At 40.6% G+C, this 279,806-nt stretch overlaps 5 protein-coding genes across 7 annotated transcripts; 4 read left to right on the top strand and 1 right to left on the bottom strand.

The window, feature by feature from the left end:
- Positions 1–48,242: 48,242 nt before the first annotated feature.
- On the top strand, positions 48,243–55,261 carry LOC311503677 (uncharacterized protein). Of its 3 annotated transcripts, none has more exons than XM_084566544.1 (9): positions 48,243–48,532; positions 48,752–48,859; positions 49,528–50,286; positions 50,634–50,744; positions 50,923–51,033; positions 53,033–53,143; positions 53,437–53,547; positions 54,061–54,168; positions 54,283–55,261. In XM_084566544.1, exons 3-9 carry the CDS (start codon positions 50,155–50,157, stop codon positions 54,424–54,426), a joined length of 828 nt encoding a protein of 275 aa, XP_084422670.1. In that variant the 5' UTR covers positions 48,243–48,532; positions 48,752–48,859; positions 49,528–50,154; the 3' UTR covers positions 54,427–55,261. The 3 variants fall into 3 exon arrangements, with proteins under 3 accessions (XP_084422670.1, XP_084422669.1, XP_084422668.1); XM_084566543.1 differs by having other exon boundaries at positions 48,243–48,859; positions 49,528–49,638; positions 49,721–50,286; XM_084566542.1 differs by having other exon boundaries at positions 48,243–48,859.
- Positions 55,262–55,534: 273 nt separating this feature from the next.
- Positions 55,535–59,517, top strand: LOC311503679 (uncharacterized protein). Its single transcript, XM_084566546.1, has 8 exons — positions 55,535–55,758; positions 56,885–56,995; positions 57,080–57,190; positions 57,307–57,417; positions 58,168–58,278; positions 58,380–58,487; positions 59,053–59,163; positions 59,357–59,517. The coding sequence occupies exons 1-8, from the start codon at positions 55,747–55,749 to the stop codon at positions 59,471–59,473; spliced, it is 792 nt and encodes a 263-aa protein (XP_084422672.1). The 5' UTR covers positions 55,535–55,746; the 3' UTR covers positions 59,474–59,517.
- Positions 59,518–60,547: 1,030 nt separating this feature from the next.
- LOC311503121 (uncharacterized protein) lies at positions 60,548–86,411 on the top strand. The gene is made up of 34 exons (XM_084565655.1): positions 60,548–60,771; positions 60,933–61,043; positions 61,120–61,230; positions 61,405–61,512; positions 62,294–62,404; positions 63,653–63,763; positions 63,886–63,996; positions 64,280–64,390; positions 64,567–64,674; positions 64,831–64,941; positions 65,400–65,507; positions 65,846–65,956; positions 67,370–67,480; positions 69,356–69,517; positions 69,815–70,030; positions 70,580–70,684; positions 72,260–72,373; positions 75,474–75,578; positions 75,921–76,025; positions 76,114–76,221; positions 76,577–76,687; positions 77,243–77,359; positions 77,445–77,555; positions 77,945–78,049; positions 78,130–78,234; positions 78,347–78,451; positions 80,215–80,307; positions 80,421–80,513; positions 80,666–80,770; positions 81,381–81,558; positions 82,063–82,155; positions 82,343–82,549; positions 82,778–82,974; positions 84,032–86,411. Exons 3-34 carry the CDS (start codon positions 61,210–61,212, stop codon positions 84,206–84,208), a joined length of 3,834 nt encoding a protein of 1,277 aa, XP_084421781.1. The 5' UTR covers positions 60,548–60,771; positions 60,933–61,043; positions 61,120–61,209; the 3' UTR covers positions 84,209–86,411.
- Positions 86,412–87,170: 759 nt separating this feature from the next.
- Positions 87,171–94,556, top strand: ssr1 (signal sequence receptor, alpha). The gene is made up of 9 exons (XM_084566276.1): positions 87,171–87,396; positions 89,301–89,434; positions 89,782–89,878; positions 89,963–90,066; positions 90,147–90,305; positions 90,487–90,563; positions 90,668–90,746; positions 91,062–91,155; positions 92,959–94,556. The coding sequence occupies exons 1-9, from the start codon at positions 87,327–87,329 to the stop codon at positions 93,024–93,026; spliced, it is 882 nt and encodes a 293-aa protein (XP_084422402.1). The 5' UTR covers positions 87,171–87,326; the 3' UTR covers positions 93,027–94,556.
- Positions 94,557–105,311: 10,755 nt separating this feature from the next.
- On the bottom strand, positions 105,312–263,210 carry LOC311503439 (sodium channel protein type 3 subunit alpha-like; the record flags this gene model as incomplete). The annotated part of the gene is made up of 31 exons (XM_084566154.1): positions 105,312–106,836; positions 109,933–110,203; positions 111,342–111,442; positions 113,194–113,335; positions 113,531–113,584; positions 119,522–119,797; positions 121,876–121,998; positions 126,020–126,193; positions 126,682–126,836; positions 140,774–140,897; positions 162,686–162,891; positions 164,162–164,282; positions 164,370–164,510; positions 176,058–176,252; positions 176,340–176,501; positions 177,556–177,729; positions 188,910–189,148; positions 192,677–192,797; positions 197,428–197,553; positions 199,152–199,409; positions 199,492–199,674; positions 199,889–200,086; positions 202,347–202,488; positions 232,430–232,493; positions 242,338–242,580; positions 243,784–243,875; positions 253,341–253,469; positions 254,687–254,767; positions 262,174–262,337; positions 262,778–262,921; positions 263,088–263,210. The coding sequence occupies 31 exons, from the start codon at positions 263,208–263,210 to the stop codon at positions 105,530–105,532; spliced, it is 6,033 nt and encodes a 2,010-aa protein (XP_084422280.1). The 3' UTR covers positions 105,312–105,529.
- Between the last annotated feature and the right edge of the window lie 16,596 nt (positions 263,211–279,806).

Here is a 279,806-nt window from a genome sequence, read left to right as displayed (position 1 = left end):
TTGTAAAAAACAAAAAAAAAAACACAGTGCAGTATGTCTCCTTCTGTCCTGTTAAACCTGACAGAAGTTATAATAGGACTAAAAGCAGTGTGAGAGGCGGTGATTTAGAGATGAGGCTGGCAAAGAAACAAAGGAGGATGTGGAGAAAAGTGTGAAAGCGAGTGTGAGGGTGAGAGAAATGAAGAAATACTTTTTTTTTCCATCCAAGGAGTTTCCTGCTGTCCCTCAAATCCCATTTAGTTAGACATCTGGCAAAGCTAGGTGGCACTTTATACCCTGAGATCAAGAGTCAGTAACACAGGAATATTAGACTTACACTGTTTCATTTTCAGGGAAAACGTCTTCAGGTTCTTAACTTAATGTATCATAACTCCAGAGACCTTAGATGTGTGTGGTGGTCTTTACCCGCTTTTAACCATCTGATTTTAAACACAAAGAGCAAGATGAGATTAGGTGAGATGAGATGAGATGAGATGACATAACATAACATAACATAACATAAGATCAGATCAGACCAGACCAGACCAGACTTGTGATCCCCAAGGCAAAGTGTAGGAGTTAAAGCTGCAGGACAAGACAGTGCCAAAATACAAGTTTGATTAAAAATAAATAAGACAATAAAAGACCCCAATATAACAGAATATATTGAATGTACAAAAATATTTAAAGTCACTGTACTACACTTAAAGTTCATTTTAAAAACTGATGTAGAAGTGGTGGATACTGTACATGATGGACATCATAAATACCATGATTACTGCCAACTCCAATAGGATAAAAAACAAATATTATTGCATAGAATGATATAATAAATTAGTATATTTCCTGAGACATATGCAGAGGATGTATATGATCATTTAGTTGTGGAGGAAACTCAGCAGCAGTGCTGATATAGGCTGATGTGAAAGAGCCTGACTGGTGAAGCGCTGGTCATTCCTCACTACAGGCTCAAGTCAAAAGGAAATTGTGGATTTGAGGTTGTAGCTCCTAAACTTTGGACTGAAGATCTGCAGGCTTATTTAAAAAGCAGCTAAATTTGTTTAGAGTTGATTTATTTTTTCTTTCCTCATGTTTGTTTTTCTGATTGTCTGTTTATTGTCTGTCTCACTTGCCTTTTCGTCTTTTACTGTGAATCCCATTTTGCAAACAGTCTCTCTTTATTTTAGAAGCCTCTCAAAAGTTGACATAATATTGATAATTAGTGACTTATCAGAGTTATCGGAGTTAAAAATGTAAAGTACAGGCTTGAGAGAAACTTTAACTTAAAGTTAGTATGCTTCTTGACCGATTAATAATAATTGCACCTCCCCATTTCAGTGAAGCCTTCTCATCAGGACATGATGCTCTTTTATTGTGACTAAGGCTACGTCCACACGTACCAAAACGATCTTTTCCCCCCTCTGTTTTCCCTGGCATCGTTTCAAGAATATCTGCGTACACGGATCCGTTTCAACACGACTGAAAACGCTACTTCATATTCCAGGCCTATAGGTGGCGCTGTTTCAGTTTCAGAAATTCACCAAAAACGGAGAGGAAGAGGCGGAGCACGCGCATAAAGCTTGAGTGCTGTTTACAAATCGGCTTTAGAAGAAACCAAACTCAAGGAGAAATGATATTTTGCCCTGGTAACCATAATAGGCTCAATATCTTCTCCAGCAGGAACACGAGCATGTAGTCCGCCATTGTTGTTGATGTTGTTATGAGACGTCTCGTGGGATATAAGAGGTGGAAGGCTGCTCGAGGGGTGTGGCGATGACATCATCGAAACCCACCTATGCGTTTTTCCCCGTCCACACGAAAACGCAAGAGCTGCGTTTGCGAATTTTTCCACCCTGGGACCAGATTTCAGAAAAGTGCGTTTTAGGGCAATGCGTTTACAGGATTCGTGTGGACGATCGGCCAAAACGATGCAAAACATCTGCGTTTAGACCAAAAAGTGTCTCCGTGTGGACGGGCCCTAAGTAGAGGATTAATACAGAAGTCATACAACCATGTTAACATATCAAACATATAATTTAGTCACTTTCTAAGGATTTGAATAATCCTGGTGCAGGATAGATGGAGAATGTTCTCAAGTGGAAATTGAATGAGACCTTTCATCAAATTTCATCTGGCCTTTAACAGTATACTTTTAGTTCATGAACTTTTCTTTCTCCAAATGGTGAAACTGCTGAGTTATTAAACAGTTCAAAGTAGATCAACAATTCATGTTAGTGCTATTCCTCAAACTACATCTGGGGCCTCATGTATGAAGGTTGCGTACAAAAACGTTCCGTACATACTCGCTCACGGAAAAGTTCAGATGTATCAAGAGTGAAAAGTCCGGGAACTTGTACGTGCCTACGCCAACGCCATGGCTGGCGTACGCTGGCTTCTACAGATATTGATCATTTGGTGACACTTAGAGGTGATGCCGGGAAACTGTCATAAATGTGAAAACTATTAGTCCGACCGATCGGGACTGTGCCGGTCGACCCTGAGCAGAGCCATGCCAGCCGTGTGGGACGGAATTATCCGCATGTCAGTCAGGTATATCAGATTCCCATACAATGCATCTGAACAGGTCAACATTAAAGCACAATTTGCGGCGAGAACCGGTTTTCTGAATGCAATCGGAGCTATCGACTTCACAAACATTTATATATAAGCGCTATCACATGATGAATTTGTAAATGTCAACAGGAAACATTTTCATTCGATCAATATACAGATCATATGTGATGCGCAAATGCAATTAACCAACATTGTGGCGCATGGAGGACAGCGTGCCAAAGAGGACATTTTTGCACATCTCCACTCCAGTGAGTAGTGTCTCCAATTCGCTCGGATACACCCTGGACAGGTTGCCAGGGCTAACACAGAGAGACAGAAAACCCTTCACACTCACATGCACACCTACGGCTAATTTAGAGTCACCAATTAACCTAATGAGCATGTCTTTGGATGGTGGGAAGAAGCCGGAGTACCCAGAGAGAACCCACGCAGAACATGCAAACTCCTTCTGCCCATGGATTCGAACCCGGAACCTTCTTGCTGTGAGGCACCAGTGCTAAGCACCACGACACTGTGCCACAGGCAGAAGAGGGTGTGGAACAGATTCAGCGTAGGTAGAGGTGACTGGGATCCTAGAGCAGAGGGAAATACAAGACCCTTTTCTGGCATTCTGATTGGTCTGCTGCCCAGCGGCCAGAAAGATCCTACCCTCTGTCAATTCCCGAACAGTCAATTCCCGCGTATGGTTCACTCCCATAGAAAAACATTGAAAACCTGCAGACTAAAGAAAATAAGCATCAATACTCATAATTGTGATTCTTTAAAAATGTGAAAACATGGTGAAAAGACTAGTAATTTGTCCATTGTTTTCCAACATTAGGGCGGTTTCTAATGCCTAGCAACAGCAACAGAACAAGTCTTCACTTGACAGAGGCTCAAGCTCTCTGGTTGGTGGTGAGCAGACCAATCAGAAGGCCAGCAAAGTGTCAGTTAGTTGAATAGCAGGCAGCAAGAGAAGTAACTTGAACAAACTTTCTTGGAACTGACTGCAGCGTTTCTGAAGAATGACCTGCAGAGCTTGTGTTCACCGCAGGAGATGATTGGTAGATGAGCATCAGCTGTGAAGGTAGGCCACACCCAAATGGAACAAACAGGAGCAGAACAAGAAACAGTAGGGAGGGGAACAGAGGAGCATGGGGACAAGGACTATGACACTATGTCTTGTTACATGGCCAACATTGAGATGAGAATTACTCTGAAAGCATGCATGTTTTGCAGAAATGTCTAAACAGATCTAAATAGACTCATCAAATCCAAAACTGATGTGTGTCTCTACAGAACTGGCACAAAGGATGTTTCCACTGTGAAGTTTGCAAGATGACCCTGAACATGAAGAACTACAAAGGCTACGACAAGAAACCCTACTGCAACGCGTGAGTCCTGACTTTCTTGAAGTGTTACTATTTTACATTTAAGAACTTTCTGTGTAAACAACATCCACAGGCTGTAGCTGCTGTGTTATTATCTGCATCCGTGCCCAGCCTGCTCATATCTCTGTGGCGACCCTTTAAGGTTTTTATAGCAGCGGTGGTTTTGGTGTTTGGTTGGTTTCAGTGATTTTGGCTGCGTGCCCAACCCTGCTTCAATTCCCACTGCTGGTTCTGCTGCACTTCACTGTTAGCATGCTCTGCTTCTTATTATCTGTACAGCTTGATGCTGCCATTTAGTGACTGTGGACAATATTTAGGTTGCTTGGTTAGAACCATCATAGGGTCTAAGAAGATTAAAAACCAAAAGAGGCCAAGATGCTTGGATGATATAAGTAAATTACACTTATGATGAAAATCTAGGGGTTCCTACAGGGAGCTTTGACCTTTGAACGTGTCACATTTTCTTCTGAGAGGAGCTGTTGTGCTTGTAGTAACCTGCTCTAGAAGAGAACTGCTTTTATTTCAACTGCTGAAAGAAAAACACTAACTATTTCCAACCACCTAAATACACATCTGTTTAATGCAGCAGAAAGTTCAAATTTTTAAGGGGGGGACTGAATAACTTATTTGTTATTTCTTGGAGTTTTATCACAATATAAAATCTTTTGAGAATGCAGCAGTGAAGAGAACAAAAACACACTTTGTCCACATCCTGTTAGACAAACCAGCATTAACCTATAAGCTCTACGAACAAACACACACCCACAGACGCACACACATGCACACACACGCACACACACACACAAATATACTGATTCAAACACAAACTCACAACAGCGGACTTAATGGTAGAGGGTATGAAGCGACCTTTGACCTGTGGGGTTAAAAAGGTGTTTTCTCTCAGCTTGTGGCACACACCGTCTTTGTTTCCTCTCCGGCGTCATATGCAGCTGGTGCAGTATTCACTAGTGTTCACTCAAATTCTGAAGGCTATATAATAGTCGAGAACTCATACTCACAGTCATCGGTGTTGTCAATATGAATTCACAAATAAAATAACGAAGGTTCATACTTGTATCAGGTCTGCTACATACTATAATATATATATTATGTACTATCTACTATTTACTATATTCATGGACTATATTCCACTTTATGAAGACAATCTTAATCTGTGAATGGCTCAGGTTTGCTGCTTTTGATTCTTTTGACAAATGCAAGGATTTATGTTGAAATTTACAGTTAAAACAACTTTAAACATTACTGTATATGATTTATATACAGACATCCACCTATCATCAGCCAACATTATGACCACTGACAGGAGAAGTAAATAACGTTGACCATCTTGTGACAATACCATGTTCTGCTGGGACCATTGGGGCTCATAATATTGTTGGTTAATTTAGGTCATCTCTCCCTATACTTCCACACTCAGGAGCTAATGGCCTCAGTGTCTTTCTTCTCCACACTATGTCAGAGTGTGTTTGTCCTCTGATGAATGTCACAGCAGATGAGTAAGAACCTACAGTAATGTACACTCAAAAAAGTGAACTCTGTGAGTTGTTGAATTAAATAAATTATCCTATTTTACATTTAATTAACATTTATGTGTTTGGTTTTAAAACCAAGTCCACTTTAATAAGTGTAACTTAAAATGAAAACTTGTCAAAGCAAAAGAAGCCAGCTAAGTAAATTCAACATAACACTGTTGAGTGAATTGCACAATCATACCGAGAATGTTCTAGATGGGTTTCTGAGCATGCTCAGAAGCTGATTCCACAAACTCCACTGTTGCTGTGTGAAAACTGACGGGTGGATGTGTTCGGTCAAGAGCCTGATTTCATCAAATTGGCATCTATCTCTGTCTAAGTATATTTTTTGATGTTGGAACATTGGTGAATGGTTAGAGAGAGGTATTGCCTGTGCTACTACTTGTCTTGCGAAAATCTAGCATATATGAACACATGTTAGCTCACGCTAGCTGTTTGTTTGTTTTGTTTGTGTCTGCGATGGACTGGCGACCAGTCTAGGGTGTACCCCCGCCTCTCGCCCGATGACAGCTGGGATAGGCTCCAGCAGACCCCCGCGACCCTTAACAGGACTTAGCGGGTACAGAAGAAGAAGAATGAATGTTTTGTTTGTTAATAAATAATATTTTTCACAGAACTAAGGTGTTGTAATTTGAATTTACTTAACTACATTGTGTGGAAATTGTTGACATAACTAGGTTTAGTAAGTCCAACATTAATTACCAACTTGATAATAAAGAAAACTATGTAAGTACTGATTATTCAAGTCCGTTAAGTTGGAACTACAAGGAGTTATTCAGTTAGTGTTACTCAGTGCAGCTCAGTTACATTTACATTAGTGAGTTAGGTCAGTGTAATGAATGCTTGTTAAGTTAGCTGAACACTGCCTGATCAATTAAGGCTTGACCAAATAATATTGAAATTACTTAATACAGTCTTGTTGGTTTCACATAAGTTTACTATTTACTCTGTAATAGTAGTATTAAATTAGTTTGAACACAACACAGTTATGTGGAAATTGTTGACATAACTATATTAAGTAACTTGAACAATTTTTTTTTGAGTGTATTCCACTTAACAGGACAACTATAAAGACTATGATGACAGTTTGTCTGATTTGAGGTTTGATGTTGGCTTTTCTGTTTTGTCCAAAGTCAGAGTTCAAAATAGTATATTTATTGGAACAAACTCATGAGCATGATATGCAGGAATGATGAGATGGTAATCTCAAATAAATCCAATCACTTTGGGCATTGATCAATTAAAAACAAAGAGGATGATCTAGTTTTAATTTCATAAACATTAAAAGTTGCATTAAGTACATTTAAATAATTAGGCTAAGTACTATTAAGGTTTCCTGTCATGGACATTTGATAATTGTATCATTTACATGGTGAAAATCAAATAACCAGTGTTCCAACAAAGTTCTGGATAGGAAAAAATCTGAAAAATCAAACTGTTGTGAAAAACTGAAGTCAGATTACTTTCACTTCCTCAGTTTTTGATGTACGGCTCGTCAGTTTTCAGAATCACTGTAATTGGTTCCTTCCAGTGCTGCTTGATCGCTCTTATCTCAGTCTGTATCCAGGGTTAGTGTGTCTGGGTTGTTTACTGTGCAGAGGACAGCTGCAGACTTCCTGCAGGGATTTCTTACTCAGTGAAAGTTTTGCCTTTGTACCTCGGTGTTACATGTAGCACTCAGTGTTCGAACTGGCGTCCTGTAATTAAAGAGTGTCTGCAAGGCTCCGTCTCCCTCTGGGGTTTTCTGTGACGCTGGTTGTTTTTGGTGTTGTATATAGCTGGTGAGAAGGCCTGGTGGCTCTGTTTTTCTTGGCTGTTTGTGTCATGTAATGGACCTGTATCCTCTGTTGAGCTGCAGTAGACTCAATAATGACAACAGCTTCTTTTCCAGATGATTCTTATAAACCAACAGATCCACAATCTGCACTTCATAACCATATTGTAATCCTTTCAAAATGATGGAAATGGACTAATCAGAAAGTTCTTTTTAATTTATCAGAACTACTTGACACCTTCCACTGAAAAGAGTCCGAAGAGGTATTCTGGCCTAGTAGGTCAAAGTCGGTATTGAATCCTGTCAGTTTCTCCAGCCTCTATCTAACCTGTCAGTTTGTGTGTGTTTTACAAAACAATATAAGCTTAAATCGAATAAAATACTGTAATGTTAAGTACAAGTACATGTTAAGTAGGGTTGCAAAATTCCGGGAATTTTCAAAGTTGGAAACTTTCCATGGGAATGAACGGGAATATATGGGAATTAACGGGAATATATGGGAATAAACAGGAATAAATAAGAAATTTACAAAATTGAAGGTTGGCCCTTAACAGGGAACTTAAATATAGTTGGGGGGAATATATTGTAGCATAGTCTTGGCTAAAACAACCGGATTTAATGCAAGTACACTCCTCAATCACATGCACACAGCACACTGCTTACTGCAGGGCTATTGAGGCCACGCCCCCTACATGAAGCCTGGAGGCTACACTTTTGAGCTCAAAGCACAAGACTATTGAAGCCACACATTTGAGCCCACGGACTATATAAAGTCAAGTAAGTTTTGATAATATCATGGGGTAAATATATTTGATCTATAACTTTATTAATGTTTAACTTGCAAATATTAAATAAAAATGTATTAATACAGTAGCTAACTATCTGGTAAGTTAGGTGCTAAATGAAAGCTATTTTTGAAATGTCATGTTTTTGTATTATTTTGCATGGATGTCTGCTTATGACAAAAAATATTTACATTTATGTTTGGATATGATATAGTTTGTTTAAATTACCCCCAATTTCCAGTTAATTCCCATAAATTCCCAATAATTCCCATAATTCCCATGGAAAGTTTCTAATTTGGAATATTTCCAAAATTCCCCAGTTTAACTTCCCATGGAAAGTTTCTGGAAATTTACCGGAAATTTACCGGAAATTGTCCACCCCTTTGCAACCCTAATGTTAAGTAAGTAAGTACAGTTTTGAGGTACTTGTAGTTTTCCTGAGTGCTCCTGTTTTTTGTTTTTTTTGCTCCTACTTAAGTTCACACTCGGAAAGAGAATATAAGAGACCATAAATGTTATTGAGATTCAGACATGTGTAATGATAGGGGGAAAAAAATAAATAAATAAAACATCGAAGATGTGACGTTGGTGATACAAAGCTGAACTAATCTCAACTTTGACGACCAATGGCAGTGACTGATGCAGGTGATTGACATATAAAGTACATTTACATTTACATTTACATATGACTCAAACATAGAGTTCCCCAAACGTTTAACTGAAGGAAACACTGTCCATCATTTTGGTTTCTACCACCAAATTCACCATGCTGATAGCGGGCATGGAGCACTGAGTGAACCCAGATGGAGAAGAGCTATCCCAGAAACCAGGGAGGAGGTGAGGCATTCAGAGAGAGCTCACAGTAGAGTTGATATTCCTTCGCTGAGGTGGAACTGATCAGAATGACATCTTTTGGTTTTCTGTGGTAGACCTAGAACACGCTAAAGAGATTAAAGTACACTATATATCTTATCTAGCTGAGAAAAGCCTTGAGATCACTCTGAAGGAGCTAGAAATAGTTGCAGATGAGAGGGATACCTGGACAGCCTCTACTCCATGCAGTAACATAGAACATGGCAGCCTTCAGTTAAGATTGGAGGATGTTTTAAAAGTCTTTCTTAATTACACTTCGGCTTATAGACTTAATGACTGCCAAAATTTACTTCTGTTTTAGCCAGAGATTTTAATGAACATGGTCTTGTGCTTTTTTATAATCCTATCTGCAGCTGAAAAAGAGAGGCAGACAAAAAGGAGGAGGGGGATTACAGAAGCACATGAGAGGCGACACACTAACACACTCTAACACACAAGGCTCTCTGACTTCATTAAAGGTCTGATACACCTAGAAAGAGAGTTTTTAAACGCTAAGTATGGTAAGACATGATGGCATCCTCATGCTGTCACCTCTCATTTTCAGGGTTCACTGTTCAATGCAAAGACTTGTGCATACAAAGAATCACTTACATATAGAAATACATGGATTCCTGCAGCAGGTCATGGATGTCTTAATCTCCAGTGTATGACTGCCCTCTGTGAACCCGGATGATGTATGACCTGTTTATATTAACATGGCCCTTCTGCACCAAACCTTCCATAACAAATCTTTACCTTTTACAGTCGTGCCAGTCAATTATATATGAAATTTTTTCCGATATCAACTTTCAGTCTTTGCAACAAGTCAAACATTCTCTGATTTCACTTTCTCAAGTGTAAGGCTGTGCCATTTTAGTGTAGAAAATAATCAGCAGATAATTGAATTCCCACTTGTTTCATGGCCAGTGAAATGCAAACTAGCAGTACACACCTGATGATGTAGCAGACGATGTTTGTGGTTTAAAATAAAGAAACAAAGCAGCAAAGATGTAGCATGGTGCCGAACAGAAATAATCTGGACTGCATCAGTAGCACGCGTCTTCCTTTGTCGGATAATTCAGTTTAATTAAGTCATTTTTATGCAAATTAGTATTAATCAAAGCTGGTTATGTAACACTGCACACCAGCTGCTCACATGAACATGAAGACACATGCGAGTGATCTCTAAAAGAGGTCTAAAAGAGCTTAGTCATTTTGTCCTGTGCTCGCCATCAGTGTGTAGACTGATATGTGTTGACATGATTTCACATATTGCGTTCAATGTTTAATAGTCTTTTATCAGCTCAGACGCTTGCGTTAAAAGCTGTGCGGTTATGTAACACTGCTGCCCACATAACCCAGATTACTCCAGTCATATTGTGTGCTCCTCAGTAGCAACGCTAGAGCAGCAACACTAAATACTGTTCATGTATCTCCCTCTCTCTATTGCTTCACTGGGGCAGCAGGAATATCAACTCTACTGTGAGGTCTCTTTGGATGATATCATTTACATTTAAAGCATCTTTGACTGACTGCACAAAGAAGGTGGAGAAATCAATCATAGAAGGAAACACTCTGTAAAGATCTATTTTTAAAAAAACAAAAATAGTTTTGCGATGTTTCTCTGGTTCCTTCTGTTCCGAATTAGTCCAGCTGTGATAAATGCGAGTTGAACTGAAATTTCAAAAGTAAAAAAAAAAAAGTAAGAACTGATTTCTTTGCTTAAAGCTCAAAAATAAACCAGAAATAATAAGCAAAGAAGTCAGCTATGTCTAACAATGTTTACGCCACGACACTTTTTGACAGCTACAGTTACTTTCCAGATTATATTTTTTAAATAAAACATGAGATGTGACTGTATTGAGATGAGACTGGGACAATTCATGAGGTACCAGGCACCCATTATCCTTCCAGATTTTTCTCTTCTGCGGGTTTTGGACTTTTTTTGGTGAATTGATCTCCAGAGCTGCACAGGAGCAGCAAAACTCACTGAATGACATGCACATGGAAGTACACTGCCTCGCCACCAAAAAAAAAAGGTCACACACTAATATTTTGTTGGACCGCCTTTAGCTTTGATTACAACACGCATTCACTGTGGCATTTTCCAGCACATCCCAAAGATTCTCAATGAGGTTAAGGTCTGGACTCTGTGGTGGCCAAACCATGTGTGAAAATGATGTCTCATGCTCCCTGAACCACTCTTTCACAATTTGAGCCCCATGAATCCTGGCATTGTCATCTTGGAATATGCCCGTGCCACCAGAGAAGAAAAAGTCCATTGATGGAATAAATTGTTTTCACCAAAAGTTTAAGTGATGGCCAATCAGGATTTTTTGCCAACCATTTTTCTTCCTCAAAGACGATGGTTCGCCACCATCCTTCCAGTTTTTAATAATGCGTTGGACAGTTCTTAACCCAGTTTCAGTAGTTTCTCCAATCTCCTTAGATGTTTTCTCTGCTTGATGCATGCCAATGATTTGACCCTTCTCAAACAGACTAACATCTTTTCCACGACCACAGGATGTGTCTTTAGACATGGTTGTTTAAGAAATGAGAAGCTACTCATTGCATCAGTTGGGGTTAAATAACTTGTTGCCAGCTGAAAGATAATCACCCATGCAGTAATTATCCAATAGGAGGTTCTATTTGCTTAGTTAAATCCAGGTGGTGACTTTTTTTTTGGCCAGGCAGTGTATTATCAGAGTAGATTTGGAGAAATATGGCGGGTAACTTCCTGTCTAATTTTTACGTCACAAATAACAGACATGGCCGATCTGCATGGGATACCGCTGCATTTAGTACACATTACTAGAAGACACCTATGACACCAGGTAATAGTAGTTTCTGTGGCTGGATTATTATCCAAATGTAGCACAAATCTAACCAAACTTTGAGAAAGAAGAAGAACATGCAAAATAAATTTTCATTAGCCTACCATTAGAAGTTGGTTCATTGATATAAACAGCCAATGGAGCTGATTTTCTAGTCTAGGGACACTAAAATATTTATAATATTTCTGAGATTATGTGTAAATTAAATAGACAATAGAAAATAGACAATGGTAACATGACCCTGAACAGAGGAGTTACTGCTGCAACACAAACAAATGGCTCTGAGCAGGAAAAAAAACTGAGCAACTGAGTGGAGAGAGCAGACGATGAAAATAAATCTGACTGTGCAAAAAATAAGATGGTGAGTGCTGCACGCTGAGAGATGAAGCTGCTGAAAAATCTTAACGAAGGGAAACTTATGTAACCTCCTGCCTAATCTTTCATGGTTGGTGCCTGCCGAAAGGGGACGAGACTGGAATCGGGAACACGTGTAGGAAGGAGAAGCAGTTAGCGAGACAAAAGCCGAGCTAACAGTTATTAAAAAATAAACGAAGTGAAGGATTCAGGAAGAAGTGAGCGACTGGATGGACAGAAATAAAGAGGAAGAGAGGACGGAGGGATGAGAAATGGCTCTATTGAAGGCCAGCTGGGAGCGTCACGCATGAATGAGTGAACAGAAAGACAGGACAGTGAAGAGGGATGAGTGGAGACAGTGTCATGGTGTTAGAAGTACTGTGTCTAGAAACAGTCCTGCAGTGAGATGGTTCTCTGTATTCTCTGTTGTGGTTGTTGTCTTTTCATCAAAAGCTTTGTCATGTTAGGCAGAGAGAGAAGACGTGTGGGAAAGACTCTCAGGGGTCTTGGTTACACTCCTCATTTCCCTTTCTTCTCTGCTCTGTGTTTTCATTTGCTTTGTTCACATCTAGCCCAGTTTTCCTCTGGTTTTCGCATTCCCCTTTTCCATGTCTTCCTTTCTCCTTCTATTTTCCCTCCTTTTCCGTTGCCTTTGCTCCTCATGTATTTGTCCTCTCCTCTCAGTATGATAAAGATAAAGTGTTAAGTCCACCAAGGACACCACAGTCTCTTGTCCCCCGGAAGATATAAAACATCACAGTTTGCTGAGTGCGACTCTCCATGAACCAGAGACAGAGTTCCCGTCCACTCAGCAACATCCCCTGAGGTTGTCTGACTGCAGTAATTGCAGAGATGGGGATTTAGTCTCTGAAACGTGGAGACAGTCCTGCGACTACACAGCTGATCAGGTTGTGACATGAGGTGAAATTAAGTGAAGTAGTAGTACCCCAGATCTAGTTTACTTTCTGTACTTTTAAGAAGTTTTCCTCGTGATTTTTCCTCAAGTGATCTAAAATCTTCTTTTTTTTTTCATGTCTTTTTCTTTATCTCCTCTTTGAGACACTGTTAAAGTCTAATCTCAGCTGTATATCAGCCCGGCAGCCTGCTATTAAATCCTCTGTGTGATAATATCTCTTACTTAAATTAGCACAGCCTGAATTAACTCCCCTCATTTGTCACAGCCTTTTATCAGCCCTGCTACCAACAGAAAGGCAGGAGAAGTGGATGTAAGCGTTAAATGCTGGCAACGAAGGTGAAGTAATTAAACACGAGAACTTCAGCCCTTAAAGTCTGTCCTACTCAAAGCAGCTTTCAAGGCTTTTTACAAAACACAACATTCTGTTTTCATTTTGGTGCTGTAAGAGTCACACTATGGAATATAAGTAATTCAATATTTTATGTTTATTTTCCAGTTATTGAGTAATGTAAAAAAGCAATATTAAAAAACAATATTACACAATATGTACACTGACCAGGCATAACATTAAAACCACTGACAGGAGTAGTAAATAACACTGACCATCCTGTGACAATGTTACTTAGACATGTAGCACTAACATGTAACGTTCTTGTCATTTGTGTCAAAAAGTACTCTAGTGGCTTTTTTGAGAGTGGATGGAACACCACATACAGGACTTTGAGGAACATGGAAAATTGTAAAGAATATTTTTGTTTAATTGATTTAATTATTCATTCATTCATTCATCTTCTGTAACCGCTTATTCCTGTTAAGGGTTGTGGGGTCTGCTGGAGCCTATCCCAGCTGTCACTGGGCGAGTGGCGGGGTACACCCTGGACAGGTCGCCAGTCTATCACAGGGTTAACACAGAGAGACAGACAACCATTCACACTTACACTCACACGTAAGGCCAATTTAGAATCACCAGTGAACCTAATGAGCATGTCTTTGGATGGTGGGAGGAAGCCGGAGTACCTGGAGAGAACCCACGCAGACACAGGGAGAACATGCCCATGGATTCGACCCCGGGTGATTTAATTATGGTTTCTTAATAAATTAAAAACAGCAGCAGGAACTCTCAGTCTTCATGTACTGATGTTTTTTTCTTCAGACAGACACAGTCATGAGGTGTAGTACGTATCGAGTAAGACTAATGTCCAGGTGAATCACTTCAGCTCTGGCAGAGAAGAGTCTTGAACAAGGGCGGACTGACAATCTGTGCGTTCTGGAAAAGTCCAGAACGGCCGTCCAACCGATGGCCGACGGCACAAAAAAAAGTCTAATAAAGCGGTATTAACAGCCGACAGCAGAGGGCGCTAATATGATCAATTATACGCTACGTGTAAAAAAAAAAAAAAAAACTAAGGAAGAAGAGTAGGCCTACATCATTAGATGTGACAATGGCTAGTAGAAAACGTAAGGAGAAAGGTGGATGGGAAAAATTCAAAGAAAAGAGGGCCAAGTCTCTCGAAACTGATGCAGCAGTGCAATTGCCAGCAGCAGCAGTAATGTTGTAGTCCTTGACGACCAAAGCAGCACTGCATCACTTAGGTCTACAATATATCTAATCCCCATGTTCAGATACAGCAAGTAGCCTACTTTATCTCTGAAAGTGTTGTCGGTACTGTTCTCTGTACTGTTTTATAATTACAAGTTTGTGTAATTTTGGGTTTCATTATTTGTATTTCATTTTCAATGCAGATGTAATGGCATTGTACATTTTTAGTTTTTATTTGAAGGCTGAGGCTTCATTAATAAACACAATCCCAATTATCATCCTTGTTTTTGAGATGTTACTTGCTGTGAATACCTTGTCTGATAGGCTACAGTATTGTAGCATAGTATCAGGACATCCTGGCTATTGGCTGTCACGTATGGCTGGGGCGAATGGCCGAATGATGGGCCTATTTGGGAAAAAAGTCCAGGGCTGTTTTTTAGCCCCAGTCCGTCCCTGGTCTTGAACCTTCATACAGCAGGACGCAGACAAAACCCAATGTTTTGAAATGATGATGAAGGTGGTTTTGATTGATCCTGCTGCACCGATGTGGCTGACAAAACACACACAGTCTGCATTAGTCCATGCCTCGGGGTGTATGGATGCAGCAGTGGGTCTAATGTCAAACTAGGCCACTGGCTGGATTTGCAGCAGTGGTCAGTTTGTTCTTCAACTCCTCATTCTGACTGGGAACCGTCTAATTTGGGCACTCTTCTGTGTGAATTGAAAGTCGGTTTTCTCCAATCTCACTTCATACTGAATATGTTTGGACTTCAGACTGTTGGTTGGGAAAAACAAGACGCCTATGTATAAAGATGCCTGAGACTGGGGTTAATTCCATGGAATAGTTTTATTAACTTTATTGACATGCCATGAAATACAATAGCACACCAACAACTCCAACCAATACCAATCAACCAATCAAGATTCAAAGATTTTTTTATTGTCAAATTGTTTGTGGTCTCCCACCATAAGAGAAATGGATCTAAAATAAACAGGAAGTGTCTATTCACAGGGGACAACACCTAATGAAACATTCAATATCAACCTAACACTATGTAAAACAACAGCCATTTATTTCCATAAATACTGTGTCAATAGTATAAACAATCGAATTAAACACATAAATCAATACTAATCCTAGTTTATTCCCCCGGACCAATTTACTTAATAAAACATGAATCAATATATGTGTGCAAATATTCATTTCCATTGCCATACTGTGTCAACCTTGTACTCATGAAGTAATGAAACCCCTGGTCTCCATTACAGAGACAGTCACAGGTTGACTGATGAGGACAGTAATTATTAGTTGGAGCCGTTAACAAAACAAATGGTCTCTCAACCTCTTCAGATGCTTGTTGACATGTTGTGCTGTTAAACTGCCAAGATAATTCACAATGACATCTCTACATATTTCTTTTAGCTCTAGAATAGAAACCAATTCTGTACAACACATGTTTTGTCGTGACAGTAATATAATGTACAGTAGATGCAGGTTGCTGCCTGTATTTTATGTTTTTCTGTCATGCTCCAGACCTGTCAGTCAGCAGTGTTTATAGGAGCCAAATCCATCTTGGTCCCACACTGGGATTTTCATCAACACCTAAGCAGGAAGATGGACAGCAGCCAGACTGACTAGCAAGCACACACCCAGACACTGACTCACGTTCAGCTAACGTCCCTCCTCTTCATCTGTCTCACCGCCAGTCATCCACCAAAAGAGCATCCATGTTGTAACCTGGCTTCTGCACATATTTGCATAGTCCTCCAACCAATCAGAGCCATTTAGTTGATAACAAATTCAACCCCACTGATCTCAGATGATGTGCGTGACTACATCACTGTTACCCCCCTTGCCCATCACAACATAAAGCCATGCCCAAATGATTTGATTGGCTGGAGCATAATCCATTCCCAATGGACCAACTCTAGACCAACTTTCCAAATATTTTGTGGTCAAGAATTTGGGCTTCTTTTCAGGCTATCCATGTTGCTGAGTAAGAAGCGAAACTTCAATTCAATTCAATAAAATTTTATTTATATTGCATCAGTAACAATACAAATTGCCTCAAGATGCTTTACAACATCCGGTCTGAAACCAGGCCTGAAACCTCCACAGCAAGACTGAAGGCGACGATGGCAAGGAAAACTCCCTTTTAACAGGACATATGGAGGGACCCGTCTGCCTAAGGCCAGCCGGGTGGAGACAGAAAAGTGAGCAGAGAACAGCAGTAAGACAACTTTGGCATTTCTTGTCAGTGAGACACCAAGCTGACAGGCAGCGTATATTGCGCTACGTTTTGCTCTTTCAGCTTCCTCCTGCTATGAAGAGTTATTTCCTCTTAAGTGCGCAACGTGTATCAGCTGGTGGTCAGCTGTAGTTTTTTTTTTTTTTTTTTTTTACAACTTTATTTATAATTTTCAACAAAACTTTGACATAAGTTCAGCATTTCTTACAAAAGTTGTGAACCCCACCCCCATCCAGGTGGCATCCCCACAAAGAAGAAAACAAGTATACACAATACAAAAAAACAGACAAAAAAAGAAAAGAAAAGAAAAAAAAACTCAAACCAATCTGTGTCGATCATTATAGCACCAACATCTGGACCTCTGGCACATGAGAGAAGTAAAAAAAAAATAAATCCCAACAGTCAGAATACGGGCATTGAGGAGACTAGGGACGGCAGTCAGAGAAAAGAGCGAGAAAATAAATTACCAACAAATAAAAAACAATGAGTCAGGCAAAAGGCAGACTCTTGATATGAGTTATGAACTGTGACCAGGTTCTGTCATATTTACCCTCCAAGCCGTGCACTGTATACCTAATTTTTTCCAGAGCTAATCCCAACATCACCTCTCTAATCCAATGGACATAGGAAGGAGGGTTCTTCGCCTTCCAGTTCAGCAGTATCAGACGGCGGGCATGCAACGAGGCAAAGGCTATTGCATTTTTATGGAGATGGGAGAGCTTTAGCTCATCGCGAGCTACACCGAAGATATCAAATCAGGTGTGGTTTTTATGGTGCGTTTAAATGTAACATTTTAGTCCAGACCCAGGGAATTGTGAGGTGATGTCACAGTCAGCCTCTATTGCTGGTAGTTCTTTGATGTCGGTTTGGTGTGTCTGTTGTTGACTCTCACTTGCTGTCTAGAAATTGCTTCCATCGTGAGCTGGAGAACGGAGGCTGTGTATACTGTATGTTAAAAATGGCTGGATTAAAAGCAATGGACACGCTACCAGTGGGCACCTTAAATCTGTGGTGACCTTTTAGCTCATCAACCACTATTATAAAAAGAAGACTGTAAATGGTGACTGTACCAGTGAAACTCTAAATTTCCATTTAGCATGTATTACTATTCTTGGTCTCCTTCCTGTTTAGTTGGTGGAAGTGGAAAACCAACTCCAGGACAGCAAGCTGAAAAGATAGATTTTTTTTTACAACCAGAATTACTGATTGCAAAGCTGCAGGGATCTCACATGTGCCCAGATATTCATCATATTGTGTGTTGACTCCTTATTTCCATGAATGTTTGCACTAGAGGTAAAAGATACAGAGCTTAGTTAAGCTCTGTATGTGTGAGCCATAGACGCAAAACAGACAGAAAATACAGTAGGTTGAAACAAACCAGATGTATCCTTTCATTATATATGCTTCATTTATTTAAGTGAGCACTGCAGTCCATTAAATGTTGTTGTTTCAGAGGACTATCAATAATGTATTTCATAGCTGAGCCAAGATAACATGAATCTTCAGGAGTTTGAGTAGGAAAAATGAAGTGGATACATTACAGTATTTGCTTCCTTTCTGAACGGCAGGGGATAATTACCAAGCTCAGTCAAGTTTTTAATTTTAGTTGCTTAACAGAGTGTAATTAGAATAAAAATTAATAATAATAAAAATTAGAAATCAAGTTTCTTCCTGGTAGGAAAGTTTGCACCATCCTACAGCCAAACTGGAACTTTACTGCAACAGAATGACTCCTCTGTTGTTTAAAGTTAAGGTGATATAAGATATACACATGCAACAAATAAACCCTCAGTCTTTGTGTTAAAAAGTCTGGATCTGTAGCTTTTCTTAGGACTTTACACACTCACTTTGTCTGAATGCTCAGTTAGATTTGTGTGCGTCACTGCTGCTGGGAGCAAGGAGACTGTTGTCGTTTGGCAAATGCCACCACAACGTGTTAGACAATGGTAAATCTAAATCTGTATCCACAACACACCCACTGTCCTGCATCGCACACATACACACACACTGGTGTATTGTAAATCTGGTGTCTTAACTGAGAGCCAACAGAAAGGCAGGATGTGAGGGTATTATTGGAAACGTGTGTGTGTGTTCCTGCTCTTCTGGTGGAGGTTTTATTTAGCCCATGTTGTCGATGAGGGAGCTATGAAACACCTCAGTATTTGTTAAGTAGTGTGTGTAATTTGTTATTCTTGTGTGTTTTTGGTGTGTTTCTATGTGTGTGAGACAGAGAACCTGAAATGTTACATAAACTCATTCTGCATTTCCACCTCTTTTCACATCTTGATGACATTACAACATCACTGAGCTCTTTGCAGTGGAAACCTTTAGCTTAGCTTTTAACTTCCGCTCCGTAATCATCGTAACTTTGCTGCTAACACACAAAGTTGCAGTTAACACACCTTTTAATACAAATCCATGTAGCGAGTAAATGAATGACATTTAATTATTTTACTGACAAGTCTCAGATCTTAAATTGAGATGTTGTGGGCCGAGCTATCCCCAAATCCACCCCATCTGAGAAAAAAATCAGTGGAAAAATCTTGTCCTGCACTGCTTTTGCCTTCTGCTTTGTTTTTCCTCCCTACAAAAAAGTTTGACATAACAGTAGCGACATGTCATTCATGAACAAGCTGGCTCTAACTGACGATTCTTTGTAACAAACGAGAAGAGCCAAATCCCGTTGGGGAGAGCCGAATCTTCAGCCACTCCTGAGAATCCATGCAAGCAGGGTGAAACTTCATGTTGATGAGCAGACCATGTGGTCAATCACACGTGAGAACAGACTAGGATCATACCATTATGTGAAAGAAGGAAGGGGAGCAGATGCTCCAAAGACAGCGAGTGTAGTAATACAGGTCAGGTATGAGATTTAAATGCAAGAGCGTCAGGGAAAAAGTGATGAAATAAGCAAAAACTAGACATCCGAGCTTAGGCATCTGGTGTTTCTGAATGGCAACCTGCACTAAAGGGTCATAATGTTAATGTGCATTACTGCTACCTACTGGACTGGAGAATGGATCAATAGGTTTTCAGCAATCTGTTGCGCCACAGTCTCTGTTTTGTTTTTATTCACTTCGCTGGTAGATTATGTGAGGTAATGCACTTAATACTCCTATGATCTGACACAATAATCTAAGTAATACCCTGCAGTATGTGTACGTTTGTCATGATAGAGGAGGATAATACGATTCCCTTGATTTCAAAACTCCTGCAGTCGGAACCCAACTTCAGTCATCTCATCTCAGCTGAGACTGTAAGCCTGTCAGTGCTTTCATGTCAGAATGTGGTCTCTGCCTGACATCTTGCCTAGTATGATTGTGCATTCATATTCATGTAACCAATTCTCTCATCTGAAGTGTTATCTCTGTTATTCTGCATCAAACAGTGCTAATTATCAACTTTTGTTTCTTTATTAATTTGTCCTCAATTGTGGCCGTAAGACTTCAGTTTTTAATCCACATGTATTTCTGTGACTGTTGAGGAGTCTTGTATGCGTTCTTTTACAGAAAGCCTTCATTGCAAACAGGGGGTATTAAGTTTGAGTACAGTGGGCATCTACCAGGCAGAGAGCCGCTAACGTGATAGTCTGTCCAGTTGCATTATGGGAAGCGTGCAATCCAGACATTTGGAAGTTTTTAAAAACAATATGATTGTCTTTCAACTTTATGCAGGTGAATAGTGTATTTTTAATGGTTTATGCCGCTTCAAGTTTTCACCCAATGTGAGATTTATCCATTAGTAAATCAGATTCTGTACTTTTTTTTGGACCATTAGAAACCCAAATGATTTGAAGAACAAAGTTCCCTCGGCCGTTTGTCTCCTGCAGGCGTCTGGATGTCAGCTGGCTGTTAAGGACTGCACACAAACTGAGTTTTTAGTCCCGCACTGCTTGTCCAGCCAGAACGGTTACCTTGGCTTGCTCTGTGTGTGTGTGTGTGGTGTGTGTGAAATATCCCACAGAGCTGGTCTTTGTCTCAAAGGAATTGAGTTGCACCAAATGAACAAAGCATATATGGTTGCCAGTAGCAACGGGAGCAGGTGAAGTGAAACTTAAGGCCAAAATTACCTTGTGTGTGTGTAAGACTAAAACTAAGAGTAGCAGAAGTAAAACAAGACAGAGGACATTACGCTGTTGTTTTAATCTCCAAATATTTTAGAAAGCCTGAATTTGACAATGTGGCATAGAGGCATAGTTATATAGTCATGACAGGAGAAAAAAATATTTGACGATTAGTGGCCAAGTACCAAGCTGAACTAATCTCAACACTGAGCTGATGACCATTGGGAGTGCAGCTGATTAACATGTGACACAAACAGAAAGCATTTATCTCAAGGAAACTCCGTCCACAACTTTGGTTCCTACGACCAAACCCAACATGCTGATAGAGGACCCGTGTATTGACTGTGTTCTGCTTGTTTCACTGAGAAACATTTGAGGTGGGAAATATAGAAGAGGCAACATGTGAAATGTCCAATGTTTACAGAAAACAAATGACAACACCGGAAAAACAGAAACTACTGTGTACACAGAGATACTGTAAAATATTGCTCTAAATGCAATTTTAGGATGTGACACAAAAAATCATATTATGCAAGATGTGGGTTTCCTATCGTAGGCTCGTCATGGTTTTAGATGTACACACTGACCATGAGACAGTCTGATGAAATGACGGTTTATGATCTCCTACTAATCATCAGTTAAAAGTCACAGCCATTTACAGACCACATCGGACTGTAACCCATGATTGTTTTCATAATTCATAATTGTGTTTAATGCAGAGAATCATCTTCAACAACAATGCAGTGATGCTGTTTGTATGATTGTTTTTTACAAGTGAATAATTATCATCACTTCCACATGCAGATTCCTTTTAGACTTAAGAACAAATAGAGTTATTCACAAGATGTGTTAGTTGTCCTTTATTAACGTAGATATAAAATACTTTAGATTGTTATATAGCTTTTCAGGGTAAAGCTTCATGGATACATTTTTATTTATTTATGCATTTATTGCAAAACAAAAACACTGTAAATGCAAAACTGACACTTTTTCAATCTGTGTATCAATCATAGACTGTATATGAAGACTTCCTTCACCCTCCACTTCCTTGCATTGACCAAACTGGCATTATTTTACCAGGGATACGGTGGCACCATCTCATGAGTTTGGAGCCAGGGTCTGCCCAGTGCGGTCTGAGAGTGGGGCCACGTGGAGCTACATTATCAGTGACCCGCCCACACTTCCCCCAGACACACTCGCATTTTCATTAATCTAAAATGAAGCCAGAAATCAGAAAAACTGACACTTGATTATGCATTGGCATTATATCAACTACCTAAAATGACAGAAATCATTGGAAGAGAATTTATGTGTATTTTGGTGTTTTAGTGTGGCCCAAGTCCCGTCCTTTAACATGGAGGGGGTGGAGCTTATGACCTATACTGCAGCCAGACACCAGTGGGAGCTTTACTTGCTTTGGCTTCATTTTTGAGGAGCTGTTCCGTCATCCATCTTCTAAAAGTCTATGGTATTATTGTAGCTACCAGAACTTCACCAACTTCTCTCTAAATGTGTCTGCCTGCTGTTTAGTGCTAGGCTGGTTGTGTATGGTGGGATTATCAGAACTAAATCTAAACATACCACGTCCAAGTCATAGTTTGTGCCAGATTCCCTGAAACTAAGATATTTGTATTATGGACAAAAATGTTTTGAGCGGTCTCACAGGGGTCTGGCATTTAATTTCTGTGAAGTTTCTCAGTCATCCTGGTCATAATATATCTACATCAAAACTGAAACAAAGGCAGCTGGACCTTTTGAGTTTTCTGGAAGATTCTTCACTACTCTGGCTTCTTAAGTTCTGACTTTTAACCTTTGGTGACCAAATTTGAATGGGTTCCTTCTTAAGATGAAGTAAATTTTTGCCCTAAATTTGAAGAAATCCTGTAGAGGTGTTCCTGGTTGACAGACAACCCAAAGACAAAATGCTTTCGGTCACAGCTGTTGTTGGTGTTGAAGCATAAAAAACAGCTGAGATTGTGATAATTTCCTCTGGGGTTGGATAAGGGATAAGGGATAGGGGAAATATTATAATCCTTTATAGGTGACCTGGAGTTTACATGCATCTCACAGCCTCGCTGCGCTAAAATTATTCTCTTTAAATTTAAAACTGAACAGCAGTGGGTATTTTGAAGAGTGATAAGATGAGTTTGTATCATCAACTACTTTACCTTTTGCTATGATCATCTTCATTATCACTGAACATACACGCTTATGATCATGTTAATGCAGAAACAGGGCCCCTCTCTATTCATACTACATAAGAGAGGGATACAGAGTGTGTGGGAGAGCAGAGAGAGAGAAAATGAGAGTGGGTTGAAGAATGAGTTGAAGTGGGAGGCAGAGAGGACTGAAGGACAGTTGGATGCAGTGGTCAAACTGTGATACTGAATATGCTGCTGGCAGTGATGATTCACATGCTCAGTTACTGCGGCTCTGTGAAGCAGCCAGCTCAGATAGAGTGGACGCTGTCTCTCTCTGGGGTTTTCAAGAGACCTGCTCTCAGATCACTGCAGATCACTAAAGTAGACTTTGTTGTCTTATGTTTTAGTCTTTATAAATTGCAATTCCTCCTAAACTGCTTCTCTTCTTCTTCTTTTTCTTTTCTTTTGTCATCAGTGCGCCGTTCAGTCGGAAGACTCGTATTGAGTTTTGATTTTGGACACTTGGTTCAACAACAAAAACAAAACAAAAACAAAAAACTAAATAGAAAAATCAAAGATGGCAAAGATGTGGTGTTCAGCATTGGCAGTGTTTCCATCTGAAACATGTTGTTATGACTTTTGGAAATTTCTTTAAAGATCTTGAAATGAGTCACATTAGTCTAGCAACCTTTGTATCTGTAATTCACTTCTGTCTTGCATATCCTTTTTCAGGCGGGAGTTTCTGTTTTGTCCACCCACAGTATGTCATAGTTTCAAAAGTAGCTCTACAAGTCAACTGTTAAAGTGAGAGTTCCAGTTTCTTTTACAGCACTCCATCCAGCATATTCAGGTTTGAAGCCTTTGTCCCAGTTTCTCAAATATGCAAACGCTTAAAGACCCGAAGCATTAATGGGGTACAGTGCTTAAATCTATTTAATGTTTTATAAAAAATAAATAGGGGTCTAATTGATTTCACGGTGGCTTGGTTCAGTATGTGCCAATGCTGCAAAACAAGGAGTACTTGGGGCAAGGAAGTCTCAAAGCAACATGGAGTCATCTTCCAGATAGTGAAGCTGCATAATCGAAGAGGAGCAAAAGTCACAGCAACTGAATGAACAACCTTCAGGGACAAATCTGATGAGCTGAGGAATTGCTTTATAAACCAGACTGTTGTAGATGGTGTTTGATGTGAAGTGCTATATACTGTATTACACAAGGAGGTGGTAAGTGTTTAGAGGGTAGTTTGGACTGAACTCCTAAACTCTTACTGGTCCTTCTTTCACATACTCTTCTTTGGTCAAACACTTGAAATAATTAAATCGCTCTTAAAGGTCATTGGAGGTGGTGTGTAGGAGTGTTTCCTTCTTCCATCTCCAGTCCTCGCCATCTCACTTCCATTGTTCTTCATGCTGTGTTCCTGCTTACTAATTGTGTTCTTAGATTCAAGAGAAATGTACATACACCCTTAGGGCATTACCAAGAGACCAAAAGGTCAAGTGAGATAACAAGAGTAATGGCAGGGGGCCTCTTCTCAATTTTAAGTTCAATAGGTCATTGTTTCTAATAATGTCATTAACTCAGGTTAATCTCAGGATGGGAAGGGTTCTGACCTTTAGCAGCCTTTAAGGCTGAACATATATTTAAAAAAATGAATTATTGCAGACTTATGAATGGTCCCAAGGGGCGACCACTCCTCTCAAAGTGAGATTTTAGTTTTAGACTTTAGAAGAATTACCTATTTTTGTCTTTCTTTCTTCTTGTATTTGTCTTTTTTCATTAGGTAAGGCATACAGGTTGAGGTATAGCTTCCAAGTGGTCAGAAATTAACTTATGCACCTCAGTTCCTCCTACATATCTGTAATTGACGACACATCTGTCAGCAAGACAGATTAGAAGCATTTGTAAGATGATTAGGCGTGAATGGAGCTGAGGCCATACATACAAGGACATACAGCAACCTTTGAGGACACGGAAGAGTTTTAGCATTGTGATCTTTCTCCTTTGCCTTCCTTATTCTCTCTTATAGTAGTAAGAGTAGTTTCGATATGTAACTCTGCTCTCTTTCTTTTCAGACATTACCCCAAGACGTCGTTCACCATTGTGGCCGACACACCAGAGAACCTGAGACTAAAACAGCAGAGCGAGCTACAGAGCCAGGTGAACACACCATCATCTGTCCATCCCCGCCTCTCTCAGATGATTCCATGTTGTATTTGTCTTGCTCTCATCTGTCAGCTTGGTTTTTTCCTGAATCATCCTCAGCGGGTTTCCACTGCTGTTCATATTTAAACTTGGACGTATCACTAATTATCCTAAATCTCCACTCAGTGTTCTGCTCCATTGAAGATGTAAAAAATACTAGTATCCATGGTTTGCTACTGAGACCCTGCAGATCACACTATTTACCCTGATCCTTCTTGACCGTCAAACAATGAATTAGGACACCACAAGTTTTATCTTGATTCAGATACATATTGTTGTCCACATGTTGTTGAAAGGATATTTTGACAGATATATTTGTCTGCATTCAGTGTTTATTTAAATTAGCTTTCTCGCTCACATTTCCATCCTTGTGGCAATACATGGAGATGAAAACAAATGCTCAGGTGCATCAGTAGACGCTGCTTGAACAGTTCTGCCTCCTGAAGCAGAGATGAGTCACTGTGCTGATCTACTGACACACAGACTGATGGAAAGGACGTGAGGGAATGAACCAGCTACACTTCTGTGCCATATGTCCTCATCCTGTGTCTGTGTGTGTGTCTCTGTGTGTGTGTGTGTAAAATGTCAGCCCAGCAGACTGCAGCACAAAAGGACAGATGTCCACTCAGCAGTCTGCAGAAGGGGATGTGTGTTTATGAGCTGCTCTGGACCAATAAAGAGCCATCTATTGTCATTTACAGAGCAGACATTTACACATTTCTATTTATTTATTCTGTCCCTGTCTCTCTCTGCTGCTTATTCTCCATCAAATGTCTTAATTTCTTTTATATAATCACTCTTTTTTTGCCAGTTTGAGTCATGATTCTGTAAAATCATTACTGCATTTTTACAAACAGGCAAACAGATTTTCCTTCCCAATGTTTCCCTAAATCTCGATTGTGTCCTGCATTCTGCATTAAATCATATTCATATCGGCGTTATCTTTCAAAATTTAGTACCGTTATTCTCTACTGTAAAACAACATCACAAACAACTTCACAAACAACAAGTGTGAATATATATTTATTTACGGAAGTGACAACTATGAATAAATGAGGTACTGATAGGATATATGCATATATGTGTGTAATAAAATAGAATGGATATGATGAGACCTGAAAAAACAAATTACGAGTGGTTGCAGAGCGATGGTGAGAGATGGAGATGTATTATGGCTTAACGGGAGTGGATTTGCTATGGTAACTAATCTGATCAAACGTCAATAAAAATTATTAATGAGAAGTTTCTAAGTATTGACACCAACTCTTGATCTTAAGTGGGTAACAACAGGAGAAAGGATTGAGCCTACTTTCTCGTAGAGTTTTCTCAGCAGAGGACAGCTACGACGAAGGGTCGCCGTCTCTGGTGTGACGAGGTGGTGACGAAACGGCACAGCTGGTGCAGGTCCCACTGAGACTGGTAGAGAGGTACTTGTTGCATGGTCTGCAACTCCAACACCCAGCTTCGCTTGAGCACGTTGTAGGAGTACAGCCGAAGGCAGTAGATTGCAACTTTGCTATGTCTTTGTAGGTGACCAGATTGTCTGGGACAGCGTCGTTGCTATGGCGACAGCTGTTTGATTTCTTGATCCGTGGAAGAGAGATTGGGTCTTGCTCTGAAGTCCCCCAACTGACTACACTGGCTAACTTATAAATGAGGTTGGCTTTCTTAATTGGTACTTTGGTGCGCAGAATAGAAAAAGTCATTCATTCATCTTCTGTACCCGCTTATTCCTGTCAAGGGTCGCGGGGGTCTGCTGGAGCCTATCCCAGCTGTTTACTACAAAATTGTGCATTGTAAATAAAAAGGTCTGACAAGAAACAAATGGTGCTTGGAAACTGCTGCAGACAAATATCCAAGTTGTTTATTAAAAGACAAAGTTACAAAGTATAAAAATGCAAATATATGCATAGAAAAACAAAACTAAAGACTAAAGAGGAAAGAAAGTTAAAAGAAAGTTGAAGTGAAAAGTAAGTAAAAAAGTGAGAAGACGAGCGTGTCCCTCTGGTTTTATCTGTTAATTATTCAGGGTGTGTTTTGGATCAGGTTTCCAAATTCTTCGCAAAGAAAGAGAAGGGAACGCCTATAGTTCTTTGTCTAAAGATATCTGTTACCTGATCTTCTTAACCTACTTTATATTAACTAATTTAATCATTCCACCATCGTTCACCATAGTTCGTTCGCAATGTTTTTGCCTATGCAGCAACATTTGATATTACAACATTACAAGATGACATATCTGAATGACAAAATCAAAATAACTTAGAAGCATCAGTAAATTAATAACATCAGGTACTTCCTTATAGGAGATATTTTGCTAATAAAGAAAAGGTTTTGGTTTCAATGATAACAATTTCAATAGTTATAGCTACTATTAACATAAGAACATACATAAGGCTCAACACACTTTAATTTTAACAATGGTTTAAAAGAGAGAAAAATGTTTTTAAGGATAGCCACTTGAAGGCACTGTTGATCCATCTTTACTGTGGCAAATTAATTAAATTTGGGCTAGCTTTATCGTACAAAAATCGTCTCATTGTGATCCTATGCACTTCCTGAAAAACAATATATGACTTACCAGGTTATTACAAATTCAATATAGTATCAAGCTTTGGCTTATACAGAGGAGAACATATCGTCACACTGTTAAAATAATCGCCTAAGTCATTTTTTTTTATAATTGTTTTTTTTTTTTTGCTGAAATCATCTCCTCATGACGCCGGCCACCTATGGTAAAATCGCCAACATCCTCAGTTGATCAGTTTGATCGTCACCCTGTTAACAATTATTTTAACAGGGTGACGATATTAGAATTTTGCTCTGGGAGGTGAGGCATTTATGAACCTTATCTGGCTTTCCTCTCCTGGTCACTCTGGGAGAGGGGGAGAAAGAAAGTGTCTGGCATGTTTGCATGTGTGTATCTCTGAAAAGGAAGAATTAATGAAACACAGATTTAAAACATTATGGAATATAACATTGCGGTTTCTAGATTCTGTCCATATGAAGCAGGAGAGATAACTCCTCTCATCTGTCCTTTTTTTAGTTCCTGCGATCGTGTTGATGTTCTTTTAGTTCAAGACTAATTAGATCAGAAAAAGAGAGTCGGAAATTCCAGAGACTTGTAAATCTGCATCCTTTTGACTCAGTCAAGGTTCAGAGTCCAGAGAGGCCCTTTGCAAGTGTATGTTCAGCATCAGAGACTGGCACCTTTACTGCTAAGGTGTAAAGATTGGCCTGAATTGAAGGGTTCTTCCACAGGGCAGCCTCTTAAATGTACTTTCCAGAGAGGGGGAGAGATAGAGAGGACAGCAGGGGCCCCTACAGCTGTATGGTGTTTTCAGTCTTTACACAACTTTCAGATTCTGTCACTTTTAACTGAGATCAACACTATTAATGTCTGAAAGCCCTGTATTCTAGCATCGGCCATCACTTTGGATTTTACATTTTATTCTTAGTCTTGCATGCTCCGTTCATCTTGTTGGTTGCCTCTTCCTTCCTTCACCAGGTTAACTTTTTAAACTCAAGTGTCGGTGTGTATGCAGCCTCAGCTACTTTCCTCTGTATGTGTGTAGTTTAGCTCATTCACATGTCATATGAGCTCAGTAGGGAGCCTCGGACTGACAAATGTGGATTTAATCTGCTTCATATTGAATAGGGGAACAATCGGTGTGAGGTAATACTAGAAGGCACAAAAGTGTATGAGTCATATTTCTGCAGTTTACAGCATTATAAAAGTCTGTTCTGATGGCTAATGGCCTGTTACAGATGACTGATGGATACAAGCACGATGACATTACATCTAAATGAGCTGCAGTGTTTCCTTTGAAGGTCAATGTGAAGTGCAGGCAAGACCTGAGTAAGAAATGGCCGTCTGTCGCTCATTTATTGTGGTCGTCTGTGGCCTGTAAATTGGCCACCCTGCTTGCTGGTTGGCAGTGAAGTGATTTGGAGATTTTGTCTCTGATCAGGATCATCATTCAGGCTTGCATCAGAGGAGCTGAATCTGATATGACTAATTAAATAATTGTTATTAAACAAAATAACCCAAATTATCTTTCATTTCCCACAACTTTGTCTCAATGGACAAAAATGCTTCCTGAAGTAAAAGAGAGGAAAATTAAGTTATTCTGTCAGTACTCACGAAGTGCCCCCACCCGAGGTACAGTGAACTCAGTGAAAACACTTGGAGCCCGAAATAACCTTTGGGGATCTTTAGATTTTATATCTCTGTGGAACATTGTGAGCAGTGAAAAAGGCAGTCATCAAATTCTAAAGTCAGGAAGAAAGGTATTTTTCTTCTTCCTTTATGCCACTGTTTAAAGTGTCTCTGAAGCAACTATGGTATATTTAAAGTTCTTTTCACACTGTGTGAAGTTGATTGTAACTGTGGTCTACCTCAGTGCTGTAATTATAGCTACTGTGTGGGCACATTCAAAGGTAAAATCCACCTTCAGATATCATTATACATCATCAGTGTTCGGTCAATTTCATGATAACTGAATTTTCCAATTAGTAGTTCATGACCCACGTTAAGAATGCCCCCTCTAATCTAATTTTGTGTCGTAGCTGCAATGAATTCTGGTCTGTCTTCTCCTCCTGATGCTGCAGGAGCCAATCTGGTTGCATTCATAGTCATACACTGTATATAAATGATAGACCAACTCATTCTGCAGAGTGGGAATGAAGCTCAGGCATGGCGGAAGACTCGGCCTTTCTCAGATAATCCAGTGGGAATGTGGTTTGAGCACTGGTGGGACTTGGGGTGGGCAGAGTAACGTCTAGCTGTTAAACACGCCCACCCAACTCACCAATATCAGCTAGCTAAGGGTACCAAGTTAGGTTAAGCGCTAATCTCTGTTGCTAACAGCCAACTAACGCAGCACAGCACTGCTTCTCTCCTGTTTGGCAGGTGGCAAGTAGAAGTGGGCTGATCTGCGTATGTCCTAATATTAAAAACATGCTCTTTATCAAAAACATACTTTTTGGGGATTGAATTAAAAAATTGGTCCAATTGTACGGTTACAAATCTCTGCAAAAACGTTGCCAAAAACTAAATTAGGTCCACTAAATTTATTTGATTAAACGTCATGTTAGAATTTACAGTGTGTTGCAGGTGGTCATAACCAACTAAAACATGTTTCAGTGTTTCTGTATCGAAGGTCAAGCTTTTCCCCAGAGCCACCATTTTGTTGTTACGGTAGACTGAATGATGCCTGGTAGTCACTCAAACTATTACAGATTTTTCTGGCTGATAGAGGATTTTGAGGGAGTAATTTTCCTTTAAATATCAAGTATTTCTTTCACTCTCACTCTTCTGCAGGTGAAGTATAAGAAGGACTTCGAAGAGAGTAAAGGTCGAGGGTTCAGCATCGTGTCCGACACGCCTGAGATGCAAAGACTCAGACGGACTCAGGAGCAGATCAGCAATGTATGTACACACACACACACAAACAGGTATACACCCTGTTCCATGTGAAGTATGCAAGTGAACTGTATGTGTGAGGGTGCACTTTGGTCAGTGAACGCACAAATGCGCTCACACACACGCACGCACACACAAAATATCTCCATCACCAAGCCCTCCAGGTGTTGACGACGTCAGCTGTTTGAAGAGAAGCTTCTCCTACAACCATTAATGTAAGTGACAAAGAGTTTTTATTTATGGGATTGGTTATGTTATTCATTCATTCATTTTCTGTAACCGCTTGTCCTCTGAAGGGTCGCAGGGAGGCTGGAGCCTATCCCAACTGTCATCGGGCAAGAGGCTGGATTCGAACCCAGAACCTTCTTGCTGTGAGGCATCAGTGTTAACCACCATGCCATTCATGCATACATTTATTTTAGAAAGGTGCCAAGAAAAGAGGCTATTCTAGCAACATGGAGCATGAAATCTACTGTAAAGGTGGAACACAGCTTTCAAGCAGGTCAGTATTTGTTGGAGCCGATCCACTCAGAGCTTAGATAAAGATGAGCCAGAATTAAATGATTAAGTTGGAACTAATCCAAGACAAGGTAGATATAAATAAAATCAGCGTGGATTTATATCTTTATAAGTCATTAAATCTTCCTTCATCTTTCAAACTCTGTGTTTGTAGTTAGTGTAGTGTAGTTTTGCCATTTAAAGTTGCCTAAACTATCAGTGCTGTTGCTATGGTTACCGGCAGTGTAATGTACTCTTAGCCGTGACTTGTAAAGGAAGCAGGACTATATTTGATATAACTTATCAATAACTAATGATGGTAATGAATGACCCACATAATCTGTGGTTTTTGTGTGTCTGTGGAGTGTATGTATGTATCCAGTTGTTCTACCCATGTGTCTGGATGACCCAGTGACCTCGGTACATGATGCCAAGGTAGTGTCCCCCTTTTATTTCTCCAACATTGTTTAACACTTGTTAATGGTTTTCTTTTGTACTTTGTGCTTTTAGTAACATGTAAAAATATCAACCCTGTCTAAAAAGAAACTATAAACAAATATAAGAATGGAACTTAATTCAAATTTCCAATGACTTGAGATACAGATTGGTGACTAGAACCTTGATTAAATGACTCGGTTTCCTTCACCACAGACTTGACGCTTTGCAAGTCCACAAACTCCCAAAAACCTCCTCATGTCAGCTCCAGTGCAGCTCAATGTTATAAACTGCTGATGGAAGATGGAAGTTACCCCTCCTTCCCACACCAAATATGATCATCAGTGACTCCTATTATTCTTCAGTTTTCCTTCCTGCCCGTCTATCTCCTCCTCTCCTCCTTGTCTCCCCTCTGTTTACCTGACCGAGTGATCGCATTATTCCGCTGTGTTAATACGCCACAAATTCTCTCTCCTTATTTGCTCTGCTTTAATTAAAACACACACACCGCCTCTCTCAAATGTAGTGACATTCAGCAGCCCACACGTTTTTATTTTATTACTCAGCTCTTTTCAAGGGGGACCTGGTGCTGAAAGAAAGGGGGAGCCAGAAGCTGGAGGAAGAGGACCGTAGTGGGAGTAGGATGTGAGGGAGGATAAAGAGGACTGAGAGAGAGAATAGTTGAAGGGAGTTCTAATGTGAGCCGACCATGTTGTTGTTCTGTTGCACAGACAAGCAGTTCTGTACCTGTTGGTTTTTAACTCTCTGTCTTTGCAGACTGTCTTCCTGTGTCTGTTATTTGTTATTGAACTGGTCTTGGTCGGTCCTCTTTGCTTTGCTGTGGGAATCAAAATAAGTGCTAATGGTTGTTGTTCTGGTGCAGGAGCACAACAACACAAAGCAGGAATGTTTTCAGCTATGTCTTGATTCATAGAATGTCTGATATTTCAAACCTTACACAGGTTTGAATTTCTCCATAAAGCTTCCCGTGCTTAATATATTTTGTTGCTCATTGTGACATGTATGGAAGCCGTAACATGGTCAGTACCACGTGGTTGTGCCAAATAAACAAAAGCAATATAACAAAAGAAGATTTGACTAAAAAACATCTCCATGTTTAAAGCATCAAACAAAAGGCCTAACTGCTGGTCTTCAAAAGAAAGTGTAATCAAAAATATATAGGTGGCAAAAACATAACAAAACATTATATATGTTTGCAGGGTATCCCAATCTCACCTATAGTTCCCAGGTTCCAACACATCTGAGAGCAGAGAGCATAAAGTTTGACAAAAATAGTGTTATTGGATGAAAATGCCTTTCTACAATAATCCAAATTCATTTCATCTGCAAACATTTTCGTTGGCTCTGCGGTTAAGCTTCAGTTCTGATACTTTTCCTGTCCCATTTGAAACAGGAATAACTGTAGTCACTGAGTAGTTCTTAGCCTGGTCCTGACATCTGAGTGGTTCAGGACATGAAAATTGGATACTAGATACAAAGATGGCACCCCCTTACTTGAATGAAAATTTTTCAGACTGAATGATTCAGTGCAAGAAGCTATTTCAAAGCTATTTCAAGCTATTTCCAAGAGTGTCTTTTGTAATTGTGATTTATAATAGGTCAGTTTTATTTTCACAGTCCTAATAGTTTCTGTACTCCAAACAGAATATTTAATGGATGCATCTGTAGTGGAGCACCATATTATCGTAAACATCTAAAGTGTGAGTAGATTTTTGAAGTCCAAAAGCCCCAAGTGAACTGCATATTTCTGCTGTGGCTGGCAGTAAAGATGGTTCACACCAGGACGAGATCACAGGGATTTCTCCCAGGAAAAGCTTTGTGTTTCAGAATTCATTAACAAGATCTGAGCAGCAAGAGAACAAGAGAGTTCCTGGTCAGTGAGCTTTCTTTTTCTTTTTTTTATCACCTATAAAACTGTGTATTCCACTTTAGCTTCAAAAGGAGGCAGATTTTTACCAAAGCAGTTATTCCCCTGAGTGTCTGTGATTCTGGGTGAGACGGTGATGACTGCAGGCATGAGGTGCTATGATCTGCATTAATCAGCCTTGGTTTCTGAAATGTTCATCTTATTGCGGGAAGAAAGTGTAAAATCTCTGATGGACATTAGAGTTGTGGTTTTGCGTGCAAATCAGCCATGTCTTCACTATGTAAAGTTGAAAATTACACAGCAAATGATCTACAATATTTCTCCAAACACGGAGGTGATGATGCGAAGTGTAGTAGTGTAATGTAGCAGAGTGGAGGCAGAAAGTAGCAGAGCTTTGACTTCATGACTGGTGATGTCAGTGCAAATGCACCACGCACAACACTGATGTAGGGGGTGATTTCTAAATCATGTGACATCCCCAAATTAAACCAATCCTGTGCAAATAGTATGTCCTGCATGATATCCTCCCTCCCTAATGTTTTAATGGTCAAAACTGATGTATAGTGTTCATTTTGGAGGTCAGTGTATTTTTGGGCCGTTAAGGATGATACTTTTTTGATAGCTTTTGCTGCCTGAATTCTGCTGAAAAGACCAGTTTCCCAAAATACCCAGCATTAAGCTTTCGGTTGGATGTTGGAGTCCAGTTAATTACACGTTTTCAGTTTTTTAATGTCATATCAGTATTTGTCTGTACAGTATTTATTTGTGGTCTGTATGCTATATTATGCAGAAGATTCAGAGTTACTGGTGATAATATAATTCTTTGTTGTTGTGTTGTGTTGTGTTGTGTTGTTAGCAGCAGATGGTCACTTGGCTCGGACACAGTCAGATCTGCTCTGGTCGGTCTTTATCGCGTCGACGTCCTGTTTACCTCCATGGCCATCTGACACTCTGATCCCCCTGCCAGACTACCTGCTGCCTTTCAGACTCATATTGGTCTGTTTTGGAATAGTCAAATGAAAGGATTAATTATAGAGAGAAAATAAAAAAAAAAATGTGTCCTTTCTTTTTCATTTTTCCTCTAAATTCCCCTTTTCTCTTACATTGTTTGATTGTCTATTTTTAATGTTTTCAGCATAAAAGAAGAGACCAATATTGATTCATTCATTAAAACATCTACATTTTGGGGTGTGAGCTAATACGTTGATCCATCTCGACACTGATGATTCCACTGTGGAACACTAAAAACAGAAATATCAATGTTCTTTAAGATGTAAGATGCAAGATTTTAAGTGTGTCAGACATTCTGAGACTTAACTAGTACTGATTTGAAAACCACTCAAACCAGTTCAAGTTGTGTTTGGCCTGGCAGCTTGTTACATCACTGTGTAATTTGACAATGTGAACAGGATGTCATAGTTTTTCAGCTTGTCTCAAAGCACCACTGTCACAATGACATGACATTACGTCCACCTGAATACACAAGCATGCAGGCTAAATGTATACACACCACTCCTCTGACCTCTTTTATTCTGGGAAACTGAATCTCATGCTTTTAATCTTGACCACAAACTGACAAAATAATGATAGTCATAGAGAACATCATTATCTGAAGCTTGTTCTTAATGTTTGTTCATAGTGCATGATTTCAAGGTCAACATCTGCTACAAACAGTCCTCATCTCACCAGATGAATACTAAACATTCAGAGGGTCATCTGGAAACTTAAAAGCACACGTCAAACAGAAAACTGAAACTAAAAACTGAAAAAAAAAAAAACTGGACAAAAACACTGATTCTAGAATCCCTCTAATAATCATAATAAAAACACATCAGAACAGATTGATCAATCAGATTGACAGGGGTGGTGTAAACTGTTGATAATCTGGTCACCTAATAACCATGTGAACTCTGCTGGTTTCTCTCTGGTTGGAATGAATCCATTCTTTCTGAGTATGTTTGCTCCCCATGGGGTAAACGTCAGGTAAGGAATTTCCAGGAAGAACAGAAACATGGAGGTAGCAAAACAACCAATTGTTAAAACAAGTGTTTGAAAAGATGAACCAAGCTGGAATCCATGTGGACAGCAATGTTGGAGACACCTTGGTCATTTTCTACTAAATCTTTTCACGGTTGGAGATAAAGATAGACAGAAAGGAGCACCACTTTGTCAGAGGTTCTACAGTGATTGATGTTTTGATGCAAACATATATCTAATGAGATTATTTGATTTAGTCTTCATGGAAACAGTGGCATTTATCCCATATCCTGGATTTTGGAGATGAGAGTCTTGCAGTGTTGCTGTATAGTATCAGTTGGGGAGGGTCAGTGTCAGTGGATATTTTGTGGCAGAAAAGTTAAGAACGTGTTACATAGTTTGTAACCAAATCAGGTTTGTGTGTGTGTTAATGATAAATTCCTTTCAGTGTACGACACTCAAAGCTCACCTTCATCCCCTCAGCCTGCACACACACTTCAACAAACACACACACACAGCAGTGACACATGCATACAGTATGTTCCTTATCTTTGCTTCAGCCTCCCCAACACACACACACGCACACACAACCACCCACCCACACACACATACACATATTTTTGTATGGCTATCTTTGTGAGAACATTTGTAGACATAATGCTTTACTCTGATCCTAACCATACCTTTACCCTAAAACCAACTCAAACAGCCTTTTAAGGACTGGCCAAAATGTCCTGACTTTGCACTAATATCCTTACTACAATGGATATTGTAAACTCAAAACTCAAACTAGTCCTCAGAAAGATAGCTGTACAAGAAGGTACACACAAACAGTACCCAAAACTGGCACTGTGATTGAGATGAAGGGCATGGTGGTGATAAGGTCTTGAGTGGAGGGCTAAATGTGGAACCTAAAAGTGATAAAATACCCTCAACCCTCACAGTAGACAGTCAAAGACTAGACGAGGCAGTTCGTCCGCCAGCAGGTTTATACTGTCAGTTAGAGGTCAATCAAGAGGCTCGAAGGTTGACAAAAACCCATCCAGAAGCAGAAAGGGAGACACAGAAGACTCCTTGAAAAACCTAAAGTGTGGGAAAACTACTCGAGAGAAGACAAAAAGAAGCTACAATATTCTAAAGCAGTGAGACAAACAGCAGGCCGAAGCCAAAATTAAAACCAAGACATGGAGATACAACGACAGACTGAAGGTGAGTGTTAAATTCACTCACTCAGACTTAAATCAATCCAGAGGCTGCAGGATTTGGTGGTGACGACTGATAGGTGGCCTCACCTTTTTTAATTTCCCTGCCTCTTTTTTTTATTGTTCTTTTTCTTATAAAAATTAAGGTTATGAATAAAATGGACATAAACATAAATTGTCTCTTACCTCAGAGTTGACCAACATGGAGGAGGAGGAGGAGGTGGATGGAGAGACTGAGAAAGTTGTGACAGCGGAGGCAGAGAAAGAAGAGAATTTTCAGGAGACGGTGACATCAATGACGACTGTTTACATGGCACCAGTGAGGCATTTTGTAGAGGAGGAGGAGGTTGAATGTAAGGACATAATGGAGGACGAGGAAGAGGAGAGAAAGGAGAAGGAAGAAGTTGATGCAGAGACGGAGGGAGGGGATGAAGAGGATGATAAGAATGATGAGAAGTCTGAAGCAAAAAGGTTGTTGGGAGCTTGGGAATCTGAGGTAAGAAGTTTGAAATATGATTTTCCTGCAACTTTAAAGTTGATAAATATTCAGCCAAAATAATCAGATTGGAGATCCAAGCATTGAACTCAATTAGCAGGTTCACAGGCCTGTTGATCCTAATGAAACTAGTTTGATATCTATGCCACTGAAACATTAGTCCACTTAAAACGAATACCATCTGATCTATTCAGCTGGTCATCTTTACTTGAAGCGAATCTGTTTCTTTAAAGCCATAGAAGGATCATAGGCTCTCAAAAAGAGACCAATTTATTGGGTTATTCTTTCTACTGCGTTTAACAGTTTCCCCGTTGAATTCATTAATACACCCAGTTCCCAAACTGAATCCTGCTAAATGCCTCTGAGAATTTGGGGATGTTTGAAGTCTGCTGAGAGGCAGATTTGGTTGCTCCACAGAGAAACCCCCTTCTCAGCTCTGACTGTGCGTCTTTCTCTTGACCTTGGCGTGGGCCATCGCCTGGCACCACAGGTTTTTATAAGGGCTTAGAGAGGATTAGTGAAACTACAAATGAAAATGTGCCATTTTTGGCCTTTGATAGTGGGGTTTTTAGGTCTGGACCTGGCGTGTTAACAGAGGCGAATCAGGGAAGTTTCTCCCGTTTCACTCAGGTTTTTCTTTCTCACTATTGTTAACTCGTCTTTTAGTTTCCATTATTAGACTTAGAAACTTAGACTTAGAATAGAAAGATTTATGTTTAGTATCCAGGTTTGTTTGAGATCTTCCAGGAAGCACTGGACCATCATCTTTACATTGAATAAATGATTTAATGAAAACATTTAGAATAGCATCTCTAATGATGCTTCTATCCTCCTCCTGTCTGGATAATGACGGTACTCTGCTCTGATGCCTATTCTCATGTATTCCTGCGTGTTTTCAGGCCTCCTCAGATGTGAAGCCTCCACTGCCAGACCCAGCATTTAACAGGAGATGCAGCTTGCTTGCCAGTGACGTGAGTTAATTCAGTATCAGTTTGTTAAATATTAACATAGCTTTGCTCATGATGCACAGCCTTGCTAGCAGCTCCATGGCGCTGTAGTAGGTTTATGAACACACCGATGATGCTAGCATGCAGGGATAATGTTGTCATCTTTTCCATCTTAGTGTGTTGCCCTGCATGTTTGCATTTCATGCCAGCTGAGGCTGATGGGAATGACATTTGATGTGAAGTAACCTGAGGAAGGGATCACCAAAAGTTTATCCAGAGTAGAAGCACAATTCTTTGGCAATCCATCCAATTTTCTTTCAGACATTTAACTGTATCAGTCTGTGAATGTCACTAGAGCAAAGGAGGATCATCGTCTGTACCTATACGGACCAACAAGCTTTCAAGTCCAGAGCATTTTCCACAGCCCTGATGCTGCTCCCAAAGGTTCCTCAAAACATCGAAAGGCAAACTCTTCATACAGCATTTCCAAACCAAGCTCCAAACCCATGACTCTGGTTTTACTGTTCCAATTTCTAATGAATAGAGGCATCTTCAATCACAAACTTCATCTGATGTGAACTGAACGCAGCGTTGCCATTGGAAACACCCCCCAATGAGGAATGTGTACTCAAAAAAAAACAGCTTTTTTACTTCTGCGACAGCCTTTTAGAGCTAATATCTCTCGGCATAATGCTGAATGAGGGTGAACATTGTTGTAGGGTGTTGGCGGGTGATGTATTGATTCCCTGGTGTGAGTCAAACCTGGCAGCTTCACTGTTCGCAACAGCAGAATGAGTCATCAGCTACACTGAAAGCAAGTCAACCCACTTTCCGCTTATTCTCCAGCTGCTGCTGAAAACTTACCTTCAAACGTCATTTTACTGTGACACATGCAGGAAGAGGATTCTGTACATCACTTTCAGAAGTTTAACACACAATTAATTTGTCAGTTACCTACTGCAGAATCTTCATCCTCAACATTTCTGGTCAATTAACAGACTTTTGACCAGAAATGATCTTGCTGTTACCATGGCGACGTTAACCTCATATGCTCATGACAGCCTGAATGGACGTTAGCACATAGGGGAAAAATGACAGTACAGTAAACACTCTTGTGAAACTTCTCTGTTTATTTTTGTCGACACTGAACTTGGATTCACTTGCTGCTTAAAAGCCAATGAACCAGTATTTAGTATAATATAAGCATATATAAGCACTGCTTTTATTTCTTCACTATTTTAATATTTTTGCCTACACCGGGTTCATCTCACAGATTGGATACGACAGCTTGTCATCTGTGGATCGATTCCATTTCTCTCCCGGGTCTCTGCAGAAAATCTGCCGTTGCTGTTTGACCAAACATCCAGTCAGACTCAGCCAAACGTGTTTAAGATAAAGTCTGTCAGCGTTGTGGTGCTTTATTTTTCTTCATGGAAATATATGTCAAATAGTTGTAGGTGGCTTCACAAGCAAGTCGCAGGGATACACAGCATGCACTCACTCACTGAATTCTATTCCATTCCATAAAAGGTGATTAACAACAACTCTAACAAGCAGAAGCTTCACAAAGGAAGATCCTGAAACAACACCGTGACACAAATTGTAGATTTGAGTGTTTTTCGTGGTCAATTTTTTCATCTTTCACATTATGTAATCATCAGGATGAGCCAGTTGTAGGTGAGGTGAGAGAAGGTGCATGCACTGGAAGGAATATAAACCAATCAGCCACAACATTAAAACATTAAAACCACCTGCCTGATATTGCATAGGCCTCTCTTGTGCCCTTAAAACATTTTTAGCTCATATTGGAGTGGAAATAGGCCTTCTGAGGTTTCTGGCACCAGGTCGCTGGTAGTGGCAGTCTTTAGGTCCAAGGGGTTAAAGGGAGGAGTCTCTTTGGGTTATTTTTCATGTTTATTGAGCTGTTCCTGAGCAGCTTTGTGATGAACATCATTTGCCTTCAGGGACTATTGTTGTTATGGGGTTGGGATGTTAGTTCAGCCACAACAATTAGGTGGATGGTACTTGACAAAGTACATTCTTGTGAAAACCAGGACCAAAGGTTTACATCACTTCACTTATCAGTTGCTTTATTCGTACACTGGCAAACTCCCTCAGAACTCATGTTATGTTCCTGTACAAAACGTTTGTGAGGAAGTTTAATGTATTTTCCCTTCAAATATTGGAGGATATTATCGTTGTTTATCGCCCAGTCAGTATTAGTGTATATGTGAGCTGATAGGTAATATAAAACAACAGACAGTATTGAAAGTTACCGTAAATTCCGGACTATAAGCCGCTACTTTTGTCACTTGCTTTGGACCCTGCGGCTTATACAACTACGGATGGATTTTTACAGCTAACGGTCACCAGGGGCGCACTATCATGTCATAGACGATGACACAAGGATTAAGAACTGACTTTTCTGGTATAGTAGGCTGGTTATTTTGATACAGTAAACGGCCGTGTTACTGCACCTTTACTGCTGTGTTGGCTGTTTTCTTAAAAGATGCTGGTTATTTTGTTGAGCAGCCGGGTTACTGCACTTTTGCTGCCGTGTTACAGGCAAGCACTTTTACGAACAAATTAAATTTAGCCATTTAACGTTATTGCCTCGTCAAGCGTTGTAAGCTTTGTTTTTTGTTAAACTGCACTACTACGGTACTATGACTGCAGGAAGTGCGCTAGGAGCGCACCGTTGTATTATTTGTGCACTGCACGAATGCTGTTTGTAATGTCAAAGATGTGAAAGTTTGATCGATTGATTTTTTGTTTGATTGATGGAAAGATTTATGTTTGTCAGATGTAAATAAATGGGACGCGTTTCTAAACAGTCATTTCTGTCCCGACAATCCCCTCCGTGGTAGAAGAAACTCTTACGGTAATTAAACATTAAAACACCAGCGGTTTATAGTCGGGTGCGGCTTATAGTCGGGTGCGGCTTATATATGGCACAATCTGTAGTTTCCCCAAAATTTAGCTGGTGCGGCTTATATTCAGGTGCGCCTTATAGTCCGGAAAATACGGTATAGACAAAATAATAATGGTAATAATGTAATCTTAATTATTAGACTATACATTTAGATTGGACAAATCTGGAGAAAAACAAATTATGTTTGGCCTGACTGGGGGATCTCAGTCAGACACTAAAGGAGCCAATCAGGAGAAAGTTACATTGTGTGTTATGTGTAAATTGATATCATATATTTATTGCTCAACTAAAACAAGGTGTAATAGATGTGCTTATGGAACTGAAGTGCAGCAGAAGTTCAGCTTGCTTGCAATAACACGCACACACACACATGCACACACTTATGTCTCTGCAGATCAAGTACAAGGAGGACTTTGAGAAGATGAAGGGTCAGAGCATGTTTGTTCCAGGAGCCGAGCTCATCCACTCCAAGAACATCAGTGCTGTGATCTCTGAGGTCTGAAAAACATCTACATGCTTCTGACACTCACATCATATAGTAACCTGAATGTCTGTTTGAGGAAGGCACCCAAAATCTAAAATATGTTGACACATTGAGTCTCTCTCTCTCTCTCTCTCTCTCTCTCTCTCTCTCTCTCATCAATCTGTCAGTCTGATAATTTGGCTGAACTGTGTAACTCTTCCAGTCAAAGTACAAGGAGGAGGGGAAGAAGGAGGCGTCGCTGTCTCTGTACTCCATCCTGCCTCAGACTCCTGAGACACAACGAGCCAGAGAGGCTTCAGAGCTGCAGAGTGAGGTAGTTAACGGGTGTACCTGTGCTGTACAGACAGTGTGGAGGGTAGACCATGCAGTCAGGCCAGCAGCACACTGTTTTTTAATGCATTATCACAGAAAACATGGTTAAACTGTGAATATGAGATCCAGGTGGTTAAATGTTTTGTTTAGTAAGTAGTGGGGTTCATAAAGCAGCTGTGACAGAGTCCTGTATGTTTGTTTTTCCAGATTAAATACAAAGGAAATGTGAAGACGGAGATTTCCTCCTCACTTTATTCTCTGCTGCCAGAAACCACAGAGACCCAGTTTGTCAAAGAGCTGACAGAGATCCTGAGCGAGGTCAGACTGGACTGGACTGGACTGGATGGATGGATGGATGGATGGATGGATGGATGGAAAGAAAGAAGGAAAGAAAGAAAGAACACGGAAAGAATGGATGGGGGGGGGGGGTTCTTCCATGCTGAAAGGATGAATAAATGAGTAGATTGACAGATAGATGAATTATAGTGATGGATGTCTGAATAAATGGACAGATTCATGGGAGGAATGGACTGATTGATGAATGATTGGTGACATGATGGATGGATGACGGTCTGGTAAATGAAAGAAGACAGTCATTCCTCCATCACCCACATAGCCATACTGTATCCACTGTATCCATCCATGAATGTGGGCTATCTGGTGAGATGAGAGATTGAGTCACCGAGTAGATGGATGGATGAATGGGTTAGGATTAGAAGGGGTTCTTATCATGATTCATGATATCATGAAAAATATTTGCACATTGTAAAACAAATGAAGTTGGGATATTTGAACCATTAAAATTCGTTTTTATTCGTTCTTCTGGTATGGGATGGTGTCAGTTACCAGTTAACCCCAGTTAAAATGTTTTATTTTTTTCTTAAATGTCCTAAGCATTTAAGTGCAGTAAAACTGTCTCTACTCCTCAGAACAAGTACAAAGAGGAAGGAAAGAAGGAGATGAGCAACAGTTTGTATTCCCAGCTTCCTGAAACCATCGAGATGCAGCTGGCCAAGACCGTCCATGAGTTTCAGAGCGAGGTACTCTTAAGATGATGTTCATTCTTTGTTGTGCAGCCGCTGGGTTACAACATATTTCCTCAGTTAACTCCAGTCTGAGCATCAGTGCAGAGTTCATTTTAATAAAGTTTGATTAAACTGCAAACGACACCGCTGGCTAACAGATAACAGATGTCAGGTTGTCATTACTTGTGTTCTTGTTGCAGAAAAAATACAAAGAAGACGGGAAGAGAAAGGCCTCAATTTCCCTCTACTCCCAACTTCCAGATGTTCCAGAAATACAGCACGCTCTGGAGGTGTCACAGCTGCAGAGTCAGGTACAGTATACACATGCAGCAAAAAGAGCACATGTACACTGAAGGAGATTTTTCTCCCTGTAATGACTTCCTTATGTCAACTGAAGTGATTCCCCCAAAGGACGAGTGCATCTTGTTCTCCCAGTTGTTCTGAAGCTCCTTGAAGTCACCTCCTCATAACTCATAATTCAAAGCAAAATTACAGAGCGTGTTTCTTCATGTGGACACGCGGGTAGTTACTTAGTAACAAAATGGGATTTTCTTTCCAGAGCAAAGCTTAGTTTTAAAAAAGGCGTGTTTCAGCGACTTTCCTTTCTATGTTTCGCTATTGGCCACACAACTTATTAACTAATTTCGCTGCAGAACTCTCACATTGTTCCTTGTACACCTGGTTGGCTTGTGGACTTCTATAGATTATAACACCTTATAAATACAAGTACCTTGAACAGAAATGCCTAAAGAGCGTTAGGCATCACTGCCACAACTCACATAACAGGTCTGCATTCAATAAGGTTAAAGAGATGTCTTGTTCTATGCTGCACCTTCTAGTGGCGGATCAGCTCCACTTGACTGTTTCAAGTTATCGTCCTTAGAATTCACTGGAAATTTTCCTCAGTGATTTGATAGCAAGGTCTGAGACATACTTTGGTTTTTATTTCTTATACATTGTTTTTCTGTTCTCGCTAATCTAATTGATGATTTCTTGGTCAAATAAAGGTTAAACTTACAAAAGCAAGGCATCAAGACAACTTGCGTAGCCTCACCGTGACTGCTGAAGCCTAAAACTAGCACCAGCTGAGTTTGTCTCATTACAGTTCAGAGGTTATTTCTTCATATTACATTACACTGACCTACACTATATCTAAGATAAGATAAGAGATAAGAGATTTTATTTGTCACATGCAGAGTTATATATAGTACAATGCACAGTGAAATGTGTACCTACAGCCAGTAGTAAAAAAGTACTACAGTGAAACAGTAATATATGCATAGATACTGTATGTACTTTATTGGATAGATTAAAAAACTGACCAATATTAACATTTATGAAGCCAGTATTCTAAATCTAGTATCTTAAATACTACATAAACAAATAAAATTCACAAACAAACAGAAAATCTGGACTGTACTAACCAGCAGATCATCAGCTCTTTTGGCATGGTGCTTGTTAACAGGTCACGGTTCCATCCTGTATCTGAGATCTGTATCTCTCTGCCATTCTCTCTGTCCCAGGTGAATTACCGTCCTAAGATGCACGTCAAAGGAGCTCCATCCTCTCTGTATTCTCAGCTCCCAGACACAACAGAGATCCAGTTTGCCAGAGAGATGACTGAGATGCAGAGTGAGGTACGACGCAAACTTAAAACACACTGTGTGCAAAGAGACTGAAGTCTCCATCGCCACCGGTAAAGGTCATTCCGTCCTATTTCCGAGGGGTTTAAGTCAGTGACAGTAAAATACTGTGCAGAGCCCAGAGTTATGTCATCTGATTGTGTTGCAGAACAAACTGAATTGATTGTTAACTGCTCAGGGACGTTCTTTTTCAGTAGAGTCTCCTCCTGCACATCCATTTCTAGCTCCCAGTTTTTCCAGCTTCCTAAACTATATGAATTACTATAAGTTACAATAGAATTTATCTGAAAATGACAGATGTGCTGTTTGAATCTGTGCTAGTTTATTTGTACTCCTAATATTCATGTGAACAGACTTCAACATTGAAATTCCAGTTGCATTATCCACTCAAGAGTATAACAACAGTACATACAATGAATGTGCAACACTGTAAATCAACGCATGAGTCCAGGAGACTGAAAATTAAATTGTGCACAAAAGTGATTCTGAACAGCAAGATCCTGTTTGTGATGGCTGACCTTTTTTCAAGCTTGACGCGTGTAGACAGACTGACAGATGTCAACACACTGCTGACAGATCGTTCTGCACTCTCCTCCCACAGAGTAAGTACAAGGAGAGCGGCAGAAGGAGCCTTTCCCAGAGTTTCTACTCTCAGCTCCCAGAAACCGCTGAGACTCAGTTTGCTAAAACTGTTGCTGAGCTGCAGAGCGAGGTGAGACGATCCTTCAGCAATAAATGCTGCTCCAGGCAACTAAGAGGCATTTGTCTTTCCACGTAAAGATCTTAAAGTCTGTGCTGTACTGTCCTTTAAAACCCTACTTTGAACAACATTGAAATGCATCCTTGTTTTCAGATGCGCTACAAAGACGTGGGTAAGAAAGGCATGAGCTCGAGCTTGTACTCTCTCCTCCCAGAAACGTTAGAGACAGCTCATGCCAAGGAAGTATCAGAACTCCTCAGTGAGGTACAGTAAATAATAATCCAGCTAAATGACCTGATAGTAGTTCAGTCTCAGAGACAGATTATAAGGAGGATTTATTTATTTATTTATTTTGTATTGCAGGTAAAGTATAAAGAGGACGGTAAAAAGGAGATGAGCATCAACCTGTACTCTCTGCTGCCCGAGACAATCGACACCCAGCACGCTAAAGAGGTGTCCGGATTGCTGAGTGAGGTATATCTTTTATTTATTTTGCTAAACTGGATTATTTATTTGTTATTGAATCAGTACTGAATCATTTAAATCAGCTCTGCCATAACCCTGTTTTCAGTTTACAGATTTGAGTTGAATTGAATTGAATTTCCCGTTGCTCTCGTGTGCTGCAGGTGAAGTATAAAGAAGGTCTGAAGCAGAAGATTCAGAGCAGTTTGTACCATCAGCTGCCGGAGACCACAGAGACACAGCTGGCTAAACAGCTGTCTGAGCTGCAGAGTGAGGTACAGCACCACATTTTCTCTTGTTTACTCTTGAAACCTCTACTCCACCCTGCCTAAAACCAATATGTCTGGCTTTAGGCAGTCAAACAGAAATTATTTAGGAATGGGACATTATTTGGGTGTCCTGTAGAGAAGAAAGATCAATGCGGCATTCTGGATAAGTTTAGCTTGTTAAGTTTGAAGATTGTGCTGACATTTTAAAGCTTTTACAGTTAAATGTTGAATATGAAATGGGAAATGTCCGAGAAAAGAGGCATTTTGCTTTCATCATCAGCAAAATGTAGTCTTTCTTAAATGCCTCAGTTGAAGAGGCTTATTCTAAATATACTACTGGATTGCACTGAGCATGAGTAACAGTGTCTTCTTCAGTGCTGTGCTCAGTCATCAGTTGGAGCCAATTTAACTCTCTGAAGTGTTTCTTCTCACTCTCACAAAGCTCTCATGAAAAATCCTCCCCAGTAAAGCTGTGTTTCTAAAGGCAGAGGCAGACAGATGGAGTGTGGCAGCCACGTTTTCTATTAACTGTACTGCACGGGAATTAAACTAATTCTGATTTTTCTGTGTTTTTAATGAAAGGACACACTCAGTATAACACATGGACATAATTCATTGTCACACATCTGCACTGCCACACATTAAATAAACACACAAATCATTTTTTTAATTTAATTTATTGTCGATTCAACTCATTAACTCAGAGGTCACTGATTTTCCTTTGAGTGACTCTGTTCATAATCAAGTACAGCACTGCACCATAGATATGTACAAAGTTTTCAAAATATTAATCAAACCTTAGTGATGCAAGGCCATGGAGTTAAGTAATATTCATGAAAGGATGAGAGGTTTGTGTTCTATGATATCTGCAGGCAAAATATAAAGAAGCTGGGAAGAAAGAGGTCAATACCTGCCTGTACTCTCTGCTGCCTGAAACTCTGGAGACCCAGCATGCTAAAGAGACCACAGAGCTGCTCAGTGAGGTGAGTGTCTCCGTACTGTGAACATATAGGGTTAGTCGAGCTTAGAAATGGATGAAAATGTCATGTCTTCCTCTGTGTGAATGTCATCAGATCAGGTACAAGGAGAGCGGGAAGAAGGAGATGTCCAGCTCCCTCTACTCCACTTTACCCGACACTTCCGAAACCAGCTTCGCCAGAGAGATGACGGACATGTTCAGTGAGGTACCAACACTACAGTATATAAAAACGTTTATGGACAGCATTTCTTCAGTCTGATCAATCACTGTGATGAGAGATTCCAACTGAACTGTTTCTGTGAACGTTAAATTAAATGATCAGATCAGATATATGTGTATACATGCCCCAAAACATCAATCATTCCAGGACTATAACTGGTTGTTTTGCTACCTCCATGTTACTCTCCCTCCTGGAAACTCCTTACCTGATGTTTACCCCACGTGGAGCAAACATTATCAGAAAGAATGGATTTATTCCAACCAGAGAGAAACCAGCAGTTAGTAAAGGTTTACACCAGCCCTCTACGTCTAAATCATCAGTCTGATCTGACTGAGGTGGTTACATGAGGCTGTTATTCTGATTATTAGTGAAATATTAGTGTGAATCCAGCATGTGGTGACATCCAATGGCTTGCAAAAACAGATGTGGTGTGCAAGCATGACGGGAATTCACTTGGCATGAGATGAAACCTAAAATGAGATCAGATCAGATGAGCCAATTCAGAGAAAAGAACGTAATTTTTTTTTTGTTTTCACAGAGAAAGAAAGACTACAGATACAAACTGGAAACAAGAACAACGACTAAAATGTCGCATCAGTTTCATTAAGCAACAAAACCTTTAGAGTTATTGTGAAACACTGACAAATAGGCAACTTATGTAATGAATGTTTTAATGCAGTCTCAACAATTACCAGCAGAATCAGTGCTCGCTCTTACCCCTGAATAACATCTCTCCAAAAGCTGATTCACGCTCACTGTTTGCCTAATGTTGGCTGTGCTCATAAAAATGTTTGCCTGTATATCATTTTTAGGGAGGGATATAGAAAGAAGAGAAGCAGCGATAAACAACAGGAACAAATCAGAAAATCTGACATTTACAGTGAAGGCACCGAATATGATGACACATCAGAACTGGTCAAAAATGTATTTTTCTCTGATAGATGTAATGAGTTAGAGCTATGCAGAGAGCTGTCGTTTTATCAGCTCATCGTTTCTGATCCTCCTGTCAAGAATTGGTCATCACAGGTGTGATCATCTCCAGAAAATGATCAAAGAGGTTATCTGCGTTTCAGCTTTTCATTTGCATTTTTAACACTGCTGCACATACAGTCCGCCCTAATGAGGCTTGGCTCGTTGTTGGTATTGATCTGTGTTCATCCAAGACACGGCTAATAAATGGAAAAGCCACAGCATTAGCATTGCATTTAATAGAAAAAAAATCAGATGGTTAAATTTGCATCAAAAGTCCTCCATATCTACTACATCTACTACATCGTGTCACACAGCTGAAGTGGTCAGAGATGTAATGGTACATGTTTTTGCTTTTCTGTCTTTTAACAGAGTAAATACAGAGAGAACGGGATGAAGCGTCTCTCTCAGAGTATCTACAGTCAGCTGCCAGATACCGCTGAGATGCAGTTTGCTAAAAATGTCGCTGAGCTGCAGAGCGAGGTGAGGAATCAGCGTCTTTTGCGGAACAAGGGTGTTCATTTGATTTTTGTGTCCTGCTGATGTAGAAATTAGTACTGAAACTGAACTTCTGCTCAAATGACGTAACAATTCACATAAGTCATCATTTAATAGCATCAATTTTTGTCATGGATGATTTATCTCTGACTTCTTGTAGTATAATTTTATGGAATTATTATAATTTCATGGGAATAATATCAGATGAAGTACAAGAAGGGGAAGAAAGAAGCGTCCAGCTCTCTGTACTCCACTCTGCCTGAGACTCTGGACACACTGCACGCAAAACAGGCTTCTGAACTACAGAGTGAGGTAAAACGCTTTTGTGAGGCACCTGTTATACACGCCATGCATCACAGTAAATAGGAAAACTGACAAACAGCAGTAAAACACAATAAAAGCGGAAAGTCCGTTAAGAAAAAAATAAAGAAATGGCATAGCTGTTTATGAGAGGGCTGGCCCAAAGTTTTGCCCCATAATTAAGACTTGGTTTTAAGTATAGGCAGTAGTAGTCCTGTGGAGAGGAGTATGCAGAAAGAAATACGAGGTGAAAGACTATTTGAAATGTCATAACTATGAGTGTGAGTTGTGACCAATTAAAGGGAAAAGGGAGGCGTGGTAAAAATGGTAAAATAAGTGAAAGTGTTCCCTTTTGCTTGTTTTTGGTAAAGTTTATGGAATAGTTAAATAAGTAGTTTAAGTTTTTTGAGTCTTTATTTCTGATTATTCTTATCTTGGACAAATACAAATGTAATTTAAAAGTCCAATATGCTCAAATTTGCTTTGCCTGTAAAATTAGAGCTCTTGTAATTCAGCAGCACCAGCAACTCTAATTTGAATTTGTCCCTAGTTTAACATGTCATTTATTCATTCTGTACTGTAGTGATCTGTAAAGCTGTGTGTCCTCTGTGTAGCTATGAAAAGTTAGAGCAAGCTGTTTTTATAGCTGGATAATTGTCTGTGCTCATGTTTGTGTCAAGCTCAAGTACAAGGCCTCCCTGAAGAAAGGTCTTTCCTCCAGTCTGTTCCACCAGCTACCAGAAACCATAGAGACAGCCCACGCCAAAGAAGTCTCTGAGCTGCTCAGTGAGGTAAAAGGAAGGAGAACGTTAGAGAAATGAATGCAGAGCACGTGCAGACGCTTCAAATCATATCCAACGACTCTGTTTTCAGGTGAGGTATAAAGAGGATGGGAAGAAGGAGATGAACATCAACCTTTACTCCTTGATGCCTGAGACGATCGACACCCAGCACGCTAAAGAAGTGTCAAACCTGCAGAGTGAGGTATTCAACCAAGCTGCTTCTTTATAAGTTGATTCTAGTTCCATCCGTCTTTGCTGGAAGTGAAATGTTAGCAGGAAAGATGGAAAAGAGTAGCAAGATTTTTTGCAGAGTTCACTACATTAGAACAGTTACAGAAGTAGAAGGCTGGTGGAAGATTCGTTCTTGTAAAAGATTCACTATTGACCTTGATTCCAAATTTAACTGGACATACAAATTCTCATGACAATCATGGCAATTTAAATTTTCACTAGATCCGTTGGGGTTTATCTTCTCTTAATCAAACAATGTGACTCACCCCAAACCAACATCTATCCTGTCTTGTGATGCTCCCTCATCTCCGGCAGGTGAAGTATAAAGAAGGTCTGAAGCAGAGGATTCAGAGCAGTTTGTACCATCAGCTGCCAGAGACCACAGAGACACAGCTGGCTAAACAGCTGTCTGAGCTGCAGAGTGAGGTACAGTACTGTACAGTAACCGTAAAGAGTTATTTATTTTATTTATTATTACACAGGGTTCCTGTTCAACATCTGGTTTTGCTGTCTTATTTACGATATCAAACTCATCCATACACTGCAAACTTTTATTAAGCTGGGTGCCTTTCCCAGAGGGTGAAAAACAACATAAGCAGCTTAAAATGCTGTTGTCTGTGTTCAGCCTTAATGTAATGTCTGCATCTCTTAAATGTTTCTGTCACAACTACTCAACTTATAGTCTGCTAGAAAGGTCCATGCAACTACTGTACTATGTGTGTTACACAAACCTACACTCATGCAAGTAGGGCTATGTTCATTTGAAATTGCAGACCAAGTACAAGGAGGCCGGTAGAAAAGAATCAAATACCTGCCTGTACTCTATCCTGCCTCACACTATGGACACGCAGCACGCTAAAGAAGCTGCAGAGCTACTGAGTGAGGTAATGTGGCGTTGACTTGTAATATTAATTGTGAAAAGTCTCTGAGTGTCTGAGGGTAATTTATGTCTGATTATGAATAATGATTTAAAACCTGAATAAAAACAATAGCTTTTCAAATTGGTAATTTCATTGTCAGATGAATGTAAATATTTTATAATAATGTCCTTCTAAATCTCAGATCAAGTACAAAGAAAGCGGGAAGAAAGAGATGTCCAGCTCCCTCTACTCCACTTTACCCAACACTTCAGAGACCAGCTTTGCCAGAGAGATGACGGACACGCTGAGCGAGGTAAACAGAATCCATCCGTCAGGTGGAAACCTTTGCAAACTTTCACTGAATCATCTGCTAGACCTCCTAAATGTTGTGACAGTGACATTTGCCAATGTCCTCACGGTTAAACAGTTGTTAGAACTGTTTTGAGAACATTGTGATTTCAGTAATAAATCTCACCAGACAAAAGACTGTTATCTTTTAGTTGTCTGCAGTCCAGGTCATGGATTAAAACAAAGCTAAAACAGTTAAGTTTTTTCATTCATTCATTCATTCAACTTCTGTAACCGCTTGTTCCTGTGGGGTCTGCTGGAGCCTATCCCAGCTGTCATCGGGCGAGAGGTGGGGTACACCCTGGACAGGTCTCCAGTCTATCGCAGGGCTAACACAGAGACACAGACAACCATTCACACTCACACTCACACCTATGGCAATTCAGAATCTCCAATGAACCTAACAAGCATGTCTTTGGATGGTGGGAGGAAGCCGGAGTACCCTGAGAGAACCCACGCAGACACAGGGAGAACATGCAAACTCCACACAGAAAGGCCCAGTCGGCCCATGGATTTGAACCTGGGACCTTCTCGCTGTGAGGCATCAGTGCTAACCACCACAGTTACGTTTTTGCATCATTGATATACACCAGTAAATTGCAAATCGTTTTAATGAACTTTCAAGCAAACTGTCAGGAAATTATAAAGACAAGATTGCACCCATAAGATGAATCGTTCCCAGTAACACAGCACCTGCTCTTTGTCTTCTTTTGGGCTGTGGAAAGCCTGTCGCTCCGGGTGACACAATATTTTAACTAAATCCCACATACACCATTTGGCTGCAATGTGGATTAATTTGCCACAGTAAATAGCCCCTAACAGCACCACTGTTTTTGCCCGTTTGCTAACACACAAGCATGATAAAAATCAATGCATATTGAAAGGTAACAGTTCATTCAGCATGACACATCAGTACTGTTGCTATGACTACTCGTTGCTCAATCTGCCCTGTGCACCGATTTAGACTGTATTGAGTTTTTCACATGTATTTAGTGACTCCTGTGTCGGATCCCTTTTAGATAGATATGCAACCCATTTTTTATTTTTTTCAAATAAACACATAAAAACATTATTTTGTTATCCTACAACTACAAAGCTTCTGGTTACATGCTCGCCTCATAGATAGATAGATAGATAGATAGATAGATAGATAGATAGATATAGAAGCTTTATTAATCCCAAACTGGGAAATCTCATTGTTGCAGCAGCAATGTACAGGCACTTGAAATCAATAATAAAAAAAAAAATTGAGAACTAAAAACAAAAATCTATACACAATATTTACAAGACTCTTAAGATAAGTGAATATTAAAATAAGTGAATATTAAAAATTAAATTGCAATGGAGAGGCAGAAAAAGAATGGAGAGCCGGTTAGCACTGATGCCTCACAGCAAGAACATCCAGGGTTCGAATCCATGGGCCGACTGGACCTTTCTGTGTGGAGTTTGCATGTTCTCCCTGTGTCTGCGTGGGTTCTCTCCAGATACTCTGGCTTCCTCCCACTGTCCAAAGACAGGTGTGCATGTGAGTGTGAATGGTTGTTTCTCTCTGTGTTAGCCCTGCGATAGACTGGCGACCTATCCAGGGTGTACTCGCCCGATGACAGCTGGGATTACAGAAGATGAATGAATGAATGAATAAATTGCAATGAAATGTAATGAATTTACAACCAATAACCAAACAACGATGTGTTAACCTTCAATGCTCATCAGAACCCAGATCAGCATCACAGGATCATAGGAATATCACAGAGGAATCATTAATCATATCTAATCTATCGCCAGGAAAGCTGGGAAGCCATATTTCAGTTCTTTTTAGGCCACAGGTAAAGCAGACTTTCTTGGGCTCCCTGTGCACTCAAAGAGCTTTGGTTCACGTTCAGGATATTTTCTGTTGCACAGCTTCTACGTCACTCTGTGAGATGTTTTAAGATGTTTTTAAAACACGTGTCGATCTCTTCCAGAACAAGTACAAGGAGGATGGAAAGCGAAACCTCTCTCAGAGTTTTTACTCTCAGCTACCAGAAACCGCTGAGACTCGCTTTGCTAAAAATGTGTCGGAGCTGCAGAGCGAGGTGAGAGAAAGATTGTTTCATGATTTGTGGACCACAGCATGTTTCTGCCTACAGATTTGTTGCAACATTTTAGCACCATGTAGTTAGAGCCAGAAACACGTACAATGGATTCAGAGTTAGAAATAATTCAGTAAAATATTTGTAAAACAATAGGATGCAAAGTCGATACAATACTTAAATGTACTGTCTTGGTAATTCAAGTTTCACAGCTATGCAGACGACTCTGCACTGAATGTGTGAAACAAGTAAGTTAAAACATGGTCACGTTCATGGTGTTATGGTTTTTTTTTCAGATGAAGTACAAGGAAGCAGGAAAGAAGGGAGTGGCTAGTTCTCTCTACTCGACTCTACCTGAGACTCTGGACACTCAGCACGCTAAAGAGGCTTCGCAGCTGCAGAGTCAGGTAACTGTATATGCTCACAAAGCAAACAAGCTAGACACTGAAAAGATGTGACCCTCAGCTTAAACTATTTGGGGGAGGCCATCAGTCTTCAGAGCTAATCAGAGGCTTGCCGTGACCAAAGATTAACCAAACAAGGCATCCATGAATGTAGTTCTTATTGCACTGACTGCTTAGGGATGACAGAGAATGTCAATGAATGTAATGAGCTCAAATTAAAAGGTCAAACACTCAGACTGTAATTTATGTTGTTTTAGTTTACACACTGCAGAACACTAATCTAAATAAAATCATACTTAAATGGAACATGAGGTTGACACAAGCATGGACCTGAGCTCAGAGGGAACAATGTTCACAAAAAGCACCTTTCCAAACCTAACATGGTGTATTCTTTTTCTTTTATCTCCTTCTTTCTTACCCCTGATCTCATGGTGTTCAGACTGTCATTCAGTGCATCTTTAAAGCAATCTGATTAAAACGTGTTTGTTCAATGTGCTTTAACCATGTCTGCTGCAGCTAAAGTACAAGCAGGGCTTGAAGAAAGACGCCTCTAGTCTTTACCACCTAATGCCAGAGACCAATGACACCCAGTTTGTCAGACAGCAGATGGAGATGCTCAGTGAGGTACGACTGCTCGACCACTTCAAACATACAGTATATCTGTGTCTGCCTGAGCACTTTGAGGCTTTGTGTCACGACACGAACCATCCACCAATTATTGTTTTCAATCCTCTCTAGGTCAAATACAAAGAAGACGGCAAGAAAGAAATGAGCGTCAACCTGTACTCTCTGCTCCCTGACACCCTCGACACCCAACATGCTAAAGAGCTGACCGAGATGCAGAGTGAGGTGGGCGGACTGAATAATCAACGCACAGAATGACCTGCAACCTTAGAACTAATCTCAATGATTCTGTTCACCGAGGTATAATAAAATACAAGATAGCGGAAAAACATAGAGGTTCGATGGAAATAAAATTGCTTTCACAACATGCTTTTTGTGTCATCTTCCCACTTTTCTCTCTTAAGAGATGCGGTCAGACCTAGTATAGCCTTCATTCTGGCATATAAAACAGTGGCACTTTAATAGCCGCTATTTATTTCCAGTGTGTTTATTGTTTTGTGAATAAATCTTATTTTTTTTCTGGTGTCTGTGGTTGGCGTAGGAGGAACTTCAGCTCACAAGCTCAGTATTCTTTAAGTCAGTGCAGTCTTGGTTGTGGTTTGTCCTGTTTAGTATCCTAACAGCGATCACCTCAGGGCTGACTTAGAAGAAGGACCTCTGAGAACTAAGCTCTGATCTAAGTGCCCGTTGTGACTTTCAGGCTAAATACAAAGAAGCCAGTAAGAAGCAGGCATCAACGTCTCTGTACCACCGGCTGCCTGAAACCCTGGAGACACAGCACGCTAAAGAGGCATCACAGCTACTGAGTGAGGTATACATAAACTAAACTCACTGACCTTTATTCCTGTAAAAACCTTTGTTGATTTCCACCTGATTTGAAATTCCTCTGTTTAATGCTTAATAACAGAACCATGATTAATGGCCTAAATTGAAGACACCTTTAACATAAAATCCTACTCTTACTTATCCACAAGTTTACTTACTGGTTGTAAGCATGGTGCACACGCTTCTAATGAGAACTAAAAGGCTGGTTGGAAGATGTTTTAGTAGTCATGAAGCAACAGTGGTAATTCAAAACTCCTACTTTCCCATATTTCATTCATTCATTCATTCATCTTCTGTAACCGCTTTTTCCTGTTAAGGGTCGCGGGGTCTGTTGGAGCCTATACTTTTCCATGTTTGCACCTTTGATGATTGATGATCTTTTTCAGGGCTCCATTTGCATGATATAAATCTCACTAAAGATACTGCAAACCACATACCAGGCAAGAGCTGCAGACAGAGAGTAAACACACGAAGAAGAAAAAAAAAACTACATAAGCCTAAATTTCCATATTCTTTTTTCTTGTGTGAAGTTGCTGTGTATAACTTGGTAAATGAATAAACTGCTTTAGAAGTTTGCGGTTGATGAACTAAAATATTACAAACCTGCAGCTTGTTCCCCTTTTTGAAAATCAATATTTTGTCTCCTCTGTGTAGGTCCTGTATAAAGATGCAGTGAAGAAGGAGTTGTCTTGTCCGGTTTACCACCAGCTCCCCAACACTCTAGAGACCCAGTTCGCTCGGGAGATCGCCGACATGCAGAGCCAAGTAAGAGACCTTGAAGCCATTATTTAAGAGCAAACATGGACTCACATTACAGCAGCATGAGCATTAAGGATATCCTAACACAACTGAACTAACTGCAGTGTTAAAAGAGCAATAATAGTCTTCAGATTACAAGTATATGTTTTGCTCTTTAAAAACTACCGCATTCTCACAGGTGATTTGAACTCATCTCATTGAGTCTAACTGGATACATCAATGCAACTAGAAGAGGCTGTCATACATGAAGTTTGCTACTAAGTTTGTCACAGTGTAACCTAACAAGTACCATTAATGTGTTTCTTTTTATCATACAGTGATGTTCATGTATTGTGGATGCTGCCTTATCCAGTGATATCAGAGTATATAATTAGGAATTAAGAAAGGGATAAGATAAATCTATTGCCAAGCTGCTAGCGTGGCTAAAAAACTAAACTCTCAAAGCTTTCAGTCACACATTAATTCAGTTCAGTTCAGCTGTTAATAGTGGCACACAGTTGTATGAGTAGTAATAGAAAAGTAATTAGAGGGCAGGAGCTCAGTGCCAGAGAAAAAAAATTAGAGGATAGGAGCTTAACCCTGACCTTAAAAGTAGAGAGGGTGTCTGCCTCCCAAACCCAAACTGGGAACTGGTTTCACAGGAGAGGTGCCTGATAGCAGAAGTCTGAGCTGTTAGGATTTTGCTAAAAAAACAACAACACCTGAATCATTGTTAGACTTCCAGCACCGAAATATCAACAGTATCCACAAGAATCCTCTCAGCTGCCATGTTTGTGTGTGATCTGAATGGATATCTGTGATGTCATGTTTCATTCTTCAGCTGGTAGGATGTGGATGTCTGCAGGATGTCAGTTGAAAAAAGTCTTTGCGACTCTGGATGCTATGGATTGCTGTTGCGATGCACCAGGGAACAAATGAATGAATGAATCTATTATAAATGAATGTCTTTTCACATATTTTCTGAGTACAGTTGTTTCTTTGGAGGTCTCACTTCTTTGGACAAGTCGCAGAGAGGAATGCTCATTACTGCACTCTCCCCCTGTGGTGCATTTGTCACACTTAGGCATGAACTTCAGCTTCAGTCACAAATTTCTTTTGTAGGGGAGATAACAGTATTTGTCACTGGTTATAGAACAAGTACAAAGAAGAGGGGATGAAGAGCCTGTCTCAGAGTTTCTACTCTCAGCTACCAGAAACAGCAGAGACTCAGTTTGCTAAAACTGTGTCTGAGCTACAGAGCGAGGTGAGATGAGAGTGTGCTGCAGGTTTAGATATCTGAAAACTCAAACCAATACAAAGATGTAAACATTTCTTTACTTAATTTCAGACCAAGTATAAGAAGTCAGGGAAGAAGGAGGCCGGCAGCTGTTTGTACTCTGTGATGCCAGAAACTCTGGAAACTCAACATGCCAAGCAGGCCTCACAAATCCAGAGCCAGGTACTCGGCGCGGACACACCAACACCATAACTACGTGCTACAATCAGTTCACATATTACAAAATCTGGACACATGGCCGGCAGACAAACACTCCTCCTGCTCTGTCGTCTCTGCAGGTGAAGTACAAAGAGGACTTGCAGAAGGAGCTGTCGTCCAGTTTGTTCTCCAACCTTCCTCAAACCCTGCAGACCGAGCTGGCTAAGGAAGTGACGGAGCTTCAGAGTCAGGTGACGAACTCTTTCCTCCAGCAGCCGTGCAGCAATGATACATGCCAAGTTTGATGAGAACGGGATGAATGGGGAGTTGATTTTGCTTTGAGGTGCAATTTTTTCAAAATGGCAGGCGGAAATGGGCGTGGCCTAGTCCATTAGAACCATTTTTATCACAGGTCACCTTTCCTTTTTCCCTTCATTGTAATACTGGACACAGTTAAATTTAAATCCAGTCCGTTTTTAACCTTGATTTGAATCAAAGATTATGCAGACTGAATTGCTGCAGGAGCTCTGAAAGTATTTTAGTATTTTAATTAGATTTTAGATAGAGAAGTTAGATTTTACTTTATGTTCCTTTAAACAGAGATGGCCACTGATAACAACTGGGAATTTCTTAATAACTCCAATAACAGAGTAGTATGTAGATATTTTTAGCTTTGATGGTTATTTTTCTAAGTGGTGACCTTTGAGGTTGTTTGTGAGACCATGCCGTTGTTCGTTCTGTGCTGGTCAGACTATCACAGGCTCCACACAAAGACCACCACATTTCCCATATCTGAGCAGGAGGAGGCCGTTCCAAAAATAAGATGTTACTCAGGCGACAGGGAAGTCTGCAGGCTCTCTGTCCGTCACCAGAGGCTGCATCCAAGAATACTTCAATAATGAGCCCAGACTTTTTGTTTGCATCCCTTTTCCTTTAAAATCTACTTTATGTTCAGTCTTAATGCACATCATCTGTTATAATCAGTTTGTTTTGTGATGCAGGTGAAATACAAGGAGGGCTGTAAAAAGGAAGTGTCTTCCTCCCTCTACCATCTCCTGCCTGAGACGGCAGAGATGCATTTTGCCAAGCAGATGTCAGAAATCCAGAGCGAGGTGCAGCTCTTTTCTCTGATCCCATCCTGAAATAAATTTTATTATTTTCAGTTTAATACCTATGTTTACAATGTGTTTGTTTGTTTTTTCTCTTACTCAAGGCCAAGTATAAGAAGGACAAAGAGGATCTGCCCCACACGTTGTACTCTCTGCTGCCTGAAACTCTGGAGACTCAGTTTGTTAAAGAGATGGCTGAGACGCACAGTGAGGTGGGAACTCTAAGCATGGTCTTAACGTCTCGCTTTGTCAATCATTTTCTATCGTAATGATTGGAAGCTTCAAAATATTTAGCTTATGCTTATATTTAGTTAAAATAAAAGTAGGTGATTAGAAAATGCAAAGCTCATAAACCATTTCAAACATTTTTTGTCTTATTTTATTTATATTTGAAGATGTTTTAGAGAAGAAAATATCCCGATTAAGCAATTTGGAGTCCCTGCTGCATCATAACCTGTACCCAACTGCACCACTGACTTCTAATAACTGTATTTACAGAAAATCCAATTGATGAGACTAATAAGCAAAGGTCTTTTTCACCTATTTAGCTCTTTAATGTATCCCACATTACTGTCCATGTGGGGTCAAACAGGGCATGCAGCTGGAATCTGATTGGTTGACAACTATCAATAGGTTACAGAGCTGATAGCACTGCTCAGTGGAGGCAGACGTTAGTGAGCTTCAAGTCATAAGAATGTGAGGAGCAGCTTTAGGAAGACAGGTTTACTTCAAAGAGCAGTGCGACGGTTCATTTGAACTAAAGTGTGTGTGTGACAGGTGAAGTACAAGCAGGCGGTGAAGCAGCAGATAGCAACATCTCTTTACTCCAAACTGCCTGAAACTCTGGAGACCAAACATGCCAAAGAAGTGACTGAACTGCAGAGTGATGTGAGTACCTCCGTCTCTCTCTCCCTTTCTCTGTTGCACCTTCTCTACATTTATCTTGTTATTTCTCTTTCAGTTCAGTCAAGAAAACTAAACTAAACAACTCTTTATATGTGACACCAGCTCTAAGGAGGAAACCTGCAAGTATAATTTTAATGGTTTCATCCCCTTTGATTCTTGTCATTGTTGCTAATAGAAAAAGTACACAGATGAAGGGAAGAAGGAGCTGGCGTCGTCTTTGTATTCTCAGCTCCCAGAAACTGCAGAGACACAGTTTGCCCGGGAGATGAGTGAAATCCAGAGCGAGGTATAGTCAAAACGAGACAAACTTTTCACAGTGATTCCAATATCTTATCTTTGACCTTGTTAATCTGTCATTTAGAAGTTTAGTTTGTTCTGTTTGCAGACAACATGAACATCAAATGTAAAATACAGACTTTCAAGTTGGCTTATTGCGTCATGGATATGTAGTTTGTGTCAAGCATAGTGAATGTTAACATGGCAGTTTCTTTTTGAAAGCAGCATCCAAAGCTAATTAATATTGCTGTGAATGTTGACCTATAATCTAATGCGGTGCACAATGAGCTAACTGCTGCCTGAGGGTATGCTCATTAACTCAACACATTTAACAAGAGGGGTTTTATTAGGGGTCCATGCAACGATGTTGCAGGATCCCTATTGTTTTTCTTCCGATTTTTGTTCTTCTTCCTAAATGTTCTGCATAGCTAAAAGTGTCTGACCAGGACAAACTGCAAGGGCGAAGTTGCTAACTTGGTAGAAGTCCTAGCATTTCACTTTGCCAAGGTGTTAATACACATGCCTACAGCTAGGTGGAGCTATAATAAGTCAATTTGCATTTAGGCTCGTATCTCGAGAACTGTGTGCCCTAGAAACAAAATTCTCCGCAGACACTTTGCTTCTTTCAGGCCGTGTCCGACCCGCTTATGCCTCTGCATCCTGCTCGGGGACGACTTTGCCACGTCATGGACCCCTTTATGATCGCTTGCGATCAACTTGTTGTTCTTAATCTTTTGTGTACAGTTTGATCCCAGCACTGAAAACAAGGAAGGATTCTGATTCTGCTTCCAGTCATCCTCACTTTTTCTCTGGCTACAGAACATTAGGGAAGACATGGACATACTGCAGCCAAACAGTTAGGTTTGATCAAACGTGTCCTCTTTGTCTTTTCGCATCTAGAACAAGTACAAGGAAAGTGGGAAGAAGAGCCAGACTGTCAGTGCTTACTCTCAGCTCCAACAAACCAGTGAAATCCAGTTTGCCAAAGCTGTATCTGAAATACAAAGTGAGGTACGGTCGAGTGTAACTGCAAAACTGACACATGCTGAACCTGATTCCTTGTAAACAGGAGTATGTCTGTGTTCTGTTGTAATGTGGTCTTTAATCTTATCTGATTTGGAAAAAACAATCCAATATCATCTGAGTTAAATTAGACTTTTTACCTGGAGTCAGAGATTTTACGATGTTCCTCTTATTGTCTAGGCCAAATATAAAGAAGCAGGGAAAAAGGAAGCGTCCACTTGTCTGTACTCAAAGCTGCCAGAGACTCTGGATACTCTGCACGCTAAAGAGGCATCACAGCTGCAGAGTCAGGTGTGTAAAGCATGTTGTATTAAGGTCCAGGCATGCAAACTTATCTTTAAAGAGAGACAGCAACAAATACTAAATGTCTTATTTGTTATTATCTGTGTTAAAGAATGTGTAGTGGAATCTGAAGGTGAACAAACAAGATCAGTTTTGCTGTCTCTTTGAAGGTCAAGTATAAGCAGGACTGCCAGAAGGAGGTGAGCGGCGCTCTGTATCACCAGCTACCTGCTACCACAGAGACACAGCTGGCAAAAGAGCTGAGAGACCTCTGCAGTGAGGTGACACAAACACAGACACGTATTCACTGTGTTACCAGTGAGATCAGTTTGGTGACTTCCGTGTTCTGTTTCTTAGGTGAAGTACAAAGAAGAGGGTAAGAAAGAGATCAGCAAGAACTTGTACTCGCTCCTCCCGGAGACGGCAGAGACACAGTTCGCCAAGCAGATGTCAGAGATACAGAGTGAGGTGAGGGCCCTGAATGCCTCATGCAGGTGGTCACCAGGTTTCATCAGAACTGAATCTTTGTGTTTTTTGTTTGTTTTTTCATTTGCAGTTTGCAGCATGGATTAGTGCATTTACAATTTAGCCCAGATGTTCTGATATATTCTTGTGTGTGTTTGTGTGTGTGTGTGTTTTAAGGCGAACTACAGGAAGGACAAAGAGGATCTGCCCAACACATTGTACTCGCTGCTTCCTGAAACTCTGGAGACTCGGTTTGTTAAAGAGATGGCTGAGACGCACAGTGAGGTGGGAAACTCACTTTTATTGATCATTGTTGAGACAAAAAAGCAGCTCTTTATTATAAAAATAATATAATATATATAATAAAAAAGATCAAAATAGGCACTGACCAGAATTACAAGTATTCCCTCTGTGCCATAGTGCTCCACTGTAATAAAATATAAATAAAATAAATGCTGAAAATGGTTCACAAATAATGCATTATTTGTATTTCTGCGGTGCATTTTTCATTTTTCTCTTTAACATTTGTGGTTTTAGGAAACAAAGCCCATGTTGTGGAATTATTGAAAGACAAATGAAAATATTATTGTGCCCCAGGGAATGTCTCTATGTCAATGCAATGTCCAAAATTAGGCATGTGTGGCCTCTGTCAGGCTCTCTGGCCTGTTAACACGATCCAGATAAACTGGCTGCTGTTGTCTATTCTGGTCTTGTTATCAGAAACACCTCTCTGCCTCGTTTTGTCCCTCACACTGAGCTGCAACAGTAGTTTTTATTCTCATTCTAACAGCTTCGCTCTGGTGTCTCTTCACCTCGTGGACCTGGGTTTCACTTAATATGTGGAATTTGCTGCTTGAAGACAAAATAGTATACCCTATTAGTGTTAGTTGTTTAGTTTGTTTCAAAACAAGTGGTCCTAAAAGCTTTTCCTGACAAATAACCTTGAATAAAAGCTGCCATGTTGGCCTTGACAGTAATGAACAGACTTGTTGTCTTCCATAATGTGGTGTTTGTTTTGAACAACATAAATAAGTGTGACTCTGAAAGAAACTGTTTTTCCCTGCAGGTCAAGTACAAGGAAGCAGGAAAGAAAGAGGCCATCAGCTCTCTGTATCACCAGCTGCCTGAGACTCTAGAGACGCAGCGTGTTAAAGAGGTTACAGAGCTGCAGAGCGAGGTACACACATCTATTATTCACACTTACTTAGCTTCAATAATATTTTAATATTTAAGCATCAACACATTGACCAGGGATTTCATCCTGCCATTGGGGGTTTAATCTTTAGTTTTATTTAGGATAGGTTTGAGCACATCGGAATGTTCTCAGTTTCCTCTCCAGCAGTAAAAATGAGCAGTTGTTTTTAAGCACACATTAAAATATTGTTTTCACAATCACTCTCAGATTTGGGTAATGAAACTAACCTCTTCTTTTGCCTGCACTCGACACACTCACCATGTTGCTTTTGCAGGTAGACAGGCTCACACTGAGCTCAACGTTACTCCAAGTTATAAATGAATAATAATTTGTACTTCAAAGACACTCAGCTAAATGATATCTGCTATTTGTAACAAGAATTTGCCTTGATTATCTCATTGAGGAACAGAAGTGTTTAATAAAACTGGGCTATTCTCCACTGACTGATACGGCCGTTTGAAGTTTAGACCACTGTGTTTTTGTTCAGTTATTGTTAGGACTTTAGCAGAGCTAGTGGTAATGCATAATAATAATAATAATAATAATAATATACGAACAGGTTGCATTTTATTATAATGAATTAACTTAATTTAAGTGCTCTGTTGGATTTCTGGAGAACAAAGTTTGGCAACAATAATATACAGTTAACATGACAGCACATTGTTCTGTACATCTGACTTCAAAACAGAACCATTTTGTTATCACTGAAGGTACAATGGCTATTTCTTGGTTCGATTTAGTTATCAGCTGCCTTTGACATTATATCTTTTTCAAATTGGGCAAAATCAAAAAGCCAAATTAAAGGACCATTGTGTGGGATTTGCTATCTAGTGATAAGGTTGTAGATCGCAACAAACGGAACACCCTCCCCTAGATTTTATTAATCATTATTGATTTGCACTGCTCCTTCCTCCATCTGTTCCTAATTGTTAAGATGAGGGGTTAAAACACTTGAATAAAGATAATGCTGTGTTTAAAGGTGTAAACATTAGAAAATTTAGAACATAAGTTCCCAACAATGTTTTATTCTGTTTGATTTGTATATCCCATGTTTGAGAATCAGTAAGAAAAAGTTATATCTGTCAATGTGAGAGTATAATTTGTTTGTGGTTAGAGATTACTAATTCAGTATAATTTGATTGGTAGAAATGTAGTCAGAGGAAAGTAATCAAAGCTCTGGTATAACACATTCTCGGCTGGTTTTGATACTCTTACTACCTTTTCCTTCAGAACAAGTACAAGCAAAGCGGGAAGAAGTCAATGACATCCAGTTTGTACGCTCACCTGCCTCAGACGGCTGAGACGCAGATCGCTGCCAAGATGTCCGACCTGCAAAGCGAGGTGAACACATACAGATGCATGTGAGGATTTTATTAGCTGGTTCTCAGTCTGGTTTCATCCTGATGAAGTTTAATGTTGTCTGTCACCGTGTCTTCAGTCTCCTCTGCATCTTTTCTGTGCAGACTAAATACAAGAAGGACGGAATCAAGAGCCTCTCTCAGAGTTTGTACTCTCAGCTGCCAGAGACGGCAGAGACTCAGTTAGCTAAAACTGTGTCAGAGCTGCAGAGTGAGGTGAGTAGAATGGTAGCCTCTTCATTTTGTTAATTTTTCCATGTTGACAATACTAGATTCAAGATTTTTTATTGTCAGTTACTTAATGCAGCTGGTGCATGGAGCCCACACAACTTCACAGAAGCAAAAAAAATACAATAAATAACTGAATAGAAATATGTGACTAAGAACTTAAATGAAGTACAATTTCATAAGATTTTTCAATATTAGTTTTTAGATTTGTGATAAGAGTTCTAAAATGATGTCAGTGAGACTACAGAACATTTGTCACTGATTTCTTCAGGCCAAGTACAAGGAAGCGAGCAAGAAGGAAGCAAACAGCTGTCTATACCATCAGCTGCCTGAAACTCTAGAGACTCAACATGCAAAAGAGGCTACTGAGCTCCAAAGCCAGGTACAGAAACACACAAATATATTTACACATGCCCAAGACTTTCAAAAAGTATGTATTGTCATTATGAGTCAAGTTTTTGACAGGATGTTCCCTGAGAAAATTTGGATTCACAAACTTAACTTGCGGTCATGTGAGTAGATGAATCACTTTATTGTGAGTATCTCTGTGTTCTCCAGGTGAAGTACAAGGAAGGCAAGAAGGATCTGAGCTCCAACCTGTACTCTCTGCTGCCTGAGACAGAGGAGATGAAGTTTGCTAAAGCCGTCATGGAGCTGCAGAGTGAAGTGAGCTGACATCCAGAAGCTTGCTTAGTTTCATATGGAAATGGATAAGAAATAAATATCAATCTATTAAAGTTTTTAAAATGGATTAAAAAAATGTTTTTTTTGGATTACATTTGTACCTTAACATAATAGTGTACTTGCGTTTGTGTGTTCCAGAGTAAATATAAACTGAAAGGCAAACAGGAGATCAGCACCAGTGTTTTCCACCAAATGCCAGAGACAAAAGAGATGGAGCTTGTTAAACAGATCTCAGAACTTCAGAGTGAGGTGAGATGCGGACTTACAGAGGTTTGGCACCCTGTGGTTCTGATGCTGCAACACATTTTGCCTCAAAAACGCGTGGTGTAACAGTTAGTGCCCACCTATAGAGTCCAAAATGAGCCCAGACTCAAGGGCCACTACAACAATAAGTGTTTTAAGTTGTGGTGAGCTTCTGCAGCTGAAGAGTGGTGTCTTTTCAGGTCTTTCCACCCATATTTTTTATCCACAGCACCTCAGTGGTGGCTAGGGCAATCAAGCCTATGCAGCTCCAAAGACAACTAGAGCAGGTGGACGTAGCACATTCTCATAGTGAATCTGACCCTCTATGTTCTTGACCACTATGTTCTCTATGTCATTCTTTTCATTCACATGGAGAAATAGACTGCTACTTTCTGTCTCAGATGATTTGTCAGGAAAACATACAGTATATGTACCTTTGAATGTAGATTTTTTTTCTCTTCTAGTACAAGTACAGGAAGGACAAAGAGGATCTGCCCAACTCTTTGTACTCTCTGCTGCCTGAAACTCTGGAGACCCAGTTTGTTAAAGAGATGGCTGAGACACACAGCGAGGTGGGAACTGTGTGTGTGAATATTTTAGAGCGTAATTTGATATGTTTTTTTTTTTTTAAATATTACCAATTAATAATTTATCAAGAGACCCAGCCCTCGTAACTATGTAAAGATACAAAACATTTACGGTGTACACCGTTAGTCATGTGCACATAAAATTAAATACATCTCAATCACAATTTTGTCCGATTTTATACCTATATACATTTTTTAATCAAAAAGGTTTATCTCCAATCAACAAAACCTGTCTTTATAACCCTGCCTATAGAACATGTGTTTTATTCAAAGGAAAACTTGCTCATGTAAACCATTTCTATGTTTTTGTTTTCTGTTGTCAGAGTAAATATAAGCAGGCTGGTAAGAAGGAGCTGGTTAACTGCCTGTATTCTCTCCTACCTGAGACCAAAGACACTCAGCATGCCAAGGAGCAAACTCAGCTGCACAGTGAGGTTTGTTTTAACCTTCAATCACTGTCTGTAAAGACTGTCTGCATCTACCATCTGCACTGATCATGAAACATTGACTGTTTGGTTTGGTGGAAGGTTGGACTGACTTTGAAGCTCAGTGTGGTCTCTGGCCGCCTCCATCTTGGCAGTAGCTGACTCCACCTCCGTCCTGGCTAATTCAGAAATGGTCAAAGAGGTGGAGCGTGAGTAAAGCTGAGGCTAAAGACAGCTTGCAACCTATACCAATACAGTATTCATGATAGTTGTTATGAATGGAGAAATTAGCTCTAGAGACTAAAACCTTAGATCTCCATGTTAAAATGTCTGACTTTGCACCAAAACATGTTTATTTATGCTGCAAAGTCATACATTTTAACATGGAGATCTAAGGGTACTGGGCATAGACTGTAAATAAAGATGGACGGCAGAACAGTTCCTCAAAAGTGAAGCTGAAGCAAGTAGAGCTCCCCCTGGGGGCTGGCTGCAGTATAAGTCATAAGCTCCACCTCCTCCATGTTTGTGGATGGGACTTGGACAAACTAAAACACTAAAATATACGGCAAATTGTCTTTTTCAGGGATAGTTTCTCTCATTTTAAGTAGTTAATATTATGCTGATGCATGTTAAAGTGTCAGTTTTTCCCATAGGTTTTGTTTTAGTTAGTTATTTGACACTATAGAAACAGGACCTCATGATGACCACCAGTTGCCATGCCAACCGCTCCGTAAAGCAGTCCTGTAGGACCGTGAGAGTAGGAAAAAATAAATAAATAAAGCAGTACAGTGTAATCTAACATTTCTTTGTAAATGGCAGAGGTAGAGCAGAGCGCAGTATTGATTAAATGAAAACCGCATGTGTCCACTCTCGGTATAGTGTGCAGACTCTTGCAAACTATCTTGCAAACTTGCAATATAATGCCAGTTTGGTCAATGCAAGGAAGTGGGTATGCATTGTCCATTTTTATATGCAGTCTACGGTAATGGGTCATTGTTGGAGCCTCTTGTGGACATTAAAGGATTTGCAGTTTTTATAGCCCCAATGGTTTCTGCTTCAGTGGAACAGAAATTACAATCTCAAAGATTATAAATACAAGGGTAGTAAATGTCCAGTGCTTTTTACATGAAAAAAACAAGACTGCAAATTTACATTTTTTGACTGACTTAAAAACATGCACAATCAACCAGCTATGAATTCAGATTTCTTCTTGTGGAACAGTGGGTTCAGATTTGTTTTAGGCTTTCTGTAGTACTCTTTAGTAGTTTTGTGTTCAGATATAGAAATCATCAGAGGTCTTTTTGTTTGGTCACTGAACACCAAACCACAGAGACATTTCTGCAGTTTCTGAAGGATTTTATGTTCTAAAAAGTCAGGAAGTGATAAGTGCCTGTAATATTGTGGCTTTGTTTTGTGCTACAGAAAGCATACAGGGAAGAGGGGAAGAAAGAAGCTGGCTGCAGTCTGTATGCTCAGATGCCCCAAACCATTGAGACTGTCTTCGCTAAGGAGCTGACCAAGACGCAGAGCGATGTGAGTCTGATATGACCTTCTCACCTCCAAATGTATGAAAAGGAATTAATATTTCTGATTAACAGAAACAAATAGAATGAAAAACACAAACTGTGGCTGCCTTTTGTATATATTTGGGTATTTCCTTGTATCAAAGTGGTAAAAAGTGAGCGCTTTCAGACAAACGTCACATAGGTTGAATAATAATCTGTCTTAAAAAAGAGGAGAGCTCAGGGTTCAGCAGGTGAGGAGTGAAGATGCTTTAGATTTCTAATTAAAGAGCAGATGGGAGCTGCTTAAACAGCAACCCCCCTCGATGCTCTCAGTTTAACACACACACACCCTGAGAGTGTGCTGTGTTCGGGTGCGCTGGTATCACTTTGTCTGCAGAAGCGTGAACAGAGAGAGCAGCTGTGTTGTGCTCTATAGCCTAAGGACACAGACACTGACCTACCGCCTGCAGCACACACACAGTCAAGACAAACATCAGCAGCATGTTGAAGCTCATAAACTGGGACAGACGGACATCTTTCACAGGATCACTGCTGAAAACTGACACCTGACAAGGAAGCGCACACGATGCAGCCCTGTACAGCACAAGCTTCATAATGCTGGTGCTTTAGGTCAGGTCACTTTGTGTAAGGCAAGTTTGTCTCAAAAATGAAATAAGCCAAATGAAATCATTTTTATTATTATTAATTTATTTGGATTTAAATGAAATCTGATCTGGTGGATTCTGTGGTTTAGTTTTATCCACCGTGACCGTTTTTTTTTATATTATATTTCATATTTCATATTATATATATATACTTCATATATTTCATATTTCCCTTTTCTCCTTTATGGGTCACAGATGAGGACAATAGTTTGGTGTCAGTTCGGCCAGAGGGCAGAAAATCAAAGCTCCCAGTGAAGTGGGGCACAGACCCGATGCTTTTCTGGTTTCACGTGTGTTGACCGAGCAATGTAACACTAAGTGGAGCGTATAACGTAGACTACCTAAACAACAGGAGGTCAAGTCAACCCTGTCTGCAAAACCCTGAAAGAACTGAGTGCCGAGACACACCAGGAACAAAATCATGTCATATCTGTTAAATAGGACTTTAGAATCAAAGACAATGCAATTTGAAACTCAATACTGTAGACACTAACAGTGTGACATGTGCCTGCTTAGTTTACTATTGGTATTATTATTATTATTGTGTATACTATTATTCATTCATTCATCTTCTGTAACCGCTTGTACTCTGGAGGGTTGCGGAGGTGCTGGAGTCTATCCCAGCTGTGATTGGGCGAGAGGCAGAGTACACCCTGGACAGGTCGCCACTCTATCCCAGGGCTATATACTATTATGTTATTTATAATCAAGAAAAAAAAAAATACTGACAATAATTTGTATGGAGCCCACGTGGTGACCTCTCGCTTATGTTTAAATGCAGTGACAGTTTGAATATGAAATAAACGATTTTATAAAGAAAGAAAACAAACACTATCCTTCACATTACCAATCAGCTGGTACATGATTGAAGTGAAAGCCAAACGCAGATTGCTTCAGGCTTCTTCTTCAAGCCTGCTGACGCCACTCAGTTTAATGTTCATTTCTGTGTCGTGCTGTGAATTCCTCATTTTCACGGCGGGAAGCTGCTTGGTTTATTTTTAGGGAATTGAATGAGTGTGTGTTCAGTCGTCATTCAGCACCAGGCTGAATTAGTCACCAGATATTTTCTCCCTCCAACTTCATTACATAACTTCATTACATCTTTATGCCACTGCGTTGAACACGGCCATGGCATCATGTTCTTCTCATTCTTGAAGAAATTTCCTCAGATTTGTCACAAATGTTTTTGGCTTTAACGCAACAAATCATACTCTTCATTTGTGTGCGTCTCGGTGTAGAAGTTCTATAAGGAGAAGTTTAATAGGGAGAAGGGGAAGTCTGACTACATCACCATGAAGACTCTGCCCGAGGTGGAGCACGCGATGGAGGTCACCAAGAACCAGAGCGATGTAAGTATATATACACCGCTCACTGCTCAGTGTAATATAACAACACAGCAAGCTGGTGTGTAAAACTATATGCACATGAGTATTTACATTTATTTGTTTTTCACATTACTATATTTACATTGATCAGCCACAACATTAAAACCACTGACGGAGAAGTAAATGACATTGATCATCTTGTGACAATTCAATGTTCTGCTGGGAAACTTTTGGACCTGGCATTCATGTGGCTGTTACTCAGACATGTAGCACCCACCTAGACCAGACCAGGCACCCCCACCACAGGACACCCTCAGAAGGCCCATGTCCATTCTCTGATGAGTCAGAACATACAGGAAACAGAAACATTAGACCTCCAATCAAACATTGCCTCCGATCATTTTAACATTGGTATTGGCCAATGTGAGATACGATCATGTGTCAGTCAGTCTGGCTTTTCATCATAATTGCCTCCACTCTTCTCAGGTCAGCTACAGAAAAGGCAAAGAAGAGCTTCATCACTACAACACAGCTTCTGACAGACCTGACATCGTCAACGCCACCAATGCTGCTAAACTGGCCAGCGACGTGAGTCTGTGTGTGAACATGTAACCATCCAGCAGTCTCTGAGTGAAAGTGCTGATTAATATTAGAAAATGTTCTGCTGTTAACACTGAACCGTCACAACAAAAGAGAGTTCTGCAAGGTTCGCGTTCACTGCAGCTATTGAAGTGTTCAGACTGCAGGGTTTAGGTGATGTTAGTGAATGCATTATGTCTATCTCAAAGATAGAAGCACTAACGTGTGAAATATCTGACAAGCGAACGACTGTACACTCTATGCAGTGTGTGTATATGTATGAATTGTGTGTGTGTTTTTAATTATTCGTGAGTGTGTGTCCTGAGATGTTCACTGAAGCTCTTCAAACATGAACACTCAGCAGGACAAACCAGAACAAAAATAGAATAAATGTCCATAAATCTGCATTGACGTCATATTGAAAAAGTCTCAGTTTTCTTCCATGCAAACGAGACGTTCTAACAGCTAATTCAGCTGCTTTAACAGACTCCGATTTCACACCCTAACTCTGACCAGGCAGGATATTTATGTGTATGTATCTGCGTTTGTCATGCACAGGTGGCCTATAGGAGTAATGCTAAGCAGCCTGTTTACAGCGACAGCTCCCTGCTGGACAGAACTGATATCCAACACGCCAAAGATGTATCAAAACTTGCAAGCCAGGTAACACACATACAGCTTACACAGTATGCAGTGGACAAATGATCACTCACCATTAAATTCAGTTTTATTTATATATCAGAATCAGAATCAAAAGGGAAGCAAAAACCAAGGCACACGCAATCTGGGGATTCAGGTGGGAATAAACAGGACAACATGTAGGTAACTCAATAGACAACTTGAACAGGGGAAAGACAGGGCTATAAATACAGGAGAGCTGGTGGGACAATAAGAAGCAGGTGGACCAAGAGGGGAGTATCAAAGAGACAAGAAACTAGGCAACACAGGTGAAAGCAGTAACAATGGAGGCAAAAAGACAAAGACAGAAAGTAAAAGCAACAGACAAAGGGTGAGTGAATTTCAAAATAAAAGTGGAAACACAAGGAAAACAAAAGTGAGAGAACACAGTGACCAGGACCTTTTCAAAATAAAAGAGGAAAACACGCTAAAAATAATGCATGAGAAGTGATAACTACAGATATTGTGACAAAGATACTTTAACCAGAACCAGAGTAACCAGAGCCTGAAGAAACCCATGGCTGCACTAACGTGACTGTGGTAAGAGAAGAACTCCTTTTTAACAGGAAGAAACCTTGTGCTGAACCCAGCTCATATCAGGGGACCAGCTGATTGAGGCCAGGCAGGAGAGAGAAACAAACAGAAGAGGAAGACTGGGCCGAAGAGAAAGGGTGGGAGGAGAGCAGCAGAAGCAAATTGATGATGTGGATCTAGGCAAAGCATCCTGTACATATAGCTTCTAAACAATATACTGTGATGCATGGGAGAGTAGTAGTGGACAGAGTTGATGGACAAGCAGTTAATCAGAAAATTCAGTGTGGAATGCTTATGAGGGTACAGTGTAAAGACACTAAGGAGCACGGCTGGGTTTAAAAATCAGTTTTTCAATTCAAATCAATCTTCATTTGATCTGATATCGGATCATAAAAATCCTGGGATCGATATCTAGCAAGACTGGTTTCACACAACAAGTCTCAAGAGACTAGTTTTGCAAGACCTTGCACCAAGAGCAGTCCATGTGTGAGGGAGATCCATAGGATGACAGGAAAGAGGTAGAGCCAGGGAGAAGGTACCTCCTCCTACTCCCCCATTTTCATGATGGCAGAAAAAGGAGGAGAACGATATTCCTCCGTACTTCCTGACACCACAATAACTTACCGAAATCCAACTACATTGATTACGCTGCCACACTATGACAAATCTGCAGCAGCCAAGGAGTCTCAATAAGCACTCCTAGAACCACATCAACACCACTACAACGCGCCATACCTCAGCGGCCAAAGACTGAGCAACTCTTAACTAGTTTAAATTTTTTTAAAAAAGGAAAGTTTGAACCCTTAACTTAATAAGAGAGACAGTGTCTACCTCCAGGAGCGGAGCCTGGTAGCTGAAGGCTCCACCTCCTATTCTGCTTCAGGAACTCTAGGAGCCACATGTAAGGCTGCACACTGAGAGCAAAACAAAGCCTTTCAGGAAGATGTACTGTACTATAGGTCAGTCTCTGTCGATATTATATCAGCTGAGATGCGATTTGTTGGTGTTTCTGACTCTCTCCTACAGGTGAAGTATAAGGAGAGCTTCGACAGACTTTTAAAAGGCCAGAGACCTTGTTATAACCCTCTGGACTGTGTCTCCTTCAAACACACTCAAGTGGCTGCTGCTCTGGCCAGTCAGGTGAGCGAATCATGTTGTCACCTCGTCACTCAGTTTTAGGTCTAGGCAGTGACAGGATTTCATTTGATTCTTGGTTGGATTCGAGAACATTCTAGAGCACAAATTGAAATAAGAGAAGGCACAAGATCAGATTGTATCACTTCACAAACAGCCGCAAGTAGTAAGTTTGCTAAAAGTGCTTTCCGCCTTGAAATCTTTACAAAATAAAACAAACAGCATTCCGTACAAGGCGACGTGACATACAGGAAATAGAAACATTAGACCTCCAATCAAACATCGCCTCCGATCATTTTAACATTGGTATCGACCAATGTGAGTTCCAATCCGATCATGTGTCAGTCAGTCCAGTGTAGGTCTATTGATAGCTGAATATCACAAAAAACAATAACGAACTTAAATGTCTTTATAAATAGCTCTGTGGTGTATTGCTCAACTTGAAACTATACACCTATCAGCCATAACACTAAAACCAGTGACACGAGAAATGAATAACATTGACCATCTTGTGATAATTCTTGTTCTGCTGCGAAACGTTTGGACCTGGAATTCATTGGTGTGGATGTTACTTAGACATGTACCACCCCCCCACTCCATAGCAATGACACTTGTTAATGGCAGCAGCCATCCCCAGCAGGATGTAGCCTGACACAGGCACACACACAAAATTCACAGTTCTGTACCATGGTAGGGATAGCTCTATTCTAGGCTAGCTTTGTTTTTGTAGCCTGGCTCGTTGCTGGTAACCAGCTTAGGTCAAACTTTAATGAAGATGGCCTTTCATTTTTCCTTCAGACCAGCAGATCAACTGCTCAACAACAATAGCATCAACACCTTTTGGCACGTAAACCATTCATGCAGCTAGCTTTTAGCAGTGTTAGCTCTCACACACTGTCCAAAAACTGTCACTTATGCTACAGTCACTTACGCCAAACACTCACGGCCGCTTCACTTAACGGGTAAGGCTCAACCGGTAACACTGCGTGAAGTACTTCTGGGGCAGCAATAAAACAAATATAAACAATTGAGTTTAGCAATGTGCTCAATCCCATCATTTTAAAAAAAAAACGTCTGGATTGACCCCAACACCGACAAAAATAGATGTCAGTGGACTAAACCTGTACTTTAGTTCCTTGCCATTTTTGTGGGTCTACCACTGTTCTACAGTCTGGTGAAAAACCACCCAAAGTTAAACAAAGTAGCACTAAATGAAAAAAAGGTTGAAGGGTATGTTGAATACTATGGATATCATGTATATCATTAAGAGAACAAATATTGCAAAAAAAACAAACAACTGATGTGTTAGAAAAATACCTGAGATATATCTACTGAACTGCTTGAATGAACAGATTAGGTTAGGGTAAGGGCAAGGGAAAGCATACGTCAATTAAAAGTCCTTTCAAAGACAGAAATACGAGTTTGTGTGTGTGTTTCATTCACTTTGACACACACTCTGCAATTCAATCTGTTGTGTGGGCGTAACCATGGCAACCTTTCTCAGGCAAATGGAGAGGGCTTGTGGGATGAAAGCTGAAGAGGTTGCAGAGGTTACACACGCCCATGCACATGCTGGTTTTGCTATAGTTGTGAGGACGCCAGGTTTCACCCTAAACTTGACCATCGCAGCTAAATGCCCAACCTCAGCCTCAACCCGAGTCTAAACTGAAGCCTCAAATTAACAGCTTTCAAAGATCTGTCAAGCATGAGAATGGACACACAAGTAAATATAGCAGGGGAACAGACACATACATAAAGATGGACGCTCAAATGAAGATGCATACTAACACACACATCCACCTACACACGCTGATGCAGCCATGGTTCAGTCTTAGTTCAGTTGCTGCCCACACAGCCAACAGAAAAGAGCTTCTCCACTTCACACTGTTACATAATAGCTTGTTGTGTTGAATGCTGCCTGGTGTTCAGGAACGCTGCATGTTCCCCAGAGCTGTTGCTTTTCAGAAAAGCATCTCTAGCGAAAGCCTTTCACCACCATGGTACACAGGCAGATCGCTACATGCAGGTTTTTAAGAGGACTTTGACAAAAGAGGCTCAAACTAGAACTGACTTTGGGACCATGAGGGTGAGCTCAAACAAAAGTGTAAAAATTGAAGTGCAAAAATGTTTTAACACAACATGTTTGCTTAGAGGAATATTTACCAAGCTGAGTATGCACATTGCAAAATGATGTGATGTTTAGAAGCTTGAATTTTAGACTAAGTGTTCACCACCATCTTAGTAACTGAGAGGGGACACGAAGCCTAAATTCTGACAGAGAATAGTTTAACCTAATTGATTATGTGACTTTTTGAATGATGTGAGTATAATTTAGGGTTGAATTAGACTGGGGTTACCAGACTCTTTATGATTTCTTTATGGGACGTTTTTCAACTGCTACAGAGAAAACAATTTATCTGCACAAAATTAGATACTCATCCAACCAATCAGAGCAACAAAGTATGTAACATATGCTTCTTGACAAATACCTTTATCGCTGTTTGTCCTTCAAAGTTATTTCAGTTCAGTCAGTCAGCTTCTTTTACAACAGGCCTGATTGCTGAATCTAACCATCTTTCTTCTCCAATGTCAGCCATGTAAACTAATTCAACTCAGTGGTGCTAAGATGATGTGTATGACTACATTGCTTTTACGCATAAAGACAGCCCAAACGGAGCATAATGACTCATGACAATTCACTACAATTCTGCAAGGCGGGAGAACTTTTGCATGGCTTTCAGGCTAGTGTTGAATTTCAGGAATGAAGAATTTCTTGAGCATTGTTGCCAAAATGTTCTGCCATTACGACCAAAGCAGCGTCAGGGTCCCTGGATTTTTAGTACGGTACATTAAAGAATATAGAAAACCCTGCTGTGAAGATACCGCTTCAAACCTCATTAACACTTACACCTAGTTGTAGATATAGTCTGAACCTTTTCGCTTTTCCCAGAGTTTAACCACATGTGGCAAAATAAATGTTGTATTTTAATTGAACCGAGCTAATCACTAATAATAATAAGTTACCTTCTTTTGAGTAAGCATTCACAGAAAGGTTGAGTGATTAAAGTCATCAGCCCCTATTTGACTCTCTTCCTCTGTCCTCCAGGTGAAGTATAAGACCAACCAGAACCAGAGAGCAGAAGGTTCTTCAGACATGCCCAACCTCCTGCAGCTGGAGCACGCTATGCATGCCAGCAAGCTACAGAGCAATGTACAGCTACTCTGCATACTGTATATGTTATAGCTTTATTCACTTGCTCCAGAACAGAGTGGGAATAAACACATAGTTTGATGAAAATAGTTTGTCTTTGAGTATACACACCATAGCAAGTTTGAGCAATATTTAAAAGACAAGACTACTATTCTCCTTGTGTAAATGGAGTTTGTTAAAGCTCATCTGTGTATCATGCTCTTGCATTTCTGCTTGTGAAGGCCAGTCTGGCCATTGTTGGACTTTTCTAACAGCCGTCTGAAGACTGGAGTAGAATTGTGCTTAGATTAGTGCATTGTGTAAATCTGTGAAGGTGTTGTGACGGTTTGTGTATGTGATCAGGTGGAATATAAGAAGAAGTACGAGCAAACCAAGGCTCACTACCACATCGCTCTGGACACAGCTGAACAGCTCCACCACAAGGAGAACGCAGTGCTGCACAGCCAGGTCATCCACAGGTTTCAGATTTTTCTGATAGTGTTTTGTGTTTTTCTGCCCTCATGTGTCTGATGGGTGGGTGGGCTTGTTGTTTCAGGTGAAGTACAGAGAGGAGTATGAGAAGAACAAAGGTCACTCTCTGATGGAGTTTGGAGACACTCAGATGTACAAAGTGTCTAAAGAAGTACAGAAGATGCAAAGCGAGGTAAAAAAAAAAGAAAAAAAAGAATGGTCCATGGTTTCACTCAGGTCCAGCAATATTCAGCACATATGTTCTTGGGTTGGATGTATTGTAAATGAATGTTTGAACTAATTAAACTACTCTCTGCCATAGTGTTAATTTAACTGCTGCATCTAATCTCTTGTTATATATAATTAGAAGTACAGTCATGTAGCTGGATCCCTTGACTGCATGTCATGCAATAGGCTAAATTATTGCACAGATTACTGTGATTAGACACAAACGAGTTAAGTTGCATTTCTCCGTTCCATTTTAGCATCTACAGGGAAAATGCAGTGCTTCACTCTCTCTGATGTGTGTCTCTGTGTCTCTATCTCAGAAGGAGTACCGGAGGGACTATGAGGAGCAGATAAAGGGGAAAGCTTTGGTGGACGTAGACCTGACACCTGGATACCTGACAGCCCGGCATGCCAGCAGCCTGCTCAGCGAGGTAACATTCAGACAGAGGTGGTCCGCAACCTGTTTTTGTTTATAACGTCTTATAATGACAAGGTCTGTGAACCTACATCACCATCATTATCACAGGTTAGGGCTAAGATGACCCTTACCTGATTTTCTCTTACCAATAATTATTAGAGGATTTTAATGATCTGAAAAGGAAATACAGAAGTGTCAGTATTTATTTTTTTAAGGAATTTTTAAGACCAGTCAAAATAAAAGTGCTCTTATTTTACTAATGAGAACTGACAATATGAATGCATACAATAATTTACTACTTTTAAGGATTTTTGGAGGCCTGGATAATTCAATGCTGTACTAGCATATAGCATATGCATTTAGAAGCAATGAAGTATCAAATATTTAGTTATTTTAAAGATTTTTGTGAGAGCAAAGTAATAATATACTCATGTGGAGGATTTCTAGAGGTACTAAGAGGTGAATCATTCAGTATGTCATGGCAAAAAAGAAAATATATTTTTTTACTTTCTCAGACACATTCACATCTATTTGCTGGTCCTAGTATTCAGTCTCGCTGTCTTTGTAGAAGGTGTACAGGAAGGACCTGGAACAGGAAGTGAAGGGGCGGGGCTTGTCAGGCATTGGTCTTGAGGAGACACCTGAGCTGCTGAGGGTTAAAAAAGCCAACCAGATACTGAACCAGGTAAAATGCACACCTTGAACACACCTATGGAAAGTACAAGTGATCCAACTTTAACTGGAGTTGTGTGTCGTCTTTGTGTCCACAGAAGGAGTACCGCAGGGATCTGGAGAGGGAGATTGTGGGTAAAGGCTTGGAACTGAGCGCTGATGTCCTGGAGATACAAAGAGTCAAGAGAGCCTCAGAGATCCAGAGCCAGGTATCTCCTGCACGACCTCACAGTATCGGTTTGATTATTCCTCCAAGCTGTGATTGATTAGAAAATGAACTAGCAACAACTGTGATCACTAACTGATTAATGTTTTTTTGTCTTTTTCAAGCAAAAAAAAAAAAAAAAAAAAAAGATTAAAAACCATGAATGTTTAGTCAAATTAGATTTTGTTTCTTCATCACTTGAAATACGAAGTATTTTGACACAGGGTCCGCATGTGATTAGTTTGCCCCATCTGACATAATAGACTTTTCTTGTGGTCTGTGGAAGGAAAATATGCGTATAAAAAGCTGTTCCATCCATCACAGTGAATAACAAATGAGCTAACTGTGTGTGTGTGTGTGTGTGTGTGTGCGCGCGTGCGGTTTGTGTTGCAGACATCCTACAAACAGACGGAGCAGCTCAGAGAGAACTTATACGGGACGGTTACAGACACTCCTGAACTTCTGCATGCCTCCTACCTCAAAGACATCTACAGCCAGGTCTGGGAATGAAAATAATACTGTTACTAAGTCAAGAACATGTTGGGAAACTTCACTGTTACCCTCTTCTCTACCTGCAGAAGAAGTATAAGGACGATGCGGAGCGTCTGAAGGGAAGCTACAGCCTGGTGTCAGAAACTCCCGAGATGGAGAGAGTCAAAGCCAACCAGAGACACATCAGCTCTGTGAGCTCTCACAGATTTAGCAACCAACTTTATTATCCTCTGAACAACAACAATGTCTCCCTTTAATGCATACTGACTGTGGTATTAAAGCAGCTTTCTGTCGCCCCCCCAGCTGCGGTACTGCTGGGACTCCAAGCTGATGAGAGGCCTGATGTCGTCAGTCACAGAGACACCGGAGATCATACTAGCCAGAGAGAATGCCAAGAAGATCAGCGATGTATGTTTACACGCACATACGCACACGCATGTATAAAAATGCTATAGGTTTACAGTGGTCTTCAGTGTGTTTTCATATTATTTAAAAAGACTGCATGAAATAATCAATTGGCTTTTGTGTTTTTCATGTACTTGTTACGTTGGCTTGTTAAATATGTAAATGTAACTCAAATATTTGTCAAAACAGGCTCTTGCCTACACTTACCTGACAAAATATTAAGTACAGTAATGAATACAGTCTAATACAACAGGCCTGCACTAAACCTCCCTTCATGACTGCTTTAATGTTTTTTATGTTAATGATTTTGAAACAGCGTCAGAAAGGGGGTCATTCTACTGGATTATCACTGTTTCTCGTATTTAGCCTAGCCCACTGAATGGAGAGGTGGAGAGGGAGATGGAGAGAATGACACACATCTTTTAACATGCTATAGAGTGGTAGCACACAAATGTAGTAGTAGCTGTAAGAGAGAAGAAACTAGATAAGAAGTCAGAGGATGAGTGCTCAGTGTGCGAGAGCAGAACATAGAGGACAGGTGCTCAGTGCACCATCCCCTAGCAGCCTAGGCCTATAGCAGCATAACTAAGGGATGGTTCAGTCCAGCCTAAACGTTAAGTTTTATCAAAAAAGCAAGTCTCAAGCCTAACCTTAAAAGTAGAGAGGGTGTCTGCCTCCTGAACCCAAACTGGGAGCTGGTTCCACAGGAAAGGAGCCTAATGGCTGAAGGCTCTACCTCCCATTCTACTTTTTGAAACTCTAGTAACCACAAGTAGGCCTGAACTTTGAGATCGAAGTGCTCTGTTGGGATGATATGGTACAATGAGGTCTTTCAGATACGATGGAGCTAGGTCTTTAAGGGCCTTGTATGTAATGAGGAGGATTTTTAAATTCTATTCTAGATTTTAAAGGGAGCCAGTGAAGAGAAGCTAAAACTGGAGTAATATGATCTCTCTTGCTAATTCCCGTCAATGCTCTTGTTGCAGCATTTTTAATCAAGTGGAGCCTTTTTAAAGAACTGTTTGGACAGACAGTGATGAACTACAGTAATCCAGCCTGGAGGACACAAATGCATGAACTAGTTTTTCAGCATCACTCTGAGACAGGATGTTCCTAATTTTGATGATATTACGCAGGTGAAAGAAGGCAGTCCTAGTCACTTGTTTTGTTTGTGAATTAAAGGACATATCTTCGTCAAATATAACACAGATGTTTCTCACAGTAGTACTGGAGGCCAAGGTAATGCCATACAGAGAAACGTGGTGATTAGATAATGAGTCTCTGAGATGTTTAGGGCCAAATACAATGACTTCTGTTTTGTCTGAGTTTAAGAGTAGGAAATTACAGGCCATCCAAGCCTTTATGTCTTTAAGGCATGCTTGGAGTTTAACCAGCTGATAAGTTTAATTTGGTTTCATGGATAAATATAGCTGGGTGTCATCTGCATAGCAATGGAAGTGCAATGTTTCCTAGAATCAACAGCTCTCTGTTATTTACTATACAGTACTCATGTATTCGTTTTCACTGGTTTCCCAAGTGAACTGGCAACTGAGTGTTTGTCTTCATTCTGACTGTGGATGTGCTTTTAAGTGTACATCAAGTGAGTGGCTTCTGAAGTATTTGTGCTTTAATAGAGGTAGGTCCTAAACACAGATATCATTCTTGCTATAAAACGAGACTTGAGTAGAAGGAGACTTCAAGTAACTGATAGACAGGTTGCACTTAAAGCAGCAAGCCTCAGCTGGTTGACCTCAGGCTCTGTTCAGGTCCAGTACAGGGAGGAGGTGGGATGTGGCACCGCCGTCATGGACACACCCGAGATGGAGCGAGTCAGACGTAACCAGGAGAACATCAGCTCAGTGAGTACACACCTGACTGAAGACAAACAGGAGAGCCTAATAATCAGCTGTCTAAAGACACTAAAACATTGTGTAGTCTGATCCCTGCATGCAAAGTCTTTTTTTCCCGCCAGGTCAAGTACAAGCAGAGTGCAGTGAAGGCCACCAGTGTCGGAGTGACTCCAGAACTGGAGAGAGTCAGACAAAACCAAGAGAACATCAGCTCGGCAAGACACACATACAGCCACACACACACACACACACACGCACATTAGTGCTTTTATATAATGTATAACCCTGCCCCTCACTTAAGCAGGGGCATCTCTTCTCATTTGTCCTCATTTTTATTGCACTTCTCATGTGATGTGTGCGCAAACAGGTGAAGTACCAGCGCGGCCTGCAGGAGATGAGGGGGCGGAGCTGCACTGAGCTGGACACACCTGAGTACAGGCGTGTCAGGAAGTCGCAGGACTCCGTTTCTATGGTAGCGGCCTGGTTGCCACGGTTCCCACCTCGGCTGTGGGACGAGCTAACATGAGTGGCGTGGCACTGAGGGTGGGACTGACGCACCGATACTAACTCCCACCAACATGGAGGACAGAGCTGTGTGTGTGTATGTGTGTGTGTTTGCATGTTTGCTAGAGGTCTTAACTTTTTGCAACTTGAAGAGACGCTATAAGTTCCTCTACATATTTGTGTTGCGATGTAAGACACATCTAAGTATATGGGTGTTTAATAAGCTTGAATATTCGTCATCCATGACAAATGAGTATCTGTCTGCTTATAACTATAGTGTTTATTCTACCGTTTTATCATACTAGTTAGATGAATTAGTCCTAAACTTAGCCGACTCACTAACAGACCTCTAGTGTATACATGTTCGTTTGTGTGAATGTGTTTTTATGAATAAAGACTGTAAAACCAATACCTGTGTGTGTGTGTGTGTTTTATTTGTTCACTGACCAAAAGCACTCTGACCCGTGTGTGTGTGTGTGCGTGCGTTGTGGTGTCTAACAGTTTAAAGTGTGTGTGAGCTCTTTGTACTTTGTTGTGACACTGACTCTTGTGTGTTTGCTGGGTGTCGCTTACAACAGGCGAAGTACCACGAGGACTTTGAGCGCGCGCGCGGCCGAGGCTTCACGCCAGGGCTGGACGACCCCAGCATGGAACGCTACCAGAGAGCCAATCAGATGATGGCGGAGGCAGCCTACAACAAGGGGATCCACCCCCAGGCAATGGAGATGGACAGACGACCAGGAGGCATCATTGTAGGTCAGTGACCCATCACTCAAAGTCTGTGTATGTGGAAGGACAGAGCTACAACGACGGGAGGAAGGCTTTCCATCTGACAACGTGTCTTCTCTCTTTTCTTGCTTGAATCGAGGGCAAGGGCAGCAAGGGCATTATGGGCTAGTCTCTACACTGAAAGAGTTTTTGTAACTGGGAAAGTTTTCTTCCTGGACCAGTTTGGTTATTTTTGAAACTAACTTCCTTCCTTCATCTTCTGCTGTCTCCAATGAGAATTTAGTGTTTATTGTTTTTAGGCAAAGTGAACAGATCCGGCTTAGACTTTTGTTTTATTTTACAGTGAATATAATTTCTATTCAATTTCACATGTTTATTTTAACTGCAGTGCTCTGATTCATGTCTGCTCAGGTGAGAAAAAAATCCCATTCAAATTAAGACATGGGATGGGACAGTTGCTGTATCGTCGCAGTCCATATGTATTAGTATAATCAGTACTTTTCCAAAATGACTTTTCCTTCCTCTCTGAAGACCTGAAGGTGTGGAGGACTGACCCAGGCTCTATCTTTGACTTTGACCCTATGGAGGACAACATTCAGTCCAAGAGCCTCCGCAGGATGTCTGGTAGTTCAGTCCCCTCTGTCTTTTCAAAATAACGAGTCTGGTCATGATGTTCATGAAGAAAAAAAAAAGCCTGGTTGTTTTTCTTTCAGCTTTGTTTTAGACATACCAGATCATAAGACACTGAAAATAGTAGGACTTATTATTTAACTGCAACCGATGATACGGTTTGTCTATGCGTACAACTCAGTGCATCCCTCAATATTTTCCTCTCCTCCTTTCTCTCTTCGTGATAATGTCCTCATGGCGCTGCCCCCTGGTGGCGGCTGCCTGTTAGAGCGGGCTGATCGCAGACTGAGCAGGCAGCACTCCCAGCAGTCTCTCACTCACAGCCAGACTCAGTCTGTCAGCTCGCTGACCTCGGACCTCTGGGACCGCAGCAGCACCGACACTCCTGGTATCCTGGTTAATCATCTTTCTGCCTCACAGCAAGGTCACACGTGTGAAGCCTGTCTCTAATCCACAGATAAAACACTAATTCATTGTGTCCTTGCAGGTGTGTGCATGGGGCTCACTGTGTGTTTATGCAGTTTAACAGTTCACCAACTTTGTTCTCTAAATTCCACAGCAAAGGAAATGCAGACTTTTGTATCAAGCAGATGCGGGCAATACTTTTCACTCTGACTTATTCTCGCTCCCTTTCACTGTCTCTCACTCTCTCTCTCTGTGTGTTTTTATTGTATCTTTCGTCCAGCTCCTGTCCTCCCTGGAGCGTACCATCAGGGGGTCCAGATGCAGCAGCAGCAGTATCATGGCTACATGCACCAGACCAGCATGTCCTCGGTCAGATCTGTCACCTCCCCTCCGCATTCTGCCACCTTGGTACGTCCCAGTCTAGAGTGAATCTCATGCAGCATTGTTTGTCTGAATTTGACACCATCAGTATTTTTTCATAAAACTGCCCCCAGCTGTGGATAAAAATTAAAGCTGTTTAAGAGAAAACCAACAGTAAATTAACAACAGGTCAGCTAAACAATGAATAGTTGAAACTCCCCTCTCATGCTGAGAAGAACTGCAGATTCAGTCTGTAAATAAATATGGACAACACATCCCCGCTTCCTTGTATTGGCCAAAATGACACGACTTTCCTGGGGATATGGACAGTGCCATCATGGGAGTTTGGAGCCAGAGTCTCTGCAGTACTGTCCGAGAGTGGTGCCATGCAGAGCCACATTATCACTGGCCCGACCACACTTCCACGAGACTCTCTCACGTTTTCACTTAATTAATACTACACTCTGCCCTACCTCCACCAGTTACAAAGAAATGTTGGATTATACACCGTACTTATTTTACTTTTTCCTACTCTAATTGTCCTACGGGACTGCTTCACCGAGCGGTTGGCATGCCAAGTTATAGTCATCGTGATGTCACATCCTGTTTCTGTAGCATCAAATAGCTAACTAAAACTAAACTTATAAGAAAAGTGAACACTTGGGCATTATATTAACTACCTAAAATGACTGAAGCCATCATTGAAAAAAAATTATTTTACGTGTATTTTAGTGTTTTAGTTTGGCCCAACTCCCACCCACTAACATGGAGGTGGAGCATATGACCTATACAGCAGCCAGACTCCAAGGGGAGCTCTGCTTGCTTTGGCTTAACTTTTGAGAAGCTGTTTCATCATCCATATTTATACTGTCTATGGTTCATACCTGTCAGTGCCATTTTATATATAAAATACCATTTTAAAAATATTGATCATATACGCTTGAAAAGAAAAATTGGTAACTGGTGATGGCAAGGGAGTGGGTCAACATAATAAGTACTGTGTGGAAATTTACCTTCCTCCTATGCTTTTGTTGTTTTTTTGGGGATGCAATTGCCCATTTAATATAGAAAGAATGCACTCTTTGTGTCTTTATGCTCTTTACAGCGTGTTTACCGGGCACTGTATGACTACGCGGCTCAGGACCACGACGAAGTGTCATTCAGGGACGGCGATGTCATCATCAATGCTCAGCCCATCGATGAGGGGTGGATGTACGGCACTGTGCAGAGAACCGGCAAGTCCGGCATGCTGCCAGCGAACTATGTGGAGTGTTGCAACTAATGCAACAATGAAGGAATGTGTGAGCGAGGAAATCAGGCAGGGGTAACATTTACAGAACAAAATCCACCCTCGGTGTTAGAAAAGCAGATGCTTGTGATGTTCTTTGCATTTTGGCGTCAATTTACGTTTTATTTTTTCAGTATATATATTAAGTTCTAGGGTCTGTTTCCTTTAAAATCTAATTAATAACACAGACTACAGTAACACCAACCAAAATGCAGTCCTGTTATGAGACAGGCCATGGTTTGATTAAAGTAGACATTTTCACTATTTTAAACAGATTCATGCTTCCTCTTTGGGTGATACTAAAAGGCATTCTGGAACACATAAGCAGTTATTGATTAAGGACAAAGTAGACGATTTTGACTGTGTGTCTGGAAGCAAATATCATTCTTCATTCCTAAATAGCTGGAATGCACTGAAAATTACAGGCTGCTGATATCAGGTAAATAAACTGATCTGAGGGGGATTTTCTTATGTAAAGGAGGAGATGAAGAAGAGGAGAGGTGGATATAGAGAAAGTGGAGGGATAAATCCAGCATGCTGTCGATAAGTTATCAAACTAGAGGAGGAAAACATCAGAAGAAGGATGCATGAAGAAAGATGGTGATAGATTCAAGTACTTTGTCACCTGTCAACTAACTGGAGGTAGAAATATAAGAACTATTTTTATCTCAACATTTCACAATATATAGGAATCAAATTTATAATACAGTAAAAATATAATAGAAATCAACCTAAGCTTAAAGTATAGGTCTAATGACATTCCGTATTTTTTGGTGCCAGCAAAAAAAAAAAAATAAATACTGCAGTTTTTTTACAGCATCCTGTTGCCACAAATACTCTCTCACTCACTGCAGTGTCAAATTTGCAATACTCTGGCACTGAAAAGTCCTTAACAAATGCATTATTTCCTGCTGTTAGAGAGAAATACATCTACACACTTGTGAGCTCTTTTTTTTTTAGATGTGCACGCCCATGGGCAAATAGTGAAGGGCCTGAGACCGGTAGAAAAAGTCGGAAAGCACTGAGAGATGCACCAATATATTGATAGTTTTGGTATTTTTCTGACGATAAGAAACTATAGAATGTCACCAGACTTTCACGTGAAAGGTTGTGGAAAAAAAGAACGGGAACAAGAAAGGAAATCAAGGTAGAAAAGCATTTAGATCTGTCTTCAAAGCATGAACTGGAGAATAAGAGATCAATTCAAGACAACGAGAAGGAGACCTGAGATTTCAGTATGTTTTCTCTGGACTGATGCAACCAAAGGAAGGAGGGAGGAGAGACGTATGAGTGATGGGATTAAAGACAAAAGTCAATTAGAGCACAGTTTTGAGATCTCGATTTGAATCTTTTCTTTATCCTCAGTTTTAATACATGTTCAGGTGAGTGTAATTTAGTTTTTGGTTTCTGATATTTTGTAATCTGCAGAAAGACAGGAAGCTTCCTTTTTAAATAGCAACACTAACCACTGTGTTTGTAAAGGACTCAACTAACACACTGTGTCTTTCTGTTTCTAGTGTTTTTATTTCATTTTAAACTATAAAATAAAAGTATTCATGTTGTGTGCTGTCTGGATAATTTAACTGTCATCTCCACTGAAATCTGAACAGACTGTGCGAGTACGTCAGGCCTTGAGATTTTCTGTACATCGCAGACTCTTTTGATACACGGGCTCTTGTCTATGTTTTGGAAAGCTATATTTTACTCTTTGACTTGTATGTATCAGTAAGTCATGTTTTTAGGGTTGTCTTGCTGTGTGGATTGCATCCTGGTCGTGTACTGAATAAAAACCTTCACTCAGCCATGATTTGTCATTTAAGCTGAAGAGCATTTTGTATGTTTGATTTCATTAAAAGAAATAGATGCAATAGAATATAATTTACTGAATATTCATGTGTTAACTTGATTTTGGGAGAAGCACCTGCTGTCATTTTAAAATCCTTTGTTGTTTTTTGTTGTTTTTTTGTGCTTGCATTGAGGATTTCTTGCTTCACCGTTGTAAAGTTTTTTTTCTCCCTATTTAGTCTTTATGTCATCACAGATTATACTAAATATTATTTGAAATTATATATCACTCAATCAATTATGTTATTTTGCCATATGGTTATTGCAGTGTGTTACATGTGGGACAAATAAAATCAAATGAGCTGTCAGAAAAAATGTTCTTTCATTCTGAAGTTTCATTACATAAAATATCCAATAATACCTCATATATTCTGGAACTCACACAATACTTACATTTTTTTTTTTTTTTTTTTGATAAGTTGTTATTCAATTTGATTATTTAAAGTTACAAATATCTAGACATGTTTCATGTGTATTTTCTATTGATCCCTGTTAACCAGTCCTAAAAGGTATTTTAAAACCTGCAGGAAATTCATTAATTAGGACGTTTAAAAAGAATTTGATCAAATCATAATTTGTTACTTAATCCTACAAATCTTATTAATAATCATACTGATTATCAAACCTAATTGTTCTGATTGTTATATTTTAAATAAATAAATGTGTCCTTATTCGTTATGTTCACAAACACATGCAGATGCAGACCTCCATTTAATAGCAGCACAAATAATTACGATGACGGATACTAGTCGGTGTAGTACTAAATTACCTGTTTCCGGTTCTGTAGACTGTTGTCTACACGACTGAAGAATAAAATGTCAATTTTAAACAATATATTATTAGATTAGTAGGTTAGATTAAATTGAACAGCGATAATTCAGTGCAGTTCATTTTTTATTCTGTTTTTCTAAACCGAAGCCACTTCCGGTGTAGTGTCAAAATATGTTTCGCCATCGGTTTGTACTTCTTTTGTTAAATTGAGTTAAACATTGTTCCAACTTAAAACTAACAGTCTTCTGCGATGGTTAACCTCAACGTACTGTGATGCTAACCATACAGCTTATTGCGACGATGCTTACCCTAACCTAACCTAATTTACAGGACCGAGGGAGAAACAATTTGAGGGGGAACAGAATTTGTCACAACACGCGTGGTCGACATCTGTTGCGCATGCGTCATGTTAATTGTAACGGAAGCGGCACTGCAGCTCCCACAGCCCGGTTGTCTGGCTGGCACTGAATGAGAACGCACTGATTTCGACTTGAAAATGATGAAATTTCTACCCAAACTGCTGCTGCTAGCACTGTTGGCCTTCCCGGCGACTCTTCTCATCAAAGGCAAGTTTGCGACACAGCTGCTCACAGCGGCAAAGAAAAGGACAGTGGTTTAGTAGCTGGTGAGCATGCTAGTGTTAGCCGCTGAGCTAACTAGCTGCTGTGAAAAAGGGGAAGGCCGTTCTCCATTTGACATGTGCTAGCTAAAATAGACAATCTATTAAAAACATTCGTGGCAGTTTGGAACTGTCTCATGTGGGACTGTGGGATAAATCAAGGACAATCTTATCGTATCTTGTTTTATTCTGCGCTGACTGTCTTAAATGAAATCTGTCTATCCTCCTGCTTAGACTGACGTGTCCTTACTGTCTGCCTATTAGCTGTTAGCCGAGAAGCTAAGCCGCTTTGTCAACTGGCAAACTGCCACTTAAACTCTTAGACACAAAACAAGTTAAAAAAAAATCAACAAGTTAAATTATAATGCCCTCGAGTAAATACGCGTAGAGTCAGCCGTAACCAGCTCAAAGTGATAGAAGTGAAACTGGAGAAAGTCACTGTGGCTAGGCTAGCTCAGACACCGCCATATAAGTAGATAATCGTTATTATCACAATCAGCCGTCTTTTAGTACATGCCATAAACGTATGTAGTTGTTTTCTCCATTAGTATTTGATGAGCACGCGGCACATGGTGGTAAAGGGACGTTTCAAACAGATTTCATACCTGATCGTATCATGCTGGTTGTAACTGGAACATTTGGGCAGCCTGGTTTTCATGGACTAAATATTTATCAACTATTTATTTATTTATTTTTTTAACTACAGTAGTCTTATTCACGTAAATCTCACCAAGACAAAATGTTATTAGATATACATGGCAGATTTAATTAAATTTGTATCTGTACTTTCACTACTTTCACCAATCAAGGAATCTACTGTAAATACCGATTAATTTACTTTATTGTAGATTATATTGAAATGGTCAGTGTGTCCTGTCCTAAGTCCTGGATGGCAACATTTCTGAAGTACTCCTTAAGTTATTTCTCTGGATGGATGTACAGACATGTTGTCCTGCTGCACAGTAGATTCGTGACAAATCAGAAGCCTCTCTCATGGTGTTGTTTTTAAACCCATACAGGGAGATGAATTCATTTGAGTTCTTTTGCCGTGCGGGCTGTTAACTTACTTTTGAGTTCTAGCTCAAATCCTACAGTTCACACTCTTATTAGAGCCACCAATGTTGCCAAATACAACATTGCTTTTTTTAAATATTTGGTCTCCCTTCCAATTTGTTGCACATGAGACACATTTTGCTACATGTTCCCAATAGACTGGCTCCTGAGACTCTGCCACACTGTGTAAAAAAGAGCTGGGCAGTAAAGCAATTTAATCGATTAATTCGAAGGAAGAAGAGTTTGTTCCCAGTGAAGAAACAGTCTCATCAGTCGTTTGGAACTAATTTATTTTGTGGTGCAGAGTTTGTTTAAAAGCTCTTGCCCCCCAGTTTATTAGGCAGCAATACACAAGTCTGCGTCAGTACACGAACGCCTGCTAAGAAGTAGCCAACATTAGTGGAATCGTTTTTCAAATTGTTCCCCAGATGACCGTAAAGGGGTTAGTGGAAAACTATTACTGATGCATATTACTAAATATATGGCTCCATTGATATCCATGTGCTGTGAACTTTCCCATTATTAATGCACTGTTATTTTCAAAGAAGGAAAAAAGAACAAGTTTAAAATCTCAAAATCTAAACAGAGTTTAGTATGAAATTATTATTATTATACACAGGCCCAGTTTAAAAGTAGTTGCGGTCGTCTTTGAAGCCATTTTGTTGCTTTTCTCTGAGGCTGTGTGGTGAAGAAGAGAATCAGAGGTGTGCTTGGTTTCCAGACTTTAGTAGCTGAGAAAGGATTAGAGACCTCTATAAAAAATCACACATTGACATGGTTCTGTTTTCTGCACATCAGGGCCGGTGGCGTGTGCCCAAGATCTGACTGAGGATGAGGAGGCTGAGGCTGTGGATGAAGACGTTGTGGATGACGTGACAGCTGAGGATGAGGACGATGAGGCTGAAGTGGAAGACGATGAAAATGCAGAACTGGTGAGACACTAAGTGATTACATCAGGGTTAAATGTCACTGAGTAATTAAACGCGTTATCAGACTTAGCCTCTGCTTAGTATTCTATAATTAATTTAATTGCACTGATGTTATTCAGTTCAGTACTTTAGAAGGAAATTAAATGATCAGTAGTTTTGGCACATCAGATGACATTTACACAGAGTTCAGGGTTCCTGTGCTTTGCCAGTCTGTCTTAAAACGCCCAGAGGCACTTTTTTTGCTTTGTTTCAGCTCACAATTAATGCCGTAATAATGTGTTTGAGTAAGAACAACAATCTATACCTGATGAGTTTTGTTACTCACATACAGTCAACCTGTGTTTGTTTAGACGGAAGAAAAAGAAGATGAAGAGGAAGAAGCATTGGTTGGAGAGGTGAAGGCATCCCCCAACGCTGACACCACCATCCTGTTCGTCAAAGGAGAAGGTGACTGATCGTTGGCTGCCCTCTTTTTTTGATTCAGTGATTTCAGACTAGCTCTGTGCGATCCATGTCCTCCTTTCTCTTCAGACTTCCCAGCCAACAACATTGTCAAGTTCCTGCTCGGCTTCACCAACAAGGGCTCAGAGAACTTTATTGTGGAGTCTCTGGATGCTTCCTTCCGTTACCCCCAGGTAAAACAAGAAAGTGAATGAGCATATACAGCTGATTTCTGCTCAGCTCTCTCTGACTTGCTCCTGTTCATCCCTTTCAGGATTACCAGTTCTACATCCAGAATTTTACCGCTCTCCAGCTCGGCATCGTGGTTCCTCCCAGCAAACAGGCCACCTTTGAGTACTCCTTTATCCCTGCAGAGCCAATGGGAGGGCGGCCATTTGGACTGGTTATCAACCTCAACTACAAGGACAGCAATGTAAGGATGACGAGATTGAACTAAACTTTTCCAATGTCAAATATAAAAATTCAAAGACAAGCTGGTTTAATTATGATAAGGATGGCAAGAATGAAACTCGGCTTGCTTTTCTGTTAGTATTTTCTTCTCCTACTATCTGACCTCTGAACCTTCTGTCTTCTTGTTCCCATCCCTCCTGCAGGGAAACATTTTCCAGGATGCTGTGTTCAACCAGACCGTCACCGTCACTGAAAGAGAGGACGGACTCGACGGAGAGACGTAAGCATTTACTTTTATTTTGCATGCTGTTTTTCGTTTGTTTGTTTTTGTTGCATCTGCTCTCCTCCCTGTCTCACTGTTGCTATTTCCTTTTTGTCCTCTAGGATCTTCATGTACGTCTTCCTGTCAGGCCTTGGGCTGCTTGTCATTGTCGGCCTTCACCAGCTGATGGAGTCCAGAAAGGTATGGATGATTATTACAGTGTTTTGAAGAGACACTTTCTGATGATTGAGTCTTTGTTTATCCTCATATTTACATCAGAATCTGCAACTTCTCTCTGGTTTATATCATAAATTATATGTCTGGGGAACTAGTTTTAGTTTTGGTCAATAAATAGTTGTTACATCTCTAATTCAAGTAAACCTCCGGTCTTGATTTTAGATTACCAGCTAGTTATAAGTTTTCTGAGAAGGCAATCCTGACAGGCTGAGTTTAACCTATGATGGAGAAAAGGAGATGCAGTGTACTTTCATGTCAGACGTTTGACTGTCTCAACAGAGGAGACGCCCAGCTCCAAAGGTAGAAATGGGAACTTCGAGCCACAACGACGTCGACCTGAGCTGGATCCCCCAGGAAACACTGAACCAGATCAGTACGTACTACTTCACACCTCACTCTCACGTTATGCCATTCAAAGGCTGACGTAGGAAGCTTTCACTTTGCCCTTGAGGCTTTTTGTCCTGCAGAATCAGCTGATGTTCACGTCCAGGTGTCTCTGATCTCTTCCTGCCACACCTGTTTCAGAATGATCTTTAACCTCCGCTATGCATGTTGATCACTCACCCTCTTCTTTCTTTTTCTTCCTTCCTTCCTTTCTTGCTGTCATGTTTTCCTGCATCTTCAGTGCAGAGTCGCAGAGGTGAGGTTCGCTTCATGTCTCGTGTTTGTGTGTAAAACTGGAATCATTCACTGAAGTCTAAATGTGCTGGTGGTGGAATTTTTGCTCCCAGGTGGCACTGATGTTCCGATGGTCACTGTTTGTATTTCTGTCCTTGCTCAAGTGAATTACCGTAATTCCCGGACTATAAGGCGCACCTGAATATAAGCTGCACCAGCTAAATTTTGGGGAAAATACAGATTGTTCCATATATAAGCCGCACCCGACTATAAGCCGCTGGTGTTTTAATGTTTAATTACCGTAAGGGTTTCTTCTACCATGGAGGGGATTGTCGGGACAGAAATGACTGTTTGGAAACGCAAAGCGTCCCATTTATTTACATTTGACAAACATAAATCTTTCAATCAATCAATCAATCAATGATCAAACTTTCACATCTTTGACATTACAAACAGCATTCGTGCAGTGCACAAATAATACAACGGTGTGCTCCTAGCGCACTTCCTGCAGTCATAGTACCGTAGTAGTGCAGTATAACAAAAAACAAAGCTTACAACGCTTGACGAGGCAATAACGTTAAATGGCTAAATTTAATTCGTTTTTAAAAGTACTTGCCTGTAACACGGCAGCAAAAGTGCAGTCACCCAGCTGCTCAACTAAATAACCAGCATCTTTTTCTAAAACAGCCAACACAGCAGTAAAGGTGCAGTAACACGGCCGTTTACTGTATCAAAATAACCAGCCTACTATACCAGAAAAGTCAGCCAGATCGATCGCCTTTAACTTAAAAGCAGCTCTCGTACTGCATTTGGACTCACTTGGTTTGTTTTGCTCTCGTTACCTGGCGCGAACTGTCTGTCTCACTCTTGCGCTTCCATGATAGTGCGCCCCTGGTGACCGTTAGCTGTAAAAATCCATATATCCGTTGTATAAGCCGCAGGGTCCAAAGCAAGTGACAAAAGTAGCGGCTTATAGTCCGGAAATTACGGTAATCAGTTTGACGGAAAGTTGTCTGAACATCTTTACTTGAAATAATCATAAGACAAAGGTTTTCCTGACTGGCTTCTTTTCTGTGTTTCTGTGGACTCTAGTATTTTACTAATAATCAGAATAAAATTGCATCATGTAATCCCCTCAGTCAGATCAGAATGATGGATCAGATGTAGAGGGCTGGTCTAAACCTTTCCTAACTGTTGGAATAAATCCATTCTTTCTGAGTATGTTTGCTCCACATGGGGTAAACATTAGGAGGAATTTCCAGGAGGGACAGAAACATGGAGGTAGCAAAACAACCAGTTGTTAAAACAAGTGTTTGAAAAGATGAACCAAGCTGGAATCCATGTGACCACTGAGAAAGATTCACTTGGTGCCAATTGAGCTAATCGGCATCAGGAGAGTCTTTCTCCGTGTTGTTTGGCAGATGCTTGAATGTAACAGACGTTATCTGAAATGTAGAAGTATGTTGTGTTTTTGTCATCACAATGATTTAATTTAACGCCATTCTAAGAAAATAAAACTGAAAGCCATCAGTCCCACTCAGTGTTCTCTGTTCTCCAGACAAAGCATCTCCAAGAAGATCTCCTCGCAAAAGGAACCAGAAACGCTCGGCCGGTTCAGACGAGTGACGGGCACCTGACAGGACAGAGACAAGACTTCACCAACCTGTCGACGGAGGAGGAGGAGGAGGAGGATGATGAGGAGGAGGAGGACGAGGGCTGTGAGCTCCACCCAGTGCACACTTTGCCCCTTCTGCTGAAAAACTTTAACCGGTGCCAAGCACAGCGATGGCTGGCTCTCTTCTTTCAGCTTAAAAACTGTTGAAAATACATACACACACACACACACACACACACACACACACACACACCTTTTTGTTTAATGACGCTGTCACACGAAAGAGAGAGAGAGAACTGGAAGAGATCATCCTTAAACAGGTGTGTTGGGTTTAAAGGACATTTCCTCTCGAGGTTTTCTTCACAGGTTCTTTTAAAGCCTTAGCTAACTGCTGATAATATCGTTGTGAGACAGTATTGATTGTCTGTTTATTTCCTCCCACTCTGGTTTAGGGCTGAAACAATCATTTACAAGAAATGAATCGGCAAAGAATCACCTTTGACTCTTTAAAATTCTTCTTTCCTTTCATTGTTTGGTTAAGAAAATGAATTACAGGTTAGTTGCAGCCCTACTCTGGTGTGTCATGGAGATATGGTAACAAATGCAGTTTTTTTTTTTGTTTGTTTTTTGGATTTGCATTTATAGATTCTGTCTGCGCATTTTTGATTTTGTTGCGATTTCAAAGATTGTTTTTTTTTCCAGCTGTTTTCTGCCTGCATTTCATGCCTTCACTCTCTTCCCTCCACAAGATGTTGCTGAAGTTTATTTTATTTTTTTTTTTACAAATATGTGAGAGCTCAGTGCCGTCCTTCTGTTGTTTCTTTTTTCAGAATTTTTGAGCTTGTTAAATGTTTGGGAAAATTACAAAAATAAAAGCATCAAAATCTGTGGATGAAATAAGTGAAGCTGGTGGGTCAGCAGAGCCGAGGGTGGTGTCTGGTATAAACCTAAAACAGATCATCATGTGGACTCCCTGTCAGAGTACCTGTGTTCATCAGCACTGTCGGGTACCTGGTTCTAAGAACTGAACCAGCTGGACAGTTTCTCTCCTCACGCGTGCCTGGTTTCCTGTTTCATTCTGGCATCTCTCCTCAAGCAGTTTGTTGGAAATCAGAAAAATGATAATTTTTTTTGTTAGTGTTGTTTTTTTTTTTTTTTTTTTTTTGTTTTGTCTTTAGACTGTAAACTGTCAAACTGGCTGATGCACTGGTGTAAATACTGGCTAATGGGTTCTGGCAAAATTACCAAGATAATTTATTCAAGTGATGGATTGGGCTTCAGATGGGTGGGTTTTGTATACTGTATCTGTTTTCTTTTACCACTAGGGGGCGTTACTGACTCACTGTGCAGGTCTCGAGTCACTTCACAGCTCCTGATCTGCAGAACGTGGACAGCTCTGGATATCTGATACCACTCCCACATCCAGCACTGAGCACAAGTTCAGTTTTTGGTTTTTCTAAAATGATGGGGCTGCCAGTCGTAGATACAAGTTTTATTTGCTTTTAAATGTGCAGGAAAATAAACTTGGATGATTTGCTGTAGGTCTGCTGTTGTGTTTTTATTCTCTGATGTTGGCATCACAGCTGCAGAAATGCTGAGGACTTTATAGTATATCAAAGTAAATACAATTGGTTTTGAGCTTTGTCACTTTACCTGTTTTATAAATTAAAATGATCAAGATAACCATCTAAAAGAAGAAATAAGAATTTTATTTTATGTTTTTAAGAGTCCCTGAAGATGAAGCCTGCTCCAATGCAGACATGTAGCACCCACCTAGACCAGACCAGGGACCCACACCCCATGGCACTCCTTGATGGCAGCACCCACCCCCAGCAGCCTGACACAGACACACACACAAAAATGATTTAGGAACAACTCAAAAAAACTCACTAGATCCCAAACTGATCAAGTATCTGTGGGGTGATCCACAGAGGCCCCTCCCCTCAACCCACAGGACCCAAAGGCCCCCCACTAACACTAACTGTTGCCAGACACCACAGGACACCCTCAGAAGGCCCATGTCCATTCTCTGAAGAGTCCCAGCTCAACTGTTTCGGAGGCATAAGGGAGACCTACACAATATTAGGAAGGTGGTCATAATGTTATGCCTGATCTGTGTACATCAAGTCATTCAGTGCATTTTTTTGCTCAAGAGCAATATTCCTACAGGAGTTGTTAGTACTGTATTGATGATGTGTACAGTTTATGCACTGCCTGGCCAAAAAAATAGTTGCCACCTGGATTTCACTAAGCAAATACACTTTACATACACTGTGTTAAAAGACACATAAACCTTTTTTCCTCGCTGTCTGAAGTTAAATCAGACTAAACCTCTCCTGTTTTAGGTCAGTTAGGATTACCAAAATTATTTCTATTTGCTAAATGCCACAGTAATGAGAGAGAGAATTTCTTAGATAATTTTTTATTACTTTCTTCAAAATCAGAAGTTTACATACATTTCCTTAGTAGCATTGTCTTTAAACTGTATGACTTGGGTCAAACGCTTTGGGCATCCTTCCATGAGACATCATTTTCACACATGGATTAGCCACCACAGAGTCCAGACCTTAACCCCATTGAGATTCTTTGGGATGTGGGGGAGAAGGCTTTGCATGCTGTAATCAAAGCTAAAGGTGGTCCAATGAGAATATGACCTTCTTTTTGGTGATGATTTTATTTTTTTTTGTGGCCAGGTAGTGTGTCCAACCTTTACCAGTTCTCACTCAGGTTGGATTTATTTCATTATCTTTTAAATTGCCTTGTCAACACCTGGATTTTCTCTTGAGGATCAATAAAGTATTATTAAATAGTGTCTGTGGAGTGAGCGAGGATCTGAATTTTTTTTGGATTCCTTCAAGTTTCTTGTCTTTGACTGAAATGTCAAATGGGGATCATCCAGATTCTCGCAGTGGCTGTATTCTCCTGCAGGAGGCAGCACGACTCCACAGAAAGCACTCTGGCGAGTCGCCTCTGCGTTTCCGTCCTTTCATTTCCACTTCTGTGTCTCTTCTTCCCTTCCTCTCCTTATCTTTCATCTCAGTCGAATCTCTTTTCCCTGATCAGTTTTGGGTATTTTGCTGATGATCGAGACAGAACAGATTGATTTGCAGAACTGATTAATGCAGAAGGGCTGCAGACTTTTGGTTAATTTACATCCTTAAATGTGTGTGAATATTATCTGAGGGTGTGTTATCAGGGAGCTTCAGCCGCCCCTCTGCTTTGTTTTTTAGGTCACTTTTGCACCAACTTCCTTAAATCAGTCTGAAAGCAGCTCAGCTCTCTAAAATAGAAACAATTAGTGCAGGCTTGACATTCAGCTCCTTCTTTTCCCTCTCTCTTTCTTTCTTTTCTGTCCTTTCAGGCGTATTTTTCCCATTCATTTGAGGAGAAGCAGGCTGTCTGTGTGAGTCCATGCTATTATATTAGCTTTACCTCCTTTATTTCTATTATATTACATTATACCTGGTGTCATTCAGTCTAACACATAAAGAATACATTTATTTTAAAAAGTTAAAACAATAGCAGCAGTAAATCACAAAGGAAAGCAAATATAACTGTGATCTACAGAAACGTAAACTTAAGGTAGCCTATTATATTTTTAATAACTGAGGTAAAGATAACTGAGGAGAAGAAAAACAGCAAAATGTCTCTGTTTTTATTTTAAAACAGATGTAAACAAGCTAAACACTGTTTTTCCATCTATTTAAAGGAACAGCACAACATTTTGGAGAAGGATGCTTTTTGTTTCTTGTATTCAGGGCTGTGGCAGTGTGCAGCTTTAAAGAATCAGCCACATCTGGTGCCACTGGATCCAGAGATGGGGCTCGTCAACAGGCAAGGCAGGGAACTGTTTGGGTTCCCAGGTCAGAAGGGGGCCCTTAAGGGCTGGTAAACTTTAAACTACAGCGGTGGGAATGTACGTTTTCAGTGGTGGTAGGAGGCCTCCCCACCTGATAATACGCTGAACATTCAATCCCATTACATGACGTGTTCATGACTCAGAAGTACAACAACATGAAAAGAAGTTATCACTCTGGGGGCAAGAGGAAGAACAATAATGTTTTTGCTTGGATATCGACTCATTATCTGAATAGATTCCATTCAATCGTGATTAAAGATATTTTCAGTTTCAAAACTATATTGCTAAAAATGAAAACTAAGGTTGTCGTTCCTTCCAGAGGTTTTTGGTATTTTTACAGTATTTTCCCAGTGTTTCTCATCTTTCATGTGTCTTTGTTTTTGTCAAGCTCTCCTCTGCTCCCAGAGTTGGTGCTCCTGTCATGTTCTGGATCTCCCTCAACGTGCACTAATCTGTTGCACAATCTCGCAAGATTTGTCGTGCAAAACCAGTCGCACGAGACAGCAGCGAGATTTCTAACGAGGGGATACAGTAAATGGTGTGTATCTAAAACATCGGTCTGGAGATTTTATGGATCAGTGTCGAATCTTTCAAGTCCAGATCTGAATTTGAATTTGAATCTGAAAACCGTTTATTTAACCCAGCCTTAATATTGACACTAAACATTTGAACTTTTTTAGGGCCTGTTCATACAAGTGTGAACACCCCCAGGACGCAGTGAGATCGCATTTGACAGATTCGCATCACATTTGGGGTCTGTTTAAACCTTGCATTCAGATCTGGCTTTAGGTACGTGTGTTCAGACCTGGCATTAACATGTGTCTCTAAACCACTAATTAATATTAAACAGAGAAAATAATCACTATAAATATTTAGTCTATATAAACTGTTGGCTTGTGTCTGTTGACCTTTTGCAATGTTTGGAGCGTGCAATGTTTTTATTATGGATTTAAAATATACAATAATAATAGTAATAAACTGTACAATTTTGACTTTTAATTTTACAATGAAATTAGATCTATGTGTCTCAGACTATTTAAATCGAAATTTGTCTCTGGGGGATGAGGCCAGGGAGGGAACACGTCTCATCTATTGACATGGGACCTCATCAACACACTGCTGCCATGGTGACAGAGAACACACACACACACATACATGCACGCACGCACGCACGCACGCACACACACACACACACACACACACACACACACACACACACGGTATAAATGTCTCCCATGGGACATGGGATCAGAGTGGTGGGGTTTAAAGGACATTTCCAGCCACAGTGTGGAACTGAAAGAGCAACGACACAAACCCTCGCTGCTGTCAGACTGTGTCAGAGTGTGTGTTTGTGTGTGTTTCATGACTAAGCCCACACACAAAGAAACAAATGACATCCCAGACTCCTTCCTGCTGCCTCAGCGAACACAGAGTGTTTGACTGGAGTCACACTTTGATGCTAACGAGCAGAGAGAGGAAGCGTCAGAAAGAGGAAACTAAAAGCTGCTCTGATCGGCATGTTTATGTCCACCGTGCCTTTAAAACGGCCATAATGTGGAGGGCAATGTCCAGTGGACAAGTATCTTTAGAATTATTTTCAGCATATCTGGAGCTTTTTAGTCTCTTTTAGCTCACAGGTTTTGTTTTGCTTTTGATTTGCTCTCTAGCTTTCCGTTCACTTGCACTAAAGCTCATCCAACAAACACATTTAGTGTCTGTCCAACAGAAACACATCTACTCGGCTGTCTGGAAACACATTAGTGATTATTTTAGTGTGTTTTATGCCTGTATTTTCTAAACGGTCACACAAAGACAACATGGTGTTTTCATGTGTGCAGGAAACATTTACTTGCATTTGATGTTTGTGGAGGTTCATAAGTTATACAGTAGTAATGCCAGTACGATGAAGGCAGCGTTTGCTGGGCCTTTGGAAAAAATGTCATTTTACATGGATTACAAACAAAGTGGATAATAACATTCATTGGTCGGCAGTAAACTACACTCCAGAAACAATAACACATCTTTCAGAAATGTTACAGAAGCTCATTGCGTCTAGCGTCATATCTATCATTGCTAATCATATTATTTATTGATTGTGTCTTGCAAAAGTATGTGAATCCTTGTTTTCAGATTCTTGTGTGACCCCCACGTGCAGCAATAACAGGAACTAAATGTTTCTGGTAACTGCTGATCAGTCGTCTACAACACTTTGGAGGAATTTTAGTCCATTCCTCAGAACAGTAGGACTTCAGTTCTGAGATGTTGGTTGGTTTCCTCACATGAACTGTTTACTTCAGATCCTCCCACAACATTTCTCTTGGATTAAGGTCAGGACTTTGACTCGGCCGTTCCTAAACATTCATCCTGTTCTTCTTTAACCTTCTCCTGTAGATCAACTTGTGTTCTTTGTTGTTTTGACCCTTTTTATCTTCAGGTTCTGCTCACGGACAGATGTCCTGACATTTTCTTTTAGCATTCTCTAGGCCGTCCTGGCCCAGTTGCAGCAAACCAAACCCAAACAAGGACATTACCACCCCCATGTGTCATGGAGGGATGAGGTTCTGATGCTGGAATGCAGTGCTGTTAAATCAATGAATTCTACTTTGGTCTCATATGTCAACAAAACATTTTCCCAGTAGTCCTCTGGTTGTCTATGTGATGTTTAGAAAGCTGCAGATGGGCAGAAATGTTCTTTTCGGAGAGCAGTGTCTTTGTCCATCACACTATGGTTATTCAGTGTTCTCCCGATGTTGGATTCATGAACATTAACATTAGCATCACATTAACATGTGAGAGAGGCCTTTAGTTGCTTCAAAGTTTCCCTGTGTTCCTTTGTGACCTCTCTGACTAATATGCATCTTTCTTTTGGAATGATCTTCATTGGTGGATCACTCCTGTGGAGGGTAACAGTCGTCTTAAATCTCCTCCATGTGTTCTCAATCTCTGACTGTGGATTTGTGGATTCAAAACTCTTTAGAGATGGTTCTGAAACCATTTCCAGCCTAATGAGCAACAACAACTCTTTCTGAGCTCCTTTGAAAGCTCCTTAATTTTAACATTGACAAAAATAAATGTAAACACTCACATGAAACCATCAGCAGTGAACAAATGAAATAAAACCCTCACAAAAGATTCATTATTATTTTTTTTTTCTCGTTTATTACAGGAGGCTTTTTGTTTTATATACAGAGACATGTATTTGCAAAATACTAAAAAGTATTTCAACTCAAAGTACTAAAAATTATATATATATATTTATATATATTCATAATATAATTGTAGTTATTATTATTGTCTCTAAAACACCAGGGTGGGGTCACTGAGGCACGGCTTTCGCCTCCTTTACACAAGGTTTCACCGGCATCAGAGTGGCACTGAGGTCGGAGAAAAGCCTTGTAACTTATTTGTCAGTTCTTTTGTTTTTTTTCAAGACCTTTATCAACTCTATTTTAGAGGATGTTTCAGTTTAATATCTGAAGTTACAAAGCTTCCCCTCCTCCAACAGTGTTTTCCAGCAAATAACACAATGAAACAATTTGTTTCAAGAAACCTCTTATCTCCAACTTAGTGAGTTATATTTTTGAGCTGGGGGTGTTTGTGTTAGCAGCCCCATTATGCCCGAAAGTCAAGTGAGTGTTCCTAAATGACGTTTCATGAGGCGTCGGCTCCTGAAAAAGGCAACTTTCTTGAGATAGGAGGTTTCTGTGGGACTGATATGACGCTGGAAACGTGGTGGGACCACATCGACGGCCGTTGTGAAACCAGTGTAAATGGGGCGACAGTGGTTTAAGCAGTGAGAGGATGACTGGAGAAACCAAATCCTTTGACGACGAAAAAATTCAAAACATCATTGGTATTATTGTCCTCGTACTGTAAAGAAGATACAGCATCACTCACTGCCAGTTCACACAACTGTTGTATTGCATTTATCACACAGTTAATAGTAACAATAGTAATAATAATGATCAATGAAACCACTTGTTTTCTGTGCATTTCCTGGATGTTTGTTGTTTTGTTTCCACGAAGATGACAAAGCAGCTTTTGGTTTTTAAACAGGGGGACAAAGGCAGGAAGGAGCGGAGATTCTCAGTCTCAGAGTCTGTGTTTTAACACCCCCCCCCCCCCCCCCAAACTTACTTTGGACTCTTCCAAATCCCTCCGTAGCACCACGTGGTCTGACCCACAGCCGATAGCAAAGGTGGTTGCCTTCCTACATAAATAATAGTTTTCATTTTCTAACAGTATTTCCTGAAAGCTTTTGAGATTAAGGACAGAAAACAAAAAACAAAAACCGTCAGACCAGTTTTTGTTTCCTGCTCGTACATTTTGGAGTTTCCCAGGGTTTGTCTTTAACACCTTGTACAGTTTAAAGAGAATGACGTTCAGGGACAGAGAGCTGAAGCTGGTCTTTGTTTTGGAGCAGCTGACTGTCCTGATAATGACGAGAAAGGTTGGCTTTTTTTGTGCTCAGTGCAGAACAGAGTCTGAGGTCCAGATTCACTGAAGTAGCTCTGAGAGAGGGCTGTGCTGAAGAGCATATCAGTGTGCGACATGGATGTATTAAAAGAGACAGATAGCTGCTGTATGTCACAGTTGGCCAGCTGTATCTGCAGGTTGCCATTGCAAAAGAGGCATCTGTAAAACCTGTTGTGATGAAATAGTTTCAGGCTGTAATCTCTGTGCTAGACGGGGATAGATAGATGGTTTATAGCCATAGCCACTAAACTGACATCAAAGAATTACCGGCAATGATGCCTCACATCTCCTGTGTCCGGACCGAAAAGTTGCATTTGAACACACCACAGACTGTCTTTGCCCAGATAGCTGATCTACACTTTCATTCTAGATGATCATGTTGTTGTGGAAATATTTGTGGATTTTGCCTGAAAAGCGCCCGACTAGTGCCCACTGTGTGGAACACATCATCAAAACTAGGATCAAAGACGCTCACCAACAAGCTAACTAGCTTGGCGTGCCATGGCTCTTTTAATGCACAAATTATCCTTGGTCCAGCAGGTCTATGCTTCCACTTGTTGTGAAAATATTTGTGGATGAAAAACGAGAAGAGCCTTTGTGGTTTTGTTCACTTTCGTCACTTCCTGTTTTTCCTATAGTGCTATGGGCCTCTAAGCTGAACAGCCAATCAGAGTGAAGCTAAAAAGCTGCATCAAGGGTCAGACTAAACACACGGGAAAAATGTCCATTCACCGGCCTGGACACAGACATAATAAAAGGATTCCTAAAAGCTCAGAAAACGAGTTCATTTCTTCTAATACATCCATGTTGTTTGCACTCTACGTTTCATTTACAAACGCACAATTTCAGGCTGGTACAAAGAGTACGGGAATTTATGTTGAATTCTTTCTCTACCAATGCAGACTTGCAGACTTGAATCTAGTGAATCTGGACTTTTCTAAAAGCGTCACCAGCCAATCAGCTCTCTGTGCTGTTTGTTCGATTACATAATATGAGGAAGAGTCACAGCGGAGGGCAGGGGGGTGGGGACTGTGAACCATAAGAATCAGTTCATCAATCAACTAGCCAAATGTTAAACCAATCAAACAACCAATCGGTTCGTCGATCAATCAATCAATCAATCAATCAATCAATCAGTCAGTCAATCAGTCAAGCACATTATCAGTCAAAGGGAAAGCATGACTTGGAGCGGGGTTCATGTGTAGCAGGCACACTCTGGGTCTATTGCTACTGAAAACAGCCCTTCAGCACAACTGCAACCTGAAATACGCCTCGCAGCAGTTCAGCAGTGTCTTAAGTATGTACCTATTTGTATGGTTATCTATTCTCAATAGAATCTAGTAGAAATAGGGTCCAGACGGTGCCAGTAAAACCTTTTTTTTTTTTTTCCTTTTTAAAATGAAATCTAGTAAAGCGTTTTTTTTTTTTGTTTTTTTTTTCGTAAAGATCCCTCAGGTGACCACGACAACAGAGACAGAGAGAGAGAGAGAGGTGTTTCAAAATATTGGGATCGAAGCAAATGCTGTACACGCACACTTTGACACTGAATAAAAATCAAGAGGCAACGTTGCCTCATGCCAGCTTCATGTCAGCGTATTTGCCTGGAAATCCACAAAAACACACCGTCAGTGCTGCATCAGGAGGAACCAGACTTCGCCGGATTCATCCAATGCTCAGAGTGTGGCTTTGTGGTGTTTTCCCCAATGAACTCACAGAAAATACAGTGAGAAGAAGCTTCAGTAAAGTCAAGCGTTACCTAAGAATTCACTTAAAAGGTATCAGCAAACCGTTATTGCTTGACGCGTTTTTTTTTTCTTTGTTTCTCTGTGCAAAATAGATAAAGAGCCGTCTCAATCGGCCTCCAACTCTCCTCCAGAACACAGCCAACACGTGCAAAAAAAAATTTAAAAAATGTCGATAAAATAAAATAACCAGAAAACAAAGTCAATGAATAAATAAATAAATAAATACATCAAGCAGTGTTTTTGGATTTGAAGGGTTTCCTTAAATGTGCTGAATATAAAATCTGAATCACAGAAAAAAAAAAATTTATTTTGGGTTTAACAACACCAGAAGGGTTCAATTTATCTTCTCACATTTGAAATGAAACACTTCAAATCGTCATTCAGCGGAAGAGTGAAGCGGAAAAGCTTCTAGTGTCCTGGAAAAACCTGCACAGCGGCATCCATACATGCTGGTTTTTGGAAAGAGTAACTATGACTTTAAGAGTTTGGTCTGAACCAGCTCCTGACTGCTGTGGTCAGCTGATGTTCTACATTCAGACATGGATTCTTTCGCCGCAGAAAATAGTCCTCATGTATTATTTACTCCTGTTGTGAAAAATTATCGCTGCTTTAGAAAATAACTGAGCCTTCTGGAATCAAACATAGTACAGTTAAATTGTAAAGTCTTTCCTTTCACATCAACTCAAGTTTTCTTCTGATGCTTGTCAATAGGAAGGCAGAGCCATTTTAGTGTAAAACTACACAAAAAATTGGGATTTAAAACATCTCCATCAATGTTGTCTCTGCACAGACAATCAGTTTAGTTTTTGTCATTTTCCAGGACACTGAATCTTTTCATCAACTAAACACGGCGAAATCCTAATGCTGATGTTCTGAGCTGATTGTCGCACTCCGGTCCGGTCCAGTCCGATCAACACCTCAAGCACCTGAAGCACATTAAGCTTCGAGGATCGGGGTAAATTCTCAAGCCAAACTCAGACCGGACAGTCTGATAATAATTAATGACAGCGGATGATTCATCCAAAAGTTGGTTAAGTCTAGGGAGTCTACTTGTCTCAAAGTAGCTGTCTGGATATTCTGAAGTGAGAAGCTTTGAAAAACAAATGTGTCAGTGTTAGCCTGTAATGAAATATCTTTTAAATTATAGGACTATTTTTTGCTCTAGACTGACGATTCTTCATTCAGTTTAACTCAACTTTGACAAAGACATATTTTTTTCCAAATCCCATGGTAGATCAATGATCTATTAACCTCCAGTTTTAGTCATGCAGCACAGTTACTGTTACGCAGCACGAATAGCAGTCAAAGTTTATTCTACTTTAAATCTGGACTTTTTCACAAATCACCCGCCGATCAGCAAATAAACTGACGGCCATGAGGATGTTCACCGCCGAGGCAAAACACGTGCCAGAAGAGTTCGGGATCTTGTAGAAAATTTTGCACTTGTATTAGTTTTTGGTGTTCTCGCAAAGTGTTTTCAGAAGAAAATAGACAAACTCATCCCAGACTCTTCCTCAGTGCACCTTTGCCCAGGCATGGTAAAGTGACAGCACATGTAAACTCAAAAGTGCAAAACTGCCAACAAAAAAACAGATGAAGTTGCTTTTCTGGTTTCCTAGATCTTTTTTTGTTTGTTTTCCTTCTTCTCTCGTCTATCATAACACAGTAGTCCAGACACTTCTTCTTTGCGAGTGCCAATCCAAATAAGAGAGACTGCTTATTTTTTCTTCAACTTACTCTAAAAAATATAAAAAATGGTAATAATTGTTCCGCTATTAAAAGACTGGTAACATCAACAACGTTATACTTTTACTACGAAAACATCTTTTTAAATCACGTTGTCATTTTCCCTCCTCTCTCGAGTCTCAGTCAGTCAGAAAGCCGTCCAGCGTTAAAAGTGTTTAGGAACACAACCAGGAATACCGTCTCTCTCTCACTGCCAAGCATACTCTGAGAATATTGATCAAACGGTGGGAAGGCACAAAGCCCCCCAGGCCTATAAATGATGGATACATCTGTGATATAGTTGCTCTGTCTCATCTGAATGCCTGAGGCCAGAGACCAGTCATTGTTCCAAACTTTCATCTTAAGTCAATGCGAGAAACCCGAGAAGTGGTTCTTCTTTTTGTCAACAAAGGCAGTTGACTTGACGGACGGTGGTTTCTCCCTCGAGTTTTTCTGTTTCCCTTTAAGAAACTCTGCCCAGTTGAGTCCGGGAATCTCCACAGGGGACAGGAAATAAGGTTAAAGGTAGTAAATATCCCACTTTGTTTGTTCCTACTCGACTCTTCCTGTAGTTCCTCACTCATAGCTTCTTTCTGCTGCTGCTTTAGCGTTCCTCAGCTCAGCTATGGTACATTCAGTGAACAAAAGAACAAACAGGCTTAACCCAAAATGAGAAAATCCTCATTTGTTACATTTTTTTGCTTTTGCGTTACGGACCTGCTTCCTGCTGTCTGTCAGGGTCGACCACAGAGGGTGATTGTTCGCTTTGCATGCTGTCTGCCGTGTCAGCAACTGTTTCTGTCTTGATGGCGAGGGGGTGAAAGATTTCGGATGTGGCTCGCGTCACACTGTCGTAGGAAGGCGGAGATGAGGTGGAGGAAATTGTCTCGGAGCGCTCCATCCCTAACAAGCTTGAGCCATAGTTCTCCCTCATCATGGCGGCAATCAGGCCTTCTTTCTCAGGCGCGTCCTCCCCAGATAATACCTCGCCGCCTTCCTCAGCATCCTCCCCTCCTGCATGCCGAGGCGTGGTGATCTGGCGGTACAGGTAGGAGGCAGCCTTCAGTTGTCGCCTCACCAGGTGTCTACGGTAACACCTCTGGATGATGGTGGCGGAGACTTCTTCCTGTTTGCGCCTCAGAGTTGTGGTAATGGGCTCATAGGAAATCTTGGACGGGTTGGCCATCATGAACTTCTCCTCCATCTGCTGCTTGAGGGCATCCATCTCCCCCGACTCACCCAGGACGCGTTTGGTGAAGGCAAAAAGGATGTCTAGGCAGTGGATTTTATCCCCACTGACCATTGGCAGGTCCATAGATATCAGTTTGATCTTGTTAGGCTTGGCGATACGCAGCGGCTCTGACAAGGAGTCGGCAAAGTCCGACAGTTTGGCGTACTCGATGAACTGCGTGGCCTCTGGGTCGAATTTCTCCCAGACCTCGTAGAACATCTCAAAATCATCCTCGCTCAGTGGCTCTGTGCTCTCCTCAGTGGCCACACTGAAGTTCTCAAGGATGATGGCGATGTACATGTTCACCACAATTAAGAAGGAGATGATGATGTAGGTGACGAAAAAGGTGATGCCCACCGACGGGTTCCCGCAGTTCCCCCTGACGGTGGTGCCGGTGTGGGGGATGTTGGGGTTGCACTCCTCGGGGGAGTTGTTGAGGATGGGGCTGAGCAGGCTGTCCCACCCAGCAGAGGTGGTGATCTGGAACAAACAGATCATACTGTTTCCAAATGTCTCAAAATTAAACATGTCGTCAATCCCCGCCTGCCGCTTCACATAGGCAAAGTTGGCCATACCGAAGATGGCATAGATGAACATGACAAGGAAGAGGAGGAGTCCGATGTTGAAGAGAGCAGGAAGGGACATCATGAGGGCAAAGAGTAATGTCCGGATGCCCTTGGCACCTCTGATGAGGCGCAGAATGCGTCCAATACGGGCCAGTCGTATCACTCGGAACAGTGTTGGTGACACAAAGTACTTTTCAATGATGTCAGCAAGCACGATCCCTGAAAGACAGATGAAAAAATAGAGATGTAAACCATGTGTACAATCACACCAGTATAGACATCTGTATTATTAAACTGCAACAACAACAAAAATGGATTTTTAGTCAACTGGATATTTAATTATTAATTCTGAGTACAGTTCCTGTTCAGAAATGTTGAACTTTTGAAATAAATTCTATTAGTTTCTTTTGATTCATTGTTCTGACTCTCTGGCTGCACATACTGGAAGCTGCAGAAACTTGGTGTTTTGAGGTATGGACACACCAATAACGGGCAAAGAAGGAAGTCTCCTGTGTCCTGACAATTGACGAGAGCCAACGACCAGCTGGTACATACGTTCTCATGATCATGCTGAGCAGCTGATCTACACGTTTTTCATTCTAAAGTCTAGGTCATCCTGTTCTTGTGGAAATATTTGTGGATTTAAATGTTCAGATGAGGTGAAATACTTTTATTTCTTCTACACATCACTTCCCTTTCTACTCTTACATCAGTTCAACCTGCTAAATCAGCACAAAAGCTACCAACCAACCAACAGCCTTCACATTCATCGGCATCATGGAGCCAGCTCTGCAATGGTTAGCTGAGCAGTGGGCAGTGAGCTGTTACACATGTCAAATCAATCAAATTAAACAGCTGTGTATTGAGGCCCGCAGACTAATTACAAGTTGTTTGTTTCTAGTTAGTAACTGATCAATTTTTTATTAAATTTCAATATTAGTTCTTAGACATATCTTTACAACTACCAGCTTTAAAGTGATTGTTTCACAAAGACTCTGACAGAGTCTCGTCTGGAACTATTTGTTGCACCACCCAAAATCGATCAGCTGATTAGATTTTCTTTTATTTGACATTCCTGAGAGTTACATCATCTAAAAGCTCCTAGTTTAGATGTTTCAGTCTTTATGTGGCAGCTCTGTGGTGATTACGAGTTGACTGATTGGTTCTGGAGTGCTGAGCCGTCTTTCCCCTGAACAGCTAGTCAAACACTGTAATTCATCCATCTTTTCCTTGTTATCCGGGAATGATAAACTTGGGAGAGGAGAGGGCCTGTCATCTCACACACACACACACACAAGGTTGTATGGATATCTTTGTGAGGACTCTCCACTGACATAATACATTTCTTAAACCTTTACCCTTAACTTGAACCGAAACCTAATTCTAACCCTAACCCCAGAACCAAGTCTCAATCATCCAACAAGACTGTGAAAAAGTAAGGACAAGTCCTCAGTTTCCCAAATTGTCCTCACTTGGATGGCCTAAAACTCATACTGGTCCTCAGAAAAATACCTGTATAAGAAAACACACACTTCTATCTTTCACTCGTCTTCCTGTGTTGAGTTATTGGTGATGGAAGGGATGAGGAGGGGGAGTTTAGAGGGAATCACCGTCTCATCGTACATCAACTCAGTTCCATCACACACACACACACACAGACCTGTAACAGGTCAATCATGTTTGATTTGTCTCCTGGGACCGCCCTCTGGCAGCTCTGATTGCTGCTGTTACCTTCACCTCCCTCAGGCAGCTTCATCGGAGCGCACACCCAACACACACACACACTTAATTATACACACACACCGTCTTGTCAAGCTAACAGAAGGAACAGCCCAACACGAAACATGAACACTGATAGCTGAATTACTAGCTCAGGTTGTCCACTCCTGTGTGTTTTAAGCGTGTGTGTTACTGTAATGTGATCATAGGACCTTGGAGCAGGCTGAACATGAAGGCCACACGGAGAGTCTGTGTTGACAGATAACTGTCAGGCAGACAGTTATCCATATGGACTGATCACATTTCTATTAATATCCTCCTATAGATAATTTACACAAAACTAAGTGACACTAGAAAAATGTCCTCTCTAGAACATGCTGATTTTTTTTATACTCTCAAATATCTATCAGTTAAGTTCGAGAATTTAACTGAGGAAATGGAGAAAAATAAAACGATGTGAATATCGACGATCGAAGTTTCCTGGAAAGAAGAATGAGTGTCAGTCTGAAATAAAAAGCTGGAAACGTAGCTCTACCAATATTCAGAACATACGTCATAAAATCTAACTGTAAATATTTACTAATTATGAGGTACATGTATAAAGCATTGCAGCTCAATTTAAGAATATACACCGATCAGCCACAACATGGTCTCATTACAATGTTATTTTCCTCTGCTAAACCTCGGTGCTAGCATTTATGTGGACGTTACTTTGACTTGTACCACCACCTGAACATTGTGCAGAGCAAGTACACCCCATGGCAACAACAAAAGGTGTTCCTTGTAGGGGTGTCCCAATCATTGTCAGGAAATTGGTATTGGGGACGATTGCAGGCATTTTTAAATTGACCAGATCGGATCAGGCTTCAGCCAAGCCTGATCTTTTGCAGTTATTTGTTTTATTTCTGCCATAAACCAAAACCACGTCCATATAGTGTCAAAATGTAACATGGAATGGAATATTTTGGCGCTGGGTCAAAGCTGTCAAAAATAGAAGAAGAAGGAGGAGAAAATATTCCAGAGAGGGTTACAGAGTTTATGGCGTTGGATGACCAGAACATTTCTGGAGTAGCCAAGGCATGAGCTACCCTCTCCACACATTAACTTTGACAGCCCTATTTACTGGGCCAAATTCAGTCGCAAGGTTCACACTCTAGGAGAATACAAGGAAGATAAGAGAAGCCTTTAGGAATCTACATGGCAGGACATTTACTTTATTTAAGAATGGATTGGAACTTGGATTGGTTGACAGATTAGAATTGGACCACAGACAAAAAAAAAAAAACTTGATCAGGACGTCCCAGGACAAAATGTTCACTTGCTGCATTTTTCCAGAATAATTACTGAACAGCAGTGTGGCTCTTGGAAATATTCTTAAGATTAAATCTTCCAGGTTACTAAAAGGAAAATAGAGGATATTTTAATCTATGATAATCTTGTAACTCCCTTTTTTGACTTGGAGACCTATGAGTATGACTCATTGAGTAACCTGTATTAATAGATGAATAAGTAAGCATTTACTATAATAAAACAATTAGTGTGACATTTTTGTAGCAAAAATGCACACTGGTCATCTGGACACACAGCTGAACTCACCGACGATGGAAAGGATGACGACCACGAAGTCAAAGATGTTCCAGCCCACTGTGAAAAAGTAGCAGCGAAGCGCCATGATCTTGATGAGGCACTCGATAGTGAAGACGATGATGAAGGCCACGTTGACGTTGTACAGGATGTGCTCCATCTGGGGCGACTGCTCGTCTGTTTCCACCATCATGGTGATCATGTTGAAGAGGATCAGCACCATGATGATGATGTCAAACGCCTGCTTCCCCACCAGGTCAAAGAAGAAGCCCTGCAGAGGGTTCTGGAAACAAACGTCTTCAGTCAGTTCATGGTCTCATTGCCATCAACTTTCATTTTATCTGTGTACAGACAATTATATACAACTAGGACTATTACAAATCTATGCACACAGGCAAACCTTTTTTTTTTCAGACTTCAGTCAAAGACCTGTTATCTTAATACATTCAGTGTAATATAAAATAGCAATATTAAAATTAAAATGTAAAAATCCATTAGGCTGTTAGTCCACATCTGGATAAATAAAATGAGGCCACATAACAAACATTTCAAAGAAAAGTAGGACTTTAAATGAAGTAAATCACTGACATAGAGAGGAGTAAGGTTAGTTAAAGTTTTAAAAAGAAAAAGAAAGATACAGACTCAGAAAGAATCTAGATGTCTAAATGAGCCTGAGCTAAAGAAAAGCTCTGACGTCCAGCTGTGGTAAAAGCTCAAAACTGTCCTCTGCATTTATTGTGAAAATCTACAGGAAGTGATGGGCAGGAGGCAAACAGCAAAGTAGAGGTGACTGAATGAATTATTATTGAGCATGAACAATGACAGGATTAAAGGAGTTTTTAATCACCTCAGATTGGCCAAAAAAATAATATGTTGTGTCAATAATCTTTGCAGACTTCAAAACTTTCCATTGAAAGTTTTGGCCACTCAAAGCCTCCATACATGCAACGCGTACTCTGGAATCTTTTATCTGACAGTTTAAGTCTTTTAAGCAAAAATGGACTGAAGACCTGATGTGTGTGTCTCTGAATTGGTAAATATATATTATATAGGTTGTAATAGTCATGTAATTGTGTTACTGAAAACTCAGGACAACAAAAGGCAATAATTACCTGGTGAGCCTCAGCAACATTACAATGAATAATACAAAAACTACAAAAAGAAAAGGCGTTCTTGTAGAAAAGTCCATGAAAGCAGACGTTTTGGAAATGGCTGCCAAAAGCCTGCTACTAACTGCATTACATGGATAATTCCACCAGGGGGCATTTTTCAGGTAAATATTGATTATGTGGGTGGAATGTAGGAGCTTGTGTATAAACCCTCACATCGTGTTAAAATCTGTACTTTAATGGAAGGTCATCTTCACTAGCTTCAGACTTAAACCAGGATGCTGTGTGTTTTATTATGCTGTGTGTTGCTACCAGAGGTCTGGGGATGGGCTTCTGGGGTTTCTTGGAGCCCAGCTTCTTCATGGCATTGTAGTACTTCTTCTGCTCTTCTGTCATAAAGATGTCCTGTCCTCCTAAGTAAACAAGCACAACAACAACTGTTATTATTACTGAAATTGAAACCCCACATCTATTAGCTGATTTTAATCATGGTCAATCAAGTTCTAAGAAGCTTTATGTTTTTTTTTTTTGTTTTATGTTTGCAGAGTAACTCAACAAACTAGCAAAATGCAACTAGCGTTTTAGAGTGTAATTACAGAACAGTGGTGGGCCGTCATGACCAGCAAAGCCTTCTTTATCAAAATCACTGATTTTGATATCGTCACCCTGTTAAAATAATCGCCTAACTCTTTCAAGTTTTTCAGGAAACACAAAAAACTTCACCAAAAGTGTCACACACTTGACATAGGCCATTATCTTAAAGGGGTAAAATCACATGATCTGATCAACTGAGGATGTAGGCAATTTTACCGTAGGTGGCCGGCGTCATGAGGAGATGATTTAGGCAAAAAAAACAATTTTGACAAAAAATTCCGATTATTTTAACAGTGTGATGATATTTTCCTATTAATTATTCCCAATAGCCTATTCTTTATGGCTTCTCTGTCTCTCTGTTGCGGTATTTCTGGCAGTTTAACTTTGCATTAGAGCTTTTATCCTATCATATCATTATCCTATCATATCATATTTCAGCCATCATGTGTTGCTGGAGTCAAAGAATTCTTTTTTGCATCCTCTGATTGGAGGGTCAAGGAGCTGCTCCATTAAGTCAAGCTAGCGGTTCATGTTCATCTGTTGCGAGCTGCACAACTAAATCCTCCCTATTAATGTTTTGATAGCCATTTTTTGAAGGAGCTAGCTAGTCTGAAAGGGTGCTTCCGCCACTTTCAGGAAACACAACTATGAACGCTACCCTTGGCTGACAGGCTCAGAGAAGGCTCGATCGACATGATGTTTCTGCCGGATTTGATGTATGTAGCGCTGCAGCGCAGCTGTGGCTGCAGTGAGTGAGAGGAGACTTTTTGAATTGTGAAGTGAGTTTCTTGCTTTCATCTTGCTATATGAGATATTTATCCACGAAGCAATGTCAGGTTTTATTGCGTATCCTTATGATGCTGATGGTTTTCATAGCAGTGGCGTCATAACGGTCATATTAAGAGGAAGTTTGAACAAGGTTGGGGGCCATTGAAGGCCTAGTTGGAAAATGAACCACCACTGTTACAGAATGATGCTGACACACCAGCGTACAAGTAGAAATGTTTCTACCAGCATAGCCCTCTAAGATGTAGGTTCTGCGAAGATGATGATGTTCACCTCCACAACACAAACCACAACAGTGTCGTTATTACAAAATGATGCCAACACACCAGCGTACAAGTTGAAATGTCTTGATGTAGGCTCTGCATAGATCCATTGAGAGAATATAAAGCAAGATTAACTTGAATATGTACTTCTCAAAGCCAGATTTATATTTTTACTCTGGCTCATCGCCTCAGCCTGACGTCACAGCGACGCAGGCACAACAATTGTAACTGGTCTGATATACATTTCCTCGTACTTCATCCTTCTGCATCCTTGAAACCATCCACTCAGATATCTTCTCTCGGCAGTAAAAGTCACTGCTGATCTTCAACTACTTTTTTGTTCCAACATGAGATGCTTAGTTTGAAGTTCACATCATTCACTCAACTCAGCCACCTAGAGTTTTAGCTGTGTAGTTACAGGACGAAGCAGACACACTAGTCCGCTATGGCTTAACCTCTTAGGAGTATAAACCAATCTTAATCAAACAGCTGTTAACAACCACTCAGACATGTGAATCATCTTATCTTTCTCTTCTGCTGGTTGAAGTTATCAATGATGACACCAATGAACAGGTTGAGGGTGAAGAAGGAGCCGAAGATGATGAAGATGACGAAGTACAGGTACATGTACAGGTTGATCTCTTTGATCGGCTGCTCCTCGACCTGTAAGGAACACACAGATCATTCAGAAAACACTAATATGCATATGTCTTCACATCACAGGTCTCATCCACAAACTAGATTTATGTCAAGTGTTTTGATTTTTAACTGAACTTATTTTCAAGTAACTGACAGCTACTGACAGTAACAGTTTTGATCTCACTGGGTGCAGATTGAAATTTTCTGTTGTGAACTTACAGCTCTGGAGTCCACTGCTGCATACATGATGTCCATCCAGCCTTTAAATGTCGCCTTAAAAAAACGAAAACACAAAACATCAGTGTTAATGTCAGTCTGATCCTGACTTCTCTTTACGCCAACTTGATTTGGGGATGTCGAGGCGATGGAATGTCAACGTTTGTAAAGTAACTTTCGAGAACTATTTCAAAAAATTATTCATTTTAACCTCCTTCTAATTATTTGTTATTGACACTATGTAAATCAAACTGAATTGAAGGATGAGGCCATGAGGGAGTGGACAGCTGAAAACTATCCTTTAATTTACAATCCACTCCAAATGTTGAACCTGCTGCAGGGATTTACTACGATACAGCTACATGAGGACACAAGGTTCCACCCTGATGCTACTGGTGATAATCTCTGCATGATAGTCAATATTTCAGTTCATTCAAAATGGGGAAAGATCAGAGATCTGTGCCGGCCAGTGAAGGCCTCTGTTTATGGGCTTGTAAAACGTGGTATAAAACTGGAAGAAAAACAGATCTGAGATTTTCCTTGTCTGGAAGTGAGAAACCAAATGTTTCCACTTAAGTATTTTCCACTTTTCCAATCAAACATAATGTACTGCAATTAAGCTGACTGCTTTCATGAAAATTATGCTCATATACAGCAATCGGTCATAATATGTTAGCAGCAGTCCTACAGTTTGAGAGGTGGGGCCTTCATGGTTCTGACTTGTTTGTCCAGAACATCCAACAGATCCTCCTCCTCCTCCTCCAACTCCTCTTCCTGCTCCTCCTCCTCCTCTTATTCCTCAACCACATATTCCTCCTCCTCTTCATGGCCCTGTTTCTGGTTATTTTCCTTACTTGACTTTTGGTGATAATAGCCACTGCAGACCAGGAACACCCCACAAGAGCTGCAGTTCTGGAGATTCTCTAACCCATTCGTCTTACCACAGTATGGTCTTTGTCAAAATTTCTGAAATCCTTCCGGAACATCTCCATTTTTCTTGCTACTAACATCAACTGTGAGGACAAAATGTTCATTTGCTGTCAGACATAGCCCACTTACTGACAGGTGCTATGATAACCAGATAATCATAATGTTATGGCTGATCAAAATTAGCATAAATCTCTCTTGTGATTTATAATGAAGGTGTATAGAGCAGAATAATTATATTTTTGATTTTCGAGTTCAGTGAAATAAAACTGATCTTATTTCTAGTCATGAGGACTGGGGTTTCAGCTGCTTTAAGCTGCATGGATCATACTGCTTCTGACATGTTTCCATGTATCTGTTTCTACGTTTGTCATGTCTTTTTTAAACGCTTTTTTTACCATGACCTGGATAACTGACAACCAGTTATTCTGCATCGAAGTTACCACCACAAAGCTCTGCACGTTTCTTCCACTCGAGTGGAGAACTCAACTAAAAGGCTCTTGATACCTCCCATTTTAGCAGAAAATAAGAGTCAGAGCCGCTGCTTTTTTTTTCCTCAATGAAAAAAAAAAGTCCTTTTTTTGGGCTTCCTTCTTCAATGGGGAGGCAAGAAAAATAAGAAAGAAAAGAGAGTACTTTGGTCTGAGTGAGTGCCTGCCGTCCGTCACTAAGACCTGAAATCAGCTTGTTGCCACAGGTTACCTTCTATTATTATTATGGCCTGTCAGTACTGAGGAAGGGGGGACCTGTAAAATATCAGCCTATAGAAGCCACTAGTAAAATAACTCTTCTAATGTTCAGTTGATATTGACATATTGCGTCAGAAAGGTGGTAACTGAAAAGAATGATCATTTTGGAGGATGTAGTTTATGGTGCTGTGAAACTGGACTGAATCAAACTTGATTCTGTTACTTAGTCTATCCCACTATCCCAAAATATTGACATTGTAGTCACCCTAAGAGCCTCCAAAATGAAATACTAATACTAATAGTAGCTCTTTCTAGCAGACTCCCAGCTTATAGTAGGTTTTCGTCACTTTATCTATTAGTTGATATTAGCTTATACTTTACCCTGGCTTGTTGATAAGAACAAATACATGAATTTCAGCGGAAGTAAAATTTGCAAATTAATTTTGGGATTGACCGCTGTAGCAGCAAACTGATAATACACTTCCAGATTCTCTCTCTGTCATTTTTGCATCTCTCCAGATGCTAATGGAAGGAAAGAAAGAAAGAAAGAAAGAAAGAAAGAAAGAAAGAAAGGTTGCCCCCCCAAATGTTGCCATGCCAACCAGCCAAACACAGAGATGTGCTGAGCGACTCGTTGCCAAGGCGACTGTCAACTCTCAAGTTGAGGTTGAAGAAATCATCCCTCTTTTTTCTCTTATTCCTCCTCCTCTATTCCTTCTCCTTTTTCTTTGTATGTTCTTCTCCTCTCCCTCTTATGTCACCTTTCCTCAGGTTCCTCACACCCTATTTTCTCTCTCTCTCTATCTTTCTCTCCCTCTCTCTCTCCACGCCTCCTTCTTTTATTTCCATTTGCTGTTTCATTTTCTTACTCCACATGTACTTTTTCTCTCTCCCTCCGTCTCTCCATTTCCCTCCCACTTGGCTGGAGTCGTTCTAAAAATAAAAGCCTCTCAGACGCTGATTGATTGGAGGCTCTCAGGACTCCCAAGGTGGGCGACAGAAAGCGAGAAGGAAAAGAGTGAAGTAAGGGGAGACAGAGGTGGGGAAAATGGAGGGAGGAGGAGGGAGGCGGGGGCTTGTAAGGGAGGTGATGGGTAGATGGAAATGAGGAGTAGAATAGCTGGAGAGTGTGTAACTGGCTTTGTTAATGTTTGAGAGACAAAGAAAGAAATGGATAAGGACATGAAAAAGAGAGAGGGAAGGAAATAACTCATGAAAAGAAGAGAAAAAACTCATTCAGTAAATCACAAAAAGGAATAAGAAAAGAAATAATCATCAACTTCACCTACTACAGCACGTCTATGTCTAATCTAGTTGAAACCCAAAAGATGATGTGTAGACAACATGTTTGCTGTTAAAAAGAAAGTCACAGAAAGAAGAGAAACGTTCAAATGTGACCAACTGTGACTTTAGCTGAACAGCGTCATCTGTGGCCACAAGTAGCAGTTCCGGGGCGACATTAAAAGCATTGGCTAGGTTTATATGGATCAACACTTCTATAACACGATCAGTGATTGTGATCAGAGATGAACTGTTTCCATGGAGAATAAATCAAATGATGTGATCTGATATGTGTACATCAAAACATCAATCACTATAGAACTTTACTGACAAAGAGGGTCGCTTGCTGTGGATCATCATATCTGCTGGAAATAGAACAGAGGAAGAACCAAAAGGAGTAAAAGGAGGAGGAAGAGAAGGAGAAGGACGAGGAGGAAGAAAAGAAGGAGGAGTATGAGATAGGTGGATGAGGAGATAGAAGGAAATGATAGAAGATAAGGAGGATAAGGACAAAAGAGAAGAAGAAAGAGGAGGAGAAAGAGGAGAAGATAGAAGAAGACAGAATAAGAAGGAAGGGGAGAAAACAGAAGGAGGAAAAGAAGAAGAGGGAGGTGAATGAGGAGGACAAGAAAGAGATAGTAGAACATGAAGGAGGATATAGAAGGAGGTGAAGAACAAGAAGAAGCAAAAGAAGGAGCAGGAGAAGAAGGGGAGAAGGAGAATAAGGCAGAGATAAAAGAAGGAGGAAGAGGTGGCTGGGGAACTAGGAGTCAGGTAGGAGGAGAAGGCAGGAAGAAGGAGGAGATGATAGGAAAAGGAGAAAAAGAGGAAAAAGGAGGAGAAAACAAGGAGAAAAATATGATGAAGGTGGAGGAGGAGGAAATAGAAGTATCAGGAAATAAAGGAGGGGTGAAGGACAAGGAGAAAGAGAAGAAGGGGAAGAAGAAGGAGGAAAATAAGGAGGAAGAGTAGATGAAGATGACCAAGATGTCTCCAAGTCTCCAACATTGCTGTCCACGTGGATTCCAGCTTAGTTCATCTTTGTTTTAACTACTGGTTGTTTTTCTACCTCCATGTTTCTGTCCCTCTGAAACTCCTCACCTGATGTTTACCCCATGTGCCACAAACATGCTCAGAAAGAATGGATTTATTCCAACCAGAGAGAAACCAGCAGATTTAGAGTTCACATGGTTATTCAGAGATGAGATTTATCAGCTCAGTTCGGCATTTAACAGTGCTGAACTGAGCTAACCAGGGAAGATTCAACGCCTTCTGCCAGGTGTGCAAGATTACCAAACAATTCCATCACTGTCTAATAGATTTTAACATTTTTAGTTTCAGCTTCATTAGACAAAAACTGATTCTGTGGTATTATTGTAACTTAGCTAGCCTTAGCTAACATAGGCCGCTGCTCATACCAGACAGAAAGAAGTTAACTTCTCATTTGTACAGGAGGAATTCTTATGCAACGTCTTCTTTAATGGATTAAATTGAATTTGAAAAAAAAAATTACTTAAAGAGAAGAGAGAGGCGGACAGACAATGAAGGAAGGCAGTGGAAAAAATGAAAGCTAACACGACAAACGGAGACAAAGGGAGGGAAAATGAAGGAGGCGGAAAAGTCAACAGTATGAGCGATGAAGAACAGGCGTGGGAGGAAAATTAAGACCACAAATGGACAGAAGGAAAAGAAAAGACCAGATCAAGGGAAAGAAGGAGGGGGAAGTCAGTCCCTCCAGACTGAGAAGGAGGCTTTAGTTGGTTTTGAAGCTGTCGTGCAGAGCTAACGGCTTCATGAAGTTGCTGCGGTGACAGACATTACAAAACATTCGTCATTTTCTCCTGCAGCTTTATTTTGAAATAACAGAGCGGCACTGAGATCTGCTATGCGTTTAAAATGTCTCGCCACAGAGATCCTGGAGGCCAACATCCAGTCGCTCACTCTCTCTGGGTTTCAGTTCAGCTTTTGAAAATAGAAAAGCTGCAAACAAAGCACTGGAGGCGCCGTTAGCCGTTGAATAGCAACTTACAGGTGAAGTATGAAAAGGTCATGGATCACTGTGGAGTTAAACATAAGCTCCTCAGTCTCTTTGACGACTGTGGGAAAAAAGGAGCATTGATTCATAAATTTAAAGTTTAAATTCAGTTTATAAAAACCTATGCTTTTTATGCAGCACACAAAACAAACTCCTCGATTTCTGGACATACTGTATTTAGTTTTATTTCAACCAATAATCAATGAATTTTGACTAAAAACCAACAAATACTCACTCTAGGGTTTTTAGAGGTGGATTAATAAATACAGCAGCTTGACTGATTTATTGATACAGATTTGCCTCCCAGTGCCAAAACGTCTCAAATCAATACCCACAAAACATTCAAGCAGAAATAAGATTGTTTATAGCCAGTTTTGTTTTTTTCAGCTAATTTCTCCATTCATGACTTCATTTCTAGTCAAATTAATGTGATAAAAATACGTCAACACAATCCTTTCAATGACTAACACACTAACGTTCTATAATGAACTGAACCTCCAGTGAACAGATGTTACTTATAGTGTTTTTAAATTCCTCTTCCACAGAAGAGTGGGTATTCTTTAATGTGACCCAGGACTCGTTATGTGTTCACACTACCAGACCACCTCCACATGTGGTCAGAGATCAGATCACTCAAATGAGAGGATTTTATGAATTTTTGAAATAATCTGAAAATCTATTTTTTAAACCCAGGCCTTTGTCTGATCGAATGTATGTTAGAGAAGGTTCTGAGTCACTTAGGTGATCCAAAAAACAACTGAAACAACAACAACTGGATGTTTCAGTTATCCATTTCAGTTGTCAGTTCTAAAAAACTGTTGGGGAGTTGAGGTTTGAATAGGAACATCTGTGGGTGGTGTCCACCTGAAACTCACATGAGTAGAGTCTGCAACACAGTGATTGATGATCTGCCCAAACATCTAGCTAACTGAAACTCTGTTTAAAATAAAAACTGCTTTATGTTTCTAAAGGTTTTTGTTATGAAAAAACAAACAAAAAAAATAAAATAAAACAAGAAGGCACATGGCTGTACAATAAAAATCCACCTCCAATAACACTCACCACTTGTAGCAGAGCCAGGTAGCCTGCACCCACATTGTCGAAGTTGACCTTAACTTTGCCCCAGTAGTACAGTGAGGTATCATTGTGCGCCTCGCACTCCGACTTGTTGTTGATCTCAGAAGCTTCATAGATGTAGCCGGTGCGGTTGAGGCAGCGGCCGAACTTCCCGGCGAACAGGTTGACGCCCATGATGCTGAAGATGAGCCAGAAGATGAGGCAGACCAGCAGCACGTTCATGATGGAGGGAATCGCCCCGATCAGTGCATTCACTACAACCTGCACAAATATACAAACATATACTTGTTACTGTCTAGAAGACAAACAGAGACATTTGGTGTGTTGCTGCTCAGGTTTGACATTCAAGTCAACATCAGTATGTGTCCTCATTGGAAGATCAACGAAGCAGGACCAGCTTCAGAGGTCTGGAGGCCTGGATCACGCTCAAATAGATAATTCAACTCTGGAAACAGCTGAAGATATCTGGCTCTTTGATTAAAAGTCTGAAAAGTATAAATAATGAGGTCCAAACAGCCAATCACAGAGCGTCATACTATTTTTAGATTGGTGGTGATTTAATCCTCTCATTTAAAATAAAGCTCAAACTGCTGTTCTAAATATGTTTGGAGACATTATTTTTGTATTTTTTAATATTTTAAATATTCCCACTGATACAATCCGGCTTGGGGGCCATGACATAGACTGGTGACATGACGACAGAGTTATAAAAATATATTCTTATTCTGTTAACTACATTAAAACACTAACAGATGGGTCTGGGTCAAAACCTTCTCAGCTAGGGTTAGTTAGACTATAAGGCCCATGCAGCAGCCAAGGACACTTTCAGCCAGTTAACGTTTGTTGGCGTTTGACATAAGACAAATGATAAGATCACTCAATGTCCACCTGAGCAACACATCCATGACCACAAACTGGGACACATTTAACATCTGCTCAGTATCACAACAGTCAAATATGGTTGTTTCAACTAGCCACAGCAGCTCTGAGGAAGGCTGGAGATCCTGCGTTTCAGTATTTTGGATTTTAAAATAATCATAGTGCCAGTTCCTATTCTTTGGTGCAAAGGCTGGTTTGGCTAACTCTATGCACCAAAAGACGCTTCGATCTGCTGCTCCAGCCTCCTCGTCTGCACCCACCATGCACTTCTTCCACCCAGAATCCCAAAGCTCCCGCAGAGTGAGCTTTGTGTTTCTGAGTGTGGGGCATTTGTAAATTAACAGAGAAATGAATCTTGAAAGCCAGACAAAGAGCATGCAACAAAAGAAGTCCTGAACTTCAAGTTGAACCAGAGTCAGGGTCCTGAACACCTCACACTGTATGCTTGTCAAAGTATGGAACAACTCAGCTGCCAATCATTTCATCAATATCAATTTTAAGCAAAAACATTTTGTTTTTTGCCTTGACATTTACTTATGACAACAAAATATTTTCAGATTTTAAAGTGGACTAAAATTGATTCCACAATGAAAAAAAAAAGCCTTTACATAAAAAAAATTCAGGAGTATGTTGTCTTTTTTGTATTCAAATAATTTTTTTTTACAGTACAGGAAAAAGATGAAGACTTTGGAATAAAAGGTAGCAGATGTTCAGTGATTTAAAGATGGTGTTTTCAGGACTCTGGCTCTGAGTAATACTGGTGAATGAGACAGAAACGCAAACACACTGATGGTAACTGGAAGACTGACGGACATGCAGCGGTCAAATACTGCCACGCCAAATCTCACATCTTTAACGAGAAATAGGAATAAATGAATTTTAAGACAGACAATCAGTGAACCAAAAAGAGAGCAGAAACTGCTGAAGAGTGAGATGCTGAATATGAAACAACGTAAGAGACGTTAAAGGACGAAACACCGTAAAAACAGAGCCGATGGGTTTCAGTTCTACTCTTGGATGAACCTTCAAATCCTGGGATCTCCCTTACAACTGAAGGCTTCAGATAGTGATTTACAATACACAAATTTGAGGCACTTTGTGCAGATTCTCTAAAAACATTGTCACCTTTAATATATTAAGTACTTTTTTCAGTACTGCTTTAAATCTTGTCTTCATGAAGGTTCTGGTAGTCAACCTCAAGTGACTATCAGAACAGTCATGAAGGAGGATTAGGTTCAAATGCATTCACTAATGTACCTAATGAATTGCCAAGTATGTGTATTTAACTGTTTTCTCTTCTACTAAAGGAATTGGTTTCTTTTTTCTTTGTGCATGTTTCTGCCATGAACTTTTGAAGGTGTATAAAACAAGTATTTGATTTCCTTCTCGGTTTAGAGAAGGTTTGACACGGTGTTAATCTGCTGCCCAGGTGTGTTTGCTTTATTAATACTGACTCTTACCCTCATGCCTTCAAATCTGGAGAGGGCTCTGAGGGGCCGCAGGGCCCGCAGCGTCCGCAGGGACTTGATGGCTGCAAAGTCTGAATAACCCAACGTGTTGGCAACCAAACTGACCAATGAGACCTGGAGGAGAGAGACAGGAAGAAGGAGGGGAAGGACAGAAGAGGACAGGAGACAGGTATTCAGAGACAGGTGGAAAGACAGAAAGAGCAGGAAGAGAAACAGAAGAGAAGCACGAGTGTTAACGTCTATTCTAAAGAACAAAGAGAGAGGAAGGATCCATGAGGAAAGAGAGAAAAAGCTGTGTTAGTTTAATGATCAGATGACTGAAGACTGAAGGAGGAGAGAGGATTAGAGGTTCCTGCAGATTAGTGAGCTGTTGAAACTGCTTCTGCTTTCACTTTAGTTTCTGATGACAACTTCAGCTGTGCCCTGTGAAACAAAACTGTGTTAATGTTCCTGAAGCATTCCTCAGGTGAAGCTGCAGGTAGATGATGAAATAACTGAGTTCAGTTCCTGTTTAATGTCCAGGGAAAAAATGTTTTAGGTGAGTCCTTTGTGATTGATAAAAAGAGTTAATACAACAGACTGTGTGGATTCTGCTTGTAATCTCTCAGAAGATATTTCAAGTCACACAAGGACCCTAAGACTGAAACTCATTCTCAGAAACTTTGATGAAAGGGAGATGAAATCAGACATGTGACCATGTTAAGTGACTCTTAACATGGTTCTGCGGTACAAGCTGTATCCTCAACAGTCTGAGATATTACCTCGAATCAAACCCAGAAACCACATCTCTACAAGCCTCTACCTTGCAGCTAGAACCCCACATAAGGCACTTGATTTCCACCACGCAGCGATAGGTCTCGGGCCAGACGGCCGGTTCAGCTGCTTCTTACCCTGATACCAGCAAAGCGGGACACAGCCCGGAGAGGACGGAATGCCCTGAACGTCCTCAACACTCGCATGGTGGTGATCTGGTCTAGCGAGATGAACTGAGCCAGCTGACCCAATACTGAGATCTACAGAGTGTGTGGGTTAAACAGTTAACACATTCATTCACACAACACAGAAAAACAACAACAATGAAAACACAACCAAAAGTTATTATTAATACCCATTTAATTTCGAAAGGTGGAACTGTTATCCTTTTGCTCAGTGTAAATCTATCTGGAATGAACCTCTACACTTCCTGTATTTATGGCAGGGACTGTATGTTTTTGGACACTGGCAAATTTGTTTTGTTGCGTCATGTAATTAATGCGGTCTTAACGTGCAGAGTCTTTGCTTCAATTATAGGGTGTTCACATCCAACCTGGAGGAAAGGTTTAGAAATTACAACTATTTTTTACACATACTCCTATTCTCAGTGGCTCAAAAGGGATTGAAAGGTCTGGATGTTCACAGAAGACGGTGGTGGATGACCTCAGAATCCTTTTTGTGGTAGAACTTCACAACAGTAGGTCAAGTGAAGAACACTCTACAAGAGGTAGGCATTCACATAAGAAAATATAGAAGGTTCACCACAAGGTGCAAACCATTCATAAACTTCAAGAGCACAAAGACCAGACAGACTTTGACTAAATCTACAATGTTAAAACGGAATGGGAGAGAAAACTATGGATAGGACTTTCATGATCTTTGTTGATGTGACAGAAGACAGAAGCAAATCCCTCAATTAGCTTTCAGAGTGTGCAAAGCTGCCATCACAGTACAAGGTGGCCACTTTGAAGATTTTAAAATATCACCCATATTTGTTCCTTGATAGTTTTCTACAGTGCATAACAGAAATAATAATAATAATAATAAAAACATTAAATTATACTCTTGATTGGTACTACATGTAGACCTAACTGTATTTCAAATTAGAGATTCTTCTTTTTTATTCTTCTTCTTAAAAGTGAAACATTTGACAAATAGTTTTAATAAACAACAACATCAACAATAGAGACAACCGGAATTTGATTGAAAATAAAAACTTGTTTTCTGCGTGGTGACGTTCTTGCTCTGTGGTACAGTAGTTGGTTTTATTGTATTTAATGTTGTAACCGTGACTTTTAATCTGAGACTTTAAAGAAAATGTAATGTAAGGAAAATGACAATTCAGAATTGCTGGGTCAATATTAACACTGATGACCCTCTAATATTACTGTGCTGGATGCAGCTTGTTTTAGTGTGTTTTCTGCCCCCTGGTGACAAAGAAGTGAAATCCTACAGCTTTAAGAGTCTCTTTTATCTTTCCTTTTGTCTCTATTAATACTCTCATATATGCATGGTCAGATCTCTGTGACTGAACACATTCCTCTCTCTCTCTCTCTCTCTCATTCTCTCTTCAGGCCACTAAGTCAAATAAAAACGTCACAACACACCGTGTCATTTATGAGGACGGCCAGGCGGAAAACACCCAGAGAACGACAGAGAGACAGAGAGAGAGTGTGCTGATTTCCGACCGAATGCATGCATATGTATGGTGTGCATCGTAAACTGTGTGTATCACTCTGCCTCAGCATAATCATGCCCAGAAGACTGAGAAGAGTGTGTGTTTTCAAATATATGCGTCTTTGTGTACCTGTGGAGGTTAAAAAGCCACAACTGATTGTTTGGCCGAAGGGTGTTTGGACTTCTCTGTGTTTCTCTTTGTCTCTCCATGTCTCTCCCTGGTATTATTCTTAGAGTGACATTAAAGTTTCAGCAAAACAACTATGAAAATAACACCCAAGGAAAAACATGTTTGATAATTTAGATTCATCCTTTCAGTCAGCCTGTCAACCAGCTTCATGAGATTGTCACAAGACCACAAGTTGTGTTGGAGTACACCAAACCTAAGTAAAGAGAAACAACAGTCCATGGTGGTGACTTAAAGACATGAAGGTCTGTCAGTCAACAATATTTCCAGAAAGTTTCTTCTGTGTCTCTGATGAGGACTGGCCCAGGAGAGGAAGACCAAGAGGACAAGTTCATTAGAAACAGACCAGAGTATGGGCAAGGAATGAACATTAGACCAGAGCAATCACAACCTCCCTGGTTTGCTCTTGAATAGTCTAGCATTTTCAAAGTGCTTTACAGTCACAAAGCGCACAAAAGCACTTAACTTGGGGCAACTGGGGGTTTAGTGTCTTGCTTGAGGACACATTGGCATGTGGTCCATGTACCGTGGATCAAACTGCTAACCTTCTAGTTCTTGAACAACCCACTCAACCTATTGAGCCACAGCCGCCATCACCAGTACTTCAGCAGGGCTGGAGTGCTGCATCGGATGACCTTACCTCCACAATCAGCCACCTTAAACCCAGCTGAGATGATTTGGGACAAGTTGGGCCACAGAGTGAAGGAAAAGCCCTGCAATGATCCGAGCTGCCTGTTCAATTATTTGGTTCCCGGATTTTATTTTGAGACTTTCTCTTCTGTGTTTTGCTAACTTTCTGTTTGACTTTATAAAGATCCTCGGACATTTGTTTTTGTGTGAAACATCGTCAGTTGCTGCCCAACTACTGCTACAATTTACTTTACCATCTGAGGGAGCACAGTCCAAATGATGAGTTCTTGTGACAATGTTTTTTCCAGGGAGCATTGGGAGGTAACTTGCGTGGACATGGAGCAACCAGGTATCTCGGAACACATTTCAAGTACGCTGCTGTTTCTGACAAAGTTCTTTCCTGAGGGCCTTGTCAGTTTTGCCCATGACACTTGTTTTCTGTGGTTCCTTGTTTCACATGTTCTGGTTCTTTTGGATTCTCTGTTTTATCTTTGTGGATGTTTCTCTCGTTGGAATCATTTCTGGTGGATCACTTTAGTTTTGTTTATCCTGCCTAATTCTTCAGCATTAATTATTATTTCATCCAGCCATATATGTCCTGCGATTGTATCTTCCCTTTTTTGCAAAATTACAGCAACCACCTCATGAAGCTGGTCAAGACAACAGACAGCAACAGACAGCAAAGCTAAAACGAAGAATCTAAAATTAAAAAAAAAGACTGTCTGTTCGCTACAAGATTCCAGATTTTTGATGTCTTCAGTTTGTTGTAGACATCAGCAAAAAGACTGGTTCTGTACGCATGATGCAAATGCAGTAATGTGAAACTTAGATTAATACTCAGACAAAAAAAAAAAGAGCAGTCAGCGGGAAATCTCTGTAATAACTTACATCAACGATGAGGAAGTCGAGCCAGCACCAGTAGTTGGTGAAGTACTTCTTGAAGCCGTAGGCGAGCCACTTGAGAATCATTTCCAGGATGAAGATATAGGTAAAAATCTTGTCGGCGTACTCGAGCACCACCTTGATCACCTTCCTCTGCTCGATGTAGATGTCCTCAAAGGCCTGGAGGGGGCAGCAGAGAGAACCGTTAATTGAGATGTTTGAGACATTTTTTAAAATTATTGTTAAAAGTATTATACACATAGTAACAAATAAGTTCAGTTTGGTTTCTGGAGTGAGATAAAGCAACCACTGGAAAAAATATTGAGATCATATTTAACATTAGACCTCACGTTTTTCATCCCATCATTTTGGGTTATATCTTGACAAACATGAGATGTGTAAGGCAAATGTGCCTGTTTTTTAATCGATGATCATTGTGTTTAATGCAGTGCAATAATAATAATAATAATAGTAATAAGCATACAGCTGGATGTTGAAAAAAGTTGAATAATGTACTTTTTTACGTTTTTCTGGACACAGTGGAGTAGTATACACCCAACCAACACACATCCCCCCATGTATTTAGCATAACATTGTTCTGTATGCTTTGTCACTGTCCTGTATTTATTTATCATTAACTGAAGATACAATAATGTGAAGTGTCTGACCAGCGCTCCGGAGCTGAGGAGGATCATGAAGATGATGAAGGACTCGAACCAGCTGTGCTCCACGATCTGGTAACAGGTTTTTCTCAGCCTCCACCAGATCTGTCCGAGGCCTGCCGTCGTGTCGATGTCGCAGCACTGAAACCTGGCCACGCACACTGTGGGAGAGATGGCATTCATTTGTTCAGTTTACGTCCCAGAATTTCATCCTTATTGTTCTGTGAGTTTGCTTTTCTTTATCGCATGCAGTGAAACAAACAAAATGAGCTCATGTGAGTTTCAATTCACCACAGTGTGTTGCTCCAGGGCACGCTGGTATCTCTCTCACACACACACGCACGCACACACATACACACACAATGCCAGGTCATGTCAGTTTATTAGTTGAACACAGATGACCTGGAGCATAAAGTGCTTTCTCTTTGCCTTTTCTTGATTTTGTGTGTGTGTGTGTGTGCGTGTTAAGATGCTTTTCAGCATCCAAACATGTGCTCTGTGCAGGATGTGTGTTCAGATGCATGTTGTCTTGCATAACTACTGACTCTCTGACAGATGCTAAGCTTCTGCTTTCCCACAACATCCCACCCCGTGTGTGCATACATGGGAGCGTGTGTGTGTGTGTGGTTTCATTTTGATCGGTTGTATTCCATGGAATACTAATGTTGTGGGAGCATTTTCTGTTAAGCTTCAGTTTCATTGCATAGGTTACAATTAAGTTAGACACTCAGTTGAGAGGGTTAGAGTAAGGGGCCAGGGAATGCTTTGTGTCAATGAAAGGTCCTCACAAATATAGAAACAAGGGACTGTGTGTGTGTAATGGAGCGATGGAGATAGCAGATTGCAGCATTCACATCAGATTCACGTTCATTTTTTTTGCAAATAACTCACTGTAGAGAGGAGGACACGGCTGTATTTAACCTCATTACACAACATTCAAGTTTCCCTTTCACATTTCATTAAAAGATTGTATCAGCAAAGCAAAGCAATGTGAATTCAACACAGAGCGAAGGTTAAGAAAAATAGATGCATTTTTATGTGTTGGTGCATCGTTTAGAGACATTCACCTGATATTTTTCAGAATTTTGGGATGAAAATCGCTTTCACCTTACACCATGAAACATAACATCAGCATGTTAGAACATCTAGCCTAGCGTAGCCAGGCTCAGTTCTTAACAGAATCAGATTCTGATTCAGATTCTCCTCTGCATACCTCTGCATCAACTACATAGTTGTAAATGCATCTCCACGGCGGTCAGATGACGTGTGACTACATCTCTTCAGTCCATAACCACATAAAGCCCACCCAAACAATTTGCCCAGCCCAGCATATCTTTGCTGGAGCGTAATCAGTTCCCAACAGAAAGAGTCCAGTCAAAACTTCCTCCACAAAAACTTTCAGGCTAGTTCAGCTGCACTTGTACAGCTATTTATCACTGTGGTGGACTGCTGAATAGCAATGACATATTTGCCCACTCTCATGGTGACAAGATGATATATTTTTGCCTGTTAAAAAAGAACAGATAAAAAACATAATTAAACTGTACTAAATTGTAATGCTATGGACAATCATACCATTAGTTGTGTTAAAATATCAAACGACAGCCATATTATTTCAAGGTTCCGTGTTTTCATTTGTCAGGTGTATAATGTAAAAGGTGCAGCAGCAGTGAAATGTGACTGCAGCAATTCCAACTGTGCAGTCTTGAAAAAAATCTTATGTAAATACTACGAAACTTGAAAAATATCCATATACATTTAGGACAGATGTTTTAAAAGATGTGTGATTCATATGCATTAACTCGCAATAACTGCCGACAATCACAGTTTATTCAATTTATGGAAATATATTTAGAAACAACAAGATATTTGTTGGTCATAAGTCATAATTACAGTTAATGCTTAAATAAAGCACTATGAACAAAGAAGAAAATTTTAGATGTGCTGTTGTGCCGTAAGAGGCAAAAAAATATATTATTACTTTTTATTTATTTTATTTTTATCTGACGAAGAATTTGTAAAGAAAATAAAACTTTTTACACATAAAACGTCTTGAAACACGACACGTTGATGCGTCTTGACCAGATGATCCTTCGGTGCAGCATCCCATGAGTGAGTGCTGATAAGACGAGGATCAGTTTCCCATCTTTCCATGTTTATTCGCATAAAAACTTGTTGCTAACGCATCCAGATTCAATCAGCGTGTGTGCAAATTCGCCCAGGATGACGAACCTCGACCCGACGTTCACTTACAATCAGGACTGGCAACATCAAGAGAATGATTGCAGAAGTGAGTGATGGCGACGTGCCTTCGAGCAAGGCATGATGATAGCTCAGCAGCTGACAGAGCAGGATTCTGGGTAAGAAGAGGATGTGGTTGAAAAAGAGATCACGTGCATGGTGGAGGCGGCTTGACTCGTTGACTTGTTCGGACACCAGGAATGATCGTCTCCAAAATAAAATCTGAATCGCTTCTTTCTGGAGAGTGAAATATAAATATTTATGGTCTACATTTGCCTTTAATATCCTTCCATTTATTTGGTTTCAATGTATCTATTTAGAATGTGTATGGAAGAGAAAACCATGAAACCACAAAATAAAACCTGAAAAATTTTAAGAAAAGATTTTAAGAAAGAAGACCCCTTTAGTCTGATGAAAATAGGAGCTCCTTAAATTTGGATCACAGTATTTAAATATTGGAAATTAATCCCTGATTTCCAGATATTTGGATAGATAAAGACTAGCTTGTTGGCTGATTATATAATGAGTTAATGTGGAAATGGGAAATGTAATTGCAACAATTTAATAAACTATGTATAGTATAAATGAAAACAGTTGCTACAATCAAGGATTGAATGCAGTAAATGTAATTAATTATTTACAGCAAACAAGAAAATATCATTATAATTTGCAATGCTATTTAAATAAAAGAAGAATAACAGAGGCCTCAGAATGGGGCCCTGGGGCACACCACACTGTAATTATCTTTTTAAGAATCTTTTTTATCTTCTTCCCCTGTTACAAAAACATTGTTTGTAATCATATGAATGCTATTTTAATATAGTCTCATTGTGTATTGTTCACTCACCTAAATTGGAATCAGAGTTGGATTAAGTTAAAGTGAGTGCAACACCAACCTGTCCTACAGCTGCTTCCTACACTAAAAGCATTCCCAGTACCCTAGAGTCAGCATTCAGCTATAGGAGCTGCTGTTACATTGTTTTCATTACAAACATGTCACACATCCCTTTTAATGAACACTATGTAACTAACACATATCTTGGGGTATATCACTGGTAACATTCTCTGCTGCTGGTTTCCGGTAACAGACAGCAATCATGAGCTGCTGGAGCTGCTCTTCACTCCGCTGATTGCAGCGTCCGCCTGCCTCCATAATTAGAGCTCTGATTACCCCGGCTTTCAGTTTCCATGGCTACAAATAGGCTTTTCCTTGATATGTCAGTTGGGTAATCCAATGAAAACAAGTAAGCGGTAACCCAACACTCAATCAGCCCACTTTGCAGAGTTATTATCAACGTGCTGGTGTGTGTTAGGAATCCCCCTCTGCTTGTGCTGAAGGCAGCCTTAATAAACACTTCTTCTGCTATAAACTCTTATTGAACGCAGCTCTAAATGCCTCGTTACATCTCCTATTGGTCCAGCATCGATCCATTATTGAACATTTCTCAGAAAATGCTGCTGAATGATCCCCTGCCGGGTGATTGCATTTGATCCTCGCTGCTTTTACATAAATGCATTGCTCTTAACACAAATGCAAATATAGCAAAGTCCCTTCATGACAGACCATCAAGGAGGGTTTTCTACTAATTGCTGAAATAACAGTGCTGCAACCATTTACAGTTCCAACCACCTTGGATTGCTGCACACACATTGCCTGGACGCCAGCCTCAACTTTGGGCTAATTTTTGTATTAACTTCATTACTGACGACAAACAGCTGTGAGCTGTGCAGGACATATTCTGACCTGAAACTGGTGTTTGATGAAAGTGTAACACTAATATCCATCTGACAGTTGGTAAAACTCTAAAAACTATAACTCATAGGAAATTTACCATTTCTTCTGTTTTCTTCTCTTGTTAATTTTTTAACTGTATGCCCATCAGTATATCTAATGACAAAATTAGATGCTAGCTTTCGTACATAATTGAACATTTACTGTGAATTTATTATAAGACAGAATTTATTTTTTTGTCAGCTGTTGGTGAAGCCCAAAACCACACTAAAAGGAGATGGTCTGCTGGATGTGGAATCAGGTAGCTGTTGGGCCTGACATTAGAATAAAAATATTTAATGGCATGATTGTCCATGCAAATGTCCAGTAGGTTATTATTATTCAACAACCCAACACAGTGATAAATAGCCAAACTGTACAAGTGTAGCTGAACTAGTCTAGAAACCAGACCAAGTTCCCTACCCACGCAAATTTTGTGAAGGAAAGTTGGTCTGGAGTACTCTCCATTGGGAACTGACTATGCTTGAGCAAAGACCTGCCGGCCAGTCGAATTGCTTGGGTTGGTTTTATTTGGTGATGGACGGAAAAGTAACAGTAATGTAGTCACAGACGTCATCCAAGCCAAACCATAATCCTGGATCATCTCTGAGCTGCCTCATCTCCAGTATCATTCTGAGTGTATGACCTTCTCAGACTTTTTTTTTACAGAAAAAAATCACGTTTATTTACTAGGAGTCATTTTTGGCAGTGACAGTTCAGCATATATATATATATTTTTTTTTATAAGTTTAAACTGTTAACAACCTAGTTGAATGGATGTTTCTAAAGATAAACAAGTAAACCAAAAAGGAGAATTTGATGTTAAATAAATTAAAATCAGTGACTTAAATGTTCTGAGAGTGCGTGACTTCAAACTTTACCGTTCAGGACCAATAAATAACTCCAACTCCAGACAAAGCGGTCGAGGAGGCGGCTGGTCTGTGCTTTGCTCATAGGCACATCGGCAGGCAACTTGTGAGTGCTGCAGTGGTCAGAGACCTTTCAGAACGTCGGAGCAGTAAACAACGGTGAAGCCGTTACTGCCCACTGAGGCAGAAACACACACTCTGTCATATTCCCACTCAGTCGCGTGTCATGTGGCACCACAACATTAACCAATGAGCTGGCATTTAGAGAACTAATGAGGCGGATAATCTGAAGCTCGCTGTCAGCGCAGATGTGAGTGTGTGTGACTTAAATCACTACGTTTTTATGGATTTTCATATTTGCATGTGAGTTAAGTATATTTTTCTGCAATCATGGAAACTAATGATCGACTATGTGCGTATGCATGCACAGGACCGTGTGTGTTTGCAGACGAATGGAGATAAGAGAAAGGGTGGGGGAGACTTTCTGTTCGGATACAGAAAGTGCTTTTTTGTCCCTTTGAATTGTGCGTTATGTTGCTGTTTCTCTGAAAAACATACAAAAAAGAAGTGCAACAGAAGAAGTGAAACCTCCTCTGTTGTGCCTATTTTGCCTCCAGGCATGACCAAATGTACTTCTAATTCAATGAAAACAGTCAAAGGAAAAAACAACAATAATGGATAAGGGAGACGCTGATTGTAACCGAAATCAAAATAGAAAATGCAATCTAAGTTTTTCCTATTATTTTGACATTGTAGTCAGAGGGCCAGGCTAAATAACAGAAACACTTTAGTTTGTGGTGTTTAAGAGCACCACATACTACATCTTCCAAAGTGATCACCCAGTTGAATCACCACCTTTGTGATGCAATATCAACATCAACTAAGCAGTAGAATAGTCATGGATTTAGACTAGTGTACCTAAAGAACTGGCACTTATATGGTACTACGGGACCTTGACAGTGTAACCTATGCACGTAGCCTATACCGGTGTGAGCTGTTTATTCTTGTGCGCTTGTCAGTCTGGCTCGCTCTGTAACAATGCCACCCGAACGCTAGTCGGCTCTGTGTCTTTTTTGCCAGTAGGGTTAATTTTTGTTTCTACTTCCTGCTTCGCTTTCAACAATGACGACTGAAACTTTTGCCAAAATTGCGGCCCGAAAACACGAGTCACACAAATGTCTGTATCTCCAGACCTCCTCAGACAGCCTTACTGATTCTTTATTGATCCAAAACAAGCAATTTGAAAATTGCAGAGATGGAGAAGCAGTCGGATAGCCTAGAATCTAGACGCGCCCCTAGCGGCAGCAAATTACATTTGCTTCCAGGGTCAGTCTAGTTACTCTCCGTTGACTTGAGATTTCGAAAAATCCAAGATGTACCGGGCCAATCACGAGTCGGTGGGCGGGCTTAACATGATGACGACTGACACGAAGGGAGTTTTGGTCGGTTCTGTACGCGCCAGCATGCGGGTAAGCGGTAAGCGACTTGGACTTGTAGTTCGTTTAATTACGTATTTTCCATAGCGTTTTACTTAACTATCTTGCGACAAACTGTGACATTCTTGACATGTAAAATCATTTTTTATTCTGAAAAACCATATATGTATAATCCAAGGCACAAATCGATCGGGACCAGAAAATAATTTATCTTTCGCCATAGACTGCCGTTCATATTTTTTCGAAAGATAGGTCCCATGGAGGCAATCGGAAGGGGCGGGACTTCAGCTCTCTATAAGTTCCGTGAATTACGCGTGAATTCCCCATCCTGCTAGAACTACCAGAGCGATGGCTGCTGCTAGCGAACAGCTTTCTTTCAAATCAGCTTTGGCCGCCACTCTGAAAGACTTGAAGTTAAGCTTTTCTCTGAGAAAGGAACTCTCTTTTCCGTCGCTCTGACTACGTCACCTTCTTCGTTGCTCTGATTGGTTGTGGCGCTATCCTATTGCGTGGAGAGGGAGTTTGAAAGACAACCGTTTATCCCACCCCTCCGGTTGAGCCCTGTCTATGGAGAGTGCCCAGACCCTACATTTAATGTGGGTCTGGCTCGTCAGGCTAGCAGTCGGAAATACTAAGGTGAAAACATGCTGCTACCAAGCTGACCAATCACAGCTCTTGCGCTCTGCATTGCAGCGGCACGTAGTTACATTTCTGGGGAGGTGCACGTCAGCTACAGCGCCAGCCTCTGCGTAGGTGTCTGCGTTGTTGCCATAGCTTCTGCGTCAACTTAATGCCAACTGCCAATAAAGTGTCACTTCTTTGCTGAATCCATGTCTTTATCAAATAAGCTCGAAGGATGGAAGGAATATTCGTTCTAATCCTTTCAGTCTGTGCTTCAAAGGCTAAAAACATCCTGCATGCACACACAGGTGAACCTGACACTGATTCTTTCAATCACCTGGTCCCTCGTGGGTCAAGAACATTTTCTGGGCCAAATTATCAATGCACACTGAGCAAAGTGTTAATGAACCACCCTTAGAGCTTTTCTTTGGTTTCATCAGGTCAAAGCAGGAAATGTAAAAGCCCAGCGATGACCTCCATTCATCTGAGCAGCGTCTTTACACTCAGGCTCGTTAGCACCGCTCGCTGAGATTTTCCCGCTGGACCGACCTTTCCTCCTGCGTGATGAATAATTAGCGGCGGGGGAGCGGCGCCGTTCGGGCCAACACACGCACTCTGTCTTACTGACAGCCAGAGGGAGCAGCGGGGAGGCACGCTGCCGTTTGTGCTTTGTAATCACAGCGTGGAAGAACACACACAGTACATAAAGAGAGATAGAGACACACAGAAACACAAAGCTGCATGTGGAACATAAACCACACTGAGAAGACAACTCTGGATCTGCAGCTTTGGATTTGGGGTTTTGTTCTCCAACAACTAAACACATGTCAGGAAGTCCAGCAGACAGTGACAGGAGAAGTTGCCAAAATGTTAAAACCTTCTAACTGACTGCAGTTAGTCCAAGTTGCACATAGGCTATATTTACAGAGAGGTGTGTGTGGAGGGCTTGATGCTGTTATGAAACCACAGATGACTGTTTGTTAGTGCACCATCTGGACAGTTCCTCTCCTATTTCAAAAAGTTCTGTCATGGTTTTAAGCTTTGAATGATTTCTGTAACCTTGTTTGTTTTTTCTTGTGTTTCCTGCTTTATTTTGTAATCAGTTTTCTTGTTGGATTCAAATTTTACTTCCTGTCTTTGTCTTCCATCTCTTGTTATTCCATCAGCCCATGTGTGCGAGTGTATATAAAACCTTGCCTTTGTTTTTGTTCTTCACCTCTTTTTGGATTCGTTTTTTTAGATTCCAGTCTTTCGAGTTTTTATTAAAGTCATTTTGTTTCCTGGTTCTGCCTCCCGCTGTGTCCTGCGATTGGGTCCTACTTTAAAACGGACTTCTGAGTTCCTTCTTTCTTTAAATCCAGACTTTTTATGTGTCCTTTGTGTATTTTATGCTCTTATTTCTTACTTAGACTTACAGTTTGTTGTACAGTATGTAAGTATGATGACAAAGAAGAGCTGGACTGAAAGATGTGAAACTGGAGGGAAAATATTAGGGAAATACCACACATCCTGGAACCAGTGATGACATTAGTTTATGAAAATCTCTTTCAGGCCCAAGTAAAATTGCTTTGAAAGTGAAACTTGCCTTAATGAATCATTTCTGAATTTAATCCTTGAATGAACCTTGTGAATCGAATCGATTCAGGAAATCTGTAGCAATCAATACCCAGCCGTACAAAAGAGTTTTTGATGTATGTTAAAAATCAGTTGTAAATGTTGTTACCAGGCATTTACATTCAGTCATGACACCATTGGGAATCATGGTGGACTCCCAATGGTGGAGACTTGAGTTTAAACATGAATGTGATGTCAACTGGACATTTGACTGCACAAACATTGTGGGACTACATTTGTCCTAAACGTCCAGATGGCCGCAAACAAACACACGCTACAGCGCAAACTGCTTCCTCCTCATATTCATGTACACACAGCTGGTGTCTGTCTGCTGCTGTTAGTCATCTTTCTGGCCTACTTCTGCAGCAGCTGGCCAGTTCACAGGAACCACTGCTCCACACTACCATGATCACACTGCTAAGTCAGCATACTAGTGGTACTGGTCCGGCAAGAGGGGACTGTTGAGTCAGAAGGGAAGCCAGGTGGCAGCGGGAAGTCCAAATCTGTTTCTGTTCTCAAGATCTGCTGATGCTAGCAAGGTTGAAAAGCCGACAGGTAAAAGGGCATCCTCATCAAGTGCATCACTATCCTCACTTCTCTTTTAGTTCCTTTTAATTCTCAGTCACTTTCTTTTTTATCCCGTCTCTTTCTTTTCACCTTTCATCATCTCTCACTGTTGTACAGTGGCCAAGAGAGCTCAATGCACTGCAGCTCAAGAAAACACGTGCAAATAGACAAAACACAAGCAGAGTAAGAAAACATCTTTTTGTCATCTCTATACACATTTATCATATTTAACTTAATCTTTCCTTCTTATCTTTAATGCAAAGATTTGTTTTCTTTCACTTGCAACTATTCTCTAAGCTCTCCCTTCCTTATGTGCACAATTTAATTTCCAGTGTTTTTCCTTCCACCTTCCTCCTTCCCTGTCTTGTCTTTGCTTTTCTTTTGTTCACTCTTCAGTCATTTTGTTTTGCTTCACTAACAAGTAATGTATTTCACCTGCTAATAACAGATGCACCGATGACAGAAAAGCAAGCCTTTGGTTCATGTTTCATTTGTCTTCTGCCGGTGCTCCAGCGGCTGATCTAAGTCCAGCCGGTGACAGACATCCACCTGCTGTGAAGGACTCTGCTGAGTCAGGAAAAAGTGGGAGGCATGTTGGGACAGTAGCGATGGCTGCATCAATCTTCTAAATGAATCAAATCTAATACAACATCTGCTGTTTGGCAGGAGCTTTCATACAAAGTAGCTCTTGCAGGGAGCAGGTCCTGCTCTGGTCTCACACTGGAAACTGATGGCAAGTGAGCAAAACATAAGTAAAATCATGCTCAGAATGACCAATATCACTAATGAAAGCCTGCCTTGTTTCTAGTGTGCCAGAATGAATTATGTGTTCATGTTTCTGCACTGCATGATTAGTGCTTAATTATATGGGGGTACTGTATCTCGTTTATGTGAAGGATTGAAGGCTGCATGCTTTACTTAGTTTTATTTAAATCCCGATGTATACTCAGAGCTCCAGACTGCGACTAAACAGTATTTTGTGAACATTTATTGAACTAGTTGCGCATGTGCGACACCTAACTAAACGTAATTTAATCGCACGTTTTTTAATCTGTGCTCAGCATACCATAAATTGATATTTTTCATGGTTTTAATCCTCTGATCAGCATAGGAGTGGACAAATATGATCGCTTCATGCAAATCTATGTTTTTGTTGTAGCAATAAAACAACACAGTGACAAATACTGTCCAGAGATTCCACATGCCTTATAAATATGCTACACCTTCGCTGTGGGTGGTCTGCCTTTGACGATCAGTGTTGTCAGATACAGCTGATGGTTTCCAGCCCAAAAGCTGTTTAAACACCACCAAAACGCAAACAAACCCAATCAAAATATTAGATCGATATTTTATTTAGGCTTTAAACACCAAGATTAGTTACGCTATGTAGCGAATGTGAAAAACGTTAGTTTGGATACTGTCCATGTCACTATTTGCTGGATGAATTCCTGAAGGTTGTCAAAATACTCTATTTTCTTTTTAGAACTGCTCTGCATGATCAGACTGCTTTTATATCTGCTTCTACTGAAATGTTATGGATTTTTTTGATGTTTATAGTTTTTAACTGACAGAATAAAACATCACTGTCAGTTGCATGTTAATGTGTCTAATAAGCCAGCGAACACATAGCAGATATGTTTGTTTTTTTTTGTTTAAAACTTTTTAATAGCATCCAGACATAAAATCCAGGTCAATATGTTCAGTTTATCTTGCCTTAGTCTACAGTTGTATATGCAATTGTCCTGAATCCCTCAGAATGAGGTGTTTATTCAGTGTTAGTCAGATGCAGGTGCTACCTGTGTTTGTTCTTCAGAAAAGGGTTTTCCAGCTGGTTGACCTGATTCCTTCTAAGAGATTTTTGTAACCTCACATGAGCAATATCACTTTAAACCAAATGCTTAAACAAATTGAATTAACTCTCTCTGAACTTTGAACAGAGGTCAGTCTGTTAGTTTTGCCAACACAGATTCTAAAAAACACAAACTGCTTCCTTCACTTTCTCTCGCTTGACTGCTCCTGTGTCTTTGCATCATGGTTATGCTGGCTGGGCTGATCTGTATCTAAGACAAATCTCTGCTCTCCAGAAGGAAACTGGCTGAGTCAGGAAGCAAAGTAGGTGTTTGCTTCTCACCTGGGTTAGTCAGAACATGATCATAAATCTCATTGTGAAAGTATTGGGGCAAGTAGGTGGCGGGATAGGCTTGTGGCTGGTGAAACTGCACCACCAATCATGTGAATGCAGGGACGCTTCATCAAACCCTGCCAAAGGTTCAAGGCTTTGAGCCTGAAGACAGCTTGTTAAAGCTTAATTCAACCATCACAAAATCATTGATGTGTTCTGACAGGAGGAACAGGATTATCATCTCCATACTCTTCCATCACATGGAAACATTACACCACAGGGAAAAAATGGAATTACTGCCTCATGGTTGTGTTTGTCCATTGACCATCTAACTTTCAGTTTACATTCATATCTGACCCGTATTCAGACCCATATAATATATAGTGAGGTCCTTAAAGAAATTACCATATGATGTGTTGAGTTAGGGTCAAAACGTGTTTGTGAGGGCACAGTAGCCTTTGACTTTTGATCACCACATTTTAAAGAGAAAACCTGAGTCCGAGTGAACTAGGGCTACAACAAACTTTATCTTTTTCAATTTGATTAATTTATCGATTTTCTATAAATGTATCAACTACTTTCTGAATAGTTTATTAATCCTTTGGTTAATTCAATTCAATTTTATTTATTTATATAGTGTCAATAACAATACAAATCGTCTCAAGACGCTTTACAAAAACCCGGCCTGAAACCCCCAGAGCAAGCCTGAAGGGCAACGGTGGCAAGGAAAAACTCCCTTTTAACAGGAAGAAACCTCGAGCAGAACCCAGCTCATATGGAGGGACCCATCTGCCTAAGGCCAGCCAGGTACAGACAGAAGAAAGAGAGAAGAGAACAGCAAGATAAACATACATCTGTCATAGATACACATATCTGACTAAAGCGTACATGTGGAATCTTATGATACAAACTGATGATGTTACATGACGGTTTGAAAATGTAAGAGGAATCATAGGCAGGTTGGAGAATTGTTCATTCAGGTAGGAGTGGATAACTTCAGGATTCCATGAAGACTGGGCAGGCTGATGAGACCACGACAACAGATGTTGTTAAGCACTAAATAATTTCCAGAACGTCTGCTAATAAACTTTTCGTCAAACCTAATCATGAAATACATCGATCAGGCATACCCCACCAAGTTGTTCACAACAATGGGACAGATGGACAACCTGAAAACACAGTTTTTACAGTTGCTGTTTTTGGCACAGACAAACAAAAGCTGCCAACTGAACACCACCATACATCTGATCAAACGTACATTTGCATCATTTGCTCAGAACAGGAGACACCACAAACAAATTGTATCCAAAACGCTGGTGTTAAACTACTACAAAGAACGCCACAGATTCACATAAACACTAGTTAGACAACCTTGCTTCAGTCCCATGCTTCTGAGAGGGTGGCAAAACTATTCAAAATTAGACAACCATTTCCATTTGTGATGGTTTGTACATCAGAATAGTTTTCTTGAGTTTCATGGGAAATTTACATTCTTGAGACTGTCAAATGTGCGATACAACACTAGAGCTGCGCTTCAGATTTTTTCAGTTGATGCCACAAAAACTATAGCCAAGCGCTGCAAATTGTTTAACTCATGAACAAAATCCTAAAAACCCAAATAAGTACTATATTAAGATGTATATTAAGATGTGATCTGACCACACTGTTCTTTAGCTATGATGAAGAGCAGCTTTCTTTTGTCTTGGTGAAAGGTGAAGCTGAACAGGTTCATTATTAAGACTGATATCCTGTGCATCATCTGCATAGAGATGTACTGAAGTTCTACAACTACAAATAGAACGCGATACGTCACAGGTTACCTCAGCTCTCTATGATCCGTCCTCTCATTGGCTGGAACACAGTATTACTGGGCTAACAGCGCTGTGTTCCCCCAGCCTTTCTTCCTCCCCTGGGCCTCTGTATCATGGCCATGCTAGCTGTGCTGAACATTATCTAAGATAAATCTTTGCGCCCCAGGAGGGAACTGGCTGAGTCAGGAAGGAAACAAGGTGTTTTCTTTTCACCTGCATTAGTCGTTTGGGATGATCATAAATTTCATTATGAAAGTATTGGGCCAAGCGGGTGGGTGGATGTAGCTAGTGAAACCTAGTGAAACTGAAGGAGCTGGACTGAGGATGTTGTTTGATTAGGTTAGAATGAAACCTGGAACTAGAGGCAAACAGCTGACCGTGACATCCAAGGAAGTTAATCTTCCGTCTAGAGTCTATTCAAGTAACTCTTTTCAGCATTCAGTTTACCTTCTATCCATCTAAATTTCAGTTTTGAATAATGTAAACAAAGAAAAGCTGCAAATCTTCACAAGCTGTGCAGGTTTCACCTCCTCCTGCTTTGTAGCGCTCCGTCAGGGGAACACAGGCTGGGGAAAGTAGGCTACGTGTAAAACTGGAATTATGCATTTGAATGACCACACATCCCTGCATTTGATATACGAAGCCTGTTGTCAGAGACAGAGATGTCAGATTGATTTCACCTCACCAGCACAACGTATAGAGCACATTTATTAGTGTAACACATTTTTTGGCTAGAAGAGTTTGACATTTTGGGAAGTTTATTTTAATTTTCTGTCTTTACTAAGATTCAGACGAGGAGATGGATACCACTCTCAGCCACAGTCAGACAGGTTAGCCCAACTTAGAGGAAGCAGGAAGAAGCAGCTAGCTGTCCAAAGGTAACAAAATCAACCAAGGAGGCAACTGATTTGTAAACTGAAACTAAGTAGAGGTGTTGTTGTGTCTTCCAATGTATAATTTGGGTCCAGTTGTCCTCTTCACTACAGACTTTGTTATCAGCCAGTTTTAACGACGCAACGCATCTCTGTGAATGAATTGGTTCTTACTGTCTGGGAAGCAGTTGTCAGGGTCCATCGCCTCTTCAGCCATCTCCGAGTACTCATCTTCTTCCTCTCCAGGCTTCCTCAGGTCCACCGTACTGCCCTCTGATAGACTTATGTCATCCTTCTGCTAAATGAAACAAAAAAACAGCCTATCAAAACCGGTAACTCATCATATTCACCACACAATCCTCTGATTGGTTTACATTATCCAATTAACTATAAAGAGTGGCAGGAAGAAAGCTAGGAGTGTGTAACTCAGTAAATCCACCACGCTGCCATCTTTAAGCAGATAAAACACCACATTTAAAGCTCATCACATGCACTGGAAGCTCATTAGTCTCAACATGCTGCCTTCTGTTATGTTAACAAATCAAATGGAAACACGTTTTCCAAATTAGTTCTGACGTAGTGATGACTGATGAGCTTTTTCAGCTTCTTGAGTAAAAGAAGTCTCTCCCATGTGTAAGGCAGCCATAGCTGACATCCAGTCCTTGGAGCATGCAGAGTGGAATGATTGCATTGTTTTGTTCTCGTCTCAGCATGAAACCTGACCTATACTAGCTGACATAAAAGAATAATTGCCCAAATGAAGAAGTTCCTGAAAGCCTCTCTTAAGATTTTTCTTATATAAATGACCAAGACGACTGGTTTGGTTTGTTTCTGAACAGCGTTTATGAGAGCTCTGTGTAGCCTACACCATCTGATGGCCTTACAGAGCCTAGTTTATGTGCTCTTGATGGAAACAAATTCACATTCACGTTATCCTTTCTTTTTTTTTTTTTTTTTTTTTGGGCTTTTATTGCCTTTATTATAGATACAGCTGAAGGTAGACAGGAAAGGGGGGCAGAGAGATGGGGGATGACACGCAGTAAAGGGCCACAGGTCGGACTCGAACCTGGGCCGCTGCAGCAAGGACTCAGCCTCGGCACATGGGTCGCCAGCTCTACCCACTGAGCTATCCCGGCGACCCACGTTATCCTTTCTTTTACTTGCTAAAAGTTTCTCAACAACAAGTACTTTGTCAGCTTTAGGGAGCCTTCATCGTCATGGTTAAGCTTAGGGAATGATTGGCCTGATTTAACCGCTGTTAACAGTTCATCCTTTAAAGTAATTTTGCTGTCAATATCTTTTACAACATATGCGATAAAGGAACCCAAACAACTTGCAATTAAGTCGTAAACATATTCAACTACACAGCGCTCAGATGACGTGTATAACTCATTGCTGTTACTCTTCTGACAATCACCAAGAAAAAACCTCTCAAACAATTCGATTGCCATAATCAGTTCCCAAAAGAGAGACTCAAGACCATTTTGTGGGTGAAGGAAGTCTGAGCTTTTGTCAATCATAACACAAAGCCTGAACAAACGATCTGATTGGCCCACCAAATCATTGCTGAAGCATAACTAGTTCCTAATGGAGAGACTCCAGACTTAACACCGCTGAAAATTTGTGGAAAAAAGTGGAGTTTGTCTGGCCTCCAGGCAAGGGAATGATTGTATTCAAGGTACAGAGAAAGCAAGGATGTCTCTCAGGGCCTGGTTAAGAGTTTGCTGCTTTATCAACCTGTCCATCCACCTAAACTTTCTCCCTGTGTGGATATAGAACCATGCAGAGTTGGCCTTTGCTCCTCATGCAAAGTCAAACATATCACTTCACAGTATCACTTCTGAATACTTCTTCCACTAGTGCTGTTCTAGCTTGTGTGATCATCAGCATCATTTCATTGCAGTCGAGGCCGAATGAGTCAGATCTGGTGTTACATAACTGGCAGGAATCCTGGCTGAGAAAACAGAGAGACATCACCTTCCAATGCCACCCCTCCCTCCGCTAGGAAAACTGCCGTCTGTTCACTAGACTCTAAGATCTGGACAACAAGACGTTAGGAAAATCCCCCAACCCCAACCCCATCCCGACTGGTTTACTTCAAAGGTCCTAGTTCGCTAAGCATCATGGGAGTTTAACTTTACAAAGAGACGAGGGAGATAGAGGGGTAGGAGACAGGTTTTATGCTGAGGACTGAGGAAGGAAATTTGGCAACTTTTGTTGATTGTCTGGACAAAGACACAGCAGGGGTGTGTGTGCCTGTGTGTGTGTGGTAACTACCTGAGTCAACAGCTAACTCATGAATACATTCAAAGTCTGGGAACAGAGAGCAGCCACTGTGACGAATGCCAGCCTTGGACACACACACACACACACACACACATACACACACACAAATGCAAAGGTGAAGCCAAGCAGACATGAATACACACCTAATCTCTGACACACACTTACTTGAAAGGGGAAACGCACAAAAAGTGGATCATTTTAACACACACACACGCACACGTGTCAGCCTTGGGCCAAAACCTCTTGACAGTTGACATCCATAATGAGTGGTTTAAATGTATTTCTATTCATAAGCTGTTTCTATTGTGCGGCCAGAAAGGAGCTGAAGGCAGTGAAACACATTCAGGGACACAATCATGTCAAATTTGACCATTTTTACCCAAGTCAAAGAACAACGATATTGCTTGAACAACCAAAATTACAATTATGCAGTTAGTTCACGTGCCTGCAAAGACTGTGGGACAACAGAGCATCTATCAGTCAAGTGGTTTTTCACCTTCAAATGGTGAAAACATGAGCAGCTAGGCTAACAATGATAACAACATTAGCTAAAGATAACCTTTGAATATGTTGGCCCAGAGAGGTCATTGGACTGACACTCAAGAGAACACATGCAAGCAGACAAAACACAGATTAAGAAAACATCTTTATCAATTTGACAACACTGCAAACACTCACAACAGCAGCAAATACAAAAACGCTCTGGAAGATGTGCAAACAACAACAAAAAAGGTTTCCTGGAGAACCCAAAAAGTGATAAATTTTTAGCAGAATCTGGTAACAAACCATCTGGATTTCATTATGGGCGTGTTTCAACCGATACAGAAAATAAAATACCTCTGCATCTATTGGATAGTCCTCCAACCAATCTGAGCCATCACCATATAAAGCCATCTCAAGCGATTTGGTTGGACTGGCAGATCTTTCCTGGAGCATAATCAGTTTTAAACTGAGAGACTCCAGACTTTAATGCAGGAAAGTTGGTCTGGGGAAGTTGGTATGGCTTTCAGGCTAGTATTTGCAGCTCATGTGTTGTCAAATTACTAAAGATGTATTTTCACTTGCTAGCCACTTGGTCGTGTTTTGTCGATTTGAATGCATTCTCTACTTACAGACCTGGACAAAATTGTTGGTGCCCTTCCATTACAGAAAGATAAGCCCACATAACTGAAATAACTTGCAAGAGACAAAAGTAATAATAAATAAATATTTACTGGAAATTAACTAATGAAAATCAGACATTGCTTTTGAATAGTGGTTCAGCAGATTCAATTTAAAAATCAAACTAATGAAACTGGCTATCCAGACTGCATGTTTCAGCTCCATCCACAGATGTTCAATAGGATTAAGATCAGGGCTCATAGAAGGCCACCTCATCTGTAGTCCAATGTTTTGTTCTCAGCCATTTTTAGCTGTTTGTTTTGGGTCATTATCCTGTTGGAGAACCTATGACCTACGACTGAGACCAAGCTTTCTGACACTGGGCAGCACATTTTCGCTGCAGAATGCCTTGATAGTCTTGAAATTTCATTGTACCCTGCACAGATTCATTTGCTCAAAGAGCGACGTATGGTGCGATCTGACACTGATGTACCTTGACCTTGGAGTTCACCTCTTTTTTCTTTGGAAGTTGTTCTGGGCTCTTGGGTTACCATTTGTATTATCCTTCTCTTCAGCTCATCATCAATTTTTGCGGCCATGTCTAGGTGGGTTGGCTTCAGTCCTGTGGACCTTAAACTTCTGAATAATATGCGCAACTGTAGTCACAGGAACATCCAGCTGCTGGGAGAAGGTCATACAACCTTTACCTTTAACACACTTGTCTATAATTTTCTTTCTAACCTCCTGATACAACTCTCTCGTTAGCTTTCTGCAGTCAATGTTCAGTGTGATACACACCACGATACCAAACAGCACAGTCACTACTTTTCACCCATCAAATAGGCAGACAGAGTGATTACAAGTTTGAAGACACTTGGGATGTTAATTACAGGACACTTTAGTTTAACATGTCCCTATGGTCAAATTATTTCCAATCTTTTCTAGGGGTACCTTCATTTTTGTTCAGGCCAGTTTCATTAGTTTGATTTTTAAAAAGATTCTGTTGAACCACAATTCAAAAGCAATGTCATTAGTTAGTTTTAAGTACATTTTTATTTATTATTACTTTTGTCTGTTTCAAGTTATTTCAGTGACCACCATGGGTTTTTCCTTTCTTTAACAGAAGGGTACCAACAATTTTGTCCATGTGTGTAGAAAAGTTTTTCTTTTTAGCTGTTTTGTTACAGTTACAGGACAAATGGCTTACTACCACACTGAAGTTAAGTTTTAAATGTGTTTAGCTGGTTGTGCGTGAAGTTTCAGTAAAAAAAAAGGATGTGTGAATAACCAGTCTGTCATCTCTACAGTCGCTCACACTGAAACATCAGAGACATCCTCTTATGCCATACTTATCAAACCTGTGTGTTTGTGTTTTATAGTCACACATAATTTTAATGAATTTTATCACTCAAACTTGAGGTTCTATAACCTAATTGTAATTTTAAACCTAAAACCGGTTTTAACCCTCGAAATGGCTCCACAGCATTACTATTCTGCAAGAGTTTGGCCCCCACAACTGACTAAAAACAGGAACACACACACTCTTAATGAACTTTAATATGATCCCGTGAATGAACGTTCAGTGTCAGTTTTTCCCTGGAAATCCAAACAGCAGGTTGAAAAACTCTAGCAGTCTGCGTTCAGGTGTTTGTTTCAGATAGTCCAGTACGTGGCTCTCACTGCCAAAACGAAGTGTGTCACGTTGTCCATCTTCACTAAGCAGAAGGAATGGCATGTCCACTGATAATGAGGACGAGTGCAACATATTTCTTCTCTCCACATTTCATTTCATAACACGCATTTCATCTTCAGACAGAAGAGGAAAAACAAGATGCGGACAGAGAGAGGAAAACAAGACAGCAGAGATGGATGAAGGCAGAAATGCAGACTCTTAAATTATTGAGATGAGCACTGTCCATGAAGCAGATAATGTACCGTGCCTGAAATTAGGCAACTTCTCCAACTCAAAATTTAAAGTACACGACAACACACAAAAGAAGCACTGAGCAAGCAAAGCAGAAGTCCTGTTTGTTATCTCACAGCAAAATGTTAGTTGACAGACAGCGGGATAGCTTTAAGGTTTGGGTGGATGTCAAACTCTGGCTATGTGATCAGCACAATAAAAGAGCAGCAGTAGATAATTAAAAGCATTTGGACATCAGCTAGAATTATTTTTATTTTTTTTCTATAATTCAAAGTGAACTGAATCTTAAGAACAATATTTAAATTTAATTTAAATTAATTCCAGTTTTGGGTAAAATATTTAATGTTAAACTGTCCCATTTTTTCTCAAAGTGCTGCATCTCATCCACACACCAATGAAGGCTGAGCTGCTGTGCAAGGTGCTTGGACATTAGCTGCAACTTTGGGTTTTGCTCAAGTACACTGAGCCAAAGCTGCGCATCTGAATTCATTAAACTTGAATTTTCCTTCAAGGGGCAATCTGAGAACAGAAAAAGTTTGTTAGCAAATACTAATACTGAAAAACACAAGGACTGAGGGCCACAAACTGCACTTTAGCAATACAGTTTCCTTTATCGTACAACAAAAAAGTATCGGCAGCAACTTAGGCAGACTGTGACACCACCTGTGTCTGGACCAAAAAGTAACACATGAACACACCACAAACTCAGTGCTGCTGGATATGGTTTTCAGCCCAAATTCTGTTCAAAAACCACGAACGATAAATTGTTTAGCATTTTAAATCACCTAAACTGACTACTGTAGTGCAAACTACAGCTGCCAACGACGACAATAACTCTCATCTGGCTACTACAAAGCCATTTGATGACATCATGTAGTCCACTGATAGGAAGAGCTTCTGTACTCAAAAATGGAACGTATTCAGTGGAGAACAGGCTATGCTGTCTGCAGCAGTCTGAGTGGCTCAGGAAGGAGTAAATGCACTTTGGTTTTCTTTCACATCAGCATAAAAAGTCGCCCAGCTCTGTTTTTACCTGAAAAATAAGATAAAAATTAAAACCCGCCCAATCTGACAACACTGTCCTGTCCTTCTGGAAAACAGGAAAAGCTACCCTTAGGAAAAAGTAGTATACTTGAAGTTTATTTTATTAAGTATACTTGAGTATAAGTATAAGTATAGTAAGTATACTACAGACCATGTACTTGTAGTGTACTAGAAAGTATACTAATTTAGTACTTCTTCCGGCTAAATTGGAACGTTTTAAGTATATACAAGTATACTTTAAGTTTACTTATAAACGTATACTTTAAGTATACTTTTATAAACTAAAATGTAGACTAGAAGTATATAACTAGTACACTAGTAGTATATAGATGAGTGTACTTGTAGTGTACTAGAAAGTATACTAATTTAATACTTCTTCCGGCTAAATTGGAACATTTAAAGTATACTTTAAGTATACTTTTATAAACTAAAATGTAGACTAGAAGTATATACCTAGTACACTAGCAGTATATAGATGAGTGTACTTGTGGTATACTTAGAGTACACTTTTATAAACTAAAACATGGACTAGAAGTATATAACTAGTACACTAGTAGTATATTGAAGAGTGTACTTGTGGTATACTTAAAGTATACTTTTATAAACTAAAATGTGGACTAGAAGTATATACTTAGTACACTAGTAGTATATAGATGAGTGTACTTGTTGAATACTTGAAAGTGTACTTTTGTAAACTTAAAATGACCTTATAAAATATAAAGTATACTTTTATAAACTTAAAAATGTTCCAATTTAGTCCGAAGAAGTATTAAATTAGTATACTTTCTAGTACACTACAAGTACATGGTCTGTAGTATACTTTCTATACATATACTTATACTCAAGCATACTTAATAAAATGAACTTCAAGTATACTACTTTTTGCTAAGGGTAAGTATGAACTTAGAATTACTAAAACTGAAAAACACAATTTTTTGGTATTTTACTAGTTTACTTGTCATTATACTACAAGTATACTTGTAACTTGTGTTGTAACTTGCTTAGCATATCACTTGTAGCATACTATTTATATACTTGAAATATACTTCTTCTAATATTCTCTAAGTATTCTTAAAGTTAACCCATACTGTGTGTACTAGACTGCATTGTATTTACAAAATCACAAGACAGAATGTTGAGAACAAGTTTGATATATTTATAGAACATTTTATAACATACAGTGTATTTACAAATACCTGCTTAAAGATGTGCATTTCAAAAACAAAGAGCTTCTATGAAATCAAGTCCTTCTTTGCTGAAAAATTAAAAATGTAAACAAAACAGTGTCTGCAACTGAGAACTGAAGTCCTTCCTTGTCAAAAGAAAAAGGTAAAAGAAAAGTGCACGTCTTTGGAACCAAACATAATAAACACCTTGACAGAAACAAAAACGTTACTTTTATGACTTCTTTTCAGCTACTTGCTTGGCATAGCTTATACTGTTGCATTTCTTTCTTCTGATTGGTCTCACATCTTGCATGGTGGTGTCAGGGAACTTGGTCTGGACATGGACTGTGAGGGAAAAACACAAAACATTACTTCAGTGTTATTTTTATTCACCATCCACAATGAACACAATTGTTAAAGAGGCATGAAGGATGGTTTATCAGGTACATTTCTGAACTTAAATGCAATCAGGAAAAAACTCTATATAGGGAATGCATATATATATATACACATATATATGTTTACTGAAGCAAACAAAAATAACCACTTACAGTTATTTTGTTTAGTGCAAAGGGCTCATGAAAATAAAACATAAAAATCACCATCCTCTTCAATGATGCCAGAAACCTGCAGAACATTAGACAAACATTAATTGCAAGAACTTATTTGTGAATTTTTACACTAAGAAAGAGTTGAACATTTTCCCTACCCACTCTACCTCACCACTACCAGCAGTGGCCACTGGTAAAAAGTCGCTGTTGTTTGTGTACTTTTGATTTAAGGTCTGCTACGATAGCAGTCCTTGCAGTTTCAGTATACTTCTCGTATTTATCTTTGTGCAACGTGTTGTAGCGGCGATTTAAATTGAAATCTTTCAAGGCAGATAACGTTTCTAAGCAGACTAAGTACATAGGTTTGCTTTTAAATTCTGTGAACAGATAATCTTCTTCCCATTTCACCTGAAACACACACACTATTTTCTCGATCAAGTTTTCTCTCTCCTCCGCTCTTACGGCTCAACGTCTCTTCTTCACTGGTAGAGAAGACCCGGTGGAAGCGTGTATGAGGCGGCGTCTGCATTAGAGGCCATCTAGTGGCCAACTGTGTCATTACAACTGATTCAGTGCCGCAGAGGACACATTTTTATAATTATCAAAAATTAATCTAAGGGCCCCTTCGAGTGAGGTCGCGGGCCGTGTGTGTCCCCGGGCCGCCAGTTGCTCATCCCTGAGCTAGAATGACAGAGTGGTAACTGATGAAAACAATGGGCAGCATGCAGGCGGTGACGTCACGTGCAAACAACTGGGCTATGACAAAGTGACAGATTAAATCAATGCTATCAAGGTAACTGGGAAGAAATAAAATGCAACAACTTACCACCAAACATTTTTTTCTTTGGAGAACAAGATCGTTACCTGCAGCGGTGGACGCCAGTTTGAAATTAGGCTCCCATTGGCTGCCAGGTAGGGAGGCGGGGACATGGACCGGAAGTGCAAAGCGCGACCCTGTGACAGCGAGAGCTGGAGAAGCTTCTGAATGATCTCATTAGAGCTAACATCGCGAAACGTCGAAGAAAAAAAATACATTTGGAGGATTACACAGCAGAGATTCCAAGGACTACCAAGTAGGCTACAGATGGAAAGTAAAAGTAAGTAACAGATAATGATCATGATGTCTAAGATCAGAACACAGCAGCTAGCTTGCTGCTTACAGTGCAGCAGAGCTTTATGTTCAACAGAGTTGGTAGAATATTCCATTCCATTACTTTCCACAGGCTGCTGGTGATGTGAGGTTAGCTCCAAGATTATCATGTGACTAATTTTATATTAAATGACCGTTTCCAGTTGCATATTTATGTTGAACTGGTTTGATATGTAAGAAAAATCATCATCAGTTGAAAAGGTCAGACTGAAATGTAATGTTTTATTTTAGTTTATTTGGGGACGATATAAATTACTAGTTGCATTAATTTGTAATACATTTAGTTGAGCAACATTGATTGAATTCATCAATTTGTATCCTAGTTTTGAATGTATATATTGTTTCCCACAGAGAAGTTAGAGATGATTCAACAGTAGGAGCTCCTCCACTCTTAGGCTTTTGGATACTGCCTTTCAACAGGTAAATACACAATGACACAGTTTGTCCAAGTTATTACAGACATCCAATCTTGAAATATGTCAGGACATATTATGTTGCCAGGATACATTCCCCCATGTATCTTGGTAACTTTCTTATCCTGCTTGATTTAATTTTAAGAATCTGATTTATATAATACTCATCAGAGGGCTTCCAGTGACACCCTCAAAAAGTGTCAACAGTGCACACATGTAGTTTACTGTACATGTAGTTAGAGGTTTGCTGTAATAGTTGAGTGCATTCATACCATCTAACAGACAGTTTATCTTAATTGTGGTACATTTTGACCTATCCTCTAGTCCAACCCAAGTGTAGACGAATGACAACATTGTCAGCACAAAGCAAAAGCTACAGCAAACCACCTGCACAATTTCAGTCATCGTTTTATTAACTACATTTTTCATTCTCTTTCCTTGGTTCACATGTAGAATGATAATAAAGATAACCTAATCAACACAGAAGAACACTGGAGTAACACTTCCAACAGTGAAGAAGATGATGATGAAGTCAACACTGAGAACCCTACCACAAGTAAACTGGATGTGGACATTTCAGACTAAAGAAGAGATACAACAGTGCTGTATGCTTCAAAGATGATACATTTAGTTTAATTAATGACTTGGTTATTTTTAAACAAACGTGTTGACATCACATTTCTGCTTTTTGTTCATGTGCAAAACTACGTTGTGTTTTAGTTGAGGTACTTATTGAATCAGACAGGCCTGTATGTAAAGATTCACAGTACAAAGTACTTTATATATGAGAATAAAACAAAACGAAACTGTTAATGCTGTGTGGCCTGACATGATTAAAACTAAATGTGTTCTTGTTGAAATAGATGATGCTGTGTACATAACACCATTGCCAAACTCTTGTGAAAGGGACTAGAACTTGATCAATAAAGTCAAGTCAATGTTTCTGTTGTTGTGTATGTTTTTAAGGTATATAAAGATAATGCTAGTGAACACACATACCATTTACTGTAAACTTTTAAAGTTCAGCACTATATGATCTTGAACATGTAAGTTTCTAACAGGGGTAATACCTCAAAACAAATTATGTAGTGAAAAAACATTTTTATTCTGCTAAATCAAATATATGCACAAGTCAATGACTTGATCTTATTCTGTACTTGGACTAAGATATACTAAGTATAAGTACTTTGTGGCAGAAAGAAGTAAAAAGTATACCAAAGTACAAGTATAAGCTTTAGTCTTAAAGTATAAGTGTAAGTCTTAGTATATATATACTTAGTCTTAGACTTTTCTTTATACTTTTCAGTATAAGCTAAGTATACTTCACTATACTATTCTTAAGTATATGAAATATAGTATATGAAAAGTAAACTACTAGTATACAGTTCTACCTCAATTTTAGTATGAAATAAGTATACTTGTAGTACACTTGAATAAACTTTTTGCGAAGGGACGATATACTAAGTATTAGTACTTTGTGGCAGAAAGAAGTAAAAAGTATATCAAAGTACAAGTATAAGCTTTAGTCTTAAAGTATAAGTGTAAGTCTTAGTATATATATACTTAGTCTTGGACTTTTCTTTATACTTTTCAGTATAAGCCAAGTATACTTCTCTATACTATTCTTAAGTATATGAAATATAGTATATAAAAAGTAAACTTCAAGTATACTACCTCAATTTTAGTATAAAATAAGTATACTTGTAGTACACTTGAATAAACTTCATTTTGCTAAGGGTACTCTTGGCTGGGAGGCTAGGAAGAGTTACTATTAGCCGGGAGGCTAGGAAGCTAGTAAGAGCTACTACTGGCTAGGAAGCTAACAAGCACAGCTAATATTAGCTGGGAGGCTAGGAAGCTAGGAAGAGGTACTATTAGCCGGAAGACTAGGAGGCTAGGAAGAGCTACTATCAGTGGAACATTTAGCAGTGAAAGAATCTGCTATTTCCTTTAGGGACTGCTCGATGACGTCCCAACCCTCGTAGGTGGTATAGAAGCTCCTGATTCTCTTGAACAATGATGTGTGCATTGCATTATCACTTGTAATTCCTAACCTGGATTTGTGATTTTATTTTTATTTTTTGAGTTATGACAGTATATTAAATTGACTGATAATGGCATAGGTGCTAATCATGTTGATTGATTAACCCTTTTGGGGCGAGGATGATACGATCATATATATGATCATATATGGTAACTTCATCACACATTTTAAATTGCCTCTCTGTGCCTCTCAGTGGGGTTTAGAAGCATGTGGTTTTCACTCAGCCGATCAGTGAAGCTAAAGGCAACATTCTCATGTCAAATCAGGGCCAAATGTGGTCTGCAAGGTCCACGACTGCATGAACACTGAGCGTAACTGTCTCTAATGTGTCTAATGTGATAATGTGTATGTTGACCAGTGCCTGAATCAGCACTAATGTTCTAATGGTCTAAATACAGGTTTACCACTTAAGGAAAGGAACCATATATGGTAACTTAATTGACATTGATTTTCTACATTAAAATAACTTTTTAAAATAAAAAAATAAAAAAAAAGTCTTCTTATGCCCTACAATAACACTCTAGGGTTGAAATTTAGAATTTGCAAGTATTTCAATGAGTGCACCCTATAAAAGGTTAATGTATGATGTCACATGATCATCTGGACTCCTAAGTGCTTACATCAAAAACCACATTTTAAGCACATTAATTTGCAGTTAAAATCATTTTGTTTGAATGTATTTAGTTTGTTTGCATTGTAAACAAAGATGTTTTACAGTGTACCAGTGAAGCTGCAGTTTGAGAGCAAACTGAGCGTTTTGATGTCGACCATTTCATAACGTGAGCCAGAATCAAAGTGTCTCAGACCACCTGTCTCTGCAGACAACACCTGCACATCTGTTAGCAGGTCCTGAACTCTGCAGAGGTCAGAGGTCATCACATAGAGACTGTGGTGGGGCTCGTAATCTGTTTTAGATGCTGTGATTCCACACATAGAAAACACACAGCTGGAAAGCCATGCAAAAACAAGCTATCTGACGGGTACATAACTGAACAATTTTATGGGTTTGGGGCAGAAAGTGACCAGAGTGAGTCTAATCCTGGCCTCACCTCTTAATCTATTCTGAGATGTTTGTCTGAATATTTTCATCCAGGTCACGGTATATCTAAAACACAGCTTAAACAAAGGCAGTTACTTGTTGGAGTTTTCTTGAAGACCTTTCATTCAAGTGGCTTCATCAGTTCTAAACGTGTTTAAGAAAACAAATCTGAGATGGTTAAACTTCCATTTTTTTCCCCTTTGTCTCTGCTTCTGTCCTGAGAGAGAAGCAGTTAGTATTCTGTGCATCCATTTCTAAATAATAGTGCTTATAATTGTTTGTGTGTTCTTTTTTTGTGTGTGTTTTTAATGGTTTTTAGACTAAAATGGTAAATTTAGTTTAAGGTATTCGGACACAACTTTTACTGTCAGTTTAAATCAATATGATCGAAGGCAACGGTTCTGTAAAATCATTTGTATTTGGTTAATTTCTCACTTTTTGCAATTTGCACTTCTGGTTAGATGCCAAACTGCATTTCTTTGTGTATGTACCGGTACTATATGCAAGGACAATATAAATTAATCTAATGTAATCTAATCTAAAATCACCAAGCTGATGCTTTAATAACCACATAAACAATGCAAATGAGCCAGATGCCAGATCAGTCCTGTGCAAGTCTGGTCTCTTTATGACAATACTGTGAGAAACATTTACATGAAGCCTGTCAGAATAATTTTACCTGATACAGTACTGTAGACGGGGACTCATGTCTGAAAATGGTTTGTGAATATGGATTATTGTCCCACCTGTCCAAACCATAGAATGCAAAAAGATGGACAACCGAACAGCTCCTCAAATGCGAAGCCAGAGGAAGTAGAGCTCCCTGGTGACTGGCTGCAGTACAGGTCATAAGCTCCACCTCCTTCATGTTAGTGGATGGGACTTGGGCCAAACTAAAACACTAAAATACACATCAGTTTTTAGTGGATGGTTTCTGTCATTTTATGTAGTTAATATAAAAGTGATGCATACTCAAGAGTCCATTTTTCTTAGTTATTTGACGCTGTAGAAACAGGATGTGACATCATGACAACAAGTTGTCATGTCAACCACTCCGTGAAAGGGTCCTGAAGGACCGTGGATCAGTGTATCATCCAACATTTCTTTGTAACTGGTGGAGGTAGAGCAGAGTGCAGTATTAATAAAAGTCTGGCGGGAGTTTGGTCGTGTCATCGATAACGCGGCTCCACGTGACTCCACTCTCAGACCATACTGAGTAGGCTCCAGACTCGCAAGACGGCACCGCCAGAAATAACAGATATTCTCTCTATTTGCAAACCTACACTGCACTACACTACAAGATTTCCAAATAACAATACAGGACATCACATAGATGTTTCTGTCAGATCAGTGAGCATAATTGGGGCAGCTGTGGCTCAGTAGGTAGAGAGGGTTGTCCATGAACCAGAGAGTTAGCAGTTTGACCCCTGGAATGTTACTGTAAAGCACTTTGACTACCAATAGGAAGAAAGGTGCTATATAGAAACAAGACCATTTACCAAAATACTGTAAAATACTGAAGATTATCCAGACTTAAACATCAAACTCGTCTCGATTTAATTGGGGATGAATCTGAGAGTGGTTAAGCGGTTTAAGATCTGTAAGCATCTCACATTATCAGATAATCGGGGCCAAAGTGAGGTCCAGATTTGGGGGAATACCTTGGCCTAAAACTCCTGTATAAAGCTGACTGTCTTATATTTAAAACTGTAGGTGCTCTGCTCATAGCACCTACCCATGGATATGAGAAGGGCAGCTTGTAACGACTGGCACTGTAAAAACCGCAGTCTGACCTTTAACCTTGGCTGTTGACCGTGCCCACCTCAACCAGCTGATTCAAGCTTTACGAGACGGTAAAAACCACCTCCGGTGATTTACGATGCTGTTAAAGCCCAGGTCAGCTATTTAATCATTACATAACCAAAGTTGGGTCTATTAAGACCGCAGTGCTGGAGCGGCTTAACAGCTTCTATTTACAGCGAGCCGTTTGTGTACTGGAAATAAATTACAGACAACAGACCTGGAGGGAGAGGAGAGATGGGCCGAGAGATATAGAGAGGTGGAAAGCGAGGGAGAGGTCGAAAGCAGTGAAGAAAAAGTGAATTACAGCCAGAAATAGGGAAAGATAACAAAAGAAAGATGAATGAATGAATGCTTATGCTGTGGCATTCACTGGAGCAGGGCTAGCATTACAGTTAGCTGCCATGTCAATATAGTGTCTGAAAACTGATTGTCATTCATCTGGTAATAAACACGTGTTTTTTGTCTTGTGTATTCTATTCAGTTTTATCAGTATATGTAAAGTACTTAAAAGTTGCTTTAGAAAGACACTTGAAAACATGCTCTGAGAATACACTGAGCAATTTATTAGGAACACCCGTGCAATATACAGTGCTGCTGTTTATTCAGCAAAATGAGCCAGTATTACATATTTGGGAGGTTCAAAAGTAAGTAAATCATTGATTTCAATATATGTTACTAACTAAACGTTTCCAGTAACTGTTGATCAGTTGCTTGGTGGAATTTTAGCTCATTCCTCAGTACAGAACCACTTCAGTTCTGCAATGTTGGTGGGGTTTCCTCACATGGAATGCTTGCATCAGGTCCTTCCACAAACAAATACACAAATACAAGTATAAAATCCCTGTTTCATTTGTTTGATTGAGTTTTCTTTGTATACTTTCAGGACTTGTGGGAAAATCCACTGATGTTGTGAATCGTTGAAGAAATGTAGAAAATGCAGAAGAATGCAAATACTTTCAAGAGGCACTGTACATATTTATTTTATATTTATTTATTTATATATATTTCTATATTGTGCCTGCTCCATTAACATCAACACAGTGCAATCCTGTCCTTTAACAATCACCTCAACGACCTCAGTAATAAAGAACGATCACATTTCTCTCAATGGAAATGGAAAATGTTGCAGATTTGCCAGATTAAAATGTATAGCAGAGAAACTCTCTGGATTGCATTACAAAGCACAGGTGTTTCTAATACAGTGAACGGTGAGTTCATTTTATCAACAAACCTATTTGCAAAGTGAAGAGACTCGAAAAAGTTTGCAATGAAAGACGGAGGATCATTAATTGTAAAAGGTCAAAGTGGGCTGCTATGACAGTTGGCTGGAAGGACACATTTCACATGTATGATGTGTGTTCTTGTGCTGATACACTTGTGCACATCCCCAAACAATGCACCGTCCTTGAGCCACGCTCCAAACTACCAACCGGCCAAGTTGGAAAGGATGGTGCTGAGAGAGCTGTGCCCGAAACGAACTGCTGACTTATCTTATTCAGATTTCACCAGCACCTTCCTGCTGGTACATTATTTAACTCCCTATGTAGGTCACACGCTGGCAAACACATATTGTCTGAAATAATAAAAAAAATCATTTTACATTCATGCTGCTGAGCCAGCAAGAGGGCTCGCTAAAAACAACATCAATTATTTACATGTCAACATATTACGTGTTTAACAAAAAACCAAGCAGCAGTGTATTTCTCATAATAACAATACCTTGTGTGTAACTCGTACCTGAGACTTTATTTTTACTGTGATGACGCCGAATGACGTCATATTGGTGCAGCTGCCGCCAGCTACTTGCGACTGTCAACATCTGTACAATTTACCACTGATGGGATTTACCCTGTTATGTGACAGCTAATGCTTTAGAGAAAAAATAAGATCAAGGAATATATTATATTGCCAAATGTATTTGCTCATCTGCCTTTACACGCAGATGAACTTAGGTGAGATTCCATTCTTTATCCATAGGGTTTAATATGACTTCGGCCCACCCTTTGCAGTTATAACAGCTTCAACTCTTAGGAATGTATTTATGGGAATTTTTGACCATTCTCCCAGAAGCGCATTTATGAGGTCAGAAACTTATGTTGGACGAGAAGGCCTGGCTCACAGTCTGCTCTGTTTCATCCCCAAGGTGTCGGGTTGAGGTCAGGACTCTGTGCAGGCCAGTCTTCCACACCAAACTTGCTCATCCATGTCTTTATGGACCTTGCTTTGTGCACTGGTGGGCAGTTATGTTGGAACAGGAAGGGACCATCCCCAAACTGTTCCCACAAAGTTGGGAGCATGGAATTGTCCAAAACCTCTTGGTATGCTGAAGCTTTCAGAGTTCCTTTCACTGGAACTATGGGGCCAAGCCCAGCTCCTGAAAAACAACCCCACACCATAATCCCCCTTGCACCAAACTTCACACTTGGCACAATACAGTCAGACAAGTACCGTTCTCCAGGCAACTGCCTGGCACCATCTGGCAAGTCCTTCAGATTGCCAGATGGGGAAGCGTGATTCGTCACTCCAGAGAACACGTCTCCACTGCTCTAGAGTCCAATGGCGGCGCAGATGCTTTGCATTGCACTTGGTGATGTATGGCTTGGATGCAGCTGCTTGGCCATGGAAACCAATTCCATGAAGCTCTCTACACACTGTTCTTGAGCTAATCTGAAGGCCACATGAAGTTTGGAGGTCCGTAGCCATTGACTCTGCAGAAAGTTGGTGACCTCTGCACAGTATGCGTCTCAGCATCCGCTGACCTTGCTCATTTACATGGCCTTCCACTTCGTGGCTGAGTTGTTGTCTTTCCCAATAGCTTCCACTTTGTTATAATACCACTGACTGTTGACTATGGAACATTTAGTATCAACTGGACTTGTTGCACAGGTGGCATCCTATCACAGTACCACGCTAGAATTCACTGAGCTCCTGAGAGCGACCCATTCTTTCACAAATGTTTGTAGAAGCAGTCTGCATGCCTAGGTGCTTGATATTATACACCTGTGGCCATAGAAGTGATTGGAATACCTGAATACAATTACTTGGATGGGTGAGTGAATACTTTTGTTCCACTGCATACTGGACAATGACCTGAAAATATTCCACAAAGGTTCTTACGTTCTGCACTTGAGAGGAAATAACTCTTCATACCAGCAGGAGGCAGTAGACTGTATTCATCATTCAAAAGAGGAAATAGGAAGAGCTAGTAATAGCTGGGAGGCTTGGAAGCTAGGAAGAACTACAAACCGTTCTACAGCTTTGAAATTATCTATTTGTGGAAATCAGGTAACAGAGCTGGCCTCTCGTGAATCATGCAGATCACTTGGTCTATACTTTATTCATTCGACATGTTCACCTACACCTGACCCAGGAAAACTGCCAGTCATCAGACTGACATGTTGCAGCCTTTACGATATACTTTCTCGGCTCTCATAGTTTCGTTTCTAGCAGCTGCTTTAAAAAAAATCTTTAAAACCCAATAAGCTTCCTGCTCAGCATTGAACTGCAGATGAGCTGGTGAGCACAGTGGAATATTTAGCAGCGAAAGAGTCTGCTATTTTCTTTAGAGAATGGTGGAGACCAAACAAAGAGCTGAAAGAGGGGATATTACACTATTCTTCTTCATGGCTGAAATAAGGATCACAGACTAAACACAGAGTACCTGTACACTTCTAAACTGGGATCAGTATAATAAAATCCCTCAAAATAGGACTGAAGAAGCTGAGCTGAAGTTGGAGAACGTTTCCCTATTTTACAATATGTACAACAGTTTCCAAAAATCCACATTCAGATGGTAGGAATTCAGGAGAACTGAGGAAGAAATTCGAAGCTAAACTGGAAGAACATGAAGATGAGGTTTTGTTGAACGTTCATGTCAGTTAAGAGCAGAAGGAATGGAGGAAGCAAGAGAGCAGAAACAGCCTGCACACCCTGGAAACAGAGTTGATGCTAAAGACTTGTGAAAGCGGTGATGCTCTCTGACTTCCTCTCTCTCTCTCTCTTTTCGTTGTCCTAACCCTCATGCCAGCCTCTCTTCTTTGTTTTATTTGTGTAGTCTTTGTAAGCACCCTCACTGACATGGGGAATTCCAACCCAACATCTAATCCTAATAAACATGACTCTACACACGACTCGCCAAAGAGAAAAAACTGGTCCTCACATAGATAGGTCATACATGTATACACACTCTCTGTGTCTCTCTCTCTCTCTCTCTCTCTGACTTGACAACATAAGAAAAAAACACGCTCCTGAGTTTTGTTCTGCTTATGCTGCCCTTTCACATCAGGTCAGTGTGTGTTCTACCTCTCGGCAAACTGGCTGCTATAGCATGTATTGACAGAGAACTACACTAAGGTTAAAACAGAACACAACACAGCTTCCTGTTTGTGTAACTATATATTTCGCTGTCACTATATATGTTGTGTGTATTTGGTGCATAACCAGACTCAGCTCTTATGAGAATCTGAATTTGGATTTTATTATGGGGTATGATTAACTGATACAGAGAAAAGAATTCCCTCTGCAACAATCAGATAGTCCTCTAACCAATCAGAGCCATTTTGTTGTTCAAGTCCAGTGGTGTTCAGATGACGTGTCTGACAACATCACTGTTAACCCATTGGCCCTGCAGATCTTAATAATAATCAGCATAATCAGCTCCCAACGAAGAGATGCCAGAGCAACTGAATATTTTATGGTGCGGACATTTGGGCTGACTTAAAGGTTGCATGAATAGGGCTACATCTTCTATATTAATCAGATTATTTTCATCCTTTACTTTCAGCTATTTCAACAGTTCATCTTTTGATGTTACAAATAAAATTACAGCTACCTTCTTCTGGCTTATTCGTAATGTTTGCTGACCAAAGGAGAACTTTTACATATATTCTTCTCTCTACTCTGAAACTAATACACACTACAGGATAGCAGCATGCATCATTTACATAGTGTACTCTTGTTTGTATCATGTTTAGATGGTGTATTCTTTAGGCTAACGGCTGCTTCCTGTTAAACGGGAGTGTTTTTTTTGTCACTGTTCTTAGTGCTGTCTGTCTCTCAGGTTCTGGGTTCTGTAAAGCATCTGGAGAAAATTCGTATTGTTATTGATGGTAGCTATGCAAATAAAACTGAAAACTGAATTCCAATTACAGGGAACACTGAATGCACCAGCAGATATCTAAATAAGTGTAGATGAGACAGTGGCTGGGGGAGACTCAGTCAACACGTGGTGTCTGTTCTTCAGAGAGAGCTGGAGCTGTGATTTTAACTATCAGTATTAATATTTGTCTACAGCAGCATGCTAACTAACATTAGCCTAGAGGGCTAGAATGTTTACGGTTGCTTGGCAACACCATCAGCTGCTACATGTCCTTGTAGACTTGTCTCTCTCTCCCTCTCTCTGGGTATAGTGAAAGTATACACAGAATCATCCAGATTTAGAATCCTGAACATCCAACATGTTTGATACTGGTCAGGTCAGCCAGGAGGAAACATTTCACGTTAACAGACAATCTGGGCTGAAACTTGCTCAGTTCTCTGGAGAAAGAATCCGGGGATAAATCGACCTTAAATTGCTGCAGTCTGTGCAGCATTAGTGTTAGAGCAACACGCAGTATACTGTAATCTGTAGTTTTCTTCAAATTAGTCAAGGTTCCCCACGATCTTTTTATGCACGCCAAGAGAAACAACAAGAATACCCACAGAGGTACAACTAGTACAGCATGTTTTTTAGGGATCCCTGATTGTGATAGAGGGACAGAGAAAGAGAGAGAGAGGGAGAAGGAGAACAGGTGCACAACATGATTAAAGACGAAAGGTGATGATGAACTGAGTCAGCACAGGTGCACGCACACACACGTGCACACACACATACACACACGCACACACGACACAAATCTGTCATTTCATGTTAGATACAAAGAGAAGAGAGAGCGAACAACTAAACATCTCCCTCTTCTTCTGCTGCTGCTGCCTCACATGTAGAAACACACACATAAACTAGTGTTTCTATCTCTGTGGGGACCTTCCATTGACACAATGCATTCCCAATACCCTCAGCCTAGCCCTATCCTATTTGTAACCTTTACCCTAAAACCAAGTCTTAGCAAGTTTTACTCTTCAAAAAGCTTTGGGGTCCAGAAAAATGTCCTCGCAACTTACTAAAAGCACGACAACACACACTGAGACATTCCAGCTTTATGAGGTTTGTTCCTAAAGGAGATATTAGGCTATTTGAAAAATGTGACACCAATTCTTACAAAGAACATGCACACATACAAACACACACAAGTTGTCTGTGGCTCAGTTGGACTTTTTGTCCTTTGAATAGATGAATAGAGACAGGAGGCACACACAAACACGCAAAACACACACCAAATAACTTGCCTCACAACCACACACACACACACAAATGCACACAAGCACTAATACACCCTTTTAGCACAAGCACATCACAGTGAGAAAAATGCTGGACCATAATGCACTGCCTGAGGCCTCCAATTCTATTTGAGGGGCCCTCTTATTGTATGTGTGTGTGTGTGCTGTGAGTTGAGAGTTCATCTAGTACAACAGAAGGAGGACTTTAGCGGAGCTAAATATACATCAATATTTCATACTAATAATGTTTTAAATAGCTGTTTCTGTATCATTTTCAAATAAAAAAAAAATTCAAGTTTGTGATCAGAGTTTAAGGTCAAAGTTTTTTTCTTGGCGGTGCACACAGACATTTACAATTACCATTTTTAACAATGTAAACTGTTAAAAAACTGATTTACGTGAATATGATGAAAAAGTTTTAGAACAACTGAAAGTAAAAGATCAGGCTGCAAGTCTAAGCTGGTATGTTGAAAAGCACACAAATATTGACTGAGAACCCTCACAGACACACAATAATGACACAAAAGTAGTAATGTAAAAAACAGTCAGCAGCAATCCCGAGGGAAAAACTGAAAGATTAAGCTAACGCAGAAATACCAAAAACTGCCTCTTATACCTCTTACATCCACTAGAGGCTCCAAGAGCGAGCAAAATCCCCACAGACCTTTATGTTAAAAACTTTACAGCGGAAACAAAAATGTTTACAACCAGGTACTCAAAACAGCTAGTATCTCCATTCATAGAGAACTGATCATAGAATTCATCTGATTAAATAATATTGTGTCTGAAACACAGACTCTCCCTGATCTGCAGCAGTTCATCTCAAAGTCCGTCTGGGAATACACCTCAGAGTTTTGATTATAACATTTCGACTTTCAATTCCAAGGCAACCCATTCAAGCTAATTACAAACAGAAAACAATATGAAAGTTGTTCAAATGCCAACAAAGCTTATTTGTGTGATTACTCTGTTCCTGCTCTTTGTCTTGTTCTGTGGCTCGGCTCTGTAGGGGTTAATGAACTGACCTGAACACACACACAGACCAGCTGACAGACAGTTGTTAGAAGTTAACCTCAGGGTCAACAGCAGCTGACTCACCCTCACACCTGAGCTTGTTTACGTCAGGCACAGGTGCGTGTGCGTGAGTGTGCATGAATTGGAAAGCCACAGAGCTAGATCAGTAGACATACCTCCTCTCTCTCCTCGTCTCCCTCGTCTGAGCCATCAGAGCCATCGGAGCCCTCACTCTGCTCCTCCTCTCCTTCCTCCTCCTCCTCTTCCTCCTCCGGGAACTCCACATCCGACTCTCCAGGAGCGATGGGGACGCTGATGGTCAGGTTGGGGTTCGTCATGTAGCTGTCGTCCTCCGGCACCACGTACTTCTCCACATGGCGGCCTGAGATGAGAACAGACGGATGCACTGATGAACATTTCTTTCTCAAATTAATGTTGCAGTTATGATCCCTCAGCATCTCATGACCGATGCATTCAGGAGGCTCATGCGTTCACACAAGCAGTGAGAGAGCGACAAGCTACAACACATTTTCAATGAAAGCTTGCGATATGAATTGACAAGGCGACGTCCAACATACGTCGAGACGGCTTCAACTTTTTTTGGTGCTCCACTGACTCGGTGACACATCAACCTATCATATGCGCTTGCTTCAACTGTCCCTGTTTTATGTTTACAGCCATTGTCAGTTGTGGCTTTTGTTGCTCATAGTGTGGACTCACCATCAGAGTGCAGTAATTACGGGCCATCATCTTTTTGCACACTTTAAACAATCTGTTTGCACAGTACTATGTACTACCAAATATTGCACTAGTTTAGTAACATTAGGTAGCTACTGCTTATTGTTTATGCACTGCTTAATTGCTCACTTCATCTGTATTTTGTATCATCTCATTTATCATCTGCCCATCTCCCTTATTGTAAATTATGTTATGTTGTAGTTCCTGTTTATAGTCTACTCACATTTAACGAACAAATCCATATATAATATGTTCATAGTACCTCATTCAATCATTGTGTATATCCTGCTCATTCACCTGTATATATATGGTCTCACCTGTACATAGGTTTTGATCTGTAAATATTGTCCATATGCTGTAAAAAAACAACCTGTACCACTTATAGACCATACTATTTATGCCATGTGCACTTACTGCCTATTGCACTTCTGGTTAGATGCTAAACTGCATTTCGTTGCTCTGTACCTGTACATGTGTAATGACAATAAAGTTGAATCTAATCTAATCTAATCTAATTATGCTCAATCTCAAAAGTGGTGTAGGACCCAAATGCGGGACACACAAGGAGCAAGGTAGAACAAATAAGCAGAGGTGTATAAAGTAAAAAATAACTAAGTAAAAGTACAAATACCATAACTGAAAATGACTTTGGTAAAAGTTAAAGTCACCCATAAGAAAATCACTTGAGTAAAAGTCTTAAAGTAGCTCACAATAAATGTACTTAAGTGTCAAAAGTATCTTGTGAAAAAATATACTGAAGTATCATAAGTACAAGTACAAGTACAAAGTATTTTTATAGTACGCAGAAAAAGAAGCAAAACAACCAAAAATGGTTCTCCCCTTGTTCTCTTTATTTCACCTTCAGGTGAATGAAATAGATGTGGTATGATAAAACAAAAACAAAAAAACACTACCTATGACAGCTCCATTGGCCTCAGTGTGTATGGTGCTCAGGCGTTTCAGCTTCATCATGGCTTTGGCCTCCTTTCGTTTCTGCCGACGTCGCTTCAGGTTCCCATTAAAAAAATCCACCACCTGCCCCACAAACACACAGAGACACAGACAAAACATCAAATATAGGGCAGAGAGAGACGGCGCACAAGTTTCCAGACAAACAAGTACCTGTCTCCGACACCAGCCTAGACCTCTGGTGATCCTGTGAATGGCGATATGCAGGTTGTTCATCTCACCGTCGTCGTCTGGAGCCGAAAGATTGTCAGAGCTGAAACTGCTGAGGAGCAGAGCCAGGAAGAGGTTCAACAGCTGGAGACACAGAAAAAGAGACGGACATTAGAGAAACCTGTACCGAAACCTGTGGTAGCATTATGTGATTACTTACAAAATATGAATAGCACTGAGGCTGAATCATGAGAGCATTACTTTTGTTGGTTATTAGTTAGTCTTTTTTTTTTTTTTTTAATTTTGACATGTTGATGCTACATCAAATTATTGAGGCCTGACAGACCGAGTTGTTGGTCGGCCGTTTGCTGGTGTTGAGTTTTATTGGTGCGTGACCACAACGTTGAATTGACTTTTCTGCCGATTCAGCATGTTGAATCAACAACAAAATCATGTCAGTCACTCTGACTGGCTGATCAGCTCAGACAACAAATGCATGAAAAGAAAAATTCAAAGGTCACACAAAAGTCTCTTCTCGTATTTCAGCTCTCACCTGAAGTTTCAAATCAACAAATATTTCCACAACAACATGATGATCTACAATGAATAAAGTGTATACCAACTGATCAGCATGATTCAGGAAAGGCCAGCTCTGTACGACGGCCTGTAGCTCTTCCTCCAAGCCTACCAGCTAATACAGCTCTTCCTAGCTTTAGCGTTCCAGTTAATAGTAGCTCTTCATAGCCTCCAGCCTCCAAGCTAATAGTAGATGTACCTAGAGGCTACTGCCACCTGCTAGCATAAAGAGTTATTTCCTCTACAGTGCTGAATGCATGTATCAGCTAGTTGACAGCTGTAGTCTTTGCGGTGTGTTCAGGTGCAAACATTTTATTTGAGTGACATGAGCCATTGTCTTTCGTTTTTGGTAGCTCTCTGATGTTGGTTTGGTGTGTCTGGGCTTTTAAAGGATTGAAACATTTACATTTCTTCCTCTGTGAGCAGGAATGCGCGCATTCAATTTTATGATAATCCAATTATTGTTGAAATATTTCACTGCTTAAAAACAACATAAATCAGTGTTATAATAGCAATGGTGGCACAGTTAGATGATCTTTAAAGTTATTAGTATAGCATGGAAAAATTAGATGCTACCTCCAGGTACGATAGAAAAGACAGAGGAGGAATCACAAATATGATCACAATTTACAAAATTTTAATAAATTTAATAGTACACATTTGTCAAGTGATTAAAAGGGTTCATCCTCTGGGGACCAGAGCTAAAAAATGTCACAGAAATCCATCCAATAGTTACTATTTCAGTCTTGCTTGTTTGGTTCAGTCAGCTCTCACCTACAGCTGTCAAGTCTGGGAAGTAAGCCAAGAGGAAGAAGCAAAGCTAAACACAGTCTGGAGGAGGAAGACAACTGTCAAATGGGCAAGAACTAAATATCAGGAGGACAGGGAACATCCTGATGAAAGAACCCAGAAAAGACAATCAGAATACTCCTGTAGCTAGCCTCCATAAACTAGATTTGATGGAAATGAGTTACGAGCTGAAACAACTGACTGAATGACGTGGACTCACCGCTGCTGTTAGAGAGCTAAACCAAGGTAAATCAAAAACATTCTGCTTGTTCTATGTGTCAAAAATAACACTTCTGTCTACCATCGTCTTTGTGAGCCTTTAATGGTCATTTTGGCATTTGTACAGTGCAGTGGGTGTTGAATTATTGGGTAAGTCACACATACAACGTGGACGAAGAAAAGTCAGCGGTGCAGAAACCAGGAAACTCTCCTCAACTTCCTTCAGGTGTTTCTTCCTGCTTTCTTTCTCGTGTTCTTTAGTTAACTCACTACACACACTGGTATCATAGTTTCCGATGCAGGTTGATTATTCAGTATGTGATGAATAATGCCTGAGACCCTTGGTAACTGATCACTAAGTTGGAGTGCTGCTCTTAGCCAGATTGGCTTCTCTTTAACCACAGCTGAGTGTGTGTTTTGGTGACAGGTGTAGGTCAGGAGGATCAAGTAGCAGCTTCCTGTGTGTCTCTTATGATTACAGCCAGCAGCCCTCAGGCAGGTTTGTTTCCCAGTGGAACTCCAGCAGGGCTTGCTGTGAACTGCAGCAGAGAAAGTGACATAGCTGAAGGACGTGACACACCAACCCAACGATCGGCAGTTTACCAGTGACAGATCATCTGTGAACGTCAGTGGCTCTAGTTTTTGAGGTTGTGTCTCGTCTCGTTCAGCTCATTTGGCATGTTGAAATGTCAGCACGTCGAGTTGGTTAGAGTGATACCTCTGACTGGTTGATCAGTCAGAGAACCAGAGCAAGAGAGAAACAGATGTGACATAGGTTAGCGAAAAGGTCAAAGGACATAGGTCATCTTCATAGTAGTAGCTCTTCCTAGCTTCTTCTTACACATAACTAGATAGTCCTACGACCATTTAGAGCCATTTTGTTCAACTTTACACTTCTGTGCCCACTCAATTTGACTGGCCCAGAAAATCTTTGCAGGAGCATAATCAGTTCTTAATGGACAGACTCCAGGCTAGAGCGTACAGAATATACCAGCTCTTCGTTGGCTATAGATTTTGTGATGTGTTCAAGTGCACATTTCTTGTTCAGAAACAGGAGCGGTGAGACAACGTCACAGTCAGTCTTTGTTGTAAGTTGTTAGGTGTTGATTTTGTGTGTCCATGCCTTTAGATTTGTGACAAATGGTGCTGCTGATTATAAAATCTTAAAAAAAAAGTTTATATTCATGATAACCCAAACAGCCAGAAAAGAACGTTGACCAAATGCAAGACTGCATGTATTATGTATTCGGATTTGAAGTTTGTAAAATAATTTTTTTAAACTGAATCAGCTTCTTTTAAGTGACTTCTGTCAGGATTCGTTCAGTGGCTGAGAAATTACAATGACTTATTTTTATTGTCTGTCTGTGAACAACAATATAGAGAAAAGACACAAACTTTACAATAAGACTTTTGGTCTGGTCCTGCTTGTGATAATCATCTGTCACTCTCCCTCTCTCTTTCTGTCAAACACATACTCACATCTTTCATGCTCACATACTGACCCTAAGCCTGTGACAGACACACAAACACACACTCTGCAGCCTGGATGTCCCACAGCTGGTCAGCTGTTATGTAACAACTCCACTAGATCTACTAGCTTCCCAATTTCTAGTTGCGTAAGAGGAAAACGGGCCAGTGGGTCAATATTGGGCACAGAAGAAAACTCTGACCTGTGTATGTGCCTGTATTACTCATGTTGATGGTATATACACTCACTTGCCAGTTTATTAGGTACATTATGAATGCATTCTCATCTAAATCCTCTTTCATGACTGTTCTAATGTTCAGTTGATGCTGAAACAGCGACAGAAAGCTGGTAATTCAACTGGATGATCATTTGGGAGGTGTTGCTGTTAAACTGGACTTAATATTTAAACTATTCCAATCAGCCCCAAATCAGAGGTTTAAAGATGTTAACTTTTACAGTTTAAATTAGTTTTATCTCAGAGCAAGCTACAGTAACAGAAGTGTTGGAGGACAATCAATGGGCATGTGTGTGTGGTATACCTGTGAAAACGTCTGAAACAGAAAAAATAGTTACTGTATCTATGTGTGTGTGGGGGTGGGTGAGGGTGTAGTCTTGTTTTTATTATTTTATTGTGGGAGCCAAACTTGAGTGGATTACTAACGTTGTGGGGCCATGTTGTCCTTAAGGGTTACGCACTTAGTTGAGATGGTTAGGGGTACATGCATTTTGTCCACGGTCCCCACAAAGATAGAAACACATGTTTGTGTGTGTGTGTGTGTATGTGAGTGTGTGTATTGATCCCAGCTGGTGATGTGTGTTGATGTTTGTGTTACTGATCAGGATTCGGTTGTCACATGCCTGGTTTCACCAGCCTGAATCGCTGCTGTCTGATTGGCTGCAGGCCGGACGCAACACCAATAGATCGATGCTGTTGATTGGTTAACATGGCAACATGACCGGACAAGTCGACCAATGACCTTGTTGCTTTCCAACAGTCGATAACAGTGTGCAACGACAAGAATAGACACTGGCTCATTCCATCTTCTTACAGTTGGAAATATGTTCAGTTTTGTTTTTGGCCACTCGGGGCAGTGGAAACAAGCAGCACACACAAATTGAATATACTGTATTATGTCCTTTAAAAAGTTTTGTCTTGTCTTTCAATTTGTCTTTGAATTTGCCTTTTAGCTCCCCAGAACTATCGTGCTCTTTAGCTGTTAAACAATCCACTATGTTCACCAGCTCATTATTCACTAGGGATGTCCCAAGTAATATTGTGCCAGATCAGGGCATTTTTGGAGAGGATCGGTCCTCCACCAAGCCTGATCTTTTGTAGTCATTTGTTCTAGGATTTCCATAAACCAAAACCACGTCCTTGTAGTGCTAGCATCAAGACTGCCAAAAAGTCACAGAAGAAGAGCAACAATAAAGTCAGCATGTCTGCTGCGTGGACATTGGTCTGGGTTTAAATCTAATTTAACTGGTGTCTGTTTGGTTCCAACTGGACAATCACGCTGGAAGACCTTCTGATCTGGGTGGGAAACCCCGCTAAAAGCCGGCTTGTGTAACACACCGCTTTGTGTGTGTGATGACAGAGAGAGAAAGAGAGCAGTTTTTGGGTGTGGAAGATGTTGTGTGTGTCTATGCATCACTCATTGATGTGCTTATGTTTGGTGACAGCAAGAGTCAGTGCGTGTGTGCGCGTATGTGTGTCAGTTTACAGAGCAGCGGACCACCTGATCCCCCCCAAATTCACCTCGTTTAACTCGTTAAGCAGATCGTATCAATTAGCCCAGGGAGTGGGCCAAACCACACACACAGACACACACACACACACACATGCACAGTCTGTGAAACTGGAAAGGCAAAAGAACAGCTGAGCCGTTGGTCATCTACATGGACCAGAGTTTCCTATTTATTTTTAATATACACATTTTGTTTAATTGTATTTAGATGTTGAGGCAGTATTTTTCCTCATAATCTCTGTTTCTACATTTATATATACTTGACTAAATTGACTAAATTTAGATTTCTTTTCCTCTTCTTCTGTCTGTACCTTTAGTGTCTGGATTGACTTTTATTGACTTATAGTGAATCTTCATTCTCATAAACCAATCATCTTATAATTCCGTCTTTATGGATAATAAATAACAAACCTGACCTCAGACGATGTGATGCTGAATTAATCACAACTTTGAGCGACTGATACAGCTGATCAACATGTGATGCAAACATAGATTTCAAACAACGTTTACCCAAAGGAAACTCCACCACTTTGGTTCCTAGTATTTTAACGTTTCAGTCGTTTACCTCTAGGATTAGCTAGGCAACCAGAGCATGGAAGGTCCACTAGAGACGAAATGTCAACTATAAAGACATGGACAACGAGAGACTAGATTTATATGTACCAGAAGGTGCATCACTTTCAGGTCATGAATCCTGCTGGAAATAACCGTCCTCGGGTAAATTCTATGTTCTGTGCCTGCCGGTTCATTTGGTCTTTAAAGACCTACGTTAGAGAAACACGCAGCTGAGTTGCAGCAAATGAGACTAAGGTTCAGCTCGGGTAGTGATTGGATTCAACCCGAGACAATTCATTTAGAGATATTTCAAAACAAATTAACTTAAAACTAATGTTTACATTGGTTCCAGAGATTTGTGGTATTTCCACAATCTTTTCCCTCTAGTTTATCATCTTTTATGCGTCTCTAAACAAATAGATTTAAGGATTTTATGAATCCATATTAGATCATTCAAATCAAGATTCAATCTGAAAAATATTTTTTTTAAAACCCAGCCCAGTCCATACTACACCGCTGTCTGCATCCAGGGATGAGTTTTCATACAGTAATCAGCTCCGACCGTATAACTATTGAAGGAATAATACTTGCTCTTTGTTTTTTTGTTTTTTTACTCACTTTACCAGAAGGATTTAGATCTCCCCCAGATGTTTCTTCCATTAAGTCGTCTACCACAAATGCAGTTAATCAGCCTAAACTGCTGATTTGAGCTCCTTGGGAGGCCTTTTAAAATGTCACAATGATTAAAGTCAGAGAATATACAGATCTATATATATGATGAGATATTAAGATGGGAATGGAAGAAGAATAACAAAGGTAAGAGCGGAGGAGGAGTGCTGTAGCAGGTGTGCTGCAGTCAAAGTGCTGGCTCAGGAAAACACATTCAGCCGCTCGTTTGTCATAAAAAGAAACAGCAAACTAAACATCTGCTTCACTCACACAGACACACACATACACACACACATACACACAAGAGGTTCAAAAACAAGACCTGCAGGATACAGCAGGAGTTTGACTTTAAAGAGTAAACACTTTCAGAGTAAAAGCTGTCTTTCTGAAGATCTGCAGGATCACAGACATTCAGTTCAAACCATATCGATGTCTGGAAACATCTGGATATCAGGACAGCTACTATAACTGGATAGCTGTGAAACCTGCTGAATGGAAACAGCTGATTTTGAGGGATTTAAAATGTTGCGTGCCTCATGGTGTCATGGTGTTACACACTTTACACCCAGACTGCTGCACTAACTCAGCAACTGCCTGAGGACACACACATACACCCACACACACACACAGAGTCACATACCCGAGTGTGTACGTGAGATAAGAGGTGATTCCCCACCTCTTCTTTATCTGCCAGAGAAAGCATGGACGCCTGTTACATTTAGTTGAGTAATACACGCACAAGCGCACCCACAGGCACGCACACACATGCACAGGCACACACTGTACACAAGCTACACCAAACTCTGTTTTTTGTGTTGTACTAAAATAAGAACACAGGACAGGTGTCACTTCTATAAACAGCTGACTATCATTCCTTCCATCCATCTTTCCTTCATGCCATTCCTTCATCCTTCCATCCATCTCTCCATCGTGCCATCCATCCATCCATCCATCCATCCATCATCCATCCATCCATCCATCCATCCATACATACATCCATCCACTCTCATTCCCTCCAGATTCCACTCTTCTCAAACACTCTTCTCCTCTTCCTCTTGTTTACTTTCTTACTTCTTTAATTCCCTTTTTCATTCTTTCTTTCTCTTCTTTTTGTTTCATTTTTTTCTCTCTTTTTTTCACTCTTCCTTTCTGCATGCTGTGTTCTTTCTTCCTTTCTTTTTCAATTTCCATTGATTCAGCCCTCTTTTGTGTCTGTTGTCTGTGTATTCCTTCATTCTTCATCATTGCTTTTTTTTCTTTATCCTGTCTTTCTTAGCCATATTTGGACTTCCCTCCTCTGGGCCTATTATGAGGCTTGACACTTGACATCTCGTAACAAAAAAAACCCAGAAACAAATCATGCACACAAGCACATGAATGCATGCAAGCATGAATGCCTTCACACAAACGCAGACACACACACACACAGTGAGGTGAGTACAATGAGGCCTCATCTAAAGGGATGTGGCTCAGTAGGTAGAGCGGGTTGAACATGAACCAGAGGGTTAGCGGTTTGATCCCCACATGCTGAAGTGTCCTTGAGCAGTTGCTCCCAGTGCGTGGCACTGGTGTGTGAATGTGTGAGTGCTTGTGTGAGTGAATGGGTAGATGTGTCTGTGACTGTAAAGCGCTTTGAGTACCAATAGGTTGAAAAGTACTATATAAAAACAAGGCTGTTTACCATTTACCACATGAATTGTAAAGGTTTGGTGATCATGACACATACACACATGCATCCCTATGCATGAGTAGATACAATTCCTCGCTGGCGAGAGAAGAAGAGGAAGAAGAATGTTGACTACAAGTGTGTGTATGTGTGTGTGTCCTATCAAGCTTGTTATTAAATATCTATGAGACCATTAAGCTAAGTAGAAGAGTGGGACTCTATTATTGCAGCAGCAGCAAACACTCTACATGATCCACTGAGTGGTGAATATGACAATACACTTCATTGGGGAGCAACAACTACAACACTCAAAGAAGAAAAAGAAGAGGAGGAATAATAATAATAATAATAAGAAAAGCAATGGTAAAGCCTTGTATTTATATAGAGCTTTTTCTACCTAGTTCTGTACAGTTACTGGGGGTGCAATGGGGGGTTCAGTGTCTTGCTCAAAGACACTTGGGCTTGTGGCATGTTTGGGGATTGAACTACTAACACTTTAGTTCATGGACAACCCACTCTACCTACTGAGCCACAGCTGCCCAAAGAAAAGGAGGAGGAAGAGGAAGAGGACGAAGAAGATGTTGACTAAGGAGCAAAATGGCAAAGAAATTTAGAGAGCGAAATAAAAGTTATATAAATCTTAATTTCTTCTTAAAGACAATCGTTTCACTATTTGACTACTAATCTTTTTAATCTTGCTCCATTTTGAAATGCGTTCCTGCTGCCTGCCTAATAAATGTGAGTTTCCAGAAAGTAAGATAAATCAGCTGAATATTTTTGAACAAAACCGTTCATTTCTTTTGTTATATATTTTCAGGTTTAAACATCCTGTCCTTCATTTGACACATTCTCTTTGTGCTTTGTGAAACATACATTGTACAATAACTCAAAATGAACAAACCTCCTTCATTAATTAACAAAAGTGTCTGCTAAATTCCTGCACGATACAAGACATAAAATTACATTTATACAGTTTGTGTGTGCGTGTGGGTGGGTGTGTGTGTGTGTGCATTCAGACATAAGTGTGTTGACCATCAGATAAGTGGACTTTCTCTTCTCTGGTTACGGCCTCCTGTCTGCTCTGAATCCCTTTGATTAGGACACACAGAGTCAGTGATGGATTGATTGATGTGTTTAGAGAGGTGCAGACGTGACGTGTTCATGGTGCTGCTGTGTGTGTGTGTGTGTGTGTGGGGGGGGGGGGGGTTGAGAGTGAGGCAGGTAAAATGAGCTAGCGTATGTGTGTGAGTCTGGGGGGTTGCAGCGTAAGATGAGATGACAGATAGTTATCAGGAGAAAGGAAATCTTTCCTCTCCTCCTTTTGCCTGGAAAAATGAGCGCTCACTGTGTTGGTGTGCCTGTGCGTGTGCATGTTTGTGTGTGTGTTTGATTGTGTATGTGTGGTCGATTACGCTTGTTCTACATGAAGTTAACACCACTGTGTCACATGAGCTTCAAGATCTGGGAGACAAAGAGAGAAAGGAGCTTGATATCAGAAACACTAAAGAGATACTAGAGACTAATCAGAAATAAATAATATAATAATAAGGTCTAAGAGTTCATCCTCTGGGGATCTGGATCTAATCTTAAATGATTCTGAAATTAGGTTCCATCAAACAGTTAAGGAGAAACCTCACAGATGTTTTCTGTGATCTCAAACCTGCACGCTCTGCAAGATTTGAAAATATTAGTGCAACTCATATTATAGGATATTATTTAGATTATTGTGTCAGATCAGGGAGCACTGAAGGTACTGCCTCACATGATCTGACTGAGAAGTGGATAAAAAACTAAACTGAAACGGTGGAGAATCAACTTGCTGTAAATGTACTGAGCCACGCTCCAGTCCAGTAGGTGGCAGAAAGAATATGTAGACGCAAAAATGTTTGGGTGTCTATTCTTCATTACGAAGAGGCGTCAGTAGCATGCTGATATGTTTACTGTTGGTTAATGTATAAGTACTGACATATCAAAAATGTTTGATATTAATCCAGGCAGTCTTGAAGTGTGTGAGTGGGTATTTTAAAGCTTAGTTTATAGTCGTGCTTCACTTGTATGTAGCTACAGCGTGGCATGATGGCCACCTCTCCAGAAATGTTACTAGCATTTCCTTGTTCTTGCGTCTCAGCAGCCGTACAAGCTCAAACCATCCACTCAGATGTATTCTCTATGTTCTATGCTCTGCTACCAAAACAAACATGGACTCCAACGAGCTGCATTTCTTTGAAAAGTGCCACAAGGAGTGTGTCTGAGATCTTGGGTAGAGAGGTGTGTCAAACAAACTTATTCTGCAATAAACTGAATGTGAGCACATGAGGTAAACGGCAGCAAAAGACTATGGCTGTGTACCGCTACTCACTTCCTGCATAATTACAATAAAGTTGAATCTAGTCTAATCTATCTAATATTTACAAAAAGCTGATCTTTCAATTCAAGATAGAGTTGAATCGAAAACTCCCAGCCCTACAAGAGACAGCGAGCGTGAGAGGGTGGAAAAGAGGAAGGGAGATGGTTGACTGAGGATCAGCACATATGGAGAGCTAGATAGAAAAGTCAGGAGGTTGAACGGGGAGAGATTTTGAGACAAGAGGAGGTCAGCAGATCACTTTCAGCTTTCGGCAGATCTCAGATGAATCAACAATTCCTAGAGTTGAAACTCGGGGACACATTTAAAACAGACTCTCTTTCTCCAGTTCCTCCAACAGCATCCAGCACACGCCATACATGTGAAAAACAAAGCCCTGGAAAGTTAAGCATCCACAGCTACAAACCTTAACAATAAAACCACAGAAGTCAGAGGTCACGAACGTCAAAGGTCAGACTACCATCTCACCACCACTCAGCAATCTCAGCTTTTTCACCACACAAATGTTGGTGTATCGGGAAACACACAGGTGTAACTGCTAACATCTTATTTAGGTGAGCTTTGTCCAGCTGCCTTTTAATTGTCAATTCTATTTAAAATTTAAATTAAAATGTAATAATGTATTTAATTCATTATACATTTCTGATTGTTATGCAAACAAGGGCTGCTTCAACAAATTCTCGGGCAGCATCGACTAAACTAAATGTCTTGCTCCTTCCCTTGATACATCATGCTGTGGTCACATTTCAGTCACTTTCGTTATGAACACCCAATCATCCTCCTTCACAAACTTTCCTGTTTAAAACAATAAACATTTGAAGCTCCAGCCAAAGAGAATCCACCTCGGTGAAGATGCTGTCTCCAATAATCTCTGGTCCTTCAGAAACAGTGCATCAGTCCCTGTGGTCATTGTGGTAAACTGAGAAAATTACTGCTCTGTTTACATCTGTAATTAATTGTTCACTTGCCTGAACTGTCTCCGACTTCTGGAGATTCTTTAAAAGAATAATAATTCGATTTTAATAGTCCTTTAATAGTGCTTAGAAACAGGAAGGTTGGCACAGTGTAGCTAAAGAAGCAAATGTTAGCTTATGTGTGGACTGGTTGGTGTTTCCAGTAAGTTACTGTTGATTCAGTCTGAAGGAGTTGGTTAAAGGCAACACTCCTAATAACGAAACTCCTGGTTCCTGATAGAAAGTGTAGAGATGACCAAAGACTCTGGTCTCCATAATGCAATACTACATCCATCTTTACATGCAGATTATGGCTGGAACCCACAGCAGATCTTTGCCAGGGGATAATCAGCTCCCATTGGAGTGACTCCAAACCAACTTTCCCCCATAAACATGTTGTGGGTGAGAGAAGTTCGAGCTAGCTTCCAGGCTAATGGTGTTTTCACAATAGCAGAGAGAAAGCAACAAGCCACGACACATTGTCAACAGAAGTTGGCAATATGAAGAGACTAGCACATGTCCAACACTCACTATGTGTTGGATGAGACATGCAACATAAAAACTGAGCTGATTAGCTCCAGATTAGCCAAGCAATAACACAGCCAGAAATTCCCGGAAAACATACTGTTCCGGCAGATTTTAACAAAAACAGCTGATTCTCAGGCGAGGCGTCAAGTGTCACTCACCACCAGATTTCCGATTACCATGACCAGCATGAAGACGAGGATGCACAGTGGCTGGCCTGCGACCTCCATGCAGTCCCACATGGTCTCTATCCACTCGCCACACAGCACCCTGAAGACGATGAGGAAGGAGTGGAAGAAGTCCTTCATGTGCCAGCGTGGTAGAACACAGTCCTTGGAGATCTTACACACACAGTCCTGCAACAAGAAGCTGCATGTAATGAACCTGCATTAATAAATAAAGTGACAATAAGCTTTATGCAAGTCTGAGATTAGAGGCGCCACCGTGTAGTTTTTCCCAAACAGCTGCATGCCGACCACGGCGAAGATGAAGACGATGATGGCGAGGACGAGTGTCAGGTTCCCCAGAGCACCCATGGAGTTCCCGATGATTTTAATCAGGGTGTTGAGAGTTGGCCATGAGCGAGCAAGCTTGAACACACGCAGCTGCCAGGAAAAGACAGAGAAAGGAAGAGGTCAGTCTAAGCGTTTTGTCACATGGCGCAGTGTTAAATCGACTGGGATTTCACCACTGGGATTTCACTATGGGGCATTTCCCAACAGAGAGACTCCAGACCAACTTTCAGCCACAAACATTTTGTGGATGGAGAAAGTTTGGGCTAGTTTCTACGCTAAATTAATGTAGAAATTAACTGACGGGAACAGACATTTTGTCTACTTAAGCAATACTCGCAGGGTAGCATGACCAAAAGTCCACAAAAATCACATTAATGATAAATATCCAAAAGGAGCTGATGTTGGGGTATGTGAGAATACCATTTAGTCATCTACCATCTGCAAATGGGAGACCCTTCGACCTAATCTTTATCTAATGTTCCTGCACAGTTTATATAAGATTCAGTTCAATTAGATACAATGTCCCTACGATGTTATACATGTAGGGATTTAATCAGTGTTCACAGTGCAGTGAGTCAGATTCGTTCACCAGACTGAATTGGTCCAAAAAGCTGTCAAAAACCATGGATCCTTCTGTTGTCATCAGTTTGAAGTTTCTTTTGCCTAACAGTATGATCCAGTCCAGTTTCCTTTGGTAACCCAGATCCTATTTTTGTTTACACAGTAAAATTGTGATATCTCAGCTGTGTATTCTTTATGCTATGTTTGGATGTCATCCCATCCTAAAAGAGGGATACTGAGGTTACTTCTGTGTTTTGTTTCCTAATAAAAGCTTTGAAGGAGTTTCATTTCATTCGTATCAAGAGTGAGAGAACAGTGAAGTCCTTAATGCAAAGTTGTGATAGTGGGCTATAAAAAAACTGACTTGACTCAATCTACAAGGCAAAGGACCTGTTGCCAGTTCTGGCATCCTCACCAGATGACCTACCACCATCAACTAGACCTTGCATGCAAAGGAGCAGCGGGTCTACTCCGAGCTCCCTCTTCATTAATGCTATTCTTCATTTTGTTCCCTTTCGATCCCTTTCGCCATTGCTGTGCTTTTTATTTTGTCTTGAAAATTGTCTGACACTTGACACTTTACCAGCCTGAAGGAGCGTAAGACGCTGAGCCCTTCGACATCAGACAGGCCGAGCTCCATGAGGCTGAGACACACGATGATGCTGTCGAAGATGTTCCAGCCGGTCTGGAAGTAGTAGTATGGATCCAGGGCGATGATCTTCAACACCATCTCAGCTGTGAAAATCCCAGAGAACACCTGGCACACAAAGACAGAAACAAAGAGGAATTTAAGCACACGTTAAATGTGTCAGATCATGCTGGGAACACATAGACGAAGCAGTAAGCATCAGTCCTTTGTATGATGCATTTTTTGCAGTTCCCTGAATAACCACTTCAGATATAATGTGTATCTACAAGTTTTCACGTCAATGCCTCGAGTCTAGCCTTTCAGAAGTTGTATTGTTTGCAGCAGTGAGTGAAATGTCAGTTTGTCTAATTCAAGTAGCAACCAGCACAAAGTAACCAATACTGCAGTTCCTCCAATGTCCACTAGAGACTCTAACATCTAGATAATCTCCATAGATCTCCATGTTAAAAACTTATCAGCAGAAATAAACACGTTTACACCCTGGTGCACGAACAGTTTTGGTCTTGGTTGCTAATTTCTCCATTCATGATAACTCTACTGTGGAGAATTTTTGTAGAATTCAACTGTTTAAATGATATCAAGGCTCAAAGTTCTGCAAAGGTAGGGTGTTGCATTACTAGAAGTCCAGTCAATAAAACTTCAAAATGAAAACACAGCTTTACTTTGGTATCACAGCTGTCAGTTGTTACTTTTAGACAGATACACTTCTTGTTGTAATTCATGAAAACAAAAACAAAAATATATAACTGATTCCAACGAACAACCAAAATTTGACTGAAACTCATTTGTAGTTTCATATAAAGCCCAGATCAGCAGTGTTTGTTATGGTAAAGTTTATGGTTCAACTGTAAACAGGAACATTCATCTAAATCCAGAGGAAACTGAAGACCAACTGGTGGTTTACGTTTGAACTTTTCAGAAATATCTAATATTTCTGAATATATCCTCTGATTGTTGAAGACTAATCCAGACCAAGAATGAACTCCGATAACTGAAAGTATCTAAAATATTCAGACATTTTCAGTGATCTCTCTTTAAGCGGTCAGAGTGGTCTCATCAGCCTGCCCAGTCTTCATGGCCTCCTGCAGTTATCCACTCCTACCTGAATGAACAATTCTCTAACCTGCCTATGATTCCTCTTATATTCTCAAACTGTCATGTAACATCATCAGCTATATCTTGTATTTGTATCATCAGATTCTACATGTACGCTTTAGTCAGATATATGTATCTATGACAGATGTATGTTTATCTTGCTGTTCTCTTCTCTTCTCTCTTTGCTGTTCTCTTCTCTCTTTCTTCTGTCTGTACCCGGCTTTCCTTAAGCAGATGGGTCCCTCCATATGAGCTGGGCTCTGATCAAGGTTTCTTCCTGTTAAAAGGGAGTTTTTCTTGCCACCGTCGCCTTCAGGCTTGCTCTGGGGGTTTCAGGCCGGGTTTTATAAAGCATCTTGAGACAATTTGTATTGTTATTGACGCTATATAAATAAAATTGAATTGAACTGAATTAAGAATTTAAGTGTCACACAAACAAACGCACGCTACGCAAAGATAAAATGCTGCACAGGTAAGGACACAAACAGACACAGACTCAGATTCACACAAAAACGCACAGAGACACGAGAGCTAAATGAAGGGCAGAGTTAGCCAAAGGGTCGGACATTTCAGACTGGGTTAGGGTCACACACATACACACACAAAAACAAAGATGCACAAAGAGACACACAGACGTGTCACCTCCTATAACTCCAGCTGAAACACACCACTTCTTTAAAAGCCAACAGGAGTTCAGCCGAACACAGCGACGTTCCAGCAGATTGACATGCTGCTCTAACATTAGCTTTGATTAGCCTGGAGCTCAACATCACTTCAGTGTCTATGAAAAATGTACATATATGAATTACATGCTCGTGTTAACACTGGAGCCAAGGGCCCCCAGTCTACACAGAAGCCAGACAACTAGATACAAAGAGACGCAGATCGGCTACAAGTCAGTTTGCGTTTCGCTGAGCTCCTATTGTGCGTCTTTGCAGTCTCGCACATGCCACTTTTTCATCCGATTTAGGTCAATTCAGTTTCTTTGTTTTGTTGATTTGCATCTCTTTGCAGCTGTTTAGGTCTGTATCTGTTTGCAGTCACTTTGAATTATAATTTTTTTGGCCTCTCCTTACGGTCTCTTTGCAGTTGTCTTGCATCTCGTTTTGGTCAACACACCAGCTAACCTCTGCTTGTCAGATGGGTTCATGGGCGAAACCTACATGGTGCACTGATCAAACAAACAACCTATTTGGTAGCTGTGGTTTGAGGTCTAATGCTGCCGTTCACACTAGCAGTAAGAAAGGGACAAGCTACAACACATTTTCAATGGAAGTTTGAGATATGATGATGACGCCTGACACTTGTCACTTGCAACTTTTGTCCCTCTCCTGATGCAGTGATGTGCCCCAATCATATGTGTTTCCTTCACTCGTAGTGTAATAGTTAGAGTCAATGCCCGTTCCAAGCCCACCACAACTGTCCCTGTCGCACCATGACTGTCTAAGCAACCCATTTCTTTCTCATTTGGAGATTTCATAAACTCGAGCTGTGCTTTTTCCTCGGCTGTTTGCTCCTGTGGTTTGATCTCTTAAGCCTCTCTGTCTGTCTCTCTCTGCAGACCTCAGCTTGTCCAGGGCTCGCCTCGCTCTGCTTTACATCACGTGGGTGTGTGTGCGTGTTTGTGTGTGTTTGTTGAACTGTGTGTATTTATGACTGAGTGTGTTGCAGCAGCAGCAGCAGCAGCAGCAGCAGTCCCTCTCCCTGCTTGTTGTTCCAGACTGAGGGGATCCTTGATGTGACACCAGCTACGTGACACACGTGTGTGTTTGTGCATTTCACAGCCAGGTTGTGTGTATGTGTACTATGGGTCTCCCAAAAAGTGAGGTTTGAGTTTTAATGGAGTGTGACTGTTTTGTCTGTGTGTGTGTATTGCACAAAATCCGAAGCTGTTTCTGGGGTTACCACTCCCTCAAACACACACACACACCTACACACATGGATGATCCTCTTCTATAGGCTCATTAACTCAGTAGCGTGTTGATTAGCTACTCAACAATCACGCTGTTATTATTACTGACATCAGGAGAGCCTCTCTCACCTCTCACTTACACATATTTTGCCTGTGTGTGTGTGTGCAATGTGGTGTGTGTGTCTTATTGGCAGAGTGGGCTAAATTTTCATTGAATGTTGTGTTGCCATGTTGTTCTTCATGGGTGTTACAACCTGTTAAAATTTGGTATAAGGGTAAAGGTTACAACTGGGCTAGGGTTAGGATAGGGACTATGGAATGCAATATGTCAATGGAAGGTCCTTTCAAAGACTGTGTGTGTGGAGGCTACAAACATGAGACTCTTACAACCAAAAGCTTAAGAATGTACTCAAAAAAGGAATGACAGCAGAAGCTGTTGGGATGTTCCTAATTTCTTCTTATGAGTTTAAAATAAAAAGGTTTTAAAAAGACATTATAAGTAATGAACGATAAGAAGAACAGCAAAGAATAAGATGGATCTTTTAACAAAGAAGAGGACATTTTAAATGAAGAAGACAAAGGAACAAAGAAGAACTAATTTTTAATGGAGGAGAAGAAGAAGCCGCTGTGATGTTGATCATTATTTCTTCTTCTTTGTCTAAAATTCCTTCTTCAGGGGAAGATGTTTTAGCAGCAAAGACAACAGAACAACCAAAAAAGAACCAATTTTAAATGAAGAACAAGGAGGGATTTTAGGTAAAGAAGAAGAGATTTTAAATGAAGAACGGATTTCACGTAAAGAAGGAATTTCAAACAAATAATGAGGAGAAGGACAAGGAAGTTTAAATGAAGATGAATTAGAAAAAACAGAAGGAATTTTAAACAATAAAGAAGAGGACATTTAAATAAAGAAGAAAGATTCTTTTTAAATTAGGAAACAAAAAGAAGTAGTGTGAAATAAAGAATGAGTTTTTTCTCTTGTGGATATTGGAGGTATCAGCAGTAACAGGAGTATACTCTAGACTTAGTGGACTGTAGTGTTGTGTTACAGATTAGCGCAGAGTGTGTGTCTGTGTGTCGACATCGGGCAGTGACGTTAATGAAGTTAAACACAGTTCAGCTGCCAAATATCAGCAGCTGCCTTTGGGCTCAAACAGAAAACATCAGTATGTCCTTTTAAGTTATATAAGAAACATTTAGTAAACGCCACTAATATGATGTTTGACTCAGATTGGTCAGGTTTTTTTTGTAAACCTCTAAACTTTTGCAGCATCCTTGTTATGATTATGAATGGATGTCCTGCTGTGAGTCTGTGGGATAAACTCTTCTTTGTTCTTCTGTTTTCCAACCAAACAGTTGTGTTTGTGATGTTTGTGTCTGAAATCCAGTCTGGTGGGACAAATGACCACTAGCCTGGTGTTACCAGACTCAATTATTTTCAGAATACGAGTCTGGATCAATTGGATAGTCCCTCAATTGATCAGAACCAAAAACTGCTGTTTATCCTAAGTTATTTCTTGTCAATATCTTTTACAACAGATGCGATAGAAGAATCTAAACATCACGCTTCTCAGACGGCAGCCATTTGGATCAGTTCAATTCAGATGTAGCTCTATAGCGTCAATAACAATACAAATTGTCTCAAGACACGTTACAGAACCCAGCCGGAGACCCCCCGAGCAAGCATTAAGGTGATGGTGGCAAGGAAAAACTCCCTTTTAACAGGAAGAAACCTTGAGCAGAACCCAGCTCATATGGAGGGACCCATCTGCTTGAGGTCAAACTGGCTGAGACAGAAAAAAGAGAGAGGAGAGGAGGAACAAGATGATACGTATATCTAACTAAAGCATACATGTAGAATCTAATCAAAAACTAATCAGCAACTCCATGGTGCTCAGATGACATGTATGACTACGTCGCTGTTAATGCCCAAACGATCTGACTGAGCAGGCAGGACCAGATCTTTACTGGAGCATAATCAGTTCTCAACAGAGAGCCTCAAGACTAAAGTTCTGCCACAAAAAATGTGTGGTACAGGGAAGTTGTTCTGACTTCCAGGCTGGTGACTTTGAGGTCCAGACACTGCGTTTAGCACCGAGGTCTCAGAGATCTGTGTGTGTTTCTGCAATAGCAAAGTGTCTGATTCACTGACTGAGGAATGAAAACTACTCTGGCCAGTGTGTCTTTGAGTGTGTGCGTGTACACTTGTGTGTGCGTGCACTGGTGTGTGTGTATGTGTGTGTAATGCTGGCTCACACACAGGGGATGTCGACATCAGCACTCGCTAATAACAGTAACATCAGCAGAGAGAGGATGACACGGACTATGTGTGTGAGAGAAAGAGACACGTGATTAAATTTGTCACAACCAGGCAGATGTAATGAGTAAGCACTAGGACACACACAAATGCACAAACGCACACACACACACACACACACACACAGGCGACTGGCAGCTTCTGGCCAGTCAGAGCAGTGAGACACAAACAGTCCAAGACAAACTCATTCTAAATATTACATTTAAATGAATTCAATTTATTCAGGAATGTCTTTGCGTAAGTGAATCACTGTTTGTTCAGTTATTTATAGAGAAAAAAAAAATCCCAAAAGGCCCTGTAAGTCTCCTCCAGCACTGCCCTAGTGCCCCTGAGCAAGGGCAGCACTCTGCTGACCAAATTAGACAGGTTACGGCAGAGGACTGTGTGCGCTATATCACACAGGGAGCACCTTTATCAAAAGTCACACACACACCTACACCTAAGTTTATCCTCCATCGTCCTCTCAGCCTCTTCCTCTACAAAGAAACTTCATTACAGCAGACTATGCAGCTCATTTTTCACTCACATACTAACAATGCTGAAGAGAAAATAGGCACCGACAGGATATGTTTTTTGTTTTAGAGAATACACTTATATAAAGGTCCACAAGGTCTTGCAGAGAAACTGCAGGACTTGGAGTCACGGATGGGGAAGTTGAAATCCAACTGGTCAGAAGTGAGACGAGAAGGTCACTGCTGACTGAGAAGAGAAAGTTTCTTTCTTTCAGGCGTTATTAGTCAGGAAGACTCAGATAATAAGGAGGCTGGGAGAATTTCAGCTTCTATTGGTTTGATGAAGCCACAGAGAAGGACTTCCTGCTGGACTTCACATCTACATAGATCATTGTTCTGAAACCTCCATTATGGAACAAATGAACCAAGCTGAGTCTGGTCAGAGAGGGTCGTCTAAGCCCGATGGCAGTCCATCACTGGAGTGGTTAATTTGGGTTCAACAGGTTACTCACTAACCAATATGACTATCTTATAATGATATAAGCAAGTAGGTCATCCGATGAGTCTTTGGAACAGAGGTATCTGGCAGTAGCAGAGCTTTTTCTCATCATATGTACAGTAAATGTTGTTTTCCACGCAGAGACTCTTAATCAAACTGAACTGAACCGTAATTTTTCATTTCTTTTGATTTCCTGATTTCCTAAAATCCATTTTTCCCACTAAATTATTATGTAATCACAAAACATTCATTCATTCATTCATTCATCTTCTGTAACCGCTTGTCCTGTGAAGGGTCGCGGGGGTCTGCTGGAGCCTATCCCAGCTGTCATCGGACGAGAGGCGGGGTACTCCCTGGACAGGTCTCCAGTCTATCGCAGGGCTAACACAGAGAGACAGACAAGCATTCACACTCACATGCACACCTGCAGCCAATTTAGAATCACAGATGAACACAGGGAGAACATGCAAACTCCACACAGAAAGGCCTAGTCGGCCAATGGATTCAAACCCGAAACCTTCTTGCAGTGAGGCATCAGTGCTAACCACCACGCTACTGTGCCACCCAACATTGTAACAATACTGCATAAATCATTCACTGAAACTGAACAAAATACCACCACCGTAGATTTTGTGTTACTTCAACTTCCATTGAAAAAATTGGTCAGATACACAATTAACAGATTTGAGCAAAAAAGAAAAAAAAAAATGAATAGCATAAATCAAGGGTGCCAGGTTAAATCAATCAGGCTACAGCTACCAGAAAAAGCAGTTTCTGTTTTTTGATCATTTAGTATATGGCGTAATCCTTTATTGGTCCCTCGTAGGGGAAATTCTTTCCATGCTTTTAACTATGGGTGCCGTTTGTAAAGTTGCACGTTAAAATGAACATGCAATTTTTGCTACATGTAGCTCCAAAAACATTAACAAATGTGTGAATTTTTCAGTCACTTTTTTTTTAATCAAATTTACTAAATGATAACTGTTAATTCTAAATATAAAATGTTAAATCTAAATGTAAATGTTAAATATAAATGTTACATGTTGTATCTAAATGTTAAATGTTACATCTAAAGGTTAAATGTTAAATCTAAATGTTATATCTAGCGCTAGGCACGCATCACTGTCGGCGGTTTCGCTCTCCGTGTTGCCCTTCACTGACTGACTGCATGTTCTGTGATTCAGCGGAAAATATTGGAAGAGCGATTTTGACAGAAATTCAGACTTCCAGCAATACATCTACATGTTCAGGGGCAGCAACAGCGACTCCTTCCAGCTCAGAACAACGATAGCACCCAGCAAGTTTGTCATCCAACTAGCGTAGCACGTGTTGGACAGTTTAGCGTTGTAACATTTAGATTTAATATTTACATTTAGATTTAACATTTACATTTAGATTTAAAATTTAACATTTAGATTACAATTATTTTTACAAGAACAGTAAATATGTAAAAATCCATAAATATTGCTGTAAATGTGATATAAAAGTGACAAAAAATTTACACCTCATTTTCTAATGTTTTGGGAGGTAAATGTGGGAACCATTGTTTGTTCATTTTAACATGTGCAACTTTACAAACGGCGCCCCACATTTAACCCATCCACTTGTCACCCCTGCAATGCTAGGGGAGTGGTTTGGGAGTTGGGAACTTGCCATGGACCTGAGGGGATGCTAATCAGTGAGCTTACGAGGTTTCATTAACCACGACACCTAAAAAGCTAACAAAATTTGTTCCCACTGGGTGCAAACTCACGGTCTCTCACTTACAAGCCCTTCTCCCAATCCTCCACTTCATTCCTACTCCCTAGAGTTATTTGGTCCATATGGGGATCAAATCCACAACCTTGATGTTATTAAATACACTCAGGAGGGGTTGTGCACTTTGCAGCTCCATGGATAAAAGCCTCCGCTAAATGCTATGTATTCTTTACATCTTTACGTGTATGGAACTATTGATATGGGAAGCCCAACAGGTAAAACTGAAGAGCACACGACCAACAACATCAACAGTGAAAGCTTTAGCTGACATTGATTCTGTCAGCACGGAGGTGTCCTTACACGATCCTCTACACACCACTTTACGTAACACAAACACACAAACACATAGCAGAGGCTCTCCTGTCTGTCGGAAAGGCTAGTTAAATGCTATGTAAACATCTGTGAGGATTAGAGGTTTCATCCTGTAAAGAACTTAGCGACTCTGGACTGCAATCGGATCCTGGTGACAGGAGTCAGCCTTTATCTGATCCCTGGACTGTTCTAATTTGAATGGAGAAGAAGCTTAGACTGTTTAAGCTGCAAAAGTATAAAGCTGCATCAAACTGGAGGCAAGGTGAAAGCAACATTAGAGGGACATTATATAACTGCTGGTACTGTTAGCGACCTGACGTCTCTTGGGGTGATGGTTCAAGCTGTCTGAACATGTGGATGCTAACTAACATTTGACCAGGTGAACATGAGACATCAGTACATAAACCTAGTCAGATTTTCTTGTTGATTAAGGTGATGTTATTGCTGTCGACTTACTGTGGAATTTACTGAATTAAAAAAAATCCCTAGGAACCCTAGGAAAATAAAAGGTGTGTCCTTGAATGAGGCAATTCAACTAAGTTTCTCTGTCATTTAAATGTCTGAAGTATTTAGAATGAATCAAACAACCTACATTGTGTTGTACATAAGGTCATCCGAACATGTCTAAAAGCACAAGTATTTACAGCTGTTCTGTATGACTGTTTGAAATTGGGTTTCAGATGATTCTGTTGAGCTCAAGAGACCTTTTCTACTTTTTAGAAAGATGTTGTGGCCCATGTCTGGTCAGACTGATGCCTGATGGCCCCTAGTTTTCCGTAACCCAGCACATGATAGGAGTGTGTAAATGATGGAAACAAATGAATAGTGGGAAAAGGGCACCATGCTCATCTCCTGGCTGTGTCTCAGAATAGCCATGAACAAGTGTGAAGAGTTAGGATGGCGGCTTTGTTACAACATGTCAATGGTTGGGTATTTGCCGGTGCCATGCTGTGGATTTTCAGCAGAGAGATTAGCATGAGGAGAAAAAAGGAAACAAAACAACAAAGTTCAAAGGTCACACAGAAGACATCTCCCTCTAATCAGAAAATTGAAATCCACACATATTATCTAACATGATGATCCCGCTGAATCGTGGGACAGTTTAGAGAACTCCCTAGCTTCATAGTCTCCCGGCTAATAGTAGCTCTTCTTAGCTTCCTCGCCTCCCAGCTAATAGTAGCTCTTCCTAGCTTCCTAGCCTCCTAGCAAATAGTTACTCTTCCAAGTTTCCTAGCCTCCCAGCTAATAGTAGTTCTTCCCAGCTTCCTAGTCCACAAGTTAATAGCAGATCTTCTTAGGTGTCTAGCCTCCCAGCTAATAGTAGCTTGTTTTAGGTTACTAGCCTCCCAGCTAAGAATTGCTCTTATTGCTTCCTAGTCTCCCAACTAATAGTTGCTCTTCTTAGCTTCCCAACCTCCCAGCTAATAGTTGCTCTTACTAGCTTCCTAACCTCTGGGCTAATAATAGCTCTTCCTGGCTTCTCAGCTAATAGTAGCTCTTCCTAGCTTCCTAGGCTCCCAGCTAATAGTAGCTCTATCTAGCTTCCTTGCCTCACAGCTAATGGTAGCTTTTCTTGTTTCCCCAATTGAATACAGACTACTGCCACCTGCTGGTAGGAAGAATTATTTCCTTTCAGGTGCAGATTGTATGAACCAGCTGGTCATTGGTCTTTGTGGTGCATTCAAGTGCAACTTTTGGTCCAGACACGGGAGATGTGAGACATTTGCACAAACACGACTGAAAATAGCTTGAGAAGTTTGAACTTGTTCTTGTTTACATATTCCTTTCAGTAACCACCCATTTAAATACTCTAAGTGAAAACAGGATCATTGACTCATGAATGTATCCCTCTCAGTCCACATGATGCTCCCACAGTGGCCTGCCTTTGGGTCCAGTCCCAGACACTGAACACCACTGCTGCAGGCTGCTTCAAAGCCAATGTTTCTACTTATAAACTTTATTACCATTTTCTCCCCCGCACAGTTGCCTGCAGCCTGAGCTGAGGAAACCTGACATCACCGGGCAGGCACAGGTGCGTGTGTGTGGGGGTGTGTGTGGGTGGTGTGTGTGTGTGTGTGTGTGTGTGTGTGTGTGTGTGTGTGCACAGGTGTGATTTACATGCTGATTTTGGCTGAGGGCCTTTCACACCTCAGGTGAACCAATTACCATATTGCATCAACCTATCAGCTCCTGTCAGATTGCCGGCACACCTGCAGGGTCAAACACTGGAGTTAGTCACGGCGGTTTGAAGCTATCCGACCCGTTTCTGTCAGCTCTAATACTGAAACACGCTCGTTTTTCACAGAACCCATTTTTCTAGAAAAGCACACAAATCAATTCCTCTCTGAATCCTGATGTTTTAAAGCGTCTGAAAAGGTTGGAGGTGGTTTTAAATGTCCGCGGGTGGGTTCCTGGACTGTCTTGTTCTTTGTCACTTATGCAGACTGTCACAGCCTCCTTCACTTGCCTGAAGTTTGTTTTTTGCCCACAAACACTTGGTAAACACCCGGTGAGGAGACTCCTTCACTCAGGATAAGTTAAGGGTAAGATTCTCAGAGCCAAGATTCATTTGATTCACCTAATCTTTCAAAAACCAAAAACCTGGTTCTCATCTCCACCTCAGCCTGGTTGTCCAGGATATCTTAACTAGAGTGTCCATCAGACCCATTCAAATATACTTGAGGATAATGAGATCTGTTTCCACTTGGAGTGACTTAGGCATCTGGAGATAATAAGAAACAAACCTAAGACTGCTGCAATCTAACAGGACCTGAGCACATCATTAGACTGGCTGGAACCCTCTTCCAGCTTGCTTTTACTCAACTCGTGGCATCAGATTATGTCTTTTGAATGAAAAGGGACAGCCACATATTTCTATTACTGCTCCAGCCTTACTGCTTCCGCACCACTGGACACCAAAAGCAGTCACTCATGCATTCCTACCAGGTTTCCGATGGTGAGCATGCCGTTGAACTCATCAGTCATGGGGTAGTGCTCCATGGCCATGAAGAGCGTGTTGAGGACAATGCAGACAGTGATGGCCAGGTCCAGGAAGGGGTCCATCACCATGATCTTTACCAGCTGCTTCACCCTCAGCCAGAACGGGGAGCACTCCCACACCAGGTAACGGTGGGCGAACACATACCAGCAGGGGTGGCATTTTTTATGTGCCTCCTCCAGTTCTGCACGACAAGAGAAGACATGTAATTACTGTATGTTGGGAAATAACAGATCAATAGGAGGATTAAGGTAAAAAGACTGAACCAATAAACAAAAGACTGGAAGGACTATAATGACAGTTCATCAGGACACAGATAGACCAATCAAGAAAGAAAGAAAGAAAGAAAGAAAGAAAGAAAAATGTGTTATTAAATAGAATGCTTAAATAAAGTGCATAAAATAGGTTGGATTTGGATCTGGTTCAATGGGCAAAACCCCAACCGAGGCAAACCAAACCAAGTAAAAGAAGAAAAGTTGGTTGGCTGCTCTGAGACAGGTGAATTACAGTATTTAATCAGAAAAAAAGGAATAGGTTTATTTGTGACTTTTGTCCATAGAAAATGCTGTTGTTCAAATTGAGAACAAATCAGAAAATAAACAAACTGCAGGATGAAGATCACATTTAAATTTTGTGTTCAGTCTTAATCGCATCTTTCTGCTCATTTTACCAAATTTATGTTTAAACTTTGAAAAGTTTAGAAAATTCTAACTGTACGGCTACTTCTACTCTATTTTCATTTATCAATTTTGAAATGAAAATATGTTGTACATTAAACTAGCCATCTATTTTTGTTTTCATTTTCATCTGCTTATCTGAAGTCAGACTGTGGTGCCATGGTATCCCTGAAGTAGAAATATATTTTACTTCCTCAATGTGTTGCCAGGCCAGTTGAGATATTCTGTGCCTCCTTCCACCTAGCCGTGGCTGGTAAATCCCGAAAAGGAAGCCTCCAGGAGGCATCCTGGCTGGTTCATGTAAAGAAGCAATGATTCTACTCCTTCCAGATGTTTGGGATCCTCAACCTGTCTCTAAGACAGCCTAGTCACCCTAATTTCAGCTGCTTGTATCAGCAATACCATTCTTTCAGTCACTACCCAAAGTTCATGATCATAGTCGAAGTTTGGAACGAAGACCCACTCACCCCCCAAACTAAACTATCCCACTGTATATACAATAATCAGCAAGAACATTAAAACCACAGACAGGAGAAGTGATCAACATTGACTAGCTTGTGACAATCCAATGTTCTGCTGGGAAACGTTCGGACCTGGCATTGTTGTGGATGTTACTTAGACATGTAGCACCCACCTAGACCAGACCAGACACCCCCATCCCACAGCAATGAGACTCCTTGATGGCAGCAGCCATCCTCAGCAGGATGTAGCCTGACACAGGCACACACACAAAAATGGTTTCGGAATAACTCAAAAAAATAAAAGAAAAAGAAAAACAGGAAAAACAGCACAAGGTGTTGACCTGGCCTCCAAATTCACTAGATCCCCAACTGATCAAGTTTAATGCTACTTTCACTCAAGTAGGGGATATTAGTACTCATGTGAATGTGCCAATTTGAGCTAAATGCATTTTTAGCTCCTGCTCACGCAAAGTAAATGGTTGTCCTACCGATACAAAGTACATCTGTTGTCTGGAAAATATAGCCTGGAACCTAGTCCAACTTCCCCCCATACACATCTTTAGTGGCGAAAAGTTGGTCTGAAAGTCTCTGTTAGGAAATGATCATGCTCCAGTAAAGACCTGCCAGGCCAATCAGATCATTTGGGTGGGCTTTATGTGGCAGACTGTAGGACCGACCACAGACTGTAGAAAAGTGGACACCACGACAACAACTCACAAGTGAAGCAAATGCGTGTGAAGCTCCTGGTGTCTGGCTGTAGTATAGGTCATAAGCTCCACCTCCTCCATGTTAGTGGATGGGACTTGGGCCCAAAGATGGTTTCTGTTATTTTAGGAACTTAATATAATGCTTATGTATGTTCAAGAGTTAATTTGTTGGAGAAGTTCCATTTTAGTTATTTTGTGCTATAAAAACAGGATGTGACATCTAATGATTGACAGTTGCCACTGACAACTCCTCTATGGTTCAGTGGGAACGTCAGTGGTTCTGTGGGAATGTAAGAGTAGATTTTTTTTATTTTATTTAGTGCAGTGTATGATCCAACATTTCTTTGTAACCGGTGGAGGTAGCGCAGACCACAAATGTAAATATGAAGGAGGAAATATGGGTGGGTCATCGATAACATGGCTCCATTCTGGCTCCACACTCACAAGATGGCACCGCGCTATCTCTGAAATTGTAGCGTCAGTTTGACCAGTGGGATTAAGTGGAGACAGGTCATTCATATTTTCTACAGTCTATGGTTGAAACATGCCCATAATGAAATCCAGATGGAGTGTTACCAGACTCCAGGCTAGGCTATGGAACATGTGGAGTTTTTGTAGACTTTGATCTGATAGGGGATGATAAAGGTAGTGTCCTAGGGCTTAAGTTCAGTCAAAAGTCATTGGTATTTGAGTCAGAGTCGAGTTCTTTTGGTCTAATTAAATCTCAAGAAGTGAGATTTCAGATTACAGGCCTTTAAAAAAAAAACAAAAAAAAAACTGACAAATTTTTAAATCTATTAAAGTTATTTTCTGGACCAGAGAGCAAATATGAAATCAGAGTCAAAGAGAGGTGATTAAGAAAAAGAACAGGAAAGAGGGAAGGAAGAGTGTGCGGCCGGATGGAAGGAGGACAGCAGTGGGTTTTTGTATTTTCCTGTATAATGATCGGTTCTCTAAGAGCAGCGACTGCCGAGGGGAGAGACAGTGACTCAGCAGCCCTAACACACACACACACTTCTAACACATACATGAGTACAGAGTTGGAAAAAATTAAAAATAAAAAAACATGCACCCAAAAAAATCTAATACATGAATATCATCACACACACAAGAAGTTGGAATGATTGCATGGTTATTGAGGGTGACCTGGAGAACACACTCTCCTTCTCTCGCACATTTGCTTTCATTCTGTTTCCGTGTCTCTCTCGCTTTTCCAGCTCTGTCGCACAAACAAAGCCAGTGTTCCCCTGGGGTTGGCTGGGGCAGCGACACACACTTAGACACAAACTCAGACACAGTTACACAATCCTGTATCATACCCGCGGACAAGCACACACAGACGAGCCGGAAACACGGAAGCACACAAAAGCGTTAACGGACTCACTTGGATGTAAAATTCAGACAAATACGTGGTTACACAACCACACACAAAACTGAGACATTCAGAAACAAAGTCAGACAAGGTTAGGCGCTCATATCGACACACAAAAGCAAACAAATAAAACATGAATGACACACAGGGGCAAATATTTTCAGTTCACATCACAAAACAAAACCAAGGCCATGCAGCATTTTGCTAGCGCCAAAGTCATTGCGGCCTAAGAGAAAGGAAATCATTTTGAGGAGACACGCAGATGGTTTTGTAGATTTTGAGCTATTCCATTTTGGTAGGAAATAAAAAAGTTTGTTTACAGGAAAAGTTCAGAGGCCACTGAACTTTCTGAAAGAGCTGTTACTGTGATTAGTTCTCCTGTCCACTAGCTGCACACGAGGAGACTCTGGAAGTCTAACAAAGCCCAACTGACTGAATGTTTAAAGTGCCTCTGCTTTAGACATTTTGTGTGGCTGTGGTGAAGTTGCCCCTCACCTTCCATGGCGTCGGTAAGATAGCTGGCAGCACTCAGTGCCCTCCCCCTCTGCTCCGAGCCCTGAATGGAGGAGGGCCGAGGTAGCAGCATCGTACTGAGCTCTGTGGTGGACGTCGGGACCTTAGAGACAGAGAGAAAGAGACAGAGGGTCATTTATTTGATTATTCATTCCCAAGTACTTTTTGAGGCAAGACGAAGAGCCCAGATATACAAAGGGGTTAACTTCAACAAGAAGATGAACGAGAAGCCCTGCAATAGTTGGTTGGACCCCTTGGGAGTGCTAATCTCAACCAAGCAGCAAAATCTGAGGCTGAAAAATGAAGCTCAGCACCAAAAAATGCAGTTCTTTTAATGTCCACTAGAGGCAAGCAGGCAGTACGAGGGATTTTTATAGAACTCAACTCACCCTATGTATATTCAGCCTCCTGCCACTTCAGACCTTCGAATTTACATTAGTCTGTTTTTTACCAACTGCAGTTTTTAGTATTAGTAGTTATAAATGGTTAGCTGCTTTAACTTGATACAATATGTAAATATTTTTGGTACCTTTAACATATTTACATTTATAAAGTTTCTCTTGTCTTACTCTATTTTTTGGATTTTGTTCCCTGCTGCTTAACATCTTAATGTCCCCACGGGGATAAATAAAGTCCTATCTTATCTTATCTTAAATTATGTCAAGGCTTGAAGTTCTTTGGACATTTTTTTCGATAGATGGGAGAATTAGGTGGAGTCAGGCAAGATGGTAACGACTGGAGACTCCATACTGAGCTACAAAACCACTCTTTAGGGAACATACGCATAACGTCACAAAGGGCTTTTGTTGATTTTTTTTAAATCAGTCAGGGATCTCGACATCATGGAGTCAGTCTTGATAGAGAAAAGAAATGTGTGTTTTCTGTATGATATTATATGATAAATGAAAAGTATTACCTTCTGTGCTGAAAACCTTCAGCACAGTGAAAGACTCATATTCAAGGTTCAGTCATGAGTGTGAGCTTTCCTCCTCTCGTCTGTAACCACTGTGACTGCATCACACACACAGATTGATGTCAGGTCAAACGGGTCAAACGTAACGCAGTGATTTCTCTGCATCAGTGTGCGTGTGTGCTTCCTGTCACCACGGTAACAGATAAGCAGGTGATGACTGCTGTTCAATGAATCAGAGAAATCAGTGCGCCACCGCTGTGTGTATGTGTGTGTTTAGCTCTGTCATCCTCACTAAAAGCACTGCTGGATATTTTTGGAGATGTATCAAATGAGCTGCGGGAGGGTTGAACTTGCAAAACATCCACTCGACACTCCTCTTAAAACCCAACTTCAGATGTTGCCTCTCGAACTGAAAGTTTAAATGACACTAAGTAATCAAACGGCTATCAGCATTTAGTCATTGCGAAACCTGGTTGGTTATCATGAGCTCTGGGTCATGGCCAAAAGAAATGCTGTTGTGCAGCCTAAAACAGCTGATATTCCATTAGATCATGAAGCTTCCTAGACATTCCCCTGTGGAGGTTTCCCAGGCATTTCCAACTGGGAGGAGACTGTAGGGCAGAGCCAAAACACAGAGAGCGGTTACCATCAGGTCTGAGAACGTCTCAGGATCCCTTAGCAGGAGCTGCCACATCAAGCCACACTCATACATGTGACACAAAATTGCTCAATGGAGAGATAAATTACGGTGAAGAAGGGACATGCGACCAACCTATAAACCTTTAGTCACAGTTTCTACATTCAAATTTCAAAGATAGTAGAGATAGAACCAGACATCACAGTGTGGTGTTCAGCTGCTCAGTTTGTAAAGGAGAACGTGCCAGTGGAGTTTCAGACCTCTCACACACGAACCTGCATGAACCTAATTTGCTCAGGTGTGATTACATAACACTTCCTGGTAACTGTTCGCCCAATGGGATGTGACGCATGGGCCTGAAGGTTGCTGTCCACAACGACGCCAACATTCTGTCTGTGTGCCAGGAAGGGAAACACTGGGGAAACACACACACACACACACACACACAATAACAGCAGCCAGCCGCGCACTGAGCTGCTGTGGGTTGCCATGGGGACATTTCCGAGGCAACTAAGTGTGTGCTCGTTCCATCCTCCTCCTCCTCCTCCTCCCACTCGTCTCTGCATCAGTCTGAGCAGCAGGGAGACTGTCCACGTACTTCATGGACAAGTGGAAGCAGGAATACTTCATGTCAAAACATGAAACTATAAATTGAACTTAGGGCTGCTCTAAACTCCTACACACTGAAATTTGTCCCAATAGCAGAGCTCACTGCAGGAAAAAAAAAAAGGTTTCTAAGATCAGATGTGTCAGATTGTGTCGTTCCCTAGTGATAGTCCTAGGCTCTGGAGCAAACACGAATCTGTGCCCCCAGTCCAAACTGGCAAAATCTGCCCTAGGGTGGATAAAAGGGGGTCCCTAAGGGAAGACTATGGAGTACTGTTGATGCAATGTAGGGCCTCAATATGTTTAAAGGGATTTATGGTTCATTCATTCATTCATTTTCTGCAACCGCTTGTCCTCTTGGGTGCTGGACCCTATCCCTGGACATGTCGACAGCAAACTCCAAAAGGCCCCAGTCAGCCGATGGATTTGAACCCAGAACCTTCTTGCTGTGAGGCAACCCCCACACCTCTCTGCTGCCTGGGTTTATGGTTATTATTGCAAAAGAATCCAATGGGTAGCCATTTGTGGGCCCCCTTTCTCTGTATTGTTTTCACACAGGTCCCCAAACAATTGCTTGTTTTGTCGTCTTGACAGTGCATCCCGGCCCTTCTCAACATGATCAACATCATCAGAATGACACCTCTATGCGAGATGGATTATTTCACCTTGGCTGAAGTCCATGTTAACATCATGTTGGAGAAGCTGAGGCACCATGTACAGTGATCACTACAGCAGCTTGTTATGATGTTAACATGGACTTCGGCCAAGATGAAATAATCCATCTCACATAGAGGTGTCATTCTGATGATGTTGATCATGTTGAGAAGGGCAAAACAAGCAATTTTCAATTTAAGCAACTTTCAATTTTCAATTTAAGCAACACAATGTATATAGGGTCATTGGCTGAGTCTGGCAGTAAGACTAACGTAGTTTGGCGAGGCCATTGAAGTGCTCAAAAATGTATTTGGTGCTGGTAAAGAAGACAACACAGTACTGCATTATAGCCCACTTGGAGTACCACCCAGTTATGAAAGAAATATTTGGCGTAGAAGTTCAATTTCTCTTGTTGGATACAAAGATGCTCCAGGTGGACTAAGATGTTAAAAACCCCAACTCACCACCAGTCATTTAGAACTGATGACTTGGATAAAACGTCTTCAAGAAAACTCAGCAAATCCAGCTGCTATTCTTTCAGCTTGTTTTTATAGATACAGAAATTAGGTTATGTAGCAGAACCATTAAAATAGTCATGGTTCCATTAAACCATTAAAATAGTCTATCCTGGACTGAATTAGATGACACAGATGTACCTAATGAAGTGGACTTTAGTGTATTTAACTACTTTTCTTGTTATGTAACAGTGAAGGTCTGGGGGCAGCTTGTGAGCGGGTGGAGGTGACTGAACACCTCCAGGCGTCTTCGCCCAGATGATCCTCTAACCTGCTGCCTGATGGGAGAAAGGCACAACTGTGAACAAGTTTTAAAATAAATAGTCCCTCAAGACATGGCGCTGTCTGCCCTTCAGCTGCTGCAGGCTTCGTAAGGTTCTGCTGTGGAGGTGAAGATGAAACTAAGGCAACGCATTAAAAGCTGCTGAAGTGTCACCACGCTATGAGACACAGCAGCACCAGACCACGAAGTACGGAAATTCAAACTCTAAGAAGAAGTAGGAACTAAAATGTTTGTTCAAGGACATCAGGAATATGATGTTTTGGTCCATTTTCAGTTGCAAAACATCTCTTCAACCAGTGATCAACTCGGAGGACACTGGTAATAATCACACCAGACACACTTCAGCATGTAATAACTCTGTATTCTGAGTTTTGATGGTTTTTTTCCAGTGCTCCATGATATATAACACATCAATAATTATGCTACGGGTTCCAGAGAATGTCAATATATACAACATAAGATGTCTATTTGTTACTCCCTTGCTCCCCACAGTTTTGTCCTCTTCCACTACATCAACCATGGTATTTTTTAAGTCATGTTTGCCTTCATTGACAGAAATCATAGCCTATCAAACATCTTTGCCTGCTCATCCAGCTCTGCACTCTGACTCCCCAACCATTTGGCTCAAATTTGAAGTTTCCTGTGACTGACGGATATTTGGTAAAGGAAAGTAGGTAAACTCTCTGGGCTTCAGTCAGTATTTTATTCCTAGTAATTATTAGATGATCCTGGGATCATTTTGGAAATACCAGCTGCACTATTGGTTCTTTCCTAACACTGGTGTGTGTGTTGTGCATAAATGAAAGACACCTCAGTAGCGTGCCTGTGCTGGTATGTGTGGCTTGGGCCCATGATGCCATAGCAGTGACATTATGTGTGCTCAGATATATACAGTGTGTGTGTGCAGATAGAGGGAATACCGCAGCATTGTTATCGGAGCTGGCTGATATGAGTGTGTGTTGTGTGTGTCTTTAGCCCATGATATCAGAGTGGAGTTATGCAAAGCGCTGATTCATAATTCACATGTCTGAGTGTTGGATGGCTGCAGGCTCCACCATTGTTTCCACTGCTGCAAACACACACACACACACACACACACACACACATTCAGGACTCAGTACTCACACTCTCCTCCTTGACCTTCTCCATGGTGCAGGCAGGCAGTTGCCCTTGCAACGGTGGTGGGGAGACCCCATTCTGGTCCATGGCAACAAACAGCTTCCCATTGATGTTTAGAGTTGGATAAAATACCTGGAAACACACACAGGGTTAGAATTTACCAAATGTTTGGTAAAGAATATTTGAATATTTGTTTCTCATAGTCCCACTGAGCAATATACAGTGTTTTCCACATTTCTGCTTAAAAATGACTCAAATCATCAGTAGATTTTACCAGAAGCCCTAAAAAGTAGACAAAGAAATCCCAATCAAACAAATTAAACAAAAATGTTATACTTGTGCATTTATTATTCAAGACAATTAGTCATTTGTTCATTTCCGTGGGGTGCAAAAGTATGTGAACCTTTGCTCAGTATCTGGTGTGACTTCTTTGTGCAGCAAAAACAGCAACTAAACATTTCTGGTAACTGCTGATCAGTCATCTGCATTGGCTGGGAGGAATTTTAGCCCTTTCCTCAAAACAGAACTGCTGCAGTTCTGAAATGTTCATGGGCTTCCTCACATGAACTGTTTACTTCAGGTCCTTCCACAGCATTTCTATTGGATTAAGGTCAGGACTTGGCTGTTCCTAAACATTCATTTTGTTCTTCTTTAACCTTCTTTTGTTGAACAACTTGTGTGCTTGGGCTTCTAGTTTTGATGCATGGCCCTGTTCCTCTCCAGATTCAGCTCATGGACAGATGTCATTTTCTTTCAGAATTCACTGGTATAATTCAGAATTCATTGGTCCATCAATAACGGCAAGCTATCCTGGCCCAGATGTTCTTTTTGAAGAGCAATGCCTTTGTCCTTGCCACTCTGCCATCACACCATGGTTGTTCAGTGATCTCATGATGGTGGATTCATGAAAACTAACATTAGGCAAGATGAGAGAGGCATTTAGTTACTTAGAAGTTACCGTGGGTCCCCTTGTGACCTTTCAGACTATTATGCGTATTGCTTTTGGAGTGATCTTTGTTGGTGGACCACTCCTGTAGAGGGTAAAAGTCGTCTTAAATCTCCTCCATTTGTTCACAACCTCTCTGACTGTGGATTTGTGGATTCTAAACTCTTTACAGATGGTTTGGTAACCTTTTCCAGCCTGATGATCAACAACATTTCTTTTTCGGAGCTCTTTAGAACGTTCAGTTTTCCATGCCATCAAACACTTCCATAAACATGTGTTGTGAAGAGACAAATCCCTGATTTTGTTTTTAACTAAACAAGAAAATCAGGGTGATCAGATTTGGAAGTGATGAGACGTCCTAAGTCTCATCACAGTGTTTGGAAACACTTCTGAACAGATGGACTCTAATTTGGCCTTGAAAGCAACTTGTAATCTTAGAGGTGCACTTCCTCATGCACTTACAGATATGTAATATTGGCTCATTTTCCTGAATAAACAAATACACAGCTATAATGTGTTTGACTGGGTTCTTTTTGACAACTTTCGTGACTTTTTCGGGTGAAACTGTGTTGATCTTTTTAGTAATTTTTTTCCAGAAATGTAGAAAATTCTGAGGGTTGCAAATACTTTTGAGAGGCACTCTATATGCTGATAAGACACAGACAATAACAATTACAATCTACTAATTTTACTACAATAAGTACTACAATATGCTATGACACAAAATAATATATTAACAGGAGATATACAGGTGGAATCTCCAAGTGTAACACATGCAGCTCACCTGGGAGCTCCTGCTGGCTGTGCTGTAGGTGCTGAGCCGTCGTTTGGACCATGGATTGGGCAGGATGCCACTGAAGGTTCCCCCGCTGTAGGTTCGGCCCCCGACGCCCTCCACCACATCATCTGGGACGCTGTACTCGTCGTCAGCCATCTCCCCTTCCGAGCCCCGACTCCTCAGACGGAAGTTGAAGATGGAGGAGACCTGACTGCTTCGCCGAGTCCTCGTGGAGAATGAACGAGCAAGAAGGGGGTGGAGCGGCTGGAGGAGGAGAGGAGGTTAAAGTAAACGTTGTTTACTATGCAGCAAGAGAAAATAAGAATTCATATCCATCTTTACGTACCTTGCCTCCATCCATCATGTCCACCTGCAGCAGCTTCTCCTCCGATAGGTTCGCCTCCACTTCGGCCACACCTACCAGCGCTTGGCTCCGCCTCCTCTCCTCTAAGCTGTCTAATGGTGGGCCACAGGGTGAGAGGTCTGGTGACATCAACGAGTCAGAGTCGATAGTTTTCTGGACGGCAAACTGTGGAAGAGTTACAGTGTGTCTTTACGGGCTTGGAAAAAACTCAACAAACAATCTGGGTATTAAATAAAAAAAGGAACTTTAATTTAAGCTGCTCCTTAGCTGTTGACCCATAGTATGGGTCCCATACTAAGGAGCTGCTGTCATCAAATCATCGGATCTGGCAGGACACATTAACACTGACACTAACATACTCGCCCAGTTCGTCAGGTACCTGCTGCTCTTTTTTGAGTCTCTCCATTGCCTGCTGGAACTCCCGCTCTTTCTGACAGGCCTCAGCAATGGTTGCCTGGTTCTGCTCCTCATACGCCATGGCGACCACGGCAAGGATGAGGTTGACCAGGTAAAAGGAGCCCAGGAAGATCACCACTACAAAAAATACCATATAGGTCTTACCAGCCGAACGCAGCGTCTGAAAGAGACACAGACGGAAAATATTACCAGAAATAAAAAGCAGGAAGTCAGTAAATGTAAATCCACTTCAAATTAAATAACACAGTTAAGAACAGGGACGTGCACAGGGGGGTTGCTCAGGTTGCTCGGGCAACTGCCCATATGTCCTTCTCGACTCACGTTGCCCTTCTGAGGGGGAAAAAAAATAAAATTGTACAATGGATGTAGAATTTCACGTAGGCCTAGATAAAAAAAAAATAATCGCAAAGCCTCATTCACTTCCATTCGGACACCGAAAGTGAAAGTCAGTAGGGGCAAACTCTGTTTACGTGGCTGCAGCGCTGCACGCGACCGGCAGCGGCCCTAGTAGGAGCACGTCGAGGATAGGGTTGTCGGGTGAGACGACTCAACGTTGTCGGAGAAGGTGAGTTTGTGATGTATAACAAACGAACGATCATCATCATCAAGTTTTATTAAATGAATTAAAATCTTCATAAATCCAGGCAGGAGTTTGCCACGTTTAGCAGACAGATAGCTTGCAGACAAGCAGCCCGTTATCACACAGCCTAGTCTATTTTTTAGGCATTAGGCAAACTAAACATGTCTGCTGATAGTTAGTTTCTCACATTTCGTTTTAGCAAGAAGAATGAATGATGGAAGTAATGCATCACATTACCGTAAATTCCGCTACTTTTGTCACTTGCTTTGGACCCTGCGGCTTATACAACGGCGGACGGTCACCAGGGGCGCACTATCATGTCATGGACGATGACACGAGGATTAAGAACTGACTTTTCCAGTAGGCTGGTTATTTTGATACAGTAAACGGCAGTGTTACTGCACCTTTACTGCTGTGTTGGCTGTTTTCGAAAACGATGTAATAAGATGCTGGTTATTTAGTTGAGCAGCCGGGTTACTGCACTTTTGCTGCCGTGTTACAGGCAAGCACTTTTACAAACAAATTAAATTTAGCCATTTAACGTTATTGCCTTGTCAAGCGTTGTAAGCTTTGTTTTTTGTTATACTGCACTACTACAGTACTATGACTGCAGGAAGTGCGCTAGGAGCGCACCGTTGTATTATTTGTGCACTGCACGAATGCTGTTTGTAATGTTAAAGATGTGAAAGTTTGATCGATTGATTTTTTGTTTGATTGATCGAAAGATTTATGTTTGTCAAAAGTAAATAAATGGGACGCTTTGCGTTTCCAAACAGTCATTTCTGTCCCGACAATTCCCTCCGTGGTAGAAGAAACCCTTACGGTAATTAAACATTAAAACACCAGCGGTTTATAGTCGGGTGCGGCTTATAGTCGGGTGCGGCTTATGGCACAATCTGTCTTTTCCCGAACTCAAATACTTACAGCTGGTGCGGCTTATATTCAGGTGTGCCTTATAGCCTTATAGTTATTATATTCTGAGTTTGCCACGTTTTGCCTAAATAATCAGACAGATAGCTTGCAGACAAGCAGCCCGTTATCACACAGCCTAGTCTATTTTTTAGGCATTAGACAAACTAAGCTACATGTCTGCTGATAGTTTCTCACATTTCGTTTTAGCAAGAAGAATGAATGATGGAAGTAATGCATTGTATTGTAAGTTTTCATGTTTAGTATGTAAATTTGGAGAAACCTACAGTATCAGTGACTTGATAGGATATTGATAGGGATATTGATGTAGGGATTTTCATGACTCAAGTCATGTTTTTCTGTGTTATTATTAGTAGTAGTTAAGGTGATTGAGTGCTGTATTACAGTGTTTTACTTCTTTGTGTATATATATTTTAATAAAGACCCTGTTATTCTCAGTCCTTCATATAGCCCGTGAGTTTTTTTTTTTTTTTTTTTGGGGGGGGGGGGGTGCCCTTTTTTCAGGTCAGAGCAACTGCCCCTCAAAATTCCTGTGCACGTCCCTGGTTAAGAAGCAAAATATACTTTATATACTAAACATTTTTTGCCAGTTTGTTAATAGCCTTTATGTATTATATAATGATAATTTTAATAAAATGGCAGTGGGAAGAGAGGAAATAAATGCAATATAAAAGAAAACATTTGATTAACACATTAGGCAGGACAGTGCATGCATGCAGTGCAGACATAACAGAGGCTCCAAGTCTGAGAGAACCGTCAGGAAATATCTCTAAATGAATTTAACCAAATCACTTCAGGAAATCAGTATTGATTGTCAGCCCTGGTGTACACATGCAAATCTGTGCAAAGAAGTAAGCAAATGATAAATGTACAAAAACTAAGTGATTCACAGACTGATCGACATGGTTACCTGGTGGTAGAGGTTTTCCCAGTAGTCTTGTGTCATCAGACGAAACAGGGACAGAAAGGCCCACCCAAAGGTGTCAAAGCTGGTGTAGCCATAGTTGGGGTTTCTTCCTGCCTTCAGACATTCAAACCCATCTGGACACTTTCTGCAACACAAACACACAACCCCAACTGAAATATCTGCATTTATTTCTACGCTGGAGTTGAAGGCCAGGTGATTTTCAAGATTTGAGGATTTTGTAGATGCGAATTATGTAATTATAACTACTGTATCTATGACCTGTGATTTGAAAAATCTAACACCGCTGGTTTGTGCAGTAAGGGCAACAGTTCCGCCTGCCCATCTAACTTTCTATTCATTTTGACAAAAACATCAGCTCTGCTTCCTCATCAGTGTTTACAACCGACGGCTTGTTGTGACTGTGCGACCGGGACCCACCCACATGTGTCAGTGAGAGATGGAACAGAGAACGCAGTGAAGGGATTTATCATAATTGATATTCCACATTCATATCCCATCACATTCATCCCCGCCCACGCAGTCACATCTGATCCGCTGATGTGCAGCAGTCCCGGACGTTGATCATCGCAGGAAGGCTGCGGCTTATGCCCTCAGCAACTTCCAGTCAAACACTACGAGCGGTTTCAGCAAACATTATTGGAAGACAGCAGCAAGGAGGGACAAGGTCAAAGGTTACAGCAACCTGAAAACATTCTTGCTGATGATTGTAGGAGGCAGGCTGGAAGATAATTACCCAAAACCGTAAACTGACAATTACTTCACATTTTAGTTGAACATTAAATTAAATCACACTGATTCTGACATTTTAAAGCACAGATGTGGGTCTGATTCTTCACCTATCTTCATTATACATGGGTTGGCTACAACTTAATGGGGTAATTGTACTGCTGTAAAATGAGTTGGACCAAACCTGTTCAATTGAGTTCAAACAAAATATTGTAAATTAGGTGTACCAACAATATTGTATTAATATGGGTCCAACTGTAGTAGTTGAAGTCACTTTAATGAATAAAGTTTACCCAGCCTAAGTACGTTACGTTGAACAAACACAATTGCATCAAGTTCAGATATACCAATTCAATCAGACAGAAATCCTTCGCGTAATTATTTTACGTTCATTCAACAAGCTGTTTTCTCTTGAGTGTACAGTGAATGTACGCTGCTACTGAAATATGTACACTGTATTTAAAAACTGCACACTGTTATTTAGATCTACAACTACACTGGATGTAAGTACAAAAGCTGCCTATATGCAATGTGAATGAATACTGCTAGAGATAGATACAACTGTACAGGTTAACTGTGGGTACAAGATTTAACTACAGTGAACATTATTGTTAACATATGTACAGAATGAGCATTGTTTTTGATAGAATGCAAAATGATGAATAGTTGTGTAAGGACTATAAGAGAATAGCATCAACAACTGTGAAAAACTGCCCGTATAAAGGGATTAGGGGTGAAAATATGAAGCAAGTTCCGTGTGAAGAGGCATTTGAGAGTGAGATAAAGTAACAAAGAGGTATTTTAGCAGAATAGACACGATATCATTTCAAATAATTCAAGTCCTACTGAAAAAGTGAAGTCTAATGTCAGCTGCAACAAAAGAAACCTCCTGTAGACTGAAGTTAAAGACCAAAGAATCATTGCACCTACAGGTGTGTTACGTGTTAAAGAACTGAAGTACAGCCTTGGAGCGAGTGGAGGAGTTGGGATGCACGAAGAAAAGGGTGACATTAACAGAACCACAAACACCACAGCGTGAACAAACCTCTGGTTGAACAGAGCTCTGAGTCACCAAGAAACTTCATGCTGAGTCATAGACAAGGTTGCTGCTGTGCAGACGCTATCTGGGGATTCAAACCAACAACCCTGTGGTCATAAGCACACTGTGCTGACCCGTCCCTGGCTGGCTACGCCCCCGCCAGTGCAGCTGCAGCAGCTGGGATGCTTTTAAGCAGCAGCTCCCACTGAGTCATCAGCAGCCAACCTGCCTGTATTTATTATCACCTTACTACACAACATTCGGAGGTGATAATTCACTAAATTCATTAAAGACACGTGGAATAAAAAAAAAACATCCAGTTATATAAGCTTTGCATAATACTCCTCCTAAATCACTCTCTACTTTTATAATACAATAACAATAAAAACAGACAATGTTTAGCCGTTTCAAAAGATAATAATGTTAGTATATATTGTATACTGTCTGAGTCTACAGGAACTACAAGTTAATGCAATGAAAAAGATGGTCATCAGAAACCGATGAAGCCATGAACCCCAGATCCAGAACACAGCAGGGATAACACTCAATAACACAGGTTCAGACTAAAACAGCATAAAAGGAGGAGCTGGGGGTGGAGATGGCTTTCAAAACTGCTTGCAGAGGAAAACATATAGAAACAAGGCATAAAACAGCTTCCAATAAAGCTCCCTGAGTCCATTAATCCATCCATCCATTTGGTCCAAGTTATCTGAGGTCAGTTTGCGGTGGTTAAGCATGTTAAGCAGATGTCCCTCTTCCTGGCAACACATTCCAGTTCCCAGCCTGGTCAAGATATATAATCCCTCTAGCAAGTTCTGGGTCTACACCAGGTCTCCTCTCAGCTGGCCATGTCTGGTAAACCTCCAAAGGGAGGTGCCCAGGAGGCATCCTCATCAGATGCCAGAACTGGCCCCCTTCCATGTAAAGAAGAAGCACAAGGCTGATACCAGCTACCCTATGGAGGAACCTAATTTCAGCTGCTTCTATCCACAATGACATTCTTTCAATCACAACCTAAAGTTCATGACCATAGTGGAAGGGTTAGAACGTAGATCAACTGGTAGATCGAAAGCTTTTTTTCCTCGGCTGCAAACTGCCCCGAGTGAGATTTGTCAATAGATGCCTCAGCTGAAGTTGACCTCATGCCCCAAATGAACGTTACGTTCAGTTTGGTACTAATGGTCCAATACCAATGATAGGCAGTCTGCTGTGGGATAATTTGATGGCATCACGTTAAATATTCAAGATACAATCATCTGGAATTAAAACTGCTGGAACACATACCACAAAAGCAAAAAGAGATGGCTTGAGGAGAGACTACTGAATCAAGCACAACAGTTTTACATTTTGATTTATAATAAATCAAATAGCAAAATAAAATTCTACAGAGACATCAACAACATTCAGTGTACAGTCTGTTAATCTATGATCAAATGAGAAACTGGCTTTTAATGTCAGCCAGCAGAAACAAAAGGGGATCTCTTATCCAGCCATTCTGTTAAAACAAGTATGTGTGAGCTTAGAAGCTGCTGGTCCAATCTCTATGGTACCAGCAGTCCGTGTTAATGCAGTTAAGATTCAGATTAAAGCTTTGTGGTTCATCATGTAACGTAAACCTGAGCTGAAGATCCAAACACTACGGTAACAACAATCAATGCTAATTGAATCAGACGATGTACATATCTGGTGACGTGAACATAACAGCAACGGTAACCAGAGGGCACTTCTGAGAAAAGTCTGCTTTGCTGACGTTAAAAAAGATTACGGTTCAAGAAGGAGATGAGTGGAGGAGAAATGCAACAACACACCAGGTTACACTGGGGACAAAGTGATTGCACGCACACTCACAAAAAACTTAAGGGAATCATCAGGATGCCAGTTAGACAGATCAAGGCTGCTGCATCTAACCATCAAGCAAATGCCTAACCCGAAAGTTTTGGAGCCCCACAACATTATTATTTGATGAAAAACTGGCCCACACAACTTAATAAAAACAAGACCACAAATACGTACACATCTACTCCTTCAACCAGCACTCCTTGATGCCTAAACCCACCCTAACCCTGACCTAACTAAGCTATGTTTAATCTTAGCTAAAATGTAACCTTGTCCTCAAACCTTACTTAGCTAAAACTTATGATAGCTAATATTTAATTTATTTTAATCTCAACCTAACATAAACTTAGCCATACCTGCACAAAATATAATCTACACCTAACTTCATGATAACCTAAATCTAACTTTACCTTAACTAAAACATATTGTACCACTCCCAGCATTTAAGTTGACTTTAGTCTTCGCATAACTTAAACCAGGCCACACCCTGAGCAAAAATTTACCTTAATCTAAATAATAAATCTAACTTTACCTTTACTTAAATGTGCACTACCCAATTTAACTTTACATCACCCTTAATTGTTATCTATATTTACCTAAAACTTAACTCAACCTAAACCTAACCAAACTCTGAGGTAAATTTAGTTTTAACCTAAACCTAACTATACTCTATAAATTTATCCATACATTAACCTGGACCTAATTCTTACTTTACCGTAAAAAAAGCATACTGTACCGCACTACATGAATCTTAATCTAACTTAAACCTAGCAATACCCTGAACAAAATACACTCTAAACTTAAATCTAACTTTACCTTTAGGAAAATGTGGACCAGGCCTACACAATAGCTTTACATCAGTCTTAATCTAAATCTATTTTCACCTTTACCGTAAATTAAACTAAACCTACCATGAGGTAAATGTAAGCTAAACCTAACTTTGTCATAACCTACATTTAGTCTATCTTTACCTTAACCTATGTCTAGTTTTAATTAATCTAATTAATCAATCTAATTTTACCCTAACTAAAATATTATTTTACCCATCTCTTAATTTAAATTTACCCTATCTCTTAACTTGAACCTGATCTAAACCAAATCTTTCCCTAACCTACATTTACTTAAACCTAAGGGCCTGTTCAGACCTTGCATTAAGATCTGATCTGAATGAACCGATTACGTAAAAGACAGGTGTGACCTGTGCCGCTCTAAGATTGAATTTATGAAATCTGATCTCTGACCAAATTTGAAAGGTGGTCTGGGTTGCTTGTGTCTGCATTTCTTTAGTAGTGTGAACGGAACGCATCCTCATTCACATGTACCTAAAGCTGGTCCAGTGTGAGCGGCTAGCCCAGATCAGATCTTAATGCAAGTTCTGAACAGGCCCTAAATCTAAATCTATCTTCACCTTAACCTTAACTTAAATGTACCCTAAACCTATCCTTAATCTGACTTGCTCTTACATGTAAATAATGTTAATCTAAACCTTACTTAAATCTAACCTCATACAACACTTGGGGACTTTTAGGCTCCAAAAAGAAGTGACCAGACAACATTCGTATACACACAAACAAAATGAGTGTGATGTGTGTGTCACTCCTCCACTTCCATCCATCCATCTCATGGCAAGTGAGTCAACATGGTGGCATGTGAGTGTGGAAAGTGGATGTGAAGTGTGTATGATGGCTTGGCTGAGTGTGTGTGTTTGTGTGTTTAAGGGCCTCGAGGATATAAAAAAGAGTGTGTGAGAGGTTTAGAGAACACAGACAGGAGGTTCTCTGTTGTGTGTAGAGTGTATGTAAGTGTGTGTTTGTGAGGTGTCAGAGTGTGAGAGCTGGAAGTTATCTCTCACACACACCTCTGTCTGTGTTAATGGAGGGACGCCACTTCAGACCCCCCACTCATACTAAAGGGGGCCCCTCAGCCTGGCACTAATACACCTACATCATAATGTCTGTACTGGAAAACTGACAGTCTGCTGGAGTGGCGACAAAAAGATTGAAAACTCAAATGCCAAACTTAGTTTCAGTTTTATGGTCAGGACACATCATACAGATGTGGCTTGTATCAGGCCGTCTGTGAGCACCTTTGACCCTGGTCTTTTTGGTGTGTTGGCACAAGTCAGACGTGTGATGCTGCGTTTTCATGCATTTAACATGTTGAATTGATCAGATTGATCAATTATCGCTCTTACTGTGATCTGCTTTGAGAACCAGAGCACGAGAAGAGAAAAAGAAGGCGATGAAAGTAAACAAACAATAGAAGTCTACTAATTTTCTATGTTCATGTCATCTGAACAAATCCTCAAATATAAGAATAAGAATAAAAATAAGAAAAACCTTTATTTGTCCCACAATGGGGAAATTGCATATCTTCAACATGATGATCTAGAATGAATAAAGTGTAGACCAACTGATCAGCATGATTCAAGAGAGGCCAGCTCTGTATGACAGTATGGTTTGTAGCTCTTCCTGTCTTTCCTTCCTATTCAGCTAATAGTAGCTCTTTGTTTCCTACCCTCCCACCTAGCTTAATTTATAATTGTGCATCACTTTGACGGTGTTGGGTATGCCATAGGTTAACCCTGTACTAGTAGAAACTTTGACGGTATAACCCCCTAAGGTGTAGGGTCCGCATACACTGGTTAAGGAAGATAAACCAAGTTCATAGTGCACACACACAGTACAGTTACCAGATTCCCTGCCTCCCAGCTAACAGTAATCCTTCCAAGCCTCCCAACGAAAAGTAGCTCTCCCAGGCTTCCTAGCTTCTCAGCTAGTAGCTTCCTTGCCTGTCAGCTAACAGTAGCCCTTCCTAGCCTCCCAGCTAATAGTTGCTCTCCCTAGCTTCATAGCTTCATAGCCAATAGCAGCTCTTCTGAGCTTCTTTGCCTCTCAGCTAATGGTTGCTCTTCCTAGCTTCCTTGCCTGCCAGCTAACAGTAGCTCTTCCTTGACTCCCAGCTAATAGTAGCTATGCCTAGCTTCATAGCTTCTCAGCTAAAAGCAACTCTCCCTAGGCTCCTAGCTTCTCAACTAATAACAGCGCTTCCTAGCTTCTTGCTAATAGTAACTCTTCCTAACTTCCTAGCCTCCCAGCTAATAGTAGCTCTTCCTAGTTTCCCAGAGTCCCAGCTAATAGTTAGCTCTTCCTAGTTTCACAGACTCCCAGCTAATAGTTAGCTGTTCCTAGTTTCCTAGCATCCAACCTAATAGTAGCTCTTCTCGTTTCGCCTCTTGAATGATGAATGCAGACTACTGCCACTTGCTGGTAAGAGTTATTCACGAATGTACCAGCTGGTTGTTGGATGTTGTCGCAGTGTTAAAGTCCAAAATTTTTTGGTTCATGGGAAATGTGAGACAACTCACAGTTGGCCTTCATTGCCGGTAGTTGGTTGATGTCATCCAGGCCATCCAAAACATTATCTCACTTGCATTTTAGGCTCCTGTCAACACTAGATGGCTAAAACAGATGTCCTGTGGATAAATCTAAAAATGCCTTTGGCCTTGGAAAAAGCTAGCTGTTGTTTAAGAAGCTGAATTTCTTTTAGAAAAAGGCATTTTTGCAAAAACACAACTAAAATCAACTTGAAACCTGCACTTGTTTTTGTTTACAAATTCTTTTCTGTAACAATAGATTACGCAGGGGACATGAGAAGACGTCTTTGATGTCAGTTTGGTGTGTCCATTGCCTTAAGAAGAGGACAACATCAACGAGTGTTAAACCAACACCAAGTATTTCGCTGTCACTACAGCTGGCTTCATGTTTGCCCTTTTGTAATGTTTTCTCTCATTGTGTGATCATAGCATCAGCACATGCTTTAGTCCTGTTTGTAAGTGCAGGGTTGGACTCATGGCACAGGAGATGTGAGGAGATGTCACATTCACACTTCGTTTCAGGTGGTTCTTTGGTGTCACTTTGGTTTGTCCATGCAGCTTGAGGGAGAAAATGTAAACATGGAAAGAACCTGGATCATGACCAGAAGAAAACACCTGTATCATTAAGATATTTTATTCCTGGTTGACGACAGGAAGCAATCCTGAAACTGTCCCCTGATTCAAATGTTGCTCAATATGGATGTGAATGGAAATTAGAGAAACTTGTGGTGATCAACCCAGCAAGACGACAGAAATGTGTCACATAAAATCATGTTTGTGTAAACCCCAGTCAAACCCCAGTTTGTGTAAAGTCCCAGTGTGAGGAGATGAGCACAACCCTAACCCTAACACTTGTGGTTTCATAAAGAACAAAAAACAACAACTTATAGAAAGACAGAGAGAGAAATGAAAAGAGAGATGGAAAGACAAGGCCGGCAGACAGACAGACAGACTCATTCAAAGACAAACAAACATTCAGGGGCTATTCTGGGAGGTAACCTGGGGATTTCTGTGTGTTTGTGTGTGTGTACTTTCACTTCATGTTCCCCCTGCCATTCCATTCTGTTCCCTATGACCTAACACAAACACACACACACACACACCTCTAATTATAACACTCAGGTAAATTTGAGTCCGGGAGGAGGAGAATACTTAGCATTGCTATAGCAACTGTATCCCAGTTCTGGTTGCCGAGGGAGACTGTTTTGTGCCACCTCTTTTAGGAGACAGAAACACGTCTCACATGTTTTGTGTGTATCTATGTGTGTGTATGTAAAGATATCATGTTCCTCTCCACACATTGTCAGGCATTGGTTTCATACTGGAGGTTTACTTATGTGTCCCAAAACTCTGAAAACTCTGTGGATTCATTTGTTTGCAAGACTACATGTCATTTTCTGTGACAGCTTGGAGAAGCAGTGCACAAGAAGAGAAAGGAAAGATGTAAATGAAATGACAAAGTTCAAAGGGCAAAACAACATGATGATCTAAGATGAATAAAGTATAGACCAACTAATCAGCATGATTCAGGAGCTGGCTCCTCCTAGCTTCTTAGCCTCCCAGCTAATAGTAGCTCCTCCTAGCTTCCTTCGTCTCCCAGCCAGTAGTAGCTCTTCCTAGCTTCCTAGCTCCCAAGGCAGTAGAAGTGCTTCCAAGCTTCCTAGCCTCATAGCCTCCCAGTTAATAGTAGCTCTGCCTACTATCTGCCTAGCTTCCTAGCCTCTAAGCTAATAGTAGTTCTTCTTAGCTTTCTAGTCTCTCATCTAATATTAGCTCTTCTTAGGTTCCTAGTCTCTCAGCTAACAACAACTGCCAATGCTGGTATGAACAGTTATTTCCTACCCACTGCAGAGCGTATTTACCTGCTGGTCATTGGTTGTAGTCTTCAGTTTGTGTTCAAGTGCAACTTTTTGGTCAAAACACATAAGGCATGAGGTAAATGTCACCTTGGCTGCAGGCATTTCTTTGATGTGGGCTTGGTATGTAGTTTTACCAAGACGACAATCTCTTATTGCCTGAATTTGAGTTGAACTAAAATGGGTCAGTCTAAGAAGGGTTTTCGTATCTGAACATATATTCTCAGAATGCACCCCACGTGGGCACCCAAGATGGTCACTCTCCATGGTCAAACAGAGAAGCTAGGTGGAGTTTGGTTGGTTATGTTAACCCTGCATTTCCTCTGTGGTTTGAATTCAGTTTTAATTCCTCATCAGTGACACAGAAACTCCTTAAATAGCAGCTAAACTATCGAGGCGGGTTGCCTAGCTGTTAGCATCACAGCACAGAGCGGGCTGGCTACAAACCAACACTTTGATCTGTGTGTGTGTGTGCATGCGTCCGTGTGTGTGTGTGTCACTTTTATCGCCACATTTGGTCACATTAATAATAGTCGTCTGCAATGTGTTATCATTAGAACATCTAAACCATCCTGATTACCAAGCACTTATAAGGACACACACACACACACTGATCCTGACAGACTTGTTCACAGTAACCAACAAAAATACTCATCAACATTCCTGTTCTGAGACGGCATGTTAAAAACAGAACCACTGAGAGGAAACCTGAACTCCGACAGTCATGGATTCAAAGCAGAGATTTAATATCCAATACATAGTGTGAGGAGAGCAAATGTCATTGTCTGATTGTCTGTCATTGTCTGATTTTAGGCCTCACGTCCTTGATTTTAGACCTTGATTTTGTATGTGTTTAAACTGAATGTAAAACTAGAACCAGAGAAGAAAAGACTTCATGTTGTGACCAGGAATGTTTTTTACATTTCAACTTTTTTTTTTAATAATTCTGAGATGACTTAAATCTTCGTATATAAGAACCATATGTGCACCACACCATAGTGTAATAGTACATTTAATGCGAGACGTTAAAGTATAACAAATATGGGGGGTACATTCCAAATGAAAGTACACCTCAGAATTACTGCTGCAGTATCCAGTGATCTGAGTTATTGTCAGGCCACCTGGTTTTGACTTGCGGTGGCGCCACTTTGATAACGGAGCAGGTTTTACTCTGTACTCTCACATAGCAATTATGCTGGCTAGAGTCATTAGGTTTAGGGGGCTATTCATCCTCATCTTTTGTTCTGTTTATTTTAAAGAAAGTGTGATTGAGTAGCCACAATTTTATTTCTATGTTGTTCCAACCAGAGCAAGCAATATGTTTAAAACTCCTCCAAGAAGTTCCTCCTTTTCTTAAAGTTTTTAATCATTTTGAGTGGCATCCTCTGACCGCTGACGCTCCCTCATTTGTTTGTTGTCTTCTGTTGTAGTTAAAATCTGGTCATTAAACAAATCACCAAACCTCTGAAAGAACCTTGTCCACGTGCTTCATTTTTATGTTACCTCTTTAACCACTCTATGGAGCTCGTAAAACAACTCACAACACCGGCAAATAAAGAAATGTGCTGCTAAAAGCAAAAATGACAAAAGACAAATTTCCAGTGCATTCCAAAAAATAATGAACAGGCTGTGAATTAATATTATTAATGTTGTCAGTCTGATTTGTATCATCAGATGGAATCGTGTAATCCGGACGATAAAATAAGAAACATATTTCCAACAAACACAGATGAGTAGCAAACGTCAACAATTACAAAAGTCAAAAAAAAAAAAAAAAAAAAAAAGTTCGAACAACAAGTATGTCCTAGTAGGATCATTACTCCTAGTAGGATCATTACTCTAAGATCCCCTGGAAACCTTTCTATTGTTGTATGTTCTTCTTGCAGACATTTCTGTATACGTGTTTTGTCTATTTACATGTATTTCTTTGAATTGCAGTGCGTGGAGCTCTCTCAGATTATTCATTCATTCATTCATTCAATATTTATTTATTCCCGGAGGTTCATTGAGGGTAGTCCTCATTTTCAGTGAAGCCGAGATTACACAGTAACAACAACCTGAATGCACAGAGAAAATACTGAGAAAATCTGCCTCTGCATTAAAAGGATCATGCTACTATGGAACATTCCTTTTGTTTCTGGCGGCACATCACCTACATAAAGAACGTCTGCTTTTGTTCTCGTTAACAGCCCTTTGTTACAGTTTAATCTTTGATGGATCTTCACCAAACTTTTTAGTACAGCATTGCTTTCTCATGGTGTATGTGTCATTATGGAAAATGCCAAGCTTGTATATATTTCAATGGGGAGCTTTTCAAGCCATCGAGTGTAAATGTTGCTGAAGAGAGTTTCTTTAGTCAGGAGGAAAATGTGTCAGGCACAGTTTAACTTTTCACAATGAAAAGCTGCAAGGGGAATAGAGGCTACTTAACCTTTTCTGGACTGGCTTAGACTTCTTCATTCTCAACATAACCTTTTCTAACTCATACATCAAAAGCCAAAAAGTTTCCCAAGTTGCAGACTTTCATTTGTGTGGAGATGTTACGCTTTTGTTCTATTTCAAATGTAGCTTTAATGTTCCATTTTTTAATCAGTCCCATGTTCAGTGATGAGTGGGTTCCATGCTGGACCTCATGCGGACTTTCTGAGAGATTTATTTAACATGTTTTTAAACTGTGATATATTTCAGACCAAATAAGTGTAGCTTCTTTTCTTGCAGGATTAATAACTAGTGTAATTACTGTAGTAATTCTTACATTAACTGTTTAACCACCCTTTACCCGTCTGCTTTCTCTGGTTTCAGTGAAGAGCCTTGCAGCTCTACGTACATTTTAAAAGAGAAGAGCAGCCGACATCTGCGCCAGGCTGCAGTAAAATCCCTGTGAAAGGAGTTCTCAAGTGGCTCATTACTTAGCTGTGTGCACTGGTATGGGAAGAAGTCGCGTTGGCTTTGGTTCAAACACTTGTTGGCGTTCCTCGAGAATAGCGCAGAGTGCTAAGTCATGTTCATTTCACCAGCTGCGTCCGAATGATTTACAGCAGAGGGGGGGATAATGTGACGCTACAGAAATAGAGCCTGAGGGGGCGTCTGGGACGGCGTCACAGCGGGACAAGGAGCCCACCCTGGACTCAAGATGTGGGTTGGAGATCAGCTCTGAATCTGTTTGTCACCCTCACTGTGGATCAATATGTCTCCCGCCAGAGAAACTTGACAGATATCTCTGCTCTCCTGTTTGTGGTAACTGCCGTCTCTTGTGTTTTCCCTTTGATATCTCAGATTCCTTTGGGTTTGGGGTTTTGCAATTAAAGAATACAAAATCTTAAATAGAACGTGTTCACAGTACATCAGTGTTTTGGCCCTAAAAACATTATTAAACAAAACCTAAAAGGATGTAATGGCACATTTGTAATGGCATAGTTAACCACATGATTTACACAGTTTTGCTACACTTTTTTTTATTACAGAATAAAGCCACATCTGTGAAATTATGTATTTGACAATCTGTTACATCTTACTGAGTAGAAGCTTGTTTGGTTTTGATCAAGTGTTGTCTACTGTGACGTGTGGATACATAATCAATTTGACGTTACATCTGAAATATACATACATGGATCAGAAAATATTAACCTTTGTTCTTAATTGATATTAAATCAGTACAGGCCAAATGGGTTCACAAAACCAAACTTAACAATATCCATCATGTGGTTCAGCTAGCTTTCTAAATATCTGTGAATACATCTGTGAAGACCAGCCAGAAGTCCAGAGTAAGAGTGTAAGAATGCTAATGCTACATTTATTCTACAGGTGCATTAAACTGAAAAAAAAAAAAAATGTTTCGGAAAAGACAGAAACTAAAGACAGCTTGTTTAATTTGACAATCAAAACCAGACTTTCCTATGACTTCAAATATTTAATATGTACCCAGTGGTTTAGTCTCCTAAACGACACAATCCAAAGACTGGTTCTCCTCATACTAGTCAACTAGGAGGTTGTATGGTGTGCCTCGGGAGTCATTTCTAGGACCACCTTTATTTTCTTCTTGGTTACATAATTGACAGACATGGTGTCTCATGTCACTTTTTTGCTGATAATATTTAGATTTACCTATTAATCCGTCAGATTCCCTCCAAGATATTACGAATTGGTGAGTAACAACTTCCTGCAACTGAACTTAAAACTGAAATCCTTGTGATTGGACCACAGCAGCTGGCTGCAACAAGGTTATTGTAAGAATCTTAAGTTATAATTCCCACATAACTAAACTCAGCTCATTTGATTTTAAGCCTATTTTAAAGACAAAATATGTTGTAGATGGATTATTGTAATAGCCTTTTTACCTGTCCGAACATGAAATCAATCTCTCTATTTCAGACAGTATAAAATTCAGCTGTCAGGTTTTTAACCAGAATCAGGAGAAGAGATCAAATCACTCTGATTTTAGCAGGTCTAGATTAGCTTCTATGTAATTCTATGTTATAGAATTGATTACTTTTAAAGAGTTCAGACTGAAGGTGTTTTAAAATCCTATCTGATCACTTCAGGAAAAATTTCACTGTAAACACTAAATAATACCATTTAGATTATCCTGCCCACTCAGGGAGCATTGAATGCACCAGTTTAAGTGATCTCATAGGGAATCCCACACCGATCAGTTGCAACATTAAAACCACTGAGAGGAGAAGTGAATAACGTTGATCATCTTATGACAATCCAATGTTCTGCTGGGAAATTTCTGGACCTGGCATTTATGTGGCTGTTACTTTGACATGTTGAACCCACCTAGACCAGACCAGACACCCCCACCCCATAGCAATGACACTCCTTGATGGCAGCAGCCATCCCCAGCAGGATGTAGCCTGACACAGACACACACACAAAAACAGTTTAGAAACAACTCAAAAAACATGAAGAACAGCACAAGGTGTTGACCTGGCCTCCAAATTCACTAGATCCCAAACTGATCAAATATCTGTGGGATGATCCACAGAGGCCCCTCCCTACAACCTATAGGACCCAAAGGCCCCCACAAACAACATTCTGTTGCCACAAGACACCCTCAGAAGGCCCATGTCCATTCTCTGATGAGTCACAACTGTTTTGGAGGCAACGAGGGACACCTACATAATATTAGGTCATAATGTTATGTCGGATCAGTGTATCTAAACAAAACCCAGACCGTGGTGCAACACGTTGATGTTAATCTAGTCATACACACTCCAGTCCATTAGGTGGCAGTATGATAAGTCAGACTGATGAGTCTGCGAACTGTTAAGGAGGTTTAAGTGTAACGCCTCACATTACAAGATAATCTGACGTGGTCCTGTTGGAGGGACTTTGATAATGATGTGTCCCAATACTTCTGTAGCCAGAGATCATTAACTGTAAAACTTTTCCTACATTTATTTTCTCATGTCTTGTCACTGCTTCCTTACTTGCAGCTGAAGTTTACATTAATTTCTGTGCTCGTCCATGTGATAAATGACATAACACTTTCCGTGAGGATAGCCAGTTACATTTATTTGTCTTTCTTCCATCCATCACAAAAATATAAATGCATTGTGAGGTAACAATGGAGTTCTTTATTTGGACAGCAGTCTGCTCTCATGTTTTCTGTATGTCTTGGTGTCCATCTGTCTGAGCCTCTGTTCAACAATCACATTGTTCAGTCAGGCGTGAGAAGATATCGATCAGATCTCACGCACACAGTACATCGGCCATCTGCTCCCACTTGTAAACAGTGTCAACCCATTCCATGTCAATAAAGCTGCTTGTCAATAAATATTCATTTCTCAGAGACCCCTTCCTCCTCGGTTCCAGGTGGACCCTGTCATGTTTAATCTTTCATGCTGGCTCCATAATTTGACTTAATATCACCCCTCCTGCAGCTGGACTATTTACTCACACTCACACAACACAAGAGTTTCTTTTATTTATTAAATAAAATTGATGAAATATTATTATTTATTACTTTTTTCCATACATATATATTTTGAAAATTGATGGATTTGCCAGGAGGTTTTCAGATTTTAGCCTAAATCAAATTAGAAAACTCAAATTGACTTCTCCACCATAAACAGCCATACCAATACTTTCCAGTGCTGGGTTGATTTGCAACTGACAAACCAATGAATGTGATTTTACTAAGGTACAAATCTGATTGGTTTTAGGCACAAGAACATCTTTGTTAGGTTCAGGGAAATATCTATTATTTGAATATACCATGACCTTTAACACAAAACTAAATGGTACTTTACTATCTCGACTGTCTTGACTAGCAAACTTACATCATATTCACAATGCACCACTGACTACTGCACATACTCTTTCAGAAATAAGGTCCAACATTATCTACAGTAAAGGGAGCTCGTCTCTCTATGGAATTCTCACCTGTCAGAGCTGGCCTTAAGTAGCCAGACTCAGTTCTTATCAGAATCAGACTCTCTATCTTGATTTCAACCAATTCAGAGAAACAAAATACCTCTGCATCAATTGGCGAGTCCTCAGACTAATGAGTCTCTTTTTGATGTAAGCAAATTCAACTCCACGGTGCTCAGATGACGTATATGACTACGTCTCTGTTACGACCCAGGTATCCCAGAATGCATTTTGCAGGAGTCATCAAGTATGCTGCTGTTCCAAGTTACCAAATGACTGTAATTCATCCTCCACAGTCTATAGTTCAGATTCAAACATGTTAAGTCCAAACTACAAAGTATACAAGAACAACGTTTATGTATTTGGTACTGAGAAACACCCAAATTTAACTCCATGGTGCCCAGATCACCTATATGACTATGTTGGTGTTACTCTTCTGTCCACCACCACATAAGTCCCTCCCAAATGATGGGGATTAGCCTAGTAGCATAATCAGTTCTTTGATGGAGCATAATCAGTTCTCAACAGAGAGACTCCAGACCAATATTCTACCACGAAATCGTAAGTGGACAGTGAAGTTGTCCTGGCTTCCAGGCTATGTCAGGGTAGCATCCCACTTAGGGGAGCTCCTGCTTTTGTGCATGACTTACAGGGATGTTTCCTGGGACTGAGACACCATTAATATATGTGTATATTCCCTACTATGATGAGTCAAAATGTGTGCCGCAAATAGAGAGGCAGCAGCTGATATCATGTGTGCCTGACAGATGTCCTGTCTCCGAAGACGTGCAGACCAGTTATGAGGCTTAATCTGCTATTAATCATTTACAATCTGGAATAATCTGGAATTCTGTGATTGAATAGCTAAATCCAAAACAATAAAAGAAAATACATATGTTGTATTATTTAGACACAGCTGAGTTTTGGACACTGTTCCTCACAGTTGAGGAATCCATACAGATTTGATGGCACTTATGGTTTTAGGTTTCCTTGTCTGGATTAAATCATTTAATGGGTCAAAATCAGACCGTAAATCAGATTTCCGCCTCCTAAGGAAAGCTGCTACCCCTCTCTGTCTCTTGTCTAATTTGTCCTCTGGTTACCCATGATTCAGTGTGTGCGTGGTAGGAGGGTTTGTTCCGTCAGCACAAATGACACAGGGAGGGGGGTCATGATCAAGATGGTCGACATTATCCTGTCTGAGGGAGTTGGATGTAGGCTGGAAGAAAAGGTCAGAGTTTCGACTCTGATGCTGTTTTTTTTTTTTATCTGGTGGGTGTGTTCGAGTGCAGCCGTTTTCTGACAGTCGTTTTTGTGTTCAGTTCAGGTGTCACTTGTCCTTTTGTGTTTACATGTAGAGCTGTTGGATACTTCTTTGAAAAAAGAAGCCGCTTCAAAGAAATCCAAGCAGCAACTTCCATCCCAGGAGACCATGTTTTTCTTGGTATTGTATTTTAATTAATGTTTTTTGACACCATCTCTGACTGTTCTTCAGCCTACACCTCTGCCTTTCTACTGGTGCACAGACTTAATTCTACCCTCTGGGATCAACAAAGTTTATTTTATCCTGCCAGTGTGGGTTGTTATTATAACTGAGTGTTGTCAGTGAGGCTGATTTTTAAATTGATCCAGCTTGTTTGTCCTTCTCTGCTTTTCTGTCACCAAGTAATTATGAAAACACCCCCTGTGTCTCTTAGCCTGGAAGCCAACCCCACGGCCCAACACACTGTTGTTGTGGAAAGGTGGTCAGGAGTCTCACTGTTGGGAACTGATAATGCTTCAGCAAAGATCTGCTCAGCCAATCAAATCGACAGGACGGGTTTTATGTGGCAGACTGTAAAAAAGTGGAAGCCATGACAACATGCTTTGGCTTCACTCAAAAGTGAAGCCAAAGCATGTGGAGCTCCCCCTGATGTCTGGCTGCAGTATAGGTCATAAGCTCCACCTCCTCCATTTTAGTGGATGGGATTTGGGCCAAACTAAAACTACTACACTAAAGTAAACATCAGAAATAGATGTCGTCATACACGTCATTTTAATGCTGTGTAGTTGAACTTCCCCTTTAACATGTAAATGAACTTAGGATTTGTGTACTCGTTCAAACCTGAAAAGTTAGCCTCTGAAGTACAGATCGTGGAGGATGCATAAATGATAAATCAAATTTTATCAACTCAACATCTCCTTTGTATGTAAATTTATCTTAGTTGAGTTTGTGTGAGTAAATTTGCCTAAATACAGTTTATATGATACTGATGATGCTGTTTTCTTCAAATCATGAACAGTTCCAAACCTTCTCCATGCTTTTCTCTTCTTGTCATTCAGCTACAGGTTGATCTGAGTTTCAGCTGTCCACAGAATTCTGTCCCAGAGCTGCTTTGGCTTTATTTTATTTTATTTTATTTTTTTGGCAAAAAAACACTATTTCTGTGCTTGAGCTTTATGAATAGTTTGCACCTTGCCGGGAACCCTGTGGATTTGGTAATGCTTGTGGTCTTGTATTGATATAGAGCTTTTCTACCTGTTTGAAATATTTATTTTTTATGTAGGGAACTAAACAGATGATGAAAATATCCGTAATATGATTTAAGGTTAAAAAGATGACGGTTGGTCTCTAGTGGATATTTCTACTCGGCAGCCCACTTATAAATTGCCCGCCCTAAACATTTGAGGCAAGCCAGCTTTTCATTTGTTTGAAAAGAAAATTTCATCAATATTCATGGTCTCCAGTTGACAAGTCACTGCTATAGTCTCTTCCTCTTTAGGATGCCCTGTTTCATTTAAACTGAAAGCTCATTTAAATGTATGCTGTGGGTTCACAGCAATTTTTTCCAAATGCAAATGGCATCACACTTGGAATCATCTCCAGACATTTTTCCGTCATGAAAAAACAATGAAGGAATATTATACAGCTATCCATAAGATAGCTTTTGAGTCAACTGTCCAGTCGCTTTTGATTGACATTCCGATTCGAAACTGTACTCATTATATAACAGCTAAAAAATCATAAAAATAGCACCTAATTTTCCCATAAGTACTATGCTAATGGAAACTCTGTAAGAAACACTCTTGCTAACAGTGGTAACACTAGTGGTTGACGAGTAATAGAAGAAGAGCTTATATACTTCATTTCCAACACAGATCACACTGTTCAACTGCAGAACTAAAAGCGTGGCTTCTTTTTCTCTGTACTGAGGAAGAAAAAAAAAACAACCTGAAAGTGATTTAAACCTGTCTGTTATCAACACTCACACACACAGTTATCTCCCTGTGGACTGGCGTTTAGGTGGTGGAAGCCTCTTTTGTGTCTCTGGTTAAACACTGGACAGATGTCACATTCAAAGCCTCCCGGAGAGCTCATAACTCAAACTAAACACACCCAGAACACACACACACACATGCACACACTGAGATGGAGAGATACGCACATGCACTCAGACAAAATCAACCCCCATTTTGAAAACTGTTTTCAATACTGTAGTAGAGTTATTGATCAGCGTAGCTTTTAACATAATGTTTTAAGCATTTATAACAGAGACGGTGGGGGTGCTGAGAGCTTTATGGCTCTGCACGCACATACACACACACGCCCGCGCACACACACACACTTCAAGTCAAATACACACAAACGCTGCTGGAGGTGGATCACCATGGCTGCTTTAAGTAGCACAGAAAGATTCTTGCAAACAGGCAGACAAGTGGAGTTGGAAATGCATTGGTATGAGCAGAAACAAGTGCTAAACTAATTTAATGGAACACACACACACACAGTTGATACTGCACCGACATGGCTAGCACAAGCTGAGAATGCTAGGCTAATGGCATGATGAATATCAGCCATCTGACGCAGTGTATTCCAGGAAAATCAACCCCCTCGGCAGCTATTTCCTCAGACCTGGGTCAAGTCATATTTCTCGCTAACTGCCCTGATGACAGCAGAGTTTTTCTGAGAGGAAAGCTGGGTCAATGATGATTAAAGCCATACCTCCACCTTCTGAATTTGTATTTCACATCATGGGGCAAATAAACAGTTCAAGTGGTTTTACAGTTGTTACAAAAAAAAAAAGAAAAAGAAAAAAAAAAAGCAGCTTTGTGCCACTGATGTAATTTCCTATTGGAGACTTAAGTTGAGCTTTAATCTGTATTTCTAAATAGTGACTAGATCATTGAAAAGGACGAAGCTGCTCATCAATCTTAGTGGAGATTTGAGATGTGAAAGTCAGATTATGAACAATAACTGTCTAAATACAAGAAGGTGTTTTGTATAATCCTGATGCATAATGTTTGCTTGTTCTTTGTCTGTTTAGTACATTTGAACAAAGGCTAACTCAAATTCAGTGTTGTTCAACAGCCGTTTTCCCAGAATTCAGATATTTCCGTGCTCCCAAATGCACCGAAAGTAGACTTAGTAACCAACCGACATCCCGACATCATAGAAATAGGAGCCATGCAACACTTAATTTACTGCTGTCTGTGAGTTGAGTTAGAGGTTGGCAGGAAATCAGTCTCAAAATTGATAAATGATTAAAGCAGGTTTTGGTTTTGGTTTTTAATTTGTCCAGTCCACCATCATGCTACATTCAACTCCACCAGTTCCAACTGCAACTGGGCTGCCATCAGCTGGGTTAGAGGTTGACTCGGCAGATTTCTTCCAATTTCACTGGACTTCTTATTCTGGAATCCCCCTTTCTATGAGATGTGGACTAGAGGTTAGAGAAGCAGTTTTGAAACTGTGGGTTGAATATTTTGATCTCCTCCACCCTAAATGCCTCTCGAGGTGCCTTACATTACTTTACCTTACATGCCTTACTACTGCTCCAAGTGTGCTCACTCGAATAGGTTCAATGCAGAGAACTAATTCCTTCTACATATGTACATGGCAGATAAAACTGATTTGAAATAATACTCCACAACACCTGCCCACACATTTGGCTGTGCACAATAGGGAGGATTGAGGTATCAACAACACAGTGGTCAGAGTTCATGATGATACATTTTAAAGCCCTTTGATTAAAAATTCAAAAGTATTCAGATCAGCTATATGAATAAACATAATCATATCTTTAAAGTAACTTAAGGTTGTGAAGACCTTGTTAATCTGTGTCCTCAGTGACCAGAAGAATGAGATCACAGGTACAAGCAGCCAAAATGCCTTTTTTTCCCCAAGGTGTCTGAGTTCAGTCGTGTAGAAACATGAGGAGCTCATGAGCTCTGAGCAGATTGCTGCTTGTTCATGTTCAAAAGGAGAAAGCTCCATCTGAGCTGATCCCTGGATGACTCCTGGACTGTTCTCCGTGGAGTTTTCGGGACACTTCCACCTGGGATGCAACCCAGAACTCACTACAGGTATTCTTAATCCCATCCGGTCGAGGAAAGATTTGGGACCCCTGAGAGGAGCGGAAGGATGACACTGGAAGGAAGGACGTCTGGGCGACTTAGCTCAGCCTGCTGCTACCAAAACCTGGACCAAAATCTGAACCAGACATTGTGTTCACCAAAGGAGGAAGCCAGTAAAAGAAAGTTGAACTAAAAGTGACAAAGATACAGCCAAAGTATTTACCAAATCCTGAAAGACTCCTCCACCCTGACGTGAAGTACCTTTTCTTTTTGGTTCAAGGAAGAATAATATGCCATGTGAAATGAGTTCAAGATCTACTTGAGCGTATACTTTAGGGAATATTTAGTCTGTGAAGCTTTTGGGCATGGCATCAAAAACATGTCTTTTATATTCTGTTTATTTTTCATTAAAATATTGGCTTAAATAATACTGTGACTGGAACACACTCATGAATGTCTCAAATGTAAAAATGATGAAGTGACAGGTGCAAACTGGCAGAGAAGCAGAGAAATAAACTGAGCGGGATTGTTTGGATGCTAAAACGCTGTCAGGAGCAGAAACAGGAAAAAAGAGACTCCTGCATTCCACGTGCCTTTCGGCTCCAAACTCAAACTCACTCATATCGCTTCCTCTCAGCACAAAACGACTTCCTCCCACTGACCTCTGGGTCACATGCTGCATGCCAACGAGCTCCCGGAACAAGAGCACGTAACGGCAGCCGCTAATTAGCATCCCTAACGAGTGAGCCCGTCGGGCCGGCTGTCATTCTGTATCGTCGCTGCATGCTTGGGGTGAGGTTGGCATGTTGCAGGCATGTCAGCAGAACACTGACATGGCCAAGGTGATGATCTACACACACATATCTCTTCGCTGTTCACATTTTTCTCTTTTGATACAAACTACATTTAGCAAAACATTTACTGACATTATTAAAATAATGTTTCTTTATCTCTCTCTCTCTCTCTCTCTCTCTCTCGCTCTCTCTCTATCTATCTCTCTCCTGTCTGTCCAGGCAGCTTCACACTAATTAAAGGCCTTACAGCTGGACCTGGTTGAGATTGGCTTCACTCACTGAAGAATGTCTGAAATCTATCCAGGCAGTGAGGTTCCTCTCAGCAGGTTTACTCCGTTTCAATTTGAATTCATCTTCAATTATTTTATTTCATTTCAGGTATGAACTGAAACAGATTAATCTGCAGAACATCATTCTGACTTTCAGCCAAAGGAAATAACGAAAACTATGTAAAACTACTAGGTTTAAAAATCCTGTATTAACAATCGGAGTATATCACAATATTTATTACTCTGTAGAGGAAATGACGCTCAGCTGAGCTTTGTTTGAATGTGGCACGATCTCAACATCTAATATCTACACTAAATGTCTCAATACAGAGAATACTCCATGATGTAATTTACACATTTGCAACAAAACTTGAAATACTTAAGATAGGTCTACTGCCCCGAGTAACTTGTTGAACAAGCCACTAGCTGTGATGAGTTTGAAAAGTTATGTTCCTCCTTCTCAGATTGTTTGGCCTAAAAAGGTAAAGCTGTCCAGTCATTTCTAAATAATCTAAACAGGTGCAGCAGATCTATGTTTAGAATAACTATCATGTGACCACTTCGAGGGTTACCAACCCCAACGTAGGCAACCATTGTCATAGACTGCAATGCCTTTGTTTCATAATTGATCGGTAGATTGCAAAGGTATCTAGATCACGTGCCATTCAAAAAATGTTTTAGATGTTAGACTACCATCTATCCTCACTATGACATTTGACACTTAGTTGATTATCCAATACAATGATGGATTGATGCTCGGCCAGTCTGGGATCTCCATGCATGTGTAAGCTGCTGCAAAACTCTAGCGAGTTAAGTAGTTAGCCTTCCAATTTATATTGACTAAAGAAGGGGTATAAAGATGAGTGGGTGCGCTGGACCAAGTAAGAAATCAGTGCAGTGCAAGTCATCAGAGTAAGGAAAGTGACCATAAGTGTATTATTTTTCATTTTCATATTTTTCCATCCACTCCGGCTTCCTCCTACCGTCCAAAGACATGCTCGTTAGGTTCATTGGTGATTCTAAATTGGCTGTAGGTGTGCATGTGAGTGTGAATGGTAGTCTGTCTCTCTGTGTTAGCCCTGAGATAGACTGGAGACCTGTCCAGTGACAGCTGGGATAGGCCCCAGGCCCCCCTTCACCCTCCAGAGGACAAGCAAAAAGAAAATGAATGAATGAATGAATATATATTTTCCATCCAATAAAGGAGCAAGAAAAATGACATACCAACTTTGAGACCACAATGATATCCTAAAAAATTAGTTTCCTAAAAACTTTTTTTCTTTTGATGCGCCACAGAAACACTAGTGCCATAGATGATAGACTATTTAACAGGGACATCCTGAAATGTGGCAGGGAAATCTAGTTGCCAGGGAAAGAAAGCCAGGGAACTGTTCAATCACATCAACTGCATGTTCTTAACCCAAACAGTTCAGAGTCTAAGTGTTCTCTGTCATCGCTGCTGGTTGATGTGAAACACATGCCGGGGTATTGGTACAGCACGGCCCCAATGTAGTGGGTTGACTTTCCAAAGAAGGGCTTGTTTTGATCCAGCGAGCAAACAGTAAGATGGAAACTGAAAGACTGGTAAATGCAGATTTTAAAGTGGGATAAAAAGTATCTTGGACAAACTAAATCCACTAGTACCATATTAGTAGGTCCTCACTCTATTGCCTAAGACTAGTTTTTGTTTTGGCTTGTAGAAACTCCTCTGAGCATGCACTTAGATAACTGTTAGAAAGCAAATGAACGTATTATTCTAACAAACTTGGAGCTAATGGAGAAGAGCACAACAGTCCTATGTGGGTTTAAGCACTTAACATTAGTAGATAAATCAAAAGAAGTATTCTCTGTACACACATATATCTATGTGCCAGATGTTTGTTTGCTTTGTAACCCCGCCCCTCGGGCTAGTTGTGTTCCTGGCTCTGCTACGACCAGATGCACTCACAGAAAGTGCTGAGTGCAGGGCTGCAGAGGCCACACGATCATATAAGATGATATAAGATGAAATGAGACAAGACGAGACGAGACAGGCCATGACAATATGAGATGAGATGAGATGAGATGAGATGAGATGAGATGAGATGAATCAAATCAAGAAGAGATAAAAGAAAGTAAGATGAGTCAAGATAAAATAAGACAAGGGAAGGCAAGAAGAGATGAGACGAGACGAGACGAGACAGGACAGGATGAGACGACACGACACAACACGGGACAGGACAGGACAGGACAAGATGTGGCGAGACGCCCAAACCCCAAGAAAATGACTAAGATGATCACAGTTTAAACAAAGACAAACACAAAATGGCTTCTCCATCAGACAATCATTGTGCACCATGATGTGTGCAACTCTGGGAACTGTCCCTTCAGGGCAACAGGAAGCAAAGAACACCAGTTTTCTCCTTTGAAGGTGCAGAACACAGGACGCAAATCTCAGCCCTTGTGTTCCCAAAGCAAATGTCTTATAGACTAATGAAGAGCCTGTGGTTCGGTATGTTGCGGCTGGTTCTGGGAGACGCAGTGCATCGGTGTGTATGCCAGAGTGAGTTAGATCAGTGACCTTTGCCCTCCAGCTCAGCGAATCAGGATCATGCGTGAGCAAAGCAGCTTTAGCACAGGAAGCAAACAGCAGTGTGATCAACATCACTGTCAACACTGCTCGCTCTTTCTATTTTCTCCCTGTCTCTGAGAACTCATTCACTCTTGACACTGTTGACTCACTTTGTGTCGCTGCAGAACAACAGGGAGGGGGATTTCACACCTTAAATTTGGTCTGGTTCATGTTCAAAGACAAATCCAGACAAAGTTGTGACACAACCTCAAATCTTGGGATTGGTTATAATTTTCAGGAAGAAAATTCCATTTCAAATTTTAGGCTACGCAGCAAAAACATTTCTGTATGTATGATAAGAAGATGCATCAGTGTGAAATGCTGGGATGCAGAATGTAATATAAAAATGTATTAAAGTAACTACGCAGTGCAGAGCACAACAACTGTTATTGGTCTGAAATGCATCTCCCACCTTATGCCTCCCACACACAGTCTATTCAGACGTCTTCTCTCTTTTCTGTTGCAGTGACTGTTCAGCATGTTTTAACTTCAACTTCAACGTGAGTTGCTCATTTCCAGTCACTACTGGGGATGAGAATTGATTAGATTTGAGCAATATCAATACCACTATAAATTCTGCTTTGGCTGATCCAGTTCCTTATTGATTCCCTTATCAATTTCTGATCAGTTTTCTGTGTGTTAAAAAGTAGTCCTAGGCATAGTTTTCAAGTTTATTGCTGAAGTGCTTAGTTTTATTGTCTGTTAGACTGTACAAAGAGTAGACGCCATGACAGCTCCTGAAAAGTTAAGCTAAAGCAAGTAGAGCTCCCCCTGGTGTCTGACTGCAGTATAGGTCATAAACTCCACCTCCTCCATGTAAGTGGACGAGACTTAAAAAGTTGACAATAATATCAAATTTTAACCCCAATTTTAACCCCAAGAAATAACCCCTGGTCCAAAATCTATGACTAATTAGTCATTTGGTCATCAACACCACTGATTTAGATTAACATGTTTAAAAACATTGTCTCATTAAATTTTGATGATCAATTGCAAATTTACAGAAACCTGTTTTGGTTTTGGTCATTGAGATGTGTACTTCCATGACTCCCAGCTCTTGGATGACATTTGGTTATTTGGATGAGTTTCATGTTCCCCTCAGGATACATTTAAATTACTTTGCTTTTTTGATAATTTGGTTTCAGACCAACTACCTACAAAACTTAAGACACAGCCTTCAGTCTAAGCTGTACTTTGAGGTTAGAGTTAATTAGCAAATGTTACCACACAAACAGCTGGTTGACAGCAGGAAATAAACCGAGGTCTTCTCCCTTCAGAGGCTTTGAGGCTTTGAGTATAACAGCGCAGAGTTAGCAGAGTCATTGTTTACCTTCCCATTATCAGTACATTTCAGGTGAATTTGAGAATCTATTTGATAACCAAAAGTGCTTATTGTTACTGAAGATAATGAGGATGATTAGAGGACAACTGAAGAAGTTTGGCTTCAGAGTTATGAGTTGAAAAAGAACTTTTCTTTAAACTTTGAGTCACCAACTTCCTCCTCTGTACCCAAGCCAACCTCTTGTCTAACCCTCACTCTTCTGTTTCTCTCACCATTTGTCACTCACACCTTTTTCTTTTCTCTCTCTCATTCCTGTCACATTCTGTTCATCATTATCTTATTTTTCTGTGCTGGTTTCTTTCTTTTTTGCACTTTTCTCTACATCCTTTAATCCTTTTATTTTTCTACAAACCATCTTTATTTCTCTCTTATCTCATCCTGCTTATTGGCTGGTATTAACTGCTTCCTTTTCTACCATATCTGTTCTCTCTCCTTTTTCTTTTGGCTTCATTCTCTCCTTCTTTCTCATGTTACTAACTTCTTTTTCTTCTCTTAATACTGTATAATGCATTCCATACTGTATATATTTAATAACACTCACAGTAACATGCATATATGTATATGTAGGTGCATATTTACAGTGTGTTGTGCTATCTGGCACCAGGATATGAGCAACAGATCGGACTTGTTTGTCCAGATGCTTAACTGGATTGAGATCTGGGGAATTTGGAGGCCAAGTCAACGCCTCAAATTCCTCGTTGTTGTGCTCCTCAAACCATTCCTGAACCATTTTTGCTTTGTGGTGGGGCACATTATCCTGCCGACAGAGGCCACAACCATCAGGGAATACCATTTCCGTGAAAGGGTGGACATGATCTACAACAATGCCTAAGTAGGTGGTATGTGTCAAAGTAACATGCACATGGATAGCAGGACCCTGTGCTCCAGCAGTTGGAGCTTTCAGCAGTGGACAAGGGTCAGCATGGATGCCCTGACTGTTCTGCAGCTATGCAGCCCCATATGCAACAAACTGCGATGCACTGTGAAAACATTCTTCAGCAACCTGATCTACAATAGCTCGTCTGTTGCATCGGACCAAACAGGCCACTCCCCACTTCACCACTGTCACTGCCTTGGACCCCTTTTGATAGATACTGACCGGGGGACACTCCACATGAGCTGCAGTTCTGGATACGCTCTGACCCACTCATCTAGCCATCACAGTTTGGCGCTTGTCAAACTCACTAAAATCCTTACTCATTTTTCCGGCATCTAACACATCAACTTTGAAGAAAAAATGTTCACTTATTGCCTATTGTGTCCCACCCACTAACATGTTTTGTGATGAATATATAATCACAAGTTATTCACCTTATCTGTATTTATGGATGTTTAGATGTATAAATGTATGTATGAATGTATTTATATGAATATCTATACATCTATACTGTATTTGTGGGTATGTTGACTATCCATACTGCATATACAATCTATATATTAGTATTCATTTTTTTGTATACTATTATTGTAAGATACTAACTTACTTAATACAGTAGCCGTGTCCTGTACAATAACCTTAGCTTGTGGCCTGTTATTGATTTAATTTTGCACTTTTTGCTATTTACACTTCTGGTTAGATGCCAAGCAGCATTTTGTTGTGTATGTACCTGTACTATAGGCAATGACAACAAAGTTTAATCTAATCTTCTCGTTTCCTGATTTTGATCCCATCTTTCCCTTTATCTTTTCCACCACTTACTTTATCTGTTATCTGCGCCATTCTCCTCATTCCATCTTCCTCACCTTCTGTTTTGCCACTCTCTCCTTTATCATCTAATACCCATCTGTCCCTTTCCCCCTCTCATTTATCTTCTTCTCCCTTTTCTCTTTTTGCCTATCCTCCTTTTTGCTTCACCTCTCCTGAACTGCCTCCTCCTTAAGGTCTGGCTCTCCATGCAGATGCTAGCCGCGTACTCGAATCCTTAGATAGGTTTTAACGGTTAGCTTGAGCTAACTGAAGCCCTGTTCAGACCTCACATTAACAATCGACATGGGCAATCTGATTGCACCTGTCCAGGTCCAATACCTGTGTTCACACCTAGCATCAAAACGTGTTTACAAGTATTTTCCCGGGCAGCATGTGAGATCTGATCTCAGTTTGTTTGTATGCAAATAAGCACAAACACCATCTGGACAGCAGAGTATTGTAACAGCTGCTGTCTCTAATGGATCTCTACGTACAGCTGAATTAAAACCATGAACAGCTATTTGTTGTGTGTGTCATGACTTGGGGAGATGATACATATTTTTGAGCAAGCTTTAAAGTTTCTCACTGAAATCACCCACATTAAGTTATTATGTATTTGTTGATCTCCCCCCAATGTTATCTTACAGACAAATTGGAAATGAACCCTGAAAATGTTCATACACACTATAATGTCACAGCTAGTCAAATCTCTGGTAATAAAGGGAAATAAAGACACCGAAATATGTAACTTAGTTACAAATGGCTCCCTACACATCAACATGATCGCATCAGTTATTAACCACATGATGATTTCTTAATGCCAGAATCACACAGTGATTGGCACAGTGTACTGGCACAGTGTACTATTAAATAATTCATTTGTTGATTCTTGTTTACATTTATTATTAACAGCTACAAAAATAAAATATTGTCAAAGGCTCTCATTCCGCAAAAACACACCTGTTGAGTAGGTAGTCTTCAGTGTGACCCGGAATCATTATGTGTTCACACTACAAAATGAATCAGATTAAATGTGTCCCAGACCACCTCCACATGTGGTCTGAGATTGGATCAATCAAATGTGTCCTCAATGCGTCCTGGGTGTGTTTCATCTCACTGCTGAGTCGGATGTTAATGCATGGTCTGAATGGGGCCCAAGTTAGACGATGACACACACACACACACGTGCGCGCGCGTACACACACACAGTGTTGTCATGGCTGTGTCATTCAGTGTTTGTCAGCATCCTGCTCTCAGGGTGGACAGTCAGACACTAGTCTTTTCTGACATGTGATACAACTCTGCAGTACAACATACCAGCAGCAAGATTCTGACACATGATGAGACACACTCAGGACATAATATCTTGCAGGGACATTTTAGCAACCACCAAAGGTTTTTGGTTATACATAAAGACACATATTTGTGCTGCCCCTAATTAGAACGTCATAAACAATATGATGGAAGATTTGGAGGAGGGCTGGCATTTTAAGGCCCAGCCACACCAAACCTACATCAAAGAACAACCAGCAACGAAGGTCAACAATTACATCGCCTCATGCCTCCAAAAAGTTGCATTTGGATGCACCACAAAGACTACAACCCACAACCAACTGGTACATAAATTCTGCACCTGAGAGGTAGGCTAAGCTAGGAAGAGCTATCGACTGTTGTACGGAGCTGGCCCATGCTATCAGTTGATCTACACTTTATTCATTCTAGATCATCATGTTGTTGTGAAAATATTTGTGAGAAGAGACTTTCATCATTTCCTATTTTTCTTTTCCTGCTCTGGTTGTCTTAGCTGATCAGCCAGAGTGATCTCTGTAACTCTGGCAACTCATTCCACCATCGATTCAACATGCTTAATCAGCTGAAAATGCATTGACAGAGGTCCGACTAGTGCCAACGATGCAGGACACAAAGTGTCAGAGTAATGTAGTCACAGTTGTGTGCATTACAAACAGGAGCTTGTAACTGAAAGTTCAGCAACGATTAATGGTGCCGGTGTGACAAAGAGCAGAAAGAACAGCACCTACCTGTAGCCGACATTATACTTTAACAAGCTCACATGACGGCTTCATTTTCTTTTTATGGTAATAAATCAAGTCTATGTGTTGCCTCCATTTTCATTCAGAAGATGAAATTTTAATTTAAAATACAAAGGCGTGGTTTAAAGGATTTAAATGATAGAAGTAGCCTCTGAATGTAGAAAAACATGTCATTTCAGATGCAGTTGTTTCAAATGAAAAAATTAAATGAAACACACTAAAAACTGGACTAAAACCACTGACTAGAGCAGAGTATATTACAAACCTAAATCCCTTCTAAATGTGGCTGCAGTTAAACAAGAAATCATAAAATCTTTGTTTCAGAATATGCAAATATGAAACGTGTGCAACAGGAGGGTCCATTTTCCTACAGGTGTGCAGATTTTAACAGTGAAATACCTTTAAAGGACGAACAACTAACAGCAATTAAGAACTTTTTCGAGAATAGCTTAATGGCTTAATGTCACATAATCCGTTGCTCTGATTGGTTGGAGGTCTATCCGTTGCGTGAGGTATTTTTTCCTCTGTATCAGTTTAAACATACCTAGTGAGGCACAATGCATGACCTGATGCTAACTAATACTGCCGACTATCTGGACACCTATCGCAACACAAATAATGCATCTGTGTATGATCCACAGCGGGAATGACCAACTGGATACTCAAGTCATAAGTTGAAAAAACGGCTACAAAAAAGCAAATATTTGCATAAATAAAAACCACAAACCAAGCCCATTTTTCTTGTAAAGAAGAGAATGTGTCGACTCACCCTGCGTCGCTGCTGTTCCCACAGATTAAGGCATCCTTAGCTCCCTCCACTTTGTAGAAGTTGTCTAGAAAAAAAAGAGACGTGAAAATCAGTTTCCGATCCAGTTTTCTTAAACTATAAATAAGTCTGATAATTACTTTCAGAGAATCCTCCCCCTTCTCCTCCTACAGAGGCTCGGAGGTGTCATTGTATTTTGATGGGGCTGCTCATCAGGACTGAAGGGGCTTTGAGTGACGAGTCCCTAGTTTCTCCGTGTTTTGCAGTAGTACAGGTCTAATGAACAAGAATGCATGAAAATGCTTGTGCACCTTTACAGTAAGTGACAACATGCAATTACAGAAAATTACATTGAGCTCTGCTTCTGAACAGCCTTCTGTGGTGTGTTCACACAAAGCTGCAAATGTCAGAGTGAACTAACCCAAGTCCAAACCAGTTTACATCAATGCAGTCGATCCTGACTCATATTTTACATGTAATGAACACTTGGAAGGAATTGAATAAAAAATAACTAAGTATAGAAAATGAAAGTGACGCGATTGAATCCAGTGAGAATCATGTCGTCTGTACTGTTTTTATGCAGATGTCTACTATAGAGAGGGCTTAGACACATAGTGTAAAGACAGTCACCTGAAGATCAAGATGATAAAAACCAGAGAACCAAAGTTACGGCCCTCCAGACCTGGTTGTCATCTAGGGGTAGGGAGTGAAGAGGGTGGACTTCAGTTAAATATTTCCATGAAATTTGGTCATCACTAGCGTATGAATTCTTGTTTTTGTGAGGTAACAGTGGATGCATCTTAATTTGGATCAGTTCTTTTGAGAACGTCTCCCTCCGCAGGTCCTGACATATCACATATGGTGCAAACTTAATGCTCTCTACCACGGAGGATTAAAACTGTTTCGTTTTTCAAGTGTCAGACAACTCAGAATATTTTGATTTTTTATCTACCTCTTTCACAACATTTTTTTCTCATCTGAATACAAGGACATGTAGTTTTGTACAATTATAAAACTCACCATTTGTTTCCAGAAAAAAAAAAAAAAAACAAGTATGTGCAATGTTGAATGCTGAAGCAACAGCTTTATAATTCCTCACCCATGGAAACTAACAATGGTCAGATCAGTTCAGTTCAGACAGCCCTTTTGATGTTTTCGGGTATCACAATGGAAGTTAGTGCTCAGTTCTCTGGCTGACTGGCTAGCTGGCTGTGTTACCACGGGATCAATAAGCTCATCAAACTCAGCTTGTGTGTTTTTGCCTGGTTAGAAACCGTCTGTGCAGGAGGCCATAAAACCCAAACCATTAAAGCAAACACGGTTTGCTGAGCATTTATTCAATACTTAAATCTGACCACAAGCAATTTCCAAGTACATTAATACACTTAAATGTCGTCACGTGGAGTCCTTCAGGTACTCCTCCATCCCACTCAAGAACAAAAGTATCAACGGTAACAAGCTCTGACACTTTTAATGCATGTCTGCAGGAAGAAAACAAGCACTTCTTAGCTGCAGTAGTTTGAGGATGTAGTGGTTTGAGAATAAATGTTTTTAATCATCCATGCTGGGAAGAATCACACTAGCTCCAGAGCAGTGCTGAAAGTGGGAGATTTCAGTGTATGGATATTTGTGAATTTGGTGACAACAAATAGAAGATTTTTCTAGGTTTCAAGGTTTTTCAAGGTTTTGTTTAGGTTTCAAGCTAAATGAGTCTTCAGAAAAGTTCATGTGGATACCAGATAGAGAACTTAAACTGTGGAGGTCAAGAACTACCTCAAAACCAAGGTTGAACTTAAGGCCTGCTCAGACCTTGCATTAAGGTCCAGTCTGGGCTATCTGATGGCCAGTTTTAGGTACGTGTGTCCAGACCTGGCAATAACACGCACCTCCAATTGCGTCTCCACATCCGATCTCAGTTCCGCGCTCTGTATGCAAATAAACCCAGACATCATCTGTAACAGCTGCTGTCCCTAATGGATCACTACTGCTGCTCCAGAACACAGAATGCAGAAATGTGCAGACACATGCGACCTAAACCACCTCCAAATGTCGTCAGAGATAGGATCTCTCAAACACGATCTCAATGCATACTGGGGGTGTTAATAAATATCATACATTAAATTATATAACAGAGCTGGTCAATTAAAGGCCTGGTAGTCAATAACATCTACAGGAGCACATCAAACTAGAGGCTGAACACGTATTTCTCACTTTCTCTGTCAATGTTTTTTCTCTTTTTTACACTGTAAATTCAGTATGTAGAACATTCAGAGCTACATCACTAAACAAAATTCACTCAATTTAACTAAACTACTAACACATGTAAGACTATGATCAAATGATGAATAAATTTTAGTCCAGATTAAACTGCAGACTGAGATCATACTTTCAGCCAGATGCAGAATTGCAAAAGACTAACCACTTCACCACATTATGTGGCAGCTGGGAGAGTGAGAACATGTTTGTGGAGATGAAAGCAGTTGCTTTACTGTTCACACAGTGCTGACATAGATAATCTAGTTAAACTGGGCTCAGTGTGTTCAAATTGATATCTCTTACTTTGAGAAGGCATGAGTTGCTGCCACATGTTAAGTTTTGCTTCGCAGTGGCAACAGGCTAACCGTGGCAACGTTTTCTAGTTCCTCCTGAGGGATCCTGAGGCTTCCCCAAGCGAGATGAGACATGTAATCTCTCCAGCTAATATTTGGCCAATCCTGGAGCCTCCTTCCACTCAAGTAACACCTCGCTTAGGGTAGATCCTCTCCTCACCCTCTCTCTAAGTCTGAGCCCAATCACTTTACAGAGGAACCTTATTTCAGCTGTCACTGCCCAAACCTCATGATGAACTGTGAGGGTTTGAATGACTGATTAATTGAAAGTCTCGCTGTATGGCTCAGCTCCCTGCCTCCACTACACTAGCATTACTTCTGCAGCCTCGGCTCTCAGCATCAAAATACCTGTCCATCCTGTGGTCCATTTAACTGTCACCAAGAGATACTTGAAGTCCTTGGCTTGGGACAGCAACTCTCCGACAAGTTGGAGAGAACAGTTCAACTCATAAAACTGATTTGACTTAAAGTGTACTATGCACGTAAGATATTCAAGCTACTAAATCAAACAACACTCTATGCCAGCCTTTCACACTTACAGTTCCTTTCACTGATCCAGTGAATGCTTTTCATTGCAGTATACTTCACCACATTGTATAACATAATACAATCTCTTATTTCCTAATGTGCCATGCTTGGTTGGGAGGCCTAAAACAAGTGGAGTGTGTTTCATTCCAATTTCTGACCCAGTATCTTTCCTATTTCTAATAATACATTAGAGCAGTACCTTTGCAGCTTATGACTTGACCAAAGACAATGAGTTAGAGCATCAATTTATGTCTTGCATTTAAGGCACATGGGTGAAAAGGTAGTGTTGAATTTATTTCTGTGGTTAGGGATGCATTCTGTGTATAGCTGTATGACATTGGTATAATTGCAAATTAATTTAGCATTTCCCCGCACATCATTCCATTCACAGTCATCAGTTGTGACAGAAAGATCCCTTTCCCATTGAAAGTCCTTGTAAGGTGTCAGTTACGTCAGCACAAGTGAACTTATAGAATGAACTGATAGACATCTTCCAGACCGGTTAAACAACAATTTCTCAAGAGAAGGTATTTATATATTTTTTTATATAATTATGAAAGAACAATTTGAATCAACTAATTTCAAGTAGGGTCCCTGTGATCTGTGGCTTCATTTACAAGGCAAAGTAAATTCACTGAACTTAAGAACTCAACAGCTTAGACACACAAATACACACATTTTAAATAACCCTTTGAGGGAACGGAAAATGAATGAACATTAACACAGCTAGACTTTTAACGCTCACATTTATTTTAAAATGATTGTAACTAGCCACTAGATGCGTCAGCACCTACAAAAATCCATAAATAGAGTCATCACCATGTTGCCACCAGTTTCATAAGGACGCACATAAGTTTTCTGTCTCACTTTTTGTCCTGAGGACACCAACCCTTTCTGTTCTGAAAATCATCGCATCACAAGCAGAAGGTGTATTTTGATCGGGAGAGCTCCAGCATACCCTGATAGATGAGGGCTCTCCGGATCTGATGCAGGACACAGTGACCTTAAATACTGGCATCAAATTTTTATCCATTTCCCTTACGAGAACAACTATTCAAGATACTCATCTTTTATTCAACGCATAATTTGCCATGACCAATTACATAACATTCCAGTAGAAAAATATTCAAATGGGAGCCATGTTCTTATTGTTCTAAATGCTTTCAAGGAAACAAAGGAAGCTGCTGCACCCTGCGAGACAAAGTTTAAAGACTTTTCAGTGAAAACCTGGGCTTGTCAGAGAGAAACAAAGCACTTCCACATTTCAAAGTCTACAAAGACAACAAAAGCTGTGCTCCTCTTTCCATTACTGTGGCTGAACACATACAAAGTTTTCTGACAAACAGAAGCGGGTTCTGTGGCGCTACTGTTTGGCTCTGACCACGTCTGACCGCCACTGCACCAAAGGCACTTAAGCTTTTTAGTAGCCCAGCCATTCATTCGGTATCAAGTGCATCTGGGAGGCTACATCCCCCCCAAAAAACTTCTGAAGTCTGGAGTGCTTTTGTTCACGAGCTCAAAGTAACCATGAAGGCTTTATGCAGCACCAAGATTAGTCACTGAGGCATTCGGTCCCTAGACAAAGCAGATAGGAACAGTGTACTAAGTCATTACCTGAACTTCATCATTCAGGTTTCTGCCCCCCACCTCCCCCACCCCACCCCACACACGCACACAAATAAATGCATATAAGCCCATGGGCTGACATTTAATAAAGGATTTTTTCCGAGCGACCCCCATCTGGGAAGATTTTACAGAGCTGCAGAAACTTGGAAAATTGTCTCTACGGGACGTCGAGAGAGTGGGCTTAATTTCATTTCTTTTTAAAAGTAGAGAGCAGCAAATTACTGTGTCAAGCCTAAATACACCTCCCTCCGGCCCTCAGATTTTTTTTCATCTGCAAACCTGCAGGTATAGCAGAGACAGCAAGGAGAGCTATTGGTCAAAGCAAATTAGATTGAGAGTTAATTTGTACACCCACGGGGCAAAGATATCAGTCATCCATTCATTTATTGTCAAAATGAATTTACGCTCATTCATCAAAACCAAACTTAATAATGCAACTATAAAAGAGCAAAACAATAAAATGTGTTGATCTTATCACTTTCATGTTTTTACCTCCTCATCCTACCCAAAAGAAATGCTCCAGCTGTGGCCATAATTTGTATTTGCTGGGAAAGATGCAATGTAGCCTGAATACATTTCATTCATTTTTTGGTGACTGACCCACGCTAGACTCATGTGCCCAGCAGATCCACCACTACAAATTATATTTGCGGTGGTAGATCTTAATATTTCTCAATTTAAACTACAAACTCTAAAAGGTTGATCCTAAATCTTAGTGGAGACCATCCTAAAACATGTCGTCACAATTGTGAGGATTTTGAATAGTTTTGGATGAACCAACAAGATGTGCGTGAACAGCTGGCCATATACATTTGATGTGGATATTCACGCTTCTCCAGGGATGAACCATAATAAATCTGGTGACTAACTTACCAAAACGTAAATGCACATCTTCATCTTGACTGCAAATGACCAACTTCCAATTATCCCTTGGACATACACAACACGCGGAGTAATTTTTGTTTCAGTGGCTTCCACGAGAAGACCTTAACATGCCAAGAAGAGGAGCTGGAACCAAAGAACCGCCTTGAACTTCCAAAATAAAGGACAAGGCAGGTGATATTCTATTTATTTATTTATTTTTTTTATATTTAATTTCTGATTTTACTTTCTTTGGCTCAGCAGAGGAGTCCACATTTGGTGACGTAGTGAGCATTTCTAGTAGTTTCTGATCAGTATTAGGGACACCTGTGCTTCTTGCTGATATGCTTTTAAAAGCAGGCTCACTGGGAGGAGATTTCATGGGTCTCACTAATGATCAAAAAATTGCGATATCTCCAGACGCTTTTTTCAAAGAGGTTACTGCTGTATGAAAGTTGAATCACTTCCTGTGTCCTGTATCCATTTTTGTCAGCTCACCAAAAGGGAAATGGCTTGAACGTGATGTCTGCTGATATTAATTCATTGAACCCTCCAACAAGGAGCAGCAGGAGCGGCTGCTGCTGTCAGTCCAGACAGGACAAACATGGCTTGATGGGAAATGTTTAGCGTGGGCAACATCCACCATTGATCTCCCGACTGACGGCTGTTTTCAGACCAGCCAAACGGGCCGAGCTTTAGCGCAGCAGCCTCGGCTCTCAGGTTTCTCGGCAGCTTTTAGAGGTCGATACAGGAGCCTGCGGGGGGCATTTGTTTGATGTGATGGACGGCAAAGCAAACTGGAAATGAATAAACAGACGGTACATTAGCAATAGGCAGGATGTCCCGACAAACCCCTTTACTGTAAACTCAAAGTTCCCTTTATTTTAACAGAAGTGGAATAGTAAATCTCCCTTACTTCTTTAGTTCTTCCTCTTAATAAATGGCTATAAGAGTGATATCATCAAAGTAGCGGAGGAAGGAGAAAATCAAAATAACAGGAAGATGTTCTCTTGATTTAAAATATTGATTTGAAAACGGCCTACCACTCACCAGACAGAAAGTATTAATTTGTCTGCTGTCTTACAGGTACAGGCTTTGTCATTAGGAAAGCGGGAGCCACATCCTGCTGTTTTTTAAAGACAATGAAATTACTGCAAAAAAATGGAATCTTCATTTCTGATTTTACTAAAAAAAAAAGTTTTACTGGATTTCTCATATAAATGTGTCTGCAGGTCAATGCAGAAGTGCCAAAAACTACAGTTCCACTAATGTCCACTAGAGGCTTCAAGCTCGAGTCAATCCCCATAGAAGTCCATGTTAAAAACTTTATAGCAGAAATAAACATGGTTACAGTCTGGTACAAGAAATGTACAACTGTAACTGAAAAGGACAACTGTAAGGGCCTGATTTCTTTTCCCTTGAAGATGCTTGCACTCTGAGTGTCAGGTGATGGATGGAAGCCGCTAGTGGTCTTGGACCTGTGCTTATCACAACCCTCTTATTTTGGCTCATTTAAAATAGAAATAAAGCCTGGCTGCATTGCTGCAATTAATAATGGAACTCCCCAGATACGTGTACTTCAGATACACTATATTACCAAAAGTATTCGCTCACCCATTCAAATGATCAGAATCAGGTGTTCTAATCACTTGGCCTGGCCCCAGGTGTATAAATTCAAGCACTCAGGCATGCAGACTGTGAAACAAGACATTTGTGAAAGAATGGGCCGCTCTCAGGAGCTCAGTGAATTCCAGCGTGGAACTGTCATAGGATGCCACTTGTGCAACAAATCCAGTCGTGAAATTTCCTCGCTCCTAAATATTCCACAGTCAACTGTCAGCTCTATTATAACAAAATGGAAGCGTTTGGGAAAAACAGCAACTCAGCCACGAAGTGGTAGGCCACGTAAAGTGACGGAGAGGGGTCAGCGGATGCTGAAGCGCATAGTGCAAAGAGGTCGCCGACTTTCTGCACAGTCAATTGCTACAGAGCTACAAACTTCATGTGACCTTCAGATTAGCCCAAGTACAGTACGCAGAGAGCTTCATGGAATGGGTTTCCATGGCCGAGCAGCTGCAGCCAAGCCACACATCACCAAGTGCAATGCAAGGCGTCGGATGCAATGGTGTAAAGCACGCCGCCACTGGCCTCTAGAGCAGTGGAGACGCGTTCTCTGGAGTGATGAATCACGCTTTTCCATCTGGCAATCTGATGGACGAGTCTGGGTTTGGAGGTTGCCAGGAGAACGGTACATTTCAGATTGCATTGTGCCAACTGTGAAATTTGGTGGAGGAGGAATTATGGTATGGGGTTGTTTTTCAGGAGCTGGGCTTGGCCCCTTAGTTCCAGTGAAAGGAACATTGAATGCTTCAGGATACCAAAACATTTTGGACAATTCCATGCTCCCAACCTTGTGGGAACAGTTTGGAGCGGGCCCCTTCCTCTTCCAACATGACTGTGCACCAGTGCACAAAGCAAGGTCCATAAAGACGTGGATGACAGAGTCTGGTGTGGATGAACTTGACTGGCCTGCACAGAGTCCTGACCTGAACCCGATAGAACACCTTTGGGATGAATTAGAGCGGAGACTGAGAGCCAGGCCTTCTCGACCAACATCAGTGTGTGACCTCACCAATGCGCTTTTGGAAGAATGGTCAAAAATTCCTATAAACACTCTCCTCAACCTTGTGGACAGTCATCCCAGAAGAGTTGAAGCTGTAATAGCTGCAAAAGGTGGACCGACATTATATTGAATTCTATGAGTTAGGAATGGGATGGCACTTCAGTTCATAGAATGAGTAAAGGCAGGTGAGCGAATACTTTTGGTAATATAGTGTATATGTAAGTTAATTGTAAGTATTATTGAAATGTTGACCTGGTGGCTGAAGAAGTTAGCTAGCAGCGGTTGTGTTAATGACGCTAATGGGAGATATCCACGGTTATGAGTCTAGAATTTAGAGTTATGAAACTTTCAAATCAACTGTGACTGGGTGAAGTTGGAAAATATTATGTAATGTGTATGTGTCTTGCTGACGTTACTTTTTCCAAACGAGGAATGGAACAGTAATGGAACGTTAATGACAGACTTGGCCCAATGTGGTAAAAAGTGGTGTGCTGTGTTCAGTTACAGTAAAATATTCATGTCACATAGCAGCATGGATCCAGACATAACATCAGCCTAGATGTCGTCATACTGTGTGCAGATGAACATCATGTCTTGTAGAACATGTGCAGCGACTCACAGGCACTTCAACAATTTGGTGAGAGAAAAAGCCAACGTGCAGCTCAGGTTTCATATGACAACAGCGTTAAGTGCTTCCTTAACCCCGACCTCGACCTCGTCTGTGTGTGCCTGCCTGTGTATACCAATGTCCACACAACGTATATTATGTTCTCGGCCGACATGCCTCACATGTCAAACTGTATGCACCGGGTGACCCAGTGTGACCTCTGCATGTGTGTTTGTGATGCCTTGTATGTACTCTGCCCAGCTGAGCCGCCTGCACACACATCACGGCCCTGACAGTGTGTGTCCCTTCACTGACGTCAGCTGTAACCACAGTGCCAACATGACATTGTCCAGTCCATTTAGGGAACACCAGTCACGGCAGCAGCACGACAAACACAACCTCCTCTCTGCAGAACATACTAGAAGCAGGTCCTTCTCTGCTGTCACTGTCTTACCTGACTCACATCCAACAAGAGCTGCTGCTCTTTGAAATGTCCCTTTAATGTTGCCCTTTCTGCGAAATACACCAGGATTTTATAAAACATGGCCACTTCAACTTTTATTTCATGAAATGTGGGGTCTGCCCAGCAATTATTTATTTGTTAAATTATTAAAATGTCGCAAGTATTATTGAATGGACACATGAATGGACATGGTCCATGAGTTTTCTTGAAGACGTTTCATCCAAGTAGCTTCATCAGTTTAGAAATTTAGGTTTAAATTTGAAACAGAGAAATTAAACAGATACCCCGGAAAAGTGAGGGGAAAAGAAATCCTGAAATAAAAGGCAAGAAAAATCCTACCATTCATCTACATGAAAACACCTACTACACCAATCTTGAAAATGACTGCATTCATCTTTCACAAAAAAAAGATTGGAATCTAAATATACATTTTGCCCTGAGCTCAGCCTTCAAGGCATCATTTCCTCATGGGATGCGTACAGCAGAGCAAAGTTTGACAAAAGGCGTTCTCAAATCCAACAAAGCCAGGCTGAGCCAATCACACCATAACAACGACAAATTTGCTTCGAACGAAGCTGAAAGATTGATCCTCACCTTCATTATTGATGAAGTCTTCAAGGGATCGCCAGGTCTTGTTGTTGCAGAAGAAAGTGGTGTTGGGCAACAGGGTGTCGTTGATGCAGTGCTCTGTGCTACGGACACATTTCTGCCGCAGGTTCCCCATGAAGAGCTGCAGGCCAATGAGGGCGAAGACGCTCAGGCAAAACACCGTGAGGATCATCACGTCAGCGAGCTTCTTCACCGACTGAATCAGAGCGCCCACGATGGTCTTCAGGCCTTCAGGACCGTGGCCAGGGACGTACAAAGGATTAGGACCGTTTTTGACTGAGTATGTCATTCAAACTAAATAAAAGCACCGGTCCATGGAAAATTCAACAGCTAGTTTAAACAGGATGTCTATCTTGAAACCACTTAAAGTATCTCTAAAACCATAGATCACTTTCCATAAAGATGGCTGCCAGATATCATTGAAGCTCCCCTCCTCATAATTCCAAATGCTTCACTTCATCAAAGCCAGTGCCAAATATTAATTTTTAAATAAACTTCTGAGGTAAGAAGCAGCCATCGTTATGAATAAGAGGTAATAAATACAAAAAAAATAAAATAAAAATGCATTGGAAATATTAAATAATTAAATCAAGCCAACTGAAATGAAACGTTGCTGTTGGGTGAAGGCCTTAAGAGATTCCTCCAGCTGAAAATAAAGTTTTACTCCTAAGGTTTTCAACCTTTGGCAGCGTTTCATTGTTTAAAAAGTCACTGTTATTAACACATTGAACACTGACAAAACCAGCAGAGAACACCACAAACCCCTCTTAACACACAGATAGCAACACACACATCCATGTATGGTGGAAACAGCGGGAACAAAACACACTCAGAACACAAAGGGTGCAGACAAGTTGACTGTTATTAGCTGGATCCTACAAAGAAACATTCTCTTTCATACTTCTTATTCTGTGAAAGCACTTTTTCTTTAGTCAGTTCATTAGAAACAGACACAACTTAGCTGCAGAAATCCTCACAGTGTCTAACAGAATCATTGTTGCCGTGGAAGCGTCTGTAAACTAATGAGCTGCTGCAGTTATGACATGCGTGCATGTTGCATCTACTCTCCTATAACATGGCCACTACCATGGCATGTCATGTTAGCGCTGCATGCTAACATGCACAGTGGAGACATACAGAGGCTAGTCAGCATCGGTACTGAAGAGAGAATTCCACATTATAAACTTTGGTTGGGTTTAAAGTTTGATCCTCTGTTGTCCACTTACAACCAACTACCAGGAAGACGTCAGAGCTTCTTTCTGCATACTACCTGTGTGCACTTTCTTGAAATGTCTCTTATAAAGCAGCTGTGACAGTGTTTAGTAGGTAGTATGCAGGATGAGACTTCAAACACAACCACTTAGTGCTTCCAGCAGGCTCAGACCAGGAGGGGTGCGTTTGATATTCACTCCCCTGCGTTCGCTTTCTCACCTGGGATGACAGAGATGGTTTTGAGCGCTCGCAGCACCCTGAACGTCCTTAAGGCTGACACATTACCCAGGTCCACAAACTCAGTCACATATCTGCAACAAGCCGGGAGACAGAAGCACAAGAACAGACACACACAGAAGGGTATGACCACACTGAACAACAAGCCAACACAGAGGGAGAGAAAGATGGAGAGAGACAGAGAGAGATACAGTAGAGACAGGCCAGGTCGGACGGCAACGGTGGAGGTTCAAGCCAGAGACTATTGAGAAGAGAAAATCAAATATTTAAAGCTTTTCACGTGGATATAAACCGGAGAAAGACTATTATTTAAAATGATAATAATAATAATCATTTTCTTTTACCTGATAATATCACAAAAAACAGTAAATGATAAGGTGCAAGTGAAGTGGACGCAGCCTCCAAAGAAGTGAAAGTTAATTGGTTATTTTGCGACATCGACGGAGACAATCACATCTATCAAACATGTCAAAGAACTTCGGTTAGGTTTAAAAAAATTCCGATTCAAATTGATCTTCATTTGAAAGATTTGTAAACGATTCATAAAATCCTTGGACTGATATTTTGTAAAAATCTAAAAAAAAAAAAAAAATAGTTTCAAAACTGAAATATCTTGATCAAATCGAAACTTTGTGAATATAAAACAAATTGATACCAGTAAAATGTCCGGCCTACAAAGAGCCATCCAAAACAAATAAAAATATCTATTATATAGCTAATGCCTCTATTAAAAATGTTTGTACTGAATAATGACAATGACAGGAAAACAGACAATGGAGCTGGATATGTTTTTTATTATTATTATTATTTAGTAAGCTGCCTCCAAATGTCCTCAGGTTCTAAGTCAGGTTCTATCTGGCTCTACCCTTTAGTCCAAAAGGGCTGCTTCTGCCACCAACACACTGGTCTGCGGTGGCTACGTCCACTTCTCTTATACAGTCCTTGGATGCACATTAAAAGTGCTCAAAGTCAAAAAAGAGTTTAAAGAAGCCTTCAGTGATTCTCCAGTTAACACGTGTTCAGCTTGGACATATCTGACTTTTCCTTCTTACTGTTCCTTTAGTCAGGTGACTGCACCTATGACCTCTGACTGGGCAGAGAGTGGGATGTGGGCGGGGGCTGGTGCTGCAAGACACGGCAGACATGGGACGAACAAGAGAGGACGTTCACGACGAAATTACGAGGACGAGTATTTTTTTTTGTTTTGTTTTGTTTTTTTTACTGTCCCTTGTTGCACCTTGTTGTTGGTGGTGAGGCCTTACCTGGGATGACTGAGATAGTTTTCAGGGCTCTCAGCACTCTAAAGGTTCTCAGCGCCTGCAGGTTCCCTACTTTGATAAACTCTGTTAACAGCCTGTAGGGGGCAGTGTGGTTGTCAACATACAACAAAAGAAGACAAACATAACATAAGTCTGAAAATGCTGTAGTGATTTAAAGGTACACTCCTGATTTGTTAGAGCGCCAGTAGCGCACCAAATCCAAAATTTAGTCTTGCAGTGCATTTTATTGAGATGTGTTGGCCGCTTTAATACAATCAGCAAGGGTGACTTTACATACAGTACCAGTCAAAAATTTGGACACACCCTCTCATTTAATGGTTTATCTTTATTTTTATGACTATTTACAGTGTAGATTCTCACTGAAGGTATCAAAACTATGAATTAACACATATGGAATTATGTAGTAAACAAAAAAGTGTGAAATAACTCTAAATATGATTCATATTTTAGAGTCCTCAAAGTAGCCACCCTTTGCTTTGTTGACAGCACTGCAAACCCTTGGACTTCTCTCGGTGAGCTTCATGATGTAGTCACCTGAAATGGTTTTCACTTCACAGGTGTGCCTTGTCAGGGTTCATTTGTGGAATTTCTTGCCTTCTTAATGGGGTTGGGACCATCAGTTGTGTTGTGCAGAAGTCAGGTTGGTATACAGTTGACAGCCCTATTTGACAACTGTTAGAATTCATATTATGGCAAGAACCAATCAGCTAAGTAAAGTGAAACAACAGTCCATCATTACTTTAAGAACTGAAGGTCAGTCAGTCCGGAAAATTGCAAAAACTTTGAATGTGCAGTTGCAAAAACCATCAAGCGCTACAACGAAACTGACTCACATGAGGACCGCCCCAGGAAAGGAAGACCAAGAGTCACCTCTGCTGAGGATAAATTCATCAGAGTCACCAGCCTCAGAAATCGCAAGTTAACAGCACCTCAGATTAGAGTCCAGATCAATGCCACATGGAATTCTAGTAGCAGACACACTTCTACATCAACTGTTCAGAGGAGACTCCACCAATCAGGCCTTTATGGTCCAATAGCTGCTAGAAAACCACTACTAAGGAAAAACAACAACCAGAAGAGATTTGTTTGGGCCAAGAAACACAAGGAATGGACATTAGACCAGTGGAAATCTGTGCTTTGGTCTGAGTACAACTTCGCGGTTCCAACCGCCGTGTCTTTGTGCGACGCAGAAAAGGTGAACGGATGGTCTCTGCATGCATGGTTCCAACCGTCAAGCATGGAGGAGTTGGTGTGATGGTGTGGGGGTGCTTTGCTTGTGACACTGTTGGGGATTTATTCAAAATTGAAGGCACAGCATGGCTACCACAGCATCCTGCAGCAACATGCTATCCCATCCGGTTTGCGTTTAGTTGGACCATCATTTATTTTTTCAACAGGACAATGACCCCAAACACACCTCCAGGCTGTGTAAGGGCTATTTGACCAAGAAGGAGAGTGATGGAGTGCTGCACCAGATGACCTGGCCTCCACAGTCACCTGACTTAAATCCAATCGAGATGGTTTGGGATGAGATGGACCGCAGAGTGAAGGCAAAAGGGGCCAACAAGTGCTCAGCATCTCTGGGAACTCCTTCAAGACTGTTGGAAAACCATTTCAGGTGACGACCTCATGAAGCTCAACGAGAGAATCAAAGCAAAGGGTGGCTATTTTGAAAAATCTAAAATATGAATCATATTTAGAGTTATTTCACACTTTTTTGTTTACTACATAATTCCATATGTGTTGATTCATAGTTTTGATGCCTTCAGTATGTAAATAATCATGAAAATAAAGAAAAACCATTAAATGAGAGGGTGTGTCCAAACTTTTGACTGGTAGTGTATCTAGGAATAATAATAAAAAAGATTACAGAATAAGATAAGAGATTCAGAGAAAATCTGACATTTTCAGCATAAATAGTCTGAACATCATGTGGTCCTGTTTAGTGTGACGATGAATGAATTTACAGTCTATTTACCACTACACTTATATAAATGACTATGCCAGTCACAACAAAGGATCCAGGCAAAAGACAACTACTGGACTTTATGGCCCAATAAAGTCAATATACTGTAACTGCAATTTCAGTTGTTATTAAGTTAGGACACAGATCTGAGTGGGCGACGTTCATTGTGTTATATGCTGTAAAAACAGTTCACTTTGACTAAGATAACTTTATTTCTAATTTTTAAAATAGAAGTTTTTTAATTTTCATAAAAAAAAAAATAATAATTATAATAAGACGTAGGGTTAGTGCCAGAGCGAAGAAACTGCTGAAATTATTCTTCTACAGTTAGCGTAGCTTAGAGCGTCATTTAGCCTTTGAATCTAGAGGGGTTCACAATTTGCCGTGCTTAAACTACTTACACTTGTATTGAAGATAAATATTTAAATTTTCACTAAGAGGAGTCTGTATGAACGTTGCCCTCTCGTGGTAATCACAACCTTGCAAGTGGAAATGTTCTTTATCTCTGACTTCATGAGTTGTTAGCTGACGTTTACCGAAATGGTGGAAGTAGAAGTTAGCATATTGTAATTTAGTCTCATACAGTTGGGAAAATGTTGAGCATCTCTACAGCCTAATCCTTTCATTATGCCTTTACATTTATGACATTAAGTTAACCCAGTTGTTTGATTGTTAACTGTTAGTCTCTGTGGTTTATGGTTCACGTTACCACTTGAACGCCAAGCATTTTGTGAACATAACTTCCCATGCCGTAACCAGAAGCTCACAAGTTACATCTGAAGATCTGAAATTCTGATTTTAAAGTAACTATAAAAATAGATGAAAAGCTAAATGTTGATTGTGTCTGTGCCATGTAAGGCAGTTTAGTTTGCCATATGACAGCCAATAAATAAGAAGTTATGTTGGAAGTTGGAAGAACTTAAAGTGTGCAGAAATGTGCTGTAGAAACAGTTCTTCTGTTAAATTATCTCTCATCCAGATGAAACAAACAACTAAATACATTAGTGCTATTTCATTATGTAAATTCTACTAAACAAATGTTTTGTATAAGCTTGTTTGAGGACAGAAATTGACATCCAAATCGAACCGTGAACTTCCTCTTCAGATCCAATCCAATGAGGCTGTGAGAGCCAGAAAGGCGCCAAATGACGATGGCCCTTTTGGGCCCCCGTTAGATCAAGTCATCTGACTCCCCGAGCTGCTAACAGCCGTCCATTACAGCTCATATTTCAGCGGCATTGACTGGCGGGCTGATTGAATTACACTGGGGGCCAGAGGGAGCGTCGTAGCAGAACAGGCCGTTTAGATGCAGAGATTACCAGTACATGGGTCCAGTGCCAGCAGAGTCACTTCAGACTGGGACAGTACTGCTCTAGGGCCTGAATGTGTTAAAGAATGTGTGTTTTTTTTTTTTTGCTTATTTTAAAACATTTTCAACTCTTAACATTTGCCTCATTAAATCTGAAGACCTCATCAGCGCCCTCTAGCTGTTTTGTGCTATAAAGCCGCAGATTTTCCTCCTAATCTGAACTTCAGTGGAAAATGAAAGAGCAGATGACAGCTCGTGCTCTGCTCGATTAGCATCCCATTCCTTTACGGTAATCATTTCAGATGTTTTTTAATGAAAAATATCAAATGCTGCACCTTTAATGCATCGAAAATGGCTGTGGAGCATGGTGCTGCTGGTCCGGTGATGGCAGCCATTAACATGTCATTACACCAGCAATATCAGGAACACAGGGGCGGGTGCAGTGTGTGTGTTGCATGGAGAAGGGAGGTTGATGGAGTCAGTAACTATGGGAACATTGACTCAGTGGGAGGGGATGTGTGGGATTGTGTGTGTGTCAGTAGGGGTATGTCCATTTACCAACAATCGCTCGGTTTTAATAAGGCCCAGGCCTTACTGTGTCTGGGGTGCCCTGTTTGTGTGTGTTTGTAGATTTAAAAGATGTGTGTGTGTGTGTGTGTGTGTCCATATGTGCACTTAATATGCCGGTGTGTGTGTGGGTGACTTATGCATCCCTGTCCTCCTAAAGAGCCATTTGACCGCAGGACGGCCCTTGGTTCAAGGTACTGTGTGTGGATGTGTGGGTGGGTGGGTGTGTATGTGTGTGTGTTTGTGAGTATTTGTCCAATCGACACTACAGATGGAGGGATTAAGAAAGGGGGAGTGTTTTATTATAATATATATATACTGTATATATATAATAAAATGTATTATTTGTTTGCAATCGCATATTTTTATTGTGATTTCAAGTTGTACCCCGAGCTCCAGCATCTAACATGTTTATTACTGTGATTATTTATTTGTATGAATATACACCTTTTGTCTGGTAATTGAGGGAAACATTCAAACATGATACGGCTTCAGGTTCAGATCAGATTAGGATTTTACTGGGAGAGCAGTCATTTTAAAGTTGCAAGTGTGTTTACGTTGAGTTGGTTAGCACAGTTTAATCTGCAGTTCAGGCAGAGGAAATGAGTTACTGCAGAAAGAGTCTGAGAAAATTTGCCAAGGTGAACTAATGTTTGGTTTTACAAAAGGGAGCAGGACAATTAGAATAAAAGCTGAGGCTACAAATGAGACTTGGCAAAAGTTTTATGACAATGTTATCCTCCTTAAACTGGCGTTCTCTGCTAAAGGACCAGCTGTAGGTCACTAGAACACGGCACGTGCAGAGGCTTCCTGCTGCTACTGTTGGTTCATTTCATTTCCTTTGCATCAGATTTTCTAGAGTTGAAGGTGAGAATTTTAAGATGACTGTCAGTGACTCATTGAAACATGGTGGTCTTTGTTTTTGTTATAAACTGAGACAACCTAAACCTCACCACATGCTCGATGCACCACATGACCCATAATCACTGCACGTGAGCACCGACCAAAAACTGGACAAAGCATGTTCCCTCCAACAAACTCTATTTGTAATGTGTTTTTTGTTTTGTTTTTTTCCTCTTTCTCTCTCAGCGGTCCACATGAAGAAGAAACTCTGATCAACTGAATGCAGGCAGGAATGTAAAGTAGAATTGAAGCGGCTTCATATTTTAAGTGCAAACTGCTGTAACAGTGATTTGGTCCTTTAAGTGAAGCCATTTTTCCCCTCAGAGGATTTGGGGGCAGGTCGTTGGGGTCGTGTTATGTAACTGGGCAGACGAAGCGCTCAACCATCTGAGGGCACCTTCATCAAAATGTTTCAATTTGCTGAGCGGCCACGGTGGAGGTGACAGCGCTTCATTACACCACATGGTAACCCCGGAGCCGAGCCTCGGGGTCAACTATTGATCCGATCGGTTCATTGTGATCGTTTATCTTCCCGGCGGCGTCCCTCGCCGCGGGCCTACTGCCTCTCAGCACTTTGATCGATTGCCACCTGATCGCTAACCAAACCAAAGCGCAGTGATTTTCCATCAGTCAGTCAATTACTGATGTGGACAGGTCACGCTCTTCTTCTCGCTGAAACAAAACGGCAGGCTGACGCTCTAGGAGTGGGCGTCATTGACATTGTTGAGAGGAAAAAGAGGATCAGGGCTGCAGTCTGAATTGATGGTTTGATAGTACTTTGTGTGCTGAGTGAGTTTGGGGAGCCTTGTCCTTTGCAAACCTATAATTTGGGAAATTCATGGGTTTCACTGAGAAAACCACTTTTCTGTTTTTTCTGCGAAAACGTCTGAGTAAAGTCATCTTATTCATTGAGTTTATCATCATCAAACCAGCAAATCATTCACTTGTCCAATCAAGACCTGTTTGTCTTTAATTTTTGTTTTGATTATAACTTTTATTGTTTAAATACATCAGTTTGTTCGGATGTGATTTAGTTTTGAGTTTCATTTCCTGCAAAGTAACAGCCTTCTGGAAGTAATTAGCCTGCCTCTAAAGACACTTTTTCTTAACTACATGAATTAATATATAAACTTTGCACTCCTGCAGGGACATTTTGAAAGCGTAACTATTGAAATGAAGTTAAAACTGGCCTTTAATGATTATCTGGTGGTTTTATAAATTCAAATTTATATGAACAGCTAATGTTCCTGCAGAGATAATAGCTTCAGAAAGCATTTAATTAGGACATGGGTCAGCTAATTCAAATTACCTTAGTTTGGAAAGACTCCCAAGGCTGTTTAGAAAAGCATAAATAAAACTAAAGAAATCAAGGAAGACACATCGTTTGTCTGCGCTGGCCAGTTGTTCAACAGTCCCTGCAGAGATGTGCTTCAAACAGAGAGTCAAACAACTCCCGACACGGCCGACCATGTGGGACAGTCTTAATCCAGAGTGAGTGGAGGTGAGTAGGTAGAGCGAGGTACTAACACAGAGAGTTCACTGTCTATAAGAAACAAATGTAACTGCTGTTCAACACTAATATGTCCGGCTAAAAAGGACAATTAGAGTATGCCAAAGCCCCTGTTTTGTGAAATAAACTGTATATTGGATCCCACTACCACGGATACAGTCATAGGCAATGTTTGGATTTAATAAAAGCAGTATGTAGTATATTCTGCTGCTGAATATAGTGGGAAGAAATAAATATAGCATATAAGTATCAGAATGACAGTGTCCTGTAAGCCCTATTTTCCCTACTGATGGCAGGAAGCATGGATTCTCATCACAGACCAGGCTTAAACAGTTTGACGCAGCAGCCTGAAGTCCGCAGAGTTTCTCCTTATTCTGCAAAAGTGTCTGAATGTAACAAATACATAAATGCTGAGCTGGGGAAACCGATTTAAAGACATATTTTCAAGTTTGCACGCCTTAAAGTGCAGCAAGAGGCGTGTGCAGTATCACAGACGGGCCTTTCTTTTTAAATCCACAGCATTAATCCCATCAGAACAACAATAAAGTCCTGACACACTCTCACCACTCTGCTGCTCAGAGTTTTCCAAAGAGATACTTGCTTTGCTTTGCAGCAGTTTTCCTGCACAGATATTTCACATTAAAAGCCTACCGGTGCACCGGAGAAGACGATCACTCCGCTTACCTGGTAAGCTTTTAATGTGAAGCACCTATGAGAAACATTTAAAAAACATCTACATCAATTCACATCCATGCTCTGTCTGTTCTCCTTGTTTTCTTGCCATCCAGCTCTGATTTGTTTGTTCACATTGGAAATGATTTGTCTTCTGTCTTTGTTCTGTTTCTTTGTTTAGTTTTTTCTCTTGATTTGTGAAAACTGAAAATAAAATTCGGAAAGAACAAAAAAAAAATAAAAAATATGCAAAAACCAGTGAGTAAGAGAAGTGTATTGTCAAACAGAAAATCAAACCCAGACTTATTCGGGGTGGTGGGTGTTTTTCTATGCCAGTTTGAGTTGTTTTCGTTGTCTAGGTTTCAAAGATGGAAGTGTTGGGCACATAGTGGGGCTCTGCCTTTTCATCACATGGTCCTACAGGGTGATACTGGGCGATATTTACATGTTTCATAATGAATTATTCCAATTACCAGACAAAAGGACTATCACATAGTTTATACAAATGTAAAAGTTTTAGTAACAAACCTGGTGGCTCAGTCTATTTTCAGATATTTTAATATGATCATTATTTTTTATGGAACAGTTAAATTATAAACACTACATTTGGTATTTAATTGCAGCTCAGTTCAGAGTTCAAAACATTTTTTGTAATAATGTGAAGTGTAACCATAGGCTGTATATAAAGACAGACGACATGACAGCTCCACAGAGGCAGATTCAAAATGTGTCAGAAACACTTCTGCACACCCTCCAATTGCACAAGACATCACCTGCGCAAGATGGCAGCGTCCATATCTAACAAATCTTGGCTTAACTTATGTGCAATGGGAGGAACTGGTCGTCCATTTTTATCTACAGTATGCTTGTGTGATCAACAACCTCTGGATCCTTACAGTGCTCTTTGGGTTTGTACAGGTGCAGCTGTGTGTCTGCAGCCATTGAATCATCTGCAGCCGTTGAATCATCTGTTCTAAATGGGAACAAACTGTTCATGCAGAACTATGCAGCAGGTTAAGGCTCTTCAGATATTCTATCCATCTTGAAAGGCATCTGATTGGCCCTAAACACAGGACCTTAACTTACAGCCAGAGTTATGAAAACTTTCTGTGCTGTTTTAAAGACAATGGGGCTTAGTTAGCCTTGAAGCCAGCCAGAACTTCTCCCACCTACAAAATGTTTTTTGTTGCAGAAAATTGGTCTGGAGTCTCTCCACTGATTGTTAAATTAAAAAAAAGTTCATTGCATTATCTCTGTTTTCTAGAGTTTTCTTTGCACAGTACTGAATCTATGTATGTGTGATGTGTGGGCGTGAGTGTGTGTCTGACTCACGCCATGACAATGACGCTGAAGTCGAGCCAGTTCCAGGGGTCCCTGAGGAAGGTGAAGGGCCCCACACAGAAACCCCTCGCCAGGATCTTTATGAGAGACTCGAATGTGTAGATCCCTGTGAAGGTATACCTGAAAAGAAAAGAAATATTTGAAAGGAGCGATCAGGGAATGAGAGTGGAGAAGAATGAGCAGAGTAAAATAAAGAAAGGGTGGACGAGCAGAAGAGAGGGACAGGATTAATATTCATAAAGCTCTCCAGAAAACATCCTTCACTTATTTAGTTTGCCCCCAGAAACAAGTTTGACCCAACATGAGTCAATTCAACCATACAAAGACAGACAGAGAGGACAGAGTGAGTCTGTCACATCAGTTCTGACTGAGCTGCTGTTGCAGCCTCCACAGATGGAAGTCAGTGGTGGAGTATGTTGAAGAGTGAATTCACACAAAGGGATGTAAAGCTAGAAAAAGAGTTTTTATTCAACTGACAAAGTATTTCAACTCCAATGGATTTAAATGGAGTTTGGACTAATGGTGGCAAAAATATAAAAGAAACAGTGCAGAGTCTTTGGAGAAACATTCCCTCGTTTCTAAAGATGAAGAAGTTGGGTCTACATTACTTCAATTTGTCATCTTCATAAGCATGAGTAAAGTGTTTTTGTTACCTAGACCACAGATGGGATGCTGCATGTGAACCAGAAACAGCTGTGTTCTTGGTATGCCCACCATCGACCCCAACCACCTCCTAGTGCCGTATTTCATAAATGTTTATAAACTCAAGAATCTTTCCTTAGCATCACTGTCCTTGGGTTTGATTCCACCTGGCTCCTTTCTGTGTGGAGTTTGCATGTTCTCCCTGTGTCTGTGAGGGTTCTCTCCAGGTTCTCCAGCTTCCTCCCACCATCCAAAGACATACTGGTTAGGTTAACTGGTCATTCTAAATTGACTGGAAGAAGCTTTTTAGTACTAAATTTGTGCTGTAGCTTGTTGTTGCTGCAGGCTGCCAACAGAAGGCCAGCAGAATCTTCCAGACTTTTCTGAATTCAGTTTTGACATTTGGAGTTTGACATTTCCACGGGGGCCTATTCACCTCTAAGTTTAAGGGTGAATAGTTCAGTGCAAGTGATTCATCTCAATCCTGTTTTTTCCTCTAAATCTCTGTTTGTCTTACATCAAGTTCTCAGCTTATGTGAACACCATTAACCCAGCAGTCCAGGTGTCACAGTGAGAGCTCTGGCATTTTCTGAAAGAGCATTAGATAGCATTTAGAAGGCGTTTCATTTCATTTTAGGTATGCAGTCAACCACTTACAAACAGATATACAGACTCAAGTATGCAGGTGTACTTACTCCAGGTATTTGGCCCAGTACGCCGGCTCTGACATGGCCATGAAGCAGCAGTTGGTGAGGATGGTGCACATGATGAACAAACTGAATAACGTGAGCAGGTTAAGGAACAAGAAGTTTTCATGTTCACACCCATAGAAACAGCACATACATCACATAAAGACATTTCATTTATGTTGTAGTTTTCAAAGGGACTCGTGTCTAGTTAGAGGCACCCTGAGGCTGCAGGCTCCTATGGTTTAGGGCTGGATTGGACTCTGCTCTACCCACAAACTTTGTACTGTATACTGCATGTATATAGTATATGTGTGGGAATAATGTACCAAAAAACACTTTACTTTAATTGATTATGTTCCAGCAAAGATGTGCCAGGCCAATCAAATCATTTGGTGATGGACAGAAGAGTCACAGCCAAGTGGTCATACACATCACCTGAGTGCTGTGAGTGTTTGTTTACAACTAAATGGCTGCCATCAGAGAGGTGATATAATGTCTGTTGTAGAAGAAAATAACTGTAAAGGATAAACAGTTAACAGCAATTCAGGCATTTAATTTCTCTGTTTGGTTGTAGGACTATCCAGTTGTGTGCAGAGGTATTTTCTTCCCTGTAGTTTAAAAAAACACCCCATAATCCTGCTAAATCCTGATAATAATAATCTAATATTGAGCCTGCCCTTTCCTTTATTACATTTTTGTTTTTACTATTTTCTGAACAGTACGGTCTTAGCTCACAGTAAGTCTGAATCAAATTAAGATGAGCAGCTTTTATAAAGTATTTGCTTAAATATTTGTTATATTTGTTATTTGTTAGTGTTAGTGGGCACCACTGGCATTAGAAAAATTGAAATCTGCTGAACAAACAGTGAAGTTTAGGGGCCATTGTATTTAAAACTCACTTAAAAGTGGGGAAATGTTGCAGAATGACTGCGTTTGCGCATCAAGTCTATATTTATCCACCTTTGCACATTTAAAAATAAATGAAACCTCACATTATGTCAGTCGTGTTTTTGGAACGTTCCATTTTCTGTGTTTCTGCATCAAAAGCCTTTACGTGTGCTCAGAGCGACTCTACAGCCAAACGGGCTCATAGGCTCCGTGTTCCAGCCTTGGTAGTCCCATCAAACCTGATCTCTCACATCCTGAAACAGACCTGGAAATGATAGGGATCATTCTGCAGCACCTTTACCGGTAGGCCCTCAGGAGTCTTCTCAGGAGAATCTATAATTTTTTTGTTCTTCAAAATATGAGGGAGGACAAAATCCTCTTCACTGCTCAGTGACTTCCTTTTATCTCATATTTCAAATTTTCCCTACAAATACTATAATGAAACATGTCAGACTCAGTGTGTAAGGTGTGCACGTCAGAAATGATTTTTATTAGACGGCGGTTTCAAAAAGTTTAAGATAAATATGCACATATGTATGAACACCTGCAGTCTGCTAGATCGGGAAGCTTTTCTGTGTGGGTTGTCTCATAATCTGTCTGTGGATTAACTACTTTCAGTGCTTCATTGCAAGGTATTTTGTAAACAAAAGCACTCATGAAAGAAAATTGATGAGAAAAAAACTGCTGTTCTTCCTCGTCATTAGAGGGAATGGTTCCTGATCAACATGAAGGCAGCAGGAGTCACCTAGACATTATGGTAAAACTGACAATCACAGCTACACAAACAGAGGATGACCAACCCACTGAGGACAGCAGCTATGTATGCAGTCAAATTATCACCTGTATTAAACTATGAGCGAAATGCAAAATAGCACATTACAGTATGTCAACTTGTAAATTTCCACCACTGCTGACACCTGTGACAAAGAGCTTTTTATAGACGGTGTGGAAACACGAGAGTCCGAGGTTTGACCTGCAATAACCTCAAATTTGAAAATAGTTTGTTGGTCAGCCAATGGTGAGAGTTTAGCACTGAGGACAATAAGCACCAGACAGAGAATTAGACAGTCAATCTAGTGTACTTTTCTGTGGTTTACCACTCATAGTCACTGTGGATAAGAGCTCAAATGTAAAATGGAAATGTTGGCGATGGAGGAAAACGAAGCTTTTATGGCTTGTTCCCTCACTGTGAGTCTCTCTGGAGAGTGTCAGCGAAAAATGTAAATGTGTTCGCGTGTGTGCCGACTACATGCTGAAGGGATTTTACATGTGCTATTTTTTTTATTTTTTTTTAAATACCTTTCACTGGTTTCCCATTAGGGCTAAATAAAGATGAACTGAACTGAAAAGCTGTGTCGAGTTAACATGTGTGTCTCAGCACTCCCCTCCGATGCCTGCCACATTCAATACACCAAATTAATATGCCATTAACAGCAGCGATGGGAGAAGGGGCCCACTCCTGTCTAATCATCATATAATGGGGAGCAGTAACTTTCCAAACTGTCAGAAGGCAGCATACATGTTAAATATCACTTTCACCTGCCGTGTTCCCCACACCACACACGATGAGGTGGGAGAGACTCTGTGAAACCTGGCTCAGCTGTCAATCACAGCTATAAATGAATCATAATTATTATAATTTGGCAGAAGGAACATATTCCCTGTGTGAAAGCGGCCCAAACTCCAGCTGAAAGTTGTTTGAGCGGCGGGGTAATTGTTGATTGAGCGCCGGCTGTAATGATGTTGCTGCAGCGTGGTGGCAGGCGGCGAGATAATGCTGTTACAGATTGACAAACAGCGTAAATGTCCCCCCACCGCCACCGCCACAGAGCCAGAAGCTAATTATGCCATAATGATAGCCCTGCTGTTGTGGACCTCCCAGGCCACCATACCGGTAATGTCATTACACCTCCCACCTCCACCGCGGGATCCATCTTCCTCTCTCTAATCTTAGATTTTTCCGTCTTTCCACATTTGTGTATCTCAATCATTCTTTCCATTCTCTCTCTCTGTCTCTTAGCTAGGGTGTTCAATAAGCTATTTAAAGTACTATCAGCTTTATTTTTTTCTCTCTTTCTTCCATTATTTAATTTCCCTCAGAGTGGCTACACCAGAAACTGCTTTTATTTTGAAAGAGGAGCAGAGAGGAAGCACTCTTGGACCAGAAACTTGTGTGTGTACAATTGCAAGGATCTGAAGACATTCACACAGCATCTAAAGTTTACACATATTTATCAGTTCGTTTTGGCCTTCACTATAATGACTCATCCGTCATTCAATACCTAAGGAGCGTCAGCAGATTCTGAAAAAATAAACGAATCACAGCACAATGCTGAAACACTACTGGCTACACAAACGTCACACTGCTGAGATCCTTCCAGCAGAACAACAACGCTCTTCTAAAGGAAACAACAATAAGTGGACTTTGAATTAAATGGAATATTTAACACTGAAAGTCCAAAACATTCTTCTTCACTGCTTGGCAAATCCACTTTGTCTTGCAATAATAAAACGCATCACGATTCCACACACTAATAATGTATTTGTGTCGACAAAATGCTTCAAAACGTTAGATTCAGATTTAAGAAAATAGGTTTTACCACAAAACCAGGCAAACTCATTAGAGTCTTACTCTTTAGACTGGTCTGTAATGTTAGTCCAGTTTTAATTCACCTCTAAGACCTCATTCAGACATTCCATTAACATCCATCCTGGGTTGTGCGCAATAAAACACAGCGACCACAAAGAGCAGAATGAGGCTGAGAGGAGACGTACTCTTGACCATGAGGCAGTGATTCGGTCTTAACTCCAGATGTTGGCCACAGTGCGGTTTTGTTGTTTGCCAGCTTAAGAGAAAAAGGTGTGAAGAAGTGATCTAGCTGTTCTCAAGTTGCACTCTAAAACCTGACAAGATCTGATATTTTTCTTTTTCTCAATAAAATGTAACTGTGGAATTCTTACAGAAGAAGAACGAGATGTTTTCTGAAGCGTACAGAACCATGTTTTGGCATTTTACCCAGAATTCATAGCCAGTCAGTCATATAGTCATACTGCAGAAAGCTTTGCGAAACACACCAGTTTAAATATCTGAAATTGAATGAGATATTTAAACTGAATGGACTTAAAAACAGCTCTGGCTGATAAATAAATCATTAAAGCACAATGTGACCATAAAAGCTGGAGCAAAACCTCATGAGACCCAAAGGTCCCCCAGAGCTAGGACCTGTGGGAAATGTGGCCAGACACAGTGCTACTTGCAAATAACATGTGGGTTAAGTCATTCCTCTGACATCACAACTGCATGTGTGTCCCCCTCACACCACAGCTTGTCATACTGGCGCCGCTGTGGTCAGGCAAAAGTCCAGAACATACTTGATCACACACAATCACTTCTGGAGCACAAACACATACTAAAACTCCACTTCAGCACCACAACCTGCGCTCTTACGGCCCCACAACACACACTGGTTCTAATTTTTGCTTTGTCTCTCATTATGACACACATGCGCGCACCCTGAACATCAGCAGCGCCACACCTCCACCGCCGACCTCTTCACCCACTTATCCACCTGACAACAGCAGCGTGTCCGTCGGCTCGACATCTCTCAACGCCGGCAGCCGCCTCCCACGGCAAAAATAGACGAGTGTGAGGATAGGAGGGGCTGTGTGAGGGGGGTTTGAGTTTTGGGTGTGAGGTAATATCTGTCATGTTAGCTTGGTGTTTGGAGACTAGATCAGACGCCGGCATAGACGGAGGGTGAGCTAAAATTAATGGCACATCTGGGTTTACATATCACATCAGTCTCGGGTCTTGAATCGTGATAATACAAATGTAACTGAGAACATTTTCCCAGATAAATCGTAGGTATACATGTTTCTTTTATTACAAATTAAGACATTTGATGTGGACCCTCTAGTGTTCCTGTAATAATGAGAATAAAAAGATGATTTCAACCACCTCAATCAAATCAGAAACCTTTACTAACTGATGGAATTAATCTGTTTTCCCTGATCATGCTTGATTCATGTGGGGTAATCATCAGGTGACCAGTTTCCAGGAGGGACAAGAAACATGGAGCTAGAAAAATAACCAGCTGTTCAAACAAATGTTTGAAAAGACGCAGCAACACTGGAGACTTCTTCTCTTGCTTCCACCTGTTTGTTCTTCTGAGTCCTTCCCTCCCTAGTCTCCTCTCATCTTCTTCTCGTGCTCTTTCTCTGCCTCTTCCTTTATCTCCTTGTCCTTTTGTGCTCCCCCTACTTCTTCTCCTCCTTCTTTTTCTCCATGTCCTCCACTCTTGTTCTTCTTGTGCTCTTTCCCTTTCTTCTCCTTGACTTTCTCTCCTCTTCTGTCTTCTTCTTGTCATCTTCTCCTCTTTCTTCTTCTCTCACTCATCCCTTCCGTCATGCGTTCTTCGTCTTCCTCCTTCTTTGTTCATGTCCACTCCTTTAGTCTCCCTCTTTCTTCTTCTCCCTGTTTATTCTTATGTCCTCCTCCTTTTTCTTTCATTGTATGCAACATGATGGAGGTTGTAATTATGTCCTGAGATATGAGACCTTTAGTTCATTAGTTAGTTCATTTCTACTGTGTCAAAGGCTGGATTATCAATCAAGATGTAGGTTAGGGTTAGTTTCATCAAGTTAATTTTGTTTTGTTTGTTTTCCTGTGCCAGTCCAACAAACTCATGAATAATCAGATTTTTTATGCCTCATAAAATGTAATTTTTAGGAGGCTGGAACATATTTTACTTCAAAAAATTGCTGCTACAACTTTTCAATCAATAACTAGTTGATCACTGAGTGGATCCTTTGTGAGGAAATAATGGAAGTGAGAGATCATTTCACCAGTTTTCAATCTTTAGATCCATTCAATGCAGATCATGTGTCAGGTGTCATCACAGCTGAAACTGCGACAAGCAAACACATTAGGAGTTCCTGACAGGTTGCAGGTCAGAGGTCAGAGGTCAGAGTTCCTCCAGAAGCAGACCCAGAGATTCAGTTGGCTGAGAGACAATGTACAGTGGGAAGCGTGTGGGAAGGTGCAGGTTCCACCTTGATGAAGGCTGGGTAATATTTACTGGCCGTATTTATTGCTCGGCAAACAGTTCAAGCTCAGAAATACGACTGACCAGATGAGCCCTCTGATTCTCTGTCTATCTCTCTCTCACACACACACACACAGTCGGCATTGCATGTGCCTGGAGACGATCCAGACGTGGGATACTGTACTAACTCGTCTCAGGACGATTCGGGACATGGATCAGCCACACAACAATCATACAGTTTGTAATGACTAATACTGTGATAAATGCATAATGCCACTTTATTATTTTATGTATTCCCCAAATAATCTATTCATTTGCAATATTTCACATTATCCCTTTTCATCCAATCCCATCGACCCTTTTCATCCCATCCACTGGACCCCTTCTCATCCCTTTTCATTCCATCCCCTACAACTCCTTTTTATCCCTTCCCCTAGACTCCTTTTATCTCATCCCCTAGACCACTTTCCATCCCATACTCCTCATCCTTCACCCTTCTCATTCTAATGTGACTTAAACTAGTTGCAAGGAAGCTTAGTATTGTCATTCATTATTTAAAGAGAAGGGGTGGGAGTCTTCTTCTCACTTCTTTTCGAATATGTATTTCTATGTTTAAATGTTTTGCCTTACTTTTATTTTTATTTTGGTTTGCATATTCCAAATAAACACTTCAATCAATCACTCAAACTTCCATAATGCAACGCGATAGTTCCTTCTATAAGACCCACCCTGATCTACAGATGCTCATATTTAGTCCTTGCTTAAAATGAAATTCTTATAACTGTATTTCAGGAACTAGACCACGCCACATATCATTCTATTTCCCACCGCTTAGCTATAAAAGTGTGTCCTAACGGTCCTGACCCCCTCTCTCTCTCTCTCTCTCTGTTTGTCTCAGTTCCCAACTTCAACCCTCTCCATCCCTCTCTTTTTTTTTTTTTTTTCCTCTTCCAGGGAATCAGGGGACAAGGATCCGAAGCTTCCTGAGATGTGCCCCACCCTGATCCTCTAACAACATCAGTCTTCACATTCCTCCTTCTTTTTATCCCTCGCCATCGACCAATTTTCATCCTATGCCCTCAACCCCTTCTCATCCCTTTTCATCCCATCCCCTTCAACCCATTTATATCCCATCTCCTCAATCCGTTTCATCCCATCCCCTCAGCTCTCGTTTATCCCTTTTCATCCCACCCCCAACACTTTTCACCCCTTCCCCTCAATGCCTTTCGTCCCATCCCCTTGACCCCCTTTCATCCTTTTTCATCCCATCCCCTTGATTCCTTTTCATGCCATATCATCTGATATAACCTTTTATTGTACAATTACCAATGTATGTTCTTTGAGGTTTTGTTTTGGTGTCCCACAAACACTAATCTTTATCAGTACACCATACTTTGCTGCCATATCAGACCGTAATGGAGAGAATGAACCAGCAGAGAATGAACCTGCCTTCATCTGTTTGTTCATATCTTGAGCCATGTTGCCGTCAGGGAAGCCCCACCACTCACACACAGCATCCTTTAACACACACTGACCTCTGACCTCCAGCCATTTCCCTACAAATCTAAGACGACATGCAGAGTACAGACAGCAGCGGCAGGATATGAGTGGACCAGGATCTTGATGGCGATTCTGCGAATGGGGTGAAAAGGGCTGAAGATGTAGAGAGCTGATGTGGCACTGAAACGGAAGATGGCCTTCCCTTTGTTCAGGACTATGAAAGTCTGCAAAAAAAAAGCAGAGACAGAAAAATACATAAATACATGTAGTTTATTAACGGGTTCTGCTGCCAAAAGCAGGCTACTGCCCAGTGGCCCAAGACCTCCAAGGGCCTCCAGGGACCACAGAAGCTCCAGGTTCACTCGTTATAGTTGATGTTTACATAATATATGTCATTCGTCTTGGAGTTCTGGTCATGTGTTGGGAGTTTTATCCGGTGTTAAGGCCTTAATCATTTGAGGTCATTTGAAAAAAAAAAAAAAAGATTTCAGAAGTGTCAGTGTGTCCTGATATTTATGTCAACAGAACATACGTGCACACACACACACCCAGACAGTCAGCTTCTCCTCTGGTTGTCAGTAAATGAGATGAATACAGAATCAATTGGATGTGTTCCCATACACATGACACACACCCTCTCTCTCTCTCTCTCTCTGTGACCTACCCTCTTGTTTTTGAAGTAGTATGGGTCGATGTCTTCCAGGGGAACACCCACCAGATGAGATGGGATGTCGGCGAAGATGCGGGGCAGCTGTTTTCCTGCCTCCAAGTCGGGCCGGGGCCGGGGGAGCTCCACGTCGCCCAGGTCCTGACACATAAACAACATCCGAAATGTTCCAAATCTGACTGCTAGCATGGCTTTCTTATTTCGTTAAGTTTATCCGTTTAACATCCTATCCACTGATCCCTGTTTCCAGTTTTTCTTTTAGAAACTATGTTTCATGGTTGTGTTTGTCAGGTGTGTGTGTGTGTACCTCCTGGTAGTGTTTGTTGCGTCGAGCATGCTCATGGGAAATGCGCTGCTCGATGGCCGCCAGGGAGTCCGGCGTGAAGCGCTGAAAGCTCTCTGGTCCCATTGGAAACACACAGCCAGCCATCTTCTCATCCTGATCCTGCTGCTGACTGGCCCAGTATACCAGCTGCAGACACACAGGGGAAACAGGTTAGCACGAGAAACTCCGACTCCTATATTTAAATGTCCTAAACTTGCTGACAAGCTTAATGACCAAACTCCAGTGGAGCTGCTGCAAACATCGGAACAGGATGTCTTGTTTGCATTTTGTCACTAACTTGTAGTAGTAGTGATTTCACGAAAGTAGTGCTGTCAACAAATAAAAACATGTATCCTGCTAAAGAGATAAAATGACAGTATTTCAGAAACGTTTGATTTCTTCTTCCATAAGCCAGGCGGCTCTGGCCTCTTTAAAATGGCAAAACCAAGCCACAGAAAAAGAAGTGGTGAGCTTCAGCATGAAAAGAGTGGTAATTAACTCAGGCCTCTCCTGATCAAGACAATCAGCCAAACACTTGACTGACACTAGTATAAGAGGGTATTAGGACAGTTAGGATGTTTCACTGCTGCTGGAGCTATCAGTACCGATGTACTGCTGTTGATTTGATTGTCTTGTCTTGTGTTTTGCAAGACAAACTTGCTGTGAGATTTCTGACGAGAAGATGCAAGGAATGGTGATTTTATAAAGCGATATCACCCACATGTCTCTCATGTCTCTTGTAATGGAGGTCTGTGACTGTCAGCCTTAAATGTTTGAAATTAAGGAGATTTTAACAGAAACATTCCTGTTTGTATCTTGGCCTTTGTATCGTACTCGTACCTTCAACTGTCTCTGCATTTCTTGTAGTTATCTCCTCAGCAAAATTTATAAGTAACATTTTAAAAAATCAGCCATTACACAGCATTCCCTTTTCAAGATACAACTTTTTCCCCCCAGCATTTTTACGTTATGTTTTTAGAATGTAATATCTTTATGCTTCTGTTTTGGATCTCCAACAACTCCAACATTTGCATCATGCTCTGTTCTTGGTAATAATGAAATAGTTTTCTTTAGAAACACCTGCACAGCCCAGATTTGTGTATTGTAGAACAAGATACACCAGTACATTAGTAGTACCACACAGACAATTCTAGAAAGACACCAGGCTTCACTTTTAAGAATAAAGTGATGTCAGACTGTTAAAACACTTGTTGGGTATATTTTGATTCTTCGAGTCATGAGATGAGGAGTGTTTGATTCGAGTGCCTGGAGTGTCTCTGAGTACCAGGACGGAGCTGTGATTGAACGGCTTCTTCACTCGCAGGATGATTACATCCCCCGAGACAGCAGTCTGCTGCTCAGGACGGCCCATAGCCTCACCTCGCTCATCATTCAACAGCTGCTCGGACCGCTTGAAAAGGCAGCAATCAGCCTGAAAATCTCTCTGACCTGATGAAGCTCAATCACACCTGCCTGCCTGCATCCGCCCACATCCGCCCACATCCGCCCGCTCTGCTTAAAACCTCCAACTAAACAGTGTCGGTGTGTACACGGATCTCCACCATGCAAAGACAAAAATGTATGTTTGCTCCGCTCCTATTTCAACATGAACTTGAAGATGGTCAACACACACAAAGCCACTCTCATCAGGAAATGGCATCTCAGTTTGCTGAGGACTCTTTGGAACAGAGTGCTAACTTTATCCAATAGAATCAAAATGCCTATTGATCATCCTGCTGCAGGTCCAACATCCAGTGCATCAACTTAAACTCTAAGCTTGGTAATTTCTCTCCACTCCTCCATTCCTCTTCATTAAAATGGAAAAAGAAGATCCTCCTGGACTAGAAAGACACAACAAACATTTCAATATCTCAGTGGCCAGTGGCTCTCTTTAATTATCCAATCATAGTTCAGTAGAGAAACTAATAAGCATTACAAAACGGTCAAATAGACCCATTTTGTACATGTTTGGCAGTAGTGCCAGATTTCATTGTTTTCTTTTATCAAAAATGGAAGAAGAAGAATACAACATTGTTGCTTTGCAGACCTTAAACTTGTTGGTCACACTTAAAAACTTTTAACTTGTCTTCGCTCTCTGATGAAGCCATAACTCAGAGGTTGTCTCTTCAAAACTTTTGCAATCTGCTGTAATGTCACTGTATCATGTTCGGTGGTGTTCTGTGGTTGGCTGCTTGGGGTACTGAAATGCATTCAAACACCTGTTGTAGTTGGATATTTATTAGTTTTTTGGACAAACTTTAGCTACGAAGTCTGTGTGGATGACCAGATACATTTGACAGTGTTAGAGACACTCCAGGGTTCTTCTCCTTTAAGGTCAACATACTGTAGCTAACATTAATGGAGAGACAGGGAGAGTAACACACACACAGTATTGTGCTCCTACATAACTGCGTACACAGTCAGATTATTATGGGATGTCCAGGTAATGAAGTGTAAGCCGACATTATGTGTGTCCAGACCATCTGCCTTGGATTCTAATTGAATGATTAGACAGGCCTCGTTTTTCAACCCTTCATGCATTTATTCTTCACAGCTCCCAAATCTGATTTCTGAAGTGTGTGTGCGCGCCTTTGTGTGTGTGTGCGTGTGTGTGTCCACATCAAAGGAAAATCTAGCGCTGTTTTCCATTCTTATCAAAAGCTGTCATCCACTCACTCAAACACACACGCAGATGTCAAGTACAGTAGCTACTGATGAGCTGTTCAGTCCTGGTTTCCATCCAGCTCCAACACTTGGTCACGTAGACACTTGTTTGGACTTTTATGTTATGTTTTTGTAAGTATCTGGTGGTTAGTAAACCCTAATCAAGCGAGTTTCTGATGAACAACCCCCACAGATGTTTCTATATAAACCCAAACTCTGAACCAGTCCTTTAGAACTGAAGACTTGGAAGAAAAGGTCTTAAAGAAATTCTACAAGTCCTGTTGTCGATGTTTCAGATTGTTTCTTTGGATACACCATGACCTGGATGACCGAGAACCTTCACAATCATATTTTTTGAAGTTACAGTACAGGGAGGAGTAACTATAACCAAGTTTGTCTTATTGTGACCAATGCTCACTGCAATCACTCTACTCAGGACTGTTGGTCTGGAGTCTCTCTGTTGGGAATAAAGGGTTAGGGTTATGGTCCAGCAAAGATCTGCTGGGCCAATCAGTTCATTTGGGCAGGCTTTATGTGGAGATGGACAGAACAGTGATGTAGTCTAGATGTCTGAAACATGCCTCATAATGAAATGGAATGTTACCAGACTCAGAATCTTATAAGAACGGATACTGAAGACATACAGTATACAAATGAGGTACAGCATTATGACCACTGACAGGAGAAGTACATAACATTGACCATCTTGTGACAATTCAATGTTCTGTTGGGAAACGTTTGGACCTGGCATTTGTGTGGATGTTACTTAGACATGTAGCACCCACCTAGACCAGACCAGGGACCCCCACCCCCCATGACACTCCTTGATGGCAGCAGCCATCCCCAGCAGCCTGACACAGGCACACACACAAAAACGCCGTAGAAACAACTCAAAAAACATGAAAAACAGAACAAAACAAAAAAAACAGCACAAGGTGATCCCATGGATACTGATCAAGTATCTGTGGGATGATCCACAGAGGCCCCTCCCATCAACCTATAGGACCCCCTGACACCCTCAGAAGGTCCATGTCCATTCTCTGATGAGTCACAACTATTTTGGAGGCACAAGGCACACTACATAATATTAAGACTACGTAATATTAAGAAGGTCATAATGTTCTGACTAATCAGTGTATAAACTACAAAAGAAAACAAATGGAATATGTGTTTTATATTTTAGATCATTATTAATCTTTGATGACAGCTTTGCACACTCTTCAGCTTCATGTTGTAGTCACCTGGAATGGTTTTCCAAGAGTCTTGAAGAAGTTCCTAGAGGTGTTGAGTACTTGTTGGCTGCTTTGCCATCACTCTGGGGTCCAACTCAGCCCAAAACAATCTCAGTTAAGCTTAAACTAGATTGTGGAAACCAGGTCATATGACGCAGTACTTCATCACTCTCTGCAGGATGCTGTGGTAACCATGCTGGTTAAGTACGCCTTAAATTTTGAATATATCATAGACAGTGTCACTGTCATCACTCTTCAGAGGTGGCTACTCTGAAGAATCTAAAACATAAAACATATTATGGTTTGTTTAGCACTTTTTTAGTTCACTGTCCTTTACATTGTCGATGTCCTCAGTATTAATCCACAATGCTGACAATAATTAAAATAAAGAACAAACATTGAATGAGACATTGAATCAGAAGATGTGTCCAAACTATGACTCAACTATTATGTTGAACCTTAAATTTGTGAATTAGGTTTTGTCTAATAACGAAAAAAGTTCCCAACCCACAATCACAGCTACGTATGCTAAAATCTGACCAAATGTCCTAATCCTCAGACACAGAAGAAAAATCCAATTCATGACTGTAATTTTAGCTCAGATATCAGTTTTTAATTTTAACCCGATTTTATTTTTAAAACTGTTAGGCATGCGTGTTTTATAATAACACCAAATTAGATCAATAAGAAGAGACAAAAGTATTTGGCCCCCCTGACTCACACAGATTTCACGGCCCTGTAACAGACTCATGTAATGTACCTGCTGTCTGACCAAAGAAACATTCTGCTGTGAAGATACAAGCCAGTGTTCAAGTTTCTGCACTAAACTTCTGACATGGGTCAAACCCAAGCTTTTAACACTGAATTTTATACATCTTGTTGGCATCATGAAATGAACTTAAGCTGAAAGAAGAAGCGGATACTTATTTTCCTCTTCTCTTCATGTTTTTATGTCACACCTCCTCCCTTCCATATCTTATTACCTTCTCCACCTCTTCCTTTTGCCTTTTCTCTTTCCTCATATTCTTGCACCTCCTTCATGTAAACGCTCCTTTCTTTCCCTGCACTTTTGTTTCTTCTCCACATCCTCATTAACTTTTTCCTCCCGTTCACATCCTGAAAAGGGAAGCTCAGATGTCCAACGTGCATTAGCATGTGGTGTACACAATGCTAAATGTACAGTACAGACTTAGACCACTGGTCAGTTCCTCAAATTTTCTGGTTTTCAGAGTCAAATACAACATCGCTCTACCACTCGCTGTATGTGAGGATTAGAATGAGACATAATGATATGTGTAATAAGAACATGTCAGACAGTACTCAGCCTCCAAACTGTGCTCAAGCTTGAGGCTAAACAACAACTAACTAACATCAAATGAGTGAACAGACACTTCAGATCTCTTGCTCTGCAGAGCTTCTGCTGTTTTTTATGTTTTTAATGATGTTTCTTACTCATTGTGTCTTTGCATTGTTGTTTACTGCTTGGGCTGTGCTCTGGCCTCACGCCACAACTGGACTTAACTGAACCGACCTATTTTATGCTGCATTCGTGTGCACGTGAATTTCTACATACCACATGTCAGCACACTGGAAACAACAAAGATCAGTGTTTTCTCGTGGTTCTTCTGGTGAGCAGAATATCAAAGCTTTTTACACTCAGCTTCCATCCCAGTTGACATTCTTGCTGGTGCATAAAGGAAATATCTTTCCCTGTGCTTTAGCAGGGCTGCCTTGCTCAAGGGCAAACTGAGGCTTTACGTCTATCACAACACAAACTGACAAAGAGGAATTTTAACTACAGACACAATTACATGTTATGAAACAGAAAGAGGCTAAAATTTCTGGGTCAAACACCGACTAGACGGCCCACCGACGGCCCAAACAAACACCGCCCTCAGGAAGGACACACACTCATACACGTAGTGTATATGCAAACGTGGATGCAGAATGTCACTAGGAAGCACAAAAGTGCAAAGAAACACTGCGGATTGTACAGCAATGCAGGAATCGCAATGTGTTTCCACAATCCTGCAATGATGCAATACCCCTGCCTTAATTTTCTCTGTATTTCACGTTCAGGCCGTGCCAGTCCACTGTCCTGTAAAATGTGTGTCATGTGGTCTACTGGAACCTTCATTAACAAGCATAAAACATGTGCTGTACAGAAACACACGCACAGCCCTCGTTCCTTTAGAATGCTGCATTAACACATCAACATGTAAATTCACACTTTTGGAAACAGGACAGCCAAACTGCATGCTAGTAATTGAAGTCATGTGATCAATCAATCATCTCACTTGCCAAAACCATTGCAGATGTCACAAATGTCCCTAAATGATCTTTAATCAGCACCAATGAGACAAATCCTCGCACATACATATCGAAGTGTCCTAAAAACCTTCTGCCAAAAAGGAGTTTCTGTTCGTTTTGGAATATTTTTTTGATTAAGAATAAAGTTCTCCTTCGAGTTCATTTTCATGGAAATGAACTGAGACAAGTGGCTGTCTGTGTTGTTACCCCAGGCTCTGTAGCAACAACACAAGTCTTTGTCAATGAAGCTGATAAGTGACTGAATAATCTGAATAATCCAGTGCGTTAAATGAGTTCCAATATGAACAGTAAAACAGGTTAAGCTCTTGATTTGCTCAAAAATCTGGAGTTATGTATAAAAATGTGGTACATCAACAATAATAATTTGTCTTTTTTTTCAGAATCAGCTAACAAAGCCATTCACAAGGCTTTTAAAAGATATTAGATAGATAGACTGGCTACCTGTCCAGGGTATACCCAGCATCTTATCCAGAGACAGCTATTTGTAAGTACTATTATAAACCCAAACCCACTGCACATTTGTAAACCCAAATGTCTAGTTCTTTCTTTACAATGATAAAAAGCATTGTATGACAGCGTGAGGTGATTAATTAACACATTTAGTATGCCTGTTTCAGTTTATTGAGTTTTTATACGGGTGGCACAGTGGTGTAGTGGTTAGCACTGATGCCCCACAGCAAGTTCCGGGTTCAAATCCAGGCCAACTGGGTCCTTTCATGTTCTCCCTGTGTCTGCGTGGGTTCTCTCTGGGTACTCCAGCTTCCTCCCACCGTCCAAAGACATGCTGGTTAGGTTAACTGGTGATTCCAAATTGGCCGTAGGTGTGCATGTGAATGTGAATGGTTGTCTGTCTCTCTGTGTTAGCCCTGTGATAGACTGGAGACCTGTCCAGGGTGTACTCTGCCTATCGCCCAGTGACAGCTGGGATAGGCTCCATGTTACAGAAGATGAATGAATGAATGAATGAATGAATTAATGAGTTTTTATACTTAAAGTGTTCATGAATAACCCCATTATTCCCCATTGCGGGATCAATAAAGGTTTCATTCATTCATTCACAATGTAAAATATATGAAACTAGAACTGTCTTTATAACAAGCCTAACCCTTACCATTTATGTGTGTTACGCAGGCATAAACTATTCGTAAGTAATCCACTAATGCTGTCATCTGTCTTGTAAAGGCTTGTGCCTTGTGTCATTAACCGTTTGGTAATACCTTGTAAATGGTTTATTAACACAACTTATTCTAAAGCGTTACCATATTTTTTATTTCAAATTTTAATTTCTAATTACCTGATGAAGCCACTGAGAAGCCATTCTCAACATTTTGTGCAACACAAGCACAAGATTTTAGATTCAGCTTTAGAATTTTCATTTTAAACTTACTGTACTCTGCAGAGGGAAGAAGCAATGGCCAAAGCATATTCAAAATGCCAAAACATCCATCTGTGTTATATAATATAATATAAATCTGGAAGTGATCCAGACTGATGTGAAGTGCAGGTTGAATCAAAAAAAAAAAAAAAAAACAAGGGAATGTGCCTTTAGTGAGTTAGGGCAATGTCAGTTCCTATTTTTTTCAGCAAATTGTCAGCCTTGCCTGTGTGTATGTGTGTGAGTGTGTGCGTGTGGGGGTTTGTGTGTGTGCGTGCGTGTGTGTGTGTACTTGGCATAGGTGCATGCATATTCTGGCCTCCTTTATTTCCATACCATTTCAGCTATTCATCAGATACAGTATGTGTCTTTCTGAGTGTGTGTGCGTGTGCGTGTGTGAACTTGTCTTTATTGACTTGTGTGGACCAACCCTTCACAGAGAACCAATATTGTGAGGTCATTTATAGTTGTGTGGGCATTCTAGCTTGTCCCTATGGTGTTTTAGGATAATGCTTGGTTTCAGAGTAAAGGTTAACTTAGCTCGTAGCTGAGATGGTTGAAGTTAGGATAAGAGGCTAGGAAATGCATTACGTCAATTTATGGTCCTCATAACTATAGGAAGATCAATGTGTGTGTGTGTGTGAACAGAATGTCCTCACGCTTGGCTTGCTCTTTTCTCCTCCGAGCATTTCTCCCAACCTCTGGCAAGCTCCAGACTCTCTCTCTCTGCAGCGTCTTTGGTGTTCCAACATCATGTTTGAATCGCGCTCGTGAAACAGGGTCAAACTACTAAAACACTGACAGGATTCCTGCATTCTCATCACATTACGCATGTTGAGTAAAAGTGTGAATATGGACATATGCAGAATAAGATGTCATTGTGTACTCTGTGTGGTCTCTGGCTCCATGAGTCAGCGGCTGGAGACGTTTTGTTTACGAGCGGTGGGCACTGCTGCTGCTGCTGCTGTTGCTGCTGCTGCTGCTGCTGCTCTGGAGAGTATGGAAGTACTGCAGTGGCAAAAATACTCAAAACACTGAGCCATAATCAACCTACAAACTGACATTCATGGACAGGTTATTAGTGTAGAAGAACTGTGTGTCTTTTCCTCACTGCCTCATCAGTGGAGCTTTTTCTCCGTTTTGTCAGTCTGTAAACATTGCATGCAAACTCCAACTGAGAGCAGCAGAGCAAACTCTGCTTGAGTTCACCTGAAAGTGAAGTTTCATCCTGTTCTAACATCAAGCTGCTGCCTGCGACACAACAGCTTTATCACTCGCTATAAAAGCTGCAAATTGTCTAACGCCACCTGTTGTTCAGAAAATTCTGCCCTGACAAGTCTCTTCTCTGTGTCAAAAGTAAGACTTTAAACAAAAGACCTCTCAAAAAGCTCATTTACATCTGCAATCATGTTTAGCCTGACTTAATTTAAATCAGTATAAATTAAGTCAATGCACAGATGCAAGGTCAGAGACAGATGTGAGTTAAAGGTGTTACAGCGTATATACGTTATTGAAAGAAACTGAAACATTTAAAAAATACCTCAATAGTTAAATTTGTACAAATACAACAAGCTAGATAATGTAACCCAGTTACCTTATCTTAATGAGTCATAGCTCTTTAATCACTCAATCCAGTGTGTACCATTTATTTATTAATAATTTATTTGTTAATTAATTAAATTATGCTTTGCATTTAGTAGTATTCCGGTATGTACTGTACTGATGAATTACAATGAACATTTGAATAATATCTGCACAAGACAATTACATTACGATTTACAATAATAAAATGATCGTGATGGAAAATACACTATTGTTAATTTATGCTTAAAATGTATTTTTTGTATTTATTTATTTATTTCTTCCTGTAACCTCTAGTGTGTATACACCTGCATCTATAATATTCTAACATGTGGAACACGCAAAACGATTTATTATTATTTGTTTATTATACAAAAGTAGCTCTCACAATTATGAGCAACATATAAACTAAAAATATGTGAAATTAAAAGCTGATGGTCATTATTCTTCAAAACTGAATAAAAATCTACTATCACAGCAACCCAGGATACGAATCAATAAAATATGCAATTAAACAATAACTTCTTGGTTCAAAAACACAGTTTTAATATATTTTTACTGTGATAAGTAATTTCTGCTTCTATATTTAAAGGCACAATTAAAGCCAAGAACCATGGTTTTGTGATATCTAAATTCAGTGTTGGACAGTAAGGGATTACATGCACAGCCATTACGTATTTAGAATACAAATTATGATTAACTCTATTCCATTACTTTCACAAATTAAACAATGGTAATTAGAATACAGTTACATTGTTGAAATTAATGGATTACATGACAGTACTTTTATAATTCACATGTTTGTTCACTCTCTAAATAAATCAAGGCGACTCCACACATCTCTCCGATGCCCTAATATTGAACATGCAACCAAAGACTTTATGACGTTAACGTCCAGTTGCTGGACCAGTCGAAAATAATGGAGTTGGAGCAGGAGCTGAAGCAGGAGCTGGAACCGGGACCTGCACAGCAGAGCCAGGGCTCTGTATAAATAGTTTTTAATAGTTAGGATAGTTGGGTTTACAATCACTCTAACTCATACTCTATTAGTCTGTGCTGCTCTCTGTTCTGTGTAATATTTTTTTTAGGTACATTGTCTCCCAAGTGTTTTGCACTGTCTGTATTGTATTGTTTGTCTTTGCACTGTCTCACATTCTTGCAGTATTGGCACCGTTTGTCTGCACCATTTGTACTGTGCGCAGTGTTTTGCATTGTCTGCATAAGCTTTTTTCCAGACGTTAAAAGAGCTTGACTGTGTCTGCATGTTCCGTGTCTATTATTTGATTCAGTCCACTAAAATCCATTTCAATTAGAAAAATGGTGCTTTTGGGGGCAAATATTATGCGATTAAAATGTGATTAATCGATTTGTATCTGTCAATAATGCTTCTCCTAAATCTTGATTTTCAAGTCAATTCTCATTTGAACTGCATCTGCGGGTTGTATTTTTTTTGTCACTCAGAGGCCTCCATACAACACAGATGAAGCTGGAAGGGAACAGCTCTAAGCAGGTGTAGCATCACTCAGGACCAATTCCATCAGCTCTTTCTGCTTTGCTCTAACGGCAGAGTGTCCTGTCACAGCTCGGTGATGAAGAGCAAAAACTCACAGAAATACCTCTCCTAAGAGGACGCCGCTGTCCAGAAGTAGCAGCAGTGAATATGCAGCACCTTCAATTCAATTAGCTTGAGAGAAGAAAACACATTTTGTCACTGTGCTGCTGCTGCTGCTGCTGCTGCGATCGCAGCGGAGCCGCTGCCCAGCACAGGAAATGATTCACTGATATCAGGCAGAGAGCCAAGCTGAGCTGGCAGAGGACCACAGGGACCGTTTGGCTTCAGAGAGGAGGGGGAGGAGGGGGTGACCCTGACATGCAGCCGCCTCCGTGCGTCATGTCTAAGCTGCATGCTGGACGACAGTCTTTCACACCTCCATCGACACTTAAAATCTACCTTTTGTCAAGCTTTAATGTTTGAGATATTCCAACATGTTCAACAGATATGTGTTGATTCTTCTCTGTACTACTGCACTTTATGGTATTGGAGACATTTTTACTTGGCCCCCTCTTATTAATCAAGCCATTTAAGCAACACAAACCTCTAAAAGTATGTACATATAGTACTAATTTATTTTCACAATTCTTTCTGAGTGAATTGGGTGCTATATTTATGCACCACTTATCTCCTTGGCCAAACCAGTGTCCCGTAGCGATGAAGTTGCTACGTGCTTTGGGTAGTAAAGTAAACATGTTGAGTCTCTGCAGACTCTCTCTACATTCAATCAGACCAAAATCTTTCTCTAAGTGCTGCCAGCTCCTAAAAGTAACCATAAAAATGTTTGCAATGCTGTAGAACAGTGGTAACTACAACAACAGAAATGTAGAGCTGTCTAAAATGACAATTTAAGATGATTAATTCAGAAAGAGGAACAATCTGGTGAAAGCTAACTAACCAACCGATGCCTTCACTTTAGCTATTTATGTTAGACAAGTTTTGTTCCTAAGATGCTGGAGCATTAATAAGTTATCAGCTTTATCTAAAGCTAGCTGTGTCTAACCTAGAAGCCTGACCAAATTTGCCCCCATGCTATCAGTCTGCTCTCAACTAGTCTTGGCTTATTGCTGTTCAATTTTAACAAATGATACAATTTTTTTTCATCAACACATTTAAAAACAAAACTGTAGACAAAGTAGTTGGGTTCTTGCAATTTGGTTTTGTAGGGCATCACATGTAAACCAATGTTATGTTGCTTAATTGGATATTTTTCTGGAAAACATATGAAACTGTGTTACTGTTATAAAAAAACACATAGAAGGCTTGATTGTAATCAGAATGTAGAATGAGCATCTACACAATAACCATCAAATATGAAAAACACAACTAAAACTCACAAGTAAAATAAAGAGCAATAAAAAAAAAAGATGGAGATAAACCAATAACCCATTAGAGAAAGACAGATTTAAACTCTTATTGTTCCCTAATAATCTAAAGGTCTGAGCAGATGTTGGACCTAATGTGCTATCTTAACTGTTTTAACTCTAGCAGCATGTAAATGGATGATTATATAAACTGCAGTTCATCTAATTTCTGAAGCAAGTGATTCAGGAGAGCCTGTGATCTTGTAGTTCTTAGGGCTCTGCTCTCTCTTCTATTCTTCCTTTCAGAATATTTGCGCTTAAATTGGCTTCCTGCGTCCTGGCCCGTCAGAGGAAGTTGGATCAGTCTGCTGCTGAAGGTGCTTTTCTGTTTCTCGGTGGGGTTGACAGATTGTCCCTGACTGCCAGTAGTTGGTTCATTGTGCTTTGTTGTTGCTCGGGCTGCACACAGTCCAGGCTCACTCCTCCACACTGAGCAAACCTGACTCATTTGGCTTAGCAAGTCCTCTGGCCTCGCCTGCACCGACACCAGTGACTTCACCTTAAAGTCGTCTGCAGGCCAACGTGGAGCTCTCCACATGTTAACATCAACCCCATCCTGCTGTTTGTTACCAGTGGTTGTCATATGGTCCTCAGCAGTATTCACACTGATTCTTAATTCTTTCTGCCTTCAGGAAAGATAAATTTCATTTTAAACTATATTCATACACCACGCTTTGCTTTTTAAGGCTTCTGGAACCACAGATCAGTGGTAACATTATGGCTACCTGCCTAGTGAAGCGTAGGACCCCTTCTTGCCTCCAAAAAAGCTATTGAGGAATAGATTCCTCTAGACCTCTGAAGGTGTGCTGTGGTATCTGGCATCAAGACATCAGCAGCAGCATCCTTTAAGTCCTTCAGGTTGAGAGGTGGGATCTCTATGGATCAAACTTGTTTGTCCAGAACATCCCACAGAGGCTGGATTGGATTGAGATCTGGGAAATTTGGAGACTAAGTCAACATGTTGACCTCAGTTTCTCAAATCATCCTTGATTGTATGGTGTTGACGGCAATAATTTGAGACACAGCTGAGGGGAAAGGCACTGCTGTTTCCACTCAGTTTGAATGTCTAAGGCCCTGTTCAGATCTTGAGAAGTGGTCAGCTTAAGGTACAGGTGTGAACACAGCCAGGATGAATTCTAGGTAGGGCCTCCTAAGGCAAATCGATCTCACAGGAACAGCCTTAATGAATTAGACGAAGTAGACAACAATTGGTGTCCCACCTGGGAGTGGAACTCACCAGCAAGAGTCTGGTAGCCAGGTATTCCTCCATCGAGCCTAGTCGGCACAACCCGAGGCAGAAGACAGAGGCCAGGACTTAGGGGTTCTGAACTCTGGCATTGCAGAAACTGCTATGCATGAGACTGCTTTAACCTCCTCTATACGAGCTGTGTTTGTGATCTCAGAGAGCAGGATAACACACATGTCATATCATATCACAATTTCCATACTAGCTGCTGTCTCCACTGTCTCAGTAAGTGTCCCGTCTGAGTGCGTTGATTGTGGTCATTAACACACACACACACACACACACACACACACACACATAGAGTTCATACTGTGGTCAAGGTCGAGTTGAAGATAACGGTTTGTAGGAGTCATAACATCCACATCAGACAGTAAAGGAGGAGAATCAACCCTCCGAAATAAAACCGTTAATAAAAATGAAAATATGTCGCAAAATTCAGTTCAGTGCAGCGTTTTCTCTTTGGACAACATTCAGCAAGAAGAAAACAAACTGACACATCTGAATCCAAAACTGAAGTTAATTAACTGATAATTTCACACACATCAGGTGAAAAATGAAAAACTTCTCTTCCTTCCTTAACGATCCACTTCTTTCTTTATGCCTTATTCTTAACTTCCTTCATTCTGTGCTTCCTCATTTCCTTCTGTTTCATTTTCAACATCTTTAGGTCCTTGCTTAATTCTTCCCATCTGTCCTACTGTACATTCCTTTAGTATTCCACTCTCTCCTCACTTCATATTTTCATTCTTCCTGTCTTGCCTCTGCCTTTGCTTCCCTTTTTTCCTTTTCTCCTGCCTTCCCTCCTCATTGTCTCTTTTCTTCTTCCTCTCCATCATCCCTACCTATCTTTCTTACCGCCGTCTGCCATTCCTGCTGTCTCTATTTTCCTCCTCCCTGCCCTCCTTCGTTCCTTCATTTTATTCTTCCCTCCTTCTTTTCCCCCTCTTTCCTTCTTTCTTGTCACAGTCCGTCTCTCTAGTTGTGTTTAACGTCATTCGGTATCTATCTCGTTCTTTCGCTGTATGTTTTATCACCTCAGTTCCACGTTTGTAGTGTGACTGATTTCATTTAAGTGAGATTAAGGGAAACCTGCGTCAGTGTCCAGCTGACTGAACTCTCTCAACTTACGGGAAATTTACTCTGGAAGGTACATTGTGACTTGATAACCTCTGCAGCCATTTAATCAGTTGATGGACGGAGAGTTGTTTTTTTTTATTTATTTATTTATTTTTTAATAGCTACAGCATCCTTCATGCAGAAATACAAACCGGTGAATAACATTTTGCAAATGGCTTAATGAGTGTTGACATCCTCAAAAACCAAAAAAAATCATGGAGATGAATTGAACAGAAGTGAATTAATAAAGGGAGAACAACTGGGTGAAATAAGAGATAGACACACAGAAATAGAAAGCTATGTGTCCTTGCATGTGCTGCAGGCATGCATCACTCTTTGAGTGTGTCTGTGTTTGATCTTCTTCTGGAAATGTCCTCATAAACAAAGGGAGCAGAACTATTAAATGGTTATCAGAGCAACAGTTTAATTGTTCATTATGTGTTTGTGGGAAACATTTTTAATGATGCAGAGTGTTTGATTTCTTTTTCTATTAAAACATCCGTACTTTTTGTTGGAATATAATTTACTCATAACCTTTGTTTTTACTTATCTATATTAAAGCATTAAAGCTCCAGTGTGGAATGTTTATCTCCACCTTCTGACAGTGAGAGGAATTACACAAACACTACTGACACGTGTATATGTTTCCACAATCTCTTTTCTCTGCACTCTCTAAGGGCTTGTGCAAACCATGTACATCCTGTCTGGACGCATTGAGATCGCATTTGAGAGATCTGATTTCTAACCACATTTGGAGGTGGTCTGGGTCACATGTGTCCGCATTCCTTTGGTAGTGTGAACGCAATACATCCTGAGTCACATTTAAGACCTCTTATACTCAACAGGGGTGCTCCTGTGTCAGCAGAGATTTGCGTCATTCATTCAGAAAAAAACTCACCGCTAACTTAAAAATAAATAAAGTAAGAATTTACAAATGAAATTATTTAATATGAGTAAATGATTCTGTGTTAGTCACTGATGCCGTCATGTTGATGTATGGGGAGCCGCTTGTGGTTAAGTATTTCCTCAATCTCCGATGTCTTTATTTACCTTTATTACCAGAGATTATGGTGCGTAAGGAAACATCCAGGTTTGGATTTATAATCTGACTTTTGTGCAGGTCTAACTAACGTCAGTTTAACATGTGTGCCAAAGTCATGACGCACACACACATAAAACAGCGCTGTTCTTGGTTCTGGAGCGGTGGTAGAGATCCATCAGAGACAGCAGATGTTGTGAGCAGAGATGAGTATAAACTGTGGACCAGTGTGAGGTCTCACTCCTGCTCCCATTCCTGAACTTTTTTGTCTTTGTGCCGCTCTGATTGACCTATCTTGTTACAATTTAAGGAACTGAAATTGTTACAGGTCGTGTCCCTGCTGTGATAGTTTATGCTGTTGCCATGACAACAGATGGAAACTCAGTGTTGTGCCATCAATATTCAGAACAGTGGTGACTAACCTGCTATACACTTAAACATCTACATACTGTCTGCTTGTCGCTGCCCTTTCAATTAAAATTCAGTTATTCATATTTTTCACTGCAAACTGCAGCACTCACAGAACACAGAACTGCATACACTTTTTCTTCCTGTTTTTTTACTCTTCTGTTGTTATTCTGTCATTTTTAAACCCTGTTTCTGTGTGGTTTATATCAGAGGTATCTTGTGTATTTCACCTTTTGTATCCTGTGAGAAGAATCTTGAAAAGCATTGTTGTTGAAACAAGTCAGTCTACGCCAATATGAGTCTTATAACACTCCACTCTGATTTCATTATGGGCCGTGCTTAAAAAAAATACCTCTGCACTCTGTTGTAAAGTAATTCAGCTCCATGGCACTCATATTACGTGTTTGACTATGTTGCTGTTTCTCTTCTGTCTATCACCACATAAAGCCCACCAAAACAATATGATTGTCATGGCGAATCTTTGCTGGATAATAATCCGTTCCAAACAGAGAGACTTCTGATCAACTTTCCACCACCAAAAGGCAGGGAAGTAGGGCTGGCTTCCAGGCTAATATTTTCCATCATGGATGTAGAAATGCAGCCTTAAAACACTTTTCAGTCGCTAAAGAAAATCCTATAAAACAACAGGTTTATGATCCAGTGACAGCGCCCCCTAGTAATGACAGTAGTTATAATAGAAGCAAAGGAGAAGTTAATGATGCGTTGCTGTTAAAAAAGCCATAAAATCAACATTGGGAAGAGGTTGGGGTGGATGAATGGATTGACAATACAC

The sequence above is a fragment of the Chelon labrosus genome, assembly GCF_963514085.1.
Source record: "Chelon labrosus genome assembly, chromosome: 18".
Lineage (NCBI taxonomy): Eukaryota > Metazoa > Chordata > Actinopteri > Mugiliformes > Mugilidae > Chelon > Chelon labrosus.
The sequence above is the reverse complement of the archived record's forward strand: the minus strand, read 5'-3'. Positions and strand labels throughout refer to the sequence as shown.

What these genes read in the sequence shown, in the direction of transcription:
- LOC311503677 (XM_084566544.1), top strand. Translation starts at nt 50,155, where the DNA reads ATGCTCCCTCATCTCCGGCAGGTGAAGTATAAAGAAGGTCTGAAGCAG. An exon ending in TGTCTGAGCTGCAGAGTGAG is followed by an intron (nt 50,287 to 50,633) that starts GTACAGTACTGT and finishes TTGAAATTGCAG; the next exon opens with ACCAAGTACAAGGAGGCCGG. An exon ending in AGATGGAGATGCTCAGTGAG is followed by an intron (nt 54,169 to 54,282) that starts GTACGACTGCTC and finishes AATCCTCTCTAG; the next exon opens with GTCAAATACAAAGAAGACGG.
- LOC311503679 (XM_084566546.1), top strand. An exon ending in TGTCAGAAATCCAGAGCGAG is followed by an intron (nt 58,279 to 58,379) that starts GTGCAGCTCTTT and finishes CTCTTACTCAAG; the next exon opens with GCCAAGTATAAGAAGGACAA. An exon ending in TGACTGAACTGCAGAGTGAT is followed by an intron (nt 59,164 to 59,356) that starts GTGAGTACCTCC and finishes TGTTGCTAATAG; the next exon opens with AAAAAGTACACAGATGAAGG.
- LOC311503121 (XM_084565655.1), top strand. Translation starts at nt 61,210, where the DNA reads ATGTCAGAGATACAGAGTGAG. An exon ending in TGGCTGAGACGCACAGTGAG is followed by an intron (nt 61,513 to 62,293) that starts GTGGGAAACTCA and finishes TTTTCCCTGCAG; the next exon opens with GTCAAGTACAAGGAAGCAGG. An exon ending in CCAGCAAGCTACAGAGCAAT is followed by an intron (nt 75,579 to 75,920) that starts GTACAGCTACTC and finishes GTATGTGATCAG; the next exon opens with GTGGAATATAAGAAGAAGTA.
- ssr1 (XM_084566276.1), top strand. Translation starts at nt 87,327, where the DNA reads ATGATGAAATTTCTACCCAAACTGCTGCTGCTAGCACTGTTGGCCTTC. An exon ending in CTTCCTTCCGTTACCCCCAG is followed by an intron (nt 90,067 to 90,146) that starts GTAAAACAAGAA and finishes CATCCCTTTCAG; the next exon opens with GATTACCAGTTCTACATCCA. An exon ending in GGAAACACTGAACCAGATCA is followed by an intron (nt 91,156 to 92,958) that starts GTACGTACTACT and finishes TCTGTTCTCCAG; the next exon opens with ACAAAGCATCTCCAAGAAGA.